At 42.8% G+C, this 256,734-nt stretch overlaps 10 protein-coding genes and 4 long non-coding RNA genes across 25 annotated transcripts; 6 read left to right on the forward strand and 8 right to left on the reverse strand.

Moving 5' to 3' along the window:
• The first annotated feature begins 22,955 nt into the window (after positions 1-22,955).
• LOC117595546 lies at positions 22,956-23,726 on the forward strand. The gene is made up of 3 exons (XR_004576772.1): positions 22,956-23,245; positions 23,544-23,608; positions 23,699-23,726. It is a non-coding gene; the product is annotated as an uncharacterized LOC117595546 (long non-coding RNA).
• A 219-nt stretch (positions 23,727-23,945) lies between these two features.
• Positions 23,946-24,617, forward strand: LOC117595545. Of its 2 annotated transcripts, none has more exons than XR_004576770.1 (3): positions 23,946-23,986; positions 24,339-24,470; positions 24,582-24,617. It is a non-coding gene; the product is annotated as an uncharacterized LOC117595545 (long non-coding RNA). The 2 variants fall into 2 exon arrangements; XR_004576771.1 differs by having other exon boundaries at positions 23,947-23,986; positions 24,376-24,470.
• Positions 24,618-33,456: 8,839 nt separating this feature from the next.
• LOC105009285 (tripartite motif-containing protein 16) lies at positions 33,457-34,420 on the forward strand. The gene is made up of 2 exons (XM_010868704.4): positions 33,457-33,588; positions 33,762-34,420. Exons 1-2 carry the CDS (start codon positions 33,519-33,521, stop codon positions 34,280-34,282), a joined length of 591 nt encoding a protein of 196 aa, XP_010867006.2. The 5' UTR covers positions 33,457-33,518; the 3' UTR covers positions 34,283-34,420.
• A 16,063-nt stretch (positions 34,421-50,483) lies between these two features.
• Positions 50,484-53,394, reverse strand: LOC109616574 (progranulin). The gene is made up of 5 exons (XM_034297063.1): positions 53,254-53,394; positions 52,915-53,034; positions 52,644-52,817; positions 50,814-51,005; positions 50,484-50,729 (listed from the first exon to the last, which is right to left on the reverse strand). The coding sequence occupies exons 1-5, from the start codon at positions 53,392-53,394 to the stop codon at positions 50,535-50,537; spliced, it is 822 nt and encodes a 273-aa protein (XP_034152954.1). The 3' UTR covers positions 50,484-50,534.
• Positions 53,395-69,040: 15,646 nt separating this feature from the next.
• LOC105009872 lies at positions 69,041-74,184 on the reverse strand. Of its 2 annotated transcripts, none has more exons than XR_004576803.1 (9): positions 74,101-74,184; positions 73,896-73,991; positions 73,165-73,314; positions 72,725-72,877; positions 72,457-72,606; positions 72,017-72,169; positions 71,749-71,898; positions 71,318-71,491; positions 69,041-69,239 (listed from the first exon to the last, which is right to left on the reverse strand). It is a non-coding gene; the product is annotated as a progranulin (long non-coding RNA). The 2 variants fall into 2 exon arrangements; XR_004576802.1 differs by having other exon boundaries at positions 73,165-73,353.
• Positions 74,185-84,109: 9,925 nt separating this feature from the next.
• Positions 84,110-90,239, reverse strand: LOC105009873. 2 transcript variants are annotated; one of them, XR_004576805.1, is made up of 4 exons: positions 90,202-90,239; positions 86,311-86,462; positions 84,565-84,729; positions 84,110-84,301 (listed from the first exon to the last, which is right to left on the reverse strand). It is a non-coding gene; the product is annotated as a progranulin (long non-coding RNA). The 2 variants fall into 2 exon arrangements; XR_004576804.1 differs by having other exon boundaries at positions 84,110-84,304.
• A 1,992-nt stretch (positions 90,240-92,231) lies between these two features.
• On the reverse strand, positions 92,232-93,887 carry LOC105009874 (beta-2-microglobulin). The gene is made up of 2 exons (XM_029125160.2): positions 93,438-93,887; positions 92,232-92,854 (listed from the first exon to the last, which is right to left on the reverse strand). The coding sequence occupies exons 1-2, from the start codon at positions 93,526-93,528 to the stop codon at positions 92,496-92,498; spliced, it is 450 nt and encodes a 149-aa protein (XP_028980993.1). The 5' UTR covers positions 93,529-93,887; the 3' UTR covers positions 92,232-92,495.
• A 523-nt stretch (positions 93,888-94,410) lies between these two features.
• Positions 94,411-96,664, reverse strand: LOC105010407 (beta-2-microglobulin-like). Its single transcript, NM_001304196.2, is given in 4 exon segments — positions 94,411-94,800; positions 94,945-94,980; positions 95,227-95,499; positions 96,519-96,664. Coding segments are annotated over 3 exon segments (351 nt in total). The 5' UTR covers positions 96,583-96,664; the 3' UTR covers positions 94,411-94,800; positions 94,945-94,966.
• An 865-nt stretch (positions 96,665-97,529) lies between these two features.
• tmbim4 (transmembrane BAX inhibitor motif containing 4) lies at positions 97,530-100,722 on the forward strand. Its single transcript, XM_029125159.2, has 7 exons — positions 97,530-97,738; positions 98,044-98,152; positions 98,382-98,487; positions 98,712-98,745; positions 99,072-99,189; positions 99,502-99,547; positions 99,621-100,722. Exons 1-7 carry the CDS (start codon positions 97,645-97,647, stop codon positions 99,825-99,827), a joined length of 714 nt encoding a protein of 237 aa, XP_028980992.2. The 5' UTR covers positions 97,530-97,644; the 3' UTR covers positions 99,828-100,722.
• On the reverse strand, positions 100,660-103,838 carry vhll (von Hippel-Lindau tumor suppressor like). The gene is made up of 3 exons (XM_020053613.3): positions 103,445-103,838; positions 103,113-103,253; positions 100,660-101,337 (listed from the first exon to the last, which is right to left on the reverse strand). The coding sequence occupies exons 1-3, from the start codon at positions 103,632-103,634 to the stop codon at positions 101,180-101,182; spliced, it is 489 nt and encodes a 162-aa protein (XP_019909172.1). The 5' UTR covers positions 103,635-103,838; the 3' UTR covers positions 100,660-101,179.
• Positions 103,839-108,996: 5,158 nt separating this feature from the next.
• wif1 (wnt inhibitory factor 1) lies at positions 108,997-130,556 on the reverse strand. Of its 2 annotated transcripts, XM_010898993.3 has the most exons (10): positions 129,563-130,555; positions 129,141-129,280; positions 122,768-122,876; positions 121,872-122,012; positions 118,443-118,538; positions 117,296-117,391; positions 115,896-115,991; positions 111,954-112,049; positions 111,459-111,554; positions 108,997-110,845 (listed from the first exon to the last, which is right to left on the reverse strand). In XM_010898993.3, exons 1-10 carry the CDS (start codon positions 129,708-129,710, stop codon positions 110,697-110,699), a joined length of 1,167 nt encoding a protein of 388 aa, XP_010897295.1. In that variant the 5' UTR covers positions 129,711-130,555; the 3' UTR covers positions 108,997-110,696. The 2 variants fall into 2 exon arrangements, with proteins under 2 accessions (XP_010897295.1, XP_019908702.1); XM_020053143.2 differs by lacking the exon at positions 118,443-118,538 and having other exon boundaries at positions 129,563-130,556.
• A 1,276-nt stretch (positions 130,557-131,832) lies between these two features.
• Positions 131,833-143,768, forward strand: lemd3 (LEM domain containing 3). The gene is made up of 11 exons (XM_013137304.4): positions 131,833-133,426; positions 136,555-136,595; positions 137,038-137,107; positions 137,477-137,636; positions 138,134-138,279; positions 138,521-138,725; positions 139,469-139,647; positions 139,901-139,982; positions 140,409-140,514; positions 141,114-141,192; positions 141,299-143,768. Exons 1-11 carry the CDS (start codon positions 131,881-131,883, stop codon positions 141,433-141,435), a joined length of 2,751 nt encoding a protein of 916 aa, XP_012992758.3. The 5' UTR covers positions 131,833-131,880; the 3' UTR covers positions 141,436-143,768.
• Positions 143,769-144,981: 1,213 nt separating this feature from the next.
• msrb3 (methionine sulfoxide reductase B3) lies at positions 144,982-169,001 on the forward strand. 6 transcript variants are annotated; one of them, XM_013137297.4, is made up of 8 exons: positions 145,960-146,324; positions 151,425-151,865; positions 152,198-152,326; positions 159,340-159,448; positions 160,712-160,789; positions 162,093-162,121; positions 167,781-167,878; positions 168,032-169,001. In XM_013137297.4, the coding sequence occupies exons 2-8, from the start codon at positions 151,772-151,774 to the stop codon at positions 168,215-168,217; spliced, it is 723 nt and encodes a 240-aa protein (XP_012992751.1). In that variant the 5' UTR covers positions 145,960-146,324; positions 151,425-151,771; the 3' UTR covers positions 168,218-169,001. The 6 variants fall into 6 exon arrangements, with proteins under 6 accessions (XP_012992750.1, XP_012992753.1, XP_012992751.1 ...); XM_013137296.4 differs by lacking the exons at positions 145,960-146,324; positions 151,425-151,865; positions 152,198-152,326 and adding exons at positions 144,982-145,237; positions 152,411-152,610; XM_013137299.3 differs by lacking the exons at positions 145,960-146,324; positions 151,425-151,865 and adding an exon at positions 145,210-145,237.
• Positions 169,002-185,646: 16,645 nt separating this feature from the next.
• hmga2 (high mobility group AT-hook 2) lies at positions 185,647-234,827 on the reverse strand. 3 transcript variants are annotated; one of them, XM_020053069.3, is made up of 6 exons: positions 233,666-234,827; positions 231,083-231,157; positions 220,083-220,133; positions 195,303-195,335; positions 186,846-186,848; positions 185,647-186,321 (listed from the first exon to the last, which is right to left on the reverse strand). In XM_020053069.3, exons 1-6 carry the CDS (start codon positions 233,792-233,794, stop codon positions 186,268-186,270), a joined length of 345 nt encoding a protein of 114 aa, XP_019908628.1. In that variant the 5' UTR covers positions 233,795-234,827; the 3' UTR covers positions 185,647-186,267. The 3 variants fall into 3 exon arrangements, with proteins under 3 accessions (XP_019908628.1, XP_019908627.1, XP_010897279.1); XM_020053068.3 differs by having other exon boundaries at positions 231,077-231,157; positions 233,666-234,812; XM_010898977.4 differs by lacking the exon at positions 186,846-186,848 and having other exon boundaries at positions 231,077-231,157; positions 233,666-234,806.
• Positions 234,828-256,734: the final 21,907 nt, after the last annotated feature.

Here is a 256,734-nt window from a genome sequence, read left to right on the forward strand (position 1 = left end):
GGGTAGAAACTAACCAATTAGTGAACTAATTAATCAATCAGGTATAAGGTGAGAGCGAAAACCTGCAGACACTCGGCCCTCCGTGGAACCGGTTTGACACCTGTGCCGTAATCAATCGCAAGCACACGCTGCACTGTTTTGGAAGTGGAGTCCTGCTCCTGTGAACTCTGTCTGCTCCGTTCCACTCCAACCTCATTAAAATAAGGTAAATACAAGTAGCCTACTAACCACACATTTAAACAGAGTTCAATCAAGTCCAAGTACAGTACAACCTTTGCTTGTTAAACCTAGACGATGTGTTATAGCCTAACTTACATCATGTTTAACCTTAATTTAGAATAGGCCTAATACAAAAATAATTGGTAACTTCTAGCTAACGATCACCTGCTAGCTATTAACATGGCTATTAACGAGGCTTGTTGTCTTTTAGCTAACGTTAGCTAGCCCATTACATTTATTTACTAATTAAATAGCTTATAAATTTAACTTACCGAAAAAAATTCTAAGATCGATTGGAAATGCCAGATCGGTTAGCACAATCTACTGCAGAACAACCCATTATGTCCGTGTGAAATTATACCAATTATAGAAATTTAGAGATTAAATTTAAAGCTCCAATCTCCTTAGTCCTCCAAAGATTGCGAAAAAAGCCTTTTGGTGCTTCAGTGGCTCCTCGGCTCAGATAGCTGTCAATCACGACGTCACACCACCGTTTTTAGAGCATTAAATAACTAACTAAAAACCAACTTATTTTAAAAACAAACTCTTAAATTTACATTAGCGTGATACAAACTACAGTAAATGACAGAAACCAGCTTCGGAAAAAAGATATTTTAAGGGTAATTTAATTAGTTGGTCTCGCGTCCTATTGAATAACATGGGGGGGCGGGGTTTATGACCTATACTGGGACCACTCACCAGGGGGCGATCGAGACTTCACTTTTCAGGGACGATACTTTGTTTACCGGCACAAAAATAAAAGGAAATGACCTCATTCAGTGTCAGATTTGCGCGCCAAAAAAAAGAAAAGAAATGACCAAGTAGGAGTTTAGCTTCGTTTAGCGGGTTTAACCGGCGGTGGTTTAGTGAGAGGTGGGTCTGGTATGGTCTGCTGGCTTCCGGTTAACATTACGTTTTCCATCGGAAAAAAACAGTAGGTCACCAACTTATACCATTTAGGAGATATTAATATGGTAACAACGAATGCCTCTTCTATGTCTGTCGAATGTGTGAATATAAAAGTTTGGTTACAATAAGTCCAAAAAGATGAGTAATTGCAGTGCGTACGCAGACGTATAAAACCATTACTCACATAGACAGCCTTCTTTTTCAACAGCGGTTGAGCACCGTTAATGTACTGTAATGTTTAAACGCATTTGAATTTTGATACTGCAATGTTAGTTTAAGAACAGAACCTGTTTGCGGGAGCTTTTTAGTGGCCTGCTTTTTCAATGTGCACATGATTATCTTTGGCCTCTTTTTAGTTAGGGGGGGCTATTGTATCTATCCAGCTAAACAATGTATATTATGTCTTTTATTAGGGGTTTCAGCATTATTTGGTTTAAATTTATCCCCCCATCACAAGGGACATGGTTGCCAACATTGGGTCCTGTAAAGTCCCCCATTTAGAACTTTTATAAAGAAAAAAATATGCAACTCTAATATTACTAAATGACCAACCTTCTTGTAAATGTATATTATATTACCAAATGACCAACCTTCATGTAAATGTATATTTGACATTCATGGACAAAGGCCTTTATGTGAAATCGTGAAATGAGTGGTTTTGCACATTAATTGAAAGTAAATACACTGCTCAAAAGAAATTAAGGGAATACTTAAATCCCACAATGGGTCTTACTGGGAGACACCGCAAACTACCTGTGCAACCTGAATGGGCTGCGGGTACGACCTCATGTTACCAGTAGTGACAAGGACACTAGCAAATTGCAGAACTAGAGAAGAAGCAGTCATGAAGGATAAGGAAAGAGCAAACCTTTCCCTTTTGGGGGTTGTCTTGCTGTTGCCTCTCCAGCGCACCTGTTGTCACTTTAATTTGCACCAAAACAGGTGACACTGGTTTTACAATCACATAAGCCTCCTAACTGGAGAGACTGATATCCCTGAAGTTTAATTGACATGGTTTTATATTGTGATGATTACATGTTCCCTTAATTTGAATTTTGCACAGTTTATTTAGAGCATTGCTGGAGGTTTTATTTTTACTTAATGTCAGTTTGTGATAGTTTGATATTTTGTCTTCTGCTTTATAAAATTATATAAAATACAAAAAATGTAACAATTGGCTATAGAAATGTGTATGGAAATGTCTTATTTTACAATTAGAAAAATAACAAGTTGATGTTGGTAATTTTTTAAAAATTATTTCACAGGTTTAATGGAAACCTATGTGAAGTCTGAGTCTCTTGAGAGCCTCAATGTGAGTTAAACCACTTTTGTGGTAATTGAAATTTATGTTTTAAGGAAAATAATTATCTGTTGTGCAGATTGTGTGTGTGTGTGTGTGTGTATGCAGGTGATTTTACAAAAGAGTCCCCACCAAAGAAACTCATTTGGACATCTATTCGCATTATGATGTTGTAATTTAATTTTTACTTAATGTCAGTTTGTGATAGTTTGATATTTTGTCTTCTGCTTTATAAAATTATATAAAATACAAAAAATTTTACAATTGAAAATATCATGTTTGAAAACCATATTCACTGACACCGCCTTCTTTCTTTCAGGTCACAGACACAACTGACATCGGTTAGTAAGAATGTGAATGTAACAGTTCACAGGGACATTCGTTTGTAATTAAACAGGCTATAGAAATGTGTATGGAAATGTCTTATTTTACAATTAGAAAAATAACAAGTTGATGTTGTTAATTTTTTAAAAATTATTTCACAGGTTTAATGGAAACCAATGTGAAGTCTGAGTCTCTTGAGAGCCTCAATGTGAGTTAAACCACTTTTGTGGTAATTGAAATTTATGTTTTAAGGAAAATAATTATCTGTTGTGCAGATTGTGTGTGTGTGTGTGTGTGTGTGTGTGTGTGTGTGTGTATGCAGGTGATTTTACAAAAGAGTCCCCACCAAAGAAACTCATTTGGACATCTATTCGCATTATGATGTTGTAATTCTCTTAAGAGGATAAAACATTTAATGAATGTAGTACAAAGGTATTTTTTTGTATAATCTAGCACAACAACATTACTCTGCTACAAGCGCATTAGTTTGGTAGGGAAGTAATCCTTCCCCATAAAAATACATTGCACTGATTTCCTTTCTAAGCATTTCATATTTTATAGGGAAGTGGTGGAAGATTTTAGCTGAAAGAGCAGTAGGTTGGGTTCAAGCCCATGCTGTAGCGGATTAGACCACTAGACCACCCGAGTCCACAAGCGGATTACAAGCCAAAGCAACCTGAGTTGTTGAAGTTCCGTCCAGGCACATGAATTATATATTAATGTCATTGTCACCATTCAACTCCATAACACTGAAAGGTTATTTGCACTTAATCCAGTTAATGTATTTTACGTCTTTGTTAATAAAAGTTAGCAAGCTAGTAGCACACAAACACATTTCTATATTGTATGCAGTATGTTTATCAATCAATCAAACATTTATTTTAAAAGCCCTTTTTTCATCAGCAGTTGTTCCAAAGTGCTTTTACAAAACACCCGGCCTAATAACCCAAGGCAACAACAGTAGTGATGAATTTCAGTGGCTAGGAAAAGCTCCCTAAGAAGGCTGAAATTTAGGAAGAAACTTTGAGAAGAACCAACCTCAGAGAGGTGACCCCTTCTTCCATTATTTTCACTTGATGAAAAAGTCAGTTATCATCCCCTATATTGATAATTATTGTATCAATGTCATTTACGAATGACAGAAAAACTAAAGTTGTTGTGGCTTGAAGTGAAATCACTTTGGCAGTAGTTCATCTTCAGTCTCCCTAGCAATTGCTCAGTTTTTATGAATATTCCAATTAGTAAGTTATTGGAAACTAGTAAGTCTGTTACTTGCTAATTAGCTGTTAAAACATTCATACAGTTCATAGATGCTATTTGTGGTGGAGGTTAACTTAAGAAACGTTAGTCAGTTTAACACAATGCTTAATGGTCTCTAGTGAAATATTCAAACTTGACGTAATGTTAATGCATGAGAAAATGTGTAACCTAATGTCAAGATGCTATACCAACACTCACGCACTTATAGCTTTGTGACATAGTGGTTATAGACACAGCCTCTCACGTGGGGGACCTGGGTTAGAATCCAGCGAGGGCAACAATGTTTCCCACTTTCTATTGCAGGCTTGCTGAACTAGGCTTGCCTGGTTCCTTTTCTGGTTAACTTAGATGTAACTTAGATGCACTCATTGAATAACCTATGCGGTCACTAACCTGTCTGAATTCTTTAAAGAGATCAGGGTGCCTGTCGGACAAATGCTTTTCTAAATTTGAGGTGTTGCCTCTTGTTTTGTACCGTCTTAAAGAACTGTTTGCACATTGGCTTGGTTGTATCTTTTGCTTTGAAGCTCATTCGCTTCATAAGCAAAGTATTTCTACACAGCACTCCTGCCGTTCTCTTTTTCTAAGAGCGCAGGCCTCTGAGCTATCGGTCTGAATCTTGGCCGTCTTGTGGTTGTTTCCAACTGGAGTGTATGGTGTCCCTGCCGTCATGGACAATTTTTTTTTACCTAGTAGACGCATCATGCAAATTTCTTTATAAAGATATAGAGTGCTCTGATACATGCAGTTTTTTTTGGTGTTACCCAATGCATAATTAATTAGCTGAGAACCGTTTTTTGAAATTGGAATTATTGGTATTTTTGACAACCATACTCTGTAGATTGATCCATAAAGATTATCAATATTATGAAATTATACTTGCATAAATTATTTCTCAGGTTACTTTATGCATCATTTCAGTTATGTCATTAACATTAAACTTTTTTATAGGTTTCTGCAGAAAAGGGACATTGTCATTCATTCTTCTTGAAGATTCCAAATAAGACCAGAGAGGAAATCACCTGCTTCAAACCTGGAACAATACTGAGAGCACTGGAAAGTTCTGAGACATTCACTGACTTGAGAGAAAGAAATATAGAAGACATGAAAAAGGAAGAGAAGGATATTAGCAAGAAGCCCGTAGATGGAATCGATTTTGTCATCATGTGTGAGAAGGGGTACATAGTGAAGCACTTCCCATGTTGGTTGGTTAAAGAGGAGGACACTCTCACTATTGAGACAGTCAGTCGTAACACAGAGGAAACTGCAGGACACAATGATAAGGAAACAGAAAATTATGTAACTTTCACTGTTGAAACAAAAGGAGGCAAAAACGCAAAATCAAAACAAATAATTAAAAACAAAAATCTCGAGTGCTATGGACCACTATGGATTTATGCAAAAACGATGGAGAATGTGGAACAGGCTTTACGAAATGATGGACGTTTCACAGACATTGTCTTTGAAGAAAAATGTTGGCTGTCTACACGACCATCATCGAGCACTGTTTCATTGAACCAATTTGCAAAGAAACTTAATGGTCGCAACTTTGAAATTTGTCTGACAAAATCTAGGAAGAAAACTACCACTAAGTTGGAAAAATCAGTCTCTTTGAAAGAAACTAGCTGGAACTCTGAAGGTAAAAACACAGAAACATCTCTGTTGGAGCCTATTGGCAACACTGACTTAGACTTCAGACAAATGGCTCGATCAAAACCAAGAAATGAAGTATCAGATGTAAGAGAGCAATCTTCCAAAACAAAGAAAAAACAACTATGCCAACCCATGTTAGACTATGCAGAAATTAAAAAGATCCTTCTCAACCAGTTTGATGATCTGGTGAAGCACATGGAAAGTAGGAGTGACGTGGGCCAAAACACATTTCCTGAAGAGTTGAGTCTGATGCAGGAGAACTTCGGTAAAATCCGACAGAAGTTCTCTGAGGTCCACAGAGTGAAGAAACTGACGAAACTCGGTGACTCTGTTTGTCAAGTGATTATTAAAGATGTTGAGACTGTATTTGGCACAGGCTTTGTGCTGTTTGATAATTTCATCCTAACAAATGCACATTTGTTTGAATCTCCTACAAGAAAATGTATAGAAAACCTGCATCTGTTGGTTGATGTCTCCGTGAAGTTCAACCATGAAGATCCAACAGGACAGGATTTACATTTATTTGAAGTAAAAAAAATGCTTATTGACATGAAAATTGGAAGTGATAAAAATACTGTTGACTATGCTATACTGGAAATACATCCACAGACTGGGAAGCGAAAGAAAAAGGTCCCCCCTGGTCTCCTCTCTGTATATGGTCATGTTCCAGCCAGCGGTGGGGCCTGCCTCATTGGACACCCTGGTGGAAACGTGAAGCAAATGGAACCCACCTCCATCATCGGCTATGAGAACAGAGAAGAGGCTGTGGATAAATATAAAAGGGATTATGGGCACGCAATCTTCACAATAAATGATGGAATTAACAAAAACAAAGTGTGCTTTGACCAAGTAATGCAAAAGAAAGACAACGCTGTGACCTATAACACCTCCTTCCTCCATGGATCGTCTGGCTCTCCGGTCTTCGATGATCTAGGTCGAGTGTTCGGTATTCATACGGGGGGCTTTGAATATAAGGATCCGCGAAATCAGACCACACAGAGTGTGATAGAGTATGCCCTCCCTCTCCTCCCCATCTTGGAGAACTTCATCCTCCGTTTGAAGGAGGAGAACATGCATGCTGTGTTAAACAGGGTTAAGGAAGAGGCACAGAAAAATCTATTTCTGTTCAAAACTCTTTTCCAATCATCCAAAACAGGGGATGAGCCCATGGATACGAGTTAAGAAATTGTGTTGCAAACACACCACTGAATATTTTTATGGGGCCTTTCTACTGTACTAGCAAAAAGTATCATAAGACATCTGCAGGAAATGTTTAAGCAAATGTTTAAAATATTTAATTCTATAAAATGATTCCATGTGCCTGAGATATTTCCCATTGAAACTTTCTTGCTGGTCCATTTCGGTTTGCATTTACTTGTTGTCTCTTCATACTCGCTAATGGCACCATTTCCCACAACTCAAACCCACTCTTTTTCCAAGTGGACTAACTAATACTATTGCAGTATTGTTTGGTAAGGGAAGAGTGGGAGGAGAAAAGAGTTCTACCTCTTTTTAAGCACCACATAGCCTTGCACCAAAACATGCTTGTAACCTGCTTTTAAGATGTGTCCTGGCCCTCATATCCACCAGTCTTTTATTTTGGAAGAGTTTCCATGAGGCTTCCTTCAGTCACAACCGTCCGGCCCCTAAAAACAGTGGTTCCCAAACATTTTTGGTTACTGTAGCACTGACAGAAATTTGCTGTGCTTGGAGTACCCCTGAAGTACCCCCACATGTTAAAGGGGTTCTAGTACACCTGGTTTGGAACCACAGCCTTAGAACACGATGCTGGTCAATCTCAGGGCTTCATATACGGGTCATATACTTATTATACTTTAATGTGCTTTTACTTAGGGTGCTTTTATTCATCTGTATTATGATTATTGTACACTGCTCCAAAAAATTAAGGGAATACTTAAATCACACAATGGGCCTCGATAAATATAAAAAGTATATCAAAGACAAAAATCTTTACTGTACATTGTGTAATTCATTGAGGACAAAATGACATAACAACGGTCAATGGAAACCAAAATCGCTGACTGATTGAGGGCTGGATTCAAACTTGCACCGAAAATCTAAGTAAACAACTGAAATCACAGGCTGTTCTGTACACTCCCCCACGTGCCTGTATGCACTCCTGACAATATCTGGGCATGGTCCTGATGAGACTGCAGATGGTGTCCTGGGGGATCTCCTCCCAGATCTGGATCAGTCTGTGGCACTACTTGGTGGCGTCAGATGCACCGATACATAATGTCCCAAAGGTTCTCAATAGGATTCAGGTCTATGGAACATGAAGGCCAGTTAATGGCGTCAGTGCCCCTCCTGTTCCTCCTCGCACATAGGAGCAGATACCGGTCCTGCTGCTGGGTAGATGCCCTTCTGTGGCCCTTTCCATCTCACCTCGTGTTACAGCCCGTCTCCTGGTATCTCCTTCATGCTCTTGAGACTGTACTAGGAGACACAGCAAACCTTCTTGCGACGGCATGTGTGGATGTTCCTTCCTGGAGGAACTGGACTACCTGTGCAACCTGAATGGGCTGCAGGTACCGCCTCATGCTACCAGTAGTAGCATGGACTCTAGCAAAAGACAAAACTAGAGAAGAATCCGTAAGGAAGGATAAGGAGAGAGCAATTGTCTGTGGCCACCACCTGTAAAACCATTCCCTTTTTGGGAGTTGTCTTGCTGTTGCCTCTCCAGTGCACCAGGGGACATTGTTTCACAATTGCTTATGCTCCCTAACTGGACAGGTTGATATCTCTGAAAGTTAACTGACTTGGTGTTATACTGTGATGATTGTGTTTCCTTACTTTTTTGAGCAGTGTATATTGTGTAATTAATGTTTTAGCATTTGTCTTTCAGACCAACTGTATTTTCATTTTGATGCTTCTTGGTCATTTGGTTATTTTTTACAGTAGTCATGGTTACAGGGTGGTTATTGTCATTACCTTGGTCAGTGGGATACTGAATGTACAATCTGACATTAAAACATGTGATAACGTTTTTCATGAATGTGCTGACATACTGCTTGGCTTCTTACTCCATGCAGAATGATGTGTTTAATGACCTTACATTGTACTTATCATATAGGTCACTTAGTCTAATGTTATTTCTCTGTATGTTTAGGTTCTATGGATGCTTCTTTATTAATGTGGTACAATAAAATCTCTGACAAATAAAGAACACAATCCACAAATGTAGACAATATTAGGTCAACTTATCTCAAGAATTGGACCCTATTTGTATTATATTGTGAGTGGGTGATGTAATTCAAACAATCGTCTGCCTTCACATTAAGATTGTTTTTTATATGTACACAGCTGCAAATCAAAGACATTTACAACAGTTGGCCTGATCATCAAAGAAAAATTTGCAGCTAACATGAAAATACCAAAATGTAATCTACATATGGGATGCTAGCCAAAGGGATGGTGGGTCATTTTCTGTATATATTGTTGCAGATGTAACATTTTAAATTTAAGAACAATAAATGTACTTCCTACAATTATTTCTTTGTTGTTTTTAGTTTTGTTTGTAGCTTTGTATGTGGGTGGGAGAGAGGTAATCTTCCTCTTCAAAATGTGATTACTAAAGAATAAGCACAAAAACAATCACTGTCCCAATGTCTGTAGTGGATTTATGAACAAAAAGTGGAGCTGCTTTCTCCCTGGGGTGTTGGTCCTGTTTGATTCTGGAGAGGGGTGTATTTGCTCCACTGCTGCTAAAGGCGTGGAGGGCCATCTTGTGGTTAAGGGATCAGATTACAGTAAATTATATTCTTCTAACCTACTTGGCATCAAGATAGTTGTCATACAGTAAGTACACCTGACCTTTTGAGATCATTACCATCATCACCATGAATGTTGAATACCTGGTAATTTTATGCCTTCTTTACCTTCCTAGAAAGTTCACAGGGTATGCTCCTGACCAGGGCTTGCAACTAACCTTTTTCCTCACTGTCCCAGTACCATCCTGAAGTGCAATTTAAATTGTCCCACAGTGAACCTGACCTGTCACAAAATTATAATATTAGATTTTTTTTATTTTGTAATAAGAACATTTAGGTTTAGGTCATTTGCAAAAAAATATTAATAATTTATTTCTAACAGACATTTGAAATTACATAAACCAAATATATTTTTGTTATTAATTATTAAATGTATTAATTGTACTCTGTACTGTAACTTGAATGACATAATATTCCATGGACATGATGTTGAGATATTTTATTCCACCATTGGCTGCCCAAACAAAATAACACCACAATATACTAAAAAGAATGTGTGTTCCACAGACTTCACTTTCTCTGCTTCACCCACACTTTCATCATATATTAACTTTCAACAACGTCAGCCAGCAAAATACAGGTGCTGTTCATAAAATCTTAATATCATCAAAAAGTTGATTTATTTCAGTAATTCCATTCAAAAAGTGAAACTTTAGTCCAGTGTATTCCACACAGACTGATATTTCAAGTGTTTATTTCTTTTAATTTTGATGATTATAACTGACAACTAATGAAAACCCCAAATTCAGTATCTCAGTAAATTAGAATATTGTGAATAGGTTCAATATCGAAGACACCTGGTGCCACACTCTAATCAGCTAATTAACTCAAAACACCTGCAAAGACCTTTCAATTGTCTCTCAGTCTAGTTCTGTAGGCTACACAATCATGGGGAAGACTGCTGACTTAACAGCTGTCCAAAAGACGACCATTGACACCTTGCACAAGGAGGGCAAGACACAAAAGGTCATTGCTAAAGAGGCTGGCTGTTCACAAAGCTCTGTGTCCAAGCACATTAATAGAGAGGCGAAGGGAAGGAAAAGATGTGGTAGAAAAAAGTGTACAAGCAATAGAGATAACCGCACCCTGGAGAGGATTGTGAAACAAAACCCATTCAAAAATGTGGGGGAGATTCACAAAGAGTGGACTGCAGCTGGAGTCAGTGATTCAAGAACCACCATGCACAGACGTATGCAAGACATGGGATTCAGCTGTCGCATTCCTTGTGTCAAGCCACTCTTGAACAAGACAGCGTCAGAAACGCCTCGCCTGGGCTAAAGACAAAAAGGACTGGACTGCTGCTGAGTTATGTTCTCTGATGAAAGTACATTTTGCATTTCCTTTGGAAATCAAGGTCCCAGAGTCTGGAGGAAGAGAGGAGAGGCACAGAATCCACGTTGCTGGAAGTCCAGTGTAAAGTTTCCACAGTCAGTGATGGTTTGGGGTGCCATGTCATCTGCTGGTGTTGGTCCACTGTGTTTTCTGAGGTCCAAGGTCAGCCGTCTACCAGGAAGTTTTTGAGCACTTCATGCTTCCTGCTGCTGACCAACTTTATGGAGATGCAGATTTCATTTTCCAACAGGGCTTGGCACCTGCACACAGTCCTAAAGCTACCAGTACCTGGTTTATAGACTATGGTATCCCTGTTCTTAATTGGCCAGCAAACTCGCCTGACCTTAAACCTATAGAAAATCTATGGGGTATTGTTAAGAGGAAGATGCGATACGCCAGACCCAACAATGCAGAAGAGCTGAAGGCCACTATCAGAGCAACCTGGGCTCTCATAACACCTGAGCAGTGCCACAGACTGATCGACTCCATGCCACGCCGCATTGCTGCAGTTATTCAGGCAAAAGGAGCCCCAACTAAGTACTGAGTACTGTACATTCTCATACTTTTCATGTTCATACTTCTCAGTGTGCCAACATTTCAAAAAATAATTTTTCTGTATTGGTCTTAAGTAATATTCAAATTTTCAGAGATGCTGAATTTGGGATTTTCATTAGTTAGTTAGTTAGTTAGTTATAATCATCACAATTAAAATAAATGAACACTTGAAATATATCAGTCTGTGTGGAATGAATGTATTCACCTTTTGAATGGAATTACTGAAATAAATCAACTTTTTGATGATATTAAAATTTTATGACCAGCACCTGTAGGTCCAAGTGCACTATGTAGAGGTGTTGGAAATTCATCACATTATGTGACTTTCCAATAATGTTCTACAGTGCTGAAAGATGCGTGACAAACATTACGCCACATTTACAGACTGAGGCAAAATGTTGAGAAACCACACCTCCTCATAGTTTGGTAGGATGACCGGAAATAACTGGGGCAAAATTCTTCACAGGCTACGGCCAGGATACATTACAATCGGGCTTCGTCCACAAGGAGCATTTTAAGACAATGTTTCTGTGTCTCTGAGAGCACATTCACTGTACTCTGCATTCAGTACACCTACTCAGTCATTGTTTTTCCTTCAAACGACTCGTCGGATTGAATCCCAGACTACTTCTAGGGTGGAAGGTGTCCTAGCTGTTAAGAGGACTGGGTCAGTAACTAACTAGTCGCTGGTTTAAACCACCATGCTGACATAATGGGAAATCTATTGTGCCCTGGAGCAAGGCACTTGAACCAAACTGCTCCTGTAATTGAGCTCTGGATAAGAGCATCTGCTAAATGACTAAAATGTAAATGTCTGTATTCAAGTATGCTGCTCACACACAGTACCTCTTCCAGTCAGGCGTTGTGGCAAGATTCAGGTTGGGGTCTGTGATGGCAATTTCTAAAATCCAAATAATTCTATGAAAATGGTAGGTAAGACAGGAGAAATCAATTGCGCAATAAACGGTTTTAATCTTGCTTGCAAGGAGAAAGTATACAGGTTACAAAGTAACAGTGGATAGTCTCTAAATAAAAACATCATTTCGACAGTATTTATTACATAGGAAAAAGGGGTGTGGTAAGATGCTGCCATCTGTCTCAAACACCTTCCCTTTGTTCTATCACACAAGTCAAATGCTATCTTCCCCCACCTTATCCTTCCTGCCGTAATGTTTACTGTAGTGTTTACCCAAAGGGGCCAACTGGCCTTACTGCCCCCTGTTGTATCTTCTCCTATCCTGTCCTAAAACCCATCGATCTGCATCTGGACAGACAATAGATGTCCCCTATGCAATACCAGATCCCCCACATTCCTGTACCTATCTTAACAGTGGGACTCAATCCTTTACTCAGAGAGAATACATTGTATATAGAAATTTCCACAACAATCCATCCTCTTGATACCATGTCAAACCTTGGTATCAAACCTTAAACAGTTCACTCATTAGGATGTAGACTGCAACAAAACAGTACTCTTTAACAACATGACCCAGTCAATATTATTATCCTTAGTGATTAGAGAACTGAGCAAATCTGAAATGTCTGGATCCTCCTTTACATTCTTCTAGATCATTACCTTTCGTATAAACACCAAGATCACACATTGTCATCATACAGAACCATAACATAGTACAGCAAAACTTTTTTCTTTATGTTAAAATCATCATAAACACCTATCACTGAATGCATCCTTCAATTTATCACTGTTACAAAGTTCTCTCATGCCAATTGCTCGATTCACGGAAATGTCCTCTCTATGGTTCCATTTGGATGTCCTTCCAAAGTCATCTCAAATGTTCTGCTCTTCCAAACGTCAGACAGTCAGTTATGAACCATTTCTTTGGCAGGCCGATGTAACAGAACGAAAAAGTCAGATGTATATTCCAAGGTGTTGTCCTTCACAGCTCAAATGCAGACACAGCTCTTGTTGTCTCTATTCTAGCTGTTTTATCAGCCAGGCCAGGAGAATCTGTGTGTTCTCCCTTGTGAACTCCAAGATGACCAGTTTTAGCCAAAGGTTCTAGAGCTAAAGGCCATGTAGAAAGTGACTGGTTACGAGTACCCAAAAATTCACTTTCCCTCAGTGACTTCAATTCACTGTGTCTAACCTTCAAACACTACAATCCTCGTGTAGCGTGTCGTCGATCCCAGGTTCCTCTCTCAGCTACCTGGACAGCAGATGAGATGTACCTGGTATGGACCCAATCAGCGTGGCATGATGTTGTGCAGTAGATCTTTCCTACACCTCCATCCTCTCGGTCGGAGGTTGCCTTCTCCATCATATTGCAGAATCAGCAGGACTCAAATCAGTTCAGCTCACAGGAACTCAGCATCCTGTAGACGTGCGGCACCTAGACGTGCAGCGCTCCAGAGTAGTAGGACAGTCTGTCTGTGTGTCTGTGAGATCCATCTCACCTCAGCCACCTCACAGTTGTCCTTTTAAGCCAAGCTCAGTCTCTCTCTGGGCTCCAGCAAGTCCTCTGTTGCCGAATCGCTTTCAAGTGTTCTGTATCTGAATGTGTGAATTATCCTTGAGAAGATTAGTTCCTACTGCACAGTACATCATCACATATGTCCATCACGTTAGCTTGTTGCATCTCGCTGATACCTTCAAACCACACACTATCAAACAATCAAACCCTATATTTCCAATATCTCTCTACTTCTCTCCAAATAGATTAGAACAGTTGAAATCAATAACAGTATCGTTAAAACATTAACATCTCTGGTGCTTCTGTTCTGCTAGTGTAGCAAAATAACAATTCCACTCTTTTCTATAGTTGGTGTAACAACCAACACAAAGAACAGAAGAACACAATTTCACATTTCTTATTACTGTTCTAAAAACTCATCAGTTAAGATAGTTTGCTTACATTGAAGTACCACTCTCTAAGAGCAGTTCATGAACAATTCTCAGTTCACCTATATAATTTACATCTGATTGTGTTGTATTGGAACTACAATCAAATTCACCATTGTTTCACATAAAGGATCAAATACCTTATTTCAAATCAAACATTTCACACCATCTTGAAGGTCAGCTAACATAACTGTTATTTAGCCTAATTTCTCTACAAGATGAACTCAGTGTGAATTCTCAAAGTCTCTTCTTATTATCCTAGCACATCAAAGACACTCTGAAATCCTGTCATAAATCATGACCCCCCCTTTTTACTCCTTTACCACCACAGGGCTCTCCCTGGAGTGGGGGGTGGTCTACTGACCTAAGAACAAACCCTGGTCTTGAAGAATTGTCACCTTATCACTAAGGGACACTGTTATCTTGAAACACCCCAGGCATTGACAATAGTAAAACAAACTTTTTTCCTCATCATTCACCTCAAAGAAACCTCTGTTAACCATTAACTTTCCAATGATTGCCTACTAGGACAGAACTTAAATTAGAATTAGAATACCCAATTTTGATAATGTCTGTTTCTCTTCTAAAGAGTCCAAACAAGTTAAAATCCATCTCAAACTGTTTTTTTTTGTCAGTGAGTGGAGTGGTACAGTGGGTCTGTACCTCTCTTTATGCAATTTAGACTATGTAAAACTTCTCAACTTGTTTACCAGAAATATAAATTGATGCAGAATTATCTTCTCAATAGCAATTAAACATGGCAACATTTTGTAAACATGTAAGGAATTACAAAATGTGCTCCCTGCACGTTTTTACCCACTTATTCCATAGTGCATAAGATTAATATGATTACTTCTAATCAAATATTAAACTAACTGAAAAGTAACACATCCATCAAATTAGTTATTGCTTAGCTAAACCATTTCAAAATGGCAAGATGTATTCTACTCAACCATAATCATGTTAGATTTCACATAAAACATTTTGACAAACTAGATTATTCACGTAACTTCTTTAAGTACCTATTTAATTTGCTTTGAACTCTAAGTTTAACTCTTTTTCATTTGAACTCTAAGTTTAACTCTTTTCCACTATAGATAATCATTTCATACAATCCCCCCTTGCTTTCAAGACAGAAAATGACTTCAAGCTTGAAAGCAGAACCATTACAGGACCGAAATTAAAAAGAAAATCGATAGTTGGGAGGAATCTAACATACATCCAGTAAACGTCGCAAACTGAATATCCAACCAAAACAACCGAAAATAAGAAAAACAAAGGAAATAAAAACTGTACCACACACACGGTCGCTCGTGTGAAGGAACTCCCAAAGTAGCTAATCAAAATTTGCATTTCCACAGGGAACGGCCAAACTAATTTGAGACCAACAAACATCATAACTCAATTTACCTCCTAAACTCTAGGGAATTTACTCAATTTTAGATGTAAGTCTATGTCATTCAAAATAGTGGCGGTCAGCCAAAATCGCTACTTTCACGCATATCTCATGCAAATACATCAAATTTGTACTAGCAATTAACAGTGTTGGATGACTTAAGGTCTTCACCCATACTACAATTTGATTCGAAACCATAAATGTAAACATTAAAGCAACCAAAAGGAAAACTTATGCAGCTTTCACTTAATGTTTTATCATCCCAAAACTGAACATGCTTGTGTTGGTAAAATTACCACGGGTGAGAACAGGCTGAACACTCGAATTTAACCCTTGATATAATGTTAAGGGTGGCGGAAGCCATCCCAGTGGACCTGCCCACCCTTCCTGAAGCTCTGAGCTCCACACATATATGGTGAGCCATTAGCAAGGCCAAATGTTCGTTTATGGTCCCCAGACCATCCTCTCAATTTAGCCTACATCGTTCGTTAACTGAAGATTCTAGATTTAGTGTCCAACCTATCTAATATTTTCGCAGTTTGTAAAAATGTGCTTATCAGTATCTATACAAAAACTCAACATTATGGTGGAAATTAAGAAACTCTTAAGAATGGCGATCCAGGCAGAAAACAGATGTATGACGTCACTATAATCAAGGTACAATAAGTAATCCAAAGGAAAACTCAATGTAGGCCTTAAACACCTTTACATCGATACCCTATTTGTTCACAAACGTACCATTCCAGAATTTAAATTCCATGAACGAGTATCATGTGTTGGTTTTTTAAAAACACAAGTATTATCCCAGTTATCGTTAGAAAACACTTAAGAGAACTCCATTATTTAACCAAACTCAATTTAGCATTTAAAATAGGACGTCTAATTTTACGGGTTTATTTAAACGGGGAATAAACTGGCTTTGGCTATTTGGGGAATAAATAGTCATTTTACCCTCTTTTGCAGGCTATGACTATATTGGCTGAATCCAGTCTTCATGGAAAACAACATGTTACCTTAATAATAAAACTTTCGCTATCGTCTGCTTCCCACTCCATACAAGGAGAGAGAAAACACTATTTTAACCCCTCATTACGAAACCACGAGACCATATTTTACCAAATCACAGAATCATCATTATACCAATTTCTAAGCTATCCCTCTAATTATATTTATGCCAATATTCTCTTAAACATCTAAGTTAGCAGGCTAACACTCCCACGTGTGCCAGCCATCAGGCAAATTCAATTTCCAAATTTCAGCACAAAGGCAAAAAACAAAAAGAACAGTCCTCGCATAATAACCAACAACGCAATGTAAGCGTTCGCCCAAACGCACACCAAACAAGACGAAACATTGCTATTACAAAACTTCCAAGTTAACACCAACCTCGGTAAACGAGATCAAATATTCTATCAAGGAATACTCAATGCAGCCAATCGGATCCCTCGTGCACAGGGAATACCAAAATGGACAAATGCATTTACTAGACCGACCACAACCAGACAATGACAAATGCCCTTGATTCGGGCCATGACCACATACACAACAAACACAAGTGGCGCGTGCATATACAACTTCTGTAGCATACTGATCCAAACCATAAGCTGACCAACAATTGCGGCAATTTACAGGAGCCTTCTACAGGCACTGAAAGTATGAGATCCAATCTCAATTGCATATTTAAGTCCAACCTAAATTGCAGATGTTCAAGCAGTCCAACCGCTTATAATCCAGCACTAATCGCAACGCAATAGGTTAGCAGCAAAGGAATGGTTGTCAGGCCTAACTACAGTCGCTATTAACCAAAACACCACACTTCAACATCCAAACATACAGGAGCACGCTATACTCCATCACGCAGTCCAACTGCTGCACTGGAATTGGTGTCAGGACATGGAACAAAAACGACATGTTTCTAACTGCAGCCGCCCTGACTGCAATACTCAAAAAAACTTCTAGTCACCATACTCACTCAAATCCATCTATCAATTTCCACAAAACCATCAAATCTGACTTACAAAAACAACCACATTGTTTACTAAAGCATATGAAAACTGTATTAAGGAACAATCTCACCGGTTGATGCTCCCTCTGGTCCCCTGTCTGACGGTCCGCACCCCTCCCTCAGGCGGTTCAGCGTTCCTGCGTGTTCCCGTTGAATCACTCGCGGCAAGGCCAAAGAGATTACGGGTGTGTACACCTGGTGTGTACAACTCCCCACTTTTGGAACTTTTCTTGAAACTCGTAGACATGCTCAACACTTCCAAAGCGGAGCAGAAAACGGCCTCCAGCGGCCCACAGCATTTCCACGTTCACAACGAAAAAGTCCACAGAGCTTGGCCACGTTATGACTCCAACGATGCAGTGTCCCGAGCGGGCCTCCAAGGAGACCCACCTATCGGTCCAGCTGAACTCCGCGGGGTGGGGTGACAGGCGATCAGAGGAGAACGAGCCATCTAACCTGAGCAAAAAAAAACTACAACACAGATCAATATACTCCACACTGTCTACACACCGTAGCCTACGCCTTCCAAACAACTTCACATACGTTACCACGTCCATCTACCTCCAATCAGCCCGACAGGGCGCGCATCCATCACCGAATGAAAACGCCAGTTGCCGGAAAACCTAATAACACTCAAAGAAACATTGTTCACATGTCCAAACACCATAAACGTCAGTGATAATCCTTGCCGGTCCAGCGCAAACACGAGAGACCGCCAAAGATTTACCGTCGCACTTCCCCATGTTCCAGATTTACCTAGTAAATCTAGTTTATCTTAACCAACCAGAAAGCGAAGTCAAGCTCGTCAGCCCACAAATGAGATTTTAAAAGGTCCAACCTTTTACTGCAGATTTTAAAGTCCAACTTTAAGTTTTTAAACCGAATTGCGTTCTTACCTCCAAATTCAATTTCCGCAGGAAACCTGTACTGATCAAGCACGAGTCACAGCTCCCGTCAGGCACTCTTTCTCTGCCCGTCAAAGGATAAGCCTTTTCTGGACGATACTAGAATTCCAGAGCTTTCTCTGGCCGTGCACGGTTAACCTGTTAGGAAAGGGACTCGAACCGATCAGGATTAGGATCCCGGACGTGCCCCCAAAATGTGATGGCAATTTCTAAAATCCAAATAATTCTATGAAAATGGTAGGTAAGACAGGAGAAATCAATTGCGCAATAAACGGTTTTAATCTTGCTTGCAAGGAGAAAGTATACAGGTTACAAAGTAACAGTGGATAGTCTCTAAATAAAAACATCATTTCGACAGTATTTATTACATAGGAAAAAGGGGTGTGGTAAGATGCTGCCATCTGTCTCAAACACCTTCCCTTTGTTCTATCACACAAGTCAAATGCTATCTTCCCCCACCTTATCCTTCCTGCCGTAATGTTTTCTGTAGTGTTTACCCAAAGGGGCCAACTGACCTTACTGCCCCCTGTTGTATCTTCTCCTATCCTGTCCTAAAACCCATCGATCTGCATCTGGACAGACAATAGATGTCCCCTATGCAAATACCAGATCCCCCACATTCCTGTACCTATCTTAACAGTGGGACTCAATCCTTTACTCAGAGAGAATACATTGTATATAGAAATTTCCACAACAGGTAAGGTGGTTTAAAGGCTGGTGTTGGACCGATGATGGAGACAAGCTTTCCAAACTGGGAATTGTATTGATGATGTAAACATATTTAAACATATTGAGCTGTTATTCTACTGTTGATTGAGGTGGCATTACACAATCAACACACTGCTGTTTATTACCAACCTACCATATCAGGGAGTTCAGACAGAAAACACCATGTATGAGTTTAACCATATATCAGAGAACGTATGTACAGCCCTGTACATGCAAGTCTTGGCATTCGGTTCTCCTCCTTTAGGGTAACTCATTGCCATCACATGATCGTGTATATGATATTAACATACCTTTGATATTATTTATGCAATTCCCATGGAAATGAGCTAGGTATGAAGAACCGATCCCCCCCCAACAAGGAACACAGAATGGAACAGGTGAAGGCAGGAGCTGTGTGTGGGCGTGCACATGCATGCTAGTACGAGCTCAACAACCGACTGAGATAGTTCCCTGATGGTTCTATAGACAGGTTTACAATCTGACACGTGATTGGAGCGATCCTGCATCAGCTGATGTCTTGCTGACCAATTACCACTCAGGTTTCCTGGCTGAACTGGCTACGTTAATTCAGACATCTCTGAGTCAGACAGTAAGGAATCCGTAATAAAAAAAACTAAGCAAATGGAACTCACCTCCATTCTCAGCTGTTTGATCAAATATGAAGAAGATGGGCAGGTAGGCTACTCAGTAAAGGAATCCTTAGACCAATTAAAGAAGGACAAAGATTACTTTGTGAGCTATAACACCTCCTTCCTTCATGGATCATCTGGCTCTCCAGTCTTTGATGATAAAAGTTGAGTGTTCTGTATGCACACGGGGGGCTTTCCATATAAGGATCCACACAGAGCGCGATAGAGTATGCCCTCCCTCTCCTCCCCATCTTGGAGGACTTTATCCTCTATTTAAAAGAGTGTTGAAGTCTAACACTTCCCCAAGTTGGTTTGATGGAAAGGAGAATAACACACCAGGAGTCATGTCAATACCAATTCCGTATCATCCGTTTATTACAGAAGCTTCTGGAGACAGAGTGCCGGCCCACAATGTCCAAAGATCAGCAGTAACACAAATATTATTTATACCACCAACACGCCTAAAAAGCGGGGGGGTGGAGGTAGCCAAGCATGTTTGCCATTGGTCCAGTTTATGTTCTTTACCTTATATGTGTACGTGCAGCCCAACCATCATCTTGCCCTTTGTGGTTTCTGTCTTGTCTATTCTTAATTCACCCCTGCCCAGACTGTGTGTGTGTTATTAATCTGTCCCCCTCTGCTTCCTGTTAGTCTGACACACAGGCTTAGTCTGCTCTTCCACCCCAGCAACAGCCTAAATAAATAATTTCCTGTTTTCTACTTGCAACTTTCAGTTTCAGCTTATGCCACATACATTCAACATGCTTCAATGCTCACAACAGTTTGAGTGTACAGATCTAACATAAGTTGACACAATTTTACCTGTCCTGCTCTTATCAGGAATAACGTCTATATTTTAGCCCGGAGATGGGCTAAAATATATTTTAGAATTAGATACCAAAAACCTTAATTTTAAGTGTGTCATAATAAACTACAAAATACAGCACCCATACCACATTTTTCCAATCTTCCTCAGTTGTGCACTCCTCTTTCTAAGCTGGTTAGAGACAGTTTGCGCTGTTCTTTGAAGGGAGTAGTACACAGCATTTTACGAGATCTTCAGTTTTTTTGGCAATTTCTCCCATGGAAAAGCTTTTATTTCTCAGAACAAGAATAGACTGATGAGTTTCAGAAGAAAGTTCCTTGTTTTTGGCCATTATGAGCTTGTTATCAAACCCACAATTGCTGATGCTCCAGATACTCAATTAGTCTAAAGACCAGTTTTATTGCTTCTTTAATCTGCAGAACAGTTTTCAGCTGTGCTAACATGATCGCAAAAGGGTTTTGTAATGATCAATTAGTCTTTTAAAATGATTAACTTGGATTAGCAAACACAACATGCCATTGGAACACAGGATTGGCGTTTGCTGATAATGGGCCTCTGTACACCTATGTAGATATTCCATTAACCATCAGCTGTTTTCAGCCACATTAACAGTGTCTACATTGTATTTCTGATCAATTTGATGTTATTTTAATAAACCAATAAGGCACAAAACCTCTCACTAAAAACCACCTCTCATTTAGCACCACCTCTCATTAAGCACCACCTCTCACTAAACACCACTTCTCACTAAACACAACCTCTCATTTAACACCTCCTCTCATTAAGCACCACCTCTCATTAAGCACCACCTCTCATTAAGCACCACCTCTCACTAAACCAATGACGTAATTTCCTTTTTGTCACGTCCCAACCCAATCCCCCAAAATAATCTTAAAGGCTTCTCCCTTACAACCTGGGGCATCGTCTTCACATTCACCACACCTAAATCAAGAAATCAAGGCAAATCATTACAATGAGCAAAATAAGAGAAGTGTTGATTAGTACATAAAGAATATATACTTAAAAGAAAAACATTGCATAAAATATACAATGTGTGTCCCCAAACTCACTCCTGTGCCCCTGATTCAAACTGGGTGGCTATGGCTTCAATTATATGGCCTCAATTAAGTGTAGATGGCATTATATTAATATTATGTTATATTCGCTTATGACAAAAAAAACTAGCTTATGTCATGTGATTAATATCGGCCGGATGTGCAGAAAACGGATAGTTTTCATACTAGTACTATATGGTCAATCAATAACATGTTAACACGCACAAAAACAAGAATGAAATAACTTAATTCAACGTCACATTTGCTCACCCAAAAATAAAAAGGAAATTTAGAAGGAGTTTAGAGAAGTGTCCAACTGCAGCTTGCAGCAGTTGCTCACGCCGCGCCCCCTGCTCACGCCAGGCCCCCTGCTCACGCCAGGCCCCCTGCTCACGCCAAGCTCCCTGCTCACGCCGCGCCCCCGCTCACGCCGCGCGCCCGCTCACGCCGGGAAGCACCTGGTAAGTTACTGATGATAGCAATATGGAGTTATTTAGCCCGTTACGGTTTGTTTAAAATTAATATTAGGCTACTACCGATAGCTATTGTTTTCAGGTTGACGATTGCTTATAGTTAAAAGGGTGTTTTAAAAGTATGCTAACGTTAGCTAAAATTACCTATGTGTATGCACATGTATGCTAGCGTAGTGTGTGTGTGTTAGTTTGAGTGAGGTACTTCGCATGACATTTTTGGCTTTGGCGACCGTTGTTACCATACCATCTTTAGGTTTCGTAACATGACAAAAATCAGCCCTGTTCTGGGGCTTGTTCAGTATTGGAATCCTATAGAATTCATTGTACTCCAAAAATGCAGGTACAGATTGTCCAGATTTGGCCAATAACAAAATTCACAACCAACAGGTCTGCAACCGGGTACTATGATTTGTATTTGGATTCCATAAGCATGAAAGTAAAGCCTCGTTCAAAGGCTGTTTTAAAGTTTAGCCTCGTTCAATGGCTATATAAGTTAGTTTATTTTGTTTAAGCCCTGTGGGTGGCTATTGTAACTCTTCTATTTCAATAGCATACAGTGGTATTTTGAATATAAGGGAATCGAGTAATATGAATTGTCTTCAGTTTTCTGATACTATTACAAGTATAAGGTGTGTAATTTGTATTTCTGATTGATTTTGACAGTGACTTAGCTCATCACATTGCTCTGGGCCAGTGGACAACTAAGTTTGGCAAAGACATTGAGGTACATCTCTCCAACAACTTATGTACCTAGATGCACATGTCTATATTTCTGATTTGACCCAAAAACTTTTATATTGCTTATTTAACACTTTGCCCAATTGTTGCAGGGTTTCCCTCATCAAACTACTGTAAATTCTTGTGGCATCTTAATGTTGATGGTAAATTGCTTTTTAGTCTCTGATTAAAGGTTTTTGGTTTTTTTTTATTATCTGAAAATGATATAACCTCACAGATCTTTGCCTTTTACACTTTACAGTATGCACTCAGCCTGAGCAAAGAGGCTCCATTTTGGTTCATTGAGGTCAGTATTGTTCTTCTCACATAGGAGCAAGTATAGAGGAACTTAAATCCACCCTAACATTACATTGACTTTGGTTAATTGTTTACAATTTCCAGAAGTCTAACTAAGCATGTTCTATAAAGTACTTTGCACTACAGTATTAACCACACATCAAAGAACTGTTTGTGGGACTATTTAACATGGCTCTATAACTTTTTGTACTCTGCTGTAATTGACATGCCAATGGTTTGCAGACAAATAGTGATTTGTGACTGAACATGAACATTCCTCCTCAACTTAAATATTCTATTTCTTTTAGAGGGACATGGCACGCATCCGAAAATGGTGGTGCATTAGTCTAATGGAACGGTTCCAGACTGACGGGTAAGACAACTCTAAATTTTACTTCCTACAATACATTGCTTCTACATTAGTTTACTTTTTTTATTATTTTACTAATATCTTACTCAAAAGCCATGGACAGAGGTTTGCATACTGGACATTGCTCCAAGGTTCACTGCAGCCGATATACAGGGTCCCAAAGGTCAGCAAGAGGGAACATGAGGTGAGCCTGATGATGGCAGAGGACACCCAGTGGCCTTATCCTGTCTTGATTAATTCATAAAAAAAAACATAAGGTTGTTTTATATATATAAAACAACCTTACGTTTTGTTTATAATATAATTTTCTTTTTTTTATATAATATAATTTTCCTCAAAATGTTTCGATTAGAAAAGGATGACAGGTGCATCATATTGGAGGTAATGTTTACTTACTGCTTACACTGTTTACTGGCTATATTAGCCAATAAACATGGCACAACACCTCCCTTTATCCTTGCACTATTGGACTTATTTGCACTACCACCATGACACACACTATAGAGCACCTTATGCACAATAATTGCCCTGTCACTGCAAGAGTCTCATGCTTATACATCCCTTAGTACAGTCATATCAATATCAGGGCAATGCGTTATGATAGATGTTCTCACCAATAATTGTTAATTTTCATATTTCTGCTATGCTATGATTGTTGCCATTTGTACAGGCAATAGTGTAGTCAGTGTGTTGTCTTTACTATGCTTGATTTTGCCTGACCTGTATTTTACAGTTACCAACGTGTGTGCTTTCTGAAATCCTAAATGAAGTGGTACTACAGGAAGGAGATAAGGCATACTTAAGATTGGCTCTTGTGTGTCCACTGACTCCTTCAGGAGACGGGCACATTTTCAGTGGCTTGACAGTAAGTGTTTAAATAAAGGGTGCTGTGGTATACAATACTTGAGTACCTCACGTGTGTTTTCACTAACCTTATGGAAATGTTAACTTTTGATTGATAATTTGTTTTTCACAGGTGTCGCTACATGGAGCAGGTTTTCTGAGTCCTAAAGAAAATAATTCTACACCATGTACACCGTGGACACCTGTCGTGAATGTGGAATGCTTTTCAAAAACTGCACACCTGGTAAACATCTTAACACTGGATGGATTTGAATCTATGTCATTACACTCAGTATTTATGTCATAACTACGCTTAGACCACATCCTGAGTCTAGTGGTCACTGGTCAGTATAATCATCATTCTGTTTTTTCTTTTTCTTTTACAGAATATGTTGGAACAGGACAAAGGGTTGTACTTGAAGCAGTTTACTCAGAAGACCCACATCCAGGTTACTGCGATCACTTTTGCCGCCAAATGCAATAGGTAAAAATAAGGTGTTTGTGTGTAACAAAGGGGTGTGGGGGAAAAAATAATTGAATATATATTTGCTACATTTATTTACTTATTTTCTCTTTCAGTGAGAACGAACACGTATACTAACTGTTGGCAGACAACCCTGAGCCAGCTGGGTGTTTTTCAAGCTGCAGGCCCCCGTGACAATTTGTGGCTGGAAACTTGGGATTGAAATTTGAATTCTCCAGTGTTATTACAGACTGTTAATTAATTGGTTATGACAAAAAAGAGATGTCATATGTTTAAACAACCTTTGGGTGAACTTTTTGTATAATTTTAAAAATGTTAAAACTAACATCTATTGCGAGTCTACTTTGTACTTTATGCGTTTTAATAACGTCCTGTTCAATGTGGAATAAAATTCAAATCCTCTGAATATTGAGTCCATTTCTGAACACTGGGGAGATCGTGTGTACAACTGGTGATCCGGTTTATTGAATGCATTGCACCTATATGATTTCTACCCAGTGCTGTACATTTATCATTTGTTAATATAATAATACAGACAGTCTGACATTTCCATACCCACAGGATTAAAGGGCCTACATCTACGTACAGATACTGATCAGCATAAAGTCCTTTGGAATCACATGTAAACTGCAGTGGAGGATTTTTCTTTCAGTGCTTCGACCCAGAGAGAGCCTTCTAGTCCTCTTGTGACCAGCACACTATGTGATAGTACTGTCACATTGTACATAACTTACATCCACATCCACTTATTAAGACTTATTATTTATTATTTACTTATTATTTATTATTATGTGTTTTTGCTTACTTCTAAATAAATAGTTTTGTTGTTTGCAGTTCAATTTATTATACATTAGCAAATACAAAAACTAATCCAATACAACATGAACTGATTGTTTTTTTAATTGCATTCTGTAGTTCCATCCCAAACTATAAAGAACAGGCATTTATTTAGAAAAATACAATTTAGAAAAACACAATTATAAATACATTTTTTGTACAGCCAAAAAAAGAAGGGGGATTTTATTTTGAAGGCAAAGAAAACAAAGGGGCGCGGCGTGAGCAGGGGGCGCGGCGTGAGCAGGGGGCGCGGCGTGAGCAGGGGGCGCGGCGTGAGCGACTGGTGCAAGCTGCAGTTAGACCCTATTGGGAGTTTACCTGTTTGAGCCGGATTTAACCAGTCTAGCTGTGATTTAGTGAGAATTGGGTTTGCTGTGGTCTGCCAGCTTGCAGGTGGATACCTTTCCGTTTTTCGCCGGAAAAAAACATTCAGGATAAATTATTTATTATGTCAGGCATGTACATATGCGCGAAATCATTTTTCAATCTCTTTTAAGATGGATAACAACGAATGTCTGTCGAATGTGTGAATGTGAAACCTTGATTATTGCAATAGGTGTGTCCAAAAAGTTGAGTAATTTTAGGGCATACGCAGATGTATAAAACCATCAGTCACGTACATTGCCTTCTTTTTCAGCAACGGATGTGCAGTGAAAAGGTAATTATTTGAGTACATTTGAATGGAACATTAAAAAGGTTCTACATCCTTACACCATACAGTTTACAGCTGCATACCAGAATCCCAATAATGACAAGTTGAAAAGAAAGTAATGAAGTCAATACAAACATAAAAAATTAAATAGTTAGGTCTATAATAACAATTGTGACTATCGACTGCAGGCAACTGACATAGATTAGTAAGAATGTGAGTATAACATAAACAGTTGCATCGGGATTGTGATGGGGGAAAGAAATGTGTGATGAAATGTCAGTTTTTTTCAGTAACTAACGAGTAGAAATTCTTTCACAGGGCCAATGGAAACTATGATGAAGCCTGAGCCTGTTCAGGGAAACGTAAGTTAAGGCACATTTATTCCAAAATATAAATATTTCCATCAAAGAGAAATCTAATCTGTTACATCTTGTCTATTGTCTTACTATTCGTTTTTCTCATGTCGGTTGGATGTCTTGTATTTGGTCTATTGTTTTTACCGCATTCCAAAACACAGAGCATGGCTATGCTGCGCTACAGTGCCTTAAGAATTATTGAACCCTTGTTATATATGAGCAAAAATAGGCTATTACAAATGTAATTGTTGTTTGTCAGTATGATCATACCCTGAAGAAAATGGACTCATCAAAATGTAAAATTCCTTACAATGATATGCCATCTCCATGCCAACAAGCTGTTTGGACGTCTTTCCAGAAGAAGGCCACTACTCTTATCTGACCTATCAGGTCTGTTTCCAGTCAAAGTTCCAGTTAAGTGTTGCAAACTCCAGATGCTGAAAAAAATGTCTTTATGAGAGTAGAGTTTTTGTTTTTCCAAATAACTTGCTTGAAAGTTGGTGGTATCTAATTTTAGTTCTGGAAAGTGGTGATCCCAAGTTTGAACCAACGTTTGCAATTCTCTCACTGTGATACTTGGATATTTGTTTTATCCCTCAATCCATGCTTCTTACTGTGCATGGGGGTAAACATCCAAGTCCTTTTCTAGGCAGGTTAATCCGGGCAGGTTTATCATTGTTGATAAATACTTCATTATTATTGCCCTCACTTTGAAGATGGGTGTTTTTAGACATGTAGTCTATAGCCTTTGCTTAATTTAAAAAGGCCAACATTTCTGGATTGTTTTGTGTTCATTCAAGCTAACTAACTACATTTACATTCCTTATTGTGTTTTTTTTTGCTCATCTTTATCAAGGGCCAGATAATTCGAGAGTACACTGTATGTACAGTTCTACATGAGACCACCAGGGCATGAATAGATCTGAACTGCTATTTGTAGGAAATGGGGGGACCCTACTTGGACCCCACTAATGTCTGACTGACTTGAATTGAAGATCTGTGTTGGTGCTCCTGTACCTGCATGATAACTTTATCAAATTACTTAATGCTTAACATTTCAGTAACTTCAGAAATATATAATCTTATAGATTTCATCAGCATCCAGACATCCTCATGTATTCTTCTGGACTTGTGGACAAGAGAAAAAAGAGGAAATCACTTGCACCAACACTGGAACAATATGGAGCGCAATGGAACATTCTCAGGCATTCATTGACTTCAGGAAAAAAAACATGAAAAATGAAGGGAAGGAAAAGGGCCAGAAGACAGTAGATGGAATAGACTTTGTCATCAAGTGTAAAAAGGGGTACATAGTGAAGCACTTCCCATGTTGCCTGGTTGAAGAGAAAGATGTTCTCACTATTAAGACTGTCAGAAATAACTTTGAGGAAACTGTTGGGCACATGGTTGATGAAAATGAAAATTATGTCACTTTCACTATTGACACAGTAGGAGGTAAAAACACCAGATCAAAAGAAATACTTAAATACACAAATCTTAAGTCCTACAAGCCACTATGTGTATATGCCAAGACAACAGAGAGCATAGAGCAGGCTTTAAAAAATGATGGACGCTTCTCAGACATTGTCTTTGAACAACAATGTTACCTCTCTGAAACATTGCAAAATACTACAGTTCCAGTAAACCATATAGCAGCAAACCTTAATGGTCGCAATTTTGACATCTGTCTGATGAAACCTAAGACAACTAAGGTGGAAATATCGGAAGGTGACAGCGCACAGACATCTCTGTTGAAGTTAAGTACCAGCTCTGGAGGCAATGGAAAACAAATGTCTCAATCAAAACAGTCAGATGTAGGGATGCTACATTCAAAAACAAAGCAGAAACCACTATTCCAACCCGTGTTAGACTATGCAGAAATTAAAAAGATCCTTCAAAACCAGTTTGATGATCTGGTGAAGCACATGGAATGTAGGAGAGGGAGGGGCCAAAAGAAGACATTTACTAAAGAGTTGAGTCTGATGAAAGAGAACTTTAGTAAAATCCGACAGACATTCTCTGAGGTTAAGATGTTGAAGAAATTGTTGAAATTCAGTGACTCTGTTTGTCATGTGATTGTTAAAGATGTTGAGACTGTAGTTGGCACAGGCTTTGTGCTGTTTGATAATTTCATCCTAACAAATGCACATTTGTTTGTAAGAGATAATAATGAAAGAAAAGACTTGAAGCTGTTGGTTGATGTCTCTGTGCAGTTCAACTACGAAGATAATGAAGGACAGGATAGAAATGAATTTACAGCAAAAAAAATGCTCATTGACATTAATAAAGGATATGATTCGAAAAACAATATCGTTGACTATGCTATACTGGAAATAGATTGTGGGGAGCAAAAAAGCGTCCCCCCTGGTCTTCTCCGTGAATATGGCCCAGTTCCAGCCAGCGGTGGGGCCTGCCTCATTGGACACCCTGGTGGAGAAGTAAAGCAAATGGAACTCACCTCCATTCTCAGCTGTTTGATCAAAGACGAGTCTTTGAGAAAATATGAAGAAGATGAGCATGTAGTCTACTCAATAAAGGAATCCTTAGACCAATTAAAGAAGGACAAAGATTACTTTGTGACCTATAACACTTCCTTCCTTCATGGATCATCTGGCTCTCCAGTCTTCGATGATAAAGGTCGAGTGTTCAGTATGCACACAGGGGGCTTTCCATATATGGATCCGCGAAAACAGACCACACAGAGCGCGATAGAGTATGCCCTCCCTCTCCTCCCCATCTTGGAGAACTTTATCCTCCATTTAAAAGAGGGAAATAACCTGCTAGTTTTAAAAAGAGTTGAGGAAGAATTAGAGAAAAACCAATTGCTCAAAAATCATTTCCAGTCATCCAAGACAGATTGAGCCTAGGGATGAGAGTTAAGAAGTTGTGATGCAAACACACCCAGAGTATTTTAAAGGGGTATATATTCTGTGCTACTAGCAGAAATTATTATAAGACATTTCAGGGAGATACAATTATTCTAAGTGCCTGATGATTCCAGTTTCTATAAAATTATTACGTGCCTGAGATTCTTCTCATACTCGCTCACAGCACAACTTGAACCCGCTCATTTTCCACATGGACTAGCGAATACAATTCCAGTCTCATCTGATAAGGGAGGGGGAGGATGCAACTTGCCTAATTTTATGAAATTCAGTCTTGAATTCAGAGCCAGGATTTCACCTCTTTTTAAAGCACCACATGGCCTTGCATCCAAATATATGTGTGATGTGCTTTTATGACGTGTCCAGGCCCTCATATCTGGTGGTCTTTTATTTTGTAAGAGGTTCCACTCTGCTGGACAATTTGAGGGCCTCAGAAACGGTCTATATTTTTAATAAGGATCTTACAACATATCTTTAATGGGCTTTTCCTTAGAGTGTTTTTAGACATTAGCCATCTAATTCTATAATTGTATTGGTCTGTATTATTATGTATTATTAATGTTATAGCATTAGTCTCCCAGACCAACTAATATTTTATCACTTGGATGCTTTCTCATTTTCATTTGGTTATTTTATACTGTAATCATGAGTAAAGGGTGGTAGGTTCTATGGCTGCTTCCTTATAAATGAGGAAAACCAAGCATTTTATTGCTGTAACTTGTTAGTGCAAATGACAAATATACCTTTTGAACTTCAACTACAATGAAATCTAGGATAAAAAAACACAAGCCACAAATGTGGACAATATCAATCAAACTTACTGTATCTCAAGAATTGGTCTCTATTTTTATTATTTTTTAAGTTGGAGACATAATTCAAACATAATATTCTGTCTTTCCATGAATATGGTATTATATATTTACACTGCTGCAAATCAAAGACAATAGTCACATTGATCATCAAAGAAAAGTTTGCAGCTAACATGAAAATACAAGTAATCCACTCAAATGCTAACAAAAGGGATAGTGGGTAATTATGTATGCATATATTGTTGTTGTTGTTGGATGTAAAATTGTATAAAAATATATGTACCTCCTACATTTATCTCTGTTGTTTTTAGTGTTGTTTGTGTGTGTGTGTGTGTGTGTGTGTGGGAGGGAGAGAGATGATCTTCCTCTTAAAAATACAATTGCTTAAGAATCAGCACAAACACAATCACTGTTTCATTTGCCTGGTGGGTTACGCTTTATTATAAGAGTCTCAATGTTTGGATGGGATTTATGAACAAAAAGTGGAAGAAATTAAAGAAAAACTGAAAAAAAACAAAGGTAGGAACCAGCATCCCGCTCTTTTCTCTTCCACTCTCTGCTGCTTTCTTATGGGCCCTTTTTGCCACCTCTGACGAGGCATGACTGGGGGCATGTGTGCCTTGCCAAGGGGTGGCAACAGAGCTGCTTTTAGGGCTTTCAGCAGAGCTGCGTTTGGCAGCCCAGGGCCGGGTGGTCCTTCTGGGGTGTTGGCCCTGATTGATTCTGGAGAGGGGAAGGCTGAAGGGGGAAGTTCCGGTGGTAAAGACAAAACTGCGCTGGAATGGCCTAAAAAGAAAACAATCAGCAACCATTGAAACGTAGCCAAACCATGGTTAGAGGGCTGACGGTATACAGCAAACAGGGCTGGTTCTAGGCATAAATGACAAGTGGTTGCTTAGGGCCCCAGACCGCAAGGGAGCCCACGGCCGCATGTTGAGAGGGGGCCCCCAAAAGACGGGAACCAGCACTGACTGCAAGTGAGAAATGCTGCCTTCATGCGTTGTAAGACAACGGCGATATTTCCCCGGCCATCTTACAGGTCATCATCAACTCCATCATAAAGACACGACGGCAGCAGGCCTGACCAACAAAAACAATGTGACGGCCTACAGAGAGGAGGTGGGCACACCAGGTAATGCCACATAAACTCCTTCAAAGTCAGCAAAACCAAGAAACTGACAGTGGACTTCAGGTTGAACACAGCAGAGTACACCCCCATCCACATCATTGGAGGCACTATGGAGAGGGTAAAATACTAAGTTCCTCTGTGTACAAATCTCAGAAGAGCTGGAACGGTCGCTACACTTGACCGGTAGTCCGGAGTAACACAATGCATCTGTCATCTCATGTCTTGATTATAGCTAGTGACAGTTGGTAGGGCAGTTGGTAGTTGGTTTGTGCTACCAAACCCCTGCAACTTACCCAGAATGCAACGGCCCCGCCTGGTTCAACATTGTCCCATGTCACTCCGCTCCTCCGTTCACTCCACAGGCTTCCAGTTGATGCCCTTTGCTTTTAAAAACATGTGTATTTGTAAACACCTGTTCATTTCTGTCTTTCTATTCACCAGTCTGGTCCAGCAGTTGGAGCGAACATGCACAGACATCTGCAACCACAACAACCTCACATAATATTCTTAAAATTAGAACAAACACAGCATCTGATAAAGGTTTTATTGTTTCAGATGCATTTAATTGACAACATAAAATAAATGTCCAAAGTTATCTTATCATTTTCCTCGTCTATGACTGAACACTCGACACTCCTATCTTAAATGAATGTGGTTGGTTGAAAGCTTAATACCATCAGTGATGATGGAATTCTGTGTCTGGTGGGTGAGTCGGCTATTCTGGCTTCTGGAAATAGCTGCATCATTTGACTCCCAAACGGCTCTTCTTTTAATGCTTAAAAATTACCCTTATTAACATTGAAAATAGCTGAAACACTAGGCAAGAATTATGTAGTATGAAATGCATGTTCAAATAGGTTACATCTTACCTGTCCTAATTATTAGATCGTCTGCTGTTTTTTTACTGACATTACCCTACTGGAAACATATATGTAGAACACAAAGACAGTCTCCTCACTATTGATTCTGGAGCGTGGACATAAAACCTTTAGTGAATATGTTTTCAGTTTATCTCCAAATAATAGTTGTTTGAGAGCGTAATTTAGAACCAAAATTAATATCTCCTAACTGGGAATCTCAAACCAACCCATGTACACCAGGGGTACTCACATCTGGACCTTAAAGCCACTTCCACTGCATTGTTTCATTTCAACCCTATAGTTCCCACCATGGTCACGTATCCTAACAGGAGGTGGACTGTTTTTTAAAACATTTGGGTTTTGCTCTTCAGATTGACATCATGCTCTTGAACAAAAGGATACAATTAATGGTTTACTGCATCTTCAACTGCTTCTTCTGAAACAAGCATTATATTCTTAGTTACAACTCCCTGCTGTAACAATGCTCATTTTGACTTTGGGACACCTGCAAATGTCAGGGCATCAATGCGCAAATCAAGGACAGAAGGGTTCATGTTGGATTAACAGTAACAATGTCCACCAGGTGGTGGCTGGCTCTTAACCCACAGGATTGACCAACACTAAGTTCAACCAAATTAAGGTCCGATGCCACAAAACCAAATCCATCCTGGTTTAGTCGGTCAACTGCAGATATTCAGACCCGACCACTGGGTCATAAGAAGATCCACGAAGATCTCTAGTCTGGAGGCAAGGGCTGGATGACATTGAGGTGTGGCCTTTGTCTGGGGATTTGGGAAATGTAAGGTTTTACAATCATACCATAAAAGGAAGTTTTGCAGTCTCCTGTGTCCAATCACAGCATTCTCTTCACCACAGGTCTTTGTCCAATCACAGGTCTCTATTTCCGGTTTCTATCCAATAACAGGTCCCTCTTGCTGGCCTGTGTCCAACGCCACGCCTCTTATAGGTATAGAATGAACATATAAAAGGCAATGTTCCAATGTTTAGGCACAAACACTTCTGGAGGAACAACAACTCTCTGCTCAGTCTGCTTCAACATGGCCTCAATCCAGCATCCTTGTGTTTGTTCTCCGTTTGGGCCCAAGACCAGAGAGGACTTCTTGAAATGTGAGTAAAAAATTGCAACACCAGACACATGCAGAAACTCTCTCACACTCAATTGTGCACATACGCACTGCAATCATGTGGTCTTCCCACATACGTAATTGAGTGTGAGAGATGCGTACACACACAGACACACACTCGCTCACTCACTTAAAACGTGTTTTCTCTGCACTCAGATTACTGCCAGCTGACACTGGATCTCAACACCGTTCAAAGAAACGTGTGTCTCTCTGAGGAGAACACTAAGCTGACGTACTGCAGCACCCCTCACTCTTATCCTGACCATCCAGACAGATTCACCACCAACTGGTTCCAGGTGTTGTGCAGAGACAGTCTGTCCAGCCCCAGCTATTGGGAGGTGGATTGGAGTGGGACTGTTTTCATAGCGGTCTCCAGCAAAGGGATCACCAGATGCGGTGATAATGACTCTTGGTTCGCTGGCAGTGACAAGGCTTGGACACTGGTGTGCAGTCCAACTTACACCTCCTTCTGGCACAAAAACAAAGAGACACCCATTCGTATGCCCTGCTCCTCCAAAGTGGGAGTGTACCTGGACCAGAAGGCAGGAACCCTGTCCTTCTACAGTGTTACCAACACGATGACCTTACTCCACAAGCTCCAGACCACATTTACTGAGCCCCTCTATCCTGGCTTCAATCTAAGTGGAACTATAAAAATACTGCCCCTAACAAAGTGAGAAATGTTAAACAAAGACATCATAATGTTGTTCTTATAAACTGGCATGTCTATACTAATATTCATACAGTATACTAAGTTTCAGATATTCATTTTGTTCCAATGTGTAATTCTGTACTAATTCAATGCAGGTCATATTATTATACTGTTATAGTTTTATTGTGCCTGTAATGATTTGTACACTGATTTCATTATTTCTTTTATATTTCATATCAGTGTTTCTATGTTTAATAATAAACACAGATATTTTTGAAAACTAATTCTTGCTTGTATAATTTATTACACCATTACACTGTCAAACGTATTGTGGGGTGAATAGAAATTGATGTAAACAAACACTACTGTTCAAAGGTTTGGGGTCACTTAGAATTAAAAAATGTTTCAATGAAAACGTACATGAGATTAGTTTGAATAGGAAATATAACAAAATGAAAAGGAAATATTGATTGACAAGGTTTTAAATAATTGTGTTCTTCAAAATTTGCTTTTGTCAAAGATTTCTCCATTTGCAGCAATTACAGCCTCGCAGACCTTTGGCATTCTAGTTGTCAATTTGTTGAGGTAATCTGAAGAGGATTTACCCCTTGCTTCCTGAAGCACCTGCCACAACTTGGATTGGCTTGTTACGTACCATACATTCAAGATGCTCCCACAACAGCTCAATAGTGTTGAGGTCTGGTGACTGTGCTGGCCACTCCATTATAGTCATACAAAATCAGCTGTTTCTATCTACAATAGTCATATACAACATTAACAATGTCTACACTGTTTTTCTGATCAATGTGATGTTATTTTAATGGACCAAAAAATAAATAAAATATCTAGGTGACCCCAAACATTCAAACGGCAGTGTATATTGAATCTTTCAATTATTTCTGTTATGGGTCATGATAAACAAATGTCAAAACCATCAGTGTTGATATTCAATGATGAGACCAATGCAACACATTGCAGGGCTTGCAGTTCAACTCTCAATAATACATTTTGCTCGACCAGACCTTAAATGAACAAATATGTAAAGCATTAAGGAAAGATTCCTAAAAGGAACTTTATAGACCTTTATTTACTTTAATTGTGTCACACACACACCGACAAGCTGCAATAAATCATCTGCAACTTGTCCACACATTATTAATTTTTTTATTTGGCATCAGAAAGAGAATCTCATGATGAATACTGACGGTTTATTGCTCCTGGCATAACATCCGTGACAACAAAAAAAAAACTCAAAAATGAAATCTAGAAGTGGAAAGGATTAGGCACTAGTTAAAACCAGATGTATAGGGTGACTTTGCAAGCCAATCAGGTGGCAGAGTAAGACACTCCCTTTATTGTGGGAGAGGTCCTTATTAAACCAGTATTAATAACAATGTAGAGGCAGCCTATCAGATTAAAGGCGTTGCTTATTGGAGGTGTAATTTTCATTCCACCTGGCTTCAAAAATACTTTAAAAACATTTGTACCTCCCTAGCCTTGTTCTGTATCAAAAACCTTTTAAAGACCCAATCAAGCCTTTTTCAATCTATTTTGCAATGGGATTTTTTTTGCCTTCAATCAATGAAGTTTGGGGATAATTCATTCTCTGTATTGTTTCCAGGCCCGTTAGTGTTGCCTTGATCACTTAACACCATAATCTTTATGTATAACTAGAAAGTCATATTTGGTCATAAAGTTGTAATATATATTAAGCATGAGATAATATGTGTTTTCTCATTACAAATTCTAATTTTTCTACATTTTGGTTTTGTGGGGTGGGAGAATTTTGAAGATTAGCTACAGAAAGCCTGTTTTTTATTATTATTATTTTAAAAAACGAATCATCCAATACAGTTTACATCAACAAAACACCCATCCACAGTTCTAACCCCACAGAAACATATAAACAACACATTACACCTTGCAAACCTGCAATGACAACTAACCGCCATTCCACACCAAACACACATCCAAATACAGAAAAAAAAACTAAAAAATACACAATAACTAACATTGCACAGCACCTACATTCATAGAGAACTCTCAAACTCTTACATGTTAAATAAGTTTCCCATCTGTCAACAAATAAATCAAACTACTCCCCTCAATGAAGTATTTCTCAAAATCAATTTCTTTATAGTTATACACCCATTCCAAATCCTGTCTCAGCAGGGAATCAAAATAAAACCACACAGATACCTTCCTCTTTTCAAACCGAGCCAAATTCCTTCTTAAAAATGACAGCATTACAAGCGTGACTCAAAACAAAATGTAGAAAATCCACATTTCGATTTTTCTGATGATCTGATACACCAAACAACAACAATAGTTCCCAACCATGCCACTCCACATAGTTCAGGGACCATTTATGTTTTGATCACCTCTTTTATTCTACAATAAATCTCTTTCAGCCATTCACATTGCACAAACAGATGTAATACGAGTTTTGCAACCACCTCACATACATCACACTCCCTTGCATTTGTCTTGTCTATCTGGCTCAACACAACCTTTGTATATATCCTGTTGTGTCTTAGGTTGAAATCATTATGTTCACATGACAAACTATTACCCTGCACCTGAAGGGAGCCCTGTGTCAATGTCTCATTTAGGTCAGGAAACACTCCCTTCCAAAAGGACTCAGCAGCTGGTTGTTTAACCTTCCTTTCCACCATTATTTTATAAAACCTCTTTACTGAAACACCAGATAAGCTTATTTTCTTATCCTGATTACCCAAAAATAAACTGGGAAACACAAATAAATCTTCCCTGGACTGCTCACTGTTGATTAAACCCACCCATTGTATTGCTATGTTCTCTGTTGATTAAACCCACCCATTGTATTGCTATGTTCTCTGTTGATTAAACCCACCCATTGTATTGGTATGTTCTCTGTTGATTAAACCCACCCATTGTATTGGTATGTTCTCTGTTGATTAAACCCACCCATTGTGTTGGTAGATGACCTGTTTTGGTAGAAAAACCTGAAATCAACTCATATGCATAGTATTTAATCTGTCCTGCTTCCATAAATACTTTATTAGACAAAACCTTGTTCTAATATTTAATTTTCTTATTAAAAAAAACTGGTTGATTCATTATTAAGTCCACATTCATAATACACATTTGGTAAGAATTCTGACCAAGCAATAAACACTTCTTCATAAATATCTGGGTCCCGCTCAAGCATAGGCCTCTTAAGCTCCTTCAACAAACCACAGTCCCCCCACTCTCATATAAAAAAAAGCGGAAAAAACTTCCAGCCGTAGTCTTCATTACCATATAAATACTTCTTTCAATTCTAATCGCTTTTCTCCTCACATCCAAAACTACAAGTTTTAAAACCCCATCCCCATAATCTGCTATCAGTGTTTTCTGCGCAATCCTAACCCCCTTCCCGTCCCAAATAAAATTGGACACCACTCTATGCACCTCATTCAAAACCCACTCCGGCATGTCTAGCACCCCCAATAAATACACACATTTCGACAGCACCAGCAATCACTTTCCCCCTTAGCTTGAGCTTTCTATTGTTCCAGAAGTTCAATGTTTGTTTGACCCTGTTCAGAATCCCCATCCAAGTTACATTTTTTGCCACCTTCTCTTCCACACCATTGTACACACCCAGCACCTTAATACAATCTTTCACCACCTTAAAAGGCCTTTGACCCACTTCCACATTGTCCTCCCCAACACACATTACCACTGACTTCTCCATGTTAATTTTAGCACCTGAAGCCTTCCCATACATCTCAATACACTTCAATATAGACCCAATGCTTCCTATGTCCTTCACCGTACACGTGGTGTCATCTGCATACTGGTGTAGGACACTGACACCCCCTCCTGGCAATTCAACCCCCTTTATCCCTTCATTCTCCTCAAGCAATGCTGCCAAAGGTTCTGTCGAGACACTATACAATAACGCAGACAAAGGACATCCCTGTCTCACCGACCTCTCTACAGGAAACGTATCAGTCAAGACCCCATTACATTTGACACAGCTTTTAGCACCACTATACAGAAGGTTAATCTATTACACAAACTTCTGCCCAAACCCAAACCTTTTCATAGTCTGCAACAGGTACCCATGCTCCACCCTATCAAAGGCTTTATTTAAATCTAATCTAAACTCAACACCACACCCCCCACCCTTGTCATGTGATGAACAACATCTCTAATCGTACAAATCACATCTGCAACATCCCTCCCTGGAACACCATAGGCTTGTGTTGATGTGATGATACTACCCACCACACTTTTCATCTTATTCGCCAAAACTTTTGTGAGAATCTTATAGTCAGAATTCAAAAGACTAATTGGCCTGTAATTAGCCAACTCTAACCTACTTCCCTTCTCTTTAAACAATATTTTAATCAACCCCATCGACATAACCAGAGTCTGGTAATACTCTGTGCTGCTCCATGTAGTGAAAAACCTTCAACAAAATGGGCACTATGATCCCTACAAAGCATTTATAAAAATCTGTTGTCAAACCATCTAAGCCCGGACTCCCATTCCCCTTTGCTTTCCCAATCGCACCTTCTATTTCACAAAGTACAATCTCCCCATCACAATCTCCCCATCTCCCCATCCCCATCAGGCTAACTTCTGGCGACAAACTGGCACTGACCCCATTTAAAACCTTTTCAACACACACTTGATCAACACCCCTCTTTTATAAAGTTTCCTGTAGAAGGACTCAACAGTATCCAGAATTTCTACAAAATCCCTTACCTTCCCATCCCTTTCATTCTTCAGTTCCACAATATACCCCTGACTTTGCCTCCTGTTCTCCATACCCCCCAAAAATATGTGCACTTCTCCCCCTCCCCTCATGGAAAATAAATGTATTTTAAATATATTTTTGCAATGCAAAATGTATGTAGAATGTATGCTGAATATATGTCAAATACATTTCAGGTATCAAAATGTATTTCACCTTTTATTCTGAAATGTATTAAAAAATTTATACATACATTTATCTTTATTCAAAATACATTTCAGGTATAAAAATGTATTTCACCTTTTATTCTGAAATGTATTTAAAAATGTATAAATACATTTAATTATATTTAAAATACATTTCAGCTATTATTCCGAAATGTATTTGAAAATGTATAAATACATTTCAGTTTTGTCCAAATGTATTTCACTGTCAACAATGCTCTCATTACAATTTTATTAAATTTATTTTTAAGCCCATATTAAAATGCATATTCCAGGTCCTGTGAAAGTAAAATTATGAAATGTAATTACCGACGTATCTTTTATATCACATTTAGGTGTTGAAGCAAATTTTTTAGATGTGTACATTACCAAAATACATTTCATCTTAGTCACAAAAATAGTCTAATTTACTAAAGTAAACTTTGTAATACCACTACTTGCCTTTCCTTTCATCCTGGTCTTGTTTGGTGTAGTGGTTAGTTCTCCTGACTTTAGAACTTAAGGTCACAGGTTCAAAATGCCACCTTGGCAATTGTCTGATATATTTTAGCGGTCAATTTCAAACATTTTAACATATATTTACCAAATGTATTCAGGAATATATTTTCCAAATGTGTTTGGAAATATATTTTCCAAATGTATTCAAAAATATATTTAAAATACATTTATTTTCTGTATGGGTCCAATGCGTACTGTGCCCTACTTCTAACAATAGCGCCCAAACATTTGTTTTTCTCATAACAACCCAGCTCTGCATGTATTCTTAAATAATTTGCCACATCATAATTCAGATCATCGTCTGCCTTTCTCAGCTCCCACGACATCTTTCGTGTTAAAAGCTTTTCCCTTTGCTGAACCAGAAAAACCTGATGCTTTGCATATCTAATACTCTTCATTTTAACTTTTATCTTCACCCCTTCCCACCATAAACACACAGCTTAAGCCACTGAGCCATTGAAGGTCTAGAGCGAGATTTGCAGTGCCTTTATGGATTACGTAGGGGTCCCTAGAGCTTTGCATTCAAACATAATATTTCAATTCATGGTCTCATCAGACTAAAGATGCCTTTTATTTAGGAGTGAATTCTATCCAGCCACTCTACCATAAAGGCCTGAGTGTTACGGTGCTGCAGCGATGATCGTCCTTCTGGAAGGTTCACTTACTATTTTTGAGAAACTTTGAAGTTCTGTTTGAGTTGACATTATGTTCTTGGTCACCAATATTTTTACAACCTGGTGTGAGAATCATGTCCAGATAATTGAATTTGCCACAGGATGGTCACAGGATAATCACAGAATAATCACAGGATGATCACAGGATGGACCTGAGTTCAGTTTGGTATGTCAAAGTAATGAGTATTTATGCATGTGAGATTTCATTTTTAAGAAATTCACACAAATTTCTACAAATGAGTTTTTTGCTTTGTCATTGTGGGGTCTTGTGTGTTCATTAATGGCAAAATAATTTTTAGAACCAATTTAGTTCCCTGTTGTTTGAAAACATAGTGAATACCTGCATTACCCTCCCCAGTATTCATTCCATTCACCTATTTGCATTCTAGTCCCTCTGGAGAATATGTTTTTTTAACCAGCAGGGGTTTATTAAAATTTAGTTTGTATCAATTAATTTCTTGGATACACAAGTGAAATTTTACTACATTTCTCCTAAATGTATACAACCTAAGTATAATTTTCTTAATGTTTTTGGATTTTATAGGTTTCAAAGAACCACCCAAAAATATGTTTTGAATAAGACACAATTTCTATGCTAAAGGGTCTTGTTTTGGGATAATATTTCCTCTGAATAGTTAGTAAAAACTGTAAACCACAAGTTTTTCTTTAGGATACAGCTCCATGAAAGCAGCAAGTAGATTGATAAAATGCTTGAAAGTATATTTATTATCCATCATCAGCAGTTCATTATAATTCAAATAAAAACATCTGGTTGATCTTGTTTTGTTGGTTCTGGTCCAAGTTTTCCTTGCTGTGACAGTTTCTGGAGGCCAGTTGAATTTTCAGTCACAGTGAATTCTGTAAGCCGCTGTAAATGTCAGTGATGTGGTTTCAATGGGACCTAGGAAATGAAGAGAAAACAACAGTCTTTTTAAGTATCCCCAGAAATAGGGTTTGTATGTGTGTGTGCCTGTGTACAATATATACACTCACCTAAAGGATTATTAGGAACACCTGTTCAATTTCTCATTAATGCAATTATCTAATCAACCAATCACATGGCAGTTGCTTCAATGCATTTAGGGGTGTGGTCCTGGTCAAGACAATCTCCTGAACTCCAAACTGAATGTCAGAATGGGAAAGAAAGGTGATTTAAGCAATTTTGAGCGTGGCATGGTTGTTGTTGCCAGACGGGCCGGTCTGAGTATTTCACAATCTGCTCAGTTACTGGGATTTTCACGCACAACCATTTCTAGGGTTTACAAAGAATGGTGTGAAAAGGGAAAAACATCCAGTATGCGGCAGTCCTTTGGGGGAAAATGCCTTGTTGATGCTAGAGGTCAGAGGAGAATGGGCCGACTGATTCAAGCTGATAGAAGAGCAACTTTGACTGAAATAACCACTCGTTACAACCGAGGTATGCAGCAAAGCATTTGTGAAGCCACAACACGCACAACCTTGAGGCGGATGGGCTACAACAGCAGAAGACCCCACCGGGTACCACTCATCTACACTACAAATAGGAAAAAGAGGCTACAATTTGCATGAGCTCACCAAAATTGGACAGTTGAAAACGGGAAGAATGTTGCCTGGTCTGATGAGTCTCGATTTCTGTTGAGACATTCAGATGGTAGAGTCAGAATTTGGCGTAATCACTTGTTATCACTGTGCAGGCTGGTGGTGGTGGTGTAATGGTGTGGGGGATGTTTTCTTGGCACACTTTAGGCCCCTTAGTGCCAATTGGGCATCGTTTAAATGCCACGGCCTACCTGAGCATTGTTTCTGACCATGTCCATCCCTTTATGACCACCATGTACCCGTCCTCTGATGGCTACTTCCAGCAGGATAATGCACCATGTCACAAAGCTCGAATCATTTCAAATTGGTTTTTTGAACATGACAATGAGTTCACTGTACAGAAATGGCCCCCACAGTCACCAGATCTGAACCCAATAGACCATCTTTGGGATGTGGTGGAACGGGAGCTTTGTGCCCTGGATGTGCATCCCACAAATCTCCATCAACTGCAAGATGCTATCCTATTAATATGGGCCAACATTTCTAAAGAATGCTTTCAGCATCTTGTTGAATCAATGCCACGTAGAATTAAGGCAGTTCTGAAGATGAAAGGGGGTCGAACACAGTATTAGTATGGTGTTCCTAATAATCCTTTCGGTGAGTGTATGTTTTAATTAATTAAATTGAATATATAAAGAGTATTTTCAATATATGGAATTGTTCTGTTGTAATTTGAGAAAATGTCCACATACAGCATCTGCAGTAACAGTGAAATGAAAGTATATTCTACAAAAAAGATTCATAGAAATCCTAAAACAGAAACCAGTCTCTCTTCTCCGTCAGATCCCTAACAGATGTGACCTGATTCAAACTAAAGGCTTGATGACAGGTTGATTACGTCAATCTAGTGTGTGGGGCAAAATTTGAATCAGGTGTGTGAGTGCTTGGCCAAAAACAAAATCGTGCACCCCATTGGTTCCCGATGACCAGGATTATGAAATACTGCTTTAAAGCAATGACTGAGGAGAATATGTTGGGTTCTCACAGTACTGCCCTCCAAGAGATAATATCGACACTCCGGGACCTGTCGACCGACCTGGCTTCAATGAGACAGCAGTTTAACACACCCGCTCCTATCGTTCCAGCTCCTCCAGCACCAGTCGCTCCTGTTCAACCCTCACCCCGACTTGACGTTGTCCGTGAACCCTGGGTATCTCCTTCTGCAAGGTATGAAGGGAATGTGGAGGGTTGTCGCACCTTTTTGTTGCATTGTGGCCTGGTTTTCGATCAGCAGCCCCGTACCTACGCCACAGAGTGATCTAAGATTGCCTTCGTTGTCAGCCTGCTCGGAGGAGAGGCATTGAGGTGGGCTGCAGCCGTTTGGGAGAAGTTGGAGCTAGGAGGTGAGTCATACGCCTCATTCACTACGGAGATTAAAAAAGTATTTGACCACTCCACTGTTGGTAAACAGGCTTCCAGACGTTTGATGAACATCAAACAGGGAGCTAACAGCGTTGCAGACTTCTCGATCTCCTTCCATATCCTAGCTGTAGAGAGCGGCTGGGATGTCGAAGCACTTCAGGCAGCGTTCCAAAATGGGCTGTCGGTGTTTATCAGAGCGCTGGGAGTACCAACACGGAGCCGTCTACACCTCACTCCACTGCACTCGAGCTGGAACCCATGCAACTCGGCCGGTCTCACCTTACCGAGGCTGAAAGGAGGAGGCGCATGGAAAATAAGAGCTGTTTATATTGTGGGGAATCCGATAATTTTTATCATCTTGTCCTGTTAGACCGGGAAACTACCGGGCTCGCAGGACGTAGGGACCACCCTTGCGAGCCACGATACATCAGGGCCCTCCTCCAGACCATGCACAACATTTCCTGCCATAATCCACTATACCGGACAATCCACTCCATGTCATGCCTTACTCGACTCTGGGGCGGACGATAGCTTTATCGATCAAGAGCTCGTTCACCAATTGGGATTACCTACACTCACTCTGACGAAAAGCATTGATGCCCGGACCGTAGACGGATGGCTTATTTCCCATATCACCAATAAGACACAGCATATCTGCTTACAGCTATCTGGTAACCATTTCGAGTCCATTGCATTCCTGGTTATTTCGTCACCTCATAAATCCGTTATATTAGGGCACACATGGCTTGTTAAGCACAATCCTGTTGTCGACTGGGCCACCGGTTGTGTTACCAAGTGGAGTCCGACTTGTCACGCCTCATGCCTGACGTCAGCCTGTTCCCCGGCCACCGACAAAACCAAGAGATACATACCCCCTGTAGACCTGTCTGCTGTGTCCTCTGAGTATCACGATTTGGAGGAGGTATTGAGTAAAGACCATACCCTAGAACTACCACCCCACCGTCCGTATGACTGCTCTATACAGTTATTATCCAATGTCACATTTCCCAAGCCCAAACTGTATAGCGTGTCTAAGCCTGAGTGAGAGGCACTCGAGAACTACATTCATGCGTCCTTGTCAGCTGGTCATATTCGCCCTTCGTCGTCACCTCTGGGGGCGGGTTTTTTCTTTGTGGGAAAGAAAGATGGGGGACTCCGCCCGTGTATAGATTTCCGAGGTCTCAATGACATCACCGTCAAAAACAAATATCCTCTACCATTGATGAACTCCTTCGATTCTCTACAGGGGTCTAGTATCTTTACCAAGCTGGATCTAAGGAATGCCTACCACCTTATACGGATGAAGGAGGGTGACGAGGGGCTAACAGGTTTTAACACCCCTTTTGGTCATTTCGAGTACCTCGTTATGCCGTTTGGCCTCACCAACGCCCCTGCTGTTTTTCAACAGTTTGTTAACGACGTCTTGCGGGATTTTCTTGGACTGTTTGTGTTTGTATATCTGGATGACATTCTTATTTTTTCTCCCGACCTAGCCACCCATGCCCGCCATGTTAGACAGGTGTTACAACGCCTACAGGAGAATCGGTTGTATGTCGATGGCGGAGAAGTGCCTTTTTCACACCCGTTCCACCTCCTTTTTGGGCTTCATCGTTGAGGAGGGCAAGATCAAGATGGACAACACCAAAGTCACCGCTGTCCTAAATTGGCCAACCCCGGAGACCTGTAAGCAACTCCAGTCCTTTCTGGGTTTCGCTAATTTTTATAGGAGGTTCATCCGTAAGCTTCTCCCCTGACAGCGCTTACCTCAACACTCCATCCTTTCATCTGGACGCCCATGGCAGACACTGCTTTCCAGGACTTAAAGAGGCGTTTCACCTCTGCGCCCATTCTGGCCCAACCCGATCCCACCAGAGGTCGACGCATCAGAGACTGGTATCGGGGCGGTGCTGTCCCAACGCTCCGCTGTGAATGGTAAGGTGCATCCCTGTGCCTTTTTGTCCACCAGGTTGTCACCTGCGGAGAGGAACTATGACGTCGGTAACCGGGAGTTGCTGGCAGTCAAGGCTGCATTAGAGGAATGGCGTCACTGGCTGGAGGGGGCTGAACACCCCTTCATTGTTTGGACGGATCACAAGAATCTAGAATACATCAGGACGGCAAAACGCCTCAACTCCCGTCAAGCCAGGTGGGCATTGTTTTTTGCACGTTTTTCCTTTTCCATAACCTTCAGGCCCGGTTCCAAGAACGGGAAACCCGACGCCCTATCCCGGGTTTATGACAAGGAGGAGTTTGTTTCCCGAACACCTGATACCGTCCTCCCCAGCCAGTGCGTCATCGGTACCATCACCTGGAAGGTGGAGGAGGACATAAGAGCAGCACTCAAAAACAACCCTGGCCCCGGTAACGTACCTCCTGGCCTCCTATACGTTCACAATGCCCTCCGTCCTACAGTGTTGAAATGGGCCCATGCTTCCCATCTGACTTGCCACTCTGGCATCGGCCACACCAAAGCATTTCTCAATAGGAGGTTACTTCTTGTCCCACCTGTGCTCTCAACAAAGGTTCCAACCAGCCAAGTTCCGGTCAACTATACCCCCTGCCTGTCCCGAAACGTCCTTGGTCCCACCTGTCCTTGGACTTTGTTACCGGATTACCCCCCTCTGACGGTAACACTGTGATATTAACTGTTGTTGACCGGTTCACGAAATATGCCTACTACATTCCTCTGCCCAAGCTCCCGTCTGCCAGTGAAATGGCAGACCTTCTTGTCAGAGAGGTCTTTCAACGCCATGGCCTGCCCTCAGATGTGGTGTCCGACCGAGGTCCCCAATTCACATCCAATGGGTGGAAGGAATTCTGCCGCGCCATCGGGGCCTCGGTCAGCCTGTCTTCCGGCTACCACCCTCAGTTGAACGGCCAGGCAGAGAGGGCCAACCAGAAGATGGAGTCGACCCTTCGCTGCCTGGCCTCCTCTGACCCCACTCACTGGTCCTCCCAACTCCCCTGGGTCGCTTACGCCCACAACACACTTCCCACAGCTGCCACAGGTATGTCCCCGTTTCAGAATCTATATGGTTACCAACCCCCCTTGTTCCCTGCTCACGAGAAGGACCTGTCAGTGCCCTCCGTGCAGTCCCACATCCGTCGGTGTCATCGGACCTGGCACCGTGCACGGGGGGCGCTGCTACGCAACAACGATGTCTACAAACGACAAGCTGACCGGCGACGGACCCCAGCCCCCGTCTACTCGCCCGGAGACAAGGTTTGGTTGTCGGCGAAGCACCTTCCCGTTAAAACGGATTCCCGCAAACTCTCCTCCCGTTATCTGGGTCCCTTTGTGGTCGACCGTGTCTTTAACCCTGTTTGTGTCCGTCTGAAACTGCCGCCTACCATGAAGGTACACCTGGTCTTCCACACCTCCCAGCTCAAGCCTGTCTGTCTCAGCTCCCTTCTGCCTCCGCCTCCTCGGCCTCCGCCTCCTCGCATCATCGACGGGGGTCCGGTCTACACCGTCCGCCGCCTTTTGGACTCCCGACGGAGGGGCCGGGGGTTCCAGTTCCTCGTCGACTGGGAGGGTTACGGGCCTGAAGAGAGGTGCTGGATTCCCCGCGGTCATATCCTAGACGCCTCCTTCATTAGGGATTTCAACAGGCGACGTCCCGACGCCCCTGGTGGTCCGCCCGGTGGCATCCTTCGAGGGGGGGGCCCTGTCAGGACTCTAGGTAATGCCAACTGGCATATTAATGACTCAAGAGTGGCTTTTTCAACCAGTGGCTAAAAATGAAAGACAGCATGAATCTGCAGGGTTCCCCAGTTCAGTCCCATGAATAAATAACTTTTATGTTTCATATACTCATACTGGACATTTCAAATCAGTTTTACCTACTTTTTGTCTTCTAGATGTTTTTTGCTTGACATTCTGTATGCAAACGTGTACAGCATCACTATTTCAACAAAACACCAGTTTTTAAGCAGAATGGCAAATTGGATCCACCCACTTCTAGAAATGATCCCCCCACTTCCAGTTTGGATCTACTCACTTCCAGACCGGGCTTTGGGCTGACACAATGCCCAACACCAAGCAGGGGACAACCCAGACAACCAAGCCCCTTTTGAGATTGATTAATGTTTAGCTGAACCTTGACCGGCAGATCAAGGACATCCCTGGCGAGAACTCAGGGTGAGGGCAGTAAAAGTGTTATTACCGTTACCATTTACCATAGTTGTTTTTGTAAATTACATTATCTCAATTACCTGAATCCTTTTATCAGACAAAATTTAAATGGACACAAGGACTGTAAAACACAGTGATGTACTTGAGTACAGTAATGAAGAATACATTGCAATATAAACATATACATGTATATGTGAATAACTGTAAACTGGCTATGCCTATTGCTACTTTCCTTCCAATCTATACATCAGACCAGGAGACTGGTAAAATAAAATCAATATATCAGTCAGAGGTTGGCAGAGGTTGTTCCACCTAGCTATCTTAAAATGTTTGTACTAACCGTAAGCCGCTGATTGAAATAGAATCTACTAAATTACTAAAACGTAAAAAAAAAAATTTGTACCAGAAACAAAAATGCCACGAGCCAACCCATTATGTTGTGAAATGATTTGTGTCCCTGGGTCATCCTGTCAGAGTAGTATTGAAATAAGGGGTGAAAATGGGATAAACATCCCATTTTATTTCAGCAAAATTGTAATGGTTGTGATAAAAAATGCATTTGGAGAATATATGGAGGTGGCCTGACTGCCAGCAAGCCTTTTGGTCTGGTGGGATTGTTCCCAACTTTCAATGTTCTGACCATGGTTCCCTTCTCTGATGTTATGGGAAGAAGGCAAGTTTGGCGAGGCAGTGTGATGCTTTGGACAATATTCTGCTGGGAAACCTTGGGTCCTGCCATTGAAGTGGATGTTACTTTGACACGTACCACCCCACGTACTAAAACTGTGACCGCGAGCCAAGTCCAGATGCAGAACATAGTCAAAATGGACCATCTGTCCTGACAAAGGAAATCAAATTATTGTTTCATTACAAATAATGAAACAATAATTTGGAGGGGGCATTTTTTGTTGGGATTTGTCCCTGAAATTATTGATGGCAGAAGCAGATCATTTCTATTTTGGCAAATGGATTAAGAACAATGCAAATGTGATGTTTCTCTGCGGCTTTTGTCTTTACTTTAAAAAAATAAATAGAAAGTGTTTAGTCATTTTAATAGTTAATGGCATAGTACTTATCACATGATTTCTACCTCAAGATGAAGATAAAGTTACTGACAGTAAGAACGCACAAGATCTCTTTCGAACACACCTCTTGTACTCTGCTCAGCACTTAAGGACATCAATTTATTTTACTGCTAGGTATGGCATAACATTTTCCTCATAAAGTAATTGAACATTACGGTAACTGGTTTTCTATCTGTTAAACCATTAAGTATACGGGCTGCCAGGATGAGTCCTGGATTCAGTAAGGGGACTGGACATGCTACATAGCCATTATACAACTGCTTGTTCTCTGCTAGCCTGGGCAGGGCCAGTTTAAGGCATAAGAGACATTCGAGGTTGCTTAGGGCCCTGAACCATTAGGGGGCCCTGACCTCTAGGGACCACAAAAGGCTACAGCCGGCCCTGAGCCTGGGTAATAACATTCATCCTGACAATAACTGATTTTGAGTTTCAGTGTTTGAAAAAAAATCTAACTTTTTTATTTCAAGAATATAATAGAATTGGGGAGTAGATCTGTGCTCGTCTTATTAACAGGTCACCTAAGAAACACTATTAACATTAACTAACTATATAAATGTAGTCTGTCATTGTGGAATCATCTGGTTGGTTCCCCATTAGTTCTCCATTTGGTTTCAAGGACTGTGTGGTCATAGAAAATTTTCTTTTGGAAAATCACATTACAAGCCAAGTCATGGTGAGAAAGAATCCATATTACAACCTCTCAAAGCCATCATTCATAACATGCAGATACACGATTACAAAGCCAAGACTAGAAGATGACAATCACAGACCCTTCGAAACCATCACAAAACTCAAGTTGGAAAGAAAGCCAAAAAAAAAAACTCCACTATTCCAACAACATTTTAACATAATATTGCTTAATTTTATACACTTCAGCAGTGAAGACAAAGATGCAGTCCCCATTTGTTGGATACTATTAATAAGTAATGCTGTTGAGCCAAAACGGGTCCCCATAAATTGTGAATTATGTCATGTATGCTTCAATTTCTGCCCGATGTCATCAAAACCCCTCATGTCATCAAAACCCCTCATGTCATCAAAACCCCTCATGTCATCAAAACCCCTCATGTCATCAAAACCCCTCATGTCATTAAAATCCCTCATGTCATCAAAACCCCTCATGTCATCAAAACCCCTCATGTCATCAAAACCCCTCATGTCATTAAAACCCATCATGTCATCAAAAACTCACTTATAACTCATAACTGAGGTATGATAGTGATTCTACTTAGAATTTTGTAACAGTTAAACAGCTCAGGGGATTAGCTGGGACCTTTTAATATACGGTATATATAAACTTACATTTTATAACCCAAAGGCTCAATAAAGGTAACCAGCAGATAGATGCAGTGCTTTATTTAGTTGTCTGTTTCATGCAATTGCCAATTAGAAGATGGTTAACAATTCTTAGACTTTTATTACCATTCTAAGACAAATGTTTCACAAAAAATGTACAATCACAAACTAGGTAAGCTAAATATAATTAATGAGACAATCTTCAAAGTCTTGGTTATTTGGCTTAAAAACAGTCCTATCTCACTTTTAACAGATTCCTGGGGCTCAGTTGAATTTCCATTAACAACATGTGGGTCTTTGTCAGTGGCCACCAAGTTGTGTCTGTGGGACCTCCAAACAAACAGCCTAAATGTCTGACTCTGATGAGACCATAATGAACTATCACTCTGTTATGGAACTGGCATCCAGAGATTTCTGAAATGGAATGTCAAGTTGGTCGAATGAACAGAATACACAAGCTATGGACCATCTCTCAAGAATATTGCAACAACAATATTAATAATAGTAAGTGTATCTAAAGTAACTAAGTGAATATGTTCACTCGTCGGTTCACTCAATGCAATGCAAAAACAATAGAAATATGTTGAACAAAGTGAACAAATCAAAAATGTAATACGGACATGACAGATGATGATTAGTTGTGGACAATGTTTTTTTATTAATTGGAAGGAAACAGGGCCTCTTGCTCGTATTGGCTGTCTAGGTTGCATGTTGTGGTACCTCGTCAGAGACCTCATTCTCCGGCTTGGAGACCTTGGTGGCTTTGATCACGGAAAAGGTCTGCTTGGGAATAAAAGGGTACCTCAGTCCATCAGATCTCACACACCCGAGCATAGGAACAGTACACCTATAACCGTAAGGGCAGCAGTGCAGCCCATCCCAACAGCACACACCCTGGAGGAGCAGATATCAATTAATGACACGACATGGAATGTTTCATCATGTTGCATACAATCAGAGAGTGTCTAGGTAACTCACACTGGGAAAGGGGCAGCAGCCCCAACTGCCTGAAGCTAGACGACAGCAGGTGGTACCGTCGGGGCAACTAGTTCTGGAGTCACACCACACTAAAGAGACAGAGATGTCCAGTTGAGGATCATCTCTGTGGAGAGGGACAGCATACGACTGGAGTAGGGGGAGGGAAGGGGAAATCACTCCCTCTGCAGTCCTCTTCATCAGAACGAGATAAAAAAAAGCAAACCCACCAGGTAAAAAAATAATTATGTAATCAACAACCAATGTTAACAATTTTAAATAAAGCAATAACAGTCAGTCAAATAGTTGAACAGCGATTTGGAAAAAGTTTCAATAAATTTGCAGGAAGTAGCGACGCCCTACATTTTGCTATGATTAAAATATTTTAACATCAAAATTTGGAGGAATGTTTGATCCATTCAATTAAATTCTTACTTGATGGTTCCCTTCTGACAATGCAACAACAATATAAATAATATAGTAATTTCATTACATGAATAAAACATTGACAGTTTTTATCAATCATTTTGGCTCATTTCTCGAATGAGGATTTCTTTTTTTAAAACAATAAATTCAAATCTCTGAATAATTTGTTTCTTGCTCACACCAGATTAGAATTTATCATTCATTTAAGCAAATTGCACGTGTTTTGGCACATGTGTGCAAAAGAGTAAATACTACAGTCTACAAGAGGCACAATACCTACACGCACATGGCTTGCTGATCAAAACTCATGATTTGATTCTCAGCTAAAATGTCATACTCTTCACAACTTATGAACTTTCATTCATAGTTTGAGCCATCACATGCAAAATTATCCATTCAATTATCAAAATCTGTCAGACATATATGTATATTCCATAAATATCCATGACATTAAATGTTTGTGATATCTGCTATATTTGCAAACTACCTGCCAGGTGACGTACAAATTAAATGGGAATCGCCAGGAGATTTCCTCCCCGGTGCTTTGCAAGGGAAAACATCAGATGTGATGTTGATGAAAATCTCTTGCCAAATCAAAAAGAGCGACAGGATGTCCACCATGAAGATGGGAACTTGTAGAGTTACGTACCGTGAGGAGGTGCAATTCATTGTTTTTTACAGAACTACCGCAGGATTTTTCATTGATGCAGTTTTTTTTTTGTCATTTTGTGGTGAATTTTCAGCTCACAAAATATGACTTAATATTTAAGATGTATGTTAAAATTGACATGCAAAAGTGAATTTTCTGTTTACATATAACACATGACTAAATTGACTGTGTACATACAAATATGCATATCCTTTTTCTGTGTACTACAGAATTGTACAGTATTCACTTTTCCCAGTAAACTTTTTAACACCGTTGAAACTGTTATCTAAAAAGTTCAGTGGGATACACACCTGCATTCAGCTAGACAAAAAAGTAGAACAAAACTGAAATTTATATAAAACAAACATTTCCAGGATTGACTGCCATGATGAAAAAACATCTAAACATTTTGACCAGTATGGCTCACACAAAACATTTCATTTTGGTGGCACTGGCCAATTTATTGACACAATAACTAGGTTTTGAAGAATGAATTAAATGTTTTCGATGAGTTACTACATTCTGCAGACATGCCATAGAGATGTGATTTCCCATGAAACAGTTGGGACGATTGTAATTACAGTTTAGAGAATGTTGAGACTGTTTAAAAAAATTAGCAAAAATTATTGAGAAAAACTGTAATAAGGACACATCATGAATGATACTATTAGTTTACTTGTGGACAAGACTTTTGTATTAACTGCAAGGAAACAGGGCCTCTTGCTCGTATTGGCTGTCTAGGTTGCATGTTGTGGTACCTTGTCAGAGACCTCATTCTCCGGCTTGGAGACCTTGGTGGCTTTGATCACGGAAAAGGTCTGCTTGGGAATAAAGGGGTACCTCAGTCCATCAGATCTCACACACTGTGTGAAGGGGTTGCTACACCTATAACCGTAAGGGCAGCAGTGCAGCCCATCCTTACAGCACACAGCCTGGAGGAGCAGATATCAATTAATGACACAACATGGAATGTTTGCATTTCACTTTTCATCGTGTTGCATTGAAGCAGAGAGTGTCTAGGTAACTCACATGGGGAGAGGGGCAGCAGCCCCAACTGCCTGAAGCTAGACGACAGCAGGTGGTACCGTCGGAGCAACTAGTTCTGGAGTCACACCACACTAAAGAGATGTCCAGTGCAGTGTCATCACTCTGTAGGCATGGGAACGGGATACAAACATTATTTGCAACAGTCAGGCAAGCTTGGAAATACATCAAGAAAGGTAATCAGGGAGTGGCTGTGATGTCTTCACAGTAAAAACTAATATCATTGTAATTTCTTTACTACATTGGAAGTTCCCTGAGTCAGCCCTAACAAAGTGTTCTAATAATAACTTCAAAATTATGGTGTCAAATGTGACATATACTCACACTGGGAACGGGGCAACAGGCATATTCTCCATTGGTCACACAGCAGCTGGACTGATCCGGGCAGACTTTCCCATCAGGACAGGTGGTGTAGCAGGAGACAGAACCTGTCACCACTAGTACCACTACAGCAATGCCCCACATCTGAGGACAGTCAGTGAATAAGTGAAACAGAAGCTCTTTTCTACATGTCAAGTTGTCAGTAGCATATTCAAATTACAGAATGATTTCAAAAGGCAGTTTCACTTACTTCTTGAAGTTGGTCTCAGCTTGACTTTCTGTGTAAAACCACTTAAATGGTGACTCCTCAAACGAAACCTGTGTTTTTATGCAGCTCATTTATTTGCGGTTGATTTGTTCCACCCATTTTTCGACAGATCATCCCACTGACTATGAAGAGGCCAAGACCAGAGAGGGAAATTTCACATTATTTCACGCAATAATTTTTGTGACGAAATATTAGTGGATTGAAAATGTGATAGAGATACATTAATTGTTACATTAATTGTTTAAATACCTCTAAATGGCCATAATACAGTTACATGGATCAAAGAATAAAAGCTGGACAAGACAGTGATATGATTTTGGAAGAATTGTTAGAAATGGTAAAATTTTAAACCTGCAGCTTTATCACTTAAAATGTATATGTTTTGTACAATTGTCAATTGCCGTTCCACAAGGTAGGGTTTTCGCAGTTCACAACATTCGTTTTTCACATAGACAATCGTAATTTCATCAGATTTCAAATCACATTAGTAGAGGGAGAACAATGTAACCAGATGACGCTGTGTTCACGCTAGCTCGACCCTGCTCTCTCTGAGTGAAAAGGTTATGTGCACAATTAATTCATGCAATTTAAGAGCTTTGACAAATTGAAGATATTCTGCATTATTCCCCTTAACTGAAATGTAAACATATTTCTGACATTATTTAATTTTTTTAGACTGAAATACCATAGTATACCAACTTTTTGATGCTGGCAAAGACACCACCTACACCCACATTCAGGAATAACATATCGCATTCTCTTAACATGCTAAAAGAAATCAATCATATCTTTTCACTCGTGTTGCAGAGCAGATATTTCTGTCAGGTTGTAAGAAGCATGGCATAAACACTAAGCTCTTTCACTCACTGGGATGCTTTCTCCAGGGAAATGGATTCAGATGCTTTCAAATGGCAAGAGAACAAACAGGTAATCAAAACTACAAGATAACAGAAACAGAGGGGACAAATGATTCAGTTAAACAGGACTATTATGACCATCGTGACTCAATAACTCAGATTTTGTGTGGGGTTAGTTTTAGTAGGTTTTGACTCAATAACTCAGATTTTGTGTGGGGTTAGTTTTAGTAGGTTTTGACTCAATAACTCAGATTTTGTGTGGGGTTAGGTTTAGGAGGTTTTGACTCAATAACTCAGATTTTGTGTGGGGTTAGTTTTAGTAGGTTTTGACTCAATAACTCAGATTTTGTGTGGGGTTAGTTTTAGTAGGTTTTGACTCAATAACTCAGATTTTGTGTGGGGTTAGTTTTAGTAGGTTTTGACACACTAGCTCAGATTTTGTGTGGGGTTAGTTTTAGTAGGTTTGACACAATAACTCAGATTTTGTGTGGGGTTAGTTTTAGTAGGTTTGACACAATAACTCAGATTTTGTGTGGGGTTAGTTTTAGTAGGTTTGACTCAATAACTCAGATTTTGTGTGAGGTTAGTTTTAGTAGGTTTGACACAATAACTCAGATTTTGTGTGGGGTTAGTTTTAGTAGGTTTTGACTCAATAACTCAGATTTTGTGTGGGGTTAGTTTTAGTAGGTTTTGACACAATAACTCAGATTTTGTGTGGGGTTAGTTTTAGTAGGTTTTGACTCAATAACTCAGATTTTGTGTGGGGTTAGTTTTAATAGATTTTGACACAATAACCCAGATTACGTGTGGGGGGTTGGTGTTAGTAGCTCTTGACTCAATAACAATAATTATGATGTATTTTGTATACTGTTATGAAATTTTATGAGAAGCAATATCAAAAATGTCAGCAGATATTTAGTTTGGATCCCATTAGAAAAGAGGGACTTTCCATTCCACTGGCACATGTGGTCTCTTGTTAGAGCATGACCTTTGCAATGTGGTGTGTTGTGGGTTTGATTCACATGAGGGAGAATGAAAATGTGTGCATTCCTTCCCAATAGAAAAGTATCTGGTGCTAAGAAAAGGTGCCTGTCCTAATCCCTGAAAAAGTGAGGTGAAATTTATCATTCTGTTACTGAGCCAGGCAATAACTCAAAATTGCTTCCATGTCATTGCTATAATTGAAAATGTTGTCTAAATCAGACATACCTGGTAAGATAACCATTAAAAAAATGGTGGACAGACTGTGACAGAGCTTCCCAGGGTCCTGGAACCGGAACACTATAATTTGTGAGTAGACCATTTTCTGTCAATTACTTTTGCATTCAGTTCTCATTTAGTTTAAAAAATGAAAGTGATAATTAGATAGGAGGTTTATTTAGGGGAACTGTGTGTCAACCTGAGAAATGAAATTAACAATGTCAGCAGATGTTTGGTTTTGGTGCGTGATTCTGCATGTGTTTTTAAGTTGCTCATTAAAATAAAGTCAGTTTCTCCTTAAAGAACTGTTTCAGCTGATTTATACATTTTGGACATCTTGCTTCAGGTTTTTCCACTCCATTTCAATAGGGTTCCATAGGTCAGTTGTCACGGTACGGTGAGCAGCAGCACCACCGTACCGTGCACCCTCAGTTCCCGTCACTCATGAACGCATCCTGGACTTGCTTTGTGTCACATGTCTTTAATCATGCACACCAGGTCCCTATCATCTTGTTTGTAAGTGTTTAAATGTTTCCCCTCTGCTCTCCGCATTCGTGGATCATTGTTGTTGTGTTTGATGTTGTCGTGTGTGTTGCCGTAACATGTAAGTTCATCATACCGGTGCCTACATTTCGTTGTGCTGCTAAAGTCAGCCCTTTTCTTTTGTTGTGTTTTGTTTGTGCTCGGTGTTTGTTTCATTAAAAAGGTCAACATCGACTACCTCTGCCTGCGCCTGGTTCCTTACTCCCACAACCCTTGATGTCAGTATTCTGAATTGGCCATTCAATGATGCACATTTTCTTATGAATAAATCATTTTAACTCTTTTTAGCTTTAGATAACAGACTGTTACCCTGATATTCTCCTGTACAATTTCTTTACACAAGCTTAAATTCATTGTTCCCCTAATGATTGCAAGCTGTCCCGGCTTTGAGACAGCAAAGCAGCCCCAAACCATGATGCTCCCTCCAACATGATCCCTCATATACGGTTGGGATGAGGTTTTGGTGTTGTTATGCAGTAGTATGTATTCTCAAAACATGGCGTTGTGCCCATCTGCCAGGTTTTTTCTCACCTGTCCATGGAACATTCTTCCTGTAGTGCCGTGTAGGTATTTTGGCAAACTTGAGTGGGACAGCATGTTTTTTTCCCTCTATGTCCCCCTATGAATTTCACTCGAGTCATAATGCGCATTCAAGGACAAAGATGTTATAACAAGAGGAAGATGTCTGCAGATCCTTATCTGTTACCTTTCGGTTCTTTGTCACCTGCCTGACCATCTTAGCTGGGATCACTGAAGATATTCTGTCATATTGTGCTTCCAAAAGGTACCACTAGATGGCAGTCCCTTCTTTTTTGAACTCTGATTTATTTTTATGGAGTGTCTTGAATAGGGGGTGCCTTTATTTCCTTCAGAATTCCCTTCATGTGCCATATCAGGGATGTGTCCAGTCTTCCTTTGGATGGTTATATCCACAGGTGACACTCTACACAACACATCATAGGCACACATTTGACCACAGGCTACCGTACCGTTATATCAAGTTATCATATAGGCCTAGTAATTCCACTAAAACAAAGCAAAATAAAAATAAACATTATCATAGAATAGCATTTAGGCTAAACCATTTTACAAATGGGTCGAATCCATCCTAATACTTTTCATCGTCTGAATGTTCAGACCCATTTTCACAATCCTCGGTCACCATAATCATTTATTCCATTTCTTTCACCGTTTGGCCATTTCGTTTTTCTCAAAACCATTGCTTGTAGCAACTGAATGTGTCTTCAATGCAATCTAAGTCCATAATTACTTTATTGGGACACGCGCCTCTCCCCCCGGCACGCTCGCTCGCTCTTTCTCTCTCTTTTGAGGAGGGGGGTGACATGGATAGACTTCACATTGGTTGTTTTACCGCAGTCTGTGATTGGTTCATGCATTGTAGACTTCTAAACAACAGAATAAGATCAAGTATAATTACTTAGGGCTGCTGCTGAAATCCTGAATGACGACTTTTGTCGTGATTTGTGATCACGATTGCGGGGCTTCTGGTTAACGAAAAGGTGTTATTTGCAGGGGAATGTCATTGTTCCCATGGAAAAGAAATGAAGCCTCTAACTTCTATGGTTCCGGAGTTATGAATAAAAATATGTGACCTGGACCCACCGGCGCGATTGTGAGGCTTTTGGTTGAAAAAGTACACAAACGAGACGTTGGTATTTGGAGCAGAATATCCATATTAACATGGAAGAAGAATGAAGCACCTAATGTCTACGGTTACAGAGCAGTGAATACAAAAAAATACAAATTCTCAGAGGGTTTTTAAAGAGCTGTCAACTGTTCCCTCTGGATTTGTTCTTGGTTTTTCTTTGTTCTTGGTGACACTGTGATTTTCTGGTTTGGTTTGTTTGGTTACTTACATTGCATGTCATTGTTCCTTAAATAAAGTGAACAAAACAACAATTAAATACAGATATGACAGATGATGATTAGTTGTGGACCAGATTTTTTTATTACAGTTTTTTACAATCGCTATGACAGTTTTTTCAATACATTTAACAAGTTTCCTAAACTCTTAACACGGCTAGCACAACATCCATCTTTGTAGGCTATACAATTAACACATTTCTTGTTGCTTTGACACAAAATGCATACAGTTAACACAAATTTAAAATGCTTGAATTTCTTTTACACACAAGCTCAACCAAGACCAAAACAATGTAATTTTACAGTCAAATTTACAAATGCATTCACACTGTATGTCAGAACAGATAACACCATGTTCTAAACCTAACCTTACAGGCTAAAGTCAAGGTAAACAGCTGTTTATATTGTGAATTGAAACGCAAATATATTCCCTGTATCTTATTCCATTGCTAATGAGGTTGAGGTTCTTTCAATCGCATGATCATATGTTCTAAAAGAGTACTCTTTGGGCTGATATTGTGTGGAAAAGGAACAATATGGAGCAACACAAAGAAAGAAAGAAAGAAAGAAAGAAAGAAATGCTTGCACGAGGGAGAGGAAGACGAGTACCAGGACAAGGGAGAGGAGTGGGACAAGGACAAGGGAGAGGAGTGGGGCAAGGACAAGGGAGAGGAGTGGGGCAAGGACAAGGGAGAGGAGTGGGGCAAGGACAAGGGAGAGGAGTGGGGCAAGGTAGAGGATGAGAACATGTGGCCAAATGCAGAAGACCGGGCAGATTAGAAGATTACTTTGTTTTTGTTATTATTTTTCCAGTGCTTTTTCTGTTTGTATATCTTGCAGCAATGTCCTTTTACAAATAAAGTCTTTACTGCAGCAATTCTGTCTCAGTCTTTTTTTTTTTCATAAACTGTACATTCTATAAAGCTACTCTAAGATGGTCATTCATTTTTTGTATTGAATTTCTGCAGCAAAAGAAACAAAATGCATGCATTTACTAAACCCAACAAAACAAAAATGTAGAGAGGCATCAAAAGAAACTGCAGTGCAAAACACAATCTATGATCAATACAATATACTGTCTATTGTATAAGGGCAGACCTGATGCATAAAATAATGCAGTTTCTGTAATTTCAGCTGATGACAGTGTTTTTTTTTGTCATTGTGTTATGATTGACTAAATGTTCCTGTTGGAAGAGAACATGTGTTAGTGTTTTGAATAATTATTTGATTTTGAAACATGTTTGCAGTGTTTTGTTAGACATAGTGTATTGTGTTAGTGTATTATTGTATTTTGTAAATTAGTTTTGGAGTTTAGTTTACAATGTGTGATTTTGAGCATGAAATTAACCGTTTTGCCAATTGTGTGTTTTAGGTGTGTTGGTGCGTTAAGAGTTTAGCAAACTTGTTAAATGTATTGAAAAAACTGTCATAGCGATTGTAAAAAACTGTAAGTGGTTTTACACAGAAAGTCAAGCTGAGACCAACTTCAAGAAGTAAGTGAAACTGCCTTTTGAAATCATTCTGTAATTTTAATATGCTACTGACAACTTGACATGTAGAAAAGAGCTTCTGTTTCACTTATTCACTGACTGTCCTCAGATGTGGGGCATTGCTGTAGTGGTACTAGTGGTGACAGGTTCTGTCTCCTGCTACACCACCTGTCCTGATGGGAAAGTCTGCCCGGATCAGTCCAGCTGCTGTGTGACCAATGGAGAATATGCCTGTTGCCCCGTTCCCAGTGTGAGTATATGTCACATTTGACACCATAATTTTGAAGTTATTATTAGAACACTTTGTTAGGGCTGACTCAGGGAACTTCCAATATAGTAAAGAAATTACAATGATATTAGTTTTTACTGTGAAGACTTCACAGCCACTCCCTGATTACCTTTCTTGATGTATTTCCAAGCTTGCCTGACTGTTGCAAATAATGTTTGTATCCCGTTCCCATGCCTACAGAGTGATGACACTGCACTGGACATCTCTTTAGTGTGGTGTGACTCCAGAACTAGTTGCTCCGACGGTACCACCTGCTGTCGTCTAGCTTCAGGCAGTTGGGGCTGCTGCCCCTCTCCCCATGTGAGTTACCTAGACACTCTCTGCTTCAATGCAACACGATGAAAAGTGAAATGCAAACATTCCATGTTGTGTCATTAATTGATATCTGCTCCTCCAGGGTGTGTGCTGTTGGGATGGGCTGCACTGCTGCCCTTACGGTTATAGGTGTACTGTTCCTATGCTCGGGTGTGTGAGATCTGATGGACTGAGGTACCCCTTTATTCCCAAGCAGACCTTTTCCGTGATCAAAGCCACCAAGGTCTCCAAGCCGGAGAATGAGGTCTCTGACAAGGTACCACAACATGCAAACTAGACAACCAATACGAGCAAGAGGCCCTGTTTCCTTGCAGTTAATACAAAAGTCTTGTCCACAAGTAAACTAATAGTATCATTCATGATGTGTCCTTATTACAGTTTTTCTCAATAATTTTTGCTAATTTTTTTAAACAGTCTCAACATTCTCTAAACTGTAACTACAATCGTCCCAACTGTTTCATGGGAAATCACATCTCTATGGCATGTCTGCAGAATGTAGTAACTCATCGAAAACATTTAATTCATTCTTCAAAACCTAGTTATTGTGTCAATAAATTGGCCAGTGCCACCAAAATGAAATGTTTTGTGTGAGCCATACTGGTCAAAATGTTTAGATGTTTTTTCATCATGGCAGTCAATCCTGGAAATGTTTGTTTTATATAAATTTCAGTTTTGTTCTACTTTTTTGTCTAGCTGAATGCAGGTGTGTATCCCACTGAACTTTTTAGATAACAGTTTCAACGGTGTTAAAAAGTTTACTGGGAAAAGTGAATACTGTACAATTCTGTAGTACACAGAAAAAGGATATGCATATTTGTATGTACACAGTCAATTTAGTCATGTGTTATATGTAAACAGAAAATTCACTTTTGCATGTCAATTTTAACATACATCTTAAATATTAAGTCATATTTTGTGAGCTGAAAATTCACCACAAAATGACAAAACAAAAAACTGCATCAATGAAAAATCCTGCGGTAGTTCTGTAAAAAACAATGAATTGCACCTCCTCACGGTACGTAACTCTACAAGTTCCCATCTTCATGGTGGACATCCTGTCGCTCTTTTTGATTTGGCAAGAGATTTTCATCAACATCACATCTGATGTTTTCCCTTGCAAAGCACCGGGGAGGAAATCTCCTGGCGATTCCCATTTAATTAGTACGTCACCTGGCAGGTAGTTTGCAAATATAGCAGATATCACAAACATTTCATGTCATGGATATTTATGGAATATACATATATGTCTGACAGATTTTGATAATTGAATGGATTATTTTGCATGTGATGGCTCAAACTATGAATGAAAGTTTATAAGTTGTGAAGAGTATGACATTTTAGCTGAGAATCAAATCATGAGTTTTGATCAGCAAGCCATGTGCGTGTAGGTATTGTGCCTCTTGTAGACTGTAGTATTTACTCTTTTGCACACATGTGCCAAAACACGTGCAATTTGCTTAAATGAATGATAAATTCTAATCTGGTGTGAGTAAGAAACAAATTATTCAGAGATTTGAATTTATTGTTTTAAAAAAAGAAATCCTCATTCGAGAAATGAGCCAAAATGATTGATAAAAACTGTCAATGTTTTATTCATGTAATGAAATTACTATATTATTTATATTGCTGTTGCATTGTCAGAAGGGAACCATCAAGTAAGAATTTAATTGAATGGATCAAACATTCCTCCAAATTTTGATGTTAAAATATTTTAATCATAGCAAAATGTAGGGCGTCGCTACTTCCTGCAAATTTATTGAAACTTTTTCCAAATCGCTGTTCAACTATTTGACTGACTGTTATTGCTTTATTTAAAATTGTTAACATTGGTTGTTGATTACATAATTATTTTTTTACATGGTGGGTTTGCTTTTTTTTGATCTCGTTCTGATGAAGAGGACTGCAGAGGGAGTGATTACTCCTTCCCTCCCCCTACTCCAGTCGGATGCTGTCCCTCTCCACAGAGATGATCCTCAACGGGACATCTCTGTCTCTTTAGTGTGGTGTGACTCCAGATCTAGCTGTCCTGACGGTACCACCTGCTGTCGTCTAGCTTCAGGCAGTTGGGGCTGCTGCCCCTTTCCCAGTGTGAGTTACCTAGACACTCTCTGATTGTATGCAACATGATGAAACATTCCATGTCGTGTCATTAATTGATATCTGCTCCTCCAGGGTGTGTGCTGTTGGGATGGGCTGCACTGCTGCCCTTACGGTTATAGGTGTACTGTTCCTATGCTCGGGTGTGTGAGATCTGATGGACTGAGGTACCCTTTTATTCCCAAGCAGACCTTTTCCGTGATCAAAGCCACCAAGGTCTCCAAGCCGGAGAATGAGGTCTCTGACGAGGTTCCACAACATGCAAACTAGACAACCAATACGAGCAAGAGGCCCTGTTTCCTTCCAATTAATAAAAAAACATTGTCCACAACTAATCATCATCTGTCATGTCCATATTAGATTTTTGATTTGTTCACTTTGTTCAACATATTTCTATTGTTTTTGCATTGCATTGAGTGAACCGACGAGTGAACATATTCACTTAGTTACTTTAGATACACTTACTATTATTAATATTGTTGTTGCAATATTCTTGAGAGATGGTCCATAGCTTGTGTATTCTGTTCATTCGACCAACTTGACATTCCATTTCAGAAATCTCTGGATGCCAGTTCCATAACAGAGTGATAGTTCATTATGGTCTCATCAGAGTCAGACATTTAGGCTGTTTGTTTGGAGGTCCCACAGACACAACTTGGTGGCCACTGACAAAGACCCACATGTTGTTAATGGAAATTCAACTGAGCCCCAGGAATCTGTTAAAAGTGAGATAGGACTGTTTTTAAGCCGAATAACCAAGACTTTGAAGATTGTCTCATTAATTATATTTAGCTTACCTAGTTTGGGATTGAATGGTAATAAAAGTCTAAGAATGGTTAACCATCTTCTAATTGGCAATTGCATGAAACAGACAACTAAATAAAGCACTGCATCTATCTGCTGGTTACCTTTATTAAGCCTTTGGGTTATAAAATGTAAGGTTATATATATACCGTATATTAAAAGGTCCCAGCTAATCCCCTGAGCTGTTTAACTGTTACAAAATTCTAATTAGAATCACTATCATACCTCAGTCATGAAATTCAGAGTTTATAAGTGAGTTTTTGATGACATGAGGGGTTTTGATGACATGAGGGGTTTTGATGACATGAGGGATTTTGATGACATGAGGGGTTTTGATGACATGAGGGGTTTTGATGACATGAGGGATTTTGATGACATGAGGGGTTTTAATGACATGAGGGGTTTTGATGACATGAGGGGTTTTGATGACATGAGGGATTTTGATGACATGAGGGGTTTTAATGACATGAGGGGTTTTGATGACATGAGGGGTTTTAATGACATGAGGGGTTTTGATGACATGAGGGGTTTTGATGACATGAGGGGTTTTGATGACATGAGGGATTTTAATGACATGAGGGGTTTTGATGACATGAGGGGTTTTAATGACATGAGGGGTTTTGATGACATGAGGGGTTTTGATGACATGAGGGGTTTTGATGACATGAGGGATTTTAATGACATGAGGGGTTTTAATGACATGAGGGGTTTTGATGACATGAGGGGTTTTGATGACATCGGGCAGAAATTGAAGCATACATGACATAATTCACAATTTCTGGGGACCCGTTTTGGCTCAACAGCATTACTTATTAATAGTATCCAACAAATGCTTAGGTAGGAGGTACGTGTCAAAGTAACATCCACTTCAATGGCAGGACCCAAGGTTTCCCAGCAGAACATTGTCCAAAGCATCACACTTGCCTTCTTCCCATAACATCAGAGAAGGGAACCATGGTCAGAACATTAAAAGTTGAGGACAATCCCACCAGACCAAAAGGCTTGCTGGCAGTTAGGTCACCTCCATATATTGTCCAAATGCATTTTTTATCACAGCCATTACAATTTTGCTGAAATAAAATGGGATGTTTATAAACAGACATATAACACGACAACATCATCTGCAAAGAGCAGAGACGAAATTGTGTGGTCCCCAAACCTGACACCCTCCGGCCCCTGGCTGCGCCTAGAAATTCTGTCCATAAAAATTACGAACAGAACCGGCGACAAAGGGCAGCCCTGCCGGAGTCCAACATACACTGGGAACAAGTCTGACATACTGCCGGCAATGCAGACCAAGCTCCTGCTTCGGTCGTACAGGGACCTGACAGTCCTTAGCAAAGGACCCAGGACCCCATATTCACGAAGCACTCTCCACAGGATGCCGCGAGGGACACAGTCGAATGCCTTCTCCAAATCCACAAAACACATGTGGACTGGTTGGGCAAACTCCCATGAACCCTCCAGCACCCCGTAGAGGGTATAGAGCTGGTCCAGTGTTCCACGGCCCGGACGAAAACCACACTGTTCCTCCTGAATCCGAGGTTCTACTATCGGCCGTATTCTCCTCTCCAGAACCCTGGCATAGACTTTCCCAGGGAGGCTGAGAAGTGTGATCCCCCTATAGTTGGAACACACCCTCCGGTCCCCTTTCTTAAAAAGAGGGACCACCACCCCGGTCTGCCATCCCAGAGGCACTGTCCCCGACCGCCACGCGATGTTGCACAGGCGTGTCAACCAAGACAGCCCCACAACATCCAGAGACTTGAGGTACTCAGGGCGGATCTCATCCACCCCCGGTGCCTTGCCACCGAGGAGTTTCTTGACCACCTCTGTGACTTCAGCCCGGGTGATGGATGAGTCCACCTCTGAGCCCTCATCCTCTGCTTCTTCAATGGAAGAAGTGACAGCGGGATTGAGGAGATCCTCGAAGTACTCCTTCCACCACCCGACGACATCCTCAGTTGAGGTCAACAGCTGCCCACCTCTACTGTAAACAGCGTTGGTAGGGCACTGTTTCCCTCTCCTGAGGCGCCGGATGGTTTGCCAGAATCTCTTCGAGGCCAGCCGATAGTCCTTCTCCATGGCCTCACCGAACTCCTCCCAGGCCCGAGTTTTTGCCTCCACAACCACCCGGGCTGCAGCCCGCTTGGCCTGTCGGTACCCGTCAGCTGCGTCAGGAGTCCCACAAGCCAACCAGGCCTGATAGGACTCCTTCTTCAGCTTGATGGCATCCCTTACTTCCGGTGTCCACCACCGGGTTCGGGGATTGCCGCCTCGACAGGCACCGGAGACCTTACGGCCACAGTTCCGAGCGGCCGCTTCGACAATGGCGGTGGAGAACATGGTCCACACGGACTCAATATCTCCAGCCTCCCTCGGGATCCAGTCGAAGCTCTGCCGGAGGTGGGGGTTAAAGATCTCTCTGACAGGAGACTCGGCCAGACGTTCCCAGCAGACCCTTACAGTACGCTTGGGCCTGCCGAGTCTGTCCAGCTTCCTCCCCCGCCATCGGATCCAACTCACCACCAGGTGGTGATCAGTTGACAGCTCCGCCCCTCTCTTCACCCGAGTGTCCAAGACATACAACCGCAGGTCAGATGAGACGACAACAAAGTCGATCATCGACCTGCGGCCTAGTGTGTCCTGGTGCCACGTGCACTGATGGACACCCTTATGTTTGAACATGGTGTTCGTTATAGACAAACTGTGACTAGCACAGAAGTCCAATAACTGAACACCACTCGGGTTCAGATCAGGGGGGCCGTTCCTCCCAATCACGCCCCTCCAGGTGTCACTGTCGTTGCCCACGTGGGCGTTGAAGTCCCCCAGTAGAACAATAGAGTCCCCAGTCGGAGCACTTTCCAGCACCCCTCCCAGAGACTCCAAGAAGGTCGGGTACTCTGCACTGCCGTTCGGCCCGTAGGCACAAAGAACAGTGAGAGACCTATCCCCGACCCCTTAGGCGCAGGGAAACGACCCTCTCTTTTTTGGATATCAGGCGAGTACCTGTTCTATGCGCTCCTTCAAACAAATTCTGGTTATCCTGGGTCTCAATCCGCGGATACGTGGATATTGCTCATTAGCATAAATTAACATTCTTTTTTTTGGGAACAATTTGTTCTTTAAAACATTTTTAATATCTTGACAAACGTGAGGCGTTCCGTTTGTGTTCCTATGGGCGCCTGAGAGGCGACAGGAGAAACTCACCAAAACTGACTGAGAGCATAGCGCACATTTCCCTCAAACATTATTACTGGAATCATCCGGCTGACTTTTGCACATATTTAGGTATTCTAACGAAGCTATTTGGGCATAGATTGTGTTATATGGAGCCTGTGTGAGACAGCCTGTGTGAGAGGAATAGTAGAGTATAACCAACTGGCCGCCTCTCACAGACCACTTAAATGTAGACATCTCACAATATAACAAACTGAACTGAAATGATTAGATTCGTACTTACTATTATCCAGACCACTCAGACGAAGCGGATCTGTACATAGTTTGTATTCCCAGGGTGATAAAGAGCCATAGTCCTTATAGAATATAGTCCACAAAATGTCGCCAACCGAAACGCAAAATGTAGGCTACATTTCTATGCATATCTTGAAAAATACATAATAGAACCAAACAGCTGACTTTAGCTTAGATCTAGGCATTCGTACGAAGATAACTACGGTGCATGTTTTATTATAGGACTCACAATGCCTCCGTGATAGGAATAGGTAAAATGCCACCGGTGACCGAGTACGCAAACCCTACTTTTCCACCCATATCCAGAAAACTTCCCAATAGAATCGGACGGCTGACCTTAGCTTAGACCTAAGCATTCTAACGAAAAGAATGATGTATAATTTGGGTCCCTTTGACCAATCTAGTCCGCCTGGTAGATCTGAACAAAACCAGTCACTATTATGCGCTGGAGTTGTCCACAGTTTCTTTGTCTCTTCAATCCCAAATGGCATCTTTGATGGCTTATATAGTCTATATTTGACTCCTGAACTGTATGAAGACGTAATATAGTTCAGTCCCATGGAAACGAGAAAACAAGATGGCCCCGCCCAGTGATCACTGATCAATAATGATGATGATCAATGTAGTTTTCATTCCGTTTATGCAAGATAGCACTTGGTTTTCATCCAAAAGGTTTTGGAACATATTTGATCGTAATCAAGAGGCAGAGGAAGGTTATTCTGTCCAGGAACACTTTTTACCCAGCAACGTGCAATGACCACCCATCCAGATGACTGTGATTACATCGACCACCCATCCAAGTGATTACAACGCTATTTATGTTTATTTATAATTTAAAGCCCCAAATTACGTCGTTTGTATGATAAAAGAGATTTTCTGAAAGTCCAAACTCGGCAACCGATCTGTTCATGGAAAGGTGTTCTCCAAAAAACTCTTGAATAACCAATGCTCCAGTGAGAACAAACCACCAACCCCGGGGAGTGAAGGCTCACAGCAGAACCCCCAACCTACTCAAGAACAAGTACTCTAGTCTGTCAATAAAAGGGAAGGACTTCGCCCACATATTTATGGAAAGAGATTCTCAAAAAATTATTCTAAAAGTACAGTGATGCCAGTGGGAACCGAACCCCCAACCGCTTGGAGTGAAAGCTCACAGCACCATCCCCCGACCTACCCAAGAACAAGTACTCCAGTATGAAATATTTGGCGCCTTTATGGATTACATAGGTGACACGAAATATGGCAGGTGCTGCCCTCCATAATTTGTGTCCCTGTCAATCAACAGTGTTTTTTTCAGATAATGTCTTTTTTCAGATGTGTCCTCTCACTTTTTCACCAACACTTTCAACAGGTTAACCTCATTTCAGAGTAGATTGTAATAAAAAAAATAACAAAAAATATTGCCCACATATTCATAAAAAGAGATTCTCAAAGAACAATGACACCAGTCGGAATCGAACCCCCAACCGCTGGGAGTGAAAGCTCACAGCACAACCCCCCGAACTAACCAAGAACAAGTACTTCAGCATGAAATATTTGGCGCCTTTATGGATTACATGGAAAGGGATTCTCCAAAAAACAGAGTCTCCAGTGGGAACTGAACCCCCACCCCCTGGGAGTGAAGGCTCACAGATCAATCCTCAGGCAAGCAAAAGGACCTGCGGGTGAATTATTTGGCTCCATTATCAACTACATAGGCGCTGCCCGCCATATTTCGTGTCCCATATAAATCTAAATTACTGTTTAGAAAAAAGGGTGGAGTGTTACAGTGCTGCAGAGATGGTCGTCCTTCTGGAAGAGAAACTATTGTAGAGATACTTTGAATTTCTGTTTGAGTTGACATTAGGTTCTTGGTCACCAATATTTTTACAACCTGGTGTGTGAATCATGTCAAAATAATTGAATTTTACACAGAATGGTCACAGGATAATCACAGAATTATCACAGGATGATCACAGAGTAATCACAGTGTGATCACAGTATGATCACAGGATGCAGCTGAGTTCAGTTTGGTATGTCAAATTAATGAGTTTTTATGCATGTGAGATTTCATTTTTATGAAATTTCTACAAATGAGTTTTTTGCTTTATCATTGTGGGGTCTTGTGTGTTCATTAATGGCAAAAGATATTTAATACATTTTTAGAACCAATGTTCCCTGTTGTTTGAAAACATAGTGAATACCTGCATTAGCCTCCCCAGTATTCATTCCATTAGCCTCCCCAGTATTCATTCCATTCACCTTAGCGATATTTGCATTCTAGGCCCTCTGGAGAATATGTTTTTTTTTTACCAGCAGGAATTTATAAACATTTTGTTTGTATCAATTAATTTCTTGGATACACAAGTTTCTCCTAAATGTATACAACCTAAGTATAATTTTAGTAATGTTTTTGGATTTTATAGGTTTCTAAGAACCACCCAAAAATATGTTTTGAATATGACATAATTTCCATGCTAAAGGGTCTTGTTTTTGGGTAATATTTCCTCTGAATAGTTAATAGAAACTGTAGACCACAAGCTTTTCTTTAGGATACAGCTCCATGAAAGCAGCAAGTTGATTGATAAAATGCTTTAATTTTATTTATTATCCAATATCAGCAGTTCATTATAATTCAAATCAAACATCTGGTTGATCTTGTTTTGTTGGTTCTGGTCCAAGTTTCCCTTGCTGTGACAGTTTCTGGGGGCCAGTTGAATTTTCAGTCACAGTGAATTCACCACAACTGTAAGACGCTGTCAATGTCTGTGATGTGGTTTCAATGGGACCTAGGAAATGAAGAGAAAACTACAGTCTTTTTAAGTCTCCCCAGAAATAGTATGTGTGTGTGCCTGTGTACAATATATATGTTTTAATTAATTAAATTATAACCATTAACATAGTAGACATTGAATACACAAAGAGTATTTTCAATATATGGAATTGTTCTGTTGTAATTTGAGAAAATGTCCACAACATACAGCATTTGCAGTAACAGTGAAATGAAAGTATATTCTACAAAAAATATTCAAACTGCATAGAAATTTTATAACAGAAAGCAGTCTCTCTTCTCCATCAGGTCCCTAACAGATGTGATTATTCTCTCCCCCAGCTTATCGGAACAGTGCCAGACATAATGGATTATACACGGCGTGCACAATCATTAGGCAAATCGTATTTCTCAAGATTTATGTTATTGTTGAACAATCACAATGCTTTATGTCAAACCACAATAGCATTGAACCTCAAACCTCAATGTTAAACAATTCTTCTCATGTTTGTTTTGATCTTTCTCAGGGGAATATATGTGTGCAGAATTATTAGGCAACAATTGGGGTGCAGAACTATTAGGCAACTAAATTACAAAAATAATTTCTAAAAATGTATGAAATTTTAAGTGTAAAAATGTATGAAATTTTAAGTGTACAAATAGGTAACACTATTTGACTAATAATAAAAATGTGTCTTTTCAAAAATATTCAGTGACCTATAGCCTCCCTAATTTTCAATAACTGCCATGAGCCTTCCATCCATGGAGTCTGTCAATTTCTTGATCTGTTCATGATCAACTTTTGATTGAAGCAGCAACCACAGCCTCCCAAATGCTGTTCAAAGAGGTGTATTGTCTTCCCTGACTATAAATCTCATGTTTGAGAAGGGTCCACTAATTCTCAATAGGATTTAAGTCAGGTAAGGAAGGGGGCCAGGTCATTATTCTGGCATCTTTGCTTGCTGGCCAACAGTGGAGTACTTGGATGCTTGTGATGGAGCATTGTCCTGCATAAAGATCATGGCCTTCTTGAATGCTGAGGACTTCTTCCTGTACCACTGCTTGAAGAAAGAATTCTCCTGAAACTGGCAGTAGGTATGGGAGTTTAGTTTCAGTCCATCTTCAACCCGAAAAGATCCAACTACCTCATCCTGGAATATGGTGGTGCTGGAGGATAATGGGTTCCTGATAGATTCACGTTTCATTCTTCTCATGTCTTTTGCAGTTAATTTTGTCTTTTGTTCTCCACGCAGTTTCTGTGTCACAGTTGACTATTCGCAACCAAACATTTGATTGTCTGATGGCCAAGCATCAATAGTTGAGCTATTTGAAGAGTGTTGCGTCCAACTGAAAGGCATTTTAAAAATGTTGCATTTTCAGTGTCAGTGAAATATTTTTTTGGCCCATTTTGAGGTAAAATGGGCCATAATTATGCACACTTTCACCATACCACACAAATCCCTTGGTAATTTCCTGGATGCTAACATTTCACACTGTTCAATCAATTTCTAACTTAGAAACAAGCAATGAAAAGCGTAGCGTTTGGGAATAACTACGCATTCTGAGTCATTGTGAAATATCTTTAAAATATATTTAAAAACATAGTTTACAGCTTTTATGAGAGAAAGACAAACTTACTAGCAGTATACTTAAGTGCAACTTTTCTAACAGACAGATGGATTTTTGGTTCTCACATTCATTTCCATACATTGTGAAAACATATGTCTGTAATTGAATGTAAACTGTTCCTGCAATTTACCAAGCTTTCAAATGGCCATTCCTTTAAATCAGTGTTTCTTAATCCTGGTCCTGGACCCAAAGGGGTGCAAGTCTTTGTTTTAACCCAAGCACTCACACACCTGATTCAAACTAAAGGCTTGATGATAGGTTGATTATGTCATAAAGCGTGTAAGTGGTAGGGCAACATTTGAATCAGGTGTGTGAGTGCTTGGGAAAAAACAAAAATGTGCATGTCTTTGGGTCCAGAGGACCAGGATTACGAAACAATGTTTTAAAGCAATGACTGAGGAGAATATGTTAACAATACACACACACAATTCTGTCTGTAGCCTTGTGGCCTACTCTTTATGGTGATACCTGTTCATCAGCCTTGCTGGCCTAATTGGAGATCTTGGTGGCTTTGATCATTGGAGAGCCCTGCTTCAGACCAAAAGGGTAACTCAGGCCGTCGGATCTCAGACACCTGGAGGAAGTGCTGTCACATCTATAACCGGAGGGACAGCAGTGCAACCCATCCCGACAGCACACACCCTGGGAAGCAGAGGTATCTGTTAATGTTGTTTTTTTCAGATATTTTCCCTGCCATTTAACTTCATTTTCCATTTGACTTTGCCTACAGAGATTCCTGGCAACTCTTCAGCAAGTGACAAAGTCAAGGCTAGAACCAAGATGATGGTTCAGCGTTAGACTGCTGTACCACCTGGGAGGCCTCATAAACAAATGTGTTAAACAGGTCATATTTAACTTAGCTTCTTTAAAGTTAGCAATTATGCTTGCAGAAAACTCACATTGGAATATGTGCAGCAGGTCCAGTAGCCTGCAGGGTGACGGCAGCATTTGGTTCCAGCGGGACAGTAAGAGCTGGAGTCACAGTAGGGGTAAGGAGAACTGTCTACTGGTTTATCATCACTCTGGACCGGGACGACGTCAGACTGGACCTGGGGAGTGAGAGGGGAGATCAGTTCCATTGGAGCCACCTTCACGAAAACGTTAACAATATTAACACCACTGGGGGGGTACCCTATATGGTGATACCTGGTCATCAACCCTGCTGACCTGATCAGAGATCTTGGTGGCTTTGATCATCAGAGAGTCCGGCTTCTCAACAAAAGGGTAACTCAGGCCGTCGGATCTCAGACACCTGGAGGAAGTGCTGTCACATCTATAACCGGAGGGACAGCAGTGCAACCCATCCCGACAGCACACACCCTGGAAAGCAGAGGTATCTGTTAATGTTGTTTTTTCAGATATTTTATCTCCCTTATATCTACATTTTCCAATTTGCATCGCCTACGGTGATTCTCAGCAAGCAAGATGGTTCTTTGCTTCAATAGCATAGTCAAGTCTAGAACCTAGGCTGTGGTATTCAGCTTCCTGACACAAAATACATGTACAACTGCTTTGCAAACTGGGAGGCCTCATAAACAAATGTGTTAAACAGGTCATATTTAACTTAGCTTCTTTAAAGTTAGCAATTATGCATGCAGAAAACTCACATTGGAATATGTGCAGCAGGTCCAGTAGCCTGCAGGGTGACGGCAGCATTTGGTTCCAGCGGGACAGTAAGAGCTGGAGTCACAGTAGGGGTAAGGAGAACTGTCTACCGGTTTATCATCACTCTGGACCGGGACGATGTCAGACTGGACCTGGGGAGTGAGAGGGGAGATCAGTTCCATTGGAGCCACCTTCACGAAAACGTTAACAATATTAACACCACTGGGGGGGTACCCTATATGGTGATACCTGGTCATCAACCCTGCTGACCTGATCAGAGATCTTGGTGGCTTTGATCATCAGAGAGTCCGGCTTCTCAACAAAAGGGTAACTCAGGCCGTCGGATCTCAGACACCTGGAGGAAGTGCTGTCACATCTATAACCGGAGGGACAGCAGTGCAACCCATCCCGACAGCACACACCCTGGGAAGCAGAGGTATCTGTTAATGTTGTTTTTTCAGATATTTTATCTCCCTTATATCTACATTTTCCAATTTGCATCGCCTACGGTGATTCTCAGCAAGCAAGATGGTTCTTTGCTTCAATAGCATAGTCAAGTCTAGAACCTAGGCTGTGGTATTCAGCTTCCTGACACAAAATACATGTACAACTGCTTTGCAAACTGGGAGGCCTCATAAACAAATGTGTTAAACAGGTCATATTTAATTTAGCTTCTTTAAAGTTAGCAATTATGCATGCAGAAAACTCACATTGGAATATGTGCAGCAGGTCCAGTAGCCTGCAGGGTGACGGCAGCATTTGGTTCCAGCGGGACAGTAAGAGCTGGAGTCACAGTAGGGGTAAGGAGAACTGTCTACTGGTGTATCATCACTCTGGACCGGGACGATGTCAGACTGGACCTGGGGAGTGAGAGGGGAGATCAGTTCCATTGGACCCACCTGGAAATATTACAACATTAGTGTCGTTATCGGTTCGTTTTAAATCATTACAAGGGGCCTCAGCAGCACGCCCATACATGTAACCATATCTATATATTAAATGTGTACATGGTGTATTCAACATTTTGTATTTAGTTTTTTAACTCCAAACAGGAAGTTTGTGTGGAGTGCCGGCTTGCCACCCCCCCCCCCCAACCAACCACAGGAACAAATTGTAAACTAATTCACTTAAATTGCTTCCTTAAAGATGCTGTCTGGCACTTTTGCGATTAACAGAATAATGATTTAAAAGTCCCTTTTTGGACTGGATGTGTAATATGTTGTTTATGTGGGGATAATCTGTGAGTAGAATAATTGTCATTATTCAGTTAAACAAGAAATTTCAAGTTTGAAACTGGCACATAAATGGCTCAAGAGTGCCACTTTTAAAACCAGTGGCTAAAAATGAAACACTGCATCTTCATCAATCTGCAGGGTTCCCCAATTCAGTCCTGTGAATAAATAACTTCACAATAAAGGTCCCAAATGTGTCATATACTCACACTGGACGGATCAGGGCAGACTTTCCCATCAGGACAGCTGGTGTTGCAGGAGACAGAACCTGTCACCACTAGTACCACTACAGCAATGCTCCACATCTGAGGACAGACATTTAACAAGCGGTATTGGTCCTTTTTGTCATCTCACAAAAACTTTATGTATTATATTGTGAAGTGTTGAATGATTTCAAATATAAGTTTTACTTACTTTTTGTCTTCTATATGTTTTCTGCTTGGCGTTCTGTATGCAAACGTGTACAGCATCCCTATTTCAACAAAACATTTCCAGTTTGAATCCACCCACTTCCAGTTTGGATCCACCCACTTCCAGTTTGGATCCTCCCACTTCCAGATTGGATTCTTTCAGTTGTAGACTCCTTATTATAAATAAGAAATAAACAACTGAACTAACCTGATTTATTATTTGTTGTTACATATATACAGATACAGAAAATAGTATTTCTCATTTATATATGTATTTTTTCAGTTTAGAAGATCAGTGATGTCAATCCTGTTTTCATTAAATTACTTCACAATGAGTTGCAAATTACTGTGAATGTTGTCATAGCATGAACATTTCAGCCCCACTCTTGGGCCAATTCGGTACCCTGCGATTTAAGTCACACTCTAATTTGTACACATGTACTGCTGCGGCTTGGGTTTCTATCCAACAAACTGCTCTTTCAGCAAGAACTCAATTTAAATGCTGTATTTATCGATAAAGATTGGTAACATTTCAGACAGAAAACATTCTGGACAATGTTTATCAAGAATTATTGGGTTGTTTGGACTAAATTCCATGTTCGTTAGCATTAAATGTGCATATACAGCTCTGGAAAAAATTAAGACACCACTGCACCTTTTTCTTTCCTTTCCAAAAAAAGTCAAAAAGGAAGGTTTTGAGTGAGGAACAGAATTATTAAAATTAAGAGACCACTGCAAATTGAACGCTTCTGTTCCTCACTCAAAACTAACCTTTTCAACTTTTTTGGAAAGGAAAGAAAAAGGTGCAGTGGACTCTTAATTATTTCCAGAGCTGTATACCTTAACAAAATACATTTTATTCAGCTGTTCACAACTCCTGACATTATTTTAAGAACGTGAAATGTCAGAATAATAATAGAGAGAATGATTTCTTTCAGCTTATATTTCATCTCATCCCATTCCCAGTGTGTCAGAAGTCTACATACACTGAATTAGTATTTGGTAGCATTGCCTTTAAATTGTTTAACTTGGGTCAAACATTTCGGATTGCTTTCTACAATCTTCCCACAATATTTTTTTCCGGAGCTGTATGTCTGTCTGTTTGTATAGGTTCGTGCGTGACTAGCAGTTTGTGCCAAGGTGAACAGACAGGTCAAGTGTTCAGCAGTTTGAAGGCTTGCAAATTGAATCCAGTCTAATGGCATGATTTAAAGTGCCTTTTATAAAACCCATAAGGACATTATAAGAAAAGGAGCTGTTTGCTGGGTAGTTATAAAATACTCAATATATAACAATAACAATCTTATCACATTCTGGTCGTGTCCATATTTTAAACAGGTGCAAAGGTTCAAGAAATGCATTGTGATTTAATCAGGATCAGATCTTACTGTTCTGAAGAGACAAGGTCAGGGCAAAGGACATGTTAGAATCTATAACAGATGGGGCTTTGACACAATGCCCTAAACCAAGTAGGGGACAACCCAGATAACAAAAAACTTTTAATATTTATTAATGTTAAGCTGAACCTTGGCCGGCAGATCCCTGCCGAGAACTCTCAAAGTGAAAGCAGTAAAAGTGTAATTACTGTTACAATTTACCATAGTTTTTTCTGTAAATAACATTATCTCAATTACCCAAATCCTTTTATCAGACAAAGTTGAATTTGTCGCTTGCTTTCAACAGGTGTTGACTAACTGTGAAAGGCTTATGGGTTTTTGTGTTTAGAAGGTAATTTGAAGTACGCAGATAAAACACAAGGACTGTACCAGTGTTGTACGTGAGTACAGTGACAGATAATACATAGAAATATACACATGGACAATTATATGTGAATAATTGGCTATGCCTATTCCTACTTTCCTTCCAATCTATAGTTTAGACCAGGAGAGAGGAAAAATAAACTATCAATATATCAGTCAGAGGTTGGCCTCTCCATGAACTGCCACCTTAACGTGGTGGAGGGGTTTGAGTACCCGAGTGACCCTAGGAGCTATGTTGTCTGGGGCTATATGCCCCTGGTAGGGTCTCCCAAGGCAAACAGGTCTTAGGCGACGGGTCAGACTAAGAGCGGTTCAAAAACCCCTTAATGATGATTAAAATTATGTGTACCATGACGTCGCCCGGTATGGCGCAGCCGGGGCCCCACCCTGGAGCCAGGCCCGGGGTTGGGGCTCGTATGCGAGCGCCTGGTGGCCGGGCCTTCCCCCATGGGGCCCGGCCGGGCTCAGCCCGAACGGGCAACGTGGGGCCGCCCTCCCGTGGGCTCACCACCCACAGGAGGGACCATAAGGGGCCGGTGCGAAGAGGATCGGGCGGCAGTCGAAGGCAGGGGCCTAGACAACCCGATCTCTGGACACGGAAACTAGCTCTAGGGACGTGGAATGTCACCTCGCTGGCGGGGAAGGAGCCTGAGTTAGTGCGTGAGGTTGAGAGGTTCCGATTAGAGGTAGTCGGGATCACCTCTACGCACGGCTTGGGCTCTGGAACCACACTCCTTGAGAGAGGATGGACTCTTCACCACTCTGGAGTTGCCCATGGTGAGAGGCGGCGGGCTGGTGTGGGTTTGCTTATAGCTCCCCAGCTCTGCCGCCATGTGTTGGAGTTTACCCCGGTGAACGAGAGGGTCGTTTCCCTGCGCCTACGGGTCGGGGATAGGTCTCTCACTGTTGTTTGTGCCTACGGGCCGAACGGCAGTGCAGAGTACCCGACCTTCTTGGAGTCTCTGGGAGGGGTGCTGGAAAGTGCTCCGACTGGGGACTCTATTGTTCTACTGGGGGACTTCAACGCCCACGTGGGCAACGACAGTGACACCTGGAGGGGCGTGATTGGGAAGAACGGCCCCCCTGATCTGAACCCGAGTGGTGTTCAGTTATTGGACTTCTGTGCTAGTCACAGTTTGTCCATAACGAACACCATGTTCAAGCATAAGGGTGTCCATCAGTGCACGTGGCACCAGGACACCCTAGGCCGCAGGTCGATGATCGACTTTGTTGTCGTCTCATCTGACCTGCGGCCGTATGTCTTGGACACTCGGGTGAAGAGAGGGGCGGAGCTGTCAACTGATCACCACCTGGTGGTGAGTTGGATCCGATGGCGGGGGAAGAAGCTGGACAGACTCGGCAGGCCCAAGCGTACTGTAAGGGTCTGCTGGGAACGTCTGGCCGAGTCTCCTGTCAGAGAGATCTTCAACTCCCACCTCCGGCAGAGCTTCGACTGGATCCCGAGGGAGGCTGGAGATATTGAGTCCGAGTGGACCATGTTCTCCACCGCCATTGTCGAAGCGGCCGCTCTGAGCTGTGGCCGTAAGGTCTCCGGTGCCTGTCGAGGCGGCAATCCCCGAACCCGGTGGTGGACACCGGAAGTAAGGGATGCCGTCAAGCTGAAGAAGGAATCCTATCAGGCCTGGTTGGCTTGTGGGACTCCTGACGCAGCTGACGGGTACCGACAGGCCAAGCGGGCTGCAGCCCGGGTGGTTGTGGAGGCAAAAACTCGGGCCTGGGAGGAGTTCGGTGAGGCCATGGAGAAGGACTATCGGCTGGCCTCGAAGAGATTCTGGCAAACCATCCGGCGCCTCAGGAGAGGGAAACAGTGCCCTACCAACGCTGTTTACAGTAGAGGTGGGCAGCTGTTGACCTCAACTGAGGATGTCGTCGGGTGGTGGAAGGAGTACTTCGAGGATCTCCTCAATCCCTCTGTCACTTCTTCCATTGAGGAAGCAGAGGATGAGGTATCAGAGGTGGACTCGTCCATCACCCGGGCTGAAGTCACTGAGGTGGTCAAGAAACTCCTCGGTGGCAAGGCACCGGGGGTGGATGAGATCTGCCCTGAGTACCTCAAGTCTCTGGATGTTGTGGGGCTGTCTTGGTTGACACGCCTGTGCAACGGCACGTGGCGGTCGGGGACAGTGCCTCTGGGATGGCAGACCGGGGTGGTGGTCCCTCTTTTTAAGAAGGGGGACCGGAGGGTGTGTTCCAACTATAGGGGGATCACACTTCTCAGCCTCCCCGGGAAAGTCTATGCCAGGGTTCTGGAGAGGAGAATACGGCCGATAGTAGAACCTCGGATTCAGGAGGAACAGTGTGGTTTTCGTCCGGGCCGTGGAACACTGGACCAGCTCTATACCCTCTACAGGGTGTTGGAGGGTTCATGGGAGTTTGCCCAACCAATCCACATGTGTTTTGTGGATTTGGAGAAGGCATTCGACTGTGTCCCTCGCGGCATCTTGTGGAAGGTGCTTGGGGAATATGGGGTCCTGGGTCCTTTGCTAAGGGCTGTCAGGTCCCTGTACAACCGAAGCAGGAGCTTGGTCCGCATTGCCGGCAGTAAGTCAGACTTGTTCCCAGTGCATGTTGGACTCCGGCAGGGCTGCCCTTTGTCACCGGTTCTGTTCGTAATTTTTATGGACAGAATTTCTAGGCGCAGCCAGGGGCCGGAGGGTGTCAGGTTTGGGGACCACACAATTTCGTCTCTGCTCTTTGCAGATGATGTTGTCGTGTTGGCCCCTTCTAACCAGGACCTTCAGCATGCGCTGGGACGGTTTGCAGCCGAGTGTGAAGCGGTGGGGATGAAAATCAGTACCTCCAAATCCGAGGCCATGGTCCTCAGTCGGAAAAGGGTGGCTTGCCCACTTCAGGTTGGTGGAGAGTGCCTGCCTCAAGTGGAGGAGTTTAAGTATCTAGGGGTCTTGTTCACGAGTGAGGGAAGGATGGAACGGGAGATTGACAGACGGATCGGTGCAGCTTCTGCAGTAATGCAGTCGATGTATCGGTCTGTCGTGGTGAAGAAAGAGCTGAGCCGCAAGGCGAAGCTCTCGATTTACCAGTCAATCTACGTTCCTACTCTCACCTATGGTCATGAGCTTTGGGTCATGACCGAAAGGACAAGATCCCGGATACAGGCGGCCGAAATGAGCTTTCTCCGCAGGGTGGCCGGGCGATCCCTTAGAGATAGGGTGAGAAGCTCGGTCACCCGGGAGGAGCTCAGAGTAGTGCCGCTGCTCCTCCACATCGAGAGGGGTCAGCTGAGGTGGCTTGGGCATCTTTTTCGGATGCCTCCGGAACGCCTTCCTGGGAAGGTGTTCCGGTCCCGTCCCACCGGGAGGAGACCCCGGGGAAGACCTAGGACACGCTGGAGGGACTATGTCTCCCGGCTGGCCTGGGAACGCCTCGGTGCCCCCCCGGAAGAGCTGGAGGAAGTGTCTGGGGAGAGGGAAGTCTGGGCATCCCTGCTTAGACTGCTGCCCCCGCGACCCGGCCCCGGATAAGCGGAAGAAGATGGTATGGTATAGGTTGGCAGAGGTTGTTCCACCTAGCTATCTTAAAATGTTTGTACTAACCGTAAGCCGCTGATTGAAATAGAATCTACTAAATTACTCAAATGTTTAAGTAGAATGAAAATCAAATCTTTTGGACCAGAAAGAAAATGGCACCAGCCAACCTATTGTGTTGTGAAATTATTTATGCCCCTGGGTCATCCTCTCAGAGTATGAAGTATTGAATAGGGGGTGAAAACATGATGACTCTCCCCCCATTTTTTAAAATCAAATTATAATCTTCTGCTAAATTTATAAAACTGTACCAATTTTATTTTTTTTTTGTTTTTGTTGGCATGCAATAATCTAGACACCTGTCACAAGACACTAGGTTAATACAATCAATGACATTTTGTGCGCAATAAAAAAGTACTAAAAGATCCTCAAGGACTGAGGACTTTTTACACGTCAGCATATTTCAATTTCTCATAAGTATTTATAAAAGCCCCAGAGAACACCTTCATAAACGATATGTGACTACGAGCACAGTTTATGTATTGATTATTATTTTACAGCATATTATAATAAAGAGATTGGGTGACGGCTAAAGGTCAGAGCACAAACCTACATAGAAGCATTAGAAGAAAATCATGAATCTTCTAGAACCCATTTAATAAACCTACAAAACAGATGGATCTCCCATGTAAAACTGTGACCTTGAGTCCAGATGCAGAAATGTACCATATGTCCTGACAAAAGAAATGATGATAATAAAAATAATGGAACAATAATTGGGAGGGGGCATGTTTAGTTGGGATTTGCCCCTGAGATTACTGATGGCAGATGAAGCAGATCTTTTTTGTATTGGCAAATAGATAAAGAAGAATGCAAATGTGATGATTCTTTGCGGTTTAATAGGTAAGTAGTTCTAGTATAGAACTTATCTCATGATTTCTACCTGAAGATGAAGATAGAGTTACTGACAGTAAGAACGCACAAAAACTATTTCGAACACACCTCTTGTACTCTGCTTGGCACTTAGGGACATTCATTTATTTTACTGCTTCCTTATTAGATATGGCATAACACTGTCCGCATAAAGTAATTGAACATTACGGTAACTGGTTTTGTCTGTTAAAACACTCACTCTATGGTCTGCCAGGAGGGTAGGCGTGCATTGCATTGTGGGATTGTTGACGTGCTGTACGTTGCCTGCTGTTACCTACCTGGCTACCTGCCAAACTTTTTCGAATTTACTCAGGCCTGATCTGCTGAGGAGTGACGGACTCCATCCTAGCTGGAGTGGTACTCTTCTTTTATCTAGGAATATTGACAAGGAGTCTCACTCCTGTAGCCTCACCATGAGATAGGGTGCAGGTCAGGCTGCAGGCTGTTAGCCAGCCTGCTAGCATAGTGGAGTCTGTCGATAGCATAGCCAGAGTAGTTAGTACAGCTTTACCTATTGCCACTGTGACTCGTTCCAGGCTGAGAAAAGTTAAACAAGGTAGTGCTAACAAAAACAACCTTATTAAGATAAAGCCTTACTCCGCCTCGGTCACAAATAAAAATGACTGTATCACCTCGCATTTCAAAATGGGACTCTGAAATGTTAGATCCCTTGCTCCAAAGGCAGTTGCAGTAAATTAATTAATCTCTGATCATAAACTAGATGTTATTGGTTTATGTGAAACGTGCCAACAAGAAACTTGCTCCCTGGTACACAGACAACACTAGAGCACTTAAGCAAGCCTCCAGAAAATTGGAGTGAAAGTGGTGCTCCACCAAGTTGGAAGTATTTAGACTAGCCTGGATAGACAGTACAGTACAATACCGAAAATCACTCACGTCTGCTCGATCAGCTTATTTCTCCAACCTGATTGAGGTGAACAAAAACAATCAAAAATGTCTCTTTGATACAGTTGCAAAGTTAACAAAAAAGCAAAGTTCAACAAGTGAAGTGGGTCTTCACTTTAGTTGTAATGAATACATGAACTACTTTGATGAAAATATCATCAGCATTAGAAATCAAATATCTGACTCCTCCTTAAATAGTTATAGTCCTCAAAATCTCAGTTGTCCTAAAAATGTCCTGAACCTCCCTGACCAGGTGTCAATGGGGACACTTGAATTTTTTGATACTGTAACGCTCGACACATTCACTAAATTTGTAATGAGTTCTAAACCCACAAACTGTCAGCTAGACCCGATTCCAACAAAATTACTTAAGGTCATTGGCTAGGTCAGCCAATGCTGAACATAATAAATTGTTCCCTTTCCTCCGGATGTGTACCAAACTCACAAAAAATTGCAGAAATTAAGCCTCTTCTAAAAAAATTGAATCTGGATCTCGACATATTAAACAATTATAGGCCAATATCAAACCTCCCGTTCCTCTCAAAAATCTTAGAAAAATGTGTTTCCCAACAACTGAATGCCTTCCTTAAGGCAAATAACATTTATGAAATGCTCCAGTCCAGTTTCAGATCCCATCATAGTACTGAGACTGCACTCGTGAAGGTAACTAATGGCCTCAGACAGAGGTTCTGCATCCGTGCTGTTGCTTCTTGATCTTAGTGCTGCTTTTGACACTACTGATCACTCCCTTCTCTTAGAGTGACTGGAAACCCATATTGGGTTACGTGGACATTTTCTAGCCTGGTTTAAATCTTATTTATCTGAAAGATATCAGTTTGTTAGTGTGGATGGCATATCCTCTGACAAATCAAAGGTATGCTTTGGTGTTCCTCAAGACTCGGTTCTGGGCCCATTATTGATCTCACTATATATGCTCCCTCTGGGCGATGTAATCCGAAATAACAATGTACATTTTCACTGTTATGCTGATGACACACAGTTATATATTTCAATGAAGCATGGAGAAGCCCAAAAATGTGCTTCTTTGGAAGCATGCGTTTCAGATATTAAGAAGTGGATGACAGAGAACTTCTTGCTCTTAAACTCAAGAAAAACAGAAATGCTCGTTTTAGGACCCAAGAAACAAAGAGCGTTGTTAGCAGATCTCACTGTGAACCTCGACAGCTGCATGGTCGTATCCCCAAAAAACTGTAAAAAACCTAGGCGTTACCCTTGACCCTGACCTCTCCTTTGAAGAACATATAAAATATGTCTCAAGAGTTGCTTATATCCATCTTCGAAACATTGCAAAAATCTGAAACTTTCTATCAAAGACTGATGGAGAAAAATTCATCCTTGCTTTCATTACTTCTAGACTAGATTACTGCAATGCTCTTCTTTATGGTTACCCTGACAAATCAATAAATAAACTTCAATTAGTGCTGCACACGGCTGCTAGAATCCTAACTAGAACAAAACAATTTGAACACATTAATCCTGTACTAGTGTCCTTACACTGGCTACCTGTTGGGGTTAGGGCTGATTTTAAGGTTTTACTCTTAACCTATAAATCAATACATGGACTTGCTCCTACTTACCTTGCTGAAATGATCCAGCCATACATACCTACACGTAACCTACGATCGCAAGATGCAGGCCTTTTAATTGTACCTAGAATTTCTAAACAAACAGTTGGCGGCAGGGCCTTTTCTCATAGAGCTCCACTCCTGTGGAATGATCTGTCAATTAAGGTTAGAAATGCAAACTCAGTGAAAAACTTTCAAGTGTCTACTAAAAACTCTTCTCTACAGCACGGTTTATAATTAGGTGTAGCCTGGCCCGGGGGCGTGAAGGTGACCAGTAGGCTTGATACTGTCCGCAACTGAGATGCCCTCCCTCCAATGCCATTCGGGGGAAGAGTCACTGGCTTGTCGCCGGACCCCCCCGTCTCAGTTCCAAGGTCTTACACTGCTATACTATTGTGCTGGAGGATTGGGTCAGTTCTCCTTCCCCACTAAGTTCTCCTTCTCCACTATAAATCGTTGTTGATATGAGGAATGCATTTTCTGAATTTTCCCAGTCTCCTCCTATTTTAAACTTTAGGAGGACATGAGGTCCTGGTCCGCACCTGCGGAATACCTGGTTTGGTGGGCCCGTTGCTGTCCCTGTCCTTGTCCATCTGGTCATACCTCATAGAATCTGAATTTAGCCCACATGCATTTATTAATTATTACAATTGGACTCTTAATATCTCACCCGGCACAGCCAGAAGAGGACCGGTCACCCCTCTGAGCCTGGGTCCTCTCTAGGTTTCTTCCTAAAATTCAGCCTTCTTAGGGAGTTTTTCCTAGCCACTGAAATTCAACACTACTGTTGTTTGCTCCTTGGGGTTCAAGGCCGGGTGTTTCTGTGAAAGCACTTTGTGACAACTGCTGTTGTAAAAAGGGCTCTATAAATAAATGTGATTGATTGAATGTACTCTGTACCATGACTAGTCAGATGTTAATGGAATTTTCTCTTGTGAACTTTCTTGTGAACTCTTTCTCATGTGATAAATTTTTTTTCTCTTGTTAACTCTCTTTTTAACTCTTGTGAAGTCTCAAATAACACACGTCCTCCTAATTGACCCATGAATATTTCTGTGACTTTAATGGTAAGTTCCACATGCCAACAGAATCTGGTCTCCTAACCGCAACACCACAACATGGTAAATAGGTCCTCAAAACCTTATTTAGGTAACACAGTAAGTTTACTAACTAATGGAAAACCATTAGGGGAACATTTGAAAAACTTTCTCACACCACATAAATGATATCTGGGACCATGTCACCATGAGAACTTAACCCAAATGCTGAATGACCATATCCGGTAGATTGATACAATATTTTATATATAGTTTATTGGCTTTCATACGTTTCTTAGTAAATGGTATGGTTCACCACTTGCATTCACAAAAGTCCAGTCCCAATCTCAATAGGAATGTAAAATAATAAGAAATTGTTGTTAGTCTTGCATATGTGGCACAAAAAAAGCAGTTGTGGTTTATTATAAGAGGTTTACTAACAGATTGTCAATGGGGACCAAGTGGTGTCGATGGGATCTGCTAAAAGAAAAGGAAAAAACACTGTCAATGTCTTACAGCAATGCAGCAATCAAATGAATAGAGTTAATAAAAAATGACAACAGGCAACAACACTAGAAAATGATAAACGAAGTCAATGAATATAAAGAAATAAGGACACGTCATAACTGATTGAATTATAAGTTTGCTGCGGCCATAAGTGATTTAGTAGTTGAAAGTTAAGTGTCCCCAATTCACAAACATATTGGTTGTTAAAGATGCAGAAGGAATAGCTCGGTGACCTTGTTGACTGCCTTGAAAACCTTTGTGGCTTTGATCACAGAAAGCACCGGCTCCTTAATAATAAAGGGGCACCTCAGGCCGTCAGAGATCACACACCTGTTCATACTGATGTCACACTTTTGACCAGAAGGGCAACAGTGCCACCCATCATGACAACACCCACCCTGGGAAAAATAGAGGAATCAATTAATGTCATGACTTTGGATATCTCGCATACAGTTGTGCTCAAAAGTTTGCATACCCTGGCAGAAATTGTGACAAATTGTCATTGATTTTGAAAATATGACTGATCATGCATAAATTAATTATTTTTTGTTAGGATAGTGATCAACTGAAGCCATTTAATATCACATAGTTGTTTGGCTCCAATTTAAATCATAATGATAACAGAAATCAACCAAATAGCCCTGATCAAAAGTTTACATACCCTTGAATGTTTGGCCTTGTTACAGACACACAAGGTGACACACACAGGGGAAAATGGCAATTAAAGGTGTATTTCCCCCACCTTTGGCGTTTAAATTGCAATTAGTGTCTAAACAGTCAATGAGTTTGTTAGCTCATGTTGATGCACTGAGCTGGCAAGATACTGTCAAAAGACCTTTGTAACAATGTAATGGAACTTTATAAAGATGGAAAAGGATATAAAAAGATATCCAAAGCCTTGCAAATGCCAGTCAGTACTGGTCAATCACCTATTAAGAAGTTGATAATTCGTGAATCTCTTGATACCAAGCCAAGGTCAGGTAGACCAAACATTTCAGTCAAAACTGCCAAAAGAATGGTCCGGGATACAAAGAAAAACCAACAGGTAACCTTGGGAGAAATACAGGCTGCTCTGGAAGAAGACGATAGTTGTTTCAAGAAGCACAATAGAACAATACTTGAACAAAAATAAGCTGTATGGTTGAGTTGCCAGAAAAAAGCCTTTACTGCGCCAATGCCACAAAAACATGCCAGACAACTCCTTGACATGCCTCACAGCTTCTGGCACACTAATTTGGAGTGACGGGACCAAAACAGAGCTTTATTGTCACAACAATAAGCGCTATGTTTGGAGAGGGATCAACAAGGCCTATAGCGAATAGAATACCATCCCCACTGTGAAGCATGGTGCTGGCTCACTGAGGTTTTCGGGGTTGTGTGAGCTCTAAAGGCACAAGGAAACTTGTGAAAATTGATGGTACGATGAATGCAGCATGTTATCAGAAAACAATTTGTATTCTTCAGCACAAAAACTGTGCATGGGATGCTCTTGGACTTTCCAGCACGACAATGACCCTAAGCACTAGGCAAAGTTGACCCTCCAGTGGTTACAGCAGAAAAAGGTGAAGGTTCTAGATTGGCCATCAGTCTCCTGACCTTAATATCATCGAGCCACTCTGGGGAGATCTCAAATGTGTGGTTCATGCAAGACGATGAAAGACTTTGCCTGACCTGGATTTTGCCAAGATGAATGGGCAGCTATACCACCTGCAAGAATTTGGGGCCTCATAGACAACTATTACAGAAGACTGCACTGTCATTGATGCTAAAGGGGGCAATATACAGTATTAAGAACTAAGGGTATGCAGACTTTTGAACAGGGGTCAGTTCATGTGTTTTACCTGTTCACTCATGTTTTCTTTACATATAATACATATATTACCAGTTCTCCAAGGGTATGCAAACTTTTGAGCACAACTGTAACTAATTTAAACATTTCACAATTGTACATTCAAGTTCTGAGACCCTGGACAACTCACATTTGGTGTTGGGCAGCAAGTCCAAATGCCGGTGGGGTGATGACAGCAGGAGGAACCATCTGGACAGGAAGTGGTAGCATCACACTTCACCGGGATAGAGATGACATCAGACTGAGGTGGGCCAGAGAAAGGGGCACTTCTTCTGCAGCCACCTGTGTCATTATGCAAACAACCAAGGTACGAAAATTGTTTGCAACCCCATCAATTGAAAAACTTTATCTAATCAAAGATCAATGTTAACAGGTGTATTTGAAGGAGTGACAGTCAAATTGTGTAACACAGATTCATAAAAGTATCATAAAATGAAGGAAATGCTAACAACCTCAGGCTTCCTTTTGATTGAAACACTTTTACAATTTTGAGTAAAGCTATTTACTGACCCCAGGTGGTGAGAATGGGCAACCGCACCACCTCTACACAGACCCAGATCCCTGGAGCCCCCCAGGACTGCTTACTCAGCCCCCTACCGTACTCCCTGTTCACGCACGACTGCGTGGCCACGCACAGCCCCAACATCATCCTCAAATTTGTGGATGACACTACCATCCTGGGTCTCATTTCCATCTACGATGAGACCGCTTACAGAGAGGAGGTAAGAGACCCGGCTACATGGTGCCAGGACCACAACAAATCAATCCAATCAAATGTATTTATAAAGCCCTTTTCATATCAGCAGTTGTCAAAAGTGCTTTTACAAAACACCCAGCCTGAAACCTGAAGGGGGAAACAACAACAGTGTTGAATTTCAGTGGCCAGGAAAAAACTCCCCTAAGAAGGCCGACATTTTGAAAGAAACCTAGAGAGGATGTCTGCAAAAACTCTCTCCAACTTCTACAGGAGCACCACTGAGAGCATCCGCTCAGGCTACAATACTGCCTGGTATTGGCAGTTACTCCACTGCAGATCCCTAGTCCCTTCAGAGGGTAGTAAAGTCTGTGCAGCGTATCATCTCCCCTCCGTGCAAGGCATCCACCATACAGGATTGCCTGAGGAGAGCACGGAACATCATCAAAGATCACAGCCACCCTGGCTACGGTCTGTTCACACTGCTGCCATCTGGTGGACGCTACCGGAGCATCGGATCACACACTCCCAGACTCAAAAACAGTTTTTCCCTGAGGCCATAAGGGTCCTGAATCAGAAACATTGATCCATGATCATAATGATCACACACGATCATTCCAGAAGCTCTGATGCCCTTTCAGGTACTTTAATGGGCATTCGAATACTTCAAATCGATGCTAGTTAAACACTTTGTAATGTATATTACTATAATACTTGCCATTTCTACAATTTTCAATACTACTACCAATATTGTTGCTAGTTTATAGTAAACACTAAACTGCTGCTATGTACAGTGTCATGTATATCATCGCTTTATCCTCTTGAAAAAATAAATATTCTTCTCACTACGTAGTTGTAGTGTGCTATGCCACCATTCATAAGCTTATTGTACTCATATGTATCTATAATATTCAATAACTCTACCAATTGCTGCTAGGTCACTCTGTACTGTTGTGCTCAAACGTTTGCATACCCTTGGTGAATTGGTAATATATGTACCATTTGTAAAGAAAACATGCGCAAGATATTATGCTAGCAGTGCTAATTCAGATTTTCTTTTTCAAAATAAAAGCCATCATTGAACTATATAAGGACATATAGCTAACAATCTAGTCGGTACATTTTATGTTTAATGTCCAGCCTAGAAGAGCGAATGGCTTTTACAGACTGAGTGAGTAAGTGAGTGAGTACCTGACTGACTGCTTCTTGTTAAATAGCGTAGTGGTCAGAGATGCGGACTATAGAACAACAGACAGGATAGACCAACACTTCGTTGGCTAGACAATTCTTTTCACTTGACGAAAACGTCAGTTATCGTCACCTATATTGATAGATACTGTATCAATTTCATTCACGAATGGCAAATTAGCTGTTAAAACGGCCAGTGGCAAAAGAGATTTGTTTTGGACAGACCAAAACTTTGCTGGCTACAGTGCAACCTTCAGTAGTTACATTATAGGAAGTATAAAATTAAACTGTTTACTGTTATATTGCGACTATTTCTGGTGGATTTTGAATTATGTCTTAGGATTTGTTCAGGATAGATAAAAACTTCGCTGGATACACGATTCTCACGACTTGACGAAAAAAGTCAGTTATCGTCACTTATATTGATAGTTATTGTATCAATGTCATTCACGAATGGCTAATTAGCTGTTAAAATTATCAAGTTTGAGATCTCCCCAGAGTGGCTCGATAATATAAAGGTCAGGAGACTGTGACGGCCACTCCAGAAGCTTCACTTTTACTGCTGTAACCAAAGGAGGGTCAACTTGGCTTTGTGCTTAGGGTCATTGTCGTGCTGGAAAGTCCAAGAGCATCCCATGTGCAGCTTTCGTGCAGAAGAACACAAATTGTCTCCCAGTATTTTCTGATAACATGCTACATTCATTTGACTATACATTTTCACAAGATTCCCTGTGCCTTTAAAGCTCACACACACCCAAAACATCAGTTAGCCATCCCCATGCTTCACTGTGGGGATGGTATTCTGTTCACTATAGTCCTTGACCCCTCTCCAAACATAGCGCTTATTATTGTGACCATAAAGCTCTATACAGCTTTGCCCAACACCTGGTCATCTAATGGTTAGACGGAGACCTGGAGAGGCCTACAAGCCACAGTGTCTGGCACCCACTGTGAAATTTGGTGGAGGCTCAGTGATGATCTGGGGATGCTTCAGCAAGGCTGGAATCAGGCAGATTTGTCTTTGTGAAGGACGCATTAATCAAGCCAAGTACAAGGTTATCCTGGAAGAACACCTGCTTCCTTCTGCTCTGACATTGTCCCCCAACTCTGAGAATAGTTTTTTTCCAGCAGGACAATGCTCCATGCCACACAGCCAGGTCAAACAAGGTCTGGATGGATGACTGCCAGATCAAGACCCTGTCATAGCCAGCCCAATCTCCAGACCTGAACCCCATTGAAAACCTCTGGAATTTACATTATTTGAGGTCTGAAAGCAATGCATTTTCTTTGGTTATTTTGACCAGTTGTTATTTTCTACAAATACTCTAAATTACTATATTTTTATTTGGAATTTGGGAGTAATGTTGTCAGTAGTTAATAGAATAAAACAAAACTGTTCATTTTACTCAAACAAATGCCTATGAATAGTAAAACCAGTGAAACTGTTTTTACTGGTTTTAGAATGCACTCACCACTGTAAGGTGTCCTGAATGTTTGCTAAATTACTTAAATAGTAAATTAATCTTAAAAGGGAAAATGGATGGATCAATTGGGTGGGACGGATAGAGCAAGGTAGTCTGAACGTGTGAAACCTGGGTTAGCATTTCTAGCTTCAGAGGTTAAAAAATAGTAGTCTTTTGAACATTTGATTTAGTCTCCTGCTGCTGGCTTTGGTAAGTCAGACAAATTAAATGTATCCCAAAAAAAACACTAACAGTTTTAATGCTAATTCCCTGCTATCAATGCCACCACAGTGATGGTAGGTTTGCCGCCAAGAACAGATTCTCAGTTGTAAAACAATTCTTGTTTTGATTTGTGTCTGGGAATCAATTTATCGACTTCAAGGATTCCCTCTTCTGCCGGTGTTCTGAAATATCCGTCCTTCTGTCGTTAGACGTTTGTATCCACTGTCTGACTGAACTAGCATGCTTATAAAGCACTCCCAATGGGTCCGTTTCTTTGCACTTGTTTTTATGAGCCTACTATCAATCAATCAGTCAATCAAATGTATTTATAAAGCCCTTTTTACAACAGCAGTTGTCACAAAGTGCTTTACAGAGACACGCGGCCTTAAACCCCAAGGAGCAAACAACAGTAGTAGTACTACAAAGCATGCAAAGTGTTTGAGCAAACAATTACCTGAGTGTGATAGGTTCATGTGTTCTTATTGAGTCCAGTGCTTATTGAGTCCAGTGCTTAATAGTTAGTGTTAAGACACACACCTACTGACCCCTAGTGCCCACATGGGAGATGACAGAAGACAGCTGAACTGATTAGAAGACACCAATCATCCTGTAAATCACAAACGCGTTGATCTACATGTTTCAAAATCCCCATGTTCAGTCTGTGATGAGATCACAGGTGATTTCTGAAAGATTGCCTGAATTCAGTTAACACAATGGCATATACTCCAGTTTGAGGGTTTAACCTTTGACGCCACGATGCTTATGTATTCCCAAGTCACCCCTAACAACCCAAAGAGGTGGTAGCATATGAACATACACTGCCAAAAACGTTTTGTACATCTATGCAATTTGGTTTTGATGCCTTAGTATCATGCAAAGATGCATTTTGGGGGCCTTCGGCCACTGGTGGTAAAAGTGGAGACAAAACATGCAATCAAAATGTTTTATACTTTGTCATGTATGTGCTGATGTTCCCCGGGTCACGTGGTATAAGATGTGGTATAACCCCTCGATATAGATCTGTCACCTATTCGCCAGGTGGTTTTGAAAAGTTAGGAAGAGGCATAGAAATTGTCTTCCCGTCTGAAGATCTTTTCAAATCAGCCAAGACAGTGATGAAGCTTTGGGTCAATGGACAACTGCCACACCCGGCTGGCAGAGCATGAAAAAAATCACAAGACACAAATGTGGATGAAGTTTTAATGTCCTGTAACAGGAACAGACCAAGGAACTTGGTCTGTCATAGATAATGTAAATTTGATAATCTAACTAACATTAAAGGAGTAATCCACCAAAAAACACACATTTCTATGTTTTATATTTCTAGCTACTTGCATTTGCCAAGATCTGCTGAGATTCAAGTCGACTACAAAAAAACATGCATTTTCTAGACAAGATAGGTTTAATACTCAATGAAAAGGTAGCCAGAAGGTTTATCCACACAAAATAATATAACATTCAAAATAATATCACAATTAGTTGTAATTACTTAATGGTTAAAACTTTCTGCACTTGAAACAAATATTCTGTTATGTAGCAAGCACGTCTTTGAATTCAAACTGACATAACTCACGCTGTGATGATGCTAGAGGGTTCTAGCTATTTGCATTGACTGTCAGAATCTAAGAAATCTGACAATAGAAGATGTAATTATTGGTTATTCAATTACATCAAGTCAGACTAATTGTTTAGATTATGTGCAAACTCAGTGGTTTAGAGTAATAACATATAAATAATGTTTTATTGTTTAATGAGTCCCTTTAAATTAATCACATTTTAATATTTATTACAAAGACAAATCCCACAAAGATGGTCTTAAATATTGCATGAAGTAGAAAAACAATCCAAATTACTTTCAATGTCAATGATGAACTTGAATGAGCAGAAACAGTCTTCTGAGGGTGCCTGCTGAGTTGACTGTATGATCTGTAGGGATAAATAGCGCAACTGAAGTGTAGATCTTCAAAGCCTGGTAGATGCTGTGCCTGTCAACAACAAAACATAAACAACAACAAGACTGAGGGCTCATGCAATTGTCACTTTCACACTGATTCCGGGCCTTCATAAAGCTTCCATCTACCACAGCTACCATTAAACCAACCAGTGTCATTGTAAACACTGGAACGACCAGACTAATTAAACAGTGAGATTTATTCTGCATCAGGCCGTGAGACATCGCACGTGATGCAGGGAGACCAATACAAATGCTCTTCCCAGATTGCATTGTGTCAGACAAAAACCAATAACTTTTTCTGGCCTAGTAAAGTACACACACTCAGAATTTTTGTTCTAGACAATATATAGAGGCAGAACGCACAAAGTCAACGCAAATGTAACATTACATTGTACACAATGACTGGTGAGCAGCATACATAATTATACATTTTTCAGAGTATCCGAAAGCCAAATGAAGTTGTTTCTTTCCATATTCATACCTGCAGGGTGAAGAGCAGCAAAGCCTTACATATCTATATGCTTCTGTACAGTGAGGAAACACAGAAAAGGGTTGTTGAGGCACAATTGTCAGTAGCTTCTATTGTCAGTAGCTAACATAAAGCCCTGGACCAGAGTGACTGCCCCACACTGAACACCGCGCGTAGCACACAATTTAGTTTTCACGACGACCTTTCAACTGTGACACAACAATTGTGTCAGCCATAAGACTTTTCTATCTATATGTTAATTACTATTTCTATTATGTGTATTACATAGGTTGCATAGCATGTTTGTGTTATAATACGGTTATTACTATGTGAATTCTATATAATCAGTGAATTTATTATATATTGTTATGTGCGTTTCCGTATTCACACAGGTGTGAATTCTGTCCTCCCCCCAGGTATATGTCTTCAGGTTCTTCAGGTGTCGGACTCTGCAGGCATACTCCTCTTCAGCTTCCGGTTTAAAGAAAACGCTCTTGGTCAGGTGGAACTGCCAGCCCTGTTCAAAGGCCAGGTCTGTCTGATTGGCTCTGGGGATTTCCACGCCGTTTCTCAGCAGCTGGATGCTTATGTCGGGCGGGTGGAAGACGCTGACGTGACAGATCAGCACGTTGTGCTTCCCGTACTCCCCATGGTTACGGCTGTACACCCGCACCTTGGGCGGAGCTTCCCGAGAGGGAATGGAAGGGGGAACGGACATTCAGGCAGGCGCGCGCACAAACACAGTATCACTAAAAAATATATATATATATTTTACTCTCATTTTAACAGAACAGTAGAACAGTTCTACTTGAGTGCATTTAGTTGAAGTGTAAGTACTTTAAGATAATGATTTGCTTGAATTTAAATGTCCTCAGTGTTACCTATAAGACTGGTTTCACTGACACAGATTAAGCCTAGTCATGGACTAAAACAAAATCAAGATTGTTCCAGGGCTAGGCTTGATTTGTTTCCACGAAAACGGGCCATAACGTATCTATAACGCCCTCTGCCGCTCAGGCACAGTAACCTATAGCCAGGCCTATACGTCAACTTCCGTCAATTTCGAATAATGTCACAGACAGGTTTTCACATACGTCATGGGAGGGGCCTTTCAAGTTCACACACAAAAACAATTCTGTTATCGCTAGATTTGCCTCAGTAATTGAACTTAGTGGAAATCCAGGAAGCTCAGGTACCACGGGGCAAGCTAGAATGATTAATAACAATGAATAACATAACCTAATGATAATGAAATAATTTTACTTACATTGTTTCGCGTGTATTGTCTCCAGCAACATGTAGAAAACGAAAATGGGGAAAATTTGCCTTATCATGATTTGTTTAGTATTTTGTTTCATGTTTTTCTACATATAACATGGAACGCGGCGTTAACATTTGAAAGTGAAACTAAGCTTCCTGAAAAGTAAAATGTCTGCCCTGGATTTCGATGTATGCACCAATAGAAAATCTTTACTTACAGTTGCTATGCAGGCTTTTCCTCACGATGTTTCAACTTGGCCCACTCAAGTGGTCTTTGTTTTATTAGTTAGTGTTACACATGAAATGCGTTGAATAAAGGTATAGTAACCTGATATAGTGATGATCTGAAATAAATGTCAACCATTGCATCCTCATGCAATATAAAAAAATATCACATACAGTAATTTTCTATATGTTCTGCACACCTGCGTTGGAAATGTAACTAATAAAAAAACGAATTTATTGATTGGATAATTACTATGATTATGATCTAATATTTTTTGGGAGAAATTGTATAACTTCATTGAAAAATGAAAAATGAGTTGACCAAAAGTTCATAGAGAAAATTTATTTTAAACCAATCAATTAAACATCCATTGTATTTTTTCCATACTGTTTTTGGCCAATGGTCAGTAGCATGAATGTTGTTTTTGATCAAATTCAATAGAACAGTATTAAACATTCACAGATATAAACATGTTTTCTTTTTCAGAAAACTGTACTAAAAATACAATAGGCCAATTCCATACTTAAATGTATCCCGTAATGTAAAAAAGGCCCAGTTCATTAGACTGTTTGTTATTGATAAATTGTAATTTACAGGAATGTTAAAGAATAGACAGAATATTATATGTTAAGGTGTTGGTTACAATGAATCACAACTACTTTACAATTTACAACTACTCCAAATACAAAAGCGTCAGTTTTTCCTCCAAATTATAAGAATGGGCTTTTTCTTAGAAACTAGACTTCACACTTCTGCCATTTTAAACCTGACACCATATTACCATAGTGCACATTTTATTACAATTTCAGAAAGTCTTACATCTAATAGTATGAATTTAAAGGAAATTAAAACAATCACCGCTCCCCACACATAAAATGTTTTCAATAAAATACTTGATAAATCCTTGATTCTTGTTTTTAAAGAAGTGAGAATGTACTTGCAATTTTTAGACATGAGGTTACACATTTCTAACTAGAGCAATAGTTTTCCTATTTAATTCCAAAGTACTTGAAACCCTGAAATCTGACACGGTGGCACTAAGCGTTATTAAAAACAAAAATAAAAACCCATGTTGATATTGGAAAGTTACAGAAACAGATGAATATGGTGTCAGGGAGAGGATGCCCTCAGATGGAATGGGCACCTGAGAAAAAAGGACAAAGACGGTTTAGTTTCACTTCGCCATTAATCTAGTTAATTACAGGTATGTTCATTTTCAATAGATAGAAAAAGAAAAAAAGAATCAAAGACAGAAAGGCAGCAAGTAAAAAAAAAGAAAAATGCCTACCATTATGTCCTCTTGCAGATCCTTACATGTTAGACTCTGTACAAAACAAAAATTCAAAGAAATAAAAAATCTGTTTACAGATTTCAGTTTAGTCTTCCACTTCCTGTACGTTCCTACCACAATGTATGACCCCTGATTTAGCAAATCTCTAGACCTGACAACACAACAACCATACAACAGAGAACACAGTCAAACTCTTCAACTAAATAGCTCTGTTGGCCTTCCGCAGGTGATGGTCACACGACAAGAGACCAGGCTGAAGAGATGAAAATAATAACTCACCCCAGGTATAGGCCTTTGTGGTGCTCAGGTGGCGGACCTTGCAGCTGTAGTCATCTCCGTCATTTGGGGTGAAGGCAACACTCTTGGTCAGGTGGAACCTCCAGCCCTGTTCAAAAGCCAAGTCAGTCTGCTTGGCTCCAGGGATCTCATTGCCATTTTTCATGAGCTTGATATCGATGTCCGGTGGGTGGAAGCCGCTCACATGACAGATCAGAGTATTTTCCTGGCCGTATTTGCCAGGGTTGCGGCTGTACACCTGAACCTTGGGTGGAGCTGGGACGAAACAAGCAACAAAGTTACACATAGATGGTTTAGAGTTGTCATTTGCATGAATACATAAAGAGTTGTTTCACACAGGTCGTATTATATTGCTTCTCAACACTGCTTCCTTTAGAGCTAGCTTGGGTACTAGGGACCATGCTCTGTCAATTAGAGCTAGCTTGGGTACTAGGGACCACGGTCTGTCGATTAGAGCTAGCTTGGGTACTAGGGACCACGGTCTGTCGATTAGAGCCAGCTTGGGTACTAGGGACCACAGTCTGTCAATTAGAGCCAGCTTGGGTACTAGGGACCACGGTCTGTCAATTAGAGCTAGCTTGGGTACTAGGGACCACGGTCTGTCAATTAGAGCCAGCTTGGGTACTAGGGACCATGGTCTGTCGATTAGAGCTAGCTTGGGTACTAGGGACCACGGTCTGTCGATTAGAGCTAGCTTGGGTACTAGGGACCACGGTCTGTCAAATAGCCGCTATTATGAGCCCAGGAACATCATGCCTCTGTCGCCGCTGCCATTTCATTTAAAATGAAAGTAAAACCTGGAGGGGATTTCCAACTTTAACAACAGTTGATGTTATTGTAGGACTTCACCACCTGGTGTATGACCAATCTCCTGACACAATAACATATATTCTGATCAGGTGAAAGAAAACATATTTGCACAAAATGCAAGTTGAGAGTGGGCCAAGCCTACATCCAAATGGAACATGTGCAATTAAGTGATAATCTAGAATACAATAACAGAAGTACAATGCTAATGACTATTTAAGCCTTTTTTACTCTATTCACCACGCAGCAACGGGGATGTGATTTGGTGGTTTAAAACAGCTAACAATGGTCATAAAGAAACAATAAAAAATGAAAGTTTATCACTACAATGTTGTAGCTTACAGCCCAAAATAATTGATAACAATTGGATGGTAAAACATATTAAAATAAAGAAAAAATTGACATTTAAGTCAAGGAGAAATTATAAAGGCATTTACGAATGTATATTTCTAAATCAAGATACTTACATTCTTTAGACTCCACCACACAGAAAACAAGGGCAACAACGACTGTTGAAAGAATGTAATTCATTTTCGTTCGATTTCAGAGTTCTTCAATGTATATTATTCTACAATGTTTACGAGCGACCGTTGTGACCACACAGACCTGCAATACAGTTGAAGTACTTTCGGTGAGATGGTCAAATAGTTATATGTAGGACCGCCCCATGTACAAGCCAATAAAAAAAAGATACGGTCCTGTTTCTAGGTTAAATACAGCCGCCTAGGTTTACAGATTGATATTGAATTCCCGTAACTCATAATTTGACATTAACAGCATGTAATGAAATAACATAATTTAACCTAGGTATCACTTTTAATATAAGAAAATGAAACAAAAATAGTATTTTCTTTGCATAGCATTTTAGTGTGTACCATATACATTAGCAACATCTTTAGCCTACCGTAATTAATTACTGATTCAGATCTGACGGCATCTGCAATAATGTGTATGTGTGAAATACTATTTTATAATTTGAATGTGACATATAGAACATTTTACACTCCAATAGGACCTCAATTTTTTGTAATGATAGCTGATACTTAGTGACGTTGAGGCCACTCCTGGCATTGCAGGTTTCACAGAAATCACGTGGCGAACGCTTGCAAATAAAACCAGAAACTGTCCAGGTACACAGACATCAGTAGGTGGCGGCAATGCACCAATAGCGTTGGATGCCAACCGCCTTTAAACCTCACAGAAGAAGAAGAAGAACCGAGACATCCTACTCTAAGTCAATTCCCCAATTTTACGTTTCCCCAAAAGGTCACATTGGTTCTGTTAGGGGTTAGTGCAATAGGCAGATCATGGCCCTTATACTCTCTCACCAACTTCCATGCTACGATCAGAAGTCTCGCTGTAGGGAACACACGCAATTCGGTGGCAATAATAGACCTGATAGTCCCGCCCCATATACAGTCTATGGTCCCGCCTAGTAAACATGTATTTATCGTAGAGTATCTTCACACAAAACGATCTTTGGTTAAACCGGAAGTTGAGTGAGCTGACGCATGTCTACGCAAACAGCTGTGTGGGGCCCAAAACATAAAACGTCAGAAAGCATTTTACTTTCGGAATTACATCTGGATCAAAATGACTACTGCTGAAAAATATCCTAGGTCTTCGATTGAAGATGACTTCAACTATGGGACAAACGTTGCGACTGCCAGTGTTCAAATCCGTATGGGTAAGTTGAGAAAAGCCATTGTAGTCTATTTTACATAATTAGCTAGACAAGCTAGCTAGCCTACATGGTTACTACCAACTTGAATTCGTACTAGCACAGGTATGGACCTGATTGTGTAGGATACTTTAATAAAGTTATGACTGGCCAAGGCAAACTGCTTCTGCGAAAGATGATCATACATTGCCACATGAAATAAACGTAGGCAAAATTATTATGATGGCAGCTATAGCTGTCAACCGTTGTTGGGGAAGCAGTATATCATTTAACTAATGCATCCAGCTAATTATTCTATTTTCAATTACTAGATTTCCTGCGTAAGGTGTACACCATCCTGTCCCTTCAGATCATTCTGACAACGGCTACTTCTGCTCTATTCATGTTCTGTGACTCCATCAAGGACTTTGTTCATTCAAGGTACTATATTTTCAACTGGAGTTAGAACTCCGATGATTGACCGGGTTGTAGTGTTACGACAAGCACGCGAACATTGTGGGACGTTGCAGATATTCTACCGGCCAGAGACATGTTTGTTTTGTAAACCTTCCACAACGCTCTGAATGTTGAGCAACGAATGTGTCCTGCTGAGTGCTTGGTTTGGTTGGTTTGGCTTGTCTCACCCTTAACCTGCACCCCCCCCCCCCAGTCCAGCAGTAGTGTTGGTGTCGGCTGTCGGATCCCTGGTGTTGATCTTTGCCTTGGCCATCTACAGACACCAACACCCCATCAACCTCTACCTCCTGGCTGCATTCGTAAGTTCTGGTAGTCACAGGATGCTTCCCCTAAGGCCCCTTTCTCTGTCTATAGTGCACTACTTTTGACCCCTAATGTGCTGTGGTCAGAAGTAAGGCACTACAAAGGAAATAGGTTGCCAGTTGGGACACAAACACAGTTCAACATCCTTCTGATTCCTGCCTTCATGTGGGTCATTATTGAGAGTGGGTTCCTAACTTGGTTGTCCTTGTGTCTCTTTCAGACCCTGTTGGAGGCCATCTCTGTGGCCACAGCACGTGAGTTCTGTTTTACTTGGGTTCACAAACACCGTCCCTCTGAGGTTTCTACTACACTTTATTCCAGGTGTAACCCATCACATCCATGTGGGAACACATTATGCCAAATTAGCCAAATTAACACTTAGCCAGACGCCTAGTACGAGATGCTACCTTTCTTCTCATCAATAATGTGATCCTTCTCGACTGACCCACAGTGCAGCTTTAACACGTCTTCTATGGCCCTGGGCTTAAGGCTACATAGGGAACCAGGTGCTATTTGGGACCAGTGTACAGTGGATATAAAAAGTCTACACACCCCTGTTAAAGTGTTTTTGTGCTCGCAGTGACCTTCTATGAGTACGGCATCGTCCTCCAGGCCTTCTTCCTGACGGCGGCCGTGTTCCTGGGGCTCACCGCCTACACCTTCCAGTCCAAGAGAGACTTCAGTAAACTGGGGGCTGGGTAAGAGGCTTTCTTTTGTTAGTGGGTCCCTAGGTTTCTGGAATAGCACCCCGTTTCTGGAAAGCAGTACATGTGTAGGGTTGTGCATTATGTTCTCTCTCTTAGCCTGACATAGATGTATGATCCATTTAATCAGGATTGTTTTAGGGTTTGTTTTCATTGTTCTGCTGAGAACACTATCCAGAATTGTGTCCTGTCCTATACCAGAACCCATGAAGGGGATCTATTGGTTGAGCACTGGCAACTTATGAACAGGATGTATTGGTTCACTAGGGACTGAAGAAAAGTAACTATATCTCTATTGTTTTCCAGACTATTCGCAGGCCTGTGGATTCTTATCATTGCTGGTTTCATGAAGGTGAGTTTCTGCCCCACTCACACACCCCCCGTCCCTCCTACTGATCCGGTCTCATTTCCATCTCGTTCTTCAGCTCTTCTTCCAGAACGACACGTTGGAGCTGGTGTTCGCGGGTGCAGGAGCTCTGCTGTTCTGCGGGTTCATCATCTACGACACCCACATCCTGATGCACCAGCTGTCCCCCGAGGAGCACGTCCTGGCCTCCATCAACCTCTACCTGGACATCGTCAACCTCTTCCTGCACATCCTCCGCATGTTGGACTCCATGAAGAAGAACTGAGGTCCCGAGGTGAACCGGGGCCTGACTCCCAAATGGCACACTATTCCCTATTTAGTGCACTTCTTTTGGACCAGGCCGATAGGGTCCCAAGTGGCACTCTATTCCCTACGTGGTGTGCTACTGTAGTACCCTAACCCTATACTGTATGCCATTATGGGATTCGTGTGCCGTTTGGGACACCCACTTTGAGCACTGCTGCTTACCTCACAGGTCAACTCAAATTCTTGATTCAGCGAAACCTTTAATTCAGTAAATAAATGAAATAAATGGGGGTTACGGGTTTATGAATGGATTCATGAGCTGAGAGCAGAATTGACCTCCAAACATTTAGCCAAGTTAGGACCAACAGTGGTTGATCAGTAACCCATTAATGTTTAATCCTGGAAATAATGTTATTAGAACCTGTAATTCTGTGTCTGTATTTTGGAACTGAAGCGTTTTTAAGATGTATACTGTATTTTGTTTATGCTGAATGGGTAATATGTTTAACTGTGGGTGCGGATAAAAAAAAAAAAAGCTTCATTATAGATTTTAGTAAATTACTCATTGCTAACGTTCATCCCCTTTGTATTAATTAGCCACACTCTAGTATAATAAAGTTATTTGATCAATCTATAAAAATGTAATAGTACTGACAGTATTGTTACACTTAAAAGTACACTACTTTTGACAAGTGCTCATTAGGGGTGGAGCTTAAGATCTGTCAGCAGAGTGACCCTCTGGGACGAGAGAACCAGTTTGACCAGTTCTACAATCAGCTCATGCAATATTAACAGTAAAATAAAAATAGATTGTGGGTTTGCATTTGAAATCATGTAAATACTATATTAAGTCATTTTACCGGCCTCTTTTATTCTTGGATAATTTATTAACAAGACCGCAAGTGCAATACAAATTACAATGTGAAAAGTAAGAGTTGTTGCATGTCTATTTGTTGAACAATGAAAGTAGTGTCAAAATGTCTGTTGGATTTTGATTAAAGTGCAATGTTTTAAATGGTAATTTAATTACCTTGATTTATTTTTTATTTTTTGGTTGGGGGACCAGTTCCATTAGTTCCAGGCCTGCAATGCGTCATCACCTCTACTTCCATTCTTTAGGAGGAAATGAATAGACTGGGCCTGGTTCCATATCTGTTTGTGCAGTCTTACCGGCAACATTTGGTCATTGTGAAGAAAGGTTTCAGGTATCAAAGTCCTCATCCTCTATAACCATGTTATCTAATTTACTCTGATCTAAATGGCAAAAGGTATCTTCAATTAGTACTCCCATTCCAAAGCACTGGTTACACGAAGCGACTTATTTTCCAGAATCTGTCAAAAGAAATCCACAATATGGTGTGTTGATGTGGATCATCTCCTCCTTGAGTTGATGAGTTCCAGCTCCTTCAGTAGATCAGGCCTCTGTCTGAGGTCCCTACGCAGGGACTCAGGGATGTCCAGTCGGCCGAAGTCGTGCTCTTGGACCAGCTTGCGGATCAGCACCAGACAATACTCCTGTAGAGAGTACACTAGATGACAGGAAGTAGAAAGAAAAAAAGTGTATTTGAGAGAAATTACACTAGAACATGTAACGTTGAGTAGATCTCAAAAGATTTGACACTAGAAGATATAAGCATGAGTAGATCTCAGAAGATGTGACACTAGAACATATAACCATGAGTAGATCTCCACTAACTCAATGCCATCCAGGAAGCCTATTTGCAGGTCTCTCTTGACAACCAATTGTTTGGCAATTTGACAAAAGGCCCAGAAACAAACTGACAACCAAGTTAATATAATGTATAGGCTACTGGGAGAGAAACAAACGATCAATTCAAAGTTATTTTAATAGATGAAAAAGGTGAAACAGGTATTGGTGAGGTGTACTGGGGGCCCTGTATTCTTACAATAATAAAAGTCTGAGAACACAACAAACAGTAATTGGAAGTGTATCAGTAGAACCTCATTTACTATAGCCAACTGGTACCACACACTCTGAACCTGTCTGCACACTGAACCTCTTTCTCGCATCTCACTTCCACATGAAATCCTGAGACTATATACTGTATGTAATGTCCTTAGATTGGACAAAGTCCTTGATGGTCTCACAGAACGTGAAGAGAGCAGAAGTAGTCCACTTCAGTCCTCTAGATATCTGGAGACCGATTCCACACTACTCCTCACCTACTACTACTACTCCTCACCTACTACTACTACTCCTCCTCCTCCTCCTCACCCCTGACCACTGCCTGCTTCCCCTATAATCTTGTCCCCAGACACTTACCCCCAAAATGTGCAGGTCTGGTGGACAGATGTGTCAAACTTGGCCTTTCTTAAACTTTAGAGGCGTGTGAAAATCCTGATACGATGGGAATTGGTCTAATCGGCTTAAAATATCAACCAGTCATCTCTACAACACTTTTGCCCAACGTTATTGCCTATCCTTGTGGGAGTGTACCATTGGATTGAGCTGGCTAACACTACACTGATTCAGAGCAGAACAGACTGGTCCTGTTTTAATAAAACATGTAAATTGATAAACAATGATGCTACGGTCCGTGTACCTTTTGAAAAACTAATTAAAAAAAAATCTTTCTTTGATATTTCATTTCCATTATTTGACTTCCAAATCAAATTAATATTGTCCCAACAGGAAATGTCTGTCTTTGTTTTTCGTTTTTGAATTTGAAACAAAAATATACTTGATTCTCATTTTAATATGTTGAAATTGGACATGGTTAAATGGCAAATCAAAAACGTGTCTCCTTTTCAATTTCGGTTTATTTGTTTTGTTTATACCACGAAGTGCACGCCTCCTCATGGAATATTCATAGCGTCCTCATAGGATACATATAGGCAAATTTGGGTGTGTTGGCAGCACTACGAAATGTTTGGATTGTGTGTGACGTGAAAAGTAAAACGTTGATATTTGTCCAGATTTAAGTTATTCTTCAAGTTAGTATGTCTACTCAGAAAACGTAACAACCGAACTACCTTAGCTTGCACTAGCTTTAAAGCTAGCAAGCTGGCTACTTACTATCTACAGTCATCAGGTTCAGAAGAAAATATGTGAAACAATTGATTAGTTGCTTAACTTGACTGAAACAATATTGGTCTGTAATAAAACACTACATTTTGCGTCATTTCTGATAGTTAATTTCCCTTTCTGTCGTAGCTAGCTACTTTCACAATTGGTTTTCTTTAAACTATAAGTTACAGTAGGTACAGTAGGTGACAGGGAACGCAAACAAAGGTCGGCTACGACAGGTGTAAATCATATAGGTGTATTGTGTAGGGGAATCACCTGGTGTAGTTATGAATACATCCAGAAACTTTGGGTCACCATCGTCTTCATATTCTGTGGCCGCAGCGGGCATATAAACCTCTAGTTGGTTTGCTAGAAGTTTCGCCCCATTTCGAGAGGTCCTAAAAACCCATGGATGCGCTGTGTAGAGATGAGAATTGAGTGAAAAAGAAATCGCATGACACATGCATCAGTGTTTGGGCTATCAAAAACAACGCATAACCTTCAAATGGCCTATTACATAATCACACAACTCACGTTCGAAAGACAATCTAAAGACTGAGAAAATAAGCAAGGATTGGAAAGAGCAAAAAAGGCTTTGTTGGACTCACTCAAATACGTTGTCATGCTTAATAACTCGTTTGTTCGTATATCTCCATAAGACACTGGATGTCCGGAATAATCCAACCACCATGCTCTTGCGCTTTGTTTTGATCTATTAATAAAATGTACGTTGGTTTTAACATCTGCATTTAATGATCGGAGAAATGCAGTGTCGTTGCTAACTTCCTGCTCTTCCATGATGGTTGTGATGGATCGTTTGCGAATGAACGGCTGTTTTTAAACAGAATTGTACAGATAATAAGAGCCGTTCATTTGGCTCCTTAGTTTCATAAATGTTTAAGTTCCAATACGTATACTTGCAGATAGCTAGAAAACGTATTCACCAAATATTGTTTATCCGCAATGCAGAATTAATCAAATGGGAAGAGCGCGTCTTTGTATTCCACGTGCATTTTTCAAGAAAAAACAGCACTCTATATAATAAGGACAGGAAGGATGTGAAGTATTTGAACGTGCGTTTCAAATTCTAACATATGTGTAGCCTACGTTTTGCCTTTACATAATATTTGCACTTTTTTCATTGTTTTCGGTGTTATTTTAAGCATTTCAAAGAGGAGCCGTACAAGAGCCAAATGAGCAGGCACTTTCAGGTAAACGGATCCAGAAGAGCCGACTCACCAAAAAGAGTATTCGGAATGCCTGTAACTACTGTAAAAAATTACACAGAAATCCCACGATCTTTTCATTGTCGGAACTAACCACAAGAGGCCGCTGTTGTTTAGCGAGCTGACGATTCAGCAAGACAAGGCACTGGCGAACAGATGTTTCAAGTTCAAGTTTTTTGGTCGCAAACATCAAATTCTGACCGGTGTGTCGACATTCTTGTGTTTCAGCCCCTAAACAGTGCTTTTCTGTAAAAATAATAAGGTAATACATTGACCACAACATTATTTAATACATAAGTATTGACTCGAGTAGCGTACAAATGCATGCATTGCTGTTAATTCAAATAGATTGTCAGTGACAAGGAGCTCATCAGTAACTGTGAGTGGGAATGCCATTGATTGGTGTCACCCTTTGTTTTTCCAAAAACGAAATGTCACTGGTAACCTCCTGGACTGTGTTATATGAACCTTCAAAAATAGGGTTTGAGGTAAATGGATCACAAGGGCCATTGTGTAGGGGTTAGGGTGGAGGAACGGGCATCTGGTCATTACGTGCAGACCTTTAACCACAGAAGGTCCCATCTACCTCCCTACTGCAAAGTGGAAGAAGGCCTCAACTGCACTGAGTAAAACCTGGAGGCCTTGGTCATTCCCCACGGTGGCCCGGCAGTACACCAACAGAAAGACAATGTGAGGGAGGGAGATATAAACAAGAGAAAGAGAGCCTCCATCAACCTCTCCTTGTTTTGCTCTGCCTTCATCTTTCACGTTTTCCACAGCAGGAACCCCCAATGAAAGTTGACTGTGTGTGTGTGTGTGTGTGTTTGTGTGTGAACACGTATGCATGAGTGCATGGATGCCTGCTCAATAAACATACACACATTTCACAAAATTGTGCATGGTACGTATTTCTGACACCTCATCCACTGTGGCCTGTCAGAGACGAGTTGTTGCCAGGAAGTCCCCCAAATTCAGGTAGCCCTGAATTAACCCAGGTATGGCCTGCCCCTGTCCCTCAGGCCCCGCCCCTGCCCTGCCCCTTAGGCCCCGCCCCTGCCCTGCCCCTTAGGCCTCACCACCCTATGATTACGGAGGCAATGAGCCTTGTTGTTATAAAGCCAGATTACTCCCAGGTTAGGTTCAAAATAGCACCGTCTTCCCTATGTAGGGCACTACCCCTGCAGTTGCCCATTCAGAGTAGTGCACTACCCCTACAGTTGCCCATTCAGAGTAGTGCACTACCCCTACATTTATGAAACAGGGGTGGAGAGAAACTTTGTTTCAACTGCTGATTACTGCTTTAAATATTTATTTGTTGAACTGGAGCTGCACAGTTCCTTTCTGTAATGATGTAATGATCTACCTGGGCCAGAGAAAAGCAGAGAGCAGATGGGAGGACTATGACATCACAGTGGGCCAGAGGAAAGCAGAGAGCAGATGAGAGGACTATGACATCACAGTGGGCCAGAGGAAAGCAGAGAGCAGATGAGAGGACTATGACATCACAGTGGGCTTGAGTAAAGCAGAGAGCAGATGAGAGGACTATGACATCACAGTGGGCCAGAGGAAAGCAGAGAGCAAATGAGAGGACTATGACATCACAGTGGGCTTGAGTAAAGCAGAGAGCAGATGAGAGGACTATGACATCACAGTGGGCCAGAGGAAAGCAGAAAGCAGATGAGAGGACTATGACATCACAGTGGGCTTGAGTAAACCAGAGAGCAGATGAGAGGACTATGACATCACAGTGGGCTTGAGTAAAGCAGAGAGCAGATGAGAGGACTATGACATCACAGTGGGCCAGAGGAAAGCAGAGAGCAGATGAGAGGACTATGACATCACAGTGGGTCAGAGGAAAGCAGAGAGTAGATGAGAGGACTATGACATCACAGTTGGGACCAGAATAACAGTTAATTAACAACATAGGCTCCCAGACACCATTTTGAACATATCCCTGGTTGTGCGAGCACATTCTTCAGATTCCAGTTTAGGGCATTACTACTTAGCGGAGAAAGAGGTGCAGAGAGGGAGAGGACAGAGATGGGAGGGGGACGAGAGGGAAAGGGAGGAGAAGACTGGAGGGAGGAGGGAGGGGGAGGAGAGTGAGGCGGGAGGAGACAGAGGGCGGTGAGGAGAGAGTGAGGAGGGAGGAGACAGAGAGGTTGTAATGCTTCACATCCAGAGCAGCAGTGAAAATAATCACCCGGCATCACTGTTTATTTTCACCTGTCTACTCTTTCTGCCCACTGTGTTTGGGGGTATTATGTGTGTGTGTGTGTGTGTGTGTGTGAGGGGTGGAAACAGGGCTGATTAGGTAGCACTAGGGTCAAGCTGGGGTTCATTTTTGTAACGTGACCAATCAAAGATTAGTTTCACCTCTAGCTTCCCTGCCTCTCACCGGCCCCAAAACACAAACACCTTCTCCATTAAAAGGGTCTAGACAGCCAGACCAGCTGTGATACAGTATTTATTCACTCGCTTTTGTTTTCTACTAAACTCCCAAAGTCCCAAATGGCCCCATGCCACCTATGGGCCTTGGGCAAAAGTAGTGGACTACAAATGGGTTAGTGCCATTTGGAACGAAGCTCTCCGGTCCACTGAGGTCTGTCAAGTGTGAACAGAACGGGACATAACACACTCATCCGGTATGCAGCCTTGAAAACACAGTCCCGACCTCCAGGGTTCACCGCTGAGACTCTAGACAAGACGGGACACAGCCGAGTTCAGCCAGAATATTAGGCCGGTCTGTCAGAGGAAAGACAAGAGGGGAGCAGATCAAAGGAGAGGAAAGGAGGTGGGAGAGTTAGAGAGGGAAGGGGAGAGGAGGGAGAGAAAGCTCCTCCCCTCTCCTCCCTTTTCACCTCCTCTCCTCCCCTCCTCTCTTCTCCACAGCAGAGCTCCTCATTAGCCTCAGCAGGTGGTAAGAACATTCATGATTATATGGTGATTAGCTAAACCACAAAATTCCTTCTCCATTACTCGTTGCTGTCCCATGTTAGTGAGTGTGATTCGACATGCCCAACAGCTGCCAAACTGCACATATCTCAAACCAGTGAAATACTCTGCATTCTTAGTACAGCTTCCTGGTTCTGTGTTGTTAGCCTACATTCTATACATTCTATTCCACGTTGTTTACGATGGGCTGCATTCCACATTGTGCGTAAGTGAGCAAGGCTTGTGGAAACGCTATGTGCTGGATTTAGAGTTTGGTTAATCCAGACCTCGCTAGAATTAACCAAATGATAGCCGGTACACTTCCTTGTCTGTGCTTCGGGAGCCTGTGGGTACGCCAAATCCATGTTGTCATATTAAGCTTGGGTGCTGATGGGTAAGCAGACACTACAAAACCACCACACACACACACACACACACACTCTCCTGTTCAACAGAGACAGCTGGGTAATAAAATCAATAAAATCAAGAGTTTCAACACTGGGGTTGCGTCATCTTTGGGACCATTATGTCAACTGACTAACAACATATACTTCACCATACCACACCTCACCATGCCACACCTCATCATTACACACCTCATCATCCCACACCTCACCATACCACACCTCACCACACCTCACCATACCACACCTCACCATGCCACACCTCATCATTCCACCCCTCATCATACCATACCTCATCATTACACACCTCACCATACCACACCTCACCACACCTCACCATACCACATCGAACCATACAACACCACACCATACCACACCTCATCATACCACACCTCACCCACCACACCTCACCATACCACACCTCATCATACCACACCTCACCCACCACACCTCACCATACCACACCTCATCATACCACACCTCACCCACCACACCTCACCATACCACACCTCACCCACCACACCTCACCATAACACACCTCATCATACCACACCTCACCCACCACACCTCACCATACCACACCTCACCCACCACACCTCACCATAACACACCTCATCATACCACACCTCACCCACCACACCTCACCATACCACACCTCACCCACCACACCTCACCCACCACACCTCACCATACCACACCTCACCCACCACACCTCACCATAACACACCTCATCATACCACACCTCACCCACCACACCTCACCATACCACACCTCACCATACCACACCTCACCCACCACACCTCACCATACCACATCGAAGAATACAACACCTCACCATACCAAACCTCACTACACCTCACCACACCACATGATACCACATTGAACCATACCACATCGAACTATACCACACCTCACCATACCACATTGAACCATACCAAACCAAACCTGACCACACCTCACCATAGCACACCTCACCATACCAAACCTCACCACACCTCACCACACCACATCATACCACATCAAACCATACCACACCTCACCATACCAAACCCCACCACATCTCACCATAGCACACCTCACCATACCACACCATATCACACCCCATCATACCAAACCACACCACAACTCACCTCACCACACTTCACCAAACCACACCTTACCATACCACACCTCACCATACCACATCGACTTATACCTCACCACACCACACCTCACCATACCACATCGACCTATACCACATCTCACCATATCACACCCAATCATATCATGCCACACCTCACTACAACACACATCACCATACGACATCAAACCATACATCACCTCACCATACCTCACCATACCACACATCACCGTCCCACACCTTGCTGCCCCACACCTCACTTTACCAAACCTTGCTGCACCACACCTTACCACATCTGAACATACCAATCTGAAATGTACCAGTCTTGGGCTAGTGTGCTGGTGAACAGGAATGGAATGATGAGACCAGAATGCAAGAAAGTCAAATCCCAGTCAAACAGTCTAGCATTTAGAGTCATTTATTTTAATAATACATTACATTACAGACACATATAAAGAACAAGAACATTTACGATGTGGATTACTTTAAAGTTCGTACGATATATTAGAGTTGTTCTGCGTTATCGTGTCACAAACAAAATATCAAAACACTAAATAGAAAAAAAGATAAAAAGATGTACCTGTTGACTACAACTATTATCGTGCTATCTAAAAAAACAAAACTAGATAAATATAAGACAAAAAAAGTGGTTTACAGCACAAAGTGTATTTAATTCCAGTTGTAAAAGTAAACAGACTACGCTTCGAAGATACATAACATTCATCTGAAAATGTTACATTTAATGACTTGAAAACAATATGCACAGAGTTTTAAGTCAGGGTTAGAATGAGGCTCCGGTGTCACCTGAAGACATATACTGCACTATGGCCCTGGTCAAAAGTAGTGTACTAGATAGGGAATAGGGCGTCATCTCTCCATAGAGTCCTGGTTAAAAGTAGTGTACTACATAGGGAATAGGGTTGTTATAACTCTCTGTGTGTGTGTGTGTCAGAAGGTTTGGGGTAAGGTAGAAGATGACATATTTACATAATGTACTGTACGAACTAATGAAATACACCTATCATCTACAACTGATCAGCCATGATAGTTACAGTATATATTATATATTAGAGGGTGTTTGGTGTTATTAGGCCTACTTTCTTTGGCTTCTTTCAGAATTTTTCCAAGTCAAGAAGAACTGGAGATGATTTAGAATAAACAGAGATGCTTTAGAAGAACTGGTAATGCTTTATAATGAATTGAGTTGGTTTAAAGGGATTGGAGATGCTTTAGAGAAATAAGAGATGCTTTATAATGAATTGAGTTGGTTTAAAGGGATTGGAGATGCTTTAGAGAAATAAGAGATGCTTTATAATGAATTTAATCGCTTTAGAGGGACTGGAGGCTTTAGAAGTGTGAACACATTAAGCTCTGTTGAACTATCTAATTAATGACAGCAGGAGAACATATTCACTTGCTCAAAATAATAGTTATTGCCCTCTTGTGTGAAACCACTTCAGGAGTGTATCTTGATAATAAATCCGGGTGTGTTTTGTACAAAACCCTGTGAGACAAATCCGAGCCTCCTCTATGGAGAAAACACACCGGCACGATGATGGCCCCCCACCACAGGACACTCACAATGTGGTGCATCACTCCTTCCTCTCAGATTTAAGCTGACAGGGCCGTGAGTAGCCAGGTGAACAGAGGCACTGGAATTTAGAGAACACCCCCAAACTCCATCGGCCGCCTCAACACAGACGGGACATGTCGTCAGAGAGGAGGTCATTTCCTTTAAAGGATGAGTAGGCAACATAAATACGTGTCAAAAACACACACAACAGAGTGATCAGATGAGCTGTTAAAAGGAGATGTGGTGAGGTGTACTTGTGTGTGTGTGTGTGTGTGTGTAGGAGCAGCTGACCGTATAGGTTGGTCTAGGACAAACAGGTGGGTTATAGGGTGTGTGCTGGGTGATGGTGGGTGGCTATGACAGCTCGGTGTGGTAGTGATGGTGTATCAGCCCATTGAAGGACCATGCTGAATGGAGGTGATGAAGGTGACGAAGGTCATCAGCCGGGCCTGGTCGTCTGGGCGCTACTCAAAGTAATTTCAGATACTTTGGCGATGTTTGATTGAGCTAGCCCGGCCACAACGGCAAGGCCACAGCCAACGGTCAAAGTATCCGAGAGGGTTTTGAGTGGTCCGTTGAACCCAGGCGAGGTAGTCCAGGACTTCACACCACGTAGTTGCTGTCGGCCAGCCGGTTGGCCTCAGGCACCTCCTTCACCTCCTTCACCTCCTTCACAGAGGACGTGTGCTGCGGAGGCTTTTGTTTCGGGGCAGATGAAAGGCGAGGTGTGTTAGGGGCTTCCCCTCTGTACCCTGGTGGGGGAGACGGAGGAAGGAAAGGGAAGGAAAGGAAAAAGAGAGAGTGAGAAAGAAAGAAAGGGAGGGAGGGAGGGAGGGAAAAAGAGAGAGTGAGAAAGAAAGAAAGAAAGGGAGGGAAAAAGAGAGTGTGAGAAAGAAAGGGAGGGAGGGAGAAAACAGAAAATGTAATAATGATTAGTGGAATTGGTAGGTGATGTAATTGGTGATGTTAAACGGCTTGAAAATACAATAGGAACAGTAAAATTGTTTACTATACACATGGTTTAAGTAAGCCACATGGCACAAGGGGGTGTGGCCAGTATGACCAATATACCACGGCTAAGAGCTGTTCTTAGGCACATACAGTGAAGCTAGGAGATTTAGTTTAGAGTGAACTAATTTATTCTTATAGCAGTGGACTAAGTCACCAAGTCACTATTAAACTAACTGACTCTTATAGCAGTGGACTAAGTCACTAAGTCACTATTAAACTAACTGACTCTTATAGCGGTGGACTAAGTCACTATTAAACTAACTGACTCTTATAGCAGTGGACTAAGTCACTATTAAACTAACTGACTCTTATAGCAGTGGACTAAGTCACTAACTCAATATTAAACTAACTCACTCTTATAGCAGTGTCGTCCGTGCCAGCCTTCCTTGCACTGGCACTTGTTAGGTTCCACACAGGTTCCTTGGGCTCCGCAGCTTGGCTCACAGACAGCTGCTCACACACACACACACACACACACACACACACACACCACAAAGCAGATCAAATACACATTTTCTTATAACAATAAATATGAAAAATTATTTCAGAGGACAGCAGTGACCAGACAAGAGTGTGTGGATGTTACCCAGGTGAATGGAAATTACTACAACTTAAAAGGCATACCAGTGAGGTTTAGGGTAAAGGTTACATTTGGGATTAGAGTTAGAATTAGGGTAAGGGTTTACTTGTTAGGTTTGGGTTTGCAGTTAGGAGTCATGGTTAGGATTTGGTGAGCAGGTTTGATTTTTGGGGTTAAGGCTAGGGTTAGAGTCAGTTAGAGATTACAGGGTTAGGGAGTGGGGCATTTAAAATGGGAAACGCGTATGCGTGGGTACTGTCTGGACTTACCCTTTGAACAGAGGTCACCATGAAAACCCTTGGCACATTTGCATTTGTTTTTGCCAGAGCATCTCCCCCCATTCCTGCAGGGCTGACGGCATTTACCTGCAGACACAGGAGGAGATCAGTCCATGGAGGAACGCTGGGTACAACTGGCCCATTATGATTGAGTTGGCTCTGCTTCAGGTGCAATGGAGAATCAAAATGTATGGTGATACACACAGGTAGACCAATGATGTTCAACCCACAGGTAGACCGTTGATGTTCAACCCACAGGTAGACCGTTGATGTTCAACCCACAGGTAGACCACTGATGTTCAACCAACAGGTTGACCAATGATGTTCAACCCACAGGTAGACCAATGATGTTCAACCCACAGGTAGACCGTTGATGTTCAACCCACAGGTAGACCGTTGATGTTCAACCCACAGGTTGACCAATGATGTTCAACCAACAGGTAGACCGTTGATGTTCAACCCACAGGTAGACCAATGATGTTCAACCCACAGGTAGACCACTGATGTTCAACCCACAGGTTGACCAATGATGTTCAACCAACAGGTAGACCGTTGATGTTCAACCCACAGGTAGACCAATGATGTTCAACCCACAGGTAGACCACTGATGTTCAACCCACAGGTTGACCAATGATGTTCAACCCACAGGTAGACCGTTGATGTTCAACCCACAGGTTGACCAATGATGTTCAACCCACAGGTAGACCGTTGATGTTCAAACCACAGGTAGACCGTTGATGTTCAACCCACAGGTTGACCAATGATGGTCAACCCACAGGTAGACCGTTGATGTTCAACCAACAGGTTGACCAATGATGTTCAACCCTCAGGTAGACCAATGATGTTCAACCCACAGGTTGACCAATGATGTTCAACCCACAGGTAGACCGTTGATGTTCAAACCACAGGTAGACCGTTGATGTTCAACCCACAGGTTGACCAATGATGTTCAACCCACAGGTAGACCGTTGATGTTCAACCCACAGGTAGACCAATGATGTTCAACCCACAAGTAGACCAATGATGTTCAACCAACAGGTAGACCGTTGATGTTCAACCAACAGGTAGAAGGACTGTGGAAGCTGTCCCAGAAAGTTCTAACCCTTCTTTCATTGTAAGAACCAGCCCACACTGTTGGTGTGGATGTGCGTTGTTTGAGGATTGGGTGATGAGTGATGAAACGTCAGATGAATGCCTCTAATTCACGTTCTGTCAGGACAGTTCTGCTGTTCCCCTTACGGACAATGTTGTGTCAAACTATTAAGTATCCCCATTCGCCTCTGCACCACGGGGGTTTAGGAGACAACGAGTTAGTGTCCTAAAATATATGAACTTCCCTAATATCCTCTGTAGTGTGAACTTTTTTACTGTTTATAGCGGAGTTAGTTGCCATTTGGGATGCATGGAAATCATGGAACTGGGGGAGTTAAAAATCGATTGGAAAAAAGTTGAGGCGTAAAACAGAAACTCAACACCTTGCAACAACGATACCCAGGTGTGAGCAGAGCCATGTCAGAGATCACATCACGCCTTCAGATTTCATCAACACCTGCTGAATCTCAAGCAAGGCTTTGTTCTCACACATATCAATGACATATCAGTGACATTCACATCCGTGGATCAGAGACAATGGGGGAGGCTCGGAACAAAAAACAAGAAAGAGAGAAACAGACAGGGAAAAATAGAGACAGAGGGGGAGGGGGGGATGAGACAGAGAGAGAAAAAGAGAAGGGAGAAGACAGAAACAGATGCAGAGAAGGTCTGAGACAGAGAGGGACAGAGGCAGAGAATGACAGAGGCAGAGAGGGACAGAGGCAAAGAGGGACAGAGGCAAAGAGGGACAGAGAGACAGAGGCAGAGAGGGACAGAGAGACAGAGAGAGTAAAATAGAGATGGGGACAGCTCCTAAAAGCTCCATGGCAGTTCCTGGTCCTTTTCTCTAATCAAAGCATGTTTCAACTTCACAGAAGATTGTTGTGATGTTGTTCTGCTTCAGAAAGCGGTGATACCTGTGATTGTTGTTGGATTTGATGTGATCAGGTATCAGGCGGTTTTAGTCTTTACATGGTTAGGGACACGCAGGCTGACTGACGGACTGACTTTGAACTGGAGATCAATTAACAAATAATTTATGCTGAAAAACCCCATCCCTTCCACGTCTTAAATGACACCAGTAGTGTCCGGGTCTGCAGCAGTGGGAGCAAAGTCTGCAGCAAAGGAAAACAGCGTCATTTGGGACGTAGGCTGTCCTTTTGATCCGGTCTTTCAGTTGTAAAACATTATGACAGAGCTGTAGGCAACCTGGAATAAACACTGGTTTTAAGACAGGATTTGGGTTTGCGTTGGGTTATCCATACGTGAGCAGTTGTAATGGAACATTTAACCACAAGGATTTAGTTACAGTGGATATGAAAAGTCTACACACCCCTGTTAAAATGCCAGGTTCCTGTGATGTAAAAGAATGAGACAAAAATAAATAATGTCAGAACATGTTCCCCCTTTAATGTGACATATAACGTGAACAATTCAATTGAAAAACTAACTCAAATCTTTGAGGGGGAAAAATACAAAATAAGAAACTCACAATAACCTGGTTGCATAAGTGTGCACACCCTTAAACTAATACTTTGTTGAGGCACCTTTGGATTTTATTATAGCACTCAGTATTTTTGGGTAGGAGTCTATTAGCATGGCACATCTTGACGTGGCAATATTTGCCCACTCTTCTTTGTAAAAGCATTCCAAATCTGTCAGATTGTGAGGACATCTCCTGTGCACAGCCCTCTTCAGATCACCCCACAGATGTTCTATTGGATTCAGGTCTGGGCTCTGGCTGGGCCATTCCAAAACGTTAATCTTCTTCTGGTGAAACCATGCTTTTGTGGATTTGGTTGTGTGCTTTGGGTCATTGTCGTGCTGAAAGGTGAAATTGCTCTTCATCTTCAGCTTTCTAACGGACGCCTCAAGGTTTTTGTTAATGTCCAGTTCTTGGTAATGTCTCTGTTGTGCCATATTTTCTCCACTTGATAATGACTGTCTTCACTGTGTTCCATGGTATAGCTAATGCTTTGGAAATTATTTTGTACCCTTCTCCTGACTGATATCTTTCTTTTTGTACCCTTTGATACTTTGGAAGCTCTCTGCGGACCAAGGCTTTTGTTCTGAGATGCAACTAAGAAAATGTCAGGAAAATCATACTAGAACAGCTGAACTTTATTTGTGATTAATCAGAGTCAATTTAAATTATGGCAGGTGTGTAATAACTTCTATTTAACATGAGTTTGAATGTGATTGGTTAATTCTGAACACAGCCACATCCCCAGTTATAAGAGAGTGTGCACACTGATGCACCCAGGTTATTGTAAGGTTATTATTTTTAATTTTTCCCCCTCAAAGATTTCAGTTTGTTTTTCAGTTGAATTCTTCACATTATAGGTCACATTAAAAGTGGAAAAAGTTCTGACATGATTTATCTTTGTCTCATTCTTTTACATCACAAAAACCTGGCATTTTAACAGGGTTGTGTAGACTTTTTATATCCACTGTATGAACATGTATAGCTCCGGAAAAAATTAAGAGACCACTGTACCTTTTTCTTTCCTTTCCAAAAAAGTCGAGAAGGAAGGTTTTGAGTGAGGAACAGAAGGGTTAAAATTAAGAGAACACTGCAAATTGAATGGTCCTGTTCCTTACTCAAAACTTTTGGAAAGGAAAGAAAAGGTGCAGTGGTCTCTTAATTTTTTACAGAGCTATATATATAAATATTACATATATATAACAGTTCTATAATGGTTGTATTTCTATAGTGGTTGCAGTTCTCAAGTGGGTGTATTCCTCCAGTGGATCTATTTCTATAGTGGTTCTATTTCTCTAGAAGTTGTATTTCCATAGTGGTTGTGTTTTTCTAGCGGTTCCGGGTGACTCTTAACTCACTGTTCTCACAGCGTGCTCCCTCAAAGCCTGGTGAGCAGATACATTTCCCTGGGTGGAAACAGGTCCCTCCATTTAAACATATGGTGCTGCAGTTAGCTGGAGAGAAAAAAAGCAATAACAACTTTAGTTAAATGTACTGTACCTTCATTTTATAATGAAGGGATGTACAAAACAGCAGGAAATGCTTCTTTAAAATGTCAACAGACCTAACAAAAAAAACTTAATTGAATGTGAGTAACAATAAAAATGCTGTGATTTTAGGGATGATCCAACTGCTGGGATGCAGGCTTTGGGCCTCTTAGTTGGGTTTGTTTCTGTGCTACACTGCTGGGATGCAGGCTTTGGGCCTCTTAGTTGGGTTTGTTTCTGTGCTACACTGCTGGATTGTACAGAGGCTGGGTTATTGCGGTATGATCCAAGTGGGTCCGATCAGAAAATTGGCAGCATAGTTTGACAGATGTAATTTAGATGTAAGTTCTTTGTCCACCGTGAGAGGAAATCTTATTCTGTTTAATCTTTTGTCTTGAAATGTTATCACATGAGACATTATTCTGTTTAATCCTTTGTCTTGAAATGTTATCACATGAGACATTATTCTGTTTAATCCTTTGTCTTGAAATGTTATCACATGAGACATTATTCTGTTTAATCCTTTGTCTTGAAATGTTATCACATGAGACATTATTCTGTTTAATCCTTTGTCTTGAAATGTTATCACATGAGACATTATTCTGTTTAATCCTTTGTCTTGAAATGTTATCACATGAGACATTATTCTGTTTAATCCTTTGTCTTGAAATGTTATCACATGAGACGTTATTCTGTTTAATCCTTTGTCTTGAAATGTTATCACGAGACATTATTCTGTTTAATCCTTTGTCTTGAAATGTTATCACAAAAGACATTATAACGTTATTTGAGTTATGTACAGTATACTATTGCTTCTAAATGTTTGGATAATGTCCTTCATTTTATAAGCATAAACATTTAATATGCAAAGACATTAAAAGAACATTTTAATTTACTGTGTACAAACTTAACATGATGATGACCTAGTACATATCTACTAGGTCTCCTTGGACCCAGCACAATCATTTTAAACATTTATTGGAGGATTTTTATTTTTGTGTTGCTTGTAACTGCTTTGGGTAATTCAGGTTCCTGTGTTATCAGAGGAATAAACTCTGTGTAACAATTTGCTCCTGTATTTTTTTGTTTTGTTTTGTCCTTTTTGTGTCATTTCTTCATCTTTGTACCTCAACTGTATGTGTAAACATTTATATGCAGGGCCCAGCTGTAAAAGAGACCTTGATCTCAGTCTGTGTTCCTTGTTGAAATAAAGGTAAAAAAGAAAATCAAAAACATAGGAGCTGAAGTAAATTACCATACGCTACGCCTACCTTTGTCACAACTGTCTCCATAGTAACCAGGTGGACAGATACACAGACCCGGACTCATGCACAGACCCCCGTTCAAACACCTGGGCAGACACAGGGCTGGGGAGGAGGAGGGAGGAGGGGGAGGAGAGGATGAAAGAAAGTAAGGAAAACACAAGAACTATCAGCATTCTCCCCCACTGAAAATTATATTTAAGACAGGGAAACAGATGAATGCAACAGGTGGGAGATGTAACCACCTATGCTTCAGATGATACACAACTCATCTGTGAAAAGAAATGGATTTACTTTCACTTAGTGTGAAAGTAAATTCATTCCTTAATGACACACTGTAAGGCAGTATGTTTGTCTAGAGCTCTATGAATCTGGTACTAGTCTATCTAACCCCTCTGTTTGGTCCTAGTCTATCTAACCCCTCTGTCTGGTATTAGTCTATCTAACCCCTCTGTCTGGTACTAGTCTATCTAACCCCTCTGTCTGGTACTAGTCTATCTAACCCCTCTGTCTGGTACTAGTCTATCTAACCCCTCTGTCTGGTACTAGTCTATCTAACCCCTCTGTCTGGTACTAGTCTATCTAACCCCTCTGTCTGGTACTAGTCTATCTAACCTCTATTTAAAGCCCTAAATAAATGGGAAACAGATGCTTGTTGCCACCCAACCAGCCAGCTTTCTCCAATGTCATTATTGTCTTTCTTTACTGGAAAACCTTTAAAATACATTCTCTCCCTATTTAACTGCTCTGCATGAAGCCAGCTTTACAGTGCTTTGTAATTTACATGATTATTTTTAGTTGCGGAGCCTTGAGGCAAAGCTAAGTCACCGCGAGCATAACCTTTACATGTACATGATTGTGTTAGAATGCATTGTGGAGGCTCTTTTTCTTGTGTCTGTAAATGACAGGGCTGAGCTCCTCTGGTTCTTCATGCTGCTGTCTTTCTCGAACCATTCCTATATTCCTTTCTCCCATTCTGTTGTGGAGACATTTTTAGGAAAGAGGAAAATATTCCCACCCATTATTGATGTCGGGTCATTACAAGAAACCCTGTTCAAAGCTACGAGACTTCCCACATCAAGGAAGACGTCTCCATGGATGAAGCTGAAAGCTCAACGTGACAACTTAGCCGGGCAGAATGAACGTAGCCGTGTACCTTTCTCACAGTGCGGGCCATAGAAACCATCCTGACACTCGCACACTTGTCTCGCATTGCAGAATCCACCGTTACGACAACCACCTGGACATTTAGCTGCAGAGAGAGAGAGACAGAGACAGAGAGACAGAGACAGAGACAGAGACAGAGACAGAGAGACAGAGAGACAGAGACAGAGAGAGAGCAGAGACAGAGACAGAGAGACAGAGACAGAGACAGAGAGACAGAGACAGAGACACAGAGAGACAGAGACAGAGAGACAGAGACAGAGAGACAGAGACAGAGAGAGAGCAGAGACAGAGACAGAGAGAGAGAGAGACAGAGACAGAGAGAGAGAGAGACAGAGACAGAGAGACAGAGACAGAGACAGAGACAGAGAGACAGAGACAGAGACAGAGAGACATGAAAGAAGTCAAACGACAAGGTTGAGATTAATAGGGAGCTGGTCGTTCCTTCCTTTTCTCTATCTCAGAGCACCACTTCAAGGGAAAACACACATTCCACCACAGAAGGGAGATGCCACTGTCCGTGTCCCCAACTGACCACTATTCCCTCTAGTGCTCCACTTCTGGCTAAATCTAGTGCACTACACAAGGAGAAGTGGACCAATCTGGCTGCGGACGTTGATTTCCGCAACCGGGCTGTGGGATCAAAGCACACTGAACAGCATCAGACCACAAAACATTGTCAGAAGAAGCCCTTTGAGGTGGGTCCTGAGCGTCAACAGACCTGTCAAACCCTTGCTTCCCTTTTACTTCTGGAGATCCGTCGGTGAGTGTCAACTCACAAGCCCATTCACCTAAAATAGGGCCCTTCTTGACACTGGACCACATATGCCACCGTGCGCTAGGGTATAGTGTGCCATTTTGGACACGGACCTGTCGTTCTGAACAGGGACTCCAGACATGTGGCCGGTCACAATAAGAAGACAAAGGCAGCTTCTGAAGTGGCACGCTCTCCTGTCCTAAAAAAGGCCCCCCGGGCCATAAGCAAGTGCACATCAGAAGGGGAACAGGCTGCCATTTGGGATGCCCCCAGTCGGTGGTTACACAGAAAAAAAACTGACACAACTTCTCAGACTGACAATTTCCTCTCCTGTATTGAAACAAACACAAATGGTGTCCAGGTACATTGAATTTTATTCCACCAATATTTGTATTAATTACGTTGAATTTTGTTTGGCACCAATTTTGATCCTTATTCCATCCAGGAAATAAAAGACTGACCGGTGTCTGAAATGAAAGCGTTTGCAAAGCCCTAGTTTTGGCGACAGGTACGGTTACGGTTCACTACTTAGTGAGCAGGGGTTCTATACGGGGACGTGGGGGGGGGGGGGGGGGGGTGCCTGTCTCGTTGACTTAAAGGTGGAGGAGGGGTGTGCCTGGTTTCATTCTTTTGGAGGTTAACTCTCTCTGCAACCTGACAGTGATCTCCAGCATGCAGGCACAATGCCCCAATGCACCCCGTCCCAAAAAACAGCACACTAACTTTGACAACAACAGGCAACAAAAAGAGAACAGGATTTGAGACACTACTCCTACCGCTCCTATAAAGACAATCCAAACGGATTAATATTCCCTTTCATTCTTTAACACTTTCTCACATTCGGAAGGGGGGCGGGACACGCTACGTTAACGCTCGTTTTTGAAGTCTGGTTCGGTGTCACTGCTTCCTGTAACCGATATGAAACGCCCTTAGCTAGAATAATACCCAGCTGCCGTCTGGTCTGGAGCGGCACTTCAAATCCGGGTTCAAATGATAGTAATTTCAAACACGTTGGCTGGACTTTGTCGTGTCATTTACATTCATCATGTCATTCAGACTTGTTCTGGACTTGACTGGCACTGCCTGGATACAACGGGAAGAACAGAACCATCCTGAAACCTACACAAGGACCCGCGGGCGGACTGCGGACACATGTAGAGGAGTGGGAGCGCTGTGGGAAGCCCGGGGAGGGGGTCTGTTGTGTGCGATGGTCTGCGAGGCGTTAGGCACCTGTCACTGAGATATTTAGCCGGCAGCCTGACAGAGCTGTTTCCTGCCAGCCTTCCTTCCTGAGGTCAAAGAGCCACCGTCCAACCGGAAGGATCACAGGATCTCACATTTCTACATGCAGGGATCAGGGTGTCTCTGGAATGGGGGGGGTCAGGGTGGCTCTGGAATGGGGGGGTCAGGGTGGCTCTGGAATGGGGGGTCAGGGTGGCTCTGGAATGGGGGGGGGGGGTCAGGGTGGCTCTGGAATGGGGGGGTCAGGGTGGCTCTGGAATGGGGGGTCAAAGTGGCTCTGGAATGGGGGGGGGTCAGGGTGGCTCTGGAATGGGGGCCAGGGTGGCTCTGGAATGGGGGGGTCAGGGTGGCTCTGGAATGGGGGGTCAGGGTGGCTCTGGAATGGGGGGTCAAAGTGGCTCTGGAATGGGGGGGGTCAGGGTGGCTCTGGAATGGGGGCCAGGGTGGCTCTGGAATGGGGGGGTCAGGGTGGCTCTGGAATGGGGGGTCAGGGTGGCTCTGGAATAGGGGGTCAGGGTGGCTCTGGAATGGGGGGGTCAGGGTGGCTCTGGAATGGGGGGGGTCAGGGTGGCTCTGGAATGGGGAGGGTCAGGGTGGCTCTGGAATGGGGGGGTTGGGGGGGGGTGCAATTGGGTGTGTGTGTGTGTGGGTGGGTGGGTGTGTAGCTTACTCTTTTTTCTCTTACCCAGGCCTGCCAGTCTCCCCACTCCTCAACCCAATTTCTTTCACCTTTTCCCTCTCTCTCCCCATCTCCTCTCTCTCCCCTCTCTCTCCCTTCTCACTCCTCTCCGTCTTCTCTCTCCTCTCTCCCCTCTCACTCCTCTCCCCTCTTCTTTCTCCTCTCCTCTCTCTTCTAGGCCCTCCCTCTGCAGCTGCCACGGTTCACATTACATCATGGCCTAGCTATATGACATCAAGGCCTAGCTTTATGACATCATGGCCTAGCTTTATGACATCATGGCCTAGCTATATGACATCATGGCCTAGCTATGGCCTTTGTACTGGTTTTTGATTGGCAGGTGACTCCTGCTTCTTTCTCTCCCACTCAACGTCGCTTACCCACCCCCCTGGTCACATCCCCAGTACCCCACCAGACCCCTGACCTATCTACCACCACCCCTAACCCTGACCTATCTACCACCACGCCTAACCCTGACCTATCTACCACCACCAACCTTGACCTATCTACCACCACCAACCCTGACCTATCTACCACCACTAACCCTGACCTGTCTACAACCCCTACCCCTGACCCATCAACCACCGCCCCTAACCCTGACCTGTCTACCACAACTAACACTAACCTGTTCAGCCATCACCACACCAGTCCTCAATTCTCCCTTTTCTCCCAGATCCTGATGCCAACTCTTCTCCTCGTAGGTAATTAAAAACAGTGACCTTAAAAGGGAGATCAATTCTCACCTCTCTGACAGGTCTTGAAGAAGATGGCGTTGTGGGGTGTCCTCAGAATGATGTTCCCACCGGCATCCATCACCAGGATTGTCACCTCAAAGGCTGCTACTCCATCCTGCTCACCCAGACATGGGAAACCCACCTGAACCACTAAATACACACACAGAATACATGCATTATCATTAACATTACTTGACCTGGTAGTTGACTGAGAACATGTTCTGTTTAATAACAACTTCCTGGGAATACGCCACTCCAGGAAGCAATGTGTTCCCCGGAAGGGTGATAGTTCTGCCACCAGGGGAACCCTTTGAAGGACCCATTTTGTTCCAATTGCAGTAGAACTATTTTGGGTTCCTTGTAGAATCTTTTCAGAGGTTTCTGCATTCAACCCGAATGGATTCAAATTGGAACCAAAAAAAGGTTTAGCTGTGGAAACAGCCTAAAGACATTTTTGGAAGTTTTTAAGTGTATATGCTATGACAGTCATCATGCTAAAGCCCCAATTAAATGAATATTTTATTTCTTGATGGAATAACTTCCAGTGTGCAGTTATGCATTTTATTCCAGCAAAGCATTTTTTTATAATAGCCTTTAACTTTTGAGAACCTATAAAAATTTAAATTAAAGCTAGACCATCAGCCTCCAATTCATTTTGGTAAAACCTTTAATCATGAGAAAGAAACTAGAGTAAGTAAATGTTCACTGAATAGCATGAAATGTGCTTAAAAAAAAAAATTTATTCTCTGTTTCAAGTTAAAAAAAACAAACAAATGTTATTTAAACTAAAATCCCAAACCGTGTAAAATTGCAGACATTTCACAGCTGTGCAGACAACCCAGGTGTACCAGGGACATCAGCAGTGGGGAACAATTCTGACTAATGTCCCATGAAACTTCTCTCACCTGAAGGCTTGTGAGGTACAGAGCCCAGTAAAGGCACGTTCACTGTGGGGTTGTCCATGACGTCCAGATCCAAGGAGCGCAAAGCCTGGAACTCATAGAAGTACTCTGCCTGCAAACAACATGAACGGAAAAAATCCTAAACTCATGTATGATAAGGGCTAGTTTCACAGACAGATTGTGCTGAGGCATGGACTAAACATCAATCTCAGTGCAGAATCTCCACTGAGCTTTATTTATAACATCGCATGTTGTTTTTATTTGCTTGTTATTTTCTATTACTATATTTTCTTCATACTATTTCTATCTGCTACAAAGAAATTGCTTCGTAGCGGTGGACCCCTTTGGCCAGCGGCATTAAAACCCTGCAGGAGCTGTGTGTATTTTGCCCTGATCTGAGATAAAGATGAACACCCAGACTTTCAGTGAGACAACTGCTTACTTGAAGGGAAGAAGTTGCAATGGTGAGCAAACAGACAGCTGGCGTACATGGGAAACAGACAGCTAGCGTACATGGGAAACAGACAGCTGGCGTACATGGGAAACAGACAGCTGGCGTACATGGGAAACAGACAGCTGGCGTACATGGGAAACAGACAGCTAGCGTACATGGGAAACAGACAGCTAGCGTACATCGGAAACAGACAGCTAGCGTACATGGGAAACAGACAGCTAGCGTACATGGGAAACAGACAGCTTGCGTACATGGGAAACAGACAGCTTGCGTACATGGGAAACAGACAGCTGGCATACATGGGAAACAGACAGCTGGCGTACATGGGAAACAGACAGCTGGCGTACATGGGAAACAGACAGCTGGCGTACATGGGAAACAGACAGCTAGCGTACATGGGAAACAGACAGCTAGCGTACATGGGAAACAGACAGCTTGCGTACATGGGAAACAGACAGCTAGCGTACATGGGAAATAGACAGCTAGCGTACATGGGAAACAGACAGCTTGCGTACATGGGAAACAGACAGCTTGCGTACATGGGAAACAGACAACTTGCGTACATGGGAAACAGACAGCTAGCGTACATGGGAAACAGACAGCTAGCGTACATGGGAAACAGACAGCTAGCGTACATGGGAAACAGACAGCTTGCGTACATGTGAAACAGACAGCTAGCGTACATGGTAAACAGACAGCTAGCGTACATGGTAAACAGACAGCTTGCGTACATGTGAAACAGACAGCTAGCGTACATGGTAAACAGACAGCTTGCGTACATGGGAAACAGACAGCTAGCATACATGGGAAACAGACAGCTAGCGTACATGTGAAACAGACAGCTAGCGTACATGGGAAACAGACAGCTAGCGTACATGTGAAACAGACAGCTAGCGTACATGGGAAACAGACAGCTAGCGTACATGGGAAACAGACAGCTAGCGTACATGTGAAACAGACAGCTAGCGTACATGTGAAACAGACAGCTAGCGTACATGGGAAAGCCACCTACTCCTAACTTCTCATTGTCCGCTGGCACATCGTACTAGGCTGATGGGTCTCTCAGCGTCCAGCAGACCTTCTTCTCTGGACGGGCCATTGCCCTGAAAAGATTTTCCCTGAAAGGTTTCCCCCTCAGAGACCGTAGCAGGTGGGATGCTTCTCTCCTGGGCCGGGCCAACCAGCCATGGAAACACGCCCATGTCTGGGGTGGGACTCAGGGACGGTGGCCTTCTACTGGGCCAACATCCGTGGTGAGAATCATAACAGATTCAGCGCACTGGATCATGATGTCCCAGAGCCATCGTCCCTGGTGGGCTTCGTCAGGGGGGTTTCTTCTTCCTCTGCTCACGTTGGGGTCCTTTTATATCCAGTGGTCTGTGGAGGGCGTGTCAAAGGAACCGTGGGAGGGGCTAGGGATGTGCTAAGGGCTCCAGGTCTGTATGCTCAACTGCAGGCTGGCATCATAGTGAGAAGCTCTAGGGTCAGATCAGTGGAAGTCGGACATGGATTTATTCAGGATTTGCCTGAACACGGAAAAACTGATTCTCGGTCTGAAAACAGTTGCGTTACCATGTTACTAGTAGATGTTTGAGCCGACGGTTTGTCTCTCATATGTATCAGAGATTCACATTATTATTGTTTTGTTGAACAACATGTTCCCTCGCACAAATAATTTGTTATTCAAACTGGTTTCTTTTATAGAAACAAATGTTGTCTTTCTTCTCAGTTTAGAATATAAATAGTTCTAGCCACTTTTATGTCAGTCCTTGATTATGGTGATATGCTATATATGCATGCCTAAGCCTCAGTACTAAAACCACTGGCTGCTGTTGATCATGAAGCTGTGCGTTTTATTGCTGGCATGAATGTTCGCATGCATCGTCTTTTACACAGAGAAGTTGTCTGGGATTCTCTGGCATCCAGAAAGGACAGACCTTTGTGGATGTTTGTATACAAGGCTTTAATGTAGAAAATTCCAAACTATCTTAAGAATTAATTGGAAAATCTGTCAAATGTGTTCTCATGACTGGTTAGTCTGAGACACCTGGTGGGTTCATTCAGAGTTTGGGAAAACTGCTTTTGTCTACTGTGCAGCTTACTCACAAGTGTTTTGCAGAACAACTTAGTTAGATATTTTGGTGCCTGCAGGACAGTTCAAATGCATGATAAGTGATCTTTTTCTTCTTCAATGTATGTGAATGTTTTGCATAATTCTGTTCTTCAGATTTTATTTTTATGTTTTTATTATTTTATTTGCAGTAGCACAGAGCTCAGCTGTAAAATAGCTTTTTTTTATTAGATAGACTGAAGACTCATAGAATCATTTTGGCTGCAGCAGACGGGAATGGAAATAAACGGAAGTATTCAGGCTGCAGCACAGAGACACCGCTGGAGTTTCAGAGTCTAGCCTGTAGGGGGCACTTTCCCCATACAGCGTTGCTGAAACAAGTTGACTATCACTGTAGACCATTTGAAATCTGGAGCAAAGCCATATTATGAAAACCCAGAATCGTGACATAAACTATAAAACAGTCAACCATAAAACACTGCACACAATCTGTTCATCTTCCCAATGACGTTGCGGAAAGACAGTGACGTAGTTCACGGTTTGGGGGACCTGGCCGAGAGCCCAAACCACTGGAGAGGGCAGGGCACAACATTTGGACATGCGTCCTAAATCTTAACAAAAATTCAGCCTGAGTCAATGGGCTCAGTAAGTGTTTTGGGGTGTTGGGGGGTGTTTTGGGGTGTTGGGGTGTTTTGGGGTGTTGGGGTGTTTTGGGGTGTTGGGGGGTGTTTTGGGGTGTTGGGGTGTTTTGGGGTGTTGGGGGGTGTTTTGGGGTGTTTTGGGGTGTTGGGGTGTTTTGGGGTGTTGGGGGGTGTTTTGGGGTGTTTTGGGGTGTTGGGGTGTTTTGGGGTGTTGGGGGGTGTTTTGGGGTGTTGGGGTGTTGGGGTGTTTTGGGGTGTTGGGGGGTGTTTTGGGGTGTTGGGGGGTGTTGGGGTGTTTTGGGGTGTTGGGGTGTTTTGGGGTGTTGGGGGGTGTTTTGGGGTGTTGGGGGGTGTTTTGGGGTGTTGGGGTGTTTTGGGGTGTTGGGGTGTTTTGGGGTGTTGGGGGGTGTTTGGGGTTGTGTGGCAAATTCATGTGTGTCTGAGTGTGTGTCAGTTTGTAGGTGTATATGTCCTAAAGTGTGTGTGTGTGTGCTGTTTGCATATCTGTGTGTGTTGCGTGTTTTGTGTGTGTTTGTGTGCGTGCGTGCATGTATCAGTATGTAAGCGTATGTCCTAAAGTGTGTGTGTTTGTGTATTTCTGTCCCTATGCTGGTTTGAGAAGAACAAGTGTCTTCATCCAACCATTCTTCCCAAAGACACATGGCCCCTCACTCTAAATAATGTCTTCCCCCACTTTGAAAATTACACACTTGTCAAGTGATTGTGGCGGCTCTGCAAAACATACGGGAAAGAAAGAGCCGGCCTGGAAAATAGAGATGAAAGAGAGTGAAAAAGGGAGACGCAGCGATTTTCCCTGTATGCAGCGAATCCTTCCCAGTGTAAAAGGCCTGGGCGTCTGATGAAGGGAAAAGTACACAAGGAGGCTGGAGAGAGAGCAGACTAATCCTGCAGCTGAATGGTAATAACCAACACAGATAACTCTCACCGCCAGCTTCTGTGCCCCAGGCCTTTGTTCCTGGGCCTCGTCTGCTGCCTTTGAAGTGGAGGGCTAACAGAGACCAGGGAAGTGTAGGCCCCCCTCTCACTCTGTAACCATCTCTCCAGCCCTCTATCTTGTCTTTGTGGGTTACCCTTTCTGGTCTTTGTGGGTTACCCTTTCTGGTCTTTGGGGGTTACCCTTTCTGGTTTTTGGGGGTTACCCAATCTTGTCTTTGTGGGTTACCCTTTCTGGTCTTTGGGGGTTACCCTTTCTGGTTTTTGGGGGTTACCCAATCTTGTCTTTGTGGGTTACCCTTTCTGGTCTTTGTGGGTTACCCTTTCTGGTCTTTGGGGGTTACCCTTTCTGGTTTTTGGGGGTTACCCAATCTTGTCTTTGTGGGTTACCCTTTCTGGTCTTTGTGGGTTACCCTTTCTGGTCTTTGTGGGTTACCCAATCTTGTCTTTGATGGTTATCCTATCTTGCGCCATCTATCAGTGGTTGTCTTTTATGTCAGAGGTGACCATGCATAGCTGGATGTTAATTTGACTAGATCAGTATCGACTCTGTACATGTCAACTCCTCCCTCATCCTCATTTTAAAGTGCACGTCACCTGAACAATAAGAATCTAGAAGAAGAAGAATCAAAAGGAAGATGAGGAGCAGAAGAAGAAGATTGTGTTCCTTGTAGAAGAATGGTCCTGGTCCCCCCCACCCAGGGAGCTGTGAGGTCATGGCTCTCTGACCTGTTTACAATGTAACACGTGGCCCCCAAGGGCCCCTGGGGAACCTCCTGGGGCTTCTTCTGGGGAACCTCCTGGGGCTCCTCCTCGTTGGGGGGGGGGGTGCTCTTAACACAATGGTTGTATCCAAAATTGCATCCTATTCCCAATGTTGTAACTAGGGCTAGAAGTTGTACACTATGAAGGGAACAGGGGGCTATTTTGGACGCATAAAAATGTTTCCTATCTGGAGGAAAATGCCTCTTTCTATTTTTCTTTTGCCCCACCTACTTCTCCTACACTTTCTTCTTCTCCTATTCAAATCTTTATCCTCTTATTTATTCTTCTCCTCTTTTGTTTTCATCTTTGTTTTCTTGTCCTACTCGTTTTCTTCTCTTCCTGGTCTTTCTTTTTCACCTACTCTTCCATCTCATCTCTTATCTTTTTTTTTTTCTTTGTAAAAGATGCACACAAAAAAAAAAGCAATGATGGAAAGTTCACCAATATCAATGTTTTTAAGAGAGTGTTACCATAATCTTTTAGGACTATCTTTCATTCCTCCTTCTTAAATGATTTGTCAGAAGCAAGAGACTGCTACCCTACCGTGTGTGCTCCGGGTGCTTGTTGTTTCTTGAAGCACGCGGGCTTTGAAGAACAAAAAGAAGAAATGCCTTATCTGTATCATAATTGCATTATCTACCATAGGTCATAAATACGTTAGCGCAACAAAACATTTCTGCCTCTAGCTGGTTGTTACTCTCTTAACAAAATATTATGAACAAGGCAATAACACCAACGCACAAAGCGATTCCAAATGGAACTTTCTTCTTCCCCTCATCTCCAATAAAGCGCGCGGTTTGAGTCTGGCACGCGTCTGAGAATTTGACCAATGTTTTCGATGCGCAGATGGACCAGATGTTTGGCACATGCCGGTAGAGGCGGACTCGCCGCAGCCCGGCGCTTTGATCCGTGGCGGCAGGTCCGCAACACCAACACGTAAAATACCGCAAGTGATGGGAATTACAATATTAAAAAGGAAAATGGTCAGAGAGCTGGAGCTGAAAAGCATCTGCTGTTACCGCGCGCAGAGCCTTCTCTCTTTAAACCCCGAAATATCGTTGTTTGATCAGAAGGGAAGGCGTGAGAAAAAAATTGTTTGGAAGAAATGTGGCCCATCAAAGAAGACTTTCGAGCATAGTAGCTTTCGGCAACTTTCCTCACATTTCCCTGATATTCCTCAGATATTCTTCATTTTTACTGGATAAAAAGTCCACATAATTAGATGGAATTCATTGGCCGTTAACTCAACATTGAAAGAAAAACAATATTTGTCTTGTTTATTTAAATAATAGCTGCATCCTTGTTACCACAATAACATTGCGCACTATTCACAGTATGTGCGTAGGCTACAATTACGCGCATGTTCTCAAATCAATAGCTTTAGCAATTCGCTAGCGACAATAATAATTAAAACTATGGCAATAAATGAAATCAAATTAATATAGACGATTTATATTTTTTAAATTGCAGTAGTCCATGGACGTTTCCTACCTGTTTTGTGGCTTGCCAGGTGAAATTCACGTGTTGGATATTGACAGGTATAGCGGGCATCCTCTGCTGTGCCTTTCTGAAGTCAGTTGTGAATGGAGCCATCTTTCCCTCTGACACGATCAAGATATCCTCCTCAAAACCTGTGCGATAACACAACCTACACATTTACAACACGAACAGCAAATATATCCACATACGAAACAATGCATTGTAGGCTTCAACCCATATATAAGTATTCCAATTAAAAAACACAAGTGTCATTCAAAACTAATTCTAGTATAACTGTAGGCTATATAACTAGTAATTTGAATGCCACAATCCAACTTTTTCTTTAGTTAAAAAGCCCACATGCCCTAGAAACCTGATTAAGTGAGTATCCTGCCTCCACCAACATCAGTTAATTGCACATAAACGCTTCTCACCAATTAGGATCCGGGCTTGGTTGGCATCAATCCACATGTACAAACTTCCTTGGTCTTGCACAGCATTGGACAACAACCCCCCCAAAAGTATAAGAAAGCACGTTTTGAAGGGGGACAGAAAAGGCGACTGTGTCTCGGTAGCCGACATGATGACGAGTTGCTGATTCTCAAATATAAATTATCTAATCCTTTAAATGTTTCTGTTCTGTTCTGCCGTTGTGAAGTTGTGTGTCTGTCCCGGGCAAGGTCGGCTCTGTCCGCTACTCTAGTCTGGTGTGCGGAGAGCAAACCTTATTAATTGAAAGAGATTCCTGTGCCGCGTCGCGAGCTACTTGCAAGAGCGCTGCAGGGAGGGCATATGGCCGCGTGATGGCGCAGTTGAACATGAGACGTAAAGACCCCGGACAACTTCAGTTTGACTCCTTTATTCAGTGGGAAGTAACTGGTTTAGAATGTTGACAAATAATCACCATCACTTTAAAGACGTATTTAATGGTCTGCATATGTCTACTTAACAAGCCTAGACACATAGTTCAAGAGGTTTTACGCACAGGGCTTCTGCACACCAATCCATGTGAAGTCGATATAAGTCGGCATACAAGATAATCACATTAGGAATTTAATGACATTATATGGTAACTCCAAAAACATGTTCCTTGCATTGATTGAATTCAAGAACCTATCAACTGAAGAAAATAGAGGGAGAGATGGAGGAGGTTGTGTAGTAGGGATGGTTGGGTGGGCTTCAAGACAAATCATCTTCCTGTGTGGTCTAAGCCTATAAGGCTCATAAGCTCGCGAAGGTAAACACTTAACCCTGTGGTATGTCACCTGCATGCCTTACTCAAAAGGATGGTATTTGACCGGGTTTGAGGGAAACAGGCAAGAATGCCAAAATAAAAAAGACACAGGTTAAAACATTGCATTCCAACAAAGTTCTGTCAGTTACACTTCCAAATCAATTGGTTAGGTCACAGACTTTGATTTTTGATGCAGCCCTTTACTATCATGTTTTTCAATAATATTAATTCAATATTTTATTCATGTTTAAATAAAACTAGTGGTATCGGGTACAAACCGGCGTGTACTTATATTAGCCATGATATGGGCCGTAATTATGTTCTAATTAAGCATTTATACTTCCAAACAAATAATTAACCACATTGTAACGCCCTCACCTGGTCGATTGGTGACATGACAGTCTATCAAGCCTTCATGCACCAAGGTGTTTTTACAAAAAAGATGCATTTTCAAAACCCAATAAATAACAGGCTATATTGTGAGATGAAACCACAGTTATGCTACTTTGAGACAAACCTCTGAAATCATTATTCATATCATAACTGGATATTTGTAAAACGTTGAACCATGTGCACAGTCACACACACAATACACACACGTGTGTGTTTTTCTCAAAACATTCTCCTGTAGAGAACCCCAACCTAGTTAACAGTTCTTCTAAAATAATTAATATGCTTTCCAAAAGACAACGCAGAATCTTTCTTCAAACATATATATACACATATAGATATAGCGTGTAAGTAAAAATGTATTTTAACTAGGGACAATTCTCTTGTAAATTTGGAGACAAGTAAAGGGTGTTCAAACCAAACCTTACAACAGGTTTGTTCCTGTGAAAAAACATGGATCTTGAGTGCACGTATAATGAGCATTGATAGAATAGTGGGGGAAACCAGGTACCAGATCAGCTTTCAGATGATAAGAGCAGATTTAAAACTGCTGTCTGTACCTTATGATTGTAAATATTTCGGCCTTTTGTATTGAAAAGAGTAGGGCTGGAATGATGTGGATAGGCGAGTCAAAAAGCAGTTGGCTGGACTTGAAACCACCTGCCAATTTAAACACGTAGCCTATGCCTGGATCCGTTTTTTTATAAGCCTGGTCAGTGAGGAACCAAGGCTGGCACAACGTGTACAAATAGCATGTATGCTCATCACATACATTTAGCAATAAAGTCGTCCAGTCCACTGACACCTCGAGAGTCTTGTCAATGAAGTCCCACAATGAGTTACCCTCATAGCTTGATTACGTTACAGTTACATATTTGTCTCTTGTTGATTCGTAAGAATAACGGGAACCGCTTTCATCAATTAAACTCATTTTAGCCCAAATACTGGGGATTTATATACTATCCTGTATAATTATGGTTACGGCTAAATCGGGTCGTGGAGATACCTGCCCCCTGCCTGTAGACAGATGTCTGACTTGGGAAATGTTCTTTTTTTCAATTTTGCCGTCTCCGTCTGCTACTTTACGTCACTTCCGTTACAGCTTTCTGTGTGAGTTTTCGAGCAAAGATGGCGACGGCGCAGCTAACGGATGAGGAGCTTTTCTCTGAGTTAAAGCGCTTTGGATTTACTCCAGGCCCGGTCACAGAAAAGACGCGACCGGTGTATTTGAAAAAACTTAAAAAACTTCGCGAGGAGCAGCAACAGAAAGGTTCCCGGGCGGGGAAAAACAGAAACGGCGGCAGCATCAACAACAACAGTAACGCTAGTGGCGGTGGCAACAGCAGCAACACAGCGGCGGGAGCTTCGGGATTCGGAGACAGGCCAGCTAGGAATGACGTCACGCACCTGAGCCTAAGCAGGAGTCCGGGTGGTCGACCGGCCCTGAACGAAAAGCGAACCAGTGAAGCTGGAAAGTTCGTTTTGGGCTTCAGCTCGGACGAATCGGACGTAGAGGCACCACAGAAAAAACGAGGCCCGAACCACAGCGGCAGGAGAGACCGCGGTTCCGCGTACCAACAACAACTGGCGATCAGGCCTACAACGGGAGCAGCCACTGCCGCCCGAAGGAGTCTGGGAGTCGCTGTGAGTAGCAACAGCAACAATTCCTCTCCTATCGGGTTGCTTGCGGGGAGGCGAAGCGTACCCGCGTATCTCGTGTGGGGGGACCGGGGAAAATCGAGCCTCGAAGTCTCACAGGGGGTGGAAGGGAGGGGTTACCACGAAGAGCCCGAAGAGGAAGAAGATTTCGAGGGGGAGAACGATAGAGACACTAGGTCTCTGAATGGAAGTAGGGCGTCTTACGTGCCGAAAACCAGCAGTAAGCTAATTTCGGAATACTCAGATTCGGACGAGGAGGAAGAAGAGGAATTCATATCTGGATTTGACCCACAGCGCGACTGCCGCTTACAACAGCAGTTCTCAAGACGAAGTTTCTCGGCTAGGCTGTCTCCCCACAGAAGTGCCAGGGGGTCGGAGAGCAGCCAGGAAAAGACTGCAGGCAGCACAATCCGGCTGAATGACACGCCTGGCGCTAGTAGGAGTCTAGACATGACGGGCGGCGAGGAAGAGGAGAAAGGAGACGTGGAAAAAAAGAGAGGCCCCGGCGAATCGACTCCGAGTAGCGGCTTGCTGCGACGCCATTATACCATGGGGACCAACTACGTGTCGGCTGCGACGGGAGAGAGCGACCGCGGCGGGCCTGGGGAAGGCAGTGGCAACAATTCCCCGTCCTCCGCCTACAACAAAAACCACGTCGACAGCGGGGTTAGCGCCACTACCAGCAGCTCCAGTAGCCGATTCAGCATAGGTCTCCGACCGCGGTTCTCAAACTACAACACACTGTCCTCTACCTACCGGCCCAACCACTCGAATCACAGTGGGCCAAACCATGCTTACAGCCAGGCAAGCCTCAAGCAGAAGCACACTGTGCCGGAGGACGAGCTTCTCCAGCAATTTAAGAGGGAGGAGGTCGGCTCATCCACGGTTGGCTGGGGGTTCAGCGCCCACTACCTGTCCATGTTCCTCCTCACGGCCGCGTGCCTCTTCTTCCTCCTCCTCGGTCTCATGTACATCCGGATGAGGGGGTCTGGAGTCTCCGAAGTGGATGTTGTCAGTGAGTATAAAGCCTATGTACATATGTTTATATTTAACTTAAGCATGATCTAGCTTTACATGCGAGGTACATGTCTGCTATATTTCTGTGGCATTGTGCAACTTCAATTGTAGCAACCATATGCATTTAGACATTTTCAGTTTTCTTCCAGATTGTGGTATTTTCGACTTTTTGGCTGAGTTTAAAAACCAGTGGGCTGGTAGAAATCAGAGTTGAAAACGGATTGGTTACCAGCACCGGGGGTGTTGTATTATTGAGTGCTTGTCTAGTTTTTTTTTTTTTTCAAAGGAGGACCAGGCTTCAGTCTTGGCCAATGTGCAATTGGTTCTCTTGAAACGGGATAGGCTTACGTTTTCATTCAGAGATATAAAGCATATAACATACTATTAGTGCTCAGAAATAAGTGTTTGTCACATAAGTGTACTTACATAATTTAGTAATTTAGCAGAAGCTCTTATCCAAAGCGACAGGAGCAATTCGGTGCCTTGCCCAAGGGCATGCCGGTTCTACATCTGGGTAGCACTCCTTTCATGTAGGGAACCACCAATATTAACGTGACTACATGGAAATGTACCACTGGCCGCTGCCTTCTGTAGCCTGTCTGACTGTCGGCCTGTTTCACCCCCTGGGTTCCCCATGGAGGTGAAGATGTGATGGTATTTTAAGGCAGTGTCAGGCTTAATTTGACTGATACAATGGAGAATACTTTTTTTGGGCGAAAGAGTGGCATCGGAACTTGAACCCGCGACGCAGCAGCAGCGGTGTTCGCGCCGGAGGCAGTGATCGCTAGAGCCTCCCTCCACCCCCCCAGGATGCATTTAATGATTCCTGAAATGGTCCCTGGACCGTGGGTGGAGTCTTTCTGCTTGTCCCCAATGTCTCCCTGTACAACCATTTGAGGAGTGGAGAATAGTTTGTGATTGACCAACATGTAGGTCACAGACGTTTAAACCAGCCTGATTACTTGGTTCTCTGGGGACACGAGGGCAGGGCCCGGGCTAGTCAGGACTGGGACTGGATGTCTCTGTGTGCTCTATCTAGGGCATAGGGTGCCTTTTGGGAGGTTAGGACGCAAGCACAGGCCCAGACTGCAGGGTACATGCACGCACGCGCACACACACACACACACACCGCACAGAAACACACACACACACACTGGTACACATGCACACAACACTGTGGTAGCAGTTTTCTGTTCGGCGGGTGTTAATCAGATGTCAGTGTTACGTCCTCTGTCCCCTCTCGTCTTATCCTGCAGGCTGATGAGTAGGAGCTCTTGGCTGTAGCAGGCCAGCACACACTGCTGATAGTTGGCTGATTCCATGTATTTGCAATGATGCAAATCATGCTCAGAGCTAAGGGCCATGTCAGGCATGGATCTAGGCGCTGTTATTAGAATAGGAAATGGGGATTGACTGCAGTCACTGGCACAAAGCGCTGCGTTAATTTTGTATGTTTGGATGGATGGGCGGGATATATTTGTGTAATTCATATTGTCTAGGTTTGTCCTAAATGTCACCTGCGGACCTGTGTGTCCAGATAATGCAGAAGATGCTACAGTGCATGCCTTTTACTCAGATATGCCTTTAAATATTTTGCTGTACACCAGTTCTAGCTTAAATAGCTCAAGTAGTTTTTGTTGTGCGTCTACAGTTTTCTCCATGTGCCTACTTTTTTTGTTTTAAACAGTTCAGTCTGTTTGTAAAATAGAGCCCGTTCGTACATAAAATGCTAATATTCAGAACACCTCCATAGATTGATGTCTTTAACCGTATTTTGAAGGCATACGATTGTTTGACATGATTAGTCTGTCAGCCCTCAGCGCTGAAGTGAAGGTCTGTGTGTTTCTGGTAGAGGCGTAACCGTGTTTTCTGAACAAATGTGTTACTAATAAAGGGGGCGTGTCTGTAGCAACTCAACTCTCATATAGGTCAAATCTCATGTTCTGTCCTCCTAGAAAACAAGGTTCTGTCCAGGTAAAATTTTTCTTCCTCTGTGGTTCCACTTGCTTAGTTCTGAATATACTGTAGTAACCTGACGTTTTCTCTAGCCTTTGCAGTTTAAACTAGTATCACCAAATATGTGAGCAAACACTCTAAATACACAGTAAAGACATTTTGGGATTATGATATCTTGGAGCGGATCATTCAAAGGTCTACTCAGTACTTGTGTTCGCAAACAGCCCATAACATTAGATCCCGAACGTCACTCTTGTTTTTCTGTAGTGTTAGCTCTCTCTGTTAAGGGGGCAGGACGAATTGTGTCCAGAAACCCCAGATGTGGGTTTGGCTGGGAAAGGAGGGATGGTAATGCTGAAAATGCACTGTGGCGTATGGTGTTAGATATGTGATGTTGCTGGGTTGCATTTCTTACAAATGCCCTGCAGAACTGGTTGGGATGCATGGCATCATGGGCTCTGTCAAGTAGCAGCATTTAGAGCATTATCTGCCTGCTTTTGACTGGAGATCAGCTCAAACTAGGTTGTCATTGGATCTTCCAGCAGGACAATGATTTAGAGCAAATGGGTGTGTGTGGGGTCTGGGTGGGTGGGTGTGTGTGGGGTCTGGGTGGGTCTGTGTGTGGGGTCTGGGTGTGGGTGGGTGTGGGTGGGGTCTGTGTGGTTGGGGTCTGTGTGGGTGGGGTCTGTGTGGGGGTGGGTGGGGGGTGTGTGTGTGTGTGTGTGGTCTGGTGTGTGTGTGGGGTGTTGGGGGGTCTGGTGTGTGTGGGGGGTGTTTGGGGGTCTGGTGTGTGTGGGGGGCGTGGGGGGGGGGTCTGGTGTGTGTGGGGGGCGTGGGGGGGGGGTCTGGTGTGTGTGGGGGGTGTGGGGGGGGTCTGGTGTGTGTGGGGGGTGTGGGGGGGGTCTGGTGTGTGTGGGGGGTGTGGGGGGGGTCTGGTGTGTGTGGGGGGTGTGTGTGTGAGAGGGGGCGGTCTGGTGTGTGTGTGGGGGGGGTCTGGTGTGTGTGTGTGGTCTGGTGTGTGGGGGGGGGGGTCTGGTGTGTCAGCAATTGGGTGCCATTTAGGACAGAATATTTCTTTATGATGTATTAATTTGCCGCCTGTGTCTCTCAAACTGTCCATTTCCTGTCTCCTGGTTGGACCCTAATTGCTGTATTTGTTTTCATTTCCAGATAAGAACCATCCGTTTGGCACCGATTTTGACAGTTCCTATGTAAGTTTATTTTCCTATGATCTTGGTTCTGGTCCAGTCTTGGCTCTGCAGCATCATTTCAATTTACACGCCTGTGAGATACTGATTGCATCCTGATGAAAAGATACAGTAATTCTACATCCTGACTGTCAGACACACACACACACACACAGGAGCGTTTAGCTGAAGAGTATGAAGTGTTTGTTGTTCCTCTACCATCTCCCTGGGGAGGGTGTCTGGCGGTCAGAGCGCCATGTTCGATCAATGCCCTCACTCGACAAAAAGTCTGTCGTTCTGCCCTTGAGCAATGCAGTTAACCCCTAACGGTCCCCTGGTGCTCCCTGATGGAGGAGATGGGTTTTTGTTTTCTAACCCGTACAGCCGCAGTACATGTGGACGCTATATGTTGTTAGTGTACCACTTCAGCACCAGGAAATGTAAGTGAATGTTGTCTTTGTTACAGAACAAGACGGAAAAGGACACCATTCTGAAACTCCTGCTCCTCCTCCACGACCACCTGGCTGACATTGCTGGTACGTTGACAAACCAGCTGCAATTTTGTTCTGTCAAACTCTAGGACTGTTTTCTTCCTCCTGGCTTCAAGTGATGATGCTGACTGCCTTGTTGATGGGTTTTGATCCTTAAATCATGCTAATTATGTTGGAAATGATGTTGGCTTACAGGATCATTCTGTCTCTATCTCTGTCTTATAATTATTATTCTCACGGTCATATCAGTCTGTGAATATAACATCTGTGTTAGAAAGCCTGTCTTACATCAGCAGCAATCACATGGGGTCTGTATTGGCTCAGGACCTGCATGGCTCTGTGCTCGGCTGTGGGTTCCTCATGGACCCCGGAAGGAGTAGCCACTGCGTGTTACTGAATGTTGTCTCCTCCCAGGCCAACACGACTGCACGGACCCGGAGATCCAGCAGAACCGGAGCCTGTCTCTTCAGGAAGCCTCAGACTACCTGCTACAGCAGAACGAGGTCTACCGCCACTGGGTGCAGACCTCCCTCGAGTGGATCATACGGGTCAGGCCGGAAGACGTTGGAATACGGTAATATATATGAATATATGGTGATGGAATTCGGTAATACATGGTGATGGAATACGGCAATATGTGGGGATGGAATACGGCAATATGTGGGGATGGAATACGGCAATATGTGGGGATGGAATACGGCAATATGTGGGGATGGAATACGGCAATATGTGGGGATGGAATACGGCAATATGTGGGGATGGAATACGGCAATATGTGGGTATGGAATACGGCAATATGTGGGTATGGAATACGGCAATATGTGGGGATGGAATACGGCAATATGTGGGGATGGAATACGGCAATATGTGGGGATGGGGTGAAACGTGTTCAGTTACACATCAGAAAAATCTTTTTGGGAACAACCAGAGAACTGTGGCCTTTTCTCATCCTAAAGCAACTTCTGCTAAGTTCTGTGGCAACACATTGGTCTATGAACTACTGAATCAAGAGGTCTCTATCTAATGTCACTGTATTCTCTCCCTACTCCTGTAATCTCTCCCCTTTTCCAGTCTGATTGGTGCTCACCCTGAGGAGGAGGTTGAGGAGGTCAACGAGGTGACTCGTCTGGAGTCCACACACCCCAAGATGTCATTCTGGTGCCGTTTCAGACGAGCCTTCTTCACCGTGATCCACCGCGTGGTTCTGATCCTGGCAGGTAACAGCCATTGGTTACCATCTGAAGGTCATTCTCCCGCAGGGGGCCAAGCATCTATGGGAATGTATGTGCTCACTGCTGGAAGCTGCTTTGATAGAAGAGCCTGTTAGTTGAACTGAATCTAAATGTTAAGTGTAAACATTTGGAAAGTCAGAAATATTGCTGTGGGACTATTTATTATTGACACATACTTTAGGTGAGCATTGACTGTACCGCCACTCCGTCCCATGTCTCTGCATAGTGATTGGTCTGGTGTGGGCAGCGATCTACTACATGAAATACCGCTGGAGACGGGAGGAGGAGGAGGCCCGTCAGATATACGACATGGTGGAGAAGATCATCAACGTCCTGCGAAGCTACACGGAGGCATGTCAGGAGAACAAGGACCTCCAGCCCTACCTTCCTATCCCTCACGTCCGCGACTCCCTGGTCCCACCTCAAGACCGGTCAGTACCAGTCCAACCTGGCGCCGGGGCGACAAGCCCACAGTCCATGTCAGGATAAAGAAACAATAAAATGAACGATGCGTTTATGAGATTAGTGTTCACCATAGTTATTTATTACCCTTAAATCTAATACCACATCTTTGAATGCGGTAGCTGTCGGTTTTAGAACATTTTAGAACGTTTCTCTGTAGCTTCTTTACCTCCTGCACGCGCTGCTTTGTTGGGTTTTAGAACGTTTCTCTGTAGCTTCTTTACCTCCTGCACGCGCTGCTTTGTTGGGTTTTAGAACGTTTCTCTGTAGCTTCTTTACCTCCTGCACGCGCTGCTTTGTTGGGTTTTAGAACGTTTCTCTGTAGCTTCTTTACCTCCTGCACGCGCTGCTTTGTTGGGTTTTAGAACGTTTCTCTGTAGCTTCTTTACCTCCTGCACGCGCTGCTTTGTTGGGTTTTAGAACGTTTCTCTGTAGCTTCTTTACCTCCTGCACGCGCTGCTTTGTTGGGTTTTAGAACGTTTCTCTGTAGCTTCTTTACCTCCTGCACGCGCTGCTTTGTTGGGTTTTAGAACGTTTCTCTGTAGCTTCTTTACCTCCTGCACGCGCTGCTTTGTTGGGTTTTGAGTGGATTCACACCCAACTAGCAACGTCGGTTTCTGGGAACAAGCTCATCCCACTGACTTGTTTTACTTTCACGCCGATTGACAAGCGAGCGACGTCTGAATGACGTTAGGTTTCATTTCTATTCCAGGAAGAAGCTGAAGAAGGTTTGGGACAAAGCTGTGACCTTCCTCTCAGCCAACGAGAGCCGGATCAGGACAGAGTTGCAGCAGATTGGCGGGTCTGACTTCCTGGTGTGGAGGTGGATCCAGCCCTCGTTGAGCTGCGACAAGATCTCTCTCCTCCCCTCCAAAGTCTGGCAGGGCAAAGGTACTGAACCCATCGCTAACCCTGGGACGCGTCCCAAACATGCCTGGTCCTCTGTCTAGTACACTATTTCAGATCTTTATGAGTGCGGAACGTCTTGCATCTAAAAAATAAAAAGGGTGGTGAAATGAGACTAGTGGAAGATGTGACGTAATATATCTCAATATCTCCAAACCTTTGTGTTCTAAGGGATGTCATTTTGGCCCTCCTGGGAGGCTGTCTAACATGTCATTTCCTGTCTGTCCCTATCTCCCAGCATTCCCTCTGGACAGGAGGAATTCCCCTCCTAACAGCTTAACGCCATGTCTCAAGATCAGGAACATGTTTGATCCAGTCATGTGAGTAACCTTGTTATATATCCTCTGTTGATACAGGGGGTCCTGTTCGGCCCGTGGGCTCTTTTCGTGGGAGCCCTGCATCTTAAAGTGGCACAACAAATTACACACACAGCGCACCAAATTAATAACAATTAAATACAACCGGATACATTTTCAGAACACAGTCATGAAGAACCGTAAGATTCCCCAGCTAAGATATCTCAAAATAAAAAACACATTCCTATGATATATATTTTGTAACAAACTAAATTGTTTGACAGAGGTACACTGTCACTGGTATTACAGCCGCTGCAGTTGTAGATGTCTTTGACCATCCCCAGTGAATGAACTACAGGCCATCGGGTTGGTTCTCTCACCTCCCGGCGGTTTGACGGACCGGGCTGACCTCTTCATCCCTCTGTCTCCCCTATGTGTTGTTCCTGACAGGGAGGTTGGGGAGAACTGGCACCTGGTGATCCACGAAGCCATCCTGGAGAAGTGTTCTGACAATGACGGCATCGTCCACATCGCCGTCGACAAGAACTCCAGAGAGGTGAGTGTCTGTCACGTTCATGGGCTGTTGTTAAGGCTGTTGTCTTTGTTGTTAAGGCTGTTGTCTTTGTCGTTAAGGCTGTTGTCTTTGTCGTTAAGGCTGTTGTCTTTGTCGTTAAGGCTGTTGTCTTTGTCGTTAAGGCTGTTGTCTTTGTCGTTAAGGCTGTTGTCTTTGTCGTTAAGGCTGTTGTCTTTGTCGTTAAGGCTGTTGTCTTTGTCGTTAAGGCTGTTGTCTTTGTCGTTAAGGCTGTTGTCTTTGTCGTTAAGGCTGTTGTCTTTGTCGTTAAGGCTGTTGTCTTTGTCGTTAAGGCTGTTGTCTTTGTCGTTAAGGCTGTTGTCACTACAGTAAAACTCTTCTCTCCCTTTGTCCATTTGTATCCTTTTTGCTTTATTCAGAAAAAAGTGATATTTACGTTTCACCGTCTAATCCTTCCTCTCCCCTCTGGTTTTCTCTCACTGAACCTCTCTCTCTGCCCCCCCCCCCCTCTCTCTCTGCCCCCCCCCTCTCTCTGCCCCCCCCCCTCTCTCTCTGCCCCCCCCCTCTCTCTCTGCCCCCCCCCCCCCCCCCCCCCCTCTCTCGATCCCCCTCTGTCTTCTCAGGGCTGTGTCTATGTTAAGTGTCTGTCAGCAGAGCACTCAGGGAAAGCCTTCAAATCGCTTCACGGCTCCTGGTTTGACGGTAAGAGACACAGTCACATTAACTAGTCAACAACACGCTGGCCTTATTTGTCCTTCGCTCTCCTCTGATCCCCTAGTTTATTATCTCAAAATCCTCCCTCCCCCAGGTAAGCTAGTGACGGTGAAGTACCTGCGTTTGGACCGCTACCATCAGCGGTTCCCCCAGGCCCAGAGCTGCAACACGTCCCTGAAGCCCCTGCGGCAGTCATATGAACACCAAGTCCAGGCTGTAACACGTCCCTGAAGCCCCTAGGGCAGTCATATGAACACCACGTCCAGAGCTGTAACACGTCCCTGAAGCCCTCCAGTATTCGTATGAACGGCCTGCTAAGTTCCCCTCCGGCTCTGCTCCTCCGGTTTCTCCTGTGAGTGGGCGGACAAACCCCCCTAGCCTCCCCGCTGCCCAAACCCCCAGCATCCACAGCTACCAGCCGAACCGGGCTGTCATTCTGCCATGACACCCCAACACAAGCCCCCTTTTGAGTCCTTTTTTTAGCCAGCCTCTCCTGGGCTCAGGGCTGTGGGTGTGTCCCCGCTACAGCGCGCCGCTGCGTCGGTGGAACCGTCTACAAAGAGAAGACTTTCCGGGGGGACGCGGTTTTCACTTTAAAGGAGGGAGTTAGATTTTTTGTTACCACTCCTTGTCTCAACAGTTGAGGTGGTTGGGAGGGGATTGGGACTTGCTGTTTCATCCGAGGTGTTCTATTGTTTTGTAAAAAAAAAAAAAAAGAGGAATCTGAGTTTTGAGAACCAAACCTTGGAAGACCACTTGAACAACCATTGGACTGGGGAGTGGGGGGCGGGGGTGGGCGTGGCCTATACTTTGCATGAGAGAGCTGGGGCCGTGTGATTCGGTGGTGCCGTGGACACTAATTATTTACTTTCCTTTTTTTTTTTTGTATTACAAACTTTATGGAGTTAACAAAGAAGCGACACGCTTTCTTCTAATGGCATATTTAAAAGAGTTATATGTGAGAGGGACACCCTGTCTCTCTTTCGTGCCCCCCGACCATCCTTCCTTGTTTTGGTGACCTGCCCTGCGTTACAAGGAGTGGAGTTGGGCTACACTTTGAAATAGCTGCATGTGCTGGTTAAAGTATACCTCTATTTAAGCTTTTGAATTTATACCATATAATGTGGATGTTATAACGCAATGCCTTTGTTCTGTAGTTTTTAGTGGTGGGGATGGAGGAAAGGCACCAGGCCTGAGGGGGGATGGCTGTGTGACTGGGTGGGCTGTAAATTCACGTCGAGCGTGAATCGATCTCGTTACCAAACCGCACGCTTCCATCGTTCTCCTCCTGCCGCTCAAACTCGCAAAGCGATTCCCGACGGCTTCGTCTCAGCGTGGCGGCGATGGCTCGTGGTAGTCCTTTGTGGGCCCATTCGGGCCAGCGTTGCCGTGACCCGGCCGGTGTCCACAGGTGTTGGAGAGAGAAGAGGGGGTGTGATTTGAGGAGGGAAAAAGAGGAGCGCAATAATTTGGGCGGTCAAACAATCGACCATTTTGTTATTCCGGATTGTTCTTTGATTAAGGCGGCCATTTACTTTGTATCGTCCCCCCCCCCCCCCCTCAAACAAATTCACCTAATCTCTAATCTCTTCTCTGGTCGGTTGGAGCGTATTCCAGTGTATTCCAATGTTATATTGTTTTGTGTTACTGTTTTAATTAATAGCAGCTGTTTTTGATACTCTGCTTCACCCTCTTGGTATTGTTGCACCAAGTGTCTGTCTGCTATCCTCTGGTACATTTAGGTGGAGGACTAAACCCTGGCATTGGTGCTCTGGGATGGGCGAACCGTCGTACCCGTTTGGTCGACTGGGATAGGATGACAGAGGGCCCAGGGTTAATGGATCTGTGTGGAACAACCAGTGGGTACATTGTGTCTTTTCGGTTCTGTCGGCTGTGGTTCAGTTGGCGAGAACGCTTCCCCACTCCCCGGACATTAACACTACACAGGCCGCATCTACACAGCCTGACCGGTTCTGAACCTCCTTTAGCTAATCGCTGCTCTGATCGGAGGACCGGTTAGTGGGATCAGAATTGGCCTGCCTGTGTGAACGAGGCCATGGTCCGTGGGGGCTTGCTCTGCGTGACCCACAGTTCCACAGGAGCCCGCGCTGGATGAGGCTTATGAAGCTCCATATTCCACTGCTGGTCATTTGTAATGGTGTTTTTACTACGTTGTGAGTAACCAAGGGCACCACGTCTGAAAAGCGCAGTGCTCGTCTCGGGTGAGGGTGCCAGTTTCCAGGCAACGAAGCAGCATTTCCTGCCATGTTGAAAATCATCCAGTGTCTTTGTTATAGCGATTCTTTGATTGTTTCCAGCCATGGGTGTTCATACACACAGACCTAATGTTATTCCTCTTATTTTGTCCTTCAGATTGATATGATGCAGAGAATGAATGCCGACCAGCTGTTTTAGACAGGGTAATAAATGTTTAGGATTGATGCGGAAATTCAATGATTTAAATACCTTTTTTTTTTTTTACTCCATGGTCCGTGTCCCAAACTGCAACTTATTCCTTTCATAGTGCACTGGTTTTGATCAGAACCTGATGAGTTTGTGTACTGTATAAGGAAAAAAGGGTGCTGTTCACGAAGCCCAAATATTCCAACCTCCCAAATGAATGGAGAGTAGATTTGTGAATGGTTGCCTAGGAGTCAGTGAGTTTTGGTAGGCCTCATCTATACACATACAGAAGCTCACGGATCTAAGGATGTGCCACCAATTATTTTTTTGAGGGGGAAATGCAGTGTAAAATTAAGTGGGGTGAAGTAAGTATTTAGCTGAGGGCAAGAAAGTTGTAGAAAACAATGCACATTTTAGATGTTGTACAGTCCTGACTCCAGAACCTGATTGTGCCTTAACTTTGCTTTAAAAAAGAAAATAAAACAAAAAAGAGAACGGCATTGCATTACTGGAGAATGTACGGAGTTTATTAAAGTGTTGATTTAAACAGGTTGAATAATCGTTTAAAGGGAAAATAAGGTCATGAAAAAGATTATGTATAATGTTTTTGTTGGAAAGTCCGGACAGTTTTTAGAAACGGGTGTTTGTTTCCATTGATCTTTTACCAAAACCTGTCCTCTAGCGTGCCCGGCCATCCCCCTAAATGACACCCTGTTTCATAGAGTGGTCAAAAGTAGTTCACTACAAAGTAAATAGGGGTGTCATTTGGACCACCCGCCCTGCGTTTTTGTCAAATTGTTGTCGGGGTGATTTTAACATTGCTCAAATGTGTGTTTACAAGATTACAAATAGTTTTCTCCATTGCTTCCCATTATGGAAGGACCTTACATTCACTTTAAACGATCATATTCCACTGCACAGAGCTGAATATGTATTTAAAAAATAAAAAAATAAAGAAACAAACATTGACAATTAAAATGGAAGACAGTGTTGTTGTTTTTTTGCAGACTGAACTTTTCTGTGTGCTGCATCATGGGTAATAGGTTTTGTTTATATTAGTTTATGCTGTTGAAATATTGTCATCGGGGTAATACCACTGGAATACCTGGTTTTCCGAGGAGATATTTCTTAAACATTTCACAGTTGTGAATTCACGATGTGATCTTATGAATCCATCCTTCCAACAGTTCATTGTGAGCTCTGAACAGGTTTGATGTTGACACAGTGGTGAAGTCAGAGCAGATACCGCAGTGTTTTTTTCCTTTCGACTGGACGCCTTCCACCTTAGAAGTTACGCTGATAAACCCAGAACGTCCCCAGTGATTTCTGGCATCCCCACCCGTGTCTTCATTTGTCTCCCCCCTGTTCACTGTAGACCCCAGCTTGGGTCCTTCCCACAGTGTTGTGAAAAAAACGATCAGTTTTAGAGTTTAAGTTCGGGTTAGTTGTAGGGTTAAGCATTAGTGGTAAGTGTTAGGGCGAGGCATACATTTCAGGTTATAATGGTTAGCGGTTAGGACAACTAGGAAATACATTTTTTGGTAAAAACTTGTGCATGCATGTATGCTGGATGCCTGTCCAGCAGCTGTGTTCTCCATACTCAACAATGGACAAACAATGCTGAAACAAGGTAAGGATAAGCGGGCACACAGATGCTAAAACACATTATAAAATACATTAGATTGTAATTGAACAGTACAAGTACAGTACAACAAAATGCAGTTAGCATCTAACCAGAAGTGCAAATAGAAGAGGGCAGAAAATGTACAAGTATTTAATATATGGGTAGTACAAGTGGAATGTATAGATGTGCTAAGAAGGCAAATGCAGTACAAACGGCAATAATAAATGTGCAATTCAGGCAAATAGAAGAGGGCAGAAAATGTACGAGTATTGAGTACAGTGTGTTACAAACGAAAATACATAGGCTGTTTATTCTAGACACCACTAGATGAACTGGTGTTCAGAATGAAGACGCGGATAAAACGGTGACTTTACAGTCCTATTAGAATCTCGGTTAACCAGAGCAGAATATGTTCACAAGAGATTGTTTTACTCAATTCTTTGTGCACAAGCTGTTAGTGACCGGCGGTGCGATGGACAGCCCGTAGGGCTCGTAACGTTCAGCCGCTACTGAAAGTAGGTTTACTTGCCTTGATCGCTGAAGTGCGCGTGACACGATGTTGCCTCTTGCTCATATTTGGATATCTGTTGCGGTTGGAATGTAATAGCCACAGTTCAGGTGGCATTTCCCATATGGCTAAGAAAAAGGTCCAAATACATATCGTAAACATTTATGAACACAAAAAGATATACTTTTGTCTTGATTTAATGTTTGGGTTTTTGGTCGGTTCCGAAGACAGATTAGTCCTAGGACCCCAAAAATACTAAGATTGGTGTCGTTCTCCATTGGTTGTTTAGTGCTATGCTAGGCTTAATCTGACTTAATCTGTTTCATTGAAAACGGCACATAATTATAAGAGTATGAGGGGGATTGAGGGTTGGGGTTAGTGGAGGTATTTCTGAAATTCTATTGTAAGGACATTATAGAACTTCCGGTTTCGCAGTTTGCCGGATGACAAAAAAAACAAGCTCGCTGTGGACGGTCGAAATAGGGCAGTTTTTGTGCTCTCTCCTCCCACTGTGTTGACAGATGAGCCGACTATCTGTCAGTGAGTTGACGATCTCAGTTACCCTGTCCTTGATACTTTTTACAGGTATGTAAACAACGTTTTCGATGTGATTTTTTTACATTTACGAATCTGCCATGTTATTGTCATGTTGTTTCCAGAGCTTTCTATTGCGAAAAAGTGGCGCTTAGTTGACCGACCACTACCCACAGGGAATAAACCATCGTCCTCTTTATCTGAAAGAGCAAACAATTGAGTTTTATTGGAGACACTACGGCTTAGTCTGAATATGCTTCGTTCACATACTTATTAAGCGATATTGCTTTCGTGTGTCGATATTTATGTTTGACGTGGCAAGTGCAACAGTTTTTGGTGGATAACTAGCAAAACTTAACCCTTGTAACCAGAGTCAGTGTAAAACGATATATCAGTAACATAGCTGGTTATTATGTTACAGTAGGTAAACCAACCGTTAGAAGGGCAGAGCGCTTGTCTGTACAGTACAGCCGCTTATTCAATATGGCGCACTTGTTAGGGTATGACGTACCAAGCCCAGAAATCGCCTTCTGCGTATAGTGCCTTACTTCTATAAAAATTATTTTGTAAAATATGAGTGTTAAAGTTTCGACTTAAGTCCAAGTTCCATCTCAGTTCACCAATTCAAATGAAAGTTGGAAACTCGGCCAGCAGTATTTCATTGTGGAGTAGAACAGAATGTAATGGGATTTATAATTACATTCTATTGATGCTGTTTGTCAGTTGTATGAGGTGCTAGTTCTCCATAAATTGGTTGCCTGAATCAGAATATCCAGGATCCATAAAGGGTGGGATTGACATGTGGAGGACCACCTAGCAGGGCTTCTAAAACGTAATGGGCCCATGCATGCAAATGAAGTCATTTTTAGTAATCACACACTTGTATATCATCACATCTTTATTTGTTGTTGGAATATGGATTTTGGATTGCAGTAAAGACACTTTCCCTTTTGCGCTCGAGGTAAAAAAAAAAGTTGACCCGTGCCAGAGTGTACTAAATGTGGATGCTGTTTGGGACGGTGCTCTGATTCTAACAGGGATAATACACATTTAACTGAATCTATGTTGGAGCTAATGCCACCTAATCTACCACCAGTAATCAACTTACCTTGAAATGTGCTTCAACATTTCCCACAAACAAATTTGCCTTTAGCTGACATTTTAATACAGAACAACATACAGGAATTACTGTCTTGCTCAAGGACAGAATTATCCTATTTTTTTCCCATGATTGGCTTGGGGATTTTATTCTGCAAATGTTTGGTTTCTGGTCAGGTGCTCCTACCGCTAGACTACCTGTTGCCCCTCAAACGTGCTGTTTGGTTTCTTGGTTTGGCTGTACTGTCAGTCAGTATCTGTCAGGATGTCCTCCTACAATAAGATGGCTTGGATTGTTAGCTTGGAGCCCAGTCCTTTATATGACCGTTGGATAGGATAACCCTCTCTAGGAGTTAGCCCACTGTTCATTGTGTCGGTAACAAAGGCTACTAATTAGCACAATAATCCGACCCACACACGTCCAATGGACCCAGGCACTGTGAGTCATTAGTAGGAGGAGTCTTTGTTGGTTTTTTTCCCATTCAACCAAAACGCCCATGGCCCCCTTGTCTTCAGCCATGTTAAATAGCAGGCGACAAACATCAATTCCAAAATCAGCCAGAGGGCTACCAAATGAAGAAACTGTGAATTGTTTTGCAGAAACCGTTGTTAAGGCCCTATGGGATAGGCCGTCAGGATTTTATTTTCGGTCAGAATGGCTCAGTGGGCTGGTTTTGGTGAAGTTGAGGTGGTGTTTATGCTTCTGTCTGGCTGGCAGAGCTGCTGTGCCGGAGGCTTGCTGAACTATTTGCTGACCTGGAGGTTCTGTGGGTCCCTTTGCCCTGTTCTCTGCCTTGTATTAGTCAGACGGGGGGGGACTGCAGAACAGCCAGTGTGAGGCACAGTTCCAATCACAGTCCTCTACCTAGCTGTGTGACTGTGTTGGAGAGGTCACATTCGAATCCTTTTACCCTCACTTAGTGTCCAATATATTGGCATCAGATGTTGTTCACTTGTCTACAGATGAGATGGTTCGTTGATATGATCTAACGAAGTGAATATTCTTCTGCCTTTTTTTCTTCTTTTTTTTTTTTACTGTGTGTGTATTTTTCATACTGCATGTTTATCTCTCTTAATACAATATATTTGTTTTTGGCAGGTTGTTCCTCCCTTAATTTTAAGGGACTTCTATCAGTACCGTAGGACAGGACCGTGTTATGTGCTGATCTGAAGCTCCTCTGGGTGTGCTCTGTCTGCTTTAATTTTCACTGTATTATTTATTAGTCGGATTACAGACGGAGAACGAGAGGAAAGGGTGCTTACCTTGAGTCCAGCTCCGCTCAATTCAGTTCAGTGCTCTCAGCTCTATAAAAGGCGATACTAGTTCTATATCAGGCCACGTGGAGCCAGCTCTTTCTATATTAGGTTTGGAGTTATGCCAAATGGAGCCAGCTAGCGAGGATGAATGTGTTTCTCATGTTCACCATCCCCAGCCAAGTTTTTAGGCAGAATTCTCCCAATAATGTTCCTGTGTTACATTATTCTGGAAAAGTTTCATAAAGTTAATGAATTAACAAATATATCAAGAGGGGAACATAACATGTTTCAACTTCTGTTTTCTGTTTACCGTGCTGCTGTCTAAACTCAGTAACGGAGCACGGAGCACTAGCCCTAAAAGGTGACCATCCATCCGAAATCTCTTTCCAGCTAAAAAGTCCCACCTTGCCAACAAGATAAATTAAGAGTGACATTCCATTCTGACCTTTTAAAATAGAGAGCAGTGTGCCCCTTTCCCCAAATGTCCTGGTGCACAATGACAATGAGATTGACCTGGTGAATCTCATTCTGACAGTGTGTTATTAATGTTGTGACCATGTGACCTGATTGCACCATTGAACAGGTCTGGGTTTTGTGTATTGAACCCCTGTTCTTCTGCCATCTGTTACAGCAGCTGTTTACCATCAATGTTTTTGTCATATCCCTAATTTGCTCCCACCTTGTGGAAAATAGCTGAATTACAGCAACAACTGTTTGCATTTCAACCAACTCACACTTACTAAGCCCGTGCTAGCAAGACATATCGTTATTTTGGGTTGACCCAGCTTTAAAAAATAAAAAAAATCTTTAAAAATATATGCCCACTTTGAATTTAATGCCATCCACAAAATGGGCAGTTTCAACGTTTGATATGTTGTCTTTGTACTATTTTCATTTAAATGTAGAGATCAATGATTTGCACATCGTTGCGTCATGTTTTTATTAGCATTTTACTCAGCGTCTCAACATTTCTGGAAAAGGGGTTGTGTATATACAAATCGATTTTTATGGCACAAGGATTCATACGCAATCCAGCGAATTATTTCTCACTTGAAAATAATTTATGAAACTGTGCAGGATTGAAGAGGGATTTCACCCCCTTCTGCCACTGTCTGTATTTAAGCTTGAGAGAGGATCATTTCTCTAGTTTGGGGGAGAGTCCAGCTTTTCCATCTCACGACAGTTACCGGTGCTCCTTCTGTTTGGCCAATAGAAATTCAGCATTTTAGAATGCACTTTTGTATGCACCCAAAATCAGCTGTATTGTCGCAAAAGCTCTGTCATTCCGGTTTTACTGAAGATACTCTATATTATGGACAATTCTACATACAGTAGTTGCCAGAAGTATTGGCATCCTTCCACTTTATTCATATAATACACAAAAGTCTGTTGGTATCCACATGTTTTTTTTTGGCTTGCATGTGAATTATCTTAACTTATCCCACAAAGAAATCCTAAAATCTCCTGGTCAATATTCTGGCACCTCAAAGAAGCAGTTCAAAATGATAAGATTTCAATGTACATAATGTTATCAAGAAGTTTAAGGCCCACGCTACTGTACCCAACCTCCCTGGAAGTTTCTGCAAAAGATAACATGATGTAAAATTGCAGCAAAGGAATGTTGGAATAGTTAGGAAGCTCCTGGATCAAATGCCACAGATCCAAACTGACCTTCAGACACGAGGTATGACAGTTTCTACTCACACCATCCATCAGCAACTTAATGAAAGAGGATCGTAGGGTAGACAATTCAGTAGGACCCCACAACTTTGAGATACAGTTAGGCCTGGTAATATTTGGACAATGACACAATTTTCATAATTGTGGGTCTGTATGTCACCAGAATGGATTTGAAATGAAAGAACCAAGATGCAATTGAAGTGCAGACATTCAGCTTTAATTCAAAGGGTTGAACAAAAATATTGTATGAAACGTTTAGGAATTGCAACCATTTTCATACATAGTGCCCTTATTTCAGGTGCTCAAATGTAATTGGACAAATTAACACAATCACAAATAAAATGTTCATTTTTAATACTTTGTCGAGAATCCTTTGCAGGAAATGACTGCTTGAAGTCTTGAACGCATGGACATCACCAAACGCTGGGTTTCTTCCTTTGAGATGCTTTTCCAGGCCTTTACTGCAGCTGTCTTCAGTTTTTTGTTTGTGGGTCTTTCTGCCTTAAGTTTTGACTTCAGGAAGTGAAATGCATGCTTGATCAGGTTGAGATCAGGTGATTGACTCGGCCATTGAAGAATATTCCACTTCTTTGCCTTAAAAACTTGGGTTGCTTTCACAGTATGTTTTGGGTTATTGTCCATCTTTAAAGTGAAGCGCTGTCCAATCAACTTGACTGAATTTGGCTGAATCTGGGCAGACAATATAACCCTATACACTGCCTCTGTCTTCTGTCACATCATCAGTAAACACTAGTGACCCAGTGCCATTGGAAGCCATGCATGGCCATCCCATCACACTGCCTCCACTGTGTTTTGCAGATGATGCATATATTTGTTAATTTTCTGGTTTTGAAAGGATATATTTGGTTCTGAATCAAAAACAAGGTTCTGTCATTTTTAAAGTAACAAACAATTCTGGAGAACAAATACTTGTCAATTTCAACTTACACTAAACAGTCTGACCCATTTAATGTTAAAATAGCAAATTTACAAGTCAATTTTACCATTTGAAATGTCAAGGTTGCTTGATTTGTACTAATCTATCATTCCCCCTCGCTGTCTTTCTCTCTTTTTCTCTCTTTCTGTCTTTCTCTCTCTGTCCCCCTCTCTTAACAGGAAATTATTTATTTCTTCACAACCCTAGTTTCACCACTAGATGTCCCTACGCTCAAACCCACTAGCTTAACCAACACTGTAGTCTCTGTCCTACTCTGTACCGCTACCCCCCTGACCCACAGACCCTATCCACCGCCTATTGTCTGTCTCACCCCTTTAGCCTGTCTCACCCCCCTAGCCTGTCCCATAGCCTGTCTCACCTCCTAGCCTGTCTCACCCCCCTAGCCTGTCCCTTAGCCTGTCTCTCCCCCCTAGCCTGTCCCATAGCCTGTCTCACCTCCTAGCCTGTCTCGTAGCCTGTCTCACCCCGTAGCCTGTCCGTCCTCTTGGCTGTCCCCCTGTGTGCCATGACCGTCCTGCTGGGGCACTCGGCCCGCCTGGCTCTGCGGGTGTCGCTGAGGCACATCCCTCGTAAGGCCCTGCCACCGGCCACACTTCTAGGTAGAGTAAGAACACCTGCTCGTGCCGTGACGCCAGGCCAAAGGTGCAGCGCAGGTTCCGGCTAGGAGTAGGGCTGGGTGGTAGGAGTAGGGCTGGGTGGTAGGAGTAGGGCTGGGTGGTAGGAGTAGGGCTGGGTGGTAGGGTTAGGGGTGGGTGTAGGTGGAGTGTATCTTGCCCCCCCCCCCCCTCGTGCTACAGCCATTGCAATGGGAAGTTCTTAAGGCTTGTTTAGGTGCGGCCCGTCTGAACTTGGTAACGATTCTGATTTGCCGTCTTATGTGGTGATTGAGTTCCTCCTATGACATGTGTGTTCTGCCCTCCACCCTTCGAAGGGCTGCAGGTGTACATTTCATCCTGGATCCGTGTCTTCAGCCTGGCCTCTGTCTGTTTGTGTGTCTTCCCTGCATGTGAAGACAGGTGTCAATCCAACAGGTCGTCTGTCCAACCGCCCTCTTGCTGCGGTATGTGTGTAATGTGATTGACCTTTGACCTAAATGTTGTTGTTTTCTCCTCCCTGTGCTTGCTCCCTCCCCCTTTTCTCTCAGCCTGAAAAGTATAGCCCTCCATCCCTCCCTACGTCCTTTTCAGACTGGCTGTGTTAGCGCCAGCAGGGTCTCTTCCTCCAATCGTCAGGCGGCAGTTGGCAGAAGCAGCCAATCAGAAGCAGCCATGTCGGGGTTCAACCTGCTCCACCTGATCACCAGTGCCAAGCCTGTCGCCCTGAAGCCCTGTGGTCTCCCCTCAGGTTGAGCTGTGTGCTGTGCCTGTCTGCCGTACTGCGCCCTGTCCCGGCTCGCCGCTCTTCTCTGGCCCGTAACACGCATTTCTTTACGGAGCGTTTCACGCATTCCGTGTTTTGGTTTTGCATTTGTCTCCTGCGGAAAACCACAAACCCCGCAAAAGCAGTGGCTGTTTTGTTTTTTCAGTGATTCGTCACCATTGCCGCCCTCCAGATATGCGTGCGGCATCCTAACGTGTTTGTACACAAAACCTAATATATTGTAAATCCTAAAATTGTCCGGCTTCTGAGTAAGTGCCTGGTGGGACACGGTGGAGGACCGGATTTCAAATCCCGTCTGCCGTGTAACCATGGTGCCCAGAGGCCTCGCATGTGGTGGCAGTTGGAGCAGCATCACCCAGGTTTGGTGAGGCTGGTCCTGCACGCCAGCAGCCTTGCATCCTCACCCTCTAGTGCCTCCTTGTGGCAGATGGGGCATTGCAAGCTCAATTGTGGTTGTCGGCTGGCAAACGCGTTCGCCTCCAGGTGCGCGTGTGCTGGCAAATACTTCCTGGTTGAGCAAGCAGCATGGTGTGCTGTGGAACATCTTGTATAGATCTGCTTCGAAGCGTCTCTGTTTTTGACTGTCATTGCTCTGCAAGTTTTTGCTGTTGACACACAAGGCCTTAAGTGGGAAATTAATTAGTTTTTGAAGGGGTTTGGGGGGGTGGGATGAAAAAGAGTCATAAACTCTTGACACAATGGTGGCCTTTTACCCAAAGCTTGGTAATTTCTCTTTGTTTTTGGGGGTGTGGTGTGTTTCTCTGCAGGTTACAATCTTTCCTCTCACTACTTCTCTGCTTCAAATCTTGACTGCCCAGCCTTTTTTCAGTTGGAATAACCAATAACACACTGCAGAACTGGCATTTCCCCAATGGTGTGATGGCTGTCTTTTCTTTAACCTGGCATGTAACCAGCTGTGAGCTTAATGCTAATTATGTTTTCCTAACTTCTACATCTTTAACCCTGAGCGTTGTGTTGTAGATGTCTAGAGAGCAGCTACTTATCGTTGTTACGTCAAACTTGTACAGTACTTCTCCAGCGTCAGAGCAAATATAAGTTTGTTCGAAAAGATGGGTATTAACAGGTCTACATATAACGTGTGTGTGTGTGTGTGTGTGTGTGTGTGTAATCAGAATGGTATTAACAGATCTATATATAACCAGAGAGTATTTTTAAACGTTTCAGTGGTTAATCATGGTTACTTCTGAGGAATTAAGGTTTGACGGGACATTGTGGAATGGTGTAATAACACCGTCTGTGTCTTCAGTTCCTTATAATAACCCAGAGTCATTGATGGAACACCACGGTGAAGCTTTGCTGTGTCCTCCCCGGCTCATGACAGAGAGCGTCCGGGGGTCGGGGAAACCGCCTGAAGAGAGTGAACGGGCGGCGCATGATTTGGGAGGGAGGGGGGAAGAGAAGGAAGGAAGATAAAGAGGGTCGGGAGAAGGGAAAGCCGTAAGTTTGACAAGTTAAAATAAGCAAGCGGGGGTAGCGACGAACAAACCTTGCTTACAATTAGGAAACAATATTTACTCTTGAGGTTGAGAAGCCAGGATGTCGGAAAAACGTGCTAACTCGGTTGGTTGACCTTCAGCTGCACCAGAGACCTGTGATGTGCAAGGCGTTCCCGGCTCATGTCCCAAATCTCCCCCCAGTCCCTATGTCGCGCCCTACTTTCTACCAGGGCCCCGCTGCGTCCACATGGGGCACCAGTTGAATCGAGTGCCCTAGTAACCGGGAAGGGTGTGCCATGCGGAACCCATTCAAACGGGAGTCATGCGAGTGTGGCTTTGGTTGGACTCTGACCAGACAAAAGACGGGCTCGTTTCCCTCCACCTCTCTACACCCCCTTTCTGAAATCCACGAAAGGGGACAATGGACCCCCCCCCCCCCCCGCCCCCCCCGCCCCCTTGGCCTACAGTGAGTGTATCATTCTGGCGCTGGGGCAGCCTGGAACACGGAGGAAGTTCTGTTTCAGTTTAAGTCCGCCTCCCTCCCACAGAAACCCCCCAGCCCAGCACGCACCCACTGTCCCTCCCCCACATCGCCCCGTCCTTCAGCCCCCCCCCCCCCGTAGCAGAGGGGCATCAATGCTCTCCATTCACCCTGGCAGCCTCCTCTGTATGCTCTCCATTCACATGGTTTCAATCTAATAGCGGGGAATTCATCACAGTCCACAGGAGAGAAGAACCACCCCCCACCTTCCTCCCACCCAAACCACACACACACACCTTCCTCCCACCCAAACCACACACACACCTTCCTCCCACCCAAACCATACACATACGCCCTCCCCCCCATACACACACCTTCCTCCCACCCAAACCACACACATACACCCCCCCATACACACACACCTTCCTCCCACCCAAACCACACACACACCTTCCTCCCACCCAAACCATTCACCCCACCATACACACACATGTTCCTCCCACCCAAACCATACACATACACACACCTTCCTCCCACCCAAACCACACACATACACCCTCCCATACACACACACACCTTCCTCCCACCCAAACCACACACATACACCCCCCCATACACACACACACCTTCCTCCCACCCAGACTATACACAAACATCCCCCCATACACACACACCTTCCTCCCACCCAAACCATACACATAGTCCCCCCCCATACAGACACACCTTCCTCCCACCCCAACCAACCACACACACACACCTTCCTCCCACCCAAACCACACACACACACCTTCCTCCCACCCAAACCACACACATGTCCCACCTCCACTCACACAATCCCCCCCCCCCCCACCCACGCGAACACCTTCCCCCAAACCACACACACACACACCTTCATCCCCTCCCCAACCCCCAAACAGGAACCACCTGATCAGTTTTCTACTCTGGACTGGGAAAGTCCCGACTCTCCAAATATTTCCATCCTTAAAGAAACGCAGTGGCCACTCTGGGCAGGCAGCAGACCTACAGTCTGGCACACACGGCAACCGGCACTATATACAGCAGTTCTGTTCGCCTCAGGGACTTTGAAAGTTTCAATTCCAATTCTCTTCCATTCTTTCCCATGGCTGTATTCTCACCGGCACCCCGTCCCTATTCTGATCACCAACTGACCCGTCCGATGGTCGGACTTTTTGGTGTTGTGAACGGCTCCCAGTTGTTTGGGGAAAAGGCCAGTTTTAGTATGGGGGGGGGGGCGCAGTTCACGCAAACATCAATGACACGAATGGCTCGAAGTGTGAAATGCTACAAATGAGTTTTCAGTGTATTGCAAAAATGTCCTCCCTGTACACCAGTCTCTCTTGTTTGTCAACTTTATTTTCTTAACATTATTTGACAATACTTTCTTAAAATCATTTCCTAATAATAACCTAAGTACTCCCCCTCAATTAACCATTCTCTAAAACTGTTTTGAATTGCCTCCCAGACTCATGAGGCAACTAACTAATGAGGCAATATGAATATATTGCTAAATATGGTGTGGTTGGGTTTAACACCATCCCTCTCCAGAGCTAATGAGCAAGTTAACAACAATAATATCAAAATAGGATTTTTTGTTCTGTATGGTAACCTAAGCTCTAACCATTGTTCAATGTGCTGCTCCATATAATATTGTTATGTCAAGTATTATTAAATTACAATTTTATTTCACTTATATTTTTCCCATGAAAATGTACACTATACACGCTATATATACACTGCAGACTTCTTTTGAAGGCAAAATACGAAAGCCGGAGGTCTTATTGTTGCTGCCGAATCTCCAATGTTGCCTAGATGACGCTAATCCATTGTAGCCGATTGTAGCTGTCGAGTTGTGACAGTTACCATGCTAGCTATCTTCTTACCTTATCTTAAAAAAAAAGAAGTATCATAAAAATATCCAGTTTTTCTGTGGCAGTGCATCACAATTTAGCAGCAGCTGAGCGCCGCTTTAATTATAATATGAGGGAAACACTGGTTGAATGATTGATATACAGTGGGGCAAAAAAGTATTTAGTGCAAGTTCTCCCACTTAAAAAGATAAGAGAGGCCTGTAATTTTCATCATAGGTACACTTCAACTATGAGAGACAAAATGAGAAAAGAAAATCACATTGTAGGATTTCTTAATGAATTTATTGGTAAATTATGGTGGAAAATAAGTATTTGGTCAATAACAAAAGTTCATCTCAGTACTTTGTTATATACCCGTTGTTGGCAATAACAGAGGCCAAATGTTTTCTGTAAGTCTTCGCAAGGTTTTCACACACTGTTGCTGGTATTTTGGCCCATTCCTCCATGCAGATCTCCTCTAGAGCAGGGATATTTTGGGGCTGTCACTGGGTAACACAGACGTTCAACTCCCTCCAAAGATTTTCTATGGGGTTGAGATCTGGTGACTGGCTAGGCCACTCCAGGACCTTGAAATGCGTCTTACGAAGCCACTCCTTCGTTGCCCGGGCGGTTAGTTTGGGATCATTGTCATGCTGAAAGACCCAGCCACGTTTCATCTTCAATGCCCTTGCTGATGGAAGGAGGTTTTCACTCAAAATCTCACGATACATGGCCCCATTCATTCTTTCCCTTACACGGATCGGTCGTCCTGGGCCCTTTTGCAGAAAAACAGCCCCAAAGCATGTTGTTTCCACCCCCATGCTTCACAGTAGGTAAGGTGTTCTTTGGATGCAACTCAGCATTCTTTCTCCTCCAAACACGACGAGTTGAGTTTTTACCAAAAAGTTCTATTTTGGTTTCATCTGACCATATGACATTCTCCCTATCCTCTTCTGGACCATCCAAATCCTCTCTAGCAAACCTCAGACGGGCCTGGACATGTACTGGCTTAAGCAGGGGGACACGTCTGGCGCTGCAGGATTTGAGTCCCTGGCGGCGTAGTGTTTTGTTACTTTGGTCCCAGCTCTCTGCAGGTCATTCACTAGGTCCCCCTGTGTGGTTCTGGGGTTTTTGCTCACCGTTCTTGTGATCATTCTGACCCCACGGGGTGAGATCTTGCGTGGAGCCCTGGATCGAGGGAGATTATCAGTGATCTTGTATGTCTTCCATTTTCTTATAATTGCTCCAACAGTTGATTTCTTCACGCCAAGCTGCTTACCTATTGCAGATTCAGTCTTCCCAGCCTGGTGCAGTTCTACAATTTTGTTTCTGGTATCCTTTGACAGCTCTTTGGTCTTGGCCATCGTGGAGTTTGGAGTGTGACTGTTTGAGGTTGTGGACAGGTGTCTTTTATACTGCTAACAAGTTCAAACAGGTACCTTTAATACAGGTAACGAGTGGAGGACAGAGGAGCCTCGTAAAGAAGAAGTTACAGGTCTGTGAGAGCCAGAAATCTCGCTTGTTTGTAGGTGACCAAATACTTATTTTTTAGAGGAATTTACCAATTAATTCATTAAAAATCCTACAATGTGATTTTCTGGATTTGTTTTCCGCATTTTGTCTCTCATAGTTGAAGTGTACCTATGATGAAATTTACAGGCCTCTCTCTTTAAGTGGGAGAACTTGCACAAATGGTGGCTGACTAAATACTTTTTTGCCCCACTGTATAATATGGGTTGTATGGTTGGTATGTAATACGGGTTGTTCGGTTTTTTATCTGTCCATGAATTTCATAACATCTTTATTGTTGACCATCTAGTGCCTGCTCTCTATATAGCAATTGTATGTGTCTTTGTTTACATGAAGTTTTCTATGGGAGTTTTATTCTTGCACTAAGAGGCTGTTTTTCTAACAATTATCTGACATTTAAGCTAATGTTTTACTGTGTCTCAGATTATGTTCTGATCTTCCCAACAACATGCTTTGGCTGTAGCACATCACTCCCTCCCTCCACCAAGAACACATGCTACCTGTTAACAAACACACTAGCTGTAGAGAGACACACTAGCTGTAGAGAAACATGCTGGGTGTAGAATAAAATGATCAGTGCAGAGGAATGGTTCAGTTCCAGGCAAAGGTCAAGTAATGTCAGAATTTGTAGAATTATTGTCTGATTACTTGATGGAACTTGTGAAAACATCACATGTAGGCCAGTGATTTATTCATTTTGCTAAACAAAATGTTTCACTGTCAAGCACTACATTGTTTTAGAGCAGAGCTTCTATTTGAGAAATTCAGCAAGTTCCTTTCCTGTTTCGTTTGGAGTTCACTGGAATGAATAGAATCCATAAGAGGGACAAACAAACAACAGTGGGGATTGAATGTTTATCGGGGGGAGGGGGGTAGGCATTGTGTTTATAATAATCATTGTATATCCCTATCTTTTGCCAATCTTTGCTTTATGTCTTGGGGCTGGGTTGGTGTATTCTAGTTATATTCACCTCAGAAACTTCAAATTATTTACTTTTCAATGGCTGCATTCACTCACTCTGCATTCCAATTCTGATATTTTCTTCAATAAAAGGTATTTTGATCCACCTGTTCTGTAAGAATGTGAACAATTCTGAGGTGATTAGCAGAAAGAAAATAACAGAACCGGGCTGCCTGGGTGAAAAAGCCAATTAGAAAAAGTGGAGTTAGTTAACTTCCAGAAATTCAATGGAATTGACCCCAACCCTGTCCTGGGAAAACTGGCTCTAGTGGCGAAAAGTGACTAGTGACTAGTAAAGGAGGGTAGAGGGGGTGATGGGGGGGTACAGATGGGAAAGCCCCCCCCCCAGGCACAGAAGTAGTGAACTAATACCCCCCCCCCGCCCCACCCCTTTAGGAACATGCCGAACCAAGAAGACATGGCCCAGGACCTTTTCTCAGGAGGAGCTGAAGAAACGACTCTCCCCCATACAGTTCCATGTCACTCAGGAGAGAGGGACAGAGAGGTAAAGGGCCCCAACAGCCTTCAGGTCACATCCTAGGGACCCTCGAGTCCTTCCGGACACAGTCCAATGGACCTTCTCTAAGTTGACAGTTAAAACTACTAAAAAATATTTATATCGTCTCAAAATATTTACCATGAATTGAGCTTGAAACCATATAGACACCTCCGTAATAAATGTTGAATTATAATTAAGTTATAATTATTATGCAAGACGTGAATGGATTCTATGGTTCATTGTTACCACACTTAGCGACAGGTCACATTCCACGATCCGTAATTTTTCTCAAAATGGTATTCCGGGACATTCCCGTGTCACTTGGATGTTAAAGCATGGCTGGGTTATCCTGAAGGGCCCCAGCAGTGACTGTTCCGGTCCATTGCCAACTGAAGTCTGTATGTGGCCCAGTTGTGTCCCTTTCCAATGTGCTATGGTTAGAGGGAGTCCACTATGGACAGTTGTTTGCAGAAAAAAGTGGGATCTTAGCAGCTATAGTCCCTCTGTCCCTTGCTCGCCTTCCCCCCTCCCTCCCTCCCTCCCTCCCTCCCTCCCTCCCTCGCTTCATCTTTCTGTTTGGTAGCGGGTCACACGTGGGGAAAGAATTTATTGGCCCATTTCGAGGGAGGAATGTCAGCAATGCTCCAGAGCTGGCCCAGGTTGGTGGTGGTTTGGTGGAGGCACAGACTGCGGCACAAACTCCCCTGCTATGTCCCTGTACAGGCCCTGTTCCAAAGCAGTGTGCTTGGTAGGGAATAGGCTGTTATTTGGGACACAGGCCAGGGTGTGGTGGGACTTTGGCATTTGTGCCTCCAGCCTCCGGTGTTGTTAGCTGGGGTGTCTGCGGTTTGGACCAGCGTGTATATACTGTGTCCCGCGGCAGTCCAGACGACCGGAAGCCCTGTTTTAATTTTTTGCAGGGGGGGAATTCTCTAAAATTCCCAGGTTTTCCAGAAATCCTGGTTAGAAAATGTATCAGCATGAAATGAAAACAACATTTGGATTCCTCCAACCAGGATTTTTGGAATTCTGGATTAGGTTTAAGGTTAAGGTTAGGAATATCCTAACCTAATATATCTTTTTCATAAGCAGTGTTTTTTTTTTAGTGGCCTGGGTTAGGGTTAGGTGGCCTGAGCCCATCAGTGTAGTGACTGATTCTCTTTTTCTCTTTGTCTCTGTCTTTCCATCGATGTCTTACAATCGCTCTGTCTCCCTTTCTCCTTGTCTTCCTGTCTCTCCCTCTTTCTCTCACTCCCTCTGTCTTCACAGTGCCTTCAGAGGGGAGTACACTGACCATAAGGAAGAGGGCACCTACAGCTGTGTCGTCTGTGGAGCCCCACTGTTCAGGTTAGTATACTGTGTATCCCAACTTCCTATCTCCATCTGATTGGCGCGTTCAGCAAGTTCTTCCCTCTGCGATTGGGCAGAAGCTCTAACCTACCTCTTCTTACTGCCTGTGTGGTGGCTGTAATTTGGCATGACTGCAGACTAGCATTGTCAAATCTGCCTACTGTCCCTACTCCTAGTCTCTGATTCTGATTGGTTAAGAGACACTCTTGCTCCTTTTTGGTGGCCTGGCTGGCAACAGCTTTATTGACTGACATGTTACCTGGCAGGTTTCCCACTGTTTTTAGGCACAGCGCAGAGCTAAACACAAAGTGACAAAACAGGACTCATACTCATTGGAACCAAATCCACCCTCACCAAAACTGGCACTTTCACTCTCAGCATCGATGACACCGTTGTTTCTCCATCCCCCCACACACGTAACCTTGGCGTCATTCTGGCCTCGACACTCTCCTTTGATCAACACGTCAAACAGAGTGTAAAATTTTAATTCTTCCATCTCTGCAACATTGCTAAACTCAGACTTTCCCTGTTCCGTCCTGCTGCTGAAACTCTAATACATGCATTCATAACCTCCCGTCCTGCTGCTGAAACTCTAATACATGCATTCATAACCTCCCGTCCTGCTGTTGAAACTCTAATACATGCATTCATAACCTCCCGTCTTGACTACTGTAACTCTCTACTCACCGGCATCAAATCTACATCCCTCCATAAGCTCCAAATGGTTAAAAACTCTGCAGCCAGACTACTGACTCACACCAAGTCCCGGCAGCATATCACCCCTATCCTCTGTGAGTTATACTGGCTTCCTATCTCCCAACTCATTGACTACAAGATCCTCCGACCTTCTTCCATATCAACCTACACACTGTGTTCCAGTACTGCAGGCCACCTCATAATCCCCAAGTCCAAGCTCAAAGGCTTTGGTGACAGGGCATTCTCAAGGGTTGCTCCTAGGCTCTGGAACTCTCTCCCCAAAACCATCCGTGACTCTGAATTCATCTTCCAGCAACGCCTCAAGACTCATCTGTTCAAAATCGCCTAACCCTAGCCATGCCCAATCCCATTCTCTCAATTTTCTTTTTCCTCATGATATTTTTTTGTTTGTTTCTCTTCCATGTTCATTTTGTAAAGCGTCTTTGGGTCCTTGAAAAGCGCTATATAAATATAATGCATTATCATGAACATACAGAGGATGCACGCACGCACGCACGTGCATGTATGGAAGCACTCAGGCGAAGACATTAAGTTTGTTTGTTGGTTCAAGACATTTTAACACACTTTCTCTTGTTTCTAACAGGTCAGAGACCAAGTTTGACTCTGGATCAGGTGAGTGTGACGAAACTGTTACCTCGCACAGCTCAGCAACACATCGTCTGACCCCGGCCGTCCTGGTTGCTGGCCCCAATTAGCCCCCCAAAGACTTCGTAGTTTGTGCCCTTGAATGTGGACTGTAGGGACTGGAGTGTTAGGTGGGATGGAACGCTCGTCTTCATATCACTTCCTTCATGTGCTACTAATTGGTGAAGTGGTGGATATTGCCCCTCCCGGACTCTACAAGGCTGTGTACGCCTCATGGGAAGCTGAGATTCACAGACGTCCTCTGTTATCTCCTACACTTTATCTGTTATTTCTACCCTATCGTGTGTGTTTGTGTCTGGGTATGTGGGTACCTTGTCGGCTGTCTGACGATTTCTTAAGAGTCAAAAGAAAAACACCACTTTATCAGGGGTTTTTTTCTGTGTGAATTACACCGCTGTCAGGTAATTGGGTGACGTAAGACGGTTTAGGTTTTTGAAAGGCCGTTGACCACAGGTCACTGCCTGGACCCCTAGGACTCATAAGACTCTGGTTAAAGGAGCGCACTATTTAAGGAAAAGGGGGCAATTTGGGACACTTTTAACATCCGATGCAATGAATTTATTGTCTGTAAAACATATGGATTGTGTCATAAATAATCCCTAGGAATGCCGGTTGGTTTTAATTGCAGCCTTTTTTTGACCAGCGATCTGTTTTAGACTGCAATTAGGAAATACCTTCGGGTTGGAATAGTCCAGCCAGGCGGTGGGGGGGGGGAGTCTGAGGAGGAAATATGATTGATGACAAGCTCAGTTCCTAAATATGTTCAAGGAGATTCATGAAAAGTCTTACAGGGAAACCTGTTCCCTTATGGACCCTGATTAAAAAGCTTTAGGGAGTAGACTGCCATGTGAGAATGATGTTCATTCCCAGAACAAGTTGTGCTTCTGAGAGCACTCTGTGCATGCTTTTGAGTTAGCCCTGCCATGAAACCCCCTTCTCAGCTGACCAGGGTCCTGATGGGCAGCTGCTTGCTGGTCGAGGGGGACAGCGGAGTGTGACAGAGAGGGATGTTGATATGTACAGTGGGGAGAACAAGTATTTGATACACCGCTGATTTTGAGGGTTTTCCCACTTACAAAGCATGTAGGAGTCTGTAATGTTTATCATAGGTACTCTTTAGTAATTAATTTGCATTTTATTGCGTGACATAAGTATTTGATACATGACAAAAGCAGAACTTAATATTTGGTACAGAAACCTTTGTTTGCAATTACAGAGATCATACGTTTCCTGTAGTTCTTGACCAGGTTTGCACACACTGCAGCAGGGATTTTGTCCCACTCCTCCATACAGACCTTCTCCAGATCCTTCAGGTTTTTGGGCTGTCGCTGAGCAATACGGACTTTCAGCTCCCTCCAAAGATTTTCTATTGAGTTCAGGTCTGGAGACTGACTAGGCCACTCCAGGACCTTGAGATGCTTCTTACGGAGCCACTCCTTAGTTGCCCTGGCTGTGTGTTTCGGGTCGTTGTCATGCTGGAAGACCCAGCCACGACACATCTTCAATGCTCTTACTGAGGGAAGGAGGTTGTTGGCCAAGATCTCGCGATACATGGCCCCATCCATCCTCCCCTCAATACGGTGCAGTCGTCCTGTCCCCTTTGCAGAAAAGCATCCCCAAAGAATGATTTCCACCTCCATGCTTCACGTTTGGGATGGTGTTCTTGGGGTTGTACTCATCCTTCTTCCTCCTAACATGGCGAGTGGAGTTTAGACCAAAAAGCTCTATTTTTGTCTCATCAGACCACATGACCATCTCCCATTCCTCCTGGATCATCCAGATGGTCAATTGCAAACTTCTGACAGGCCTGGAGATGCGCTGGCTTGAGCAGGGGGACTTTACGTGTGCAGCAGGATTTTAATCCATGACGGCGTAGTGTGTTACTAATGGTTTTCTTTGAGACTGTGGTCCCAGCTCTCTTCAGGTCATTGACCATGTCCTGTCGTGTAGTTCTGGGCTGATCCTTCACCTTCCTCATGATCATTGATGCCCCACGACGTGAGATCTAGCATGATTGACCGTCATCTTGAACTTCTTCCATTTTCTAATAATTGTGCCAACAGTTGTTGCCTTCTCACCAAGCTGCTTGCCTATTGTCCTGTAGCCCATCCCAGCCATCCCAGCTATACAATTATATCCCTGATGTCCTTACACAGCTCTCTGGTCTTGGCCATTGTGGAGAGATTGGAGTCTGTTTAATTGTGTGGACAGGTGTCTTTTATACAGGTAACAAGATCAAACAGGTGCAGTTAATACAGGTAATGAGTGGAGAACAGGAGGGCTTCTTAAAGAAAAACTCACAGGTCTGTGTGAGCCGGAATTCTTATTGGTTGGTAGGCGATTAAACACTTTTGTCATTCAATAAAATGCTAATTAATTATTTAAAAATAATACAATTCCATCTCTCACAGTTGAAGAGTACCTATGATAAAAATTACAGACTTCTACATGCTTTGTAAGTAGGAAAACCTGAAAATCGGCAGTGTATCAAGTACTTGTTCTCCCCACTGTAGGTGACCCGTTTACATTACACGAGGAACACGGACATATTCCTCAGAAATGAAACTCATTGTTGTTTTTTTCTTCAGTGGAAGCATCAGAATTGTCTCTATTAGAACCATTTTACTGACAGACAAATTGTCAATACATTGAGCCCCAAAATCTAATGTTAAATAAATAAAACAATCTGTGTTTGTAAGGATACTTAGTGGTACAGATAACCCCTCCTCCTCCATGTCCCATGACCTCTGACCTGGAGCTGCAATCTGCAATGTTAACATGCCCTGCTTGCCTAATACCAGTACTGCACGTTTACTCTGATAAGCATGTGTGTTCGGGCGTAACATGAGGGGGACAAACTGAAGCGGCTAGTCAACAAAGGCCTGTTGGATAACATTTGATGTAAGGAGACTAAGGTCAGGCTTGGCTGGGCTGCAGAGGTTTTATTTGTTGGTAAAACTATAACCTCTCCTTAACAGTAAAGAGAATGTCCACGCAAATAGCTGCATGCACTAATTATGAAACTGATTTGTCAGTGCAGTCCAGAACCATGAGTTTCTCCTGTAGTCTGAGGTCAGTCCAGAACAGTTTGTTTCTCCTGCAGTCTGAGGTCAGTCCAGAACAGTTTGTTTCTCCTGCAGTCTGAGGTCAGTCCAGAACAGTTTGTTTCTCCTGCAGTCTGAGGTCAGTCCAGAACAGTGAGTTTCTCCTGCAGTCTGACACCAGTCCAGAACCGTGAGTTTCCCTGCAGTCTGAAACCAGTCCAGAACAATGAGTTTCCCTGCAGTCTGAAACCAGTCCAGAACAGTGAGTTTCCCTGCAGTCTGACACCAGTCCAGAACAGTGAGTTTCCTTGTAGTCCAAGACCAGTCCAGAACAGTTTTTCCCTGCAGTCTGAGGTCAGTCCAAGGCAGCTGTAGCTGCCTCTCTGATTATAAGGAGAGTCCCTGATGTAGGGTGATATATTCCATTCAGTGTAACCCGAGCCTCTCCGCCCACACATATCTGCCACAAATGCATCAACGACAGTCTCAGTAGCTCCTGTGTCAGTTCGTGTCTGTCTGAGCTCTACTCCAGCAGGATGTTCAAGTCATTGAGGTCTGGGCAGTCTTACCAAACTCTGGAAGTGTCTGGTTTTCCATCGGCCTTCCTTCTGCCACCTAGGCCATTGGGAACGCTCTCCCCCACACAGCCAGAAGAACGCTCTCCCCCACACAGCCAGAGGAACGCTCTGGCAAACACTCAGTACTGCTTTTCTAGGTTAAAGTTTAGGATTCTCCTCATCTGACTCATAGATTCTTTTCTTCCCCAGAGAATTCCATGTGTTGATCTGGAATTCCGGGACTTTGTAGTTCTGAACGAGCATCCCCTCCTCAAATTAAAACACTACGGGAGCAGAGCAAATGGCTGAGGAGGAGTAGAAGGAAGAGCTGAGAGGAGGAGGAGGAGGAAAAGGAGAGGGAATGGGAGGACATGAGGAAGACAGGCATGGGGATGTAGTTGTTGTACCAGAGATGTAGTGGTGTTATCTGTTAACCCTATCAGGGTCTAACCTCTAAACCAATCAGAATCTTATATCATATCCTATCAGTTTCAAGTATCATAACCTTTTAACCAGTCAGTATCAAGTATGATCATCTTGAACCTGTCAGAATCAAGTTTTTAATTCTGATACGCAGACTTTTGAGTAGGTAAGTTCTTCATATGGTTTGTTGAGTATAAGTATAATTAGTTATTTAGTCATGACCTTTCCCCTTGAAAAACTTTCAAAGTAAAGGATACTCCACAAACCTTTTCTTTTTAGAGTGTATAAGACAGTTGCCTGGAAGCCCTGAACAGGGGCGACCACCCATGAGTGCCTCAAAACCCTCCACACACACACACAAACTGCTGGTAGAATTACACAGACTCATAGAATAAAGCTTGGATGAAAAATCTAAAATAATTGACGCTGACCGAACTGACCACTTAACATTTTAACGATTGGAAAATAACTGTCGTGCACAATAATGTAATAAACCTTCCGAATATTTCCACTTGTGTAAAACACACCTACACATGATCTCCTCAGGGAAATTCAACCCGGCTGTAAATGAACTGAAAGACTAAATAGGGCTTTGCATGCCACCAAAAGATCTGTAAATAGCCATTCCAATTATGATCCGGCACCAAATGTCCAAGCCTATACAGTATCTCACAAAAGTGAGTACACCCTTCACATTTTTGTGAGTACTCTTAGGGGTGTACTCACTTTTGTTGCCAGTTTAGACATTAATGGCTGTGTTGTGTTATTTTGAGGGACAGCAAATGTACACTGTTATACAAGCTGTACACTCACTACTTTACATTGTACCAAAGTGTCATTTCTTCTGTGTTGTCACATGGAAAAAATATACTCAAATATTTACAAAAATGTGAGGGGTGTACTAACTTTTGTAAGATACTGTATTAGAACTGGTTACACTGTAGGTCACTTGTGCCAAGTGTGGGGTCCTCTTACAAACCAGGAATATGTCAAATGTCACTAACACCCAGTTGAACAGGCTAAGTCAGGGATTGTATGACAAAATCAAATGCTTTAGCCAAATTAATTTAAAAAGCCACAAAATCCTGTCTTGTATTGAGCTTTTGGCTAAGGGAGACAAATCGCACAACTCCTTGCAATGTGCATCGGCCTGGTTACATTTTCCTCCCGAAGACACCATCTCAATGTCATTTTTCTGAGTTTTTTGAGAGGCTCTCCGTGGGCACAGTGTAAATTGTGATAATTAGGGCAATTTTGGGCGGTTTCCCATTTAGGGAACACTTCACAGTCCCTTATGAGGACTGGAAGTTTTGGAAACATTACAGTTCTTCCCGACAATTGGGCCGGCAGCCAATTATTTTAATAACTACTGTCCTTTAATAGAAACCCTGATGCACACCCAGGCCCTCCTGACTTAAGATCACCAGGCCAAAGGGCTTCGGCCAATTTGAGTTAACGTCATAACGAAATGTTTTCCAAAAGAGTTTGACGTTCAAGAAATAAACTGTGGTGCTATACAGAATAATAGCAATCTTACATGACTCAAACATGACTGGATGTCTGTTAAGTTGTTAGCTGTTGATTTGCTTTTCTGTGTTCCAGGGTGGCCATCTTTCTATGATTTGGTTAAGGAAGAGTCTGTCACTGCAACAGATGATTTCTCCTATGGGATGCACCGAGTTGAGATCAACTGCAGTCAGGTACTGCGCCTGTTTTTGTGCACGACAGCATGCATGTGTGTGCGCGCGTTTGTGTGATGAACTTCCTTTTCTTTGTCGAAAAACTAAGTAAAAAAAGTGGGGATTCTACTCGGAACAGAAAGATTGGAATAAATGAATATTCCTCTGTTTCAGTGTGGTTCTCACCTAGGACACCTGTTTGATGATGGCCCAAAACCTACAGGAAAACGCTACTGCATCAATTCTGCTTCACTGGGCTTTCAGCCTAAAGATGCCCCCTCTGCCTCCAGCCACCCTAGCAGCGGGGAGGGGGCAGAAGCTGGGGCAGGAGGATCATCCGGGGGCAAGATTGAGCTCTGACAGGAATTCCTACTCTCTGCTAGTCCAGGTCCCGGTCCAGAATGTTGCAACCTTGCTCGCTTTGAAATGTCTTTGCTGTGGCTGTTCAGGATAGCTTAACAGATGGATGTTGTCACCGCGTTCCGCACACTAGTGTCATGGCAGAAGATGGGGGATGAAGGAAGAACAATAAGTTTGACCCGATCTATACAGTACCAGAACCAATCTGTAGGTAACACAGGCCCGAATGCTGGCAGGAAGTAAAAGTGCCTTCTGTCAGATGTATTGACTTACCCCTTGGAAAGTACGTTTACCCCTTGGAAAGTTTCATGGGTCTCTGAGATACATGGGTCTCTGAGATACATGGGTCTCTGAGCTAAAATTCCAACCACATTCACTGATAAAGGTAAGCCAGTTAAACAGATATCACAAAACATGTTTTAACTTAAAACATTTATTATGGAATTTAAATGAACAGAAATAGTTTCCTTGTTGATTTCTGATATATAAATGATTTTTTATTGTAATTTGGTACGTAAGGTTACCTTTATCTGTCTGTAGTGTTGAAATGAGTATCCATATGTCCAAAAAGCTTTCCTGGGGTGCACTTACTTTTTCACTTGACTGCTTTCCATGCACAGCTTTCCTGGCTCCTGGGTCTCTGTAAAACAACAGGGTAAAGAAATGAATGCTGTATCACGTTGCTTTTCAACATAGAGGTTTGATAATATAAAGAATGTCAACTGTTATATTTTGTCCTTATTAAAAGTGTTTTGCTTTGGAAGTGAAAGACAGAGCTATGGTTTTCAGTGTCTGGACATTACTTACTCTAAAGAACAATTTGTTACTTTTTATGAGGTTTTACTGAGAGGTTTATGGTTTGAATGGGCAATCTGCAGTTAGATCTGTCGTTTCATATTGACTCCTGAATTGCTTAGTTCCACTGCACAAATATCAACTTTTTTTCTATTATTGTATTTGGTCAACAAACACTGTAGCCTTAACCTCAGATTGAATTGGTATGGATGGTCAGTCCTTTTCCTTGACTGGAAAGGCTTAATCTTTCTCCCCAAAAATGGTCAAACGGGATTTATTAAAAGAAGAATTTACACAACAGCCGTGGCTGTCTATATATGTATTGTTAATTTTAAAGAATACAATAAAAAAGTGAAAACCTTTTGTTATTTCCCGGTAAAACACAACTGAAATTCTCTTCAATGTTTATTCCTTGTTAAAATCTGGGAGCAGACAACAAGTCTGCTGTAAAAGTCTGGAAACCGGATTTACAGAACAGGTCACAGTCAGGTCAGGTCACTGTCAGGCCGGGTCAGGTCACAGTCAGGTCAGGTCAGGTCACAGTCAGGTCGGCTGTGCTCCTTAGAAGCCACGCCTTCGTCAATGTTCTAAACCTAATAGCATGGTGGCAAAATTCCAGGAACGTTCAGTAAATTGTATGATTTTCCTGAAATATCCTTTTCTGATTCTGTTATCCCTGGGGTAATTTTTGGAATCCTGGGAATTTTTCAACCCTACTCGATATCCCATGCAGTAGATAGCTAAGCTGGCAGCGGGTCCAAGCTACAACTATCTATACTGAGAGTTTGGCCGGGTTTTAGAGGGGCTGCTGAGTAAGTATTGAATCATTTAATTGTTTCGCTGATGGAAATGTCCTTATGACCCCAATTAAAGTAAGCAAAACAGCGTAGTGAAAACTAACAATTGAAAAACAAATAATTTGTATTCAAGTCTGTTTTGTGTTGTGACATCCACAAATTGCTTATCTTTCATTGGTCATCAGCGACAAGAGAATTGCCGAAGTTTATATTATTTGCAATACAGAATAATTTTGCTCTCTGCAACACGTTCGGGCAGAAACTGCAATTTACAGAACTCCGCTTTGATCCCTGATATAGTTACTACATAGTTACTACACAGTTGCTACACAGTTACTACAGGGAGTCTAGGTGGCATATGGGGACTTTAAATGAGGATTAAATGGGAACCGCCTGTCTGTTGACGGTAGTTTGTTTTTGCTCGATGCGTTCAGCCATTCCCAGCACCCCCCCCCCCCCCGCTCCGCGCCTTAGTGGTGAAGCCAGGCGAGTTACACCCCTGTTCCAAATGAAGTGTGTGTGTGACGTGGGGGTTGTCTTGTGCAGTATCTCCTGGGAAACAGCTGGAGAATGCAACCTTGTTCTCAGACGATTCCCTCTTCATGCACCCAGTTCCTGTTTCACTGTTTAAAGAGAGTACACATTTGAATCTGATTGCATGATGACCATGAATTCAAACAAACATTTGCATTGGTCTGAGTTCAAGGTGAATGTTTATTACAGATTGGATTTTTATGTTCCTTAGTCTTCATGATGTAGCTTTGGTTCCGAACTGTGGGACCTCCCAGCGATAGGTGTACATACTGTAATGTAAAACATGTAAAACATCTGGATTTCACTCAGGTGGACTCCATTCAAGTTATTGCGTTTCTTCCACGGTTCATTCACGTGTCATAGGAAAGGGGGTGAATACATATGCAGTCAATTAATTTCAGTTTTATATTTGTAATTTTCAGTTAAAATTTTTCATTTTTATATGTTTTTGTGTGGATTTGTAGTAAAACCTATTACAAGGGATTTAGTACTTTTGAGAGTCAATATACATTTAAGGATTGGTTAATTATAATTGTAAATGTATTAGATAAATTGTTGAAATAAATTAAGTTTGAAACAGCGGCATTTAACTAGAGACAACCCACACAAAAAGTGCCTGACTGACTGAGTATCTTCTTAAATAGCATAGTGGTTAGAGAAGTGGGCCTGCGTACTATAGGTCCCGAGTTCGTATCTTCTCGCAGGCGAAGCCAAGGACGCATTATGAATTGTTCCGTATAGGCATGCATTTTGGGTCAGGATAGATAAACACATAAAGCTTAGTACAGGCTAATAAGCTGTTAAAACGGCCAGTGGCTAACACCATACATAGACGCTATTTGTGGTGGCGATAAACTAAGTAAGAAACGTTTGTCAGTTTAACTGTATCAGTGTCATTCACAAATGGCCATATGACTGTTACAATGGCCAGTAGCTAAAGAGGATTTGTTCAGGATAGAGACAGGAGGCTATACTGATACCTGGATAACATGCAGCGCCATGGTATAGTGGTTAACTATACAGCCTGTCATATAGGTGATCTGGGTTCGAATGTCAAGAGGGCAATGTTTTCTATTGCGGTCCGGCTGAACTAGGCTTGCCTGTTTTCTTTTTTTTGTATTTCGTGTCAGGAGTTGTTGGTAAAGAAAAACTAGAGGTTGACTGCGAAGGGAGAGAATGAATGAATGAATAAGGGTGATGATGTAGGAAACCCTGGTGTGGAATTTGCTGTAATTATATTGTTGATTGACCAGGAGATTGGTCGCTCTGCCAGGTCTGTACTGGGTATCTTCCCTGGTGATGCTCTGCCAGGCCTGTACTGGGTATCTTCCCTGGTGATGCTCTGCCAGGCCTGTACTGGGTATCTTCCCTGGTGATGCTCTGCCAGGTCTGTACTGGGTATCTTCCCTGGTGATGCTCTGCCAGGCCTGTACTGGGTATCTTCCCTGGTGATGCTCTGCCAGGCCTGTACTGGGTATCTTCCCTGATGATGCTCTGCCAGGCCTGTACTGGGTATCTTCCCTGGTGATGCTCTGCCAGGCCTGTACTGGGTGTCTTCCCTGGTGATGCTCTGCCAGGCCTGTACTGGGAATCTTCCCTGGTGATTGTTGGTTGTTAAACAAACTATAAAAGTATTGTACTATCAATACCTAGGCTTCACACAAGGGGCAAGCTTTCCTCCCCCACATGGGTAACCTCTTGAACTCTAAAGAGCTCTTACAGCATCTGGACAGACAATAGATACCCTGATGAGTTATAGAGATGCGCACATTAATGAGTAACCTTATAATCTGCAGATACCAGTCAATGATGCCCCCTAGGCTAATACCAGATCCCCCTCTCCTACATTCCTTTTCTCATTCAAACATGGGGACTCAGTACCTTTAAATAGTAACCCATTTATGCATGTGTAGGACCAAGTTTACATCAGTTCAAGAATATCCACAACATGATGCTCTGCCAGGCCTGTCCTGCAACAATCTTCAGTTCCTGTTTGTTTTGGGGCATTTTTCCTCAGTCTTGTCTTTAGCATGTGGAATGCATGCTCGGTTGGATTCTGGACAGGCAGTGGACTTGTCCAGTCAACCACACATCACAATTCAACGTAGATCATCAACACAGATAAGTGAGCCAGTTTCAGATACTTTATATTTTGGTTATGTTTCTGAATGATATATTCTGATTTATTTGCATTATGATGGCCAGCTAAGCATGCATTGTCATTTTGGCCGACACCAGCAACCAGCTCCAAATGCAATTAAAATCAAGACTACACATCAATAGCTCTCTTGTGCATGCACTAGTTATTCAAACTAACACACCTGCCTAATAAGACATCTATAAAGCGAATTGTCCAAATCATTTTTGGAGCATATAAACGGAAGGACTATGTACAAAACGTGCTATCATTTCTGAATCATTCATCCGATATGGATGAAACCCCACTCAAATTAAAGCTGGGGAATGTATTTTATACTGAGATGAAACGACAAACCTGCAAAACCTTCTGGACTGCCCTGAATCTGTTGACTCGATTCTTAAGTCACAGGAGGATTTTAATTTATTGAATAATTTATGTGTATAAATACACCATTAATAATACTTATCTTTAATTAAATGTCTCATTAAAGGTATATTATTTAATGTGTATTTATATTGTCTAATTAAAGGTATATTGTTAAAGGTGCATTTATAGTGTGTAATTAAATGTATATTATTAAAAGTGTCTTATTAAAGGTGTCTTATTAAAAGTCTCCTAGTTTGAGTAGCGTGGCTCTGTGAATCTCAGTTGGTAGCATGGCATTTACAGCACCGGTGGTTGTGGGTTTGATTCCCACAGGGAGCCAGATTTAGGGCTCACCATTGTTTCTTGTATGATAACTTGAGACGGTCGTCTCTGTATGCAAGCAGAGGGCAGCATTCTGTTCGTACAGCAGCTCCCGCTGAAACTTCATGCATATCTGACTTCACTTATCAAGCTGTGTGTCATGATCTAACCTTCTATCTTCATATCTTTCTCTTCACATCTCTTTATCTTCATATCTCTTTCTCTTCATCTCTCTCTTTCTCTATATCTCTGTCATCCCTCCCTCTCTCCCGTCTCTCTTGTTTTCTCCATCTCACTGGCTCTTCACCTGTCTATCTCTCCTCACCTCTCCCTCTCTCTCTCTGTCTCTCTCCCACCAAGTTCCAGTCCGGTTGTTTACAGTGATAGTTACCGAGGCGACAGGGTCTGGCCTCAGCAGAGAGGAGTGTGGGAAAGTCCTGGGTTGGTCTCCATGAGAACGTTTACATTACAAACGCAATAAAGAATATTTACAAGTCAGGTGTGTTTAGACTGGTAGGATGGTCTGCGAGGGGAGGGGGAGGCCAGGGGAGGTTGGGGGAGGTGGTGCAGACAAGCTAAGAGCAGGGGGGAGGGGGGTGATGAGACAGTCTTACAGATGGGTTTGGGGGGACACGCATGGGGTTCCTGGGCAGCTGGCGCATCTCACCACGACCTCGTCTTCGCCCAGTACGTCATCTCTTTCCAGAGGTCAGGAGGTCATCCGTGGACAGGGAGGTGCTCTCTCCGAGAAGACAACACATTCAGTGACGTAGATGTTTGCCATGAGCTCTGCAGCGGTCCGGGTTGGATGTGACAAAAGAAACACACCTTCCATGGGAACGACCACAGTCTGTCAAGTGTCTGATGGTATTGACGGGTCGGAGTTCAGGGAAGCTGATGAGATTCTAGATCCTAGTGCCTACCCCAACCCCCCATATCTGATCTCTGTCTTTCCCTTCCTATCTTTCTCCTCCTTGTCATGTTGAGAAGAGTGGATGCATTAGCTCCATCACAGAGGAAGTACTAAGCCAAACAAAAGACTGCCACACCAGCAGTAGACCGGTCTTACCACCCACCCAGGCAACACACACACACACACACACACACACAGATGGTCGGTCACACATAAACACACTAACAGCCTTTTACAGAACTACACTTTCATTCACACAGTGTGTCTGTGTTTAGAGGGGATTATCATTGAAGTCATATGTGGTTTGACATTTAACTTTATTATCTCTAATAACTAGCTGTTTAATAGCTCTAACGTTGGTTAATACCTGTTAATACGGGTGGGGACTGAATGAAGAGAACCTTTAAAAGCAGAGACTATAGCTCTCCTTGACTCTCAACTTCTCCCTTTCTCCTCCATTTCTCCTCTTCCGCTCTTTCTCTGTCATTATGTTTTCAAATGTAATTCCAGGGGCTTTGTAGGGGGAAATGTGTCCATAGCTCCATGTCCATCATCCTGTCACATCAGTGAAGCATTCCTCCCCTGTGTTCCACATGCTTAGGACAAGGAAGCATTCCAATCAGTGTTATTCCAATGCATGCGTGCATGCTTATGTGTGGTAGTGGGGGCGTGTGTGCATGTGTAAGTGTGTGGTGGTGGTGGTGGGGGGGGGGGGGGTTTGTGCGTTCGTGCATTAGTGCGTGTGTGTGTGTGCATGTGTGCATGGTGGGGGGGGGCGTGTGTGCGTGCGATGGGGGGGCTGCGTGTGCATGCGTGGTTGGGGGGGGGGGGGGGGGCGTGCGTGCTTTAAGAACATGCAGTAAACCCACTGCCCGGTCTGCTTGTGGATGGGCCTTCTGGGTGGCTGGAACTTGCTGGAACATCGTCAGAGAGGCCGGTCATGGTCACGTGTGTTCAGGAAGCTGGAGACCGCTGGTTTGCGCCCCGCGTGGGGTGCTCGGACTGTGGAGGAGGCGCTCACTAAGCAGGGGGTATGTATGTATGTGTGTGTGTGTGTGTGTGTGTGTGTGTGTGTGTGTGTGTGTGTGTGTGTGTGTGTGTGTGTGTGTGTGTGTGTGTGTGTGTGTGTGTGTGTGTGTGTGCATGTGTGTGTGTGTACTAGCCCTGCTCTGTGTCAGTATCCTTGCCCAGACCAGTGGATTAACTCCCTCTCTCCCTGCTAGGGAACCAGTGATCTCATTCCGCTCTTTAAACTCAAGCCAAACTATTTTCTTTTTGGGCGAGTGAGAGAGGGGAGAGAGAAAGGAGTGTAAGGAGGTGCAAGTGAGAAAGGGAGAGGAGAGAGAGGAAGGGGGAAAGGGGGGGTTGGGGGCTGGGGGCTGGGGGTGAGGCGGAGTCTGCCTTTGGCCTCAGTCCAAATGATGCAATGAGACAAAAACCATATGAAGACACACACACATACACACACACACATACACACACACACATACACACACACTCTCCATTCCCACTTGAGCGCTGCTCCTGCCTGATTACTAAATGGGAAACGTCTGAGAACCGGCGGCATCCAGACCTCTCCTGGCTTTAATCTCTCTCCCACACACACACACACACACACACACAAACACACACACATGCACAAACATACACACACACACACACACACACACACACACACACACACACGCACACACATGCACAAACATACACACACACACGCACACGCACACGCACACACATGCACATGCTACATGAACACATACAGACAGATGGACATGTGTGCATTCATGCACACACATACACACTTTACACTTATTCTATCCATTTCAGCCTAAACTTCAACAGGAGGGAATGAATGTTGTGGGGTCTTCAATGTACCTTATCTCCAATGTGATTCTTTCTCTACCACTAGGGGGCGCCAGTGCCGATGTAAAGTTACTATGGGATGTTTTCTATTTATATAGTCATACAAAACAGTATTACTTCATTGTCCATGTGTTAGAGAGAACAATTGTCATGGGCCTTCTGCTTTGTTTTGTTCTGGGTCACTGCTTTGGTCAGTCAATCACATCGGTATTATAAAGCTATTTTGTGATCGGTAGTACCAGTAGCAACCAGTCTATATACAATCACCTAAAGGATTATTAGGAACATCTGTTCAATTTCTCATTAATGCAATTATCTAATCAACCAATCACATGGCAGTTGCTTCAATGCATTTAGGGGTGTGGTCCTGGTCAAGACAATCTCCTGAACTCCAAACTGAATGTCAGAATGGGAAAGAAAGAAGATTTAAGCAATTTTGAGCATGGCATGGTTGTTGGTGCCAGACGGGCCGGTCTGAGTATTTCACAATCTGCTCAGTTACTGGGATTTTCACACACAACCATTTCTAGGGTTTACAAAGAATGGTGTGAAAAGGGAAAAACATCCAGTATGCGGCAGTCCTGTGGTCGAAAATGCCTTGTTGATGCTAGAGGTCAGAGGAGAATGGGCCGAATGATTCAAGCTGATAGAAGAACAACTTTGACTGAAATAACCACTTGTTACAACCGAGGTATGCAGCAAAGCATTTGTGAAGCCACAACATGCACAACCTTGAGGCGGATGGGCTACAACAGCAGAAAACCCCACCGGGTACCACTCATCTCCACTACAAATAGGAAAAAGAGGCTACAATTTGCACAAGCTCAGCAAAATTGGACAGTTGAAGACTGGAAGAATGTTGCCTGGTCTGATGAGTCTCGATTTCTGTTGAGACATTCAGATGGTAGAGTCAGAATTTGGCGTAAACAGAATGAGAACATGGATCCATCATGCCTTACCACTGCGCAGGCTGGTGGTGGTGGTGTAATGCTGGGGTGATGTTTTCTTGGCACACTTTAGGCCCCTTAGTGCCAATTGGGCATCGTTTAAATGCCACAACCTACCTGAGCATTGTTTCTGACAATGTCAATCCCTTTATGACCACCATGTACCCATCCTCTGATGGCTACTTCCAGCAGGATAATGCACCATGTCACAAAGCTTGAATCATTTCAAATTGGTTTCTTGAACATGACAATGAGTTCACTGTACTGAAAATGCCCCCACAGTCACCAGATCTCAACCCAATAGAGCATCTTTGGGAATGTCGTGGAAAGGGATCTTCGTGCCCTGGATGTGCATCCCACAAATCTCCATCAACTGCAAGATGCTATCCTATCAATATGGGCCAACATTTCTAAAGAATGCTTTCAGCACCTTGTTGAATCAATGCCACGTAGAATTAAGGCAGTTCTGAAGGCGAAAGAGGGTCAAACACAGTATTAGTATGGTGTTCCTAATAATCCTTTAGGTGAGTGTAGAGCCCAGTGTTGGAATCCAGATGCCGTGTCATTCAGAGAGCTAGAAAAAAAGCTTGTTTTGATTGGGTTTTCAATTTCCACTTTAGCATGTTTGATTTCATTTGAGTCTTACATGAATTCAGAACAATCATTTTCCAAATACTTTTTTTAGTAACAGAAAAGAAAAGCCCTTGTCCTGGAACAATGGCTCTCATGTTTAAATTATACAAAATAAACAAATAAATGTAACTAAAATTAAATACTTCTTATTCATTCACAAACTGGTCACACTCAACTGATCTCAGAGCCTGCTCACAATGAAGCTGGTCACACTAAAACTTATCTCAGAGTCTGGTCACACAGAAACTAGTCAAACTGCTACGGGTCACAGAATCTGGTAACAATGAAATTGTTACAGAACCTGGTCACAATAAAGCTGGTCACACTGATACTAGTGACACTGACCCTGGTCAAATAGGACCTGATCACAATGAAACTAGTCATGATTTACCATGGGTTATTATACTATACAGAATGTCCTCACTAGTCATGATTTACCATGGGTTATTATACTATACAGAATGTCCTCACTAGTCATGATTTACCATGGGTTATTATACTACACAGAATGTCCTCACTAGTCATGATTTACCATGGGTTATTATATTATATAGAATGTCCTCACTAGCCATGATTTACCATGGGTTATTATACTATACAGAATGTCCTCACTAGCCATGATTTACCATGGGTTATTATACTATACAGAATGTCCTCACTAGTCATGATTTACCATGGGTTATTATACTATACAGAATGTCCTCACTAGTCATGATTTACCATGGGTTATTATACTATACAGAATGTCCTCACTAGTCATGATTTACCATGGGTTATTATACTATACAGAATGTCCTCACTAGTCATGATGTACCATGGGTTATTATATTATACAGAATGTCCTCACTAGTCATGATTTACTATGGGTTATTATTATAGGACCTTTATAGTAATATACGTGCACTCAGACAGACAGACGCAGACACAAACAAACATGCACTCAGACATACAGACACACACACCTAGCCTCTGTGTGGGTCAGTGGGAAGTTCAAGGGTTTATGACGCGTGTTGTGAATGAAAAGCTTGTCAGAGAACAGCTCTGATGTGTGGTCAGGGCTCTGACATTCTGAGGTGACCCATGAAGTGCCTTCAAGACAGGGGAGAGAGGGGGAGTGGGGGAGTGGGAGAGAGAAAAGTTACAAAAAGGGTGGGGGGTGTGCATAAGAAAATAGAGATGGTGGAGGTTTAAGTGTGAGGTGGTGTGAGGCGGCGTTTAATAGGGTTGGATTATGTGAGGTGGTATGGGGGAGTGGGGAAGTTTAGGATGTGAGGACTTTAGGAGGAAACAGAGGTTACAAAGCAGAACATAGGGGAGCTTGTAAATGAGCTGGAAAGTTGTGTCAGCATTGAATAATTGTCTCTGGGCCCCTCCCAGTTGTGGGTAGTGATAAGACCTATGGCAGACTGACACAACTCAATCTGGCTGGCTGAAAACAGAGTTCTGCCTGTTACAGCTGATAGAGTTTGTGGATAAGTGGCTCTCTGTTTGAGACTTGCCCAAAAAAGGTCCAACCCTGACCTGCTGAAGAGTGACGGATTCCATCGTAGCAGGAGTGGTGTATGCGTCACGTTCAAGTTTGAGTTGTATTTACATATTAACAACAGCGTTATTAGCAATGAAATGCTGGGTTTCCAGAAACTACCTCAACAGCGCAGGCATAAGTAAAACAAGAGAACAAAAAATGAGATACAAATCATATATTACAAGTCTAAATAAGTAAGTAATAAAATATAGCTGGTAATTGTGTCAGTCTAAAACTAGGGTTCAAGGGTTGAACAGTCTTACAGCCTGGGGAAATATTGACAAATGTTCCAGTCTGGTTTTGAACCCCATCATAGTACTGAGACTGCACTCGTGAAGGTAACAAAGGATCTTCTAATGGCTTCAGACAAACGTTCTGCATCCGTCCTGTTGCTTCTTGATCTTAATGCTGCCATCGACACTACTGATTACTCCCTTATTATGGAGAAATTGGAAACCCTTGTTGAGCTATGTGGAGATGTTCTAGCCTGGTTTAGATCCTATTTATCAGAAATATATCAATTTTTATGTATGGATGGCTTGTTCTCTGAAAAATCAAAGGTTTCTTTTGGTGTTCCTCAAGGCTCAGTTTTGGGACCACTATTGTTTTCTCTATATATGCTGTTTCTTTGTGATGTTATCCATCGTCACAATGTAAGTTTTCTTTCCTTTGCAGATGACATACAGATGCAGATTTAGATGAAACATGGAGAAAGACAAAAATAACCTACCCTGGAAGCTTGTGTTTCAGTAATTAGTAGATGACAGAAATGTTTTGCTTTTTAAATGAAATACTCATTTTAAGATTTGTTAGAAAGTTAGAAATGGAATCATGAACATGTCCCTCGTGAATCATAGGGAGGGTATGTATTGGGTTCCCTACTTAGGATTAGCGATGAAACTACTCAAAAAAATTTATTACTGTCAAAGAAATTATTTCTCCCCCCGTTGCAGAAGTTGACCACAAATCAGACCTGACCTACTGAAGAGTGACCATCCAAGCTTGAGTGGTGCTCTTCTTTTATCCATGATCATACGTCTCCTAACAAATTCACTAAAACAGTAATGACCTCTACATCATCCAGCTGTGTACTGGACACTATTTGAACTGAACTACTGAAGTAGCTACTTCCTGTGCTTGGTCTTATGTTAAAGAGAATAAATTACTCCCTAGCTTCCGGATGTATAACAAACTCACTAAAAGTGTCTGTTATGAGGCGTATCTTAAAAAAGCCAAACTTGAAGAAGGGTAAATGTCCTATATCAGCCTATATTGTATCGATCATTCCTCTCAAATTTCAAAAAACGTTTCCAAGGAACTCAGCACCTTCCCAGGCTGGGTGTTTTGTAAAAGCACTTTATGACAACTGCTGATGTGAAAAGGGCTTTAAAAATGTATTTGATTGATTGATAAATTATATCTATGAAATACACCTGTCTTTCTGACTGCATCATTGTAAAGCATATGTCATCCTCCTCAGTTAACTTTAGTATCTGGTGCTAAATGCAGCTGCTAGAATCTTAACAACAACCAATCATATTTCTACAATGCTAGCTTTTCTGTTACAACTAAGGCTGACTTCAAGATTATACAGTTAACAAATAAAGAATTGCATGGACATGTTCATTTAAAACTCTCTGTAGTGATGCTGCTGTATATACCAATATGTGCATTGAGGTCACAAGATTCAGGTCCCCTGACTATTCAGAGAATTTCAAAGAAAAAAACAGCTGGAGAGATGCAGACTCTTCACGTCTTTACTGAAGAATCATCTGTACAGAGAGTCCAGTGATTAAGTAGAACCTACAATATCAGTATGAACTAAGATCTAACAGTCTAAAACCATTTCATTGGTGTAGGCAAGGGCTTGTGTCAACATATTTCTTAAACCAGTCAATTCATTGCATATCAGAAATTGGACAGGACACATTCTGGGGGTAGGGGTGAGAATTGTGACAAGATAAAGAAACTCAAACACAACCACAGGTTCACAGAAGCCATATTTTTTATTGTGCTGAACAAGGCTGTGAATAACTATAAAGAGAATTCGTTTTTTGTTTATCAAGCAAGCAGTTTGATGTGTATTTAAAGACAGCAATACATGGTGAATAGAGAGAGAAAGCAATAAAAGTTAGATAGAAGAATACGTAGTTGTACCGAGAGACAGCGTCAAATACAAAATGACATCGTTCTTCTTTTCCTCACATCTCCGCCTCTCGGTACAGTTTAATATAACTACATAACATTGCATAATGTAAGAACAGTTTTCTTTAAAAAAAAAAAAAAAGAAGAAAGGTGAAATGTCCAGTCTTACCTAAGAGGTTGTGACATAGAGGCAGAGAAGAACAGTCTTATAAAATTTATCCCCCACAAAAATAAACTATATATATTTAAAATTTTATGATGTTCTCCCTGTTCTCTTTTGTCACCTGAGTTTTTTTAAGCAGATATCAAGTCTGAATTCCAAATGGCACCCTAGTCTCCATATCGTGAACTACTGTATGGCTAATCCAAAGAGTTGTAAACCATAGGTCTCTTGTGAAAAACGCACTGTTTAGGGAATCGGGTGCCATTTGGGACGCAACCGTTGTTTGAAAATGAGGTAACTGTGTAGGCCCTTTTTGGAGGTAGTATTGTGTATTGGATTGTACGAAAACATAATATCATGAAGATACACCATCACCTTAAAACTCCCAGAGCTCAAAGCACATGAACAAACAGTGGCTTTCATACAGATGTGGGATCCTAATTCGGACCAGTATTCTTGAGCGCGAAAAAATAAATCCTGCAATGCGGGATATTTCAAACGTGTGACATATTTTTTTAACTTAGACATTTCCATACAGAAATTTGACTTAATTTGACTTACATAAATGTATCAGTCCCCCCAAATCCAGATCCATTATAATAATACACATAATCATTTACATTTCCCGTTCATGTAGAATTATCTTTGCTACAGAGAACTGCCTCAGATTAAGACCCCACACCTGTAGTTACACATTAAAACCAAAATGAGGTAAAACATCAAAAACATTGACGCATTTTTTTTTTTTACTCTTACACTTTAGAACTCAAGTACATATTTATGAAATAAAAATCCAAGTTCTCGGAGCTCCAATATTGGAACGTAATTACCTCCTATGGTGTAGTAATGACCACCGTGCACCACAGCGTCTAGCCCTTTTTAACGTTTTTCTTATAGCTTTTCATGCTGATGATACACAGTGTCGCAATGGCTTTGTCTGAAAACGTTCCTAGGCATCAAATCCTTGCTTCCACTGTCTACCGTTTTAATGAAGGTGAACAGGCCCTAAATGCCCTCCATCGATAATGCAATGCTTTGGATACGAGCGTCGGCTGAATGAAAAAAACAACAACAAAAGGATTGATTTCCTTGTTTACCCTCGAAGCTCATTGGGGAATGAGATATTAAGGTTAACCTTGGATCATATACAGTACATTTTGAAAGAGAAACCGAACCGTTAGCAAGGATTGGTTTAGCTGTTCTTAGCTAGGCGTTAGCTAGTGACGTTTCCAGACATGGCCGATGTTCTTCTGAGCTGTGAAGCCTATCTGTTTCTAAGCCGTGCTTTTCAAAGCTACAACATGTGATCGCCAACTCCCACAGGTCGGGCTATCTCAAACCACCTTGACATGAAGTATAGGTCTACTAGCTACTTTACCACAAAACCCACTTAGCACATAAATCCACATTATTTCCACATAAAACATGTAATGTGACAACAATGACCGGAAACCATTTAGAATAGTGTAATCATGTAATCATGTTAACATTATCTTCGTAATGTTTGAATTCTTCCCTCAATTTTTTTTTACCCTAAATCCAATGAGGTGGTTACATCATTTTATTGATTTCACTTCTGAATTCACATTAGATAACAAGGAAATGAAAATGAAAAATAGACACTGACCCGGCGTCTGTGCACAGGAGGAAACAACAGTGGCACAACTGTTGTTCTTGTCAACAATCTCTGTTCTGATTGTTCTATACACGACTGTTACTCCAAAACTGGCCACGTGAACACAGCGAGTGATACAGTCCGGAGGACATTTTGCATTGTTTTGGGAACGTAAGGAAATCCGATGGAGAAACATGGGGTACAAAGTTGTCACCTGAGTTTGTACCCCTCTCTTACTTCCAACTCAAAATGAAACGGTTATTGTGACGATTCCTGAACCCGTCCCCAGCCAATTGGTTTCTGACTGTTCCTAGCGCAGGCACCGTTTAAGGGTCTAAGGTGAACTCAAGTGTGGATGGCAGCTCTCAGACCTGTGGGAGTGGCGAGGGCATGTTGGCCCCTCTGACGTTCCCTACCACAGAGCCATTTGACAAAAGACCATGTTACCATTGAAAAGGTTGTCATGGTGAGAGGCGGAAAAATGTGTAGTCCATTAGTAAGAGGCATTCATATAAATCTGGTTGAAACGTAATAACAAGAAAAAGAAAATCACATGTGTCGTAAAGTACACAAAATAGCTAATCAAGTATATCAATATCTACTAATTTAAAAAAAAAAAACATATCCATGAATACAATATACAAAAACCCAAACTTTTTTTTTTACCTGAAAATATTCAAGATTTTTCTTTTTTTAAGGCTATTTCTTCCGCAGGGTGATGTCAAAATGTACTTGGTTCAGACATTTTGACAACTGTTATGCACATACTTCTGAGTATGGATCTTCTGCAGTCCTAATATATAAACTGATTTCATCATACATGATCAAAACTCATACTGAAAGCAACCCGGCATAATCATTCCTTTTTCAAGACTGGAGGTAGGTATTTGTTAATTGATTATTAGTCCATTTTTTATCAGTTTGTTTGAGGTACATATATGAATAGTACATAGTTCAGAACAAAAGGGACTAATCTAAAAGTTCAGAGCAAAAACAAACAAAAAAACATTCGTAATAATATCATGTAGTGTCATACAAGATCTTGATCCTTAGTAAAAGCATTGAGTCAATCAGTACAAAATGTATATTCAAGTTTGTAAAACAGAAGTCCCAGTTGCAGATAATGAAATGTAAATGTCTTGGTGCCACCTAGTTGGAAACACAACACCAAAGTTTATGTGAAAATAAAGACTAAACTATTTATTTCCATAGCTGCTTATGAAATAAAAATACAGAGCACTGGTTTCAGTAAATGACTTGGCAGACTTACACAACAAAGAACGGTTCCATGGTAAGAAGACAACTGTTATGAAAAGGTATAATGACATTGTATGCTAGCACACTGACACACACACACACACACACACACACTTACGCATTGTTGTGTGTAGTAGTCCTGTACTACTGTCTACCTGGGCAGTGTGCATTCTTTAAGAATTAAGTTTGCAGGTTGTTTTGGTGGAAATTGGAGGTAGTTGGAAATGGCAAGGCGATGTTGCATCAGCATGAGGTTTAAGTTCCGATATATATTGAGGATTTTTTGAATACCTAAAGCAGGGATCATCAGGGTTCTAGAATACCTGAAGTACAGAAATCAGGGTTCTAGAATACCTGAAGTAAAGATAACCTTGGTTCTAGAATACCTTAAGTATGGATCATCAGTGTTCTAGAATACCTGAAGGACCATTAGGGTTCTGGTAATAGAATACCTATGTCCTCTTATATCATGCTGCCACGAATCGTTCAGGTATCATGTGTGTCATGAGGTAAATTGTGTGGTTTCAGTTACTCTGATTTTATTTGTTGTTGAGGTGTGTTTTGTCGAAGCAGACCAGGCCGGTTTTAATGGTTTTAAAGCTGTTGTAAATGAACACACATAATATGACACGTGTGTGTGTGTGTGTATTTATGTATGTATGTATGACTAGGTTAACCAGGTGAGTTTGTTTAGAATTGATTCACAGTTAGTGTGCTGTAATTTTAAAATTATAGTGGATCGATAAGACTAAATATTAAATCATTTTTAAATATACAATGTTAGCCCACCAATGACAGAGAAGTCCTGAAACCCTCAAATAAATGTTTGATTAAATATGGTAGTTTTATAACAAACAGGCCACAGTACCGGCAATTTGGCATTAAAGTGATCCAATTCTAAAGCTCTATGTAAAATATACTTGTAAAATATTAACCATATAACCAACTGCTTTGATTACTAACACATTGTCTCCATAATTTATTTCTATGAGAATTGTAAATCTAATCATATAATATTACATTCAATACAATTCTTAACTATTATGAGGTTCACAAAAACAGGCACTACGGCTTAGTTCTCATTTTTGAGTGACGCTAATCATTTAAATTAATATTCTGAAGAAAAAGGCTATCCGTTAAAAAGACTTCTTCAAGTCCAAATCCTACTACCAAACCATAGATAAAACCCCAAGCCTTTTCCATGTTAAAGAAGCCAATGTCTTATTATTTGCCACAGGTTTAGATAACATTACTCTGGGTATTAGATCAGTTAAAATAACCTTCCTCGAAACAAGAGTTTCCATTCCCTGCCTTTGGTGGTTCTACAATCGGGGTGGGCGTGTCTGTGTGTGTCCTTCTGTTGGCCTGCGTGTCTGTTGGCCTGCGTGTCTGTTGGCCTGTGTGTCTGTTGGCCTGTGTGTCTGTCTGTTTGTTTGTGTGTCTGTCTGTCTGTGTGTGTGTCTGTATGTCTGTGTGTGTGTCTGTGTGTTCTAGATCCTTCTACTTATGTAGTGAAAAAGAAGCAATATGAATGAATCTGTGAGTGATGATAACAGACGGTTCAGTTCCTGTCTCTTGGTCAAGAAAGCCGGACTAACAGTCAACATCGAGAGAGTAGTGTAAGGCGAAGGGGGAGGATGGGTGAGGGGGGAGTGGGGGAGGATGGGTGAGGGGGGAGTGGGGGAGGATGGGTGAGGGGAAGGGAAGGGGAGCAACCACAGCTACTTCTGTGTCCTACCCTAGCACCCCTGTACATCGAGCACTTGGAGAAAAAAAACGTGTTGCAAAGAGGTGGAATCTGTTGTCAAATATGTTGTTTTCTTTTCACGGCTCCCACTTTCAGGAACAACGTGTGTTCATCCCAGAATAAAATAAACCAAATAAACAAAAGGAGAAAAATGAAAGCGGTTCGATAGAAGTGGACTATCAGTAGAGGTTGTGTGTCGACGTGGTTAAAAAGTGGTCAAGGCAGCTGCATCCCCAGGAGGATCAACTGACCCATGGATGAGGTAGAGGTCAAATGGTGTGGCTCTTTAGTCCTCTTCTCCGGACTCCTCCTCTTCCTCCTCCTCCTCCTCCTCTTCTTCCTGTAAGAAAACAGATTGACCCTGTCAGTTTGACTTTGTGTTTTTTTTTTTTTGGTAGTTTTGCTGGTTTGTATGATGGATGGGTGGAGAGGTGGAGAGGTGAAGACTCATTGTATAGGGGAGGAAGAGGAGTGTGTTGTTGTACTATACGCTGCTGTTCAACGCAAAGAGTGTGGGATCTTAATTTGAGCCAGTTCGCTCCGACAGGAAAATGGTCCTGCCGTGACAGGTATTTAGAATGTCAGTGGATTATGTGTGGGTGTTCTTCGCTGTAGCTTTAGAAATGACTCATACTTATTGTTGTTTTTATTATTCCACTGCCGCCTGTAGGGACAAACCAGCAAAAATGAATCGAAAGTAAAACCACCACATAACCCGCGGGCTAATATTATAACGGTAAATCCATTCCTGAATTAACACGTTTTGCTACGTAAGTTGAACCACTGTGATGTGCGTCTTCCCGGCGCGCCGTTCCAGGAACACACAGCCTTTTTTCTCTCCCTAAAGGCGTGTTAAGGGCACACTTCCTTGTCTCTCGACAAGCGCGCGTGAAAAAACTGCACTGGCTGTTCCAAACCTCACAAAACTCCAAGATGACCGACCGGCGACCGACCACCATGGAAAAGGGAGAGCGGGAGAAGAAAGATGCCCCCAGCCCAGCCTTCCTCCCTTTTCAGATTGAAATAGATTTCATTTTCCACATGGCTTCATTTTATTCGGGAAGCCTAACTGACAATTTATAACCCTCTTCCTTTCCCAGGCTGAGGTCGAGTCCCAAGTGCTAACCTATTCACTATATTCACCTGTAGGCACAAGATAGAAGCTGTGCACTACATGGAAAATAGGGTGCCATTTGGTATGCTGTCTGAGGCGGTGTTCCCATTCAGCATAGAGAAAGAGAGAGACAGACAGAAAAAGAGAGAGAGGGGGAGAGAGACAGAGGGAGAGAGACCTCCCTCCCTCCTGCTCCATTCATTAGAGCTCCAGACACTTCAGCTGTGAAGGGCCCACTAAACACTAACATGTGTGACATAGCCAGAAGAACTAAGGAGTGGAGAGAGAGAGAGAGAGAGAGAGAGAGAGGAGAAGGGAGGGAGGGAGGAGAAGGGAGGGAGGACAAAACAGGCTTTAATCAGACTATAGCCCATTCACCATAACCTAACAAAGCACAGAGCTACTAACTAACATGATCTACTCCAGAGTACTGCTGGATGGTTGCAATGAGTTTGAATCCTGAAAAACTGCCTGCTTCAGGTCCTGGAGTTAGATGGAGCTTATAAACCCCTTTAGATGGAGTTAGATGGAGCTTATAAACCCCTTTAGATGGAGTTAGATGGAGCTTATAAACCCCTTTAGATGGAGTTAGATGGAGCTTATAAACCCCTTTAGAAGGAGTTAGATGGAGCTTATCAACCCCTTTAGATGGAGTTAGACACTGGTTATAAACTCCTTTAGATGGAGTTGGACACTGGTTATAAACTCCTTTAGATGGAGTTGGACACTGGTTATAAACTCTTTTAGATGGAGTTGGACACTGGTTATAAACTCCTTTAGATGGAGTTAGACACTGGTTATAAACTCCTTTAGATGGCGTTGGACACTGGTTATAAACTCCTTTAGATGGAGTTGGACACTGGTTATAAACTCTTTTAGATGGAGTTAGACACTGGTTATAAACTCCTTTGGATGGAGTTGGACACTGGTTATAAACTCCTTTAGATGGAGTTGGACACTTGTTATAAACATTTTTAGATGGAGTTAGACACTGGTTATAAACTCCTTTAGATGGAGTTAGACACTGGTTATAAACTCCTTTTGATGGAGCCTTTAGCTCCACTGAAGTTCTGTATAAAGCCTTTAAAAGTAAATCCAAGTAAATTGTAAGTAAACGTGACCACTCCAAAAAAGGTCAAATCAAGAAAAGGAACCACCATTAGAAGGGATGAATGTTGTTGTCCAGGCTGGATTCAAACCTGGGTCACCCACGTGACAGGCTGTGTCTTTAACCACTACGCCACTAATCTATACGTATGCTGAGTGTGGGTATAGTGTCTATAGTGTATAGATCATTTTGTCTCACATTAATATGCTGAGTGTGGGTATAGTGTCTATAGTGTATAGATCATTTTGTCTCACATTAATATGCTGAGTGTGGGTATAGTGTCTCGACATTAGATCATTTTGTCTCACATTAATTTGCTGAGTGTGGGTATAGTGTCTCGACATTAGATCATTTTGTCTCACATTAATTTGCTGAGTGTGGGTATAGTGTCTCGACATTAGATCATTTTGTCTCACATTAATTTGCTGAGTGTGGGTATAGTGTCTCGACATTAGATCATTTTGTCTCACATTAATTTGCTGAGTGTGGGTATAGTGTCTCGACATTAGATCATTTTGTCTCACATTAATTTGCTGAGTGTGGGTATAGTGTCTCGACATTAGATCATTTTGTCTCACATTAATTTCACGCCAAGTTTGAATATTTCGCTAGACACCATTAAGCATTGTGTTAAACTCATTAACATTTCTTATAAAATGTACTTCTACCACAAATAGCATCTATGAACTGTAAGGCTTTTGCCTCTGGACATTTTAACAGCTTATTAGCCAGTAATAGGCTTACTAGTATCTAACTTACTACTTGGAATAGTCATAAGAACTGAGCAATTGCTAGCGAGACTGAAAATTAACTTTACACTGCCAAATATATTTCATTTCATGGCACAACAGTGTTCGTTTTCCTTTCATTTGTGAATGTAATTGATACAATAACTATCAATATAGGTGACAATAAATGACTTTTTCGTGAAAAGACAAGAGAATCGTGGAAGCCCCTCCTCTTTTAATGCCCAAGGGATTGTGAGCTACCATATATAAACCCAAAAAGCATGCAAGGATGCTTATTTTAAAAATTCATCAGAAATAGTCGCAATATAACCGTCTTTTTTTTATTGTAGGCTTACTATTAGACAGATACTGAAGGTTGTAGCCAGTGAGGTTTCTGTCTATCCTGAACAAATCCTAATGCATAATTAGTTTTGACTGCAGCGAGGCTCGAACGAAGGTCCCCTGCATGGCAGCATCTCTAACCCCTACGCTATTTAACAAGGGGAAGTCAGGGTCTGTAGTGTCCTGAGTCATTTTTCAAGGTTGGCTGATAAGTAAAGCAAGGCTTTTCCCGACAAACCGTTTAAAATAAAAGCAAGTCATTTCAGACCAATCACTTAAACCAAGGTTTCCTTCATCTCACAGACCAGAGCATTTTCATAACAGCTTCTTCCATCGAGGCAGGCAGGAGATACCAGGCTATCTGTTCATTAAGAGTTAGGGGTTATCTTGTTGACCAGCAGGCACAACTAGCTCACCAGATCCACCTAATTAAGAACAAGGGCTTCATCATTATTTGTCCAGTTGAATCAGGTGTTCTGGCTCTGAAACAGATTCAGGGACGGTCTCTGCACACGCTTGGGACAGAACTCAAGACGCGTGACCAACCACATGGAGCTGCTAGAGCCCAGAATGGCATGGCAGCCTTGCCAGCCTCGTGTTGGACCCCAGTGGCATTTTGTGTTTGCTGCGACCGAGATACCACACCTGGCCGCATACAACGCAGACATTCTGCTATTAAAGGTTCTAGCCTGGGATGGGATTCAGTGGTCATGAAACGGCAAGATTTTACAACCAGGATCTTTTATTCCCTACAGGGCCCACACACACACACACACACACACACACACACACACACACACACACACACACACACACACACACACACACACACACAGCTGGGTTCTGAGCTCAGGCCCATAATGAGGGTATGCAGTTTAGTGAGGTGAAACCTTTCATAAAGTTTAAGGTAATTTACTGAACACGATCAAAAAAAACAAAACAAGTGACTGTCTTATGTTCTCCCTGTCTGTTCCTCCTGCTTCAACCTCCTTGTGACTGTCTATGTTCTCCCTGTCTGTTCCTCCTGCTTCAACCTCCTTGTAACTGTGTATGTTCTCCCTGTCTGTTCCTCCTGCTTCAGCCTCCTTGTGACTGTGTATGTTCTCCCTGTCTGGTCCTCCTGCTTCAGCCTCTCTGTAACTGTGTATGTTCTCCCTGTCTGTTCCTCCTGCTTCAACCTCCTTGTAACTGTGTATGTTCTCCCTGTCTGTTCCTCCTGCTTCAGCCTCCTTGTGACTGTGTATGTTCTCCCTGTCTGGTCCTCCTGCTTCAGCCTCCTTGTGACTGTGTATGTTCTCCCTGTCTGGTCCTCCTGCTTCAGCCTCTCTGTAACTGTGTATGTTCTCCCTGTCTGTTCCTCCTGCTTCAACCTCCTTGTAACTGTGTATGTTCTCCCTGTCTGTTCCTCCTGCTTCAGCCTCCTTGTGACTGTGTATGTTCTCCCTGTCTGGTCCTCCTGCTTCAGCCTCTCTGTAACTGTGTATGTTCTCCCTGTCTGTTCCTCCTGCTTCAGCCTCCTTGTAACTGTGTATGTTCTCTCTGTCTGTTCCTCCTGCTTCAGCCTCCTTGTGACTGTGTATGTTCTCCCTGTCTCCCTGTCATGTAAATGTGTTCTAAACAAGAAATTGTTTAGCGTAGATCAAATTTTAGTGTCAAAAATCAAAATCACCAGGTTTACATGTTAAATAACACTTTGGTAAACTTTTTGGTAACAAACTGACAATAAATACCGGTTGCAACTCATACCTGTAGGGTGACAGTTATTCATTAAGGCTGCGTTAAATCACGATCAAATGACGGGTGGATTCTTGGGTTAACGATAACGTTAGCTAGCTACATAACATAAACATGAAGTGCAACAAAAGCTATCGGCTCTAGAGGCTTCTGCTTGTGTGTGTGACATGGTAACGTCATTTCCTAATAGTTACAGTTGATATAAACGTAAATCACAGTTCTGGGACATATTACTGTGTAATTGTTTATTACCGGGTAGCTCATAGGTATTTACAGCCCCTGCTGTGCCCCCCCCCCCCCACAACCTACCAGTTTGTTTGATGTAAATAAGTCGTTATGTGAGAGACTCGTTATGGACTGAAAGACCGGCAGTACAGTAGCTCTGTTAAGACTCGAGGGTAAGACTGGCTTTGAGGGGAGAGTGGAGGTCAGCTTGGAGCTCCTGGGTCACGCCTGTGCTTCTGCCTACAATCTACTGACAGCTCTTCCCCTTCTCTCCCCTCTATTTCCCTGCCTTATCACCCCCCCCCCCCCCCCCCCCCCCCCAAGTGACAAGGTTTGTTGGTTTTACAGGATGGGGGCAGTGTAGGGCTCTGAAGCTGTGAGTTAAGGGGAGGGGGAGAGAGAACTCAGTTACACTTGGCTCCTGTGATGTTATGGGCCTGGCAAAGCACATCAATGCCCCCATACCGACACACACACACGCTCATAGACACACACACACACACTCATACACACATACACACACACACATGCTCATACACACATACACACACATGCTCATACACACATACACACACACATGCTCATACACACATACACACACATAGGCTCATACACACATACACACACACACGCTCATACGATCATCCTATGAGGGTTAGGACCTATTAAAAAACTGCTTTTCTCTAAGCCCCAAACCTAAAACTCCAAACCTTGACCCCTAGCCTAAATAACTGCCTTTTGTAAGGATAAGCCAGAAGGACCCTTTCTTAAATAGTTAAAAAGACACAGACACACCCCTTCATTCCTGACCCATGTTCCCACACAGCGGCAAATCAGGCCACAGTTATGCATTCACACCAAAGAATGGTGTGCCTGGGTGAACAGAGGGGGGGGGGCCTGCAGGGAGACTTGGAGGAGCAGGGGGGGCATATGAATTTTACCCCTGTGTCGTTTTCCCTGTTTTTTTTTCTTCTTTACTCACTCATTACCTATGTCATTTGTGCCCCCCCCCCCCCCCCCCCCCTCTGATCTCAGCTCCAGCCGGGCTCAGCAATGCCTAATTATACACTGGTGGGTTACAGTCTCAACTGGGTTTCATGTGGGGATTGGAATGGAGGTACTGCCAGAGGTTCTCACCTAAGGGGAGCTGGCCAACAAATTGTGTTTATTATCTCTTTCTTGGGTGAACTGTAAAGTACAAACAACCGTTGTCGATCGTGGGAACATTTACATAGTTCTTTGGAAGGTGTTGGACTCCAATCTGTCTTTGTGTGTGAAGAGCCAGCACTGCAGTGAGGTCTGCTGGAGAAAGAATGTATTTGTATGTGTGTGTGTGTGTGTGTGTGTTGCGTCTCAAAACCCCATTAATGTCTACATAGCCTTACTGAAAGCGAATGCCCTCACAAATTAACTTGAACCAAAAAAGCTAAGTTTAATGAGGTTACCACAATTGAACTAGACATTACATCCAAATGTCGCGTCATTAAAACTAGATATCAAACTAGAGAGACATTGAAATGGGAGTAACCAGCAGTCAGATTCACTGTGGGAGTTCCTTCGCTCCCCCACACAGGAACACAACAAACCTCTTGATAAACATTCATCAAAACTTTCCAAACCACTAAGACCCAAGTCTACTGTACAGTCACTATGGTTGGTTTTCACTAACGAAAGTCAACCCTACACAAAGACAGGCCATGGCATTTGGGATTTTCTGCTCGTGAATCTATTTGATTACATCTCTACTGGCCCCCAGTACCAGGCTACAGCCGGGAGATGAGACAGTGATGCACTGTCCGGTTTCACAGGGAAATGAGGTGCTTGAAACCTTTCCATCTTTTCCAGCCGTGTCATTGATCTGAACTCAATAGAGGAACCACCAGCCACCAGTGTGGTTAAACAACAGGGGGGCTGTGATGGTGGAGGATATTGACAGACAGATGGAGAGGTGTCTGTGTGTGTGGGTGCACGTGCTTGTGTGTGTGTGCGTGTGTGTGTGTGTGTGTGAGAGTGTGTCTGTGTGCGTGTGTGTGTGTGTGCTTGCATTTCTGTTTCAGAAGTCAAATTAGGACTACAATCTTAACAGGGATAGTAAGACATGAAACATCTTTTATGAGGACTGCTTGGTATAACAAGGATTAAGTTACAGGGTCAAAAATACAATGGGCAGTGTTAGAATTGGGGTTAGATTTAGGCATTGGGGGTTAGGTTTAGGGCTAGTCATTGGAGGTTAGTTTTAGGGTTAGGCATTGCGGGTCAGGTTTAGGGTTAGGCGTTGCAGGTAAAGTTTAGGGTTAGGCATTGGGGGTTAGGTTTAGGGCTAGTCATTGCGGGTTAGTTTTAGCGTTAGGCATTGTGGGTTGGGTTTAGGGTTAGGCATTGGGGGTTAGGCATTGGGGGTTAGTTTTAGGGTTAGGCATTGCGGGTCAGGTTTAGGGTTAGGCGTTGCAGGTAAAGTTTAGGGTTAGGCATTGGGGCTTAGGTTTAGGGTTAGGCGTTGCAGGTAAAGTTTAGGGTTAGGTATTGGGGGTTAGGTTTAGGGTTAGGCATTGCGTGTTTGGTTTAGGGCTAGTCATTGCAGGTTAGTTTTAGCGTTAGACATTGCGGGTTGGGTTTAGTGTTAGGCATTAGGTCTAGGTTAAGTTTAAGAAAGATGAAAATGAAAGTTTTGAGTGAGGAACAGAAGCGTTCAATTTGCAGTGGTCTCTTAATTTTAACCCTTCTGTTCCTCACTTGAAACCTTCCTTTTTGACTTTTTTGGAGAAGGCAGAAAAAGGTGCAGTGGTCTCTTAATTTTTTCCAGAGCTGCACTTTTACCCAGGAGACATTCAGATTCAGAAATGCCACAACAGCAGCAAATGACTTAGTTGTTAGTATTTTATAACGTATTTTATAACTTTAAATTTTCTACATATAAGTGATTTATTTCATATTATTATTACAAGCTTTACCATTAATTACAATTGCAAATTAACAAAACATTATCAAAAAACTTGCATTGTCTCCCATGAATTAGTGCAGAGATGTGTATGAATTGCCTTACATTAGCTAACGTCTTTGTGTCAATATTTTCTGGCCATAACAACAAAATACAAAATGTATTAGACCATCTAACCAGCTATATTTATACAGTCCCTTTAAACTATACTTTCCAAACGAAACTACACTTAATATATAGACGAACAGAGTTATGTTACCGTCTGCATTACATTAAACAAACCTACCAATGTGTTCTAGTTCCAGTGAATTAAAGGAAGCTTAATAGGAATAAATGATATAAAATTAATGAACAAAAACCAAACAAAACCTAGCTAGCGCATCCATAGATGCAAGATCTTGACAAAAATGTAAAGAATCATTAGTCAATGTTCATATTATTGTGATCATTTATTCTTGTTTAGAAGAATTAGCATGTCCACGTGCTCTGGAACTAGATGAGCAGGCTTACTGTTACTTTCAGGAAAACCCTTTCAGCCAGTACAGATGTTTCCGGGATGCACAGGTAACGCTTTCGCCAGCCGTGATCATTTCCTGTACTTGGCTGTTAGCCCGATTTGTTTAGTCTATAAGAAACAACCCGTCGTTGCTGCCGCCAAGTTGGTCAATTGGTAGTACCATTTTTTTTTGTAACTTTCGAAAATGTATATATATTTCGACAAGGATAAATGCCATCCTTGTCGAAATGTCAACAATTTCACTATTTGTTCTCACCCTTAGTAAATAATACATTTTAGAACAGAGGAGTATGCGTGTCTGTGAGTGTCTGTGCATGTTTGAGTGTGTTTGTGCGTGTCTGTGAGTTTCCGTGCATGTCTGTGAGTGTCTGTGCATGTTTGTGCGTGTCTGTGAGTGTCCATGCATGTCTGTGCGTGTCTGTGAGTGTCTGTGCGTGTCTGTGAGTGCATGTCTGTGAGCGTCCTGCATATCTGTGAGTGCCTGTGCGTGTTTGTGTGTGTCTCAGAGTGTATGTCCATGTGTGTCCGTGTCTGTGCATTTCTGTGAGTGTCTGTGTGTGTTTGTGTCCATGTGTGCCATGTTTGTCTGTGTGTGTTTGTGTGTAGGAAACGTACCTGAGGGGGCTTCTTCTGGACCACCTGCTGTGGCTGCATGACAAGAGACAAAGAGAAAACAGGGTTATCATTTATAACAACTGATCCTGGATCAAATGACAAGAGACAACAGATATTATATCCAGTTGTAATGTGTTACCAGGTATTACAGGTATTACAACAGGATCCATAGTTTATGACAGGATCACACACCCATGGTTAGCACGTTTACAACAGCTCACAAAATGTCAAGAAGTCAACATTTCTGAAGACACTTTAGAGACAGAGATGAGGGAGACAAACACACACACACACACACACAAATGCGTCCCCCTGGATGGGAATGGTTGTGAACAGCTGGTGAGTTCTGTGCCAGCTGGTGAGTTCTGTGCCAGCTCTGCGCTGGATGCCAGTGGCCGGAGTGTGTTTGCAAGGCTGTGTGTTTGCGAGGCTGTGTGTTTGCGAGGCTGTGTGTGTGTTTGAATCCGTAACTTAGTAAATGTCAACACTGGTGGCCTGCCAACACTGGTCATAGAGGAACACTGGGAAGATGACGCTTCCACATTCTGAATAAAACTAATAGGACACCTGGAAACCCTACAGACATTCTGGAAACCCTACAGACATTCTGGGAACCCTACAGACATTCTGGGAACCCTACAGACATTCTGGGAACCCTACAGACATTCTGGGAACCCTACACGGACACACACTGGGAACATTACAGACACTCTTGGACCCCTACATACACTCTGGGACCCCTACAGGAACACTCTGGGACCCCTACAGGAACACTCTGGGACCCCTACAGGGACACTCTAGGAACCCAACGGGGACACTCTGGGAACCCAACAGGGACACTCTGGGAACCCTACAGGGACACTCTGGGAACCCTACAGACACTCTGGGAACCCTACAGACACTCTGGGAACCCTACAGGGACACTCTGGGAACACTACAGACACTATGGGAACACTACAGACACTCTGGGAACACTACAGACACTCTGGGAACCCTACAGTGACACTCTGGGAACCCTACAGACACTATGGGAACACTACAGACACTCTGGGAACACTACAGACACTATGGGAACACTACAGACACTCTGGGAACACTACAGACACTATGGGAACACTACAGACACTCTGGGAACCCTACAGACACTATGGGAACACTACAGACACTCTGGGAACACTACAGACACTATGGGAACACTACAGACACTCTGGGAACCCTACAGACACTATGGGAACACTACAGACACTCTGGGAACACTACAGACACTATGGGAACACTACAGACACTCTGGGAACCCTACAGACACTATGGGAACACTACAGACACTCTGGGAACACTACAGGGACCAAATCACTGATGTCAAACCAAATCCAACAAGGGTTTGTTTTATCAACACCTCAACAGAAATGTCCTAAATGGCTTGCTATTTCCTTCACCCACTATCTATCGACCACTACATTGCTCCCTTCTGTGAGCAGCAGTTTTGTCTGCAAGGTTAACTTCAACCAGAGATGTTCACAGGCTAACACACATCTCACTGAACTGCTAACACACGCCTTCAGTTTACACAGTTACCACCATAGAAGTAAAAATATGTCCTTTTTAAAAAAATATATATATCTGTCAATCAGTAAAATATGCATTTATATGGTCAATACTACAGTTTTTTTTCTCTAGTGTCTGATCCCAGCCTCAAATCATAATTCAACCTTAGCTTCTGTCCATAACTCTAACCCTAATCCCTCAACTCGATCCCCTAAACCTAAACATTCTATGGTTTATTCTTTTAAAGATAACTGGGCCAAACATTTACATTTCTACAGTTCAGTAAGTCGTCAGATGCTCTTATCCAGAACAGCTTACAGTAGTAGATGTTTGTTTTTTGCAATAGACCACACACACACACACACGTGCACACACACACAAACCCCAGACACCACACACCCCTGACACATCACACCCCTGACACATCACACAAATGCCGACTGGCCTGCCGGTAACCTTTGGACATTCTTTCAAGAGAAAACAAATGTTGATATTTGATTTTAGGACCACTACTAATTAACATCCTCAGTGGATGTAGAAGTCCTTTTGCAAAATTTCAATTTTCAGATAAGAACTTCGGTCTAAGTACCCAATGTTGTTGTGGACACTTCAGTCTCAAATGTACAGCCTATTTTAAAGCACTCCTGACAGAAACACGGAGAGAAAAGTACAGAGAGACTAACAAAGAGGCTGAGAAACTGAAGTATTTCCTGATATGTTTCAGATTAAAAAGTATGTGAAGAGCGAGGCCAGTAATGCTTTGAAATGCCTACCATTTATACAGTTACAACTTCCACTACCACACATAATAGAGCACCTACACTGGGTGTAACATCTGGTCTCTATAGGCAGTCTTTCCTTGGCCCTAGCCCCTATAGGAAAGTCTATATGTAGTCTTTCCTTGGCCCTAGCCCCTATAGGAAAGTCTATTTGTAGTCTTTCCTTGGTCCTAGCCCCTATAGGAAAGTCTATAGGCAGTCTTTCCTTGGCCCTAGCCCCTATAGGAAAGTCTATTTGTAGTCTTTCCTTGGTCCTAGCCCCTATAGGAAAGTCTATATGTAGTCTTTCCTTGGCCCTAGCCCCTATAGGAAAGTCTATTTGTAGTATTTCCTTGGCCCTAGCCCCTATAGGAAAGTCTATTTGTAGTCTTTCCTTGGCCCTAGCCCCTATAGGAAAGTCTATATTTAGTCTTTCCCTAGCCCTAACCTATATAGGATGGTCTATATGTAGTCTTTCCCTGGCCCTAACCACTGTATGAAGGTCTACATGTAGTCTTTCCCTAGCCCTAACCCATATAGTAAGGTCTATATTTATGGGACCGACAGTGTTTGGGTGAAGCTGTTAATTCAGCATTAAGTTAACATTACAGTAAGCAGTTTACACACCCTGAGAGTAATACAGTCACCTTTAGGGAGAGGAGAGAAGAATTGAGACGACAGGAAAGGAAGAATGGAATAGAAAGGAGAAGAAAGGAGTGGAGAGGAGGGAAGAAAGGAGCAGAGAGGAGGGAAGAAAGGAGCAGAGAGGAGGGAAGAAAGGAGCAGAGAGGAGGGAAGAAAGGAGCGGAGAGGAGGAAAGAAAGGAGCAGAGAGGAGGGAAGAAAGGAGCAGAGAGGAGGAAAGAAAGGAGCAGAGAGGAGGGAAGAAAGGAGCAGAGAGGAGGAAAGAAAGGAGCAGAGAGGAGGAAAGAAAGGAGCAGAGAGGAGGGGAGGAGAGTGAAGACAGGAGAGAGGAACATCAGTTAATCCTCACTAGGCCCCTTCCTGCATTTATACAGGTCTTTGTACTTTGGACATGCATTCCAAAATGGGCCTTTAAAAATCTCCACACACACATACATACACACACACACAGAGTTGTAAAATTTAGAAGCCAACTTCCCAAGGACCCTAAAAATACTAAAATACTCCAGCCAACCAAGGGCTTGTCTACATTAGGAGGGAGAGCATAAAACACTAGATATACCAATCTTAGTTTGCACATTTCCAATGCGATTGAATTTAAACTGGCATGTTCGAGATGTACCACGCACGATTGTGGCCATCCATCATTGAGCGATATGTGCGCGCATAGCACAGAAAATGTACAGTTCCAACAGTGCACAACTCCATGGGGCCAAAGTGTTGCGCCCCAAGCCCCAAGTCATAGGCTGTAAACAAGCCCCAAGTCATAGGCTGTAAACAAGGCCCAAGTCATAGGCTGTAAACAAGGCCCAAGTCATAGGCTGTAAACAAGGCCCAAGTCATAGGCTGTAAACAAGCCCCAAGTCATAGGCTGTAAACAAGCCCCAAGTCATAGGCTGTAAACAAGCCCCAAGTCATAGGCTATAAACAAGCCCCAAGTCATAGGCTGTAAACAAGCCCCAAGTCATAGGCTGTAAACAAGCCCCAAGTCATAGGCTGTCTATCTACGATAACGTAGATAATCTAAATTGTTGGTAAAGAATGTCATTATCGATTAGTTGGGTCTACCAGAGACTGGCCAGAATTCGTAAGAAAAACATCTAATTTAGCGAACATACAAAAACATTTTATATTAAAGGGTGTAATTACATTTTAAGCCAACTTTCTTTCACCAGCATACAACATAGTTACTATATTTTCATAATATTTGTGAACACATTGATGGTGAATACTAAGCTAACTGAAATGTATTTGCCATTGTTTGATTAGATTAGATTTTTAGATTAGATTAAATTTTATTGTCATTGAACAGTATGAGTACTGTACAACGAAATGCAGTTAACATCTAAACAGAAGTGCAAATAGAAGAGTACAGGATATTTACAAGTATTAAGTCTAGTAGACATTACAAGTGGAATGGATAGATGTGCAATGAAGGCAAATAGGGGAGAGGAGAAAATGTACAAGTATTAAGTATATGTACAGTGGATATAAAAGGTCTACACGTCCCTGTTAAAACGTAAGTTTTTAACTTAAGTTTGTATTCATGGAGTTATGTTTTTAATTGGAAAAAAAGTTCATCTTGAATGCATCAAGTCTACTTGAGCACACTGAGTTTGTGTGTACCGTTGTGCTCATAAGTTTGCATACCCTGGCAGAAATGAAATATTGGAATTGATTTTGAAAAAAAAGAATAATAATTAAGGATAGCGATCATACGAAGCCATTTATTATCACACAGTTGTTTGGCTCCTTTTTAAATCATAATGATAACCGAAAACACCCAAATGGCCTGAGTAAAAGTTGACATACCCTTGAATGTTTGGTCTTGTTACTGACACACAAGGTGACACACACAGGTGAAAATGGCAATTAAAGATGAATTTCCCAAACCTGTGGCTTTTTAATTTGCAATTAGTGTCTGTGTATAAATAGTCAATGAGTTTTTTAGTTCTCACATGGATGCACTGAGCAGGCTAGATGCTGAGCCATGGGAAGCAGAAAAGAACTGTCAAAAGACCTGCTTAACAAGGTAATGGAACTTAATAAAGATGGAAAAGGATATAAAAAGATATCCAAAGCCTTGCAAATGCCAGTCAGTACTGTTCAATCACTCATTAAGAAGTGGAAAATTTGGGGATCTCTTGATACCAAACGAAGGTCAGGTTGACCAAGAAAGATTTCAGGCAAAAATGCCGGAGAATTTTTCGGGATACAAAGAAAAACCCACTGGTAACCTCAGGAGAAATACAGGCTGCTCTGGAAAAAGACGGTTTGGTTGTTTCAAAAAGCACAATATGACGATACTTGAACATAATAAGCTGCATGGTCGGGTTGCCAGAAAAAAGCAACTTGACAAGCCTCACAGCTTCTGGCACACTGTAATTTGGAGGGACGAGACCAGAATAGGGCTTCATGGTCACAATCATAAGCGCTTTGCATGACCTGGAGGCATTTTGCCAAACACTTTGCATGACCTGGAGGCATTTTGCCAAGACAAATGGGAAGCTATACCATTTGCAAGAATTTGGGGCCTCATAGACAACTATTACAAAAGACTGCACGCTGTCATTGATGCTAAAGGGGGCAATACACAGTATTAAGAACTAAGGGTATGCAGACTTTTGAACAGGGGTTAGTTTTTTGCCAGACTGCGTCAGCGGAGACGGCTAAGAAGAGCGAATGTCTCTTACTGAGTGACTGACTGACTGACTGACAAAGTATGCATTGTGAATTATTCTGTATTGACGAAAACTTTGCTGGCTAAAACAGAAACCTGAAATTGTATATGGTTATATTGCGACTGTTTCTTGAATGGTATAGTTCATCTTCAGTCTCACTAGCAATTGCCAAATTCTTAAGATTATTCCTAAGAAGTTAGTAGATACCAGTAAGCCTATTACTGGCTAATAAGCTGTTCAAACAGCCAGTGGCAAAAGCTAACAGCTCATAGACGCTATTTCTGGTGGGGGTAAACTTAATAAGAAACATTAGTCACTTTAACACAATGCTCAATAGTGTTTAGCGACTGGTGAAATGCATAATGCCAAGGCGTTATGGTAAAAGACAGTGCCTCTCACGTGGAAGGCTCAAGTTCAAATCTGTTGTGAACAACAACATTTATTTTATTTCCACGATTCTCTAATCGTTTCACTTGATAAAGTTAGTTAGCGTCAACTTTCTTGATAGTTATTGAAAGAAAACATACGTTTTTATGCCCTGAAATGAAATAGCTTTGGCAGACTCGCTAACAATTGCTCAATTCCTATGACTATTCCAGTAAGTTAGTAGATACTGGTAAATACTATTACTGGCTAATAAGCTGTTAAAACAGCCAGTGGCAAACAATTTGTTCAGGATAAAGGCTATACTGACGCTCATCGAAGGTTGAGCTCTGTGGTGTAGTGGTTAGCAACACAGCCTTACATGTGGGCGACCCGGGTTTGAATCTCAAGAGGGCAATACTTTCAAATGCGGTCCAGCTGAACTAAGCTTGTTTGTTGCTATGTTTTGTTTTATGATTGTGCCATTCTATTATGACCTACAGTTGAATGTGAATCCCATGTGAAATCAAATACGTTTTGCCTGATCACTCATGTTTTCTTTACAAATGGTCTTTTGAACTTAAGTTTAGCAGCTCCGGCTAGCTAAGCATTCACAATGTAACTGATGAATTAACCCATTAGTCTCAAATTTGGTGAGTTCTATATTTCTCTACAACAGAAACATTGAGGTATGTATGTATGGATTAACATTTACAGTCTCAGTCAAAGGTTTCTTAACTAGCTTCATGAGGTAGTACCCTGAAAGTTTTTCCAACAGTCTTGAAAATGATAATATGATATAATTTTAGTTTTTGCACATTTCTATTTGTTTTATTACTCCTGCCTACAAATGTTTTAATGAAGGCATTGTAAAAGAATAAGAATAATTTATTTAAAATAAAATACTAATATTTTACTTTATTTCTGGACTTATATATTCTTTCTATCCAATTAATCGATTTATCAAACCAACAGATTCATCGATTACCAAAATAGTTGCAGCCCTAGTCTAGAACCAAGAAGACCCTGCTTCCACAACCATGTCTAGAACCAAGAAGACCCTGCTTCCACAACCATGTCTAGAACCAAGAAGACCCTGCTTCCACAACCATGTCTAGAACCAAGAAGACCCTGCTTCCACAACCATGTCTAGAACCAAGAAGACCCTGCTTCCACAACCATGTCTAGAACCAAGAAGACCCTGCTTCCACAACCATGTCTAGAACCAAGAAGACCCTGCTTCCACAACCATGTCTAGAACCAAGAAGACCCTGCTTCCACAACCATGTCTAGAACCAAGAAGACCCTGCTTCCACAACCATGTCTAGAACCAAGAAGACCCTTCTTTTTTACTCTGGAATGGTGAAAAAAGCTCTAGGAACTTATGGTAAAAGGTAAACTAGTGGTCAGAGCCTCTTGCAAGTAACTGAATGCTTGCTAGATCAAATCCCTGAGCCAACAGTGAACATCCTGAGGTAACGGTGTCAGCTGCACCCAGCAGCTGCTGAAAATATGATGTTCTCAGTAAACCTACCTGAAAAAGTAAGACATTATTTCACTGTAAACAAATAGGAACAATCAATTCATTATTTCATTCATAAAGTATTTTTAGAAAGTGATGGATTGAGCTGGATCAAGAGACAGACAGAGATTACAGCCCTACATCTCTGAGCCAATTAGGGCTGTGGTCAATTCACTCCTTTTCAAGCGGAACACAGATAATGGGTCATTTGTAGTGAACTCTGCCACATCCTGCCACCATGTCTGCCTGTCTCGAGGCAATGGCAACCTGAAAAGTAGGACACTCCTCCCAACTGTTGCCATAACAACAGGGAGCCACCCCCATACTGCTGCCATAACAACAGGGAACCGCCCTCTCCGTACTGCTGTCATAACAAGAGGGAACCCCCCCGTACTGCTGTCCTATCAACAGGGAACCACCCCCTTTACTGCTGTCATAACAACAGGGAACCAACCCCCCTACTGCTGTCATATCAACAGGGAATCACCCCCCATATTGCTGTCATAGCAACAGGGAACCACCACCACACTGCTGTCATAACAACAGGGAACCACCCTCTCCATACTGCTGTCATATCAACAGGGAACCACCTCCCATACTGCTGTCAAAACAACAGGGAACCACCACCCATACTTCTGTCAAAACAACAGGGAACCACCACTCATACTGCTGTCATAGCAACAGGGAACCACCACTCATACTGCTGTCATAGCAACAGGGAACCCCCCATACCGCTGTCATAACAACAGGGAACCCCCCCATACTGCTGTCATAACAACAGGGAACCACCCCCCATACTGCTGTCATAACAACAGGGAACAACCCCCCATACTGCTGTCATAACAACAGGGAACAACCCCCCACACTGCTGTCATAACAACAGGGAACCACCCCCCATACTGCTGTCATAACAACAGGGAACCACCACCCCATCCTGCTGTCATATCAACAGGGAACCCCCCCCGATACTGCTGTCCTAACAACAGGGAACCACCCCCGATACTGCTGTCCTAACAACAGGGAACCACCCCCCATACTGCTGTCATAACAACCGGGAACAGCCCCCAATACTGCTGTCATGACAACAGGGAACTGCCCCAATACTGATGTCATGACAACAGGGAACCACCCCCCCTACTGCTGCAATAACAATGTGACCACCCATTAGAAACAGGAGATATAGAGTTTATTTTCATTACAAAAGAGAGAACAAAACACAAGATAAACCTATCTTAGTTGTTATAATAATTTACATAACATCTCAATTTACAACAACATGTTTGAGATACGCAGGATTGTGGCCTTCAATCGGGGGAAAATCTAGTGAATTGATACAGTTCCGATACAATTGTCTTCACATTTGCACTTCCAGGCATTTGATGTACTCTGAGGACACTTCTGCAAAGACCTGCTTGCTATCGATCTATTTCTCTCTCTCTACCTCTATCTCCCCCTGTCTCCACCACCCTCCTATCTCCCTCTGTCTCCACCACCCTCCTATCTCCCCCTGTCTCCACCACCCTCCTATCTCCCTCTGTCTCCACCACCCTCCTATCTCCCTCTGTCTCTACAACCCTCCTATCTCCCTGTCTCCACCACCCTCCTATCTCCCCCTGTCTCCACCACCCTCCTATCTCCCCCTGTCTCCACCACCCTCCTATCTCCCCCTGTCTCCACCACACTCCTATCTCCCTCTGTCTCCACCACCCTCCTATCTCCCCCTGTCTCCACCACCCTCCTATCTCCCTCTGTCTCCACCACCCTCCTATCTCCCTCTGTCTCCACCACCCTCCTATCTCCCTCTGTCTCCACCACCCTCCTATCTCCCTCTGTCTCCACCACCTTCCTATCTCCCTCCATCTATAGCTCTCCTCCTCTATTTCTCACATGACAAACTCCCTTAGTTATTTATCAGCGTGGGAAAGGTCAAATACGACAAATGAAATGAGAGCAAAGGTGGTTGAACTTCACAAATCAGGTAATTACTTACAAAGACACCTGTACGCTTAAACATCCACTATCAGGGGAATAACTAAGAAGTTTACATCTACTGAGGTGCAGAGGAACCTGCCTGAAAGAGGACCTAGGTGTATTTTGCCTCCACCCACAGTGAGAAACACGATTTCAGAGGTAAGCCGATCTCTGTGGATCAAGACTGGAAAACTGCAGAAGTCAGTTGAATCCTGGAGTCTTAAAAACTACAGTTAGACATCACCTCCTGTATTACCGAAATCTATTTGGTTTTCTTGCAGAGGAAAGCCTCTGCTTGATGAAAACAATACATTTCACCATAGAACATGGTTTCAATAAGGTTCCGGTAATGTTTAGCAAACTCCAGGCACTCACATGTATGTCTTCATGAGAGTGTCTTTTGCTCATCTTTACCATGGTGGCCAATCATTCTGGAGGACATGTCTGTATGTGTGTATGAACTGTGTGTATGTGTGTGTGTGTCTTTGTGCATTGTACAGTGTGTATGTTTGTAGACAAGGCTATATTGAGTTGTCATCACTTTTCCTGATTATGCTTTTTTTGACAACGAATCCTTTGTCTACTGAATGTCGTGGTAATATTTCAAGTGTGCTCATTGTTTTAGAGAGAAGCTTTAAAGAGCTCTCAGTAAATAAACACTCTGTTTACCACAGGCAGACGTTGACCTCAACCAAACTTTCTTTGCACAGACGTCGCTTAAACAGAGAAGTATAATAAAAACAATGTAGGTAAAAAACATAATTCAATACAGCCACCATCCACTTTCCAGTCCCTCTGTCCCTCCCCCACACCCAGCGGCAGAGCTGATGGAATGCCACCCAGTAAGCCCTCCCACCAAATCCATCCCTCTGTCCCTCCCCCACCAAGAACTGCACTATATAAGGAATAGGGTGTCATCTCTCCATAGGGTTCTGGTTAACATAGTGTTCTATATAGGAATTAGGGTGTCATCTCTCCATAGGGATCTGGTTAAAAAAGTGCACTAAATAGGGAATAGGGTGTCATCTCTCCATAGGGATCTGGTTAAAGTAGTGTACTACATAGGGAATAGAGTGTCATCTCGCCATAGGGATCTGGTTAAAGTAGTGTACTACATAGGGAATAGGGTGTCATCTCTCCATAGGGCCCTGGAAAACGTAGTGTACCAAATAGGGTCCCTAGCTACGCAGGCTCCTTTGTACTCTATCCCAGATATCTGATTCTAGAGGACTACTCTATTCCCCCTAACTCTAGCTCTGCCTCCCTCCCTCCCTCCCTCCCTCCTACCAAACAGAGCTATGAATGCCACCTATCTGGACCCGGGCTAAACCCTGCGATTAGGGGGCATTTACCGAAGGGCTCTTTGTAGAGAAGAAAAATGTCAGCAGCGGCCAGGAATGTGGAAAATGCCTGGCAGGACAAGCAGCCTTTTGTTAGTAGGTTTTTCTTCGGGGTGGTGGGTGGGAGGTGGGGGGGGGGCATACAAATGGGATCTGCTCCGTTTAGGACCACTCTGGACTCTTTGAAGTGAAATCAGTTCCCAGAGTCTCTTCTGAAAGGAGAAAAAGAGGGAGAGAGGAAGGAGAGGAGGAGATGGAGGGAGGGGAGAAGAGCATTAGAAAAGAGGAGAAGACTGGATGAGAGGAGGAGCAGAGGAATGGATGACAGGAGGAGACCGCAACTGTTATATGTGCAATAATTCAGGTTTGTTGAATTTGTTCCATTCAGTTTAGGTTGTGTTGTTACAGGATTGTTACGGATTGCAAAACATAAAGGTCTGGTTCCACTGTGAAGACACTCAGTTAGACAGCATTTACATATTCTTTCCCTCTGTTCTCGTTCTCACTCTCTTTATCACTCTCGTGAAAGTGTCATTGTTTTAACTTTACCAAATTAAACCTGCAACATAAATATGTTTAGCTGATGTAATGTAATAGACCTCCCTTTTTAAACTGTGTAGGTGTTTTGGTATATACTAGATGTATGTTCAATGATCGCTCCTTCAAGAGCTCAATAGTTAAATGGGAAGAGATATTTTGCTGTATTACAGCCAGGCAGAGCAAATCCACACACACACGCGCACACACACACACACACACACACAACATAGCAGTGTATATCTGAGCAGATGGTATGTATTAACCTGTCTCTGAGCATGTATAGCTGGCTGGAACAGCTCACTTCCTGCCCTGTCAAAACAAGAAAAGTTTACTTCCTGCCCAGCCAAAGCTGTAACAGCTTACTTCCTGTCTTATCAAAGCTGTGACAGCTTACTTCCTGTCCTGTCAAAGCTGTAACGGTTTACTTCCTGTTTTATCAAGGTTGTAACAGTTTACTTCCTGTCCTGTAAAAGCTGTAACAGTTTACTTAATGTCCAGTCAATGCTCTAACAGTTTACTTCCTGTCATGTCAAAGCTCTAACAGTTTACTTCCTGTCATGTCAAAGCTCTAACAGTTTACTTCCTGTCATGTCAAAGCTCTAACAGTTTACTTCCTGTCATGTCAAAGCTCTAACAGTTTACTTCCTGTCCTGTAAAGTCAACAGCAAGCAGAAATACTGTAATGAAAAACTGGAGGTGGACGGGGTTAACAGCTATCTGTGCAACGCTTATTTTTCACCATGTCAAAAAGGGATCAGCGCATTATTTCAAGCATCTCGTTTTTCAGAACACAGTATTTAGGCTTGATTCTCTTCATGTCACTTGTCTTCACATTGACGCTTCTATTCAGTCGACTACTTCTATCCTACCCCAGGTGGCAACACGTCTGGATTTTTACCAGTCTGCCTGGATGTTGACCCACTACCTCAAGCTCAGCCTTGACAAGATGGATCTGCTCCTTCTCAAGGGGAAGGCTTGGTCAACCCAAAACCTCTGCGTCATGGTTGAAAACTTCCTGGCATGTCCCTCCCAAAAATTTTAACATGATAGCGATGACCTCTCACAGGTTGATGCTTTACAACAATCGTCAGGTATTATCTCACGCAGGATGTGAGACTGATAAAAATCCAGGCACTGGTCGTCTGATGTCTGGGGTGATTGTTGGGATTTCTACACGTACCAGGAAAACCCCAGTGACTTTTCCAGAATGCTGCAGCATGTGTGCTGTTCAACCAACCCAAGTCTTCCCATGTCACACCACTCCTCCACACACTCCACTGCCTTCCAGTTGAAGCTGGCATCCTCTACCAGACCACGGTGTTTGCCTTTGGATTTCTTCGGACACCTCTGTCCTGTTGGCCGTCCCTCCCGTACAGGAGGGCAGCTCCTACTAAGCCCAGTTAAGCTCCATCCTGGGCACACCAATGGTGGAACCAGCTTCTCTCCGAAGTCAGGACAGCAGTATTCCTACCCATTATTCAAAAACCTCTTAAAAACTTTTTTTAAAGTATGTAAAATAACTTCCCGGGGTGCCGGGAAGTTATTTTTTGGTGCCTTTTCGTGAATCAACTCCCCACGAGCTACAGACAGAACAACATTGAGTGAAAGACATTTGTTTGACGACTACGAGGCCGTACAACACACACATTCATACAAAACATATATAAACATGTATCCAGATGTCACACACACACACACACCTCACGCGCCTATTGTAGAAACCAAAAAGACCTGTGCCTCCACATACCAACTTGGCCCTAGTACTCCCCTTATATTGTATGCCATCGCTATTTGTATAATTTCATATTTATTCCATGTCAATCTTTAATGTTATTTGTATCATTTGATATTTACTCTTTATGTTCTTTAATGTGATTCAAATTATTTCATATTTATTCCTTGTTAGTCTTTAGAGTGATTCATTCACTGCGTAAATACATCTCTCCGGAACCAAGGGGTGAACGGACTATTTTCTACATGCGATTTAAGATTTTCCACATTTCACTTCTGTGCCCTGTTGGAAGGTTCACTGAGCACGGTTAGTCCCCATCTGTCTGTAACGGAGTACATGCCAACTACCCATGGATGTGTCAATTCTAGTATTTTTGCCGTTCCCAACGAGGAAGGCCTTGTTCAGCAAGGTGGTTTGCTTATTGGGCAAAATGTACAACTGGGGTAAGGTTTAAGGCTAGGGATTTGGGAATACATGTTTTGGTCTGAATAAGGATAGTGACACAAAAATGTGTGCGTGTGTATGAATGTGTGTGTGTATGTAAGTGTGTGTATGTGTGTGTATGTGTATGTAAGTGTGTGTGTGTGTATGAATGTGTGTGTGTATGTAAGTGTGTGTATGTGTGTGTGTGTGTATGTATGTGTATGTAAGTGTGTGTGTGTGTGTGTATGTGTGTGTGTGTGTGTATGTGTGTGTGTGTGTGTATGTGTGTGTGTGTGTGTGTGTGTGTGTGTATGTGTGTGTGTGTGTGTGTGTATACGCATTAAAAGTTCAGGTTTAGCACTCAGGGTTAGGTTAAGGTTAGGCATAAATATTATGTTATTGAAGTTAAGGAAGGTAACATTTTATTTTTTATAATGATTATATCCTGCTGATCATCACCTTGTATGTGAGTCTGTGTGTGTGTGTGAGTGTGAGAGATGAGCTGAGGCAACTTGGGTATGTGACATGTGTTATTGATGGTCAGGCCTCCCTACAACGCCTTCATCCTGTCTCTCCCCACACAAACACACACACGCACACACACACACACTATCCTGCTTCCCCCCATGGCCAGCCTCTATTTCCTGTCCTAGGTGAGACAAGACAGCCACAGATGGCTTCTGAACTCCTCCATTCACTGAAAGAGAACACACACACACACACTCACACACACACAGGGCATTTCCCTTGAAACATGCATGTGTGTATCCCCTAGAAAGGCTAGTTTGTGTTTCATTTCATGCAGATGGACCCATGCTACACAGTCTGTGTTCTCACATGTAGGACGGCTAGCATATTTGGAATAGTTTGGCCTCTTAAACCTGCAGATATTAAAGCGGTCCCAATCCATTCCCAAGAGACAGTCTGTTCCCAGTTGGAGCGCAGGAGTTCCTGGTCAACACCAGAAGCTCAGTGTGGGTTTCCTTGGCTCTCTGATAGGTTCTTTGTTTTGCAGTAGTCACACTGCAGAAAAAATAACATAGTGGAGAAGAGGTGGACTCTGCTAACTCCTGGTGTTCAGGTGGTTCCTGCTAACTCCTGTTGTTTAGGTGGTCCCAGCTAACTCCTGGTGTTCAGGTGGTCCCTGCTAACTCCTGGTGTTCAGGTGGTCCCTGCTAACTCCTGGTGTTTAGGTGGTCCCTGCTAACTCCTGGTGTTCAGGTGGTTCCTGCTAACTCCTGTTGTTTAGGTGGTCCCAGCTAACTCCTGGTGTTCAGGTGGTCCCTGCTAACTCCTGGTGTTCAGGTGGTCCCTGCTAACTCCTGGTGTTTAGGTGGTCCCTGCTAACTCCTGGTGTTCAGGTGGTCCCTGCTAACTCCTGGTGTTTAGGTGGTCCCTGCTAACTCCTGGTGTTCAGGTGGTCCCTGCTAACTCCTGGTGTTCAGGTGGTTCCTGCTAACTCCTGGTGTTTAGGTGGTCCCTGCTAACTCCTGGTGTTCAGGTGGTCCCTGCTAACTCCTGGTGTTTAGGTGGTCCCTGCTAACTCCTGGTGTTCAGGTGGTCCCTGCTAACTCCTGGTGTTCAGGTGGTTCCTGCTAACTCCTGGTGTTTAGGTGGTTCCTGCTAACTCCTGGTGTTCAGGTGGTCCCTGCTAACTCCTGGTGTTCAGGTGGTCCCTGCTAACTCCTGGTGTTTAGGTGGTCCCTGCTAACTCCTGGTGTTCAGGTGGTCCCTGCTAACTCCTGGTGTTCAGGTGGTTCCTGCTAACTCCTGGTGTTTAGGTGGTCCCTGCTAACTCCTGGTGTTCAGGTGGTCCCTGCTAACTCCTGGTGTTCAGGTGGTTCCTGCTAACTCCTGGTGTTTAGGTGGTCCCTGCTAACTCCTGGTGTTCAGGTGGTCCCTGCTAACTCCTGGTGTTCAGGTGGTTCCTGCTAACTCCTAGTCTGTGTCCCAGACTGGACACACACGCTGGTTGGCAGGAATTCAACCCCTCAGCCCAAAGAAAGGGAGTGGGGGAGAGGGGAAGGAAGGGAGGGAGGGACAGAGGAAAAGGAGCAAGAGGGGAAGGGTTGAGAATGCAGGGAATGAGGCAGAGCTTTACAGTGTAAATCTCTCTCTCCTTCTTTCCTTCTTTGTCATATCTACTCAACAGTCGTTGCAGGATCTTCTGTTGCTCGTTACAGACCCAGAGTAGAGCGTGTCATGTTCACGTCACAGGGAAGTGTCCCCTGTGAGAACGGGTGAGGCAAATTCTACAGGTAAGTGTCCCCTGTGAGAACGGGTGAGGCTAATTTTACAGGGAAGTGTCCCCTGTGAGAACGGGTGAGGCAAATTCTACAGGGAAGTATCCCCTGTGAGAACGGGTGAAGCTCATTATACAGGGAAGTGTCCCCTGTGAGAACGGGTGAGGCTAATTTCACAGGGAAGTGTCCCCTGTGAGAACGGGTGAAGCTCATTATACAGGGAAGTGTCCCCTGTAAGGAAGTGCCATGGTCATGTCACAGCAAACTGTCCCCTGTAAGAATGTTAGGGATTGATACAGTGATATAAGCGGTCCTTTATGGACACAGAATAACCGTCACTAAACCCCATCTCCTTGTGGACACAGAATGACTGTCACTAAACCCCATCTACTTGTGGACACAGAATAACCGTCACTAAACCCCATCTCCTTGTGGACACAGAATGACTGTCACTAAACCCCATCTTCTTGTGGACACAGAATAACTGTCACTAAACCTGATCTCCTTGTGGACACAGAATAACTGTCACTAAACCCCATCTCCTTGTGGACACAGAATGACTGTCACTAAACCCCATCTTTGTCTTGCAGCAGTCCTCATGGACACAGAATAACCGTCACTAAACCCCATCTACTTGTGGACACAGAATAACCGTCACTAAACCCCATCTCCTTGTGGACACAGAATGACTGTTACTAAACCCCATCTCCTTGTGGACACAGAATAACTGTCACTAAACCTGATCTCCTTGTGGACACAGAATAACTGTCACTAAACCCCATCTCCTTGTGGACACAGAATGACTGTCACTAAACCCCATCTTTGTGTTGCAGCAGTCCTCATGGACACAGAATAACCGTCACTAAACCCCATCTACTTGTGGACACAGAATAACCGTCACTAAACCCCATCTCCTTGTGGACACAGAATAACTGTCACTAAACCCCATCTCCTTGTGGACACAGAATAACTGTCACTAAACCCCATCTCCTTGTGGACACAGAATGACTGTCACTAAACCCCATCTTTGTGTTGCAGCAGTCCTCATGGACACAGAATAACCGTCACTAAACCCCATCTACTTGTGGACACAGAAATACCGTCACTAAACCCCATCTCCTTGTGGACACAGAATAACTGTCACTAAACCCCATCTCCTTGTGGACACAGAATAACTGTCACTAAACCCCATCTCCTTGTGGACACAGAATGACTGTCACTAAACCCTATCTCCTTGTGGACACAGAATGACTGTCACTAAACCCCATCTCCTTGTGGACACAGAATGACTGTCACTAAACCCCATCTCCTTGTGGACACAGAATGACTGTCACTAAACCCCATCTCCTTGTGGACACAGAACAGCTGTCACTAAACCCCATCTCCTTGTGGACACAGAATGACTGTCACTAAACCCCATCTTTGTGTTGCAGCAGTCCTCATGGACACATTCCATTAAAGAGGAAGAATTACTGTCACCCTGGCAGTGACTGAGGGTTTTACCTCCCCCTTCCCTCCCCGCTCTTGGAGAGAGGCTGTTGGATGAGTCCCAATCGTGCTGCTCATCCACACTGCTGCCAGACATCTGGCTACCCCTCCCTCCCTCTCTCCTCCCTCCTCCCTCCCTCTCTCCTCACTCCCTCCCCTGGCCACTATTTTCTTGGCACCTGCTAACAGGGTCTGTCCCGACACCAAGAACACACACACACAGACCCACACACACACACACAGACCCACACATGCACACACACACACAGCACTGTGCTTGTTCTTGCTTTCTCGCCCATTCAGTTAGTCACTTGGGACGCGTTTAAGTGTTGTGGGGGTTGGAGGAGTCCCATCACACACTGGTCTTCATTTAGCTGCGAGGGGCAGGGTAGAGGGGGCTGTCTGTGGTTCAGCGTGGGCCACGACAGGAAGGAGGTGATGGGCATGGATGAGCATGGACCTGGCCTGGAGCCTGGAGAGGAAGGGATGTGGCGGGGTTCTGTGGCATGGGTGGGGTCAGGGAGTGAAGGCGTGGTCAGTGGGTGTGGTCAGGGAGTGAAGGCGTGGTCAGTGGGTGTGGTATGGGAGCGAAGGTATGGTCAGTGGGTATGGTCTGAGGGTGTAGCATGTGGGTGCGTGTGTGGTCAGTGGGTATGGGTGTGGTCAGTGGGTATGGTCTGTGGGTGTTGTCAGTGGGTATGGGGTGTGGGTATGGTCTGTGGGAGTGGTCTGTGTTCTGTGGGTGTGGTGTTGGTTTGGTCAGTGGGTATGGTCTGTGGGTGTTGTCAGTTGGTATGGGGTGTGGGTATGGTCTGTGGGAGTGGTGTTGGTTTGGTCAGTGGGTATGGTCTGTGCCTGTACTACATAATATGTCCCTTGAATCACAGCACTCTGGCCAAAAGGACTGCACTAAATTTAAACTGGGAGAGTCCTGGAATGGCGAGCGGGAACGTTAAGTATGTGATAGGGGTGACTTTGCCACGCCCATTCTGCTCCAGCCAATTGTCTTCCTTCGGCCCTCCTGACCAATGACTTACCCAGAATGCATTACTGGAAATAAATCTATTGTTGTTGCCACAGCCACCATTTAACATCACAGCAACTTGTACGAGAGCAGGCCTACATGTGAAGTGAATAGCAACGAGCCTAATGGAGGAGGCCAGGTCAAGATTGGACAGTCACAGGACAGTGTGAGCGCGCACACATACACACTCACACACACAGACCCTCACACACACGCACACACACATGCACACACACACACACACACGCACACACTTACTCACTCACTCACACAACACACACACTCACACACACACTCTTCACTCCTTGCAGCACCATGGACTGGCAGCTAGTAGAAGAACCAAACACAGAAAATCCCTGGTGGACAGTAGCCAGTTAGCAGGCCACCACAGCTGATTAATGCTGACACGCTTGCAAGCCTATTGGTGACCATCACATATAGCAGCTTACAGTCGTTTCACCACCTCCTTTGGAAAATGCTTGCGTACAATTAGGTCTGGAAATAATTGGACACTTACAGTTAAATAATGAATATCTGCTTAAAGTGCAGTCTCTCAGCTTTAATTAGAGGGTATTCACATTCAAATTGAAGGAAGGGTTTAGGAATTACAGCTCTATAATAATGCAGCCCCCTCTTTTTCAAGGGACCAAAAGTAATTGGACAATTGACTCAAAAGCTGCTTCATGGACAGGTGTGGACTATTCCTTCATTATTTCTTAATTAATTAAGCAGGTAAAAAGGTCTGGAGTTGATTCCAGGTGTGGCATTCACATTTGGAAGCTGTTGCTGTGAACCCACAACATGCAGTCAAAGGAGTTCTCAATGCAAGTGAAACAGGCCATCCTTAGGCTGCAACCAAACAATCCTCAGAGAGATAGCAGGAACATTAAGTGTGGCCAAATCAACAGTTTGGAACATTCTGGGGGGAATAAATGAACTGGTGAGCTCTGCAACACAAAAAGGCCTGGACGTCCATGGAAGACAACAGTGGCGGATGATCGTAGGGTCCTTTCCATGGTAAAGAAAAACCCCTTCACAACATCAAGCCAAGTGAAGAACACTCACCAGGAGGTAGGCATATCATTATCCAAGTCTACCGTAAAGAGAAGACTTCACAAGAGCAAATACAGAGGGTTCACCACAAGGTGCAAACCATTCATAAGCCTCAAGAATAGAAAGCCCAGTTCTTGAACAGCATTCTTTGGACAGATGAAACTAAGATGAACCTGTACCAGAATGATGGGAAGAAAAAAGTATGGAGAAGGCTCGGAACGGCTCATGATCCGAAGGATACCTCAACATCTGTAAAACACGGGGAAGGCAGTGTGATGGTATGGGCATGCATGGCTTCCAATGGCACTGGGTAACTAGTGTTTATTGATGATGTGACAGAAAACAAGCAGCCGGATGTCTGCTCAGGTTCAGCCAAATTCAGTCAAGATGATTGGACAGCGCTTCATTTTACAGATGGACAATGATCCAAAACATACTGTGAAAGCAACCCAGGGTTTTTTAAGGCAAACAAGTGGAATATTCTGCAATGGCCGAGTCAATCACCTGATCTCAACCTGATCAAGCATGCATTTCATTTGCTGAAGACAAAACTTAAAGACCCACGAACAAACAACAACTAAAGACAGCTGCAGTAAAGGCCTGGAAAAGCGTCACAAAGGATGAAACCCAGCGTTTGGTGATGTTCATGCCTTCCAGACTTCAAGCAATCATTGCTTACATAGGTTTCTTGACAAAGCATTAAAAAATGTATTTATGATTATGTTATTTTGTCCAATTTCATTTGAGCCCCTGAAATAAGGGGACTGTGTATGAAAATGGTTGCAATTCCTAAACGTTTCATACAATATTTTTGTTCAACCCCTTGAATTAAAGCCACAATTCTGCACTTTCATACTAACTGCATAATTGGTTCCAGTTGTATTAGGCAGGTTTTTAAACCTGGTTTTCCACAGCACAGACAGGAACCAAATATTTGGCAATATAGTGTGTTAGTGCATCTGTTATCTTCATGTATAAATGCTTGTCTGTCACCAGTGGTTTGCGGACCATGACCCCTCAAGGCACCCGCTTTTCAACTCGGCCTGTCATTCATACACCGCCTGTCTCACTGTGTGATCGTGACCAGGGGCTGGAAGGGGTTCGTTGTGCTTTAAACTCAATATTTGATCTCTTAACGCAAAAAAACCTCTACTATTATAAAGCAAATCATCTGTGCTTTTTCTTTAGATAGTTCCATCTTTACATTTCGCTGTCATCCATTTCGTGATTGGCTGCCTCTGTAGGCTACTTCCTGGGTAACTGAGACACGAAAGGCTGTTCAGGGTTGTGATTGGTGGACACACTTTTACACGCTGCGCCCGACGATTGTGTGCTCGGGCAGCTCGGTTTTGCCTAGAATGTAACTCGTGTGCACAGGGGGAAAAAAGCTTTCTACAAATATAGGCTTTTGGAATATCGCACAAAATACATTTTGAATGAATCGAATTTAGTCTAATTGATGCCTTAACTTTAAACATTCACCATACATGCCAAATTGCCATGTTAACTATATACATGGAGGAGAAGAAGAAGAAAAGAGGAGAGAGGAGCACAGGAGAGAACAAGATGAAAGGAAACAGAGGGAAGAAAGAGACAGGTTAGGGTTAGGGTTAGGGAGAGAAGGAGAGAGGAGAGAAGGAGAGGAGTTAGGTGTCACCAGAGTCGCATGTCTGTCACAAAGCTTAGTGTCAAATGTCCCCTGATTCTCTATATAGTACACTACTTTAGACAAGAAGTCTATTCAGTACATAGTATGCTACTTTAGACTAGAACTCTATTCAGTACATAGTATGCTACGTTAGAGCAGGGCTGAGGTTGGGTTTTCCCAATGATGTGTCTATGGTAGCTCTAGGTATAGAGTCACTATGGTATATCTAGATATGGTGTATTATTTTTCTTTATTTAACATTTATTTAACCAGGTTAGCCACATTGAGCTTAACAATCTCTTTTTCAGAGAGATTTGTTTAACATTATGCATGCATCACTCACCCGTGATCCCAATGATCTCTGATTTTTTGAATGATACCTCTGTACGAAGCCAGAGAAGCATCATAAATAACAGGGAAGCTGGACACCACAACACTGGGTTACTCTTCCATGTATTATGCCCGCGAGCAGGTTTTAAGCTATCAAGTAGAAGAGCCAAGGGACTTCAAAATGCAGAGAACATCTACCCTGCCACTGGTAGTCGCAGAACTCCGCCACAGCCCGCTCGCTGGAAATTAGCATATAGTTGAACATTTCTCAACTCTCAACTGTCATTGGGTGATTTTGCCTCTGAACGTAGCTCCACCCACTGTCACCGTGATTTGCTGGCTCTCGTTGGAAATGAATGGGCGTGTGCCTCTTTATAACACTAGCGCACGGGCCGTGTGCACAGGGTTATTGTTGGAGTATTTGGTTGACTGAATTACAGGTTTTTATACGCTACCGATGCCACACGAGCACTACATAACGTGCACAGTGGGTGTCGTCCTCATCTAACTTCAACTAAATGGCCACTTGTGTGAGAAAAGAGCGAGTGTGCTTACGGAGGAAGCGGTCGTTCTCACCTAACATCGCCAGGGATTTTTGCGAGTTGAGCATGCACATCCCCACTACATATATGGAAAAATATGCCTTTTGGTTTTGGTCAACAGACCAGCCAACTGTCAACCAAAATTGCTTTTGCTGAGTAACAACCCAAAATGAACCCCAACCCCTATCGTGTAGGTGCATAACTGTGTACCTGGCCTCCACAGGTGTGTGTAAATGTGTGTGTACCTGGCCTCCACAGGTGTGTGTAAATGTGTGTGTACCTGGCCTCCACAGGTGTGTGTTAATGTGTGTGTACCTGGCCTCCACAGGTGTGTGTAAATGTGTGTACCTGGCCTCCACAGGTGTGTGTAAATGTGTGTGTACCTGGCCTCCACAGGTGTGTGTTAATGTGTGCCTGGCTCTTGCAGGAAATAGCATAATAAGTCTGATGTTTATCAGCCCTGTTCAAGGGTTCAACCAAGCTCTGAGCTGATGGATTTAACCATTAGCAGCTCTCACAATAAGTGCAGGCAAACAGGCCCAGGGATTCAAACCAACTATATCTCTGCTCCCAGCCCAACACTCTAACCACTAGACTGTCTGCTTCGCTTAGGCCCTGCCTGCTAGCCTGATTCCAAGGGCCGCTTGTGCTGTCTTGCCCGTGATAGCAATGGAGTTCTCTGGACAACCAGTTTGTACTGTATATGTTGGCCTAGATTATTGTTTGCTTGCAGAATTCTTGAAGACATTTCATGTCTAGTTTATTTACAAGTTGTAAATATGTGAATACCTAAATATTGCTCTCTGATCCAGTTCTTCCTGTGTGCCCCTAGCAGTGTGCGACTAAATGTGTTCCTCTTGAAGGAAAAGTGGTAATCTTATCTCCAAATCTGTTAGGTAGCCAGCCATTTTTGACTTCAGTACATTTCCATTAATTATAATCAATTTAATTATTCACATTTCATATTGCAACAGGATAACTTTCCTGAAGTGTGAAAATGACTCAAATAAAGATGTAGCCGCTGTATTCAGTTTCAAAAAATCCAAATGTATTTAAAATACAGTGGCCAAAAAACGATTGGCATAGAAAAGAGAAAAGGAGGACTCACTCTCCTGTCTTGTGTCACTGGGTGTACCGCAATGGAGAAAACAAAGAAAACCAGAGAAATGGTCAGACACACGATTGTTGCCATGCAGGGACCTTCTCAAGACTAAAGTCCATCTTCAGAGACCCTGATGTTCCTGTTTCAAAAGTACATAATGTTATTAAGAGGCTTTAGGCCCACGCTACTGTCCTCAACCTCCTTGGATGTAACCACAGGAGATGCCTTGATAGAAGACACCTTGGTCGAAAGGAGGAGAAACACCTCGTGGACATCTAATGCACAGATTCAGACTGATGATCAGACCCAAGTTAGGGTAGTTTAAACTCAAAGTAAAGACTCAAACATGGAGGAGGTTCAGTGATGGGTTGGGACTGCTTTGTTGCCTCTGACACTGAGCGCCTTGAATGTGTGCATGGATTCATGATATCAGGAGAACACCAAGGCGTGTTTTAGCTCAATGTCAAGCCCAGCATCAGAGACCTGGGTCTCTGTCGAAGGTCATGGGTCTTCCAGCAGTAGACCCCGAACACATATCAAAAAGCATCGTTTTGTCAGTGCCATTTCTGTTTATGCAACAAAATAGTTAAAATAGTAAAACAGACAAGTATGGATGAAGGCTAAACTACACCCGGTCCGCCTGCATTCCCAATGTGTCTCTGAACCGTAATTCCCTGGATAAGAACTCATGGCTCACTTAAAGCAGCAAAATGTTATGCTTCCAGTCTATTTTTGTGGTCGGCAAGAGGCTTGCTGTGACGAGATGTACCAAAATAACCACATGTCCAATATGAATTTACACGCAATCTCAATAATGCTGAAACTGCATATAAACATTACATTCAACCTGCACACACTGAAAAGTTTTGTTAATGTATTTGAAGCTTCTAATGAAACACAAATGAATGTTTCTGAAGCTTCTTATGAAGCTTCAAATGAAACACTAATGAAAGTTTCTGAAGCTTCTAATGAAGCTTCTAATGAAACACTAATGAAAGTTTCTTAAGCTTCTAATGAAGCTTCTAATGAAAAACTAGTAGGCATAACATTGATTACCCACCGCTACGGAGAAGGTGGGAGACTAAAAATGTTCTGGCTCATCCGAATATTGTCATGATATTGCCATCTATAAAATGAAAGGTTGTTGGTGAAATCAACATTCTCAGCCAAACATTCCCAAAGGACATCAGTTTGACTGGTTCTACATTCTTTCAACTTGTTAAATGGTATGCATAACCCTAACTTCCTTGGCATTAACTGGTACTTAGACCCGTCATAACTACTCTGTGTATGTTCAGTGAGCTGCTCCGCATAACTGGCTGTTTAAAGCTGCTTGATCTGCATGACAGTTTATGCCTGTGTAGACTACATGGGATTCTTGTGATAAATAATGAACATCCCAAACGTGACGGCTTTCACGGTTTCACGTTGGCCCCAGTAGTCTGACATAAAACAACTTAAAACAAAGGCTTAAAGGTGTTTTGAGATCTTTCTGGAAAATGTCGTACCCATGCACAGGTTCAATGTATTTAAAAAAACAGATAAACCCTCGTTGGTGATTGGCTGAAATCAGTGCTACGTCAGATCACATAAACACACACACAGATGCACCCCCCCAATCGTGCCACAACAGAACCCCACAGAACCATAACAGAACCAACACATGGTTTGGGTGTCCCTGGGCAGTGAAACAACAGGACACCAGAACACAGCACTTAATGTACACATAACAACACGTTATACATTTCCTACCAGCTTGAGAACACACCAGAACAACGCACAAGTACAGACACACACAGTGTTTGGTGGAATTAAATCAAATGTGACTCACCCATTTCCTAGGTCTTCCTCTTGGTCTCTTCTCTCCGCTAGCCAGGGCTTTCTGCAAAACAAAATGAAGCAATGTTACAATAATGTCTCTCAGGCACATACTTGCTATTATAATCTTCACAGACAAAAATGTTTGTCCTCAGTTCGATAGATAATTGAACCTTGTGTGTAAATGTGCATTCTTGTGTGTGTGTGTGTGTGTGTGTGTGAGTGTGGGTGCAGGTACAAATGTGTGTTTGTGTGTCCATGAATTGCGAGTGATTTCCCTGTCCACATCAGCCGTCCACCGACACAAAAGTTGACCAAGATTAATATTTTGCCACCTCAGATTTCTGCCTTTCGCGAGGCTTCTGAGACCACCTCTAACCCATGATGGGGTCGTGGAAAGGTCAAAGGTCACCCTCCTAGCAATGCTGGACAATATCAGTGGTATAATCAATAGTTAGGCACATGCAGTGAGACTGTAAACACAGGCACACAAACTACGTCAGTTTTGTCCTCACGGTTGGCCCGTCTGGTTTTCGTAGGCCAGGACTGATAAGAGACGAGGTGGGGGGGTGTACTGATATAAACAGACACACGCCGTCACATTTATTATCTACTCACACGTCGTGCCTCTCTACACATCAACGTACCCCGACACTCGTCCTATATACGCTACGTTACGCATTACGTTCCCTGGTTCTAGTAACGTGTCACCCATGTAATGTTCCCTTGGAAGAACAGCTCTACGTCTGGAGTCTGGTCCAGGTGTCAGACGGAATCTGAGGTGTTATGGAGGCACAGAATCTCCCATTACGGTGAGGACACCAAGCACGCATCTTATCACGCTGGCACAAACACCGTCTCCACTTTATCTCAGACTGACGTAAGCAGGTCATCGTGACCCAAAGCTGGTTACCGAAGTTGCTGGAGTGATGGTGAACTTGAAATCCAAACCCCTTGCACCTGGTGAATTTCTGATATTTTATGTTCTGATTTCATACACACAGATTCATTCTAATCCCAGACAATTTTTTTTTTATCTCAGTGTAGATTCCTCGATTTTTTATTACAGCTCCACTGTCCACCAGGTCATTGTGATATCAGCTCCACTGTCCACCAGGTCATTGTGATATCAGCTCCACTGTCCACCAGGTCATTGTGATATCAGCTCCACTGTCCACCAGGTCATTGTGATATCAGCTCCACTGTCCACCAGGTCATTGTGATATCAGCTCCACTGTCCACCAGGTCATTGTGATATCAGCTCCACTGTCCACCAGGTCATTGTGATACCAGCTTCTCTGTCCACCAGGTCATTGTGATACCAGCTCCACTGTCCACCAGGCCATTGTGATAACAGCTCCTCTGTCCACCAGGTCATTGTGATACCAGCTCCTCTGTCCACCAGGTCATTGTGATACCAGCTCCACTGTCCACCAGGTCATTGTGATAACAGCTCCCCTGTCCACCAGGTCATTGTGATACCAGCTCCTCTGTCCACCAGGCCATTGTGATAACAGCTCCTCTGTCCACCAGGTCATTGTGATACCAGCTCCTCTGTCCACCAGGTCATTGTGATACCTGGTCTGTAAGCTCAAGTCGTCTTCACCATTCATAGTTGTCTGGGTCGGTCGGATGCATTACATTTGGCTCCCTGCCCCCAGCGTTCCAACGCCGTCTCGCTACAACTTAATATCTTTCCGCTGAATTATTCAAACAGGTCTTTTCTTGCTAGCTGTCTCAGACGGTGGCGCCGTGCAGCTCCTCTCCCATTCCCTGTTCCCTATGAGAAACCATTGTGGACGGCTTGCTGTGACTCACACACTTCCCATAGACCTAATATTATGATTGTAATGTCTTGGTATCAGATACAGCCTATTACCACCGACGGCCCAATCAGATACAGCCTATAACCACCGACGGCCCAATCAGATACAGCCTGTTACCACCGACGGCCCAATCAGATACAGCCTGTTACCACCGACGGCCCAATCAGATACAGCCTGTTACCACCGACGGCCCAATCAGATACAGCCTGTTACCACCGACGGCCCAATCAGATACAGTCTATTACCACCGACGGCCCAATCAGATACAGCCTATTACCACCGACGGCCGAATCAGATACAGCCTATTACCACCGACGGCCCAATCAGATACAGCCTGTTACACACCGACGGCCCAATCAGATACAGCCTATTACCACCGACGGCCCAATCAGATACAGCCTATTACCACCGACGGCCCAATCAGATACAGCCTATCACCACCAGTCAGGCTGGGTGCAGCTATCACTGGGCGGAAACGGTGCTTGACATGGCACACTGTGACTGGATGAATGGGAAATCGAATTAAAGGGAGTTTCCATTGATCTTAATGACAGAATCGAATCCAGGACAGGAGCGACAGGTAGTTTTGAGCTGAAGTAGCTGGTTTAGGGTGTTGAGGTAGATTGTTTTGAGTGGAGGTTTATCGTTTTGATTTTAGGTAGCTTGTTTTTAGTAGATTTGAATTTAGGCAAATCGTTTTTTAGTTGCGGTAAACTGATTTGATTTGTAGAGGTAGATTGTTTTTAGTTAAGGTAGCCAGTAGCGAGCTTCATCTGAGATAAGCTACCTGTTATCTATCTACAGTTGCACGTTAATTTTAAAATACAGACCATATAAGGTGTTATATTGTTCTATGAAACTAATGCATTATAACAATGTGTGGGCCCAATTAAGAACCGAGATAGAGCACCTGGAACAAAACAATATAAAACAACAAAAGATGCACTGTGGGATCTAATCTGATCCGAGAACATATTCTGGTTGGATTCCTAACATATCATGTTGTCTTACCTGCAACGCTAAGCAAAAACCTGCCCCGGTCCAGGGCAAAGGGGGAGTGGGACCAGACATTGACCAGGGTCTTCTCATTGTTTGCCAAATAAAGACAATTTGGGGGAAAATAGACCCAAGGGGCTGAATGGTGGGTCCACTCCAGTCTCTCAGGTCCTCTCAACAGGTGGCTGGTCTCATGGCCTTGTTGTTCGGGTGAGACATTCCAAACCCACATTCACAGACACGTACGTATCTGCCAAACGTTTACGCTACTCCACTCCATGATTCCTTTCTGCTCTGGGCCACGGGTCACTGAGTAACTAGGCTCTAACAAACCAGCGACAGTCCAGACCAGAAGTTAGCAGAATGACCATTCACAGAAGTACATAGTTTTCCTTTTAATTAAGAAGTGCAACTTATATTCGGTTCTGTTGTTTTGTTCTAATGTTCTGGTCAGTTGTTATGTCCTGTCATGTTGTGTCCTGCTATGCTCTGCTTTCTTCTGCTCTGTTCTGTTCTGTTCTGCTATCTTCTGTTGTGCTGTGTTCTCTTCTGTTGTGCTCTGTTCTGTTCTGCTGTGTTTTGTTCGGCTGTGTTTTGTTTTGTTCTGTTGTGTTCCACTCTGCTCTGTTCTGCTGTTTCTTGTTCTGCTTTGCTGTGTCCTGTCCAGCTCTCTTCTGTTCTGTTAAATAGTCATCTTGACTGTTGTGCTCTGAGAGACATCTCAAATTACTGTCCCAACAAGATGTGTTTACTCTGAACACCCCATGGATGGTAATTTAAAGACAAAGGGTATTTCTGGCCTGTGACAGCACAAACTGCCTACAAACACACAGATTGTTAGGAATCACTTGTAAGGGATGAGTGTCTTGCTTTACTAAATGTGGTACAGGGGACTTGAGTAACACATTTGGTAAAGCATGTATAGACAGACATGGTAAAAATGTATAGAGAGTAAAGGTAAAAAATGATAGACAGTAAAGCGTCTCTCTGTAGGACCAAACGGTTAATAAGCTCTTTTAATGAATTTAATAGGACTGGAAGGTTATTAAAGGGATGTTTTTCATCATGTTACACCTCATTTTTCACTTGCTTTTAGGGTTGAAGCATCATCCAGACAGGTCACAGTTCCGATGTGGAGATGTATTTGGCAGGTGATGGAAATGACTAAGGTGGTGAGTTATGTCTGGGCACAAAATGTACCTGTCCTCCCAAAATATATCGAATCACGTGTTGAAAGGGCTTCACCCGAAATAACATTATTATTGAAAATAATCTAACAATACACAAACAAAATATTTTTCCCATTCAGCTGGAATTTCACCCAGTTCATAATCATAACAAGTCCCCAAATCTAGCCATTCAGATGATGTATCTTAATTGGACTAATAATATATAAATATATATACAGATGCTCGTCATAAAATTAGAATATCATCAAAAAGTTGATTTATTTCAGTAATTCCATTCAAAAAATGAAACGTGTGTATTATATTCATTCATTACACACAGACTGATATATTTCAAATGTTTATTTCTTTTAATTGTGATGATTATAACTGACAATTGAAAATCCCAAATTCAGTATCTCTGAAAATTAGAATATTACTTAAGACCAATACAAAAAAAGGATTTTTAGAAATGTTGGCCAACTGAAAAGTATGAACATGGAAAGTATGAGCATGTACAGCACTCAATACTTAGTTGGGGCTCCTTTTGCCTGAATTACTGCAGCAATGCGGCGTGGCATGGAGTCGATCAGTCTGTGGCACTGCTCAGGTGTTATGAGAGCCCAGGTTGCTCTGATAGTGGCCTTCAGCTCTTCTGCATTGTTGGGTCTGGCGTATCGCATCTTCCACTTCACAATGCCCCATAGATTTTCTATAGGGTTACGGTCAGGCGAGTTTGCTGGCCATTTAAGAACAGGGATACCATGGTCCTTAAACCAGGTACTGGTAGATTTGGCACTGTGTGCAGGTGCCAAGTCCTGTTGGAAAATGAAATCTGTGTCTCCATAAAGTTGGTCAGCCGCAGAAAGAATGAAGTGCTCAAAAACTTCCTGGTAGATGCCTGCATTGACCTTGGACCTCAGAAAACACAATGGACCAACACCAGCATGTTACATGGCAACCCAAACCATCACTGTCTGTGGAAACTTTACATTGGACTTAAAAAAACATGGATTCTGTGCCTCTCCTCTCTTCCTCCAGAATCTAGGACCTTGATTTTCAAAGGAAATGCAAAATGTACTTTCATCAGAGAACATAACTCAGCAGCAGTCCAGTCCTTTTTGTCTTTAGCCCAGGCGAGACGCTTCTGACGCTGTGTCTTGTTCAAGAGTGGCTTGACACAAGGAATGCGACAGCTGAAACCAATGTCTTGCATACGTCTGTGCGTGGTGTTTTTTGAAGCACTGACTCCAGCTGCAGTCCACTCTTTGTGAATCTCCCCCACATTTTTGAATGGGTTTTGTTTTACAATCCTCTCCAGGGTGCGGTTATCCCTATTGCCTGTACACTGTTTTCTACCACATCTTTTCCTTCCCTTCACCTCTCTTTTAATGTGCTTGGACACAGAGCTCTGTGAACAGTCAGCCTCTTTAGCTATGACATTTTGTGTCTTGCCCTCCTTGTGCAAGGTGTCAATGGTCGTCTTTTGGACAGCTGTCAAGTCAGCAGTCTTCCCCATGATTGTGTTGCCTACAGAACTAGACTGAGAGACCATTTAATGGCATTTGCAGGTGTTCTGGGTTAATTAGCTGATCAGAGTGTGGCACCAGGTGTCTTCAATACTGAACCTTTTCATAATATTCAAATTTCCTGAAATACTGAATTTGGGGTTTTCATTAGTTGTCAGTTAATAATCATCAAAATTAAAAGAAATAAACACTTGAAATATATCAGTCTGTGTGGAATGAATGTATACATTATACAAATTTCACTTTTTGAAAGGAATTACTGAAATAAATCAACTTTTTGATGATATTAAAATGTTATGACCAGCACCTGTATATATATATATATATACACTCACCTAAAGGATTATTAGGAACACCATACTAATACTGTGTTTGACCCCCTTTCGCCTTCAGAACTTCCTTAATTCTACGTGGCATTGATTCAACAAGGTGCTGAAAGCATTCTTTAGAAATGTTGGCCCATATTGATAGGATAGCATCTTGCAGTTGATGGAGACTTGTGGGATGCACATCCAGGGCACGAAGCTCCCGTTCCACCACATCCCAAAGATGCTCTATTGGGTTGAGATCTGGTGACTGTGGGGGCCATTTCAGTACAGTGAACCCATTGTCATGTTCAAGAAACCAATTTGAAATTATTCGAGCTTTGTGACATGGTGCATTATCCTGCTGGAAGTAGCCATCAGAGGATGGGTACATGGTGGTCATAAAGGGATGGACATGGTCAGAAACCATGCTCAGGTAGGCCGTGGCATTTAAACAATGCCCAATTGGCACTAAGGGGCCTAAAGTGTGCCAAGAAAACATCCCCCACACCATTACGCCACCACCACCAGCCTGCACAGTGGTAACAAGGCATGATGGATCCATGTTCTCATTCTGTTTAAATTCTGACTCTACCATCTGAATGTCTCAACAGAAATCGAGACTCATCAGACCAGGCAACTGTCCAATTTTGGTGAGCTCGTGCAAATTGTAGCCTCTTTTTCCTATTTGTAGCGGAGATGAGTGGTACCTGGTGGGGTCTTCTGCTGTTGTAGCCCATCCGCCTCAAGGTTGTGCGTGTTGTGGCTTCACAAATGCTTTGCTGCATACCTCGGTTGTAACGAGTGGTTATTTCAGTCAAAGTTGCTCTTCTATCAGCTTGAATCAGTCGGCCCATTCTCCTTTGACCTCTAGCATCAACAAGGCATTTTCGCCCACAGGACTGCCGCGTACTGGATGTTTTTCCCTTTTCACACCATTCTTTGTAAACCCTTTGTAAACCTTTGTAAACCCTAGAAATGGTTGTGCGTGAAAATCCCAGTAACTGAGCAGATTGTGAAATACTCAGACCGGCCCGTCTGGCACCAACAACCATGCCACACTCAAAATTGCTTAAATCACCTTTCTTTCCCATTCTGACATTCAGTTTGGACTTCAGGAGATTGTCTTGACCAGGACCACACCCCTAAATGCATTAAAGAAACTGCCATGTGATTGGTTGATTAGATAATTGCATTAATGAGAAATTGAACAGGTGTTCCTAATAATCCTTTAGGTGAGTGTATATTCATGGCATATCTTAATTAAAGTAAATTTACTATGGAAGAAAATCTTGCAGCAATAGTAAATGTGAAGTGTGATGTGGATTATAAGAATAAGTTAATAAGAATTTCTCTTATGATAGTAAAACATTGAATAGACTAGAAGCATTTATTGTCATTTACTGTTGTGCAGAAAGATACCAGCAATAACCGGATAATCAAATTAAGATATGGCATCTGTACAATGCAATGATTACGACCAAGTACAGTGGATATAAAAAGTCTAAAATGCCAGGTTCTTGTGATGTAAAAAAGAATGAGACAAAGATAAATCCTGTCAGAACTTTTTACACCTTTAATGTGACCTATAACGTGAATAAATCAATTGAAAAACAAATTGAAATTTTGAGCGAAAAAAACAAAAACATGGTTGCATAATACTTTGTTGAAGCACCTTTTGATATTTTTTTTTTCTGATGCTTTGAAAGATCTCTGCGGACCATGGCTTTTGTTCTGAGATGCAACTAAGAAAAATGTCAGGAAAATCAACAGCTGAACTTTATTTGTGATTAATCAGAGTCACTTGAAATGATGGCAGGTGTGTAACGACTTCTATTCAACATGAGTTTGATCCCCAGTTATGCAACCAGGTTATTTTTTCCCCCTCAAAGATTTCAGTTTGTTTTTCAATTGAATTCTTCACATTATAGGTCACATTAAAAGTGGTAAAGGTTCTGACATGATTTATCTTTGTCTCATTCTTTTACATAAAAAAAACCTGGCATTTTCACAGGGGTGTGTAGACTTTTTATATCCACTGTATGTTTGCTGTGGTTTATGGCCAATACACCACAGCTTAGAGCTGTGTCCAGGCACTCTGCACTGTGTCTGGACACAGCTTTAAGCCGTGGAGTACGATCTATAAACCACCCTGTTTATAACACAGAACATTGTGCCGATTCGTGAAAATGAACGATTCACAAATGAAGATGAATTAACAGTGCATCCATTCCAGTCCAGGCCAAGCAGAGCACATGACCCCTACAACCAATCAGCAGCCCTTCAGCCAGATGTCCATTTCAGAAGCTGCATTTTTAATGAGGGCCCGTGTAAGACAACCCCATCTCTGTTCTATTAAACATCACAGTGTTCGTGTGTCTCATAGTTCGTGTGTGTGTCATAGTAGTGCAGCATACCCTGGGCTTACAAGACAACCCTGAGGCTACTGACGCACACACACACCAGTTTATCCACACGAGAGCACATTGGCATGTTTGTGCAAGCGCACATGCTTCTCTCTGTGTCTGCATGTGTGTGTGTGTGTGTGTGTGTCTCTATGTGTGTCTGTGTCGGCGTGTGTGTGTCTCTGTGTGTGTTTGATTGAGGACAAGGCCACTACTCATTTGTCCAATCTTTCCTCACCAGAAGGAGTACAAGTAAGGGAGTAGTAGGGGAGGTTAGGAAAGGATAGTAAGAGAGGAGTGTAGAGGAATATGAGGGGACAGGAGAATGGGAGCACATTCATATTAAAATCAGACTAGGTAAGAACAAACTCGTGTTAACAGCAACAACCTGGGAGCAATTAGGGTTAACTTAGGACCAATTTCCTTTTCTTCAGCTCGTTACCTTGGGCATTAGATCCAGCGGCCTTTTGTTTACTGTCCCAACACTCTTGACCTCTGGTCCACCCTGCCACCCTGTCACCCTGCCACCCTGCCACCCGAGAACTTTGAGTGTTGGAAAAGAGATTTTGAGATATATGTTACAATTAAACCTATTTATTCCAATCTTAATTTGTCTCTATGGTACTGATAAGGCTGTACGGATGCTCTCTGTTTATGTATAGCGATTCCCCTAAAGACGTCTTCTGTGTGTCAGAGACAATCTGCGACCATGGACGCCTACACGATCGTTTTCACCTGAGCCTTGGTCATGAGTCCAGCACTATCTAAGGAAGCGGTGTCATTTAGCACGCAGACATTGTCAAAAACCCTACATATCAATTGCTCCCCATACAGACACACAATCTATACACAAGTATCATGGATACTCCAACTGCATGGAGTATGTAACGGTTTCTCGTTATCGGAGGACGGATTGATTGGGGAGAGATTGGGGAGAGATCGGGGAGGCGCGTGCAGAAAGCACACACCGAACAAGTCTTCCTGCTCCTCTCATCATAGGAGATTGATCACGTTTATGTTTATCATAACATCGCCAGATAAGATAGGACGGATGACCCTGACAGCAGAGAGAGAGAGGACGCCAAGTGTTTACGCTGATTCCTTCCGGGTGGGCTATGAAACAGTGGTGAAGAAACATAGGTGGGCTTATTCGGCACAGCGTGGCTCCAGCAACTCTGGGACCGTGGGCACTCAGGATTTGGTTCAACACAAGCAGGAGAAAAGTATGAAAAAATACACACTCCACAGAGTGCTGGCCGAATCATAGAATGCAAATGAAATTGTTAGTTGAAAAAGCGACCAAATCCCTCAGTGCGTTTCACTGCAAAAATATGGATGCTGTGTATTAATTGCATTTAACCAGTACCTATGTTACTGGGTGTCATTATTCTGTCAATCAATCATTTGCCACACAAATATTTAAAGTGACGTCTTTCCACCTAATTTAACACCCTATTTACCTAACAAGGCAATCAATAGGTGGTCCAGGTATGTACTAAGTGAGCTTTTTGTCTTTTGTTGCTCTTCTATTGTTCCTCAAACCAGGAGAAAGCCTACAACATCACAACGTGCCATCATAAACTGACTCCAAAACTTGATGTCTGCAGTCGGGTCCAAAACAGCAAACAGTTTTTCCACTTAAGCGTGTATACTATGGTCAGTGTTTTTAAAGAAGAATAAAAAAACAGGTCTTTAAGGTTATTACGGGAGCATGATGGGAGACTTTCAAGCTCTGTACCTAGAAGAAACATTCACCATTGAGCTGATCCCTAAATTGTCTACTAGCAAAGGTGCCAGCAGGTGAAACCAACCCCTTACATACTCTTTGGGAATTATCAGTAATGCTTACTCTCCCTGTATTACTGTATTACACCATCTAACATCCCAGGATGCACTTCACCCCACACCAATTAACATCCCAGGATGCAGTTCTTCACCCCACACCATCTAACATCCCAGGATGCAGTTCTTCACCCCACACCATCTAACATCCCAGGATGCAGTTCTTCACCCCACACCATCTAACATCCCAGGATGCAGTTTTTCACCCCACAACATCTAACATCCCAGGATGCAGTTCTTCACGCCACAACATCTAACATCCCAGGATGCAGTTCTTCATCCCACACCACCTAACATCCCAGGAGGCAGTTCTTCACCACACACCATCTAACATCCCAGGATGCAGCACTTCACCCCATAGTGTTGATTCTGCCATTACTGCCATTGCTCTGGCGAATCATACTTCAATATTGCGATTATAGCGATATTTCATGTTTAAAACAAAACAGTTCCAATGCCAGGTCATCAACACTTCAAGACAGAGCCTTCATTGCCTATCACTAGGGGTTATGGTCTGCACTAATACCATCAATGTAATTCTGGCTCTGGGCATTGTGGAATACATCACAGTTCTAGGCATTTGGTGCGTGGTGTGGTATGAAGTTTTGGTGTTAGCACAATGTGGTTTTCAGGAACCTGTGTTTCAGTAGCATGGTGTGGTGTTTTCAGGAACCTGTGTTTCAGTAGCATGGTGTGGTGATTTCAGGAACCTGTGTTTCAGTAGCATGGTGTGGTGATTTCAGGAACCTGTGTTTCAGTAGCATGGTGTGGTGTTTTCAGGAACCTGTGTTTCAGTAGCATGGTGTGGTGTTTTCAGGTACCTGTGTTTCAGTAGCATGGTGTGGTGTTTTCAGGTACCTGTGTTTCAGTAGCATGGTGTGGTGTTTTCAGGAACCTGTGTTTCAGTAGCAGTAGCATGGTGTTATAGATGTGCTCACCCTTGCCTTGGACGGCCCCTTGTTCTTGCTGCCTCTGGGGCGGCCCCTCGGTCGTTTGGGGACAGGCTCCCCTGTGGGTTCCTAAAGAAACACAGACAAACATAAAGACACGCAGACAGACAAGCAGACCAACAGACAAGCAGACAAACATAAAGACACGCAGACAGACAAGCAGCCCAACAGACAAGCAGACAGACATGAAGACACGCAGACAGACAAGCAGACCAACAGACAAGCAGACCAACAGACATTCCGACAGACATAAAGACACGCAGACAGACAAGCAGACCAACAGACATTCAGACAGACATAAAGACATGCAGACAGACCATCACAAGGTCAGACAGACCCACAGACAGACAGGCAAACCGTCGTAAAGACACGCAGACAGACAGAGAACATGAGGAGGTGAGTAGGACAGGATACATAGTGTACACTCTAAATGGCAATTTGTTACTTTTCTAGTGCACTCATTTCAAACTAGAACCATGTAGCTCCTGACAAAAGTAATTATTGTCCTACACACTCAAAAAGATTAGAACCCTCTGGTTCTCCATGGAACAAACAAGTTCTGCCTGGAACCAAAAAGATTATTTAAATGGTCCCCTATGGAGAAACCCAAATAACCCTTTTAGGTTCTGGATAACAGTGTAGTTATCAGGGTACATCTCACTACATCTCTGTCTGCCTGGAAAAGGCCCCTTTCAACAATGGGCTTGTGTACTGGTGATCTCTTGTTCCTTTTACACAAAAAGGGTTCCCATGAAGGTTCTTCACCTGCCCCTTTTTCTCATGGACAACCCCTTTCAGTTCAAGGTAGAAACATTTTTTGGTTACTGATAGAACCCGTGCTCTTCCTGGAACAACAAAAGAGTTCTATCTACAAGGCATTTGGTAGAACCCACATTTTCTACCTGGAACCAGATATTTCCTGGAACCAGATATAAACCTCACAGTAGGCCAAAATAGTGTTTTCCTACAGAAACAGCCAAAGCTTCTTTGGAACCCTTTATTTTTTTTAATGTACTGATTTCGGCTGCTTGCTTATTACATCTAGACCAAAGGTACCAGGGACAAAGGTGGTGTGTGTTTGTATGCACACGACAGAGAAAGTTGTTTCTGCAATTAAATTCAGACATTCTATATGTGGAAAGGATAGGGAGGACATTTACCTTAAAGTAATTTAGCAGACACTCTGCATTACTGCAGGGAGTTTTCATACTTTTTTCATGCTGGTCCCCATAGGAATCAAGCCCACAACCCTGGGGTGGTAAACCCACTGCTCCACCAGCTGGGTTACACTCTCACGAACGACCGCCGAAGTACCAGCACATTACTCTACGTTAGTCTACACATAAGACCAAAAAAGACACGCATATTTTCGACCACCTTGCGTATACCTCGTGTAACTATGAATAAAGGCTGCTTTTCAAAACTACATTTAAATCTCTGCGACTAGTTTCCAGGCTACCCGAGATGACTGTGATCTGTGTATTTTACTGTAGGCTAGTGTTTCTATATTGTTAATAATTATAATGACACAATATACAGTCCATTTGACCGTCAGCCTCCACGCCTCTAAGTAAATGCGAAACTGTTGCGCTTTGGGCATCGGTGATTGCACGTAAAAATAATAATAACAACATACTGGTTTATTTGAATATTGATGTGAGTCACCGTCTTTATGGTTTCCTTTAGGTAGTGATTCATATCCTTTATAAACCATAAACACGCCGACAAGAAGTCGTTTAAATATATGTCTCGTGATTCAGGATGTGTGAGTCAACTTGATGGAATACCAAATAAACCTCGCATAGACTATTTTAACACTACTCATTTTCTATCAAAACATTGGCTATAGCATAGCCTACAATAGCCTGTGTTGCTAAAGTAGCCTAGCCAATGCATGTCTCGAGACGAAATTTCAAAATGAACAGCAGGATGGTAAAAAGAAAATACAAGCAATTTGTTGGGTCGTTTATGGCAAAGGGGAACAAGGAAATATTTTATAAATGCATAGAAAGCCACAAAAAGCAATATCTATATTGAGCAAAATATAGGCTCAACATATAGCCGCAGAATTTAGCTTACTGGCGAGGCAGACAAACATCTTGTGTAGGCTACTCCATTTTTATATACCGACTATCTCGCCTACAAAGTCGTTACATTTAGGCTAAGCCAATATATTTAACCTATTCCCTTCGCATATTTAAAATAAATGTAATCGTTTAGTTCTGCGATTCTAAATGTTTTAGAATCGTAAAACTTAAGACTGACGCTTCGACATGAGTGAGTTGTCTTTTGGAGATGTTAAATGACCTCTCTACTTACAATCATTGCGCAACCTTAACCCCAACCCTTTCTAAAAACCAACAACAACATTCCACGCTTTACAGTGCCCGTAGGTCTGTGTGCCACTAGTTTAAAAGCTTTGCATTAACTACATCCGTATAGAGCGCGGAGGGTTGCCTATACCCAAAACGCAATGGACATACACATTACACACACAAGTGTATTGGCGACTGCATATGTCTGGCATGTATGTTAGCTTACATCAGATCAAGAAGAAAAAAAAACTTTAAGACTGACCTTTACTGGCTTCCTTGGTCTGCCAGGTCCACGCTTTGCTGGCGCCTCCGAAGACGCACCCGCAGCCGGCTCCGGATCTTGGGTCCCGGTCCCTGAACTCTCACCGGCTTCTTCACCGCGTGCACTCATTGTGACTTTGTACCAAATAGTAATCTCTCCCGCCTGTAGCACCGTCTAGTCTAGGCTACAACACCCGGTCCGCCTGGAGCCTATCCCGCCTGTCTGCCTGCACACGGCGACCACACCGCCAGCCACCGGACGTCCTGGTGCGCGAGCTTGAGAGGGGGGGATCCGATCCTCTTGTTGTAAACTAATGCACGAATAGACCGCCGCGTATCAAACTTAAACGGAGTGAGTTGGCGCTACTCAAAAGGAAAACAAAAGGGGGAAAAAAACGCTCGAGAGATTTTGCTTGACTTTATTATGAACAGCACGTGCTGCCCACTTCAGTATTTGGCTCAGAAAAAAAACACCGTCTACTCAGTCTATAGAAGTGGGTGGGGGTAGCTTTGGTGATAAAATAAGCCTGTGATCGATTGGAATTTCAGATCCTGTCGTTACAAATGGGCGGGAGTCCTATATTGAAAAGGAAGCGGTGACGGCATTCACTGTCAAATACACACTCTGCGATGACCGGACTGAAAATTGCAAAAAATGTGAGAACTCAGGCGAGGAGGAGATATTTTCCACTGATTAGCTAAACTACATAAACTGTATGCATTCTAACTGCATCTCAACAGCAGCACACACAAAACTAGCCTACTCAATGAATGAGGATGAGGAAGAAAAAAAAACTTTCCCGTGGCTGGTGGATAACCGGGGTGAGGAGGAAAGGCGAGGGAGGGGGACAACACAAGACAAAAAAACTGGCCCGCTGCCAGAGAAAACATGAGAATTTCTCCAGCGCTAAGAGGGGAGACCACATTGAAACAAACTCACGTGTCCAGCTGCCCCATTCATGTAACTGGCCGGGGTCCGTGGACTTTAAAGTGGGGGAGAGCGGCGCATTTCATAATAGACTAAATGACAGAATGCGCTCCTATTATTAACAAAACCCTACTCGTTATTCGACTTCAGCATTGGAACCCAATCATCTTAACTATTCACACCACCATATCGGATTCATGTTCTAGTCGAGACAGCTGGGAAAGTGGGAATTGTTTAAAGACTAAGTTACACATGAAGTCTTTCAGCTAAATTATAATTAAGAAGAAACAGTTTTTTGACTTATAACCATCAATAAACTGTTTTTAAGGTTTTGTGTTCACCATCCTCTGAAGGTTATAAAATCATTTAGTTACATTAAAGGAACCAAATATAAAGTATTCCTCATCTTTAAAAAAAAACATGCTACCTGAGGCATCTATATATATTTTCTCAATGGAAAATGACCTACAAACAATGTATCTTAATCTGAAAGGTTATTTGTATATCCTTCTGAAAATCATACGGATTTTTAATTCAGGTCTGACGAATTCGTTTCATAAAGGTGATTCATTGTCTATTTGTGCTGACGAGTCAAAACGCAGACACACAGAAACACCCTTGAACCCCTGATTGATCTATTCAACCTGTCTCAATTGGCTTATACAAGACATGGCCATGACGAGTCACCCCCACTGGTCATATTCATAGATATTATGTAACGGCATTACACAACATTAAATAAACTGCAATGACGCTAGCTCACATGCCCGCACAGAAACAACTCCGACAAATCACGCTTCCCGAAAAAGTCAAATTCCCTATATATTTATTATCACTAGAGCGAAGAACAGCTTTTTGAACCGCAAAAAAACAAATGAAGAACTCAGAGTTCCTTAAGTCAATAATTATGGTATAGAACCACCACACCTCCCTCTCGACCCCCCCCCCCCCACCTTCCTACCTCATACATGTCCTATTGTTCTAAACAAATATATTTTTATAGTCTATATTGTTGATATGCAATAACTCATTTTATCCAGATTATGTGGTATTTTTTTCAGGCCAATTTGTAGGCTACATGCATTATAAAAAGAAAAAAATCCCCTTAAAACACCAATCGGATGGATTTGTTAATGCGAGCTCCTAACGTGTTGCACCGGTTTTGTTTGTGTGGTGCTCTTATAAATGCTTGTACTTGCTGAGTGTGTTTGTGTGTGCGTGTGTGTGTGTATGAGAGAGGGGTGGGGGGGGGGGGGCGCAAGCGAAGCGAGAGAGAGAGCGACCTCGAACAGCCGCTCCGTATTTGAAGTCCTCCGCCCACCGACGTGGAGTAAGATCAATTACACTAGAACAACAGCGAGGAAGAACCAGCGCTGCTTTACGTGGAGGACCTTTCCCACGATCTGACCGAGCCTCCGCCTGCCCGCTCCGCGCACTGACAGCCTGCCTCCTAAATAGCCCTTTAATTCCATATGGTGCTCCGGAAAAAGTTCCAAAAAGGCTCATTGGCGGTCCTTCTTAGGAAAACCTTTAAATAACCCTCTTGGCGTTCCATTAAGGGTTCCAGGTAGAACACGGTTCTCCTGTGGTCGGAATGCTTATTTTCGAAATAGTTTGCCCAATTGCGGTACTTCCCTGTCCTCTTCTATTTTCTAGAAGAGCGGTAGATTGTGCGCCTTCCACTGCAAATGCTTCAGAACCAAACAACAAGTTGAAGTGAATATAATTATTGTAATGACTGAGTTTCCTATTTATTTTCAGTATTTTGTATTTACACTCATAAACATATGTCTATTTATAATCTCACGTGTAAAGTTGTAAAACATCTCATTCAAAAAACTCCACTGTTTTCATGAATTATTTCTGTAACAAAACCAGTCTTTGTGATTGGCTTCCCTCTAGGACATCGTTAGGAGGAGATCCGAGGGGTTTTTTTTCTATGAAAGAGAGTGATTAATTTGTCGTTGGTATTCGGTTCATTCATAAAAAAAACAGCCACGGACCCCCAAAGAAGGTGGACCAGAAAGGAATTTCTCAGTTTTCTGCCCCAGACCACGCCCCCGCAGACTTCCTGGCGTCAGGAGCAAAGCGCATGAAACGAATACAATCAATAGCCAAAGCCCGCCGCAAAACTACAGCAGAAACAAGATCGATTACTTCTGAACAACTTCTGATGTTCCAATCACCCAGACATAGGGATATCTCACAGGATATCTTATAGGATTTGGGAGCAATGAAATACACCTATTTTTGATTAAGTAGCATTTTTAGAACAGCATTGCATTGACAGTGTGATCTCTGTTTTTTTTCTTGGCTAATCATTATTTACAGATGTTAATAGTGTTTTTTCCCCGCCTAAATTATAGTTTTTCTTGTGGTAGGAATTGTTGATGTTTGTGTTAATAGGCTGCATGGGGTAGTGATATAGTGACAAACTGCAGGAATTCCATCTAAAGACTAAAATGGAACAAGAGGGATGAACCCATCTCTATATATCCCTTTATCTCCCTATCTGTCTATCCCCCTCTCTTTGGAAGCCCCCTCTCCGCCTCTTTCTATACACCATGTATCTCTCTCTCTCTCTCCTTCACCCTCTCTAAACCCCCCTCTCTATCCCCCTCTTTTCTTTCCCTTGCTTTTTCTATCCCCGTCTCTCTCTCTCTCTCTCTCTCTCTCTCTCTCTCTCTCTCTCTCTCTCTGGGTGTTAAGAGAGGGAAAGGCTTTTGAAAAGACATTCTTGGGTTGAAAGCAGTACTTTTCTGTATTGAGAGATGGAGGGGGGGAGGGGGGGGGCAGGGAGAGGGAGGGAGGGAGAATAAAAGAATGAGTGCTCTGGGCTCTACAGTGGGAGAAGTCCTCCAGTCAGACAACGGGCAGCACACTGAAGTATTTGAGGCAAATTGCACTGCAGCCCTTTGCCACCACATGTCAAAGTTAACCGATTCACCCCCAGTGTGTGTGTGTGTGTGTGTGTTTCTGTGTGTGTGTGTGTTTCTGTGTGTGTGTGCGTGCGTCTATGTGTATGTGCTCCGGCAGCACTGCCACATACTGTATGCAATACATTTACAGATCGGAGTGAGCTAGCTGCTGTGAGGGGTCTGAAGGAGCTTTAGGCAAATATAGCTCACTCCCAAGTTTACAGAGGGAACGTTACACGTATAAGAGTTTTCTGATGTCATGATAAAACTATGATATGATAATGCCATTTAACGTATGAATGACAAAAGGAAGGAAACACATATGTTTTTATCACCTGCTGTGATTGCACAACAGGTACGTTTATGATTTGTTTTCACAATATTTGTGGGTTGGTGTGATCTGTGGAAAATGTTTTGCTCTGATGTGGTCATACATTTAGAAGTGCAGCTTAGTTTCCACGCCTTTTTACGGGCAATGTGCACATAGCCTGGATTCTCTTTGGAGCTAGGTCTGCCTGTGGCAACCTCTGAATAGCAAGGTCATGGTCACTGAGTCTATACATCACCAAGGTTTTGTCACTAAACAGCAGTCAAGGCAAGGATTCAGCAAGTGGAGAAGTTGGTCTGATATATAATACGTACATTTCAATAAAATATGTAAACCCCAAAACGTTTACATTTTTTTAAACATACAATACCATTCAAATGAGAATGTACAAGTCTGTGCCTTTCTTCTCCTCGCTCTCAAACACACACACACACAAACACACTCCCAACCACACACCTAAACACACCTCCCAAACAAACGCCCTCAGAAACACCCACGCTCATCTCCTTCTCCAGAGAGGAAATAAATCAGTTAGACAATGAACCAAAAGGGAGAAATGAAAACTCTCCAGATGTCAGCATGTGTGTTTGTGTGTGATGAGAGAAGCCCATTGCAGGACCCATTGGCTGCCGACCGCTAGCCCTCCGTCTGTCCAGCCACGCGGCCATCCGACCTCTGACCCCCTAACCCAAGAGAGGGTAAACTGGGTCCACAGGGCTCTGGTCTAGGGCAGCAAGTGGACCATATAGGGAATAGGGGGCTATATTGGGACACGTGCATGGTCATTTAGGGGTGGGACAATGGGTGGGCAGGGTTTGCTCTTGGTTTCCATTTGGGTCAGAGAGCTGTCAATCTCGAGCTAAGAATACAAGTTGCAACAAGAAAACACCTGAAATATTCTCTGCAAAACATAAATCAGGAATATATAATTTACGTATAATTTAAAATGGAATTATAAGTAAGATGACTTACCTGGATAAATAAATGTTAAATAAAAACTAAATATTTCACAGTACTTTCCGTACATGAAAACCTTATATAAAAGTAAATACCAACAATCTGAGAATAATTTTGGAATGCTTCACAGATACCTGTCATACCTGTCCTACCTGACACACACACACACACACACACACACACACACACTTGGGTTTGTGAATATGACTCTGCTGTGATCGTCAGGGTCCTGGAGGCTATTTATATTCTTCTTGGGTCTCGTATTCCAGATGAACCATATACCGGCTGATCTAGGTGCTAATTAGATCAATGTCTATATGAGATATTTGTCCAGGGACAGAAAACCATGGTCCATAGACCACCAGTTCACTTGGTAAGTGTGGATCCACAGATAAGGACTGTCTTCATTTAAATCTGTATCTCTGAGGATTCTGACATCTTTATGTCCACCTCAAGTAGTAGAAGATATATACATTGTTTTGCATAAGGTTAGTTAGCTAGCTAGCGATCGGCGGAGGGCAAAAACAATGTATGAAAAAAGGATGTTCAAAGCAGCTGCCTTAGGGGTTGGACTAGGCTAGAGCAGGAAACACTGCCGCGACAGATTTGTAGTTTTTGATTATGGAAAATATTGACACCTTCTACATTTATCAACATAGAAACAATACGGAAATACATCCAAGGGTTCTATCAAACAAATAAAACTACATGTAAACACAAAACCACATTGAGGCTTTTTAAAATTAAACAAAAGGTGATTACATATATCTTTCAAATGTTGCGTGCCTTTCAATACATGTTCAAATGCACTAGTGTGTCACTTAGCAAAGCCAATTCATGCGCTCTTTTTGGCAAACTATTTGAGAAAAATATCTCACAGGCCTAGAAATATCTCAAACATAACAAAAACCACTTAAGGGTCCTCCAGGGTGAAATGTCCCTTTAAGGTGAACTAGTGTCACCAACTAACCTCTTCAAATGGGATTAGTAAAAAGATTTGCTGCAACAGCAGAAACAAGTAGTACAACATTTCTTCACACACACACGTGTGCGCATACACATATACAGGCATCTCAGATGATATATTTAAATATCACACACCTTACACACCCAAACAGACTGACTCGTCCACTAGGAGAGAAACATCCAAGGGCGACCAGGTTAAGTTGAGACATTGTTACCTCAACTCTGAGAAATTGAAATAAAAACAAAACCCGAGAGCTGCTGCTGAGTGCATACACACACACACTCACACAGGCACACACACACACACACCTAAATATACACACACACACACAGTCATTTTCTCTCTCTCTCCTCTCAGCAGCATCTGATACATATTAAACTGTTAGTAATGCAATGAGGGAGGACATAGAATAACCCCTCCCTCCATTTCTAATAATAAACCAGTCCCCAATCCCCCACCTCCCAGCACCCTCTGCCAACAAATTCCCATTAGAAACATTTGTACAGGTTAGGTCCAAACAGCTAATAGTGGCTATAATATCTAATAGTGGCTATAACAGCTAATAGTGGCTGAACTACATAATGATCATTCCTAAACAGGGATGTACAGATGTGTGTTTTTTTTCAGTAGACAATTCTTTTTCAGTAGACAATTCCTGTAGGACTCTGCAATAAAAGTGCCATCCTCTACATTAAAAACATAAATCATTTTTTTGTTTGTTTTTTACAGTTTAGCAATAAAGATACAATTGATGAAATAGTATTGGCAGTTGCCTATAAATTACGCATAAAAGCACACTGCTAGGCATATGTAATATGTACCAGGATAACAGAGTTGCAATGACCAAAAATCAACCTCACCATGAACTCAGACAGGAAATCATGCAACATCCCGCCACAGCATCAAATTAGCATCACATCACCTTGATCAAAACAATGAAACAAAAGACAGGAAAACTCACACATATTCATAATTGTATCAACACAATAATAGGATCTGACTTCCTCACTGAAAGATCCTGCCACCTGGCAGACAGTTCCACACATCATCCCTGCAAAACAAGATACATAACTCTGCATCACAACACATCATTGCTGCAAAACAAGATACACAACCCTACATTATGACACATCATCCCTGTAAAACGAGATACACAACCCTACATCACAACACATCATCCATATAAAATATGAAACAGAACCCAACATCACAACACATCATCCCTGTAAAACATGATACACAACCCTACATCACAACACATCATCCCTGTAAAACAAGATACATAACTCTACATCACAACACATCATCCCTGCAAAACAAGATACATAACTCTACATCACAACACATCATCCCTGCAAAACAAGATACACAACCCTACATTATGACACATCATCCCTGCAAAACAAGATACATAACTCTACATCACAACACATCATCCCTGCAAAACAAGATACACAACCCTACATTATGACACATCATCCCTGTAAAACGAGATGCACAACCCTACATCACAACACATCATCCATGTAAAATATGAAACAGAACCCAACATCACAACACATCATCCCTGTAAAACAAGATATACAACCCTACATCACAACCCATCATCCCTGCAAATCAAGATACACAACCCTACAATACAACACATCATCCCTGTAAAACAGTATATATAACCCTAGATCACAACACATCATCCCTGCAGAGCAAGATACACAACCCTACATCACAACACATCATCCATGTAAAATATGAAATACAACCCTACATCACAACACATCATCCATTTGAAATATGAAATACAACCCTACATCACAACACATCATCCCTGTAAAACATGAAACACAACCCTACATCACGACACATGATACCTGTAAAACATGATACACAACCCTATATTACAACACATCATCCCTGGAAAACATGTTCCCAGGAGTCAAGTGTTTTGGCTGTGTGTAGTGACACACTAGTGCATTTGACAGTGTGTTGAAAGGCAAGCAGCATATATGTAATCATGTTTTGTTTAATTTTACAAAGCCTCAATGTGGTTTTATGTTTACTTGTAGTTTTATTTGTTTGATAGAACCCTTGATGGCCAAAGGAATTGTGGGTTTTACAAGTAACCAGCATTGGATATCTACTGGAGTACTTTATAGCTTGACAAGCCACAAGATTATATTGCCATATGCACCAATCAGCCATGACATTATAACCACCTGCCTAATATTGTGTAGGTCCCACTTTTGCCACTGAAACAGCCCTGACCCATCAAGGCATGGACTCCACTAGTCCTCTGAAGGTGTGCTGTGGTATCTGGTACCACTTTCGGCAGTGGGCAGGAGTCAGCATGGGCACCCTGACTGGTCTACAGCTACGCAGCCCCATAAGCAACAAACTGTGATGCACTGTGTGTTCTGACACCTTTCTGTCAGTACCAGCATTACATTTTTCAACAATTTGAGCTACAGTAGCTTGTCTGCTGGATCGGACCACACAGGCCAGCCTTTGCTCCCCACATGCATCAATGAGCCTTGGCCGCCCATGACCCTGTCACTGGTTCACTGCTTTTCCTTCTTTGGACTTTTGATAGGTACAGACCACTGCAGACCTGGAACACCCCACAAGGGCTGCAGTTTTGGAGATGCTCTGACCCAGTCGTCTAGTCATTACATATTGGCCCTTGGTCGCTCAGATCCTTACGCTTGTCCATTTGTCCTGCTTCTAACACATCAACTCTGAGGACAGGATGTTCACTTGCTGCCTAATAATTCCCACCCACTGACAGGTGCCATGATAACAAGATTATCAGTGTTATTCACTTCAGTGGTCATAATATTATGGCTGATGGGTGTATCAGTGTTATTCACTTCACCTGTCAGTGGTCATAATGTTATGGCTGATGGGTGTAACAGTGTTATTCACTTCACCTGTCAGTGGTCATAATGTTATGGCTGATGGGTGTATCAGTGTTATTCACTTCACCTGTCAGTGGTCATAATGTTATGGCTGATGGGTGTATGAGTGTTATTCACTTCACCTGTCAGTGGTCATCATGTTATGGCTGATGGGTGTATCAGTGTAATTCACTTCACCTGTCAGTGGTCATAATGTTATGGCTGATCAGTGTAGACTGTCAGGAAGGTAATTAGACACTGTAAGTGAAGAATGTCTTCAGGCTGCGGTACAATCAACACAATCAACAACTGTTAATCTTTCGGCCGCTAGGCGCTCCTCTTACCTCCAATCACTAGCTCACCTCATGCTGTGATTGGAGGACCAACATCTAATGCTGAGCATCTAACTCTTAGCGCTTTGTCTTGTTGAATCACTTGTTGCTAGACGACAGCTCAGACACATTGTCTTATTGTCAGTGTGTATAGAACTTTTTTTTACAAATGACGTTCACATTATTTAAATGAAACTGTTGTCACAACAATTGTTGTAGTGTAAATAGGCCCAGAGGGACAACTTATAGTGATTATCATTGACTGCTGGTGGTAAAATTTCAGCCATTCAGCGGACACTCTTAACCACAGCGACTCACAGTTAAGATGGCTGGGTGGGACGACCACTCAGCCAGTGGGAGGCACATTCTACTGAACAGCTATCAGCTAAAAGTCAGCCACAATGCCGTTGTCAGATATCCTTTGCTACATTCAGCACTACTAGATACCAGAGCCCAATGGAAACTAGTGCACTACTAGATACCAGAGCCTTATGGAAACTAGTGCACTACTAGATACCAGAGCCCAATGGAAACTAGTGCACTACTAGATACCAGAGCCCAAAGGAAACTAGTGCACTACTAGATACCAGAGCCCAATGGAAACTAGTGCACTACTAGATACCAGAGCCCAAAGGAAACTAGTGCACTACTAGATACCAGAGCCCAATGGAAACTAGTGCACTACTAGATACCAGAGCCCAATGGAAACTAGTGCACTACTAGATTCCAGAGCCCAATGGAAACTAGTGCACTACTAGATACCAGAGCCCAATGGAAACTAGTGCACTACTAGGGACCAGAGCCCAATGGAAACTAGTGCACTACTAGGGACCAGAGCCCAATAGAAACTAGTGCACTACTAGATACAAAAACCCAATGGTAACTAGTGCATTACTAGATACCAAAATCCAATGGAAACTAGTGCACTACTAGATACCAGAACCCTATTGAAACTAGTGCACTACTAGATACCAGAACCCTATGGAAACTAGTGCACCTCAAAGTTAACCGACTTCCATTTGGAACAGAGGATTTCAGGAAACCACCCAGGAGAACAACCCAACGACACCTGACCTTGGTTCCAGTGGGGCTGCCGTGGAATTCAGCTGCCACACCCCATGAAGTCAAAGGTCAAACAGCAACATGGAAGTCCAACACACAATGTCCTCCGTCCCTGCTTGCTTGCTAAAGATACTATATCTCAATTTGAGCCAGTTTGCTACAACGGGAAATGGGAATTGCTAAGTGGGTAACATTTATTTCTTTAAGTCTTGAGTCCTAAAGTATATATTTTACACTGAATAAAACTTTTCGAACTCTGATTATGGTACAAGTTTGTATTTAATGCTGTGCAGGAACATTCAGGATGAAATAACAATGTGATCCAACGAAGATACAGCCTCTGTATATGACTGTTAGGGATGTGTCTATTTCAACCCCTCTGTGTTTCAACTTGTTTTACTTGACATTTCAATAATGTGCACCTGGTAATAACAGTTTTGCTGAAGAACTACAACATTTTAAATCTTATGGGTTTACAAAACACAAGGATCTCATTCCGCCATATAAACACAAATTGTCATCGTCTTGATGTCTGTCAATAGTTTCTTGACAACATTTAAGCTAAAGAAATTAAAAAAAGTTTTTTTTGTTTGTAAATCCTTGAGGTCAAGATGTACCCCTGTTAGTGTTTTTGGGTTAAAGTAGGTTCACTACAGATTCTCTCCTTTCTTATTTTCCAGGAACATAATTTACCACCATGCAAACTAAGAACAGCTGCTGGTTTTATGTTTCTCCCTCTCTCCTTCCCTCTCCTTCCCTCTCTCCTTCCCTCTCCTTCCCTCTCCTTCCCTCTCCTTCCCTCTCTCCTTCCCTCTCCTTCCCTCTCCTTCCCTCTCCTTCCCTCTCCTTCCCTCTCTCATTCCCTCTCTCCTTCCCTCTCTCCTTCCCTCTCCCTCTCTCCTTCCCTCTCTCCTTCCCTCTCTCCTTTATCTTTCTCTCTCTCTCACTGTCTCCTTCTCTCTTTCTCTCTCACTGCCTCCTTCTCTCTTTCTCTCTCTCACTGTCTCCTACCATCCCTCGCTCGCTGTCACCCAGATTATTTTGACCAAAGCCTGTATCCTATATCCTATATCCTATATCCTAGGAATCTCTGGAGGAAATGCCCATGTTCTTCATGTTCCGTTTCTTTTTGTTTGAGGAGAAAAGGGGAAGGAGAAGACAGAATATGAAAATGAGAGATGACAACAGCAGCTGTGGTTGGAATAGTGTTGGAGTGTTTTTGGGTTAGGAATTGGATTGTGAGGTCGTGGGGTTAGGAATAGGGATTGTGAGGGCATGGGGTTAGGAATAGGGTTGTGAGGTTGTGGGGTTAGGAATAGGGTTGTGAGGTCATGGGGTTAGGAATAGGGATGTGAGGTCATGGGGTTAGGAATAGGGATGTGAGGTCATGGGGTTAGGAATAGGGTTGTGAGGTCATGGGGTTAGGAATAGGGTTGTGAGGTCATGGGGTTAGGAATAGGGTTGTGAGGTCATGGGGTTAGGAATAGGGTTGTGAGGTCATGGGGTTAGGAATAGGGATGTGAGGTCATGGGGTTAGGAATAGGGTTGTGAGGTCATGGGGTTAGGAATAGGGTTGTGAGGTCATGGGGTTAGGAATAGGGTTGTGAGGTCATGGGGTTAGGAATAGGGATGTGAGGTCATGGGGTTAGGAATAGGGATGTGAGGTCATGGGGTTAGGAATAGGGTTGTGAGGTCATGGGGTTAGGAATAGGGTTGTGAGGTCATGGGGTTAGGAATAGGTTTGTGAGGTCATGGGGTTAGGAATAGGGTTGTGAGGTCATGGGGTTAGGAATAGGGATGTGAGGTCATGGGGTTAGGAATAGGGTTGTGAGGTCATGGGGTTAGGAATAGGGTTGTGAGGTCATGGGGTTAGGAATAGGGATGTGAGGTCATGGGGTTAGGAATAGGGTTGTGAGGTCATGGGGTTAGGAATAGGGTTGTGAGGTCATGGGGTTAGGAATAGGGTTGTGAGGTCATGGGGTTAGGAATAGGGTTGTGAGGTCATGGGGTTAGGAATAGGGTTGTGAGGTCATGGGGTTAGGAATATGGTTGGGGTATTTCCATCGATTACGAGACAGAGAGAATAAAGCACTAAAGTTGGAGATGTACTACACACGATCGTGGGCATCATTCGTTGGAATATATCGAGTGATATATGTGCGCACTGCACAGAAACTTGGAACACAATTGTCGTCACACTTGCAAACCTTCGGCAGGGCCTATCGGAAGTTTAGGGCATGCTTCCCTGGAAAATGGCATCTCAAGCTATCGATATATTTTCTCCTGGGTCCCAACCCCCTCACATTGTACTTCCTGAATCCCAGCTCCTTCTCTTTCTTTCTCCTGGGTCCCAGCTCCCTCTAATTCTGTTCCCTAGGTCCCAGCTCCCACTCTTTCTCTCTCCTGGGTCCCAGCTCCATCTGTTTCTCACTCCTGGGTCCCTGCTCCTTCTGTATCTCTTTCCTGAGTCCCAGTTCCCTCTCTTTCTCTCTCCTGGATCCCAGCTCCTCTTTGCAGCAGTAGTTTAAATGAGAATGAATCTCCATTAAGAATGGCAGGGTAACTATATCCCCTTAGATTGTATAAGTCTGGGGGATAATGTGTGTGGACTGAATCCAGGAGCTTCCATGTTGGTCCTTTCAATAGTTACTGGATGGCTCCACCAGAGATGGTGCAGGAACCTGGACAGCTCATTGGAAGACATGCCCCCATTAGAATTCCATCTGGGAGGAGCCACTCTTTCCTCTTACTATGACTGCCATGCGGAGGAAGGTGCCCCAGATCCAGACATTCTACTGGATAATTTGGTCTGGTTGAGGCGGGTGAGGAGGTGTGGCCTCTGAGATGTTTTAAACTGGATCAACACCTCCAAGGGGAGGAGCAATAAGAAGACCAAAACATTCCGATTTCATTGCAGGATAAACAGTTTAAGTTGTTAATTTTAATTAAGGTCCCAAAGCTCCTGAAGGGAAATCAACACTAACATGGAAATGGATGCATTTAGGGAAGGTGAAAGTCATCCAGTCACTAAACATCCAGTCACTAAACAAGTCATCCAGTCACTAAACAAATCATCCAGTCACTAAACAAGTCATCCAGTCACTAAACATCCAGTCACTAAACAAGTCATCCAGACACTAAGCAAGTCATCCAGTCACTAAACAAGTCATCCAGTCACTAAGCAAGTCATCCAGTCACTAACCAAGTCATCCAGTCACTAAACAAGTCATCCAATCACTAAACATGTCATCCAGACACTAAGCAAGTCATCCAGTCACTAAACAAGTCATCCAATCACTAAACATGTCATCCAATCACTAAGCAAGTCATCCAGTCACTAAACAAGTCATCCAGTCACAAAACAAGTCATCCAGTCACAAAACAAGTCATCCAGTTACTAAACAAGTCATCCAGTCACTAAACAAGTCATCCAGTCACTAAACAAGTCATCCAGTCACAAAACAAGTCATCCAGTTACTAAACAAGTCATCCAGTCACTAAACAAGTCATCCAGTCACTAAACAAGTCATCCAGTCACTAAACATCCAGTCACTAAACAAGTCATCCAGACACTAAGCAAGTCATCCAGTCACTAAACAAGTCATCCAGTCACTAAGCAAGTCATCCAGTCACTAACCAAGTCATCCAGTCACTAAACAAGTCATCCAATCACTAAACATGTCATCCAGACACTAAGCAAGTCATCCAGTCACTAAACAAGTCATCCAATCACTAAACATGTCATCCAATCACTAAGCAAGTCATCCAGTTACTAAACAAGTCATCCAGTCACTAAACAAGTCATCCAGTCACTAAACAAGTCATCCAGTCACAAAACAAGTCATCCAGTTACTAAACAAGTCATCCAGTCACTAAACAAGTCATCCAGTCACTAAACAAGTCATCCAGTCCTTGCTGCTGTGATGAAAAAAGTAGTCAACTTTGTAGGGAATAGAGTGGTCTAAATAAGTGCACTTTGTAGGGAATAGAGTCGTCTAAAGAAGTGCACTTTGTAGGGAATAGGGTGTAATTTATGATTCAGTCCATTTCTTCAGTTAATGACAGGATCAGTTTTGAATATAACATTTCAGCCAACCAGCCAGTAAACCAGCCAGCAGACCAAGCAGCAAACCAGCTCAGCAGCCAGTCAGTTAGCAGGTCAATCAGCAGCCAGTCAGTTAGCAGCCAGTCAGTTTGGCACTGAATAAATCAGCCAGTCAGCCAACGAGTCTGTCAGAAAGCAAGCCATTCAGTCAGTCTGTAAGTCAGTCAATCAGTATATGTGTGTATGTTGGTTAAAGGAAAACAGTTGGATTATGTCCAGCTTGTTGTGATTGAAAAAGTAGCGCACTCCATGAGAAATACACTGTAATTTGTGACACAAGCCATTTCTCCTGCCAAATGACAGGCAGCAATTCCACCTATTTTCCTACGAATCTCTTTGCCAAACACAGACCGATACAGGTCCCAGTAAATAGATTAAGTTCTGTGGGGGGACAAAATGGACACCCTTGTTTTGGTGGAGTCGACAGTGGCTGGTGCAATAAACAGCACGTTTGTGACTTTTTCCTCGAAGGCCGAATGTTTTTCCAAGAGAGGGAATAGTTCCATGCTCCTGAGACGTCTCCCTGTAGTAGCCCCCCAAACACCCCCCCACACCCTGAGACACACACACACACACACATCCCACATGCGAGATGCACACACACGTGCACACATACACACAGCTTCAATTCGGTTCTGACCACAGACAGACCACAGAGAGGTGGCCACATTTTCTCAATTAACTCTCCCCTTCATTGAGAAATGTACAGTGTGTTTATGTGTGTGCGTGTGTTTGTAAGTGTTTGTGTGTGTGTGTGTATGTGTATGTATGTGTGTGGTTGTGTGTGCGTGTGTGTGCATGTGTGTGTATGTGTGTGTTTGTGTGTATGTGTATGTATGTGTGTGTTTGTGTGTATAAGTGTATGTGTGTGTCTGTGGGTGTGTGTTTGTGTGTGTGTGTGTGTGTTTGTGTGTGTGCGTCTGTGTGTGTGTGTGTGTGCGTCTGTGTGTGTGTGTGTGTGTCTGTGTGTGTGTGCCCGTGTGTGTGAGTGTGTGCACGCCAGTCAGACAGGAAACCTTGAGGAGAAGCTGAACGCTCTGCTGCACATTCCTGACTGCCCCAAAAACGTCCAACGCCTGGAGACCCCTGCTACCCCCCCCACACACACACATACTCACACAGACACACACACACACATACAGACACACACACACACTCAGACACACTCACATACACAGACACACACAGACACACACAGACACACAGACACATACAAACAGACACGCACACATGCGCACAAATGCACACCCACACACACACACATACACGCACACACACATACACACATACACACACACACACACACATGCGCACACGCGCACACACAAACACATACAAACACACACACAAACACACATGTTAGATCCACCAAATATGCACAGACTAACATGAGTAACTGACTCATACACATTCTCTATACCTCCTCCTGTCTGTTCCTAATCTTTACCTCTTTCTCATTTCCTCTAACCTACTCTCATCTCTCGTTTACTTTCCGCTCTCTCTTTTCTTCTCCTCTCTTTCTCTCCCACTCTCTCTTTTTCTCTTCTCTTCTCCTCTTTTCTGTCCTTTTCACTCATCTATCCTCTCCTTGGCTTTCCTCTCCTCTCCTGTTTGTGTGGCTCATCCATGAGGATTTTTTTCCTTTTGCATGTTGCCCAGGTGAGGAGTGGGTGATATGTGGGGTGAGGAGTGAGGTGAGGAGCGGGGTGAAGTGTGGGGTGATGTGGGGGGTGAGGAGTGGGGTGAGGAGTGGGTGATATGTGGGGTGAAGAGTGAGGTGAGGAGTGGGGTAAAGTGTGGGGTGATGTGGGGGGTGAGGAGTGGGGTGAAGTGTGGGGTGATGTGTGGGGTGAGGAGTGGGGTGAGAAGTGTGGTGAAGTGTGGGGTGATGTGTGGGGTGAGGAATGGGGTGAAGTGTGGGGTGATGTGTAGGGTGAGGAGTGGGGTGAGGAGTGGGGTGAAGTGTGGGGTGATGTGTGAGGTGAGGAGTGAGGTGAGGAGTGGGGTAATGTGTGGGATGATGTGTGGGGTGAGGTGTGGCGTGATGTGTGGGGTGATGTGGGGGGTGAGGTGTGGGGTGATGTGTGGGGTGATGTGGGGGGTGAGGAGTGAGGAAGGGAGTGAGGTGAGGAGTGGTAAGATGTGTGGGGTGATGTGGGGGGTGAGGAGTGGGGAATTTTGGAGAAGAAGTGGGGGGTGATGTGTGGGGTGAGGAGTGAGAAAGGGAGTGAGGTGAGAAGTGAGGTGAGGAGTGAGGTGAGGAGTGAGGTGAGGAGTGATGTGAGGAGTGAGGTGAAGAGTGAGGTGAGGAGTGAGGTGATGTGTGGTACCCGGGGCTGCCATTCCCACAATAGTTAACGGGATCCAAATAAAATACAACAGTATGCATTTTAACAAATTCACAACTGCTAACTGCTAACTTTTAATTGGTGCATGCTATGTTTTCTCAAAATTATATAACACTATTGACCCAGACCTATACATATTCTCTGACAGTCTGTATACCTTGAAAATGGCCGTTGTCTTAAATTGTTTTTCTTGACTGGATTTCTGTAAAAAAAAAAATCAACAGCCATGTTCACAGTGAACAGTCCGCAGGCTTCAGAATCATGCATGGTATACCACCATCATTCAATCAATGTGTTATATAAAACCTCTTTTACATCAGCTGTTGTCACAAAGTGCTTTTACAGAATGCTCAGCCATAAACCCCAACGTGCAAGCAACAATAAGAATTGAAGCACAGTGGCCAGGAAAAACTCCCCTAGTTGGGTTAAAACCTAGGAAGAAACCTAGTGAAGAGGTAGACTCTGAGGGGCGACCAGTCCTGGTCTATATGTGCCTGGTGGAGGTTATAAGACTAAATGACATTGATGAGCCATCAGGTCAAGTGGTCCTGAGAGATGATCTGAGGATTCAGGTTTTCCTAATGTTCAACAAGACGGCAGAAAGATTTGAGCCTTCCCAAAGAAATGGGAGTTTATATATTTAAAATTAGGTTTGTTGAACCACGAGCATGGCTGAAAGTCATAACTTTGAGGAAGTTAAGATGCGACTGCTGAATCTGAACATATCATGCTGAGACGGGAAGATGATCAGTCCACACTTTCCATGATGCTCTATAATTTCCTTCCCTCCCCTGCCCAAAGCATGACCCAAATGAAACACACCAGGGAAAACTATTGAGGAACTTTGGGAGCTAAGCTGCATGAGGAAGACATGGTTGATAATACGAACGTGTCGAAGCTGCATGAGGAAGACATGGTTGATAATACGAACGTGTCGAAGCTGCATGAGGAAGACATGGTTGATAATACGAACGTGTCGAAGCTGCATGAGGAAGACATGGTTGATAATACGAACGTGTCAAAGCTGCATGAGGAAGACATGGTTGATAATACGAACGTGTCGAAGCTGCATGAGGAAGACATGGTTGATAATACGAACGTGTCGAAGCTGCATGAGGAAGACATGGTTGATAATACGAACGTGTCGAAGCTGCATGAGGAAGACATGGTTGATAATACGAACGTGTCGAAGCTGCATGAGGAAGACATGGTTGATAATACGAACGTGTCGAAGCTGCATGAGGAAGACATGGTTGATAATACGAACGTGTCGAAGCTGCATGAGGAAGACATGGTTGATAATACGAACGTGTCGAAGCTGCATGAGGAAGACATGGTTGATAATACGAACGTGTCGAAGCTGCATGAGGAAGACATGGTTGATAATACGAACGTGTCGAAGCTGCATGAGGAAGACATAAGCATTTGTCAAATGCACCGAATAACATTCTGAAAAATTAAATTCTTGTGACATGGCACACGACATCAATGCAGTAAGAATTAAGAAATATATAAAGCAAAAATATAGCTAAAATCTACAGTACATAACAATGTAAACTAGCAGCAATTCCAAAGAGTGTAGAATGGGGTATATGAACAATTTGGTGAGAAATATTAAATATTACAAATATAAATATAAGTATAATGTGCCTATGAATGGAACATAAAAATATTCTAATGTACATTACATTAAAAAAAACATAATTTAAAACATTCATGTGATTAATATGTTAATAGATCAGTGTTGCTGGTTGAGAAGCCTTGTGGCCTGAAGATTTTTTTTTTTTGTGAGTCTGGAAGTGCATGTCCTGATGCTCCAGTAGAATATACCAGACTGCAATTGTGTAAACAGACAGTAGCCTGGGTGGCTGTAGAGTGGAGCAGATATGGGTTCTGACCAGCCGCTTGAATCGCTTGATGATGATGGAGCTCAGTACTACAGTAGTCATTCAGTGCTAGTAGTCCTGGAGGTCAGTGGAGTTCAGGGCTACAGTAGTCATTCAGTGCTAGTAGTCATGGTGGTCAGTGGAGGTCAGTGCTACAGTAGTCATTCAGTGCTAGTAGTCATGGAGGTCAGTGGAGGTCACTGCTACAGTAGTCATTCAGTGCTAGTAGTCATGGAAGTCAGTGGAGGTCAGTGCTACAGTAGTCATTCAGTGCTAGTAGTCATGGTGGTCAGTGGAGGTCAGTGCTACAGTAGCCATTCAGTGCTAGTAGTCATGGTGGTCAGTGGAGGTCAGTGCTACAGTAGTCATTCAGTGCTAGTAGTCATGGAGGTCAGTGGAGATCAGTGCTATAGTAGCCATTCAGTGCTAGTAGTCATGTTGGTCAGTGGAGGTCGGTGCTACAGTAGTCATTCAAGGCTAGTAGTCATGGAGGTCAGTGGAGATCAGTGCTACAGTAGTCATTCAGTGCTAGTAGTCATGGAGGTCAGTGAAGGTCAGTGCAACAGTAGTCATTCAGTGCTAGTAGTCATGGAGGTCAGTGAAGGTCAGTGCTACAGTAGTCATTCAGTGCTAGTAGTCATGGAGGTCAGTGGAGGTCACTGCTACAGTAGTCATTCAGTGCTAGTAGTCATGGAGGTCAGTGGAGGTCAGTGCTACAGTAGTCATTCAGTGCTAGTAGTCATGGAGGTTAGTAGTCAAGCGTTAGCACACAAGGGACGTTAACACAAACACACCAGTACCCTGACTAAGTCTCCTATTACTGATCGTCGAAAAGGCCGGGAGAAACTTATTGACCATTAATCAGCTGAGCTCATAAGCCTCGTCATCATTAGTCACACTAACAGGTGAGATAAAGTCCTCTCCACCTGACCTCACAAGAAAGTCTGCTCTATCCTGGGTGGGAAAGAACAGCACCTGTCTCCACTTCCTCTACCCCGGCTGCTTCTCCTGCTACTCTGCTTGTCTCTCTCTCTCTCTCTCTAACACACTGTCTCTCCTGCTGTCTCTCTCTCTAACACACTGTCTCTCCTGCTGTCTCTCTCTCTAACACACTGTCTCTCCTGCTGTCTCTCTCTCTAACACACTGTCTCTCCTGCTGTCTCTCAATGTCTCTGTCTGGCTGACTTTCACTCTTTCTCTCTCTCTGTTTTTCTGTCTTTCAGCCTGTGAAACATCCAGTTGCAGTTCATCTGTGTTGGTCTCAGGAAAACAACAATGTGAAATGCTGAGGAGTGTTTGTCCAGTGGAGAGGGGGGTGGGTGTGGGGGTGTGGGGGCATGGGTGGGGGGGGGCATGGGGGTGGGTGGGTGGGATGGGTTGTAGATGAGAGAAGAAGACAGGGAAGGGCTAATTGTACATCTGACATCAGGAATATACATAGCACCAAATTGTGCCCCTATTTCCTACTTTACTTTTGTCTGCCATTTGGGATACAAACATTGGAAATGCACTTTCAGCCTTCTTAAGGTACGCCCCCAGTTGTCCTGTCCAGCCAGTATAGGGGTCGTCCAGGGGTCATCTAGGAGTCAGGGTGTCCACCCTCAGGGATGTGGTGAGAAAAGTATGTTCATGAACATTATGATTGCATTTCACTGTTGTCATCCTGCTTCCCACATAAACTCTGCACCCTACATTCTTCACCTTTCACTCTACACTCTACACCCTTCACTCTACACTCTACACCCTTCACTCTACACCCTACACCCTTCACTCTATACTCAACACCCTACAACCTTCACTCTACACTCAACACCCTTCACCCTATATTGTAGCCCCTGCACCCATCACCCATCACCCATCACCCATCACCCTTCACCCTTTACCCTTCACCCATCACCCATCACCCTTCACCCTTCACCCTTTACCCTTTACCCTTCACCCATCACCCATCACCCTTCACCCTTTACCCTTTACCCTTCACCCATCACCCATCACCCTTCACCCTTTACCCTACACCATACTGTACACTCTACAGCAGAGGAGTCAAACCGGTTCCACGGAGGGCCGAGTGTCTGCAGGTTTTCGCTCTCACCTTGTACTTAATTGACTAATTAGGTCACTAATTGGTTCGTTTCTACCCCCACCTGGTTGTTAAGTCTGAACTGGGAACCAATTTAAAGGAAAAAACAAAAACCTACAGACACTAGGCCCTCCGTGGAACTGGTTTGACACCCCTGCTCTACACCCGTCTTTCTACACCCTTCACCCTACACCCTACATACCTCACCCTACACCCTTCACTCTACATACCTCACCCAACACACTTCACTCTACATACCTCACCCTACACCCTTCACTCTACATACCTCACCCAACACCCTTCACTCTACATACCTCACCCTACACCCTTCACTCTACATACCTCACCCTACACCCTTCACTCTACATACCTCACCCAACACCCTTCACTCTACATACCTCACCCTACACCCTTCACTCTACATACCTCACCCAACACCCTTCACCCTACATACCTCACCCTTCACCCTTCACTCTACATACCTCACCCTTCACCCTACACCCTACATACCTCACCCTTCACCCTTCACCCTACATACCTCACCCAACACCCTTCACTCTACATTCCTCACCCTACACCCTTCAATCTACATACCTCACCCAACACCCTTCACTCTACATACCTCACCCTACACCCTTCACTCTACATACCTCACCCTTCACCCTTCACTCTACATACCTCACCCTTCACCCTTCACCTTTCACTCTACATACCTCACCCTTCACCCTTCACCTTTCACTCTACATACCTCACCCTACACCCTTCACTCTACATACCTCACCCTTCACCCTTCACCCTTCACTCTACATACCTCACCCTTCACCCTTCACCTTTCACTCTACATACCTCACCCTACACCCTTCACTCTACATACCTCACCCTTCACCCTTCACCCTTCACTCTACATACCTCACCCTACACCCTTCACTCTACATACCTCACCCTTCACCCTACACTCTACAGGCCAGGTGGAAGATTCCCCATAGCACTTACACCTTTGGTGTAAGATTGGTGTAAGTGCTATGGGGAATCTACCTTCACCAATCGTACCTTCTCAGATATAAAACAAATGTTTATTTAGTCTTCTGGCTCCAGTAGCCTCTGTTGCTTGGTGCACTGAACCGTTTGTCTCACAAAGCTGTGGGGGTAATGGTACCCATCTGACCAATCACAGTATGACTGGAGAAATAATAATACCCATCTGACCAATCACAGTATGACTGGAGAAATAATAATACCCATCTGACCTATCACAGTATGACTGGAGAAATAATAATACCCATCTGACCAATCACAGTATGACTGGAGAAATAATAATACCCATCTGACCAATCACAGTATGACTGGAGAAATAATGGTACCCATCTGACCAATCACAGTATGACTGGAGCAGTAATGGTACCCATCTGACCAATCACAGTATGACTGGAGCAGTAATGGTACCCATCTGACCAATCACAGTATGACTGGAGCGGTAATGGTACCCATCTGACCAATCACAGTATGACTGGAGAAATAATAATACCCATCTGACCAATCACAGTATGACTGGAGCAGTAATGGTACCCATCAGACCAATCACAGTATGACTGGAGCAGTAATGGTACCCATCTGACCAATCACAGTATGACTGGAGCGGTAATGGTACCCATCTGACCAATCAGGGTATGACTGGAGCAGTAATGGTACCCATCTGACCAATCACAGTATGACTGGAGCAGTAATGGTACCCATATGACCAATCACAGTATGACTGGAGCAGTAATGGTACCCATCTGACCAATCACAGTATGACTGAAGCAGTAATGGTACCCATCTGACCAATCACAGTATGACTGGAGCAGTAATGGTAGACATCTGACCAATCACAGTATGACTGGAGCAGTAATGGTACCCATATGACCAATCACAGTATGACTGGAGCGGCAATGGTACCCATCTGACCAATCAGGGTATGAGTGGTCAGATCACATGGGTCTTCCCGAAACAAAAGATAGTTTAGAAATATATTATGTGTGTGAACAGCCGAAATCCACCCTGTCGAACCACAACCCCCCCAAACACCAAAAAAATAAATCAAATGTTCTTGGTTCATGCACAGTTGGCAACCATGCACACACATTCAGGTGAAGTATAACTTAAGCTTCTACTTCCGTTCAAATGTGGCAGCTGCTGTAAATCTAGCCTGGGAGCTGCCCTCCACTTTCCCACTGTCAGTGCTTCCTTACTCCAGGTGGACGATGGAGTCCAGCTTGTTTCTGAGGGCTG

The sequence above is a fragment of the Esox lucius genome, chromosome 14 (assembly GCF_011004845.1).
Source record: "Esox lucius isolate fEsoLuc1 chromosome 14, fEsoLuc1.pri, whole genome shotgun sequence".
NCBI classification, from domain to species: Eukaryota; Metazoa; Chordata; class Actinopteri; order Esociformes; family Esocidae; genus Esox; species Esox lucius.

Coding starts and splice junctions, on each gene's coding strand:
- lemd3 (XM_013137304.4), top strand. CDS start 131,881: ATGGCGACGGCGCAGCTAACGGATGAGGAGCTTTTCTCTGAGTTAAAG. Junction 133,427..136,554: donor CTCCGAAGTGGATGTTGTCA/GTGAGTATAAAG, acceptor TTTCATTTCCAG/ATAAGAACCATCCGTTTGGC. Junction 140,515..141,113: donor TCGACAAGAACTCCAGAGAG/GTGAGTGTCTGT, acceptor CTGTCTTCTCAG/GGCTGTGTCTATGTTAAGTG.
- tmbim4 (XM_029125159.2), top strand. CDS start 97,645: ATGACTACTGCTGAAAAATATCCTAGGTCTTCGATTGAAGATGACTTC. Junction 99,190..99,501: donor TTCAGTAAACTGGGGGCTGG/GTAAGAGGCTTT, acceptor ATTGTTTTCCAG/ACTATTCGCAGGCCTGTGGA. Junction 99,548..99,620: donor TCATTGCTGGTTTCATGAAG/GTGAGTTTCTGC, acceptor CTCGTTCTTCAG/CTCTTCTTCCAGAACGACAC.
- vhll (XM_020053613.3), bottom strand. CDS start 103,634: ATGGAAGAGCAGGAAGTTAGCAACGACACTGCATTTCTCCGATCATTA. Junction 103,254..103,444: donor AAGCATGACAACGTATTTGA/GTGAGTCCAACA, acceptor ATCTCTACACAG/CGCATCCATGGGTTTTTAGG. Junction 101,338..103,112: donor TGTATTCATAACTACACCAG/GTGATTCCCCTA, acceptor CCTGTCATCTAG/TGTACTCTCTACAGGAGTAT.
- hmga2 (XM_020053068.3), bottom strand. CDS start 233,794: ATGAGTGCACGCGGTGAAGAAGCCGGTGAGAGTTCAGGGACCGGGACC. Junction 231,158..233,665: donor GACCAAGGAAGCCAGTAAAG/GTCAGTCTTAAA, acceptor GTGTTTCTTTAG/GAACCCACAGGGGAGCCTGT. Junction 195,336..220,082: donor GAGGAAGACCTAGGAAATGG/GTGAGTCACATT, acceptor CTTGTCATGCAG/CCACAGCAGGTGGTCCAGAA.
- msrb3 (XM_013137296.4), top strand. CDS start 145,167: ATGTATGCTGGATGCCTGTCCAGCAGCTGTGTTCTCCATACTCAACAA. Junction 162,122..167,780: donor CAAGTTTGACTCTGGATCAG/GTGAGTGTGACG, acceptor TCTGTGTTCCAG/GGTGGCCATCTTTCTATGAT. Junction 167,879..168,031: donor TTGAGATCAACTGCAGTCAG/GTACTGCGCCTG, acceptor CCTCTGTTTCAG/TGTGGTTCTCACCTAGGACA.
- LOC105009874 (XM_029125160.2), bottom strand. CDS start 93,528: ATGAAACAAAATACTAAACAAATCATGATAAGGCAAATTTTCCCCATT. Junction 92,855..93,437: donor GACAATACACGCGAAACAAT/GTAAGTAAAATT, acceptor CCTCTCGGGAAG/CTCCGCCCAAGGTGCGGGTG.
- wif1 (XM_010898993.3), bottom strand. CDS start 129,710: ATGTCGGCTACCGAGACACAGTCGCCTTTTCTGTCCCCCTTCAAAACG. Junction 122,877..129,140: donor CCTGGCAAGCCACAAAACAG/GTAGGAAACGTC, acceptor TGTTGTTTGCAG/GCAGAGTACTTCTATGAGTT. Junction 115,992..117,295: donor TGGAGACAGTTGTGACAAAG/GTAGGCGTAGCG, acceptor TTTTCTCTCCAG/CTAACTGCAGCACCATATGT.
- LOC109616574 (XM_034297063.1), bottom strand. CDS start 53,394: ATGTGGGGCATTGCTGTAGTGGTACTAGTGGTGACAGGTTCTGTCTCC. Junction 52,818..52,914: donor GCTGCTGCCCCTCTCCCCAT/GTGAGTTACCTA, acceptor CTGCTCCTCCAG/GCTGTGTGCTGTAAGGATGG. Junction 50,730..50,813: donor GCTGCTGCCCCTTTCCCAGT/GTGAGTTACCTA, acceptor CTGCTCCTCCAG/GGTGTGTGCTGTTGGGATGG.
- LOC105009285 (XM_010868704.4), top strand. CDS start 33,519: ATGGCCTCAATCCAGCATCCTTGTGTTTGTTCTCCGTTTGGGCCCAAG. Junction 33,589..33,761: donor CAGAGAGGACTTCTTGAAAT/GTGAGTAAAAAA, acceptor CTCTGCACTCAG/ATTACTGCCAGCTGACACTG.